Consider the following 288358-nt stretch of genomic DNA (forward strand, 5'->3'; position numbering starts at 1 on the left):
GAAAACATATTTGGAACAGAATTTATCACAAGCCTTCATATACTCTGGCATGAGTTCAGCGAGTGGCTCGGTGGCGCCACAGTGTATGTTCAGAAAGCTCCAGGCAGCTGCTGACAGCAGGTTTTCTACAAGTGAAAAGCATAGAATGAACAATTCTTTGCCTTTCTGCTGACAGAGGGTAAGACTGGGACCTGGGTGGTGGGTGAGAATGAGAACAAATGCCAAGGCCTCTCACCCCATCCTGTGCACTAAGAATAGTTGGTACCCAGGCGTTCAGTTGTATCCTCTACTGTCATGGTCACTCTCTGAATGAAAGAAAGCCCACCTGTTCCCAGGCAGCCACGTTTGACTGAGTATAGTCACCTTGGAAATTGCCCAATGTGTGAGTGCTAAGGAGATGTTTTAGTTTAGAAAATAGACTTGCCAGGCAAGAACATGGACCTATAACTCAATCCCCTGGACTCTCATCAAATCCCAGGCTGCTATAATCTCAGGGATAAGACAGTGGAGATGGATAGATCACTGGAAATTGATGACCAGCCAGCCTCGCCTAATCAGAGAGTCCCAGCGTCTAGAGGCAGACCCTGTGTCAAACAATAAGCTGAAGTGCATGAGGAAAAGTATCATGGAAGGAGCTCTGGACATGCATGGGCATGCATACATGTGCTGTAGTTACATATACAGACACACACACACACACACACACACACACACACACACACACGAAGCTGGGGGAGCTACTTCAGCTCTTTTTGTCTATGGTTTCTTTGTTTTGAAGTTTCAGGTGTTCCTGGTAATGACCCTGAAAGCACACTAAATCGTAACAAGAGGCAATTTTAACTGTCGTGTGGTTAGTTCTATGTCAACTTGCCGTACAGTAGAGTCATTTGGGAAGTGGGAAGGTCACTAGAGAAGATGCATGCCCTGCCGTATTGCACTGTAGGAAAGCTTGTGGTACAGTTTCTTGATTGATGATAGGTGTGAGAAGGCCCAACTCACTGTGGGTGGAGCCACACCTGTGCTGCTGGTCCTGCATGCTATAAGGAAGCAGACTGTGGAAGCCATTCACTCGTAGTGAGGCAGTGACCTGCAGCCCTCGTTGGCCTCCAGAGCTTCCGTGGCCTCAGCATCAATTCTTGTCTGCAGGTTTCTGAGTTGAGTTCCTTACCTGCCTTCCCTCAGGGATGGGCTGGGACTGGAACATGTAAGCTGCAATAGACTCTCCTCCCTAGGTTGCTTTAGGCCATGGTGTTTTGCCAAAACAATAGACAGCCAATCACGACAAGCGGAAAGCCTACCATCTTGTCACTTGGACTGTACTTGCCCTCACAGTGGTCCCAACTTGTTCTACATCAATATTGATCCCTTATCATGCCTTACCTGTAAGTTAAGCATTATCAAGGTATGTAGGGATAATAAAATCTTAGTATTGCGGGGCCCAGCGTCCATCCATTGGGGACTTGGGGGCGAATATTGCATGGATAAAGGCAATCTATTGCATTTACTCTTTAAAGGAGAGAGAAAGAACTTCTAAGACAGATTTCTGATTTCCTGAAAAGATAGAAGCAAGGAGTGAGAAGGAATTAAAATAGAAGGAATTGGAGCTAGAGAAAGTACAGGATATAAAATCTTTTTTTCCCTTAATGAATTTCAGTGAATAGTGTTTTTTTAAATATATATAATTTAAATTGAAAGGCATTTTCATGTTTGAAAGTTCTAAGCTGTAAAAATAAACCCTGGAAGTAGATTGCCTGGGGTAAGACTTAATTAAACACTGTACAGTAAATTAGCATAATTTGATGAGGATCAGTTTTAGTTCCTCGAAACTGAACCGGGCAGACGTTTTAATTTGGTAATATCTTTTAAAATTCCACTGTCTCATCTCCAAAGCACAGTTTTAGAGAATAAAATCTAAACAAGGTATTTTCAAGGAAGTGGCAATTCATTACAGAGATCATGGACTAGCCATGAGACTTGAAAATCATCTTCAGACAGATGCTACAAGCCTGTAGGAATCATGATCTCTTGTAAGACAAAATATATGGAAAAATAGGTTGAACCCCTGGGACTGGAGCAGAGGGATTATCCACTATGGTCATAGGAATACTTTCAGGACTGTGACTTAACTGGCGTGTCAAGGAGCCCTCACTCCCTCCTTCCCTTTCCCTCCATTTCTTCTTTCCTCCTCCTCCTCTTCCTCCTCCTTCTCTTCCTCCTTCTCTTCCTCCTCTTCCTCATTCTCCCTCCTCATCTCTCCTTCCTTCCTTCCTTCCTTCCTTCCTTCCTTCCTTCCTTCCTTCCTTCCTTCCTTCCTTCCTTCCTTTCCTCCTTCCTTCCTTTCCTTCTTTCTAAAATAATAGGATTGTGACACTAGGAAAAGCTTTGGGAAGGAAGGGGAAACAGCCAGTCCTTGGAGCACATCTAAGTCCTAGTTGATTACTGCCTGTGATTCCCCAGCATGTGGCCTCCATTATGTCCAATGCATCTCAGAAACTGTCAGGAACCATGAGCCAAAAGGGATAGGATTTCCTCATGCAGCAGAACATGGAGAAAGCATTCTTGGATAACGAGGCTCAGAAATCTCTCACGAGAAATCTTTATTTTATTTTTAAATTCGTGTGTGTGTGTGTGTGTGTGTGTGTGTGTGTGTGTGTTAGCACAGACTTGCAGGTGCCTAGAGAAGCCAGAATAGGGTGCCACATCCCTAGAAACTGGAGTAAACAGGTAATTCTGAGATACCCATGGTAGATGTTGAAAACTGAACTCTAGTCCTCTGCAGCAGCAGGGCCAAGTGCCCTTAACCACTAAGTCAACTCTCCAGCCCCTAAGGTGGGAGTTTTTGTGTTGTTGTTGTTAAGTTTCCACTATGTCAACAAAGGGTTGCTCGCACATGAATTCTGGGGAGTTGTGCATGGCTGGGCAGACATTGCCTGGACATTCTGAGCAGCACAAAGGGAGCACAGACATTTGTTGAGTTTATTGAAGGCACACAGAGTGGTAAACGATGCCTTGTCTTACAAATGGCATACACAAGTCAAAGTAACTGGATCCTTACCTCCAGTGAAACTTGAGTAGAGATTTGTCTTTAACAAACCCCAAAGAACAGATTCCTGAAAATCTGTTCAGAGAGGAGAAATTTTGAACTGAGAAGAAATTAGAATTTTCTTAGAAACATATTGTGTTTTTGCAAACAAGTTACTATTACCCCTAGCCCATTTCCACTCTGCAGCTCTTACTTGCCCAGGTGAACGTCACATTACCTCTTCTGTGTAGTCATCTGTATTTACAGATTCAGGACAGATGCTAGACTGAGTTGGTCTAAGTGTCCCTCTTTCTATGTTGGGTCCCTGGAAGGCCTATGGTCTCTGGGGTCTCTAGTTAGAAGAGGGCCGGAGAAGAGGGAGCTAGGGTATGGGGTGTCTTTTATTCAGTACAAGTATGCTCCTTTATTTTGATAAGTCTAGCATGACTTGCTGGAAACACGTGTGCTCCGACATCATAGCTGCTCTGTGCCATCCCTGAAATGAGCAAGTGTTACGGTGTCTCCTCCCTGTGTCTAGCTTATCTCCTACATATCCAATGCCTTTGGGGTTCACTGGAATCTTGTAGCAGACATTCCCTCCATCTCCCTGCATCAGCCCCCCCCCCCCAGTACTGTCCTTGGTCTCTTGTATCTGGAGTGATGCAGATGTCTGGGTCTCTCTAAAAGAAGATTTTGTCAGATGTCAACAACCAGCAGCTCTGTCTTTCTCCTCTCACCCGCTGTGGAGATGCAGCTCAGGGTCTTTGGTTCCATCATCTTGTGGTTGGTGTTTGTTTGTTTGTTGTTTTTGAGCAATAGTCAGCAATGGCCCAGGAGAGCGGCCAAGCAGAGGTTCCATAGCTGAGAGGAGCCAGCTGGAAGGAGCCGCTCCAGAGGGCTGCAATTAAGACAGAAGAGGAAGGGAATAAGGAAAAAGAAAGCAGGAAGGATGCATCCTGAGAAATCTCCTCGGGCTTCCAGACCATGCCTTGGCATCTTCACACACACACACACACACACACACACTCACATGCACACACACACACACACTCACACACATGCACTAACACAGCCTTCCAAATAGAAAATGGGCAAGAAAAGTTTAATTCTGCCATATGTTACAATCAATGCACAGGAGATATACATATACATATACACATACACATACACATACACACACACATACACATATATGTGTGTATACAGTACACATACACATATACATATAACTTTGTTTTGTACCTGTAACATGGTATCTTGTCCCATTCATCTCAGTAAATCCTCGTGTTGAATAGCCTAAGCTGGCCGCTGTTGAACCTCATCTGGCCTCTATTTTCTCCAGGCTCTGTTGCCCAAATTCCTATATTGGTTCTGCCTTTTTGTTTACCCCTTTGTCCTCCAAAGCCCCTCTTTCTACTTTCTCTAGTAATTCCCAACTGAAGTAATTGTCAAATCTCTCTCACCAGAAGCCGCCATTTTGTGGAACACAGTTATGCAGAAGTCAAAGTATACCTACTTGAATTTTGCATAAAGGCATCTTAAGCCTGGACATTATCTGTAGGTTTGTAAGCAGATTGCTTGCACTCTGAGAAAAACAAGTCTACTTTCTCATTAAAGGGCTCCCTCTTTGTGTGCTACATTACAGTTGGTTTATGCCATTGCCACGGGCACAGTGGTTGGCCTTTGCTGGCCTCATACTTCTCCCCACAATTTTCTGATGAATCTACTCTGAGAGTCTCCCTCTGAAGGTCCATGGACAGCCATGGCTCCCATGGAGCAGGGTAAGGAGTGTGATGATGTCCTGACTTCTGCTCCTCCACTGTTCAAAGTGGCAACTAAGACTCTGGGTCCCAATTAACCATAGCTCAGTAATATGTGTTTTCCAAAAGCCAGTCTATAAACTAGGGGCATTCTGTCCATGAAGCTCCCACCTCCTGTATTCTGAGTTCTGCTCAAGTGTATATACATGCATGAGATGGTGTGTGTGTGTGTGGGGGGGTCCTTACCACGCTGTTCACAGCACCCTATAAACAAACTCTGCTCAAGTGTATATACATGCATGAGATGGTGTGTGTGTGGGGGGGGGGGTTCTTACCATGCTGTCCACAGAACCCTATAAACAAACTGGCCCACAATGCATTTTCAGACCATGGTTCTGCTCAATGGTTGGTTTAGCTCCCAAGGCCCAGTATAGATGAGCTACTTACAGAAGTATCTGTGGGGTCTTTCAAGTGAGAAAGTTCATGACACATAGGTTAAGTTTGAAAATGCAGGCATGGAATCTTAGTGGAATTCGGGCACAGTGGAAGATAGGCCCAGAACCTCTGGGGTTCCACCTCGGGGGACTTTTGTCTCATATTTAGTAGCTCTGTGACTTTGGACATGGGCTGAATTTTCTTTTAGCTTCTGTTTCTTAGTTCTCATCAAATGTCTGTTTTCTAATTTGCAAAATTGGCTTAATAATAGCAGTTGCCAAACAAGACCATTATTATCACAAAGGCCCTAGGCACTGTGCAGCCACACAGAACAGTAGGTAGATGGAAGCCACTATTGGGTTTGAGAGTTTTGTGTTCTTCTTTTTTCCGATTGTGTGAGACAGGGCCTCCAGTAGCCGAGGCTAGCCTCCAAACTGTGGTGCAGCTGAGAATTTCCTTGAACTTTCAGTTCTCTCATATTTCCCTTTTGAATGCTAGGATTGTAGGCATGCACCCGTATACCTACCCAGCCCTAGGGGTGCTTGGGATTGAAACCAGTGATACATGCTAGATGAGGAGTCAACCAACCAAATGCATCCTAAACCTGTGCTTGAGCTTCCTGATGGTATGGTCCATACTCCACTGGCAGTAATGTAGGTCAGGTTTCCTACAAGGAAAGTAGAGAAGCCAGTTTCTGGGGAAGGTATTTAGTGAGAAATGTCTTCCAGATTGTGCTGTAAGGAATGAGAGGATTGGGAGAAGACTAGGAAGACTGTGGGCATGGAAGGGACTTTACATGGGACACAGTGGGTTGAAGATATACACCCCAGGAGCATCTACCCATTGGCTTCCGGCTGCTCCAGTAGGCCTGCCAGCAGTTTCCACTGGGCTTGGGTGGAAGGGAATCTGGATGAATTAATCACAGCAACAGTGGTAAGGAGGTTGCAGCAAGATTTTACAGGTGGATCACATTCATAAAATTATTCCACTTGAAATAGGGGGTTGTATTCCGGAGGGAGACCAGAGCATGCAAACACACCCATGGAGAGCTGGGGGTGGGGGGTGGGGCTTGCAGACGTGCTTTGGGCTCCTTGGATGAAGAAGAAGTTCAGATTTTCACTGAGAAGTGGGCGCTGCAGTTTCTTAATGCTCTCGAGCCACCCCCCAGCTCTGAGGTTGGTGAATGACTCTGTTGTCTGGCGTGATTTGCTCAGCTGAGTGAGTCCCTTGCTTCTTGTCGCAGATGCCTGGGAATGATGCCCAGTGCGTGTCTGACTGCAAGATGTCCTAAGTGCCTCTCTCCTAAGTATTTGAAAGCTGTCACTCTGAAGCCCACATGTGTCTCCTCTGGATTTGCTTGCTCTCTTTTGGGAATGAGTAAAAAAAGGAGCAGTGATATGAGAATCAGTCACCGGTCTCAAATCGATTGAAAGATAAAGTGTAATTTCCACGTCTCGGTCCTGCTCCTGCGGTGGCACCTGCCTCCTCCATCCTGACACCCTTCTCCAAGACTCTTGCGTTTGTATCATGCTGAGTTAAATTCTCCCATTATATCCTCTCCCCGTGTTCCTTAGAATGGAAATAGACAAAAGTGCTTCCCTGCCCTCTAAAGTTTTGATCAAGTTAAGAAAATTTCCTCTAATAAGTGCTTCAGTTTGCAATTAATGTGTTCCATTGAAAAGAACAGTTTAACTTTGGATTCTTGAGGCCGGGATTAATGGAAACTCTCCTGCCTGTGTCCTCTTTATTCATATGTGGCTAGCTCAGCTTGCAAGTCTCTTGTCTGTGTGTTCCTAACAGGGCCAGCATGCTTGGCCACCCAACTCTAACCTATCAATTAAGCAGACAAGATCAGGGAAAGGAAGGGAAGGGAGCCTTATTCTCCATGGCCACATTGAAAAGAGGAAGACATAAAGGGAAGCAAAGGGGTCCAGTGTTCCCCCCAACAAACACCACTGAACTCCATGTTCAGGATTCTGTCATAAAGCTGATGTTTGAATAGAGGGTAAGAGTTATGCATAACTAATCAGTCTTGCTTGAGGTGTGTCCAGCCCATCACTGACCGACCTGTGTCTTGGCTCCACTCCCAGCTAAACTGTCACAATGGTGCGAGGTATAAATTATCTTCTCGGTAGCCAAGTTCCTCTTCTGGATGATATCAAAGCTTTGGATTGTCTCTTTCCTTGTCATGATTGCTGGGGGAAGCCACTGTTTCAATAGCCTCAAAGCACAAATATGTCTCTCTTGCCACAACTATAACATATGCACAGATCATTAGGTCATGGTTACATTGTGGACTCCCAGATGGCTTTTAACTGTGGAGTGCCAGTTTTAACATAAGCCCAAGTACAAAGTAATAAAGGAAAGATATCAGAGAGGAGACAGAATGCTCAGTGTCTTCCCAAGCAAATCTAAAAAGGTTTTTTTTTTTCAAATATTGTATTATTGAAATGTTAGATATTTTTCCCTTCTAGGGGAGCATGTTTGTAAATATGCAACTATATCAGAATCCAGACAAATTAAATTGCATCCATTGAATAAACCTCTGGCCAGCAAAGGAAACAATTAACAGAATAAGGTACCCTGTAAGGAATGGGCAAAAATATTTGCAAACTGTACATCTGACATGGGGTCATGGTACTAGATTTATAAAGAAATCAGACAACTCAAGAGTAAGAACACAAATACATCTTCAAAAGGGGTAAGGGGAAAAGAATCCAAAAAGTACACAACACATTAACAGGAGAAAGAACACACGGTGGCTGTCATTTCTGGTCAGAAATGCAAACGGGGAAACGGCTCACTCTGAAAAGTGTGACACAAGCTTCATCTCTAGACTCTACATAAAAATGGATGGAGCCCATGTCTGACACTAGTCAGGTGAGTAAGAACCTGAGGCTACATAGGCCATGGGCCTAGAAGAAAACAAAATACCATTCTGCTGAAAAAACAAACAAAAGCCCATCAACAAGAGGACATCTAGTGATATTCTACAGTACCCACACATCAGTGTCTCACTCAGCCATTAGCAGAGACACGTTCTCTTGCAGTAGATGGGGGGGAAATGCAGAGATTCACAACTGGACAAAGTGCTGAGAGTGAGAGACCTTGCTGGCAACACTGTTTGAAATAGGATAGCTCCATCAATTCCCTCCCTTCAGGGCTCACAGACCTCAGTGGGAGAGGAGGAGGAAAGAGTTTAAGAGCCAACAGAATAGGACAGTTAAAAAAAACAATGGAGATGCACATGAACTCACAGACACTGGTAGCATCAGCTTGCACAGGTTCAAGCACGACAGGGTCCCAGCACTGAGAGTAGAATGTACACATAAGCTCCCATCCCTAGCCAAGATGCTACCTCCAACTGACCATGCTTAAGAATACTAGCTGTTCTTGCAGAGGACTCAAGCTCAGTTCCCAGCACCTACCTGGTGGCTTACAGCCATATGATACTCCAGTTCCAGAGCCTTCTGATGCCTTCTGGCTTCCATGGGTGTTGTATGCAAATGGTGCAATATATGCACGCAGGCAAGCATACACATAAACACAAAATGAAAACTCTAAAAATAAGCTTGCCTTATGCCCAGTCGTTCTGCTTCTGGTTATATTCTAAGGAAACAAGTAGTAAGGAGATCGCCTGAACCTTCAAGTTTGTTGGAGCCCAGTGGATAAGACTGTATATAAGGACTTAGCCTTAATGTTCACTATAGATAAAGAAAATGTGGGGCTTTCCGATGTGCCTCTTTGGTATAACATTGGCATGGTATATATACAGGGCACTTGGCTGATCTCCAACAATATAAAGACAAACATAAAGAAAATGAAATGTAGCATATGCATGCCCCTCTCTTTCTCCATCCCTCTATTTCTATATTTATCCATGAATCTCTGCATGCTCCACACTGAGGTCTTTAATTGTAATTCAGTATGTCATGGTTTATACTAGCCTTTCTCTTCTTGCTTATCTACAACCTTCCCCTTTGACAGTGAAAATTCTGTCTTACTACATCTATGTTCAATTCAGTGTCATGTAAGGTTGCTTCAGAATTGACAGTCCACACACCAATGAGAAACGATTTCACTAGCTATAGAATCAGTCCATGTGTGGTCCATCATCCTTCACTAGGTATAGCACCAGTTCATTTGTGGTTCATCAACCTTCACTAGGTCCATGTGTGGCCCATCATCCCATGTGTGGCCCATCATCCCATGTGTGGTCCATCATCCCATGTGTGGTCTATCATCCTTCACTAGGTATAGCATCAGTCCTTCACTAGATATAGCATCATCCCATGTGTAGTCTGTCATCCCATGTGAGGTCCATCATCCTTCACTAGATATAGCACCAGTTCATTTGTGGTTCATCAACCTTCGCTAGGTCCATGTGTGGTCCATCATCCCAAGTGTGGTCCATCATCCCATGTGTGGTCCATCATCCCATGTGTGGTCCATCAATCATCCTTCACTAGGTATAGCATCAGTCCATGTGTGGTCCATCATCCCATGTGTGGTCCATCATCCCATGTGTGGTCCATCATCCCATGTGTGGTCCATCATCCTTCACTAGATATAGCATCACCCCATGTGTAGTCTGTCATCCCATGTGAGGTCCATCATCCTTCACTAGATATAGCACCAGTTCATTTGTGGTTCATCAACCTTCGCTAGGTCCATGTGTGGTCCATCATCCCATGTGTGGTCCATCATCCCATGTGTAGTCCATCATCCCATGTGTGGTCCATCATCCCATGTGTGGTCCATCATCCCATGTGTGGTCCATCAATCATCCTTCACTAGGTATAGCATCAGTCCATGTGTGGCCCATCATCCCATGTGTGGCCCATCAGTCCATTATCCTTTCATCTTAACCTTTAGGTTCTTCATTCATTTCTGAAGTGATACAGGTCTCAATCTTGTTCACCCTCATCCCACAAAGCAATTCCTTTGTACATACTGCTAGATACTCTTTTCATGGCCTGAATTCAGCTTCTCAAACCTTGAGTTTTACCTTTACCCTCCTCCAATACCTTAAATACCTCTGAGAATTACATGATATAGCCAGGAAGTTGAATCCAGAACTGGTACAAGGAATTGAGAGTCACAGTCTGACCCACAGCAAGAAGGGAGTTCTTGGTCTACAGTGAGGAACTGAGTTAAGACGTTCTAGACTTGTAAGTAGTCATGGCTTTTAGTGAGTTGCCTAAGTCTGGTTTACCTGCCTATATGGTTGAACACAATTTCATCCAGGTGTCACAATTTTGAATTTGAAAATAAAGTTGGACATATCTAGGATATACTGCTAAGTAGACTTTTATGTATATATTCTCCAACTTAACATTTTTATCAATTAGTTAGGAATTTCACATCATGCATCCTGATCACACTCATTTCCCCATCCTTCAGGTGTCCTACACTTGTGACCACTTCCCCCTCCCCCAAAAAATGTCAATTTGTATTGCCCATATACTGACAGAAGCAAGGTCAAAGTCCCAGTGGCTAGCCCCTTAAAGAAAACTGAATACTTCCCACACATCAGTTGTGGAGAGCTACACTTCAGTATCCTATTGACCATTTTTAAGAGTTTTCTTCAGTCGTATCCTGTCTAGGCTGTTACTTTTGGGGAGGAGTAGGATGTGGGGGAAGAAAGGAGTTGTCAGAACCATTAGTCTGCAGTCATCAAGATCATTGCAAAAGTAGTTTCCTTTCCCTTTAGAATCAGCAGGAACAAAGATCATACACTTCCACATGGTTCCTGGCAATAGAAGGGACCAGGGACACCACCTTGCCTTAGGTGCTAACTAATGCCACAGACATCAACATCACCCCAGGATGCAGCAGGACCATGTACCCCAACATGGGCACACAGGCCATCTGTGGCAACATGGACCACAGACATCAACATGGCTTCAGGTGGTAGCACAGATCATGATCAACAGCATGGCCTTTGGTGGTAACACAGGCCATGGACATCAACACAGGCCCCAGCTTCAGCAGGGCCATGAAGTAGACTTCTTAAATGGAAACTTTTTTTTTTTTCAAAAATTGTAGTAAAGAGAGTGCAGGTCAAGGATGTTGCTTCAATAGAATGGAAATCCTTGTGGTCTTCCAAGGTTAAATGGAGGAGGAGCTAATCCAGGTGGTTTTAATAGCCAGAATATTCATAGGTGTGTGTGCTTGCTCTCTTTTTCTTTCTCTCTCTTCTCTCCCTCCTTCTCTCTCTTTCTCTCTTTCTGTGTATGTATGTGTAGCAAGCTTCTCAGGGGACCCAAGGACTCTACCATGACCTTGGACCTGCTAGAATGCTTGCTGGCTTATGTAGGCAAAGTTAGGCATGGTGAGTTTGGAGGCTGCACAAAGCCATTTGAGCACTTCTGCTCATCCAGCTCCTCACACCCGTGACTTCTTTTTCCATGATCTCCAGCAACCTGTCTTGTTTGCCACACCTCTGAGCTGATTCTGTCTGCTTCTATGATTTCTCATGAGTGAATATATCCTCTAGTGCATCACATGTTTGTGTGTGTTTTAGATTTCTGTGATATTTTGTATCTCTGTTTTAAATACCATTTATTAACAAATGCCAGGTAAGTGTTTTTCGGAAAAAAAAAAAAGGAATGTTCCCACTAGTGTCCCGGGCAATGGCTCAGTTGATAAAGTGCTCACTCGCCAAGCATGAAGGCCTGGATTTAGGTTCCCTTCCCCTATGTAAACCTCCAGCCACGCTCAGTTATGGTGGGACATACCTTTAATCCTAGCGCTCTAGAGGCAGAGACAGGTGGGGTTCTGTGAGTTCAGATCTAGTCTGATCTAAATATTGAAATCCAGACTAACCAGGTCTACAAGGAAATGTAACCTTGTAATACCAGTGCTTGGGAGCTGGGACAGGAAGATTCTGAAGAGTCAGAATTGGTTTGATGGACAGACAGTTGGGAAGATCTAGGTCGAGCAAGAAGCCCTGACTCTCGATACTGAGAGTTGAGAGTGTCTGTGGAAGATGCTTGACATTGACCTTTGGACTTCACATACATGTGTACAAATACATGCACACACACCCACACATACATGCCACACTTTCATGTACACTTGCACACACTCTCACATATACCCATATCACACATGAACATAAATATGCATGCACCTGTGCAAGTTCACGCACACATATACACACATACATACACTTGCACACAGTGCTACTTACAGAGAAAATGCTCCTGCCCACACCAAGAGCATGTCCCACCTACTGTCTAAGCCGACATCTTCGTATGTTAATGAAGGAGAAGTTGAAGAATAGCTCATACAGAACAATTTACAAAGAGCAGGCCCTGTCACAGCCCCTGTCACTGTCCTGACACGCTGCTCATTCTTTGTCATCCTCAAGCCTGTCCTACCCACACTCCGCTTGCCTCCTTTCACTTCTCTGACGTCTCCGTGTGGTGTTTCATTATACATATCCATTGTACTTTGATAACTACACTAAAAATGAAGGCAATGTTTGCAGCAATTTATTTGTATGTTTTTGCTTTCTGTCATTTCAGCTGAATCCATAAATAATTTTTTTTTCCCTTCAAGTGGGTTGACTCTAAAGATACTTGGTTTTAAGGAAATCTGCAAAGGAATATTCCATCTTTATGTTTTATTAAAAGAAGATAAATGAAGAGTTACAAAATGACTCTCAGCCTTCCATCATGTACCAAAGAGGGGAGATGTGTCAGCTGGGCACATGTCAGGAAACACTGGAGAATTACAGCTTTATCACTCAAGATCTTTTCTCAGGCAGATGGGTGGAGATAAATATTCCTTGCCCTTTAACTGTGATTTGTCTCACAGGCAAAACTCTGCCTGTGTGCAAAGCTTTGAGTTAGAGCTTGCATAGATTGTCGGCAATCTATGCTTGCACAGAATTGTCAGTAGCCAATTCTAACAGTCAACACTGTTTAGAAACAATGAGCAGTTTCTCCAGTTTATGGGAAGACGTGGACTTCTGTACTGACACCTTCCTTTCAAACTAGAGGGAACTCTTGACTTTGGCTAGTTTTCATTCTGGATTTTCTAAAACTGACCATTATTTTTAAAATATTCCTTTTCACATGTATGTTCTTCCCAATCCAATTGCTTATTCCTCTATATCCATTCATGAAATGTAGCTATTATAGATGCTGTAAAACCTAAATAGGTCTACATCACAGTTCCCTTTGAGAGACCATCTGACTTAGTTTCATTTCGGTTGCTATGATGTTACAACCTGGCAAAAGGCAAGTTAGGAGAGACTTAGGTAAGTTGACTTGACTTGTAATTCCAGGTTATAGCCCATCACATGAAGAAAGGAAAGAACTTGAAGCAGTAAGTTACACGGAAGAGCAGAGAGAGAATTAATGCATGCATGCCTAGTTTACAATGTGAATTAATGCATGCACATGTAGTAGTCAACATTCCTTCTTCAATCTTACACAGGTCAGAAGTCAGGCTTAGAGAAGTCTTGATGGCTTGGGTCTTTTCACATCATTGAATATCATCAAGGCAATCTCCACAGACATGACCATGGGCCGACTTGATCTAGGCAGTTCCTTACTGAGAGTTTCTTCCCAGGTGATTCTATACTCTTGCCCAAGCTGACAGTTAAAATGAACAATTACACTGTCCTTTTAGCAAGTCTATTACTTCAGTAATTTTGAACTAAGAGCTTATTTAGACTGTCATCTGGATGGAAAATTACATAGTTTACTATTGAATTTTCTAAACTGCGACCAACTAAATGCTAATGAGAGGTTTATGGAACAAATTGTGTGTGTGTGTGTGTGTAACTATCTTTCTTTAGTTCTCAACCTGGGCATTGTAAACCCCCCCCACAGGATCATGTATCAGATATCCCACATATCATATATTTATATTACTATTCATAAGAATAGCAAAACTACAGTTATAAAGTAGAAATGAAATAATTTTATGGTTGATGGTCACCATAACATGAGGAACTATATTACAGAGTCACAGCATTAGGAAGGTTGAGACCACTGCTTTAGTGCACTGCCGCATAACAGAACACACTCCTTGAGAATTAGCTTATCACTACCTCTCACAGTCCTGGCTTGAGTGGATTCCTTAGGGGGTCTCTGTCTCAGGGCTCTTGGGAAGTTGCAGTTAGAGACTGGGGTGGAATCCTCTGATGATTGAGTGGTTCTGGACATTATACACATAGCAGCTGATGGTGGCGTTGACTGAGCTTTCATCCATAGTTAGCAATAGACCGTGTGTGCACGCGCGCATGTGCATGTGTGTGTGTTTTATACTTACTTGTTTCTCACAGGGTTTCTGAAGAGAACATTCTCAAAGAGAGATTGCAGCACTGAACAAGCCAGCAGACTATAGGGTGCTTTAGGCCTCCACTTTTTGCTATAGTTTTGTGTGGTGTGTGTGTGTGTGAGAGAGAGAGAGAAAGAGAGAGAGAGGGAGAGGGAGAGGGAGAGGGAGAGGGAGAGGGAGAGGGAGAGGGAGAGGGAGAGGGAGAGGGAGAGGGAGAGGGAGAGGGAGAGGGAGAGGGAGAGGGAGAGGGAGGGAGAGGGAGAGGGAGAGGGAGAGGGAGAGGGAGAGGGAGAGGGAGAGGGAGAGGGAGAGGGAGAGGGAGAGGGAGAGGGAGAGGGAGAGGGAGAGGGAGAGGGAGAGAGAGGGGTGTAGGCCTGTCCTAAGTGTAAGAAGAGTGAAATTGAACTTGATTTCTTACTAGAGGCACATGGGAATTTGGGGAGAATTTGGTGCACTGAGATTCTACAGAACACTTATGTCTAGTGAGGAATCAAAGTGTGTGCTGAAAGATAATGGGGAGAACTTCCCTGTCCTGGACAGGTATTCCCATCTCTGAGATGGTTTAGAATGATGAGTATGCAGTGCTAAGAGAAATATACTTATTTCCTATAAGTTTATTATTGTTTTAAATTGTCTATAGATATCTGGCAAAATATGTAGGTTGACATATCCTTGATACTATGTAAGACAGAATTACTTACACACACACACACACACACACACACACATCACATGATGGTTCTTCTAAAATTCATTCTAAAAGTTCACTGTACCTCTTGTACTTTTGAGTGGTTAAATCTGTCAACATGATTGACAGACAGTACACTTCTTTGTTGACAATACTGTTGGCCTTACTTTTTAACCCCTTTAATGTTGCTACATAATTGAGTTTAGAAGAAATAGACATAGTGGAAAAAACTAAGGTTTGAAAGCCAGAGAGCTTTGATTTCAGAGTCTAACAAAGCCATGTGCCAGTTAAAAGATGTCTTAAAGTTGTGAATAAACTATTAACTAGTGGACTGGTGTTTCATCTCCCTTTGGACTCAAATGAACTGCCCGACAGAATTGCTAGTTGTTTGCAGAAGGGGAAGATGTGAGCACTGGACTCTGGGGTTTGTACAGCAGACATAAAACCAAAGGTAACTCGGATTCCAGTATGAAACTGTGGCAAGAGAAAACACTCCTTTAGAGGAGCGTTTGTTTGTTGTTTGATACAGAATGCCAGTAGATGGGGATTAAGGTGATTTTTAAAAGATTCTTAACAAGAGGTGCTAGAAATGAGGCTTGGTAGATCCAGTGCCTGGCACACAGGAAGTCCCAGGGCTGATGCCCAGAATTGCAAGCCAGATAAATAACTTCTCAGAGGAGGAGGCAGTACAGTAAGTGGGGTGTCATTTTGGTGATGAATTGTGACTCAGGCCACACTGGGGAAGAACAGTTGTTTAAAATGATCACCCAAATTGCGTCAGCACTGACGACTGGTGTATTAGTGTGGATTTTCATATCATCTGTCCCAGTCACTCACCAGTAATTTCTTTTGATATTATTGGTATGCGTGGGTACACGTGAGCAGGGTGTCCCTAGAAAGCCATTATAGTATTGTCTCTCTGGAAAATCCTTCCAGGAAAAATTGGAGAGTGAACTAAATGTGAAATAATGCCAGTCAAGCACTTCTTCTCGAGCACACCATAGCCGTGCAGGCTCTAAGCAGCACTGTGACAAGCTCTGTCATTACAGCTAAAGAGAGTGAGGCTTACCTGACCTCCAGTCACAGAGCTAATAAAGGCAGGCGTGTCCTGCCCAGGGTATCCACTCTCTTAGCCCTCACCTGCATCCCCAGGGGCCTGTTGGCCACTGAAGTGAGTGAGCCATCTCCTAGGATTGATGTTGGCTGACCTGTCAGTGGTGTCAGCCATGATCCCCTCTTTGGAAGAAACTATTCTCTTTCTTCCCTGCGACTACCTTTGTCCTCCTTGGGCATGGTCTAATTTGGTTAGATATTTTGAAATCTCTCAAGACTTGAGATGACTTCTCCATTTCCTCCCTCTTAATTATGGGAAAAATGTTTTGCATTTAGGATGAGGTTCTTGGTGGGATGTTATGACCGCTTATAGGAAGAAATAGAGTAAATTAAGAGAGACTTCCTGGCTTCTACCATTTTCTCAAATGCTTGTCACTAAGCCCTATCATTTGTTCCTCAGCTCCGTCTTTCTGCAGGTAGGGCCCATCACCATTAAAGTGATGTCACTGTTATTCCCACCCTCCCTGTCAGATCTGCATCTTCATTTGCCTGCTTTTATGCACTGTGAGATCCTTAACTATCCTACATTATTGCTGAAGCAGGAAAACGGGGAAAGGGTGAGTTCTAGCATGTTGTGTGTGGATGATACCCTCCCCTAAGATGTCCTTCACATGATGACCTCTAATCCCCAGGCTCTGCACCACTTAAATCAATCAGACTGAGACTCTTGATTCCGGGATAAGTAGGTCAGGTCCCTGTTAAAACAGAACATGGACCATCTGCCTTCATTGACCCCGTGACTAGGGGATCAAAGTCTTAGAGGAGAAAATGAGGCAGAATACAAAGACGGAAAATTATGGGGGTGTGAGAAGAGAGAGGAAGAATCCAGCTGAAGCCAAGAATGAGTTACTGTCCTGTCGCTGTGACAAAACTCCTTGACCAAGGCAACTTAGAGAAAGAAGGGCGTATTTGTGTTTACAGTTTAGAGGGACAAGCGTCCATCATCATCATGGTGGGAAAGGAAGTGTGACAGTGGCAGGTACGGAGGCAGAACAACTGTGGCCTCATATTTCAGATCATAAGCAGGAATCAGAAAAAGCAGTCTAGGAATGGTCCGAAGTTTTGAAACCTCAAATCATGTACCCGGTGATACACTTCCTTCAGTAAGTCCATACTTCCTAAGCAGCACCACTAACTAGGACCAAATATTTAAATTCAAGAGCCCGTGAAGAAATTTTCTCACACATGGCCCTTCCCAGCAAAGAAGAAAGAGCTCTTGCACAATTGACAGCAAAGGTGTAAGGCCCTTGCCCTTCTCAGATGTAAATCTGCAGTTTCTAGGACCCTCTCCCTAAAGTTCCCCTTACAGGAATAGGACATGTACAAAATTCCTAGTGAAAACTGATTGGTTTTACCTTTTCAGATTATTACTCAGTCCAAGGTACCTTTTTTCCTCTTCTCAAGCCCCCTTGAGAGATTATTTTTAGTAACACTGTGGAATGTAACTTGAGAGCTACCAACAATGGATTACATGTATGATGTCAACTGGATGCAATGTAGAGTCACCAGGGAATACTGTCTTAAGGAGGGGTTGTCTTCATTGGGTTTGCCTCTGGGCATGCCTATGTGGAAATGTCTTAATTAACTTACTTGATGAGGGAAGAACTAGGCCACTGTGATGACACCATTCCCTAGGTCGTGAGTCCTGAACTACATACTAGTGTGTATACACTGAGCTGAGCAGAAGCATGTGAACTACATACTAGTGTGTATACACTGAGCTGAGCAGAAGCATGTGAACTACATACTAGTGTGTATACACTGAGCTGAGCAGAAGCATGTGAACTACATACTAGTGTGTATACACTGAGCTGAGCAGAAGCATGTGAACTACATACTAGTGTGTATACACTGAGCTGAGCAGAAGCATGTGAACTACATACTAGTGTGTATACACTGAGCTGAGCAGAAGCATGTGAACTACATACTAGTGTGTATACACTGAGCTGAGCAGAAGCATGTGAACTACATACTAGTGTGTATACACTGAGCTGAGCAGAAGCATGTGAACTACATACTAGTATGTATACACTGAGCTGAGCAGAAGCATGCGAGTGGGGATGCAGATGCATTCACAGCTCTCTGCTCTGGGCTGTGCATTCACAGCTCTCTGCTCTGGGCTGTGCATGTGAATGACTAACTCCTGAAGTTCCCGCCTTGGCTTCCTCACATCATCTGTCCCCCAGAATTAAGCTGAAATAAACTTCTTCTTCCTAGAGTTGCTTTTTGTCAGGGCATTTTATCCCAGCAACAGAAATGAGTCTAGACCATTTGGCTTATGCTAAGACAATCAATTGCTTGTTATCCCTTGAGGACCTCATCCTCACACTTGGATACATTTTATTTCTACGTAAGACCCTCTTGAAGAAGCCCATACCCTATGCCTTTTGAGGAGCATTTCTCTTTCTTTCCTGAGATGCCTTCATTCTATTAACTCTTGTGCTTAAAGGCTATATTAAAATACCTTTAAATAAAAATCACTGACTCATTACCATTCCAGCTAGTCCCTGAAACTGTTCTATATCAAAGCCAGAGTCCCAGTCTGGTTTGAGCTGAGGTTTCTAAATGTCTAGGGCTCTTCTTAGCCTCCTGGAAGTGACAGCATGGAGCTGTGTCTGCCCTCATCACTAGTAAGATTGTTATGGCATTAAAAAAATGAAAACACCCTTTTTCCTGCTTCCTCTTCTGCCTTCCAGAGGACATTAAGCATCAGCAATATTCAGAACTTCATTTATCACACCGGGAGACTGAACCTGGAGGATTTCTGCCGTCTCATCATCCCGAGGCTCTTTGCGTGGGGCCACTGATGTCTGCAGTTCCTTGTCCTGGCTTACCTGCACAGCTAAGCATGCTCACAGGAAGAATAGCTTCCCTTTCAGCTTTTCATTCCTAGGAAACAGCATAAGCAAATGTCAGGTCTGTGGGTCCTCCTTGCCCTTGACACACAGCTAGACTCTGAGTCCAATATGTCATACTGTCCTTTGACCTTGCACAGCTAGACTCTCAAGTCCAATCTGTCATACTGTCCTCTGGCCGCTGTCTTCTGTGACTCAGATGCAGCATTTTTCCCTTTGTTTTCTTTCTTTCTACTGTGTCTGGGGGAAAATATAACATATAATAAATATTATATATAATATATGATAAATATAGTATGTTTAATCAAAATCACATTTTTAGAACTTTCATATGTCTGTGGTTTGAAGTTCCACATCAAATTGTCAAAAATATCAGTGAAATGTTATAGTATCTGCTTCTGGGATCTCCTTGGAAGAGCCCCTGTCTCTGCATTCAAGTCTACATGCACATGGGGTGATTGGGGAGAGGCAAACTGTGTCTGCTTTATTGGCTGTCAGAATAAACACTGCCTAAAATCCAGAACAGCACATAGCAGGGGACTAACGCATGGCTAGTTTACGTAAGTGGAAAGGTGATTGTCATTTAAGACTTTACTTTCTTTCCCCTCTTTTTTAGTGGTAGAATGGAGGGGGGGCACAGGAAGCAGTGTTCGGGGGAATAGTGGTTGTGTGGCATAGGGTAGTGTGGATAGTCAAAGCAAGCCAGAAAAAAGAAAGAAAAGAAGTGATGTGTGGCTAGGTCTGTAGGGATAAAGCTCTTGAGTGATCATGTGAAAAGGACCTGTAAAAAAAAATCCCCATTCTTTCTCCTTCCACTTACAGATTAAAAATTGTAAACACCAGAGAGATTATACAACTTTTCTGGGTTCACAGAGCTATTTAATGGAAGAATAGAGCCTCGAAGTATGTGGAGATAGTCGTCGTTTAAGTCTAAGCTCACCTATTATCATTGCACAGACACGTCTTAGTTCTTAGTTCTTCAACACATGGCCAATAACCACCCTCCACAGCCAGAACGTTCTCTACACCTTATATACCCAGGTCCATCACCCCTGCATCTTGATGTGTGGGCTCATCTCTGAGCTCTCTGTGTTTGGGGAACATGGCATTCCTGTTCCCAGAGAACAGGCATGTTCTCTGGGATGCTGGGGATCTTGCTGACTGACATGATGCTCTCTTGGCCCTCGCCAGTGAATTTTCACCAATAGCACTTTGCTGTCGATGTCTAAGACATTGGCAAGTGCTTTATTTCTGAACCTGACACTCTGTGGTGTGTGATATCCGTGAGTCAGTCTGCCCAAGGCAAATGAATTTGTCTTTTTGGAGGTATGGGTTTCTTTTTCAATGTTAATTTATTTTTGAGAATTTCATACACTTGAAAATATTTTCTCCTTCCACATTCCTCCCAAGTTCTTTCCTACCTTCCTTCCTACCCAATTTCATATTCTTGATCTCTCTTAAAATCTGCAGCAGCAACAAACACTACACAGAAACACACACACACACACACACACACACACACACACATATACACACACACCATGAAATTTAATTTCTATTGACCAGCTAGCTAATCTTTGGCATGAAGTAGGGCCAGCCCTGAAGGTATGTGTTTGTGTGTACGCGCGTGCGTGCGCACGCACACACACACACACACATGTTTGCAGGTGATAACAGATTGCAGGTGATAACAGAAATCAGAAGGCATTGAGTCCCATGGAGCTGTAACCATAGCAGACTGTGAGCTACTTTATAAGGGTCCAAAGCTTATAAAGCTACTTTATAAGACTTGGGGTCCAAACTCTTGTCCTCTGAAACAGTAACACTTGCTCTTAACCACCTCTTCATCTACTTGTGTTTTGATTCTCTACCATTTGCTTGAAGCAGTATTGACCATTTTTTTTGCTACTATGTTCTGAAGTGGGTGCTTGGGCTAGCCACTGTAGACTTTACGTACTTCTGACATATGTGGGTCATACCTGTACCATGTATCTTTGTCCATCACGTTAGTTTTTAGTCTGTGTCCAGATATTTAAAACGTGTTCTTGTCAATAACGTATTTGCCTTTTTGAAATGTCTTGCAATCTATTTCAGATATTTGAATTTAGCAAGTGACATTTTGTAATGGCATCTCCTCCTGACATATTTTGTTTTAACCCCTTTTTGGTTTGAGTGGAACATTTCATTATTGGATTTTATCTCTTCTCTTCTCACAGAGTAGCTTGTTTTCATATAGCTTACCATGTCGAGTTCCAACTATTCTAAGATGGACATCACATTAAACTACAACAACACATTAAACAACAGCACAGGTAGCTAGTTTATTTGTTATTTACTTATTAATTAGTAATGACAAGATACCTCATGAAAGCAACATAAAAGGTAGGGAGGACTTATTCGGGTTCCCGGGTTGAGGGGGCAGTCCATCACAGCAGAGACAGCATGGCAGCAGGACCTGGAGGCAGCTGGACATGACATCCATAGCCAGGATGTATTTGCTTTGTATTCAGTGCAGGACACACCCTGGCCTGTGGAAGGGTGCTCTCCACAATTGCATTGTGTCTTCCTGTCTCAACTCATTGTAGAAACTTTCTCAGAGACACACCCAGAACTTTGTCTCCTGGGTGATTATAGATCTGACATTCTTCCGACTTTCCAGTGTCTTGCTTTTCCTTTCCCTGAAGAACTTTTCCCAACATTTTTTACAGGATTCATCTATTGGCAATGAATTTCTTCAATTTTGTTTACCCTGAAAAAAGTATTTATTCTCTTTTACTTCAGAAGGATAAAGTGACATACATAGAACTCTAGGTTGATGTATACTTATTAAGATTTCAACTATTTAAGTTATATATATATATATATATATATATATATATATATATATATATATATATATATATATAGTTATATATATATGTAATTTTTAAAAAATCAGAATGCAATTATACCATTTTCTGCCTTCCATTCTTTTTCTCCCTCTATTCACTCTCTCTTATTCTATCTTAAATTTGTGGCCTCATTTTTAATAATTGTTCTTATACACACACACACACACACACACACACACACTCTCTCTCTTTCTAAATACATAAATATTGCCTGTTTAGTCTATATATTGCTCCCTGCATGTATATGATCTCAGGGCCGACCGCTTAGTACTTGATAATCAACTGGAGGCTGCTCTTTCCTGGGGAAAACCATTTCTCCTGCTCTCTGTGTTGGCTAGTTGCCCATAGTTCTTCTCACATGCTTGGGACCTCGTGATCTTCCTCCCTTATTTTGTCTACTGGTGTCAGAGCTCTTTGGATCCTGTTTGGGCAGCCATGTTTATCTGGAGCTAGTGAAATAGATCATGGACCTTGGAGACCCAACAAATGCAATTTTACTAAGTCAGCATAATCCCTAGCTACATTCTAAATATTTACCCTTTTACTCACAGGTTATGTGTAGTTCTCATTCTTCATCAAGAAAACTTATGTTTGCAGCAAATGGAGAATATTACAGAAATCTATCGCTGATGAAAATGCAGAGAACTAGAGATCATGTGGTACCCAATCCCAACTGATCTCCAGTGGTGGTGCCTAGTCCCAGCTGAGACATCTCCAGTGGTGCCCATTCCAGCTGAGACATCTCCAGTATAATCCCTGCTCCTGAATCTCAGGGAGAATTGCTGAGAAGGGTGTGGGAGGACTGTGAGAGCAAGAGGAACAGGAAACTTGCTGTGAGGATGTGTCTCCTGGAGAGGCTGAACGATCACTTATCTGGCTTACATAGACCTTAGCAAATATTACAGCAATTTGCTGCATTTATCACTAGTGCTCTATGAATAGAGTCTTCTACTCTCTTGGTTTCCCCTAAGAATGTGTTTCAGCTTTTCTCCTAAAGTTTGAATGTGTTATGCATAGTGTTTTTGGCATTTATTCTCTTGTTCTGTGTATCTGAGGCTGGGTTTGATGTGGCTCTACTACGCAATATTCTATCCCATTTCCCACACCCTCCTCACGTTCTAGGATTGCTTTGGAGGAGCATTCACAGAAGCCCAAAGTAAAAGGGGCTCCTTATATTCTCTGTTTTCCTTCTGGTGTTAGAGCTGAAATGTCTTATTTATATTAAATCACTATTATGATGACTATTGTTTCTCCATGTATGGTGGTTGGGAAAGTTTCTCCTACATTTTTGTCACACTCCCCCATCCTGTCTTTATCAATATCCAGCCTGTTGTTAGTTACATGTGTCCATGGCCCTGTTGGTGGCGTCTCATTTGGGTTATGGTGCTTTTGATTCTTACCATCTCTTTTGATTTTTAGGATTTCCATCCTTCTCTTTACATAACACTGTTGATTAATATTATCTGTTGGTTTATTGCATCTATACTTACTATAGTTTTCTTTTAATTCACTCCCTAATGATACCTAAAATCTAGGCCAGATCTGAGCCAGATTCAACCAATGCTTTCTTCATTCCTTCAGATGGAGATTCTGTTTCGTTTTAGCATGGTTTGTATTTTTTGTTGATGTTGAAAGCTGGAGATGTTGTATTTGGTAAAAGAACCCGAGGCAAATGGACTTCAGGGTGAGGATTTATGAGAGTCTGGATTGTAATTGGACTGTGTTTTATATTGCTATAGCTGTGGGCACCAGCGCCTTCACATTCTTCTAGTGTGACCCCCCTTTTCACTTTGGGCTTCTGTGAATGCTCTTCTGTAGAAGGGATATGTATGATTTCCAGATGTATTATTCTAACACACAGTTAGACCCCTCTTGGTGTTATGTGCAATGTGTGAGAAAGGGTATACATCCTATGATCTACCCATCTCTCTTCATTCCCAATCTTTCTTTCATTTTGTACTCTCCTTCCCTCCCTCCTCCTCTCCCCCTCCTCCCTTCTCTCCTCCCTTCCCTCTCTCTCCTCCTTGCTATCATATTATTCCTCTACTTCCCTTCTTCCTCTTCCTCCTCTTCCTTCTTTATGTTAGTCCTGAATACTTTATGTAGACCAGGATGTCCTTGAACTTCTGACAATTCTCCTGCCTCTATCCCTCAAGTGCTAAGATTGTAGATGTGCACCACTACACAGGACAGCATCTGTAAACTATTTTTTTGTCTTCTAGTCGGTCTCTGTCTCTGTGCTCGGCAGAGTCTATATGTGGGGTAGATTCCTCTACCCCAGCTCCTACCACATTCTGACTATAACATTCAGAGTAAAATATTTATTTATTTATTTATTTATTTATTTATTTACTGCACTAAGTTGACTCTGTCATTTCCCATTCCTTTCTCTTGAGTAGGAATGGAAGTTTGGTAGGAGCTGAAGAGGTAGGGCTTTCCATGGCTGAAAAGATGCTCAATCTTTTCTCCACAGAATATGCCAACATGTGATGAGGGATTTAGCTTGGCTCATGACCACTCTCCCCTGCCAGAGTCATGCGGAGATGTTCCTGCCTTGTCTTTACTGAACTATCTGGTATGGTTATGGGTATAAATGCATTAAAGTACAGGGACTCTTCCTATACCAGGTGCCCAGGAACCTTTTGGAATTTTCTGCAGCAGCCTCCCATAGTCCTTTCAAATTATTGAAATGTTCCTACCATTTTCTGGCCTTTTGGACTTCAGCTACAGGGAAGACAGTCTTGGGTGTGTCTCTAAAGTGCATAGCTCACTCCAGTTTGCAGAGTCACAAGTTTGCCTGCAAATTCAATTTTATAATAAAAGCAAGAAAACTCCTTCCTTCCTTCCTTCCTTCCTTCCTTCCTTCCTTCCTTCCTTCCTTCCTTCCTTCCTTCCTTCCTTCCTTCTTTCTTTCTTTCTTTCTTTCTTTCTTTCTTTCTTTCTTTTTTCTTTCTTTCCTTCTTTCTTATCTTCATTGAATGGATGAGAGTAATGACTTTCCTATCCTCTGCATCTTCCATAGTGTATAAAATACGCATGTTTGTATATGCATGCGAGTGTTTTGGTGTGTGTGTACTTGCACATGTACCTAGACACAATCAGTAGCTCTATTTCATATCTGCCTGTTGCTTTAAGCAATTTTTCACTACACTTACATGTTAGTGATTGCTGTCTTTGTAAATTTTGAGATAGGATTTCACTATGTGACCCAGGTCATCCTTGAACTCTTGGCCTCAAGAGACCGACCTCAGTAGCTTTGGGCACACTTCACTTGCCACACCTTAAATGCTGTTTTACCCAGAGGACATTGTTTCCAGTTTTACACATTGTTCATCCCATCAGGCACAAAATGAGGGGGCCACAAAAGGGTTGATCCAGTGTTGGAAGAAGAGGGGCCACATAAACAGTGTTGGTCTCTGCCTTCATCCTGCCTCATCTCCACCCATATATGGGGATGGAGATGGATGAGTTGGACAATGGGGTGGGAAAACACTGGAGAGAAACAAAGCACTGTGGTATGATACTGGAAAACACTCTGGCTCCACTGACACAGTGGTCTTATTTGTATTTTTTTTTTAAGAACTTGTCTCCTGGAGAAGGATTTTTTTTTTTTAGATAAGATTCTTTTTTTTTATTCGATATATTTTTTATTTACATTTCAAACGATTTCCCCTTTTCTAGCCCCCCACTCCCCGAAAGTCCCATAAGCCACCTTCTCTCCCCCTATCCTCCCACCCACCCCTTCCCACTTCCCCGTTCTGGTTTTGCCCTATACTGCTTCACTGAGTCTTTCCAGAACAAGGGGCCACTCCTCCATTCTTCTTGTACCTCATTTGATGTGTGGATTATGTTTTGGGTATTCCAGTTTTCTAGGTTAATATCCACTTATTAGTGAGTGCATACCATGATTCATCTTTTGAGTCTGGGTTACCTCACTTAGTATGATGTTCTCTAGCTTATTTGTATTTTTATGATTTTTCCATTAGGGTGGTTCCACTTACAGGCGGGTGAGTATCAGGGATGGTCACCACCCATTTTATTGGTGATGTTTTGCAGGGAGAGCAAGCAGACATCCCCTTATGAACAGTGCTACTTACTGGCAGATGGGAGAAAGGAAAAGAAGGTATCTTGGTCTTTTGGGTCTCTCTCTGTCTGTCTCTTTGTCTCTCTGTGTATCTCTGTTTGTTTCTGTCTCTCTCTCATTCTCTCTCACTCTCTCTGTGTGTGTGGTGTCTCCAGGTAGAGTTCAGTGGTCAGCCTTGAGTGTCATTCCACCTAGGTTTTTGGCATGGTGTCTCCCATTGGCCTGAAGTTTACCAAGAAGGTTAGGCTGGGGGACCAGCAAGCCCCAAGGTTCTGCCTGTCTCTGCCTTCCCAGTGCTGGGGTTTCAAGCTCACAGTGCCTTTCCTGGCTTCCTTGTAGGGAGGGGTTCTGGAGATCGCACTCTGGCCCTGGTACTTGCATGGGAAGCACTTACACAATTGAATCATCCCTCTATCCCCTGTGATAGGCAGTTTACTTTCAGGGCTGAATTCCACATGCAGTCCACTGCAGAGAGGGGTCGCTTGCCATTTTATTGGGAGAGAACCTCAGGTAGGAGCATTGTGGAACATTTATTACCAACCTGAGAAAAACCTGGGACATGAAGTAAATAGCAAAGGCACTTCTAGAAAACGTTGCTGAATGATGGGTTAGCCAAAATCAGATACTTGGTATTTTATGGCAATTTTCTCTAACAAGAGTAGATATTGAGTTTATTTCACAAGTGCCTCAAGAGTCCTTGCCCTTCCAAGACATTATTACTTCTCTAAAGCAAACACTAGAAGAAAAAAACACTTTAGGCTAAAAAATAAGGACAGTGTGTGTGTGTGTGTGTGTGTGTGTGTGTGTGTGTGTGTGAAAGCTAGCTGCACCTGTGTGTGTGCATGCTGGCTCCACACCTTGAGAGTGAGTGTGTGTCTGCGTAAGTGTGCAGGGAAGGAGGTTGCTTAGTTTCAGGCGCTATGGAATCATGTAGGTTGGTAAGCGAGCAAGCATGGGTTTACTTTGCGTGCAGAATCATTCCCTCTGTGCAGTTTGTTAATGAGAAAAAAAAAGAAGAGGAGAGAGGGCAATTTAAAGAAATTTACTTGATTTCAACGAGCGACTCCTGGGTAATTCCCCACAATATTTTACACAATACGCCGTTAAAACCTGTGTCACATCACTTTACCCAACTTCTTTCATTGTCTTTCCAATTTAAGTTTTAGAATTACCACAACCAAATCACTCACTTTAAAATTCTCGCAGGCATTTTGACTACAAAGGCAGAACGATCTTGCCAGTGACTTGGGTGGGTTGCGAGCACAGTAGGAGGAAAAGAGAAGAGAAGATACTGAAGATATCTTTATCTTCAGTAAAGATGTGTGAGTCAGGATAAACTTTAATTCTGTTCCTGCCACACAAAGTCTGTTTAACTTCACAACAATCAATATCTGTGTCCTCACTTTTTAAGTAGGGATTAAAATACTCATTGGACTTGTATAAGAGGTCAGAAATGGTTATAAGAATGATAGGACTCATAAAAGATAGAACCCTCTGGAACACTGGCCTACATTATGCATTTTACAACTGGGACTTGCATATAAGTTAAGTTTACATGCACACACAGAGCTCCAGGGATGTAGCAGAGGGCTTCTTGCATGCTGGGCAAGTGCTCTACCACCAAGCTATTACACAGCCCCCAGTTCTAAAACTTCCTTTTGTGAACGTCCAGAAACTCTTCCTGGATAGACCAGTGCTTTTCACAGCTTTAACTTGTATGAAGAGCATCATAGGTTTTCACGAGGGAATTGTCCCACACGGGAGCACATGTGAGTGTAGAATAAAGATAGCTGAATGGCTGTGTGGACAGGTCTGACGTACAGCCTCAGCATCTCCGGCAAAGGGCTCACAGCCCTGAACCATACCTCCTGAAGCCTTTTCTCATGGAGAATGTAGTTTACACGCTGCCTCAGAGTGAGATGTTAGTCCTGTGGGGACATGAGGCTCCTGTGGCCACTCATGGTCAGGAGAATATACCCAGCTTCCCTTTACGTTTTCAAACTGAGTGGCTGGTGTGAGGAGGAACATGCAGTCACAGGTGATAAAACACAGCGCTCTTACTTGCCAGGCTAGCAACTTTAACTACATAAACATGATTTTGTGACTTGAGCGTTTTGGATTCTTGAACAACATTGCTTTCTAAGCATCCTTTTTCCTTTCAAAACTGTCAGGAGAGGGTGACCTAATACTTTTATTTAAATTAAGAGATGACCCATGGTTAACGTAACACACTCATTCGTGTGCTATTCAGTGGCTTTTCCTGTGCTCACAGAATTGTGTGGCCATCAATCCTTGTACACTTCCTTTCCTATTCAGTCACCATGTTTACCCCTAGCCACTCTCCTTCTCCCCCTTTCTCCTGGTGGCTGAAACCCACCAATCCGCAGTCTGTCCCTGATACTTTATCTTATCCTGAAAATTTGACAATCAGAGTCATACAGCGTGTGTCCTGTCCTGGCTGCCTCTGTCACAGAACACATTCACAAGTTCATACCGTAGCATGAATCACCAAGCCATTCCATCTCATGGTTGAATAGCTATAGTTTGTTGACAGATGTTTTGGTTGATTCTGTTCGGGGCTGCTGTGACTAGCATGTATATATATATATATATATATATATATATATATATATATATATACATACATATATGTATATATGCATGTATGTATGTATACACACATATTTGTGTGTAAGTTGACATGCAGATGATTTTAAAACTAATGCATCTGATTTCTATATCCATTTTAGTGCGATGGTTAATGCAATGTTCATTATCAACTTGACAGGATCTAGAATCACCCAGGAAACAAGCCTCTGGCCATGCTGTCTGCCCTAGGTAGTTGAGGGAGGTGGAAAGACCCTCACACAGTGAGTGGCACCTTTCCCCAGGCTTGGATCCTGGGTCACATATGAAGGAGAAAGAGCTGAGTCTGAGCTTCCTGACTGAGGGTGAGATGTACCAAGTTCCTCATGCTCCTGCCAGATAGACTGTAGCCCTAGAACTATAAACTGAGGTAAACCCTTCTTTCCCTGAGTTGCTTCCTGTCAGGTTCAGTGTCACACAGTGGGAGAGCCGTTAAGAAAGTTTAAAGTACTCAGAACTACTAAGGAGAAAGTACAAGACCCTTACATGCCAGCTCTCTTCCACCAACCATTGCCAAGTTTCTTCTATTATCCCATACTGGTGATTTGGCACTTTATTTGCAATCCAGGAGTAATTTTCATCCTGTAATTCCTTGGTAAGACCCTTGGTATTGGGCAGTTCTGCATTTCCATGGACTTCCACAGACTGAAGAATGAAGTCTTGGTCGTCACCAAGTCTCTTCCTGCCTAAGTGGTTTTCTTTTTTGACCAGTTCATTTGCTAATCTAAGCTGTTATTGTTGTTGTTGTTGTTTTGTGAAACAGGGTTTCTCCTTATAGCCCGGGCTATCCTGACTCACTCTGTAGACTAGGGTGGCTTTGAACTAGTAGATGCACCTGCCTCTGCCTCTGGAGCCCTGGCATTAAAGGAGTGTGCCACGACTGCCTGGTTGCTAGTGCCAGGTTTTATCACCAGCTCTAGCAGCTGAGATGTTAAAGCCTCTTCTTATATTTAACAGCTGCCTTCAATTTAAAGTAGTGTGCGCGTTGTGAGGTCTGAATTTGGTCAAAGGAAAGCAGACTGTGAGTGTACTTTGGCAGGAGTGACTCTGTAGGTTAAATGATGGGGTGACTAGGACCTGGGCTTTGGAGCTGTCTCTTTATAGTTCAGCTGCTCTCCATGACAGTTAGGCAGTCCCTTTTCACTGCGATTCTGATTTGGGAACTGTTTATTTTCAAAGTTACCACAGAAATCCTGTGAGATTTTGGGCCTTATTAGTTCAGGTGTTCTCTTCTAGAAATGTCCCCAGATTGTTGTAACCCTTTAAAAAATGTCCAGAATTCTCCAAAAGGTGATTTTTGAGCATTTCTCTCCCAGTGTCCCATAGCTCTTGTAGAAGAGAGATCTGTGGTGTCCTTGCTCGCTGGTTCCCACTGCCTGGACAAGAGGCCGTTTCTTCTCAAGCAAAGGAGTGATTGATGGGGCTGTATCCTAGGCTACTTTTCCCCAAAGTTAGATTAGGAGGAGAACTCCTGTGCACACAGGAAGAATTCCAAAGAGGTTGTGAGGAATGGGCAGAGAGCAAGAGCAACCTCAAGTAACAGAGTAGTTTAGACCACACCCTGACCCCAGTTTAACTTCAACTCTGAGGAACTCTGGAGGGTAAACTTCATCTCAGTCTCTCTACTCAAAGCAAGGAAGGTTCTTACCATAGGATGTAGTGTACCCCTGCCTCTCCCCAATTATGTATTGAAGTCAGAATCTTGAGTACCTCTTGACTGTATTTGAAGACATGCTAAAGAGACAAATTACGATGAGGTCCCGTGGGTGGGCTGTAATCCAATGTGATTGATTGACTTCCTTATAAGAAGAAACTAGGACACAGACACACACAAGGAAAAGATGATCATTTATACAACAGGTGCAGAGGGTTCAGAGAAATCAACACTGCTAATACCCTGGACTCTGACTTCTGGCCTTTAGACTGTGGGAAATGAACTTACTTCTCTACCCAGTTTGTAAGATTTCGTCCCTTGAATGAATTCGGTATTTTTTATATTGCTCTGGGAAGAGCCATCAGTTACCAGGCCACTCCCAGCTATCTTGCCCGTGTCTAAAACAACTTCAGCAGCCAGAAGACAGAAGAGCTGCAAAAGCTCCTTGTAGGAGCAGAAGCTGTAGAAGGGAATCCAAGCCCTGGTGCCAAGAATCTGAGAGACTCAGTGCGGCTAGGGTTTACCCTAGAGTTTGTGGTTGCATACAAGAGAAACCATTCCTCAGAGGTTAAAGTAGAAAATAAGCTTATTAAATCATATTAATCTCTTCATCGCTTGTAAGAAGCTTGGGGAACATTTCCCAGGATTACATAAGAATTAACAGTGCCTGGTGTGATGCTTAATTTTGATTGACAGCTTGATTGGATTAAAGAGAAGCCTACAGAATCTGTGAGGCACACCCAGGTCTCTTTGTAGAAGAGGATTAGCCAAAGATAGAGGATCCACCATGAATTCAGACAGGAGCATCTCAAAGGGTGGGGATACAGAGCAGATAAAAATGAGGGGAGGGTGTCCAGCTGAGGGCCAGCAGTCTTCTCTCTGTTTCTGGTCTACTGAAGGCAAGGAAGCAGGGGCAGAGAGACACTGGTCTCTCCCCCACCTCCCTGTGACAGACCATGTCCCCTAAACCATGATCGAGGGAAAAACCTCTTCTTGGGCTGCTTCTTATCACATATTTGGTCACAAACTTGATGAAGTCACTCACACTTAGATGTCCTATCAGAATGGGTTCTGTGGAGACACCATTAATTTATACTTTAAACAATAGGGCTGACGTTCTGGAAGCAATCATATATAACAAAGGACTGTGAGACAACACCTTGCTTGCCCTATCTTCTTCCGGTTCAGTGTTTGACCACCATGTCTGGTGGGAATGACCTTGGATTGGATTCTCTTGAGGAAGGCTACCAAAGAGAGAGTCAAGACTTTATATAGACATAGGTCCTCTGCCTCACACCAGGACAGAAAGAAGGAGGATCTTCTAATAGAGCAAGAACAAAGTTTTCGGGGTTCCAACATGCTAACTATCTCTATACGGGAGATGGTCCTTAACAGGGGGCATGCCATTTCATCTGCTGAGTATGAGGAAGCAGATACAAGGGGACACTGCCACCCCTTCCCACCTCCCTGTGATGATAGACTGTGTCTCCTCAAACCGTGAGCAAGCTTAAAATCTCTCCTCAGTTAAGCTGCCTCGTTACAATAACTATGACTCTGTGTCCTCAACTGTCAATTAATTGTGCCATAATTGTTTAGTTAATCATATGCTATACTTCACCCTCTCAACTACATTTCAAAGGAGAGTGAACTAAAATTGCGTTATAGCATCAATTTTTGTTGCAGGAACTCTCCTGTCCAAGTCCATCAGTACAGAGAGGCTCTGTGATTGGATGGGGAAATAGGGTCTGTGATTGGATGGGGCGGAGCCAGGAGTTGTGGAGGAGAGGAGCTCTTGCAAAAGGAGGCGAGTGGGAGGTTGGAGATTCAAGATAGTTTCAGACCTTTTTCTGGTCTTTTTAAAATGTTAGAAATATTGGGATAAGACTTCTATCATTGTCAATTGGCTTCTTGTAATTGTGAGTTTAATATACTTAAATCTAATTGACTAAATAATTAAGCATTAAGAGTCATGTTCTACCAGGTAATTTGGGTATTGAGAGCTAGCGGCCGGTAGGGGTGTGGGATTTGCGTGGAAGCCAGAGGATCTCTCAAGACCCTGTCGGGACCTGGTGGTGTAACCACCAGTGCCAAGACCAGAGCTGGACCTCAGCTTACCAGGATAGGAGAGTTGTTGGGAGTGGCCAAGGCCACTCTAGAGAGTCCGGCGGCCCGAAGCCAATGTGGAGAGTTGACAGAGTTTCTTTTTTAATATTTCCCGTAACAAATTTTATCCCATGTTGAGCTAGGGAGACGGTTCAGGCTCCAGAGTGCTTAGTTTGTGTGCATGACTTTAATTGGATCCTGAAAACCGCATTAAAGAAAGCCATGCATAATGGCACATACTTAGCTCTCAGAGGGCAGAGGCAGGTAGGTCTCTGGGACAGACTGGCCAGTCAGCATAGCCCACTTGACAAGTTCTAGGCTATAAGGGACAGAGAGGGAGAAGCAGATACAGAAACAGAGAAAGAGGAGGCATGGAGGGGAAAAGGACAGAGGAAGGTGGGGAGGAAGAGGACGGCACCTGAGGACTGGTCACCCCAAGTTGTCCTCCGCCCTCCATGTGTATGTATGAACCTGGTACTCCAACATACACACACACACACACACACACACACACACACACGCACACACACTCATAGAGGAAAAATAATTAAACCAAGTCTCAAACAGCAGCAGAGTTGATTCTATCTGGAGAGAGAATTTGGGTATTGCCATGGATTTTCAGGTCTAATTTTAATTTGTAATGATATTTCAGTTTAATTGTGTATTTTATAAATGATCCGCTTCTTATGACGGTACCTACTATGCACGTAATTAAATGCTGAACAAAACAGCACATTGTGCAATGGACTCATGAGCCCTGCTCAGGAAGCACCTTGCTCCGGAGGTGAAGCTTATTTTCCTAGGGTAGAACAAGCCTGGCATTTGAATATTCATTATGTAAATTCAGAAGTTCAGCCCTTTCATAACTACAGCTCATCCATCGGGGAAGCCTATCAAGTCAACCTCCAAGCCAGCCCACTGCAGGAGAGCCCTCATAACAAACAAACACACACACAAACACAAACAGAGAGATGATTCACAAGGGTGGGCAAGCCCATAAAAGACCTGGAGCTGAATGCACTCTTTCCCGAAACTTCAAATGGATGTGTGTGTGGCTGATGTGTGGGATGTCCCAGGAATTCCCAAGAAAAGTGAGAAGACATTCTCTTAGAAATCCCAGATATAGCTGTCCCCTGAGAGGCTCTGCCAGAGCCTGACCAATACAGATGCGTTTGCTTGCAGCCAATCAACAAACTGAGCACAGGAACCCCAGGGAAGGAGTTAGTTGGAGACTGAAGGAGCTGAAGGGGCTTGCCACTCCATAGGAAGAACAGCAGTTTCAACCAACCAGACTCCTAGAGCTCCCAAGGACTAAACCACCAACCAAAGAGTACACATGGAGGAACGTGCGGCTCCAGCTGCTTATGTAGCAGAGGATGGCAGTGTCTGGCATCAGTGGGAGGGGAGGCCCTTGGTCCTGTGAAGGCTTGATGCCCCAGTGTAGGGGAATGCCAGGGTAGTGAGGTGGGAGTGGGTAGGTGGGGGAGCACCCTCATAGAAGCAGGGGAGCAGAAGGATGGGTAGGGGGTTTGAGGAGAGGAAACCAGGAAAGGGGATAACATTTGAAATATAAATAAATAAAATAACCAATAAAAAAACAAAAAGAAATACCAGAAGCTCAAGAAACTAAGGAAACCCTGGGGCAGTTGAGACTGATACATGATCATTCTCAAATCGCAAAGGCTTGGTCTCCTCTGAGGAGAATCAGGGGTCAAAACTGGTAAGAATACAGTATTTTTTCTTCCATATCAAAATATTTATTTTTGTGCTAGATCAAAATCGTAAAAGTCATGATTGACACCTCCATCTCAGGACGAGGCTTCCAGGCCTGTTCCTGGACCTCAAAGGTATGGACATTTTAGGAAGTGACACGTGGTGCTATAGAACACTTTTTATTAATAGAGTCAAACAATGTTGCTATTGCTTGTTAGCATCATACATTATATTACCAACGACTCTAGTTGTCCTCACACCCCCTCCCTTCTTCCTCCATTACCTTATATTTTAGTGCTTCTCTTTGTGTGTGACTCGCTGGGTTTGACTAGAGTTTCCTGCAGAGGCAACGTTAGTACTGGAGCAAGGTGACTTATCAGCCAACCACCATTAGCTGCCAGTAGTCCCTCAGCCAGGGCAGAGCCTTGTGGCCGCAGACTCAAGGCCTCTTGCTCCCCGCCCTGTCCATGTGGAATGTTGGTAGGCCCGGGCTTCTGCGTGTCTTAAGCAGAGCCACAACCACAGTGAATTCATGAGTATGCACTCTTCTATCTCATCTCCCTCTTAAGATGTTCCCCCAGTCTGGGAGAAAGTTGTATTGTTGACACGTTTAGGGCTGAGCTCTAAATGTCACCAGTCTGGCCAGCCTGGAGCTTCTGAATTAAGCAGAGCCCACTTCAGTAAGAATCACCTCCGATGGAGGCTGGGCACAACACTGACTTATGGTTATTATCACATTATTTAAGGGATAGTTTGACAATGTGACCATTTCACAGAACATAGCAGTAGACTCTCCTGAGAGCCTATGCCCTATAGCCAAGGGCTTTGGGGCAGTAATATAGACGCAGGCATGGGTTCCTCCTGAAAATGGGCCTCGGTTCCAATCAGACCGTGGTTGGTTACTCTGCAAAGTCTGATGCACACACTGATGCAAAAGACTTTTCCTTAGTTTCCTGAGCATCTGGTATTTCTTTTTTTTTTTTAATTGGTTATTTTATTTATTTACAGTTCAAATGTTATCCCTCTTTCTGGTTTCTCCTCCTCAAACGCCCTATCTATCCCTCCATCCCCTGCTCTATGAGGGTGCCCCCCCACCCATCCACTCCCACCTAGGGGTGGTGACCCTAGCATTCTCCTATGCTGAGGCATCAAGCCTTCACAGGACGCATCATGCCTGGATGCCATAACTGTAGCTCACAAGAATCACAGCTGGCTAAGACAATTGATGGCTCTCCTTCCCCAGCTCCTCTCCCAGCTCCTCCCCCAGCTCCTCCCCAGCTCCTCCCCCAGCTCCTCCCCCAGCACAACTCCTCTGACTTTATCCTCTGGCATTATCCATCCATGAAGAGGCCTTCCAGTCAATTCTTATTTTTAGGTTAAATGTTTAATATGCTTATACAGTGATAGATTATAAGGCTTTTTCATACAGTCTGGTTGCCCCTCCCCTTTCTTTCCTATGTCCCCACCTTCTCCAGGCTTAGACTTCACCCAGCATCCCCTCTGCTCTCAAGCCTCACATGTTCTGCTCTTCCCCCTCCCTAACGCTCTTGCTCCTCTCTCTCTCTCTCTCCTGTTGGCCCCTTTATTTTTATCTGCCTTTCACTTGTGGTCAAAGTTAAAAACAATGCTCTAAAAACATGTAGGTGGGATCCATATGTCAGGGAAAGCATATGAGCTTTCTTGGACTGGGGTGTGTTAGTGGGTATAATATTTTACAGATCCTTCCATTTTCCTGTAAATTTCTTAATTTTACTCTTCTTTACTGCTGAATAAAATTCCTGTGTTCATATGCACCACACTTTCATTATGTTTGGTCAGTTGATAGACACCTAAGCTATTCCATTTCCTCCTTCTGTGGGTAGAACAATAATAACCATGGAAAGGCAGGCCTCTGTAGCACGATGTGGAGTCTTCTGGGTATATGACCAGTAGTCGTATAGTTGGGTCATATGGAAGTTCTATCTTTAGGTTTTGGAGGAACATCCACACTGATTCCAGAGAAGCCATACAAGTTGATAACAAGTAAGGGTTCAGTTTTGTCTGAATCCTCACCATCATTTGTTGTTACTCACTTTCTCATCCTTAGCTGTTCTGGATGGCTAAGATGAAAGCTCAGAGCAGTTTTAAGTTGCTGATCACTTTGTAAAGCACTTGTTAACTATTTGTGTTTATTATTTTAAGAGCTCTCTGTTTGGTTCATAGAACATTTTAAAACCAGGTCCTTTTCTTGCTTTTTTTTTTTCTTTTCTTTGTTTTAGATTTATTCATTTATGTATATGTGTCTATCCATGCAATACCTACAAAGGCCAGAAGAGGGCATAGAATAGCCTGGGACTGGAGTTACAGAGGATTGGGAACTGTCCCCTGTGGGTGCTGGGAACTACACGGATGTCCTCTGGAAGAGCAGTCAATGCTCCTAACTGCTGACTTACCTCTCTAGCTTCTCAGGTTGCTTTCCTGGTATTTAGGGGATTGGGATTTTTTGCTCACTTGTTTTGTTTTGTTTTGTTTTTGCTTTTTATATATTAATATAGTCAATAATTCTAGGTCAGATATATAGCTGGCAAAGATTTTCTCCTTTCTTCTGTCTGCCTTTTCACTCAATTGACAATCTCCCTTGTTGCACAACAATCTTTGATTTTGTGAGGTCCCAGTTGCCCACAGTTGCATCATTTCCATGGTGACAAGACTTCCATTCAGAAAGTTCTTAGCTAGACCAATGTCTTCAAGTGTACTCTGTCCTCTGTTCTCTTGCCATTTCAGAGTTTCTGGTCTGACAGTGATGCCCTTGACCCATTTAGAGTTAATTTTTGTGCAAGGTGAAAGAGAAGACTTATGTTTCCTTCTCCTATACTACATATCTATTCTTTTCTCAGAATCACACATTGAAGAGGCTGCCTTTCCTCCAAATGCATGTGACATGTTTACAGGAATTCAGGAGCCTGTAGCCACATAAACTCACACCTCTCTCTGATCTGTTCTGTTTCATGAGACAGGTTCCCGAGGATGTCTGGATTTTTTTAAGGTATTCTGACTGGCTTGCCTTTGTATGTGGCATGGCCCTTCTGTCTTGCTGTTCTCAATGTGTGCCTGCTGTTCTCTGTGTTTAGTCTTTTAGCTATGATGCAATGTGAGTCGATTCTCATCTGGGTCTGAGCATTGGGCGTTCTGTGAACTTGATGGAGTCGGATAGTCTCCTCTTTCCTCAGATCTGAAAAATGATGTCTTCATGACTCTATTAAATGTTTTCTGAGCTTTTTTTTGAGGTCAGTTTAACACAAGTTAGGGTAATCTGAGAAAAGGGAACTTCAAATGAAATAATAACCCCATCACCTGTGAGCAAGCTTGGGGGATGTTTTCTAATTGATGATTTCTGTGGGAGGGCATAGCCTACTGTGTGGATGGGGCCGTACCAGGGCTGGGGGTCCTGGACTGGTTAAGAAAGCCGACTGAGCAAGGCGTGGAAGACAAGCCAGCACACAGCACCCTCCACGGCCTCTGCTTCAGTTCCTGCCTCAGGTTTCCTGCCCTGACTTCCCTGCATCATGGACTGTATGTTGGGAGCTGTAACCCTTTCCTCCCCAGCTTACCTTTGTTAAGGTCTTTATCTCAGCAAAGAAAGGTAGGTAGGACATTGCCTATCTGGTGTGAAAGTCTGCTCCTTCTCAGTACCCATAAGTCATAAGTTTTAAGCAGTTCACTGCATTTCAAAGGTCTTGCGTATTCCTTTATAGCCCTTTAAAATATTTGCCATTGACCTTGGCTCAGTGACACAATTCCTCTACCTTGCCATCAAGCCCCAGAATTCTGTCTCTCGAGTGATACATCCCACTGAGAAGGCGTCCTGATGTGCTTTTTATTTGATCTCATTATGTTATGTATTAATTTCCATCCCCATTCACTTTCCTTCAGCATTTTATCTCCTTCGTCATTTTCTCTTCATATCTTGGATGGGCCTCCATTCTTCATCTATCTGTGTTTGCTCTTGGCGCATATTCTTGTCCTCTCTGAGCTGTGCAAACTAGGCCATTTTGATTGGGGGGGGCATCATCATGGGGCCAGTAACTTTGGAAGAAGGAAGTTGTTTTATTCACACACACACACACACACACACACACACACACACACACACTTTTAGCTTTCCTTGTGTTTTTGTGCTGGGGTTGTCCCATCTGGGTTTAGATCTGTAAGATATTTTTGGTTATTTTTTTTTAAATTCAATCTGCTTTTCTACTCTTAGTGAGAAGTTGGTAGTTTCAGGAGAAGCAAGGTTTAGAGTGATTCTTTGCTCTTTTACTCTGTTGCTTGGGCTCCAGGCTGTGTCTCTAGACACCATGAGTTGAATACCCATCAACAAGTGTGGTCACTCACACGATTGTACTTTGAGTTGGGGCCAAAAGCTGTGTGCTCCCTAACCTCCAGTGGTTAAACAAAACTCACCCTTCCATTTGTTCACGTGTGTGTATGTGGTCCTTGAGTATGTCAGCATGCCTGTAGAAGTCAAAGGTCAAGGCACAGGAGTCAGTTCTCCTGAGGATTGAGCTCTGGCATGCCAGCAGGCACCTTTCCATGGCAAATCATCTTGGTAGTTTTCCTATTTGTTGTTTCCTTTCTTTCGTTTGAGCCTTTAAGATATTTCCAGTTTATAGCTAGACGTATTCCTTTGGGGGACACTGTTCTATCCCAAACCCACAGAGTTGTTCACTTCATCTTTCTTGCCTCCATAATCACTTGTCTGTGGGGCTGTGAGTTGTGCACAGACAGCCTGGTCCCAGGTTGAGCTCTGGCTTTGAACTCCAGAGACTCAGCAGGTGCTTGTAACCTGCAAAGGGACTTCAGGTGTTTGGCCACACCCTTGCTCCTGTCACAAGTACAGCCTCCCACAGTCCCCTGCAGAGAGGTGTGTGGCCATCAGTCATATAGGAGCAGCACTAAGCCCTCCCACATGCAGATAAGGTTTTCCCAACCTCTCAGACCAAGCCAATGAGAAGAACCTGTTGTCAGACCCTGACCCACTCCAAAACTATAAATAAGAATCCTATCCAGATTAAAAGTAGCAAGAACTACTCTGTCATTCAAGAGCTTCCATCATAAGAGCTGTTACACTTGGGAAGAGGTCCTCGCCTCCGCACTCCTTCCTGGATAGTCTGCTTCTCATCAGCCTAGCCCGCCAGACTCAGCTCAGGGCGACTCCAAACTCTCGCTCCTGGCCGGGACAAACTTCGTGGGGCTTTGGGTGAGGTGAGTGTAGACTGCTGTACGATTAGAGGAACCTTGCTCTATGGTTTCTGTCGGGAAACAACCTGGCACAGCCTGAGTAACGTGGCACTGCAGGAATCTACCGCCTCAGTTCTAGAAGCTAGAAACAAAAGGGTTGGCCAAGCCTGCTCCCTCTGAGGTCACTCACTGATCAGTAGCCTTCCATGTCTGCTCGTCTGAGGTCAGAGCCTCATGAACTTAAAGGATGCCCCACCCATGCGTCTCTTTATCCCATGCTTTCTTCTCCATGTATACAGACGTACATTTCCTTCCGTATAGTATATAGGATACCATCCCCTTGGCTCAGAACATAGTTAATGACTTCATTGTGACTTGATCAGCTCTATAAAACCCTGTTTTCCAAAATATTCTATTCACTAGGTATGCATTGATCATAAAGTCAACATATAGATTTTATGAATGTGTATTAGATTGTGATCTAATTCATCTGTCAAGTGATGGGGATATAGATAATTTTAATGGCCACAGAGTAATGGTGTTACTGGGAAGGGAAGACATTTATTTATAATTAAACTTAAGCATGAGTGGATTATATATAACTTTAATATGAAGAAAATACATTTAGTCAATGAATCTTTAGTCCTCAGGCTATTATTTAATTTTCACTCTGGTTTTTCCTGCTAAAGAACACTTCAATAGTTTCCTTTTCAACAAAGAATAAACACCCCTAGCAATAAGATTCACTTAGAGTTAGTGAAACTCAAACGGGATGCACTCACACAGCCCCTGGGGATGCAGGGCCATGCTCAGCTCTAGGGCCCACTGCCTGATGTGGACGATGGCATTGCCTTGCCTATCTTCCTGGAGAGATGGCAGAAGCCTTGGGAACGACACAAGCAAATGCTGTAGCCACCGTGCTTCGTTCGGTGGCTGTGAAGAGAGCCTCGTGGAAGACAAACTCTCGATGCTCTGACTGTCATATGGTAAGCAGAGACAGACTTCTCTAACCAAATCCAAGATGGAGAGCAGTGAGGTCTGTGATGGATCCTGCTGCATTTACAGCTGCACTTGCAATGGGGTGCAGCTTAGACTTTTAGAAGGATTCTTGGGACTTTGAAAACAACCCATTGGAGTCTCTGTTTCGGTAAACCCAGTGTTGGCTGTATTTCAACTCTGGACTGCTCACTTGGGACAGGAAGGCTCAGAGTCACAGGCGACCCCATTCAGAGGTGCCTTGCGGGCCCTGGGGTGGGAGAATAACTCCGCTGCTATAGTTCTTGTCTTACAAGTGCGAGGAACTGACTCTGACTCCCTTCCTGCAATCCATATTAAAATTGGGGCGTGATAGTCTATGTTTACAGCCCCCCAGAGCTGGGAAGTGGACACAGCTGGATCTCTGGGCCTCACTGACCAGCTGGCCCAACCTACTTGTCAGGCTTCAGGCCAGTAAGAGACTGGTTGAAGGAAGTTAAAACAAGGTGTCTGGTGTCTGAGGAATGCCCTCTGGATATCAGGATTGTCCTGCCTGCATAGACATACACATAAATGTGCACCAGCAACACACACACACACACACACACACACACACACACACACACACACACAGAGAGAGAGAGAGAGAGAGAGAGATTGAGAGAGAGACCCTGAGACTCTCAAACACCCCCATGGATCTTATTTGAATGAGCCCTCGGGCCAATTGGATCAGGCAGTGCTTGGAAGGTTTCTGGCCTTTAATCTTCCTCAACCTGTTTCTACCTTGTGAGTTGAATAGTATTTGAAATCATGAGTAGGGCAGCTGTCTTTAAGAAGGTTCCCGCCGGCTCCTGCGTTCTGTCTACTTGCTGTGGGATTATTCATGAGAGGTGTTGTTAGGAGAAGGGCACTTGTCGTGTCATGTCGATGAGCCTGCTCTTCTACTACAGCCCCTGTAGTTGTGTTTTCATTTGGGTAAGATGCCTGTACTAGATGTCTCTCCCACCCCTACCTATTGGGTGTATTCACTAATTTATAAATAGAAAAAGCAACCACCCATTTCCAGCGCTCTGTCAAGGCCACATTTGGTATGTCACGTGACTAGTTTGGTGACAGTATTTTCCATAGTAAGTGTCTTTGGGTCCTGGAAAGAATGAGGAAGTGCTGCCTGGTGGTCTTTGAATCTCTCTCTGACCTTTACTTGTGAGTCTTTTCTGTAAGAGCTGAGAGACTTGAGTAACTAGTGGGGAATCAGATAGAAATCTCATCCCATAAGTCAAATGGGGTTTGTCAATGTTAACTCTGACATCATGAACAAGGACTGAACGATAGTGATCTCAAACGGGGGTCCCCCATATGCTCATTCTGGGTGACCGTTGATAGGATGCCTACTTAACCATGAGTACCCGCTCAGCAGATCTCTCCAGGCTGCCCCTGGCACTGTTGCCCTCTGGCTCTCACCGGACTTTACCTTTTACCAGTTAGCTGAAGCATGACAAAGAAATCAGAGCCCAGAGGGTTTGTCGAGATGCATGCAGTGGCAAGGAAGGGAGGCGTTGCAAGACAGGGAGGAAGAGGATGAAGACAGGACAGAGAAGAAGAGAAGTAAGGCCTAATGTTGCTTTGTCCTCTGCCAAGAAATCCTTCTTCAAATTAGAGTAAGAAGCCACCCAGCTTTCCACCGTCTGCAGACACGTGAACATCTTTGTGTGGAGCTGGTGTATTAGCAGTGCATAATGTATTTAAGCTGGTATTTCTCTCTGTATAGCATTCTAATATACAAATCCAAATCACAATGTGTCCTCATATGTAAGTAAAGCTACGCTGATCCTTCTGCTGTATCCTGCAGATTTAATTCATGGGTTTAACATTTTCAATGACTTGGTAATAGTCTGAACAAATTGAAAGACTCCAAAGTATGTGCTGGCTTAGACTGAAGCACTGGTCCCCAATGGACGAGGGGGAGGGAAAGCCTGACTGGGAAACAGGGAGTGAACTGAGCACATCAGACCTCATGTCAGAGTTTCAACCTCCTTATTCACAACCTTCTAACACAGAAGATAGCAGAACTTGAAGATAGCAGAAACTTGTTCTTCAGTAACAAGGCAGGTGATGTTACTGTGTCTTCTGTGTGGGTGATGTTACTGAGTTCTCTGTAGCTGATGTTACTGAGTCCTCTGTGTGTGGAAGTGGGACAGGTAGGCCATAAACTTTATCATCACCCGGGAGCTGGAACACTACAGTTTGGGGAGCTTGCTCTGTCATAAAGCTACTTACCACCTAGGCATGAAGACTGGCATTCAGATCCCTAGAAACAGTCAGTGGAGATGGCAGCCTTCCTGGAATCCCAGCCCGGAGGCCAGAGAAAGCTAGCCAGTGAGGCTGCCGTATTGATGACGTCTGAATTGTATTGACAGATGTCCTGACCTCAATGGATGAGATGGAAGAGCAGCTGAGGATGACTCCTGACAGGACCTCAGGTCCCCACATAAACATCACATGGGGAAAAAAAAACCCAAACATGGACAATACGAGGCTTCACCCCAGGCTATGGGACTAGAATCTGCAAAATCACCAACGTGCTGCCCAATTCTCATTTTCTGCATATGGGTGCCTTTGCATCAAGTGTGTGGTGGTATGCTGCAATAGTCTATGAATGATGCATATGAACCGTTTGATAGCTATCACCTTTGAAGAAAAATGGGGGACAAATGGGTTCACCCCAAAAGATCAGATCAGATCTAAACCCCCAATGACTAATGAAGTTGAGCATTTTTTAAGATGCTTCTCCGCCATCCGAAGTTCTTCAGGTGAGAATTCTTTGTTTAACTCTGTACCCCATTTTTTAATAGGGTTGTTCGGTTTTCTGGAGTCTAACTTCTTGAGTTCTTTATATATATTGGATATTAGCCCTCTATCTGATGAAGGATTGGTGAAGATCTTTTCCCAATTTGTTGGTTGCCGATTTGTCCTCTTGATGGTGTCCTTTGCCTTACAGAAACTTTGTAATTTTATGAGGTCCCATTTGTCAATTCTTGCTCTTAGAGCATACGCTATTGGTGTTCTGTTCAGAAACTTTCTCCCTGTACCGATGTCCTCAAGGGTCTTCCCCAGTTTCTTTTCTATTAGCTTCAGAGTGTCTGGCTTTATGTGGAGGTCCTTGATCCATTTGGATTTGAGCTTAGTACAAGGAGACAAGGATGGATCAATTCGCATTCTTCTGCATGCTGACCTCCAGTTGAACCAGCACCATTTGTTGAAAAGGCTATCTTTTTTCCATTGGATGTTTTCAGCCTCTTTGTCGAGGATCAAGTGGCCATAGGTGTGTGGGTTCATTTCTAGATCTTCAATCCTGTTCCATTGATCCTCCTGCCTGTCACTGTACCAATACCATGCAGTTTTTAACACTATTGCTCTGTAGTATTGCTTGAGGTCAGGGATACTGATTCCCCCAGATTTTCTTTTGTTGCTAAGAATAGTTTTAGCTATCCTGGGTTTTTTGTTGTTCAACCCTGAGATTTCATCTTACACCAGTCAGAATGGCTAAGATTAAAAATTCAGGAGACAGCAGGTGTTGGAGAGGGTGTGGAGAAAGAGGAACACTCCTCCACTGCTGGTGGGGTTGCAAATTGGTACAACCACTCTGGAAATCAGTCTGGCGGTTCCTCAGAAAACTGGGCACCTCACTTCCAGAAGATCCTGCTATACCACTCCTGGGCATATACCCAGAGGATTTCCCACCATGTAATAAGGATACATGCTCTACTATGTTCATAGCAGTCCTATTTATAATTGCCAGATGCTGGAAAGAACCCAGGTATCCCTCAACAGAAGAGTGGATGCAAAAAATGTGGTATATCTACACAATGGAGTACTATTCAGCCATTAGAAACAATGAATTCATGAAATTCTTAGGCAAATGGATGGAGCTAGAGAACATCATACTAACTGAGTTAACCCAGACTCAAAAGGTAAATCATGGTATGCACTCACTAATAAGTGGATATTAACCTAGAAAACTGGAATACCCAAAACATAATCCACACATCAAATGAGGTACAAGAAGAAAGGAGGAGTGGCCCCTGGTTCTGGAAAGACTCAGTGAAACAGTATTCAGCAAAACCAGAACGGGGAAGTGGGAAGGGGTGGGTGGGAGGATAGGGGAAGAGAAGGGGGCTTACGGGACTTTCGGGGAGTGGGGTGCTAGAAAAGGGGAAATCATTTGAAATGTAAATAAAAAATATCGAATAAAAAAAAAAAGCTCTAAACCCCCAAAGTAAGCAAATTCCAGATCAGAAGTATCACATGTAGACGGGCGGGTAAGCCAGGACCCTAAACATGCCCACCTTTAATTTTACTGTTTTGTAGCACAGGCAGAACTGATTAGCAAAGTGGCTGGGGACATCGACAGTGCCTAAAAAGCCATTTTCATTCATATCTCGCATTCAGAATGTAAGTGCATTCTTAGGTTATGGAGAACGTCTCACACAGTCTTGAAATATGTTCTTTGATTAGGCAGTGGATATTCTTATATGATTGGAAGATTCAAACCTTAATCCTCAGAAACTTTGGTAATCCATGCCTTTCCTTATTCTCCCTTTTGCATGAGAGCAGCGCTGGGGTTGTTTTGTACTGGCTGGGCATGATTGAAATATAGAGAACATTTCAATTCCAGTCCAAAATTGATAGTACGGTCTCTTTTTTGTTGTCTTGAGGAGACACCATTGATCCAGGAGAAGGAACACCAAATGTGAGTTAGTGCCTTGCCAGTAAATTCTTCTAATCACACAAAGTTTTGGAAAATATGACCTGTTCATTTATATCACCATGCTGTTCCTGAAGTGTCAAAACAGGTTTACTTAGGGTTCAGGAGGTGTGGGAAAGAATCAGCAGTAACGAGGTCAAAAGTATCCCGCTTATCAAATAAGTACCCAAGACTCCACTTGTAATGGCTGCCTGAGGGAAATAGATCTTAGAGTTGGGGACTCATCCCTGTGTGTGGCTTGTGCTCTTTCTCTGCAAAACCCTGAGTGCATCAGAGGCTTACCAACCATCAAGTTCACTGCAGCGTGAGACAAAGGCGCACGTGCCCTGTACACTTTCAGATCTGAAGCCACTTTTCCACCAAGTCCGAGTGCTTGAGAGGTCTTGGATACCTCCTGGTGAGCTTTCTCTACCCACCACAGCCTATCTCCTCTCTCTTCCTTCAGTGCTGTGCTCCTCCTCAGAGGTCTAGGAATGATGTCATCAGCTGCAGGTACCAGAACACCAACCTAGACCGAAGGACTTGTAAGCTTATCAAAGACCAGAAGTAAAAGGCAGACAGCTTGGTCACTGTACTGACCCAGTGGTCATATCAAGGTCCCAGGTTCCTTCCAATCCTGTGGTCCATGTTTACAGGCTACTGTCGTCCCTTGCTTGTCCTGAAGTGCTGGGTCACAGTTGTGTCTTTTGTAAACAAACACTTATTCTTTGGGAATTTCACACATTTATTCTTCTTTATTAAATATTGATTCTACGTTTAATGTATTGGAGCGGGGCGGACATATATGTGGGGGTCAGAGGACAGCTTGCTGAAGTCAGTTCTCTCCTTCCGCTGTGTGGGTGGGTCCTGCGGACCGGCTGCATTGCAGCTGCCAGCCTTGGCTGGGCCATTGCATTGGCCCCAAGCACATGTCTCACTTTCACAATGAAATATTGAGCTAAACAAGACATGGCCGTGTGGCACAAGGGGGACCTCTGTGTGCTAACCTCCCCGCCCTCTGCTTTAATCAGGGAGGAAAATCTCACACAGAAGCCACCTTCCAGACATGGAGTTATGCCTCCTACTCCACAACCAGTTACTGCAACTGTTAGCTGCAAGAAAGGCTGAGAAGGAAAGTATTTGGCTTTTAAAATCCTCATTAGCAGAAGACAGATGAGCCAAAAAGGCTTGGGGAATGGCTGACGCGTGGGTCACCGACAAGATCTGAGGAGCATATGGAGTGATCAAATTGGCCAACTTCACAGGCTCCCTCTGAGCTGTCTGCTCAGGAGAAGCCCTGTGTCATTCTGTCAAGTTTCAGTGTGCTAGCGAATCCCTCTCACACAGAGTTAATACAGCAGCTCTGGGGCGGAGCCTGCGAACTCGTACCGCTCGCATCTGCACAGCAATGTCCTACATTTTGTCTACTCTAACAATTCCTGAAAAGTCCAGTATGTCAGTCGTGGGAACTAGGTCTTTATTCCTCAGGCACTGTCGTTGTCATTACGCCTTGTCTATGACAGGCATGGCATGGAGCTACTTAAAATTGTGCTAGCGTGCAGTGTTTTAGGTACACTGCAAATAAACAGATTTCTATAAAGCACCTCATGCTCTCATCATTTTATTGGATGATACGTGTTTGACTGGAGTCACCCTGCTTCCACACAGGGTATCAAGTGCTAGTGCCAAGTTGGCTGAAGAAAACTCATATTGTAAAGCCACGGGGCTCCACGGGCTCTCATCAGAGACAGAGGTTTTACATCTGTATGTCCAACATGCCAGAAACATGTCACTGTGTCCACCGATCGAGCGTCCAGCAGAGGAATTCATTGTTCCCTTTCATCATGTTTTTATTAATTCACCATGGAGTCCTTCATGTCATCTGAGCTGGTAACTGCCACATTAACAGACATCTCTAATGATACAGACGTATTTACTTTTAAAAAACATTTTACCTAATATTCATGCATCCATATAAGGTATTTTGATCAAATCCAATTCCCTCCCTAGCACTCCCTTCTGGCCCCTCTCCTCTCTGCCTCTTACCTTTCCTTTCTAATTTCATGTGCTCTCATTTATTTACCTACATCTATCTATCTATCTATCTATCTATCTATCTATCTATCTATCTATCTATCTATCTTTCTATCATCTACCTATCTATCATATCTTTCTATCTATCTATCTATCTATCTATCTATCTATCTATCTATCTATCTATCTTTCTATCATCATCTACCTATCTATCTATCTATCTATCTTTCTATCTATCTATCATCTATCTATATATTATCTATCTATTATCTATCTATCGATCATTTATACCCACCAAGTTCAGTTAGTACTATACTATATGCACAGGGATGTTGGCTTATCTACTGCAGTGTGGGTTGTCCCTCAAGACCCACATCCCTGAAGAACGTAACACACACTCCGTCCCCAAGAGGCCACCAATTACAGATGGTTTATTTGTTTGTTTGTTTAATATTTATCTATGTAATTTTTCTCATTGTTACTGCTTGGTTCTGAAGGTTGCCACTCTCTTTGTATACAAAAGTCATGTCCAGAACTCCACTTAACAGAAACATCATGTGTTTTCTCTCATAAGTAAAATCTAGGTTTAAATGTCTATGCTTGTGTGGATGTGTGGATGTCTATGTATGTGTCCGTGAGTGTGTGTGTGTATGTCTGACTGTGTGTAGGATGTGTAAAAAAGGCTCTATGAGAAAAGAAAAATTGGTCTAAATGGAGGAGAGAAAAGGAAGAACAAGGGGGAATGGCACAGAGGCGCGGAAAGGGAGCTGCAGCAGGAGTGTCCGAGAACACAGTGCGTGTGTGTATGGAACTGGCCGGGTGAAACCCATTTCTTTTTATATTACAGCAGATCATTGTAAAGTGGTGAACACAAGAATCATGCTGTGCCTCATGCCGTCCAGTGGGTGTGGCGTCTTCTCTGCTTGCCTCTGGCACTCCTTTCCTCATCCTGGAACTTTTGTTCTCTGAAGCTCAGTTTCTGCTTCTCTGTGAAGTGTAGAACAGGCAAGGGCTTAAAGTGAAAAGTAAATGCCTATGTTTCAAAAATAATGTTTCATTAGTTCTTTGAAAAAAACTCAGATCTATATAAATCAAGGACCTCAACATAAAACCTGACACTTTAAATCTGATAGAGGGCTAAATAGGTGATAGCCTTGAACATCTATACACAGGAAAGGACTTTATGCATGAAATCCTAGTATATTAGTTAGGATTCTTTAGAGGAACAAAACTGATAGAATGAATGAAGGAAGGAAGGAATATATAATATATAAGATTATATATTATGTAACATAAATGATATACATTATGAATATCTAATATCTAATATATATTTTATAACATATATAAATAACATCATCTATAGAGTGGCTTACAGGCTGTAGTCCTGCTAGTCCAACAATGGCTATGTATCAATTGAGAATCCAAAAAATCCAGTAATTGTTCAATCCATGAGGCTGGGTATCTCATCTGGCCTTCAGTTTATTCTAGAATCCTGTGGGGATTAGGCTCTAATGCCAGTGGAGGAATGAACTTGCCAGCGAGAATGGGGGGCCGCTCAGCCAAAGAGCAGAGCTTCCTTCTTCCATGACCTTGATATGGGCTGCCAGTGGAAGACGTGGCCCAGATCTAAGGTGGATCTTCCCATTTCCAAAGATCTGGATCCAGGGTGGGTCTTCCCATCTCAAAATATTTAATCAAGATAAGATCCCTTACAGGTACACCCAGCCTCTTGGGTTTTAGTTAATTCCAGATGTAGTCAGGTTGGCACTGAGAATACTTCTCACACCTAGAAACCAAACATTAAGACCAACAATTATTAAATGGGACTTCATGAAATGAAACACATCTGCATGGCAAAGAATGCTGTCATGCAAGTAAAGATACAGAATGAAAAACATCTTTACCAACTACCCATCTGACAGAGGGAGAGTATCTATAATGTGCAATGAGCTTCAAAAAGCAAACATCAAAAGAAGCAACCCATTTTAAAAAGCGGGAAATGGAACGAGGCATCAGAAGATGAAATACAAACACTTGGGAGGCAGAGGCAGATGGATCTTTCTGAGTTTGAGGCCAGCCTGGTCTACACAGTAAGTTCCAGGACAACTAGGGCTACATAGAGAAATCCTATATCAAAAACAAAACAAAAACAAAAACAAAAAAAGTTCAACATCTTTAGCCAATAGGGAAATGCAAATTGAAACCCATTTCTTTATATGATAACCAATCCCACCATACATTAAAAAGTTTAATGAACTCTGCTTAAGTTTTTAAGAAACAGAATTGTACCAAAGTAATACATTGCTTCCTGCAGATGTAAAAAGTAAAAAATGTCAATTGAGTACCATGGCTACAGGGGAAGGCCGGTATCGATGAAAATTTTAATTTAAAAAAAAAGATAGGACAAAAGATTGTAGTATTTGGTTAACAATTCTTATTTTGCATGTAAGATCCCATGGACTTTTAATTCTATATCTATTACCTGATATAAAATATTTCCCATTTTCCTAATGCAGACATGAGCTAATTATTCATGTCCAAGACATGAGTTATTGATGGGACTTACCATGACTGCCCCCACTGATTCCCTCAAGTGTTATTATGCAAGCAGCCTTCCATAGGAATCAGGACCAATCCATTCATGCCATGGAGTGGCTTACCCACTTGCCAGGATGCCTAAAGCTGATCTTCAGTGTGACATCTTCCACGGAGAACATGTGGGCTGTGGGGGTCTCTGTTAGCATCACATCCAACTTGCCAGTCATGTTTATATCCTCACACTCTTCTGATGAGAGCGTGGGGGGTTTGTGTAAATTTTTATCTTGCATTGGTCTTGAAAAGCTTCCTTAAGCTCTTTGAAGGAGGTGTCTCTAAAGCTACAATTAAATGGGACCGAAGGGGCTAGAGGCAGGATTTGAGGTTAAGAGGATTTGTTGTTCTTGCAGAGGACCAGAGTTTCATTCCCAGCACACACAACTGCCTGTGATTCCAGCCTTAGGAGATCTGATGCCCTATTTTGGCCTCTTCAGGAACCTATACACACACTCATGCACATAAAACACACACACACACACACACACACGCGCGCGCGCACACACACAGACATACACAAACATATACATATAAATACACACCCATCCACCACACACACACACACTCATGCACACAGATACACACAGACACACACATACAGACACACACACTCATAAACCACACATACACATACACACACATGCACACAGACACACATAGATACATACATACAAACACACAAACACACACTCATATACCACACACACACTCATGCACATAGATATATACAAACACACAGAGACACACACTCATATACCACATACACTTACATACCACACACACAGAGATACCTACTCATACACAGGTATATACAGACACACACAGAGACACACACAGAGACACACACTCATATATCAAACACACACACCACACACACATAGACACACACACAGACACGAGCCGCATGCATGCCTGCTCACATGCTGACGTTGCTGTCCGGGGTGAAGGCGAAAGAAACTGCATTCCTAGACTGTAGCGTGACTTACACATCGGCCCTGCCCCCAATGGCCCTTCAGCTGCATTTCAAAACCGTCTCCTAATGCTGCTCTCAGTGGGACTTCCCTTTTATCCTGACACGCATAACTCTTTTCCCATGTATAATATTCCTCCTAGGCACTTCTCCCGGACATCTAAAGTCTCAGTTACAATTTAGCAGGCAAGGAATCCCATACCATGGAGACTGTCTTTGTCTTTGACCAAAGTCTGCAGACAGCTCAGTGATCGAGGCACATTGCTTGATGCATGGCTTGTGTCCCTGTCTGGCTTTTCAGTGCAGACTAAACCTATTTTTACCTTGACATGAAAAGCAGTATTCTATAACTCACCACTGCAGAGGGAGGCTGCATCGTCTGAAGCTAAGTCATTATTTTCTACATCCAGATGCACCTGGCACACTTTGGCTTCTGGAAAATTGAGAAAAGAAAACGTTAAAGTGAAACCATGTCATCACTCAGGTTTCTGTCCAGTGAGAGGGGAGGAACTGGAGAAAGAGCAAATATTTAAGCACTCTGAATAAGACGGACTTAAGACCTCCAACTGCTGAGTTATGAGTTACTGCTTGCAGGGCAGAGGTCTAGGTCACTTTTGAACTGATTTGAAATTTTCAAGATGTCGCCAGGCTTTAGTAAGTGCACAGCAAGAACTCTACATCTCCAGATTATACCCACTTTAGCTTTAATCTCTCCAAAGGATGTAGCTGGGTAGAAAACATAAAAACTTTGTGCCCAGTAGAAATTGGTGCTTCAAAGGCAAGCTGATACTCCAAGGAAACCGGGCCCCTACTGCTTCCTGAAGGGGCCTCTCTGTAGGCAACTCCAGGAATCCAGGAAGGCTCTTTTATTTATCCACTTATCTATGTATTAGTTAATTTAATATTTTACCTTCTAGACTTGGTCTCACTATATAGCCACAAGTGTCTTAGAACTTGTGATCTTGCCTCACCTTTGGGATAGGTGGAGTTGTCTATTACTACTATCATTAATTATCCTTATCAGGGAGGGTGTGTGCAATGAGCGTATGTAAGTGCACATGCATGCATGTCACAGCACACATGTGGAGGTCAGAGGACAGCTCTTATGAGCCATTCCTCTACTTCCTCGGTAACTTCTGGGCCTTGAGCTCAGGGTGTCAGGTTTGCAGGGCAAAGAGTGTTACCCACAAAGCTATCTTGATCCATCCTGAAAGATGGGATTAGGAGGAACCATGACCCCCCCCCTCCCCAACCTTGCTGGTCAGTTTTTGCTGCCAGCAGCAGACAGGAGGCTGGTAGGATCCATTGTGATCTGGGGAACACAGGTGTTGATGTGCTGGTGTGTACAGTGGGTGCTATGCTGGGGTGTACAGTGGGTGCTGTACTGGGGTGTACAGTGAGTACTGTGCTAGTAGGCACAGTGGGTGCTGTACTGGGGTGTACAGTGAGCGCTATGCTAGTGTGCCCAGTGAGTGCTGTGCTGGGGTGTACAGTGAGTGCTATGCTAGTGTGCCCAGTGGGCGCCATGTTGGGGTGTACAGTGAGTGCTGTGCTAGTGTGCCCAGTGGGCGCCATGTTGGGCTGTACAATGAGTGCTGTGCTAGTGTGCACAGTGGGCGCTGTGCTGGGGTGTACAGTGACTGCTGTGCTAATGTGCACAGTGGATGCTGTACTGGGGTGTACAGTGAGTTCTATGCTAGTGTGCACAGTGGGTGCTTATCCTTTGGTGGCGATATGTCCCCTGTGTGTAATGACTCCTCTTTCTCCCATGTTCACCTTTTGACTGGCACTTCAGTTGCTTCTGTGCCTGACTATTGTAAATGCTACCACAGTGAGCATGGGAGTGCAGTTGTCCCTTTGACATCATCTCTTCACTTCTTTTGTATATGTACCCAAGCAGAAAACTTGCTGGGACAGGATGGTAAGTTTTTCATTTCGGCTTTGTTTTTTGAACTGACTTATTATTTTCCATACATGTTGAATGAATTCACATCAGTACCAACAGTGTCCAAGGCTTGCTTTTTCTCTACATACTGGCTGGCACACATTACCTTTAATCTTTTGATAATATTCACTTGTATTATGGTGAGGTGATATTTCATTTTGGTTTTGATGTGTACCACTATGATGATTAACGATCTTGAGTTTGTAGAATTATTATTCATTTTTTGGCAATTGTATAGTATATATATGTGTGTGTGTGTTATATACATATATAACATATAAATATATAAATCTATAATACACATACAATACATACACATATATACATATATATACAGACACATATACATACAATATGCACATACACTATATATATGTATATATATACACATAGATAGATGATAGATAGATAGATAGATAGATAGAGTGTATCTCAGACATGATTCCTCTGGAACTCCCATGGTTCCCTTCTCCCACTTTGTTCTCTTTTTCTCTCCAGCCTTCTAAGTCCAACTAACCCTTGCAACATTGCTACAAGCCATCTGGAGCCATCTACCAGAGCACCCACAACACTCACCCAAAGAAAAATGCTATCTCCTCCCATCAGCCGCCAATAGCTCTTCAGCTGGGGTGGGGCTATGCAAGCTCCTCCCCCTCCGGCTGGCATGTTGACCTTTTTGAGTTCATGAATGCAGTAGCAGCAGCCTGTTAAGTCCGTAGCGATTTACAGCCTCTGCCCTCTCGGGCCCTTGCTTTCTAGTCCCACTTTGAGATGCTCCAGGAGCCTCGGGAAGCTGATGGGGTGCTGGGAATAAGTGACTATTCCGTGCTCAGCCCTAAATGGCACATGTAGATCCTGAGGGTTTGTCTTAGGTCTATTTTCTGATTGTCTGCCTTCTTTTCAGAGATGTCGATTTAGAGCTATATTCCCACTTCTTGCTCTTTAAATTTATTTTAAAATTAAGGTTAGCATACTAATTGATGGGCTTTGTCCCAGTGTTTCTATACGCTTGTGTCGTCTGTTTCCTAGAGGGATTTTTGCGCGTTTGTTTTCTATTGGGCTCATGGGGACGTTATACATCCTGGATACCAGCACCTCCTCAGACATTCAATTTGTAAACACGTCCTCCCATTCAGTGCTTGTCTCTGTATTCTGTGGATTCCTTGGCTGCGCAGAAGTTTTATAGTCTGGTGTAATCCCTTCTGTCTATTCTGCTTTTTATATCCAATGAATTTGGGATTCTATAAAACAAACAAACATGCTTGCTGGGTCTAAGTCTTGAAGCACTTTTCTGTGTTTTCTTGTAGCAGTTTTACAATTGTTAGCCTCACAGTTAAGTCCGCTCCTTTCCCTTTCGAGCTGATTTTTTTGTAACTAGTGAGAGACAAGAATCTCAGTCCCTTCTTGTTTGTATCCACTTCACCCAGGTGAAGGCGCCGGAGTTACTTATCTTGTGATTGATTGAAAGTAACAGGGTTTATCACAAACAAGGACATTTGTTTTTTCTCACACTGGAAGTCCAGCGGGAAGATAGACTCAGGGATAAATGGATCTGGCTGATGCCTTTACAGGCAGACAGGGTCCCATTTTGCTGCTATATCTTTGTGCTGTTTTTTTTGTTTGTTTGTTTTGGGTGTTTTTTTTTTTTCATGCTTCCAAGGTGACTTCCCAGCCATTTATTTATTCCTTCCCATCTCCTTATTTATTCCCACCAGGAAAGGGGAGATAGAAGGCTCCTTTGACAAGCATAGCCTGTAACTCTGTCCCTCTATGTGATTAGGACTCTAGTTGTTTCTTTGGTTAGAACGTTATCAGCCTGTGTCTTCATTCTCTGAGTTGCCTCCGATCATGGTGGGTTCCTGGAAGAACGGTGTGTTAATTTCCCTCCTGTAGTCACGGTAAAACACTCCAGCCAACAACTTTAACTCCACTTACATGTTCTGGTCACACATTGTGGGAACTTGAAGGCAGAAGCAATAGGGGTGCACTGTGGCGGGCTTGTTCTTTAGATCTTCTTTAGCTGCCTTCCTTATACAGCCTACGATTGGTGATTGGTCACCTGCTTAGGAACGGTGCTGCCCACAGTGGTCTGAGCCCACCTACATCAATAAACAATCAAAACATTTCTCATAAACACGCCCATGGGTTAATCCGATCACAAAAGTTCTTCCACAGACACTTTCCTCAGATGACTCCAGAATGTGCCAAATTTATAGTTAAAGCTAATTAGGACAAATGGCTGTCTAACAGGAATGCAAGAAAGTATGGGATTGACGTGGGGTTGGAAAACAGTGCTGTCTATCAGTTGCTGACACATGATCCCAATCTAAAACAAAAGGAAGATATCACCCAAAAGCAAATGCGTTCTGTACTTTTGAAATCAGCATCGCCACTTTGTCTATAATAAATATTATGAGTTGAGATACATTAGCTTGATGTATATTTAAGCCAAATTCCCATGAGCCTAGCTAGGCTCAAGGTAACACTAGGATCCCTCACAGGTACCAACCCTCCCAACACACACACACACACACACACACACACACACACACACACACACATGCAGCTGAAGCTGACCTTAGGACAGATAAATATTCATACACAAACTGTATATTTATGAGTCTCAAGAAACGCTAACCAGGGAATGAGAGATACAACAAGGCAAGGATGGGAATCGTGTGAATCACCAGTCAAGTCTCCATGACACACGTGGAAGCGAGCAAGCTCTGAAACACAATAACATAAAGAGCTTCCAAATCAGTCTGCTTGGGTGAGAGGCAGGGTGTGTATGCAGCAAACCTCATGGGTTATTCGCAGCCTATTCACAGGAGCAGGATCTCGGTTGACCCCTCCAGGTGGATGCCTGCTGATAAGGTCTGGAATTCTGGGGTGAATGTCGAGACTTGGCAAAATGATTGGCCATTGGAAGATGCAAGCGCAGACTGATGGACTCCGAGGGATATGGTAGAACACTGAGTACCTTCATACATGTGCCTACACATATTCATTTTGTAAGACAATACAGGCGTAGGTATATGTAGTGTAGCTGTGATGTAGTTTTCATTACAGGTATGGAGAAACCAAGGCACGACCAATCAAGCAGCTCTTTAAAGTTTCACAGTTGTAATCGCCACGATGGGAATTCAACCTCTGTTAATTATTTTTTTCTAGTCGTAGTGCCGAAACACACCTGGAGACAAAGCAGCTAAAAGGAAGAAGGTTTGTGTGCCTCACAGTTCGAGGGTGCACAGTCTCTCAAGGCAGTGAGAGGGCGGGGCAAGAGCCTGAGGCAGCTGGTCACATGGTAGGGCGGGTCAAGAGCCTGAGGCGGCTGGTCACATGGTGGGGCAGGGCAAGAGCCTGAGGCAGCTGGTCTGGTTGCTTGTGCAGCCAGGAAGCAACGACTCAGCCCCTCCCCTCTCTTTTTATTCTGCCTGGGAGCCCAGAGCTTGCAATAGTGCCACCCACATTTAGGGTGGGTCTTTTCACCTTAATTAGCCAAGTCTAGCAACTTGACACTCAAATATATCATTTTAAAATGTTTTCATTATTCGTGTGTGTGTATGTGTGTGTGCCTGTCTGTGTGTGCATGATCCCACATGTGTGCCCACCCATTTGGAGGTTAGGGGACAACCTGTGGGAGCTGGCTCTCTCCTTGCACCACATGGCTTCTGGGTATTGAAGGCATGTCAGCAGACTTGGTGACAAGCCCTTTTATCTGAACAACCCCCTCTCTCCCCCCATATCACTTTAAAGTCGTAACACAACCCTAGGTTTCTGAACCTTGCTATATGTCTGCTCACCCAGACTATATTGGAATCTAGATGTAAGCTATTCTTCCTCAGGGAAAAGGCTTCCTAACATTGTATGCCTTAAAGGCCCTGTTGCCACTTTTTGCAATACACAGTAGGCCTGGAGCAGAGGTCACACAGCCCTCTGGGACGGATCATCCTGTCTAACCCTGGGGCTTTGAGGCCACATGTTTACACTGACTTAGAATTTTTATTAATTGCTAACCTTTAGAGGATGGCACCTCTTTGAACCAACTGGAGCAGGAAATTAATCGCACACGCCTGCGGTACTGTGTCGCCGAGGCCAGAGATTCCTCACAAAGGTTAGGACATATGGACACCAAATCTCAGCGTGCTGCTCCTTGCACAGAAAACATGTAAAGATGTAGAGACTCAGCCAGGCACATCCTGGCTATCTCTGCTTTAATCTGCATTCTCCCAGAACAGGCCGGGCACCTGGAAACGCCTGCTTTGTTTTATTCTTGTACATATTTTTATCTGACACTTCAATATTGCCTCTGGTATTGTTGTCTAATGCACTTTATTATCTTAAAGTGTGTTATTTCCTGAGTTTGACAGCATGCTTGTCGTTTGTTCGATGTGGAAGAGAGAGCCCTATTCTAAGAGTGGCGGTTGGGCTGTCATGTTTCAGCCCCTTTGGCAATGCTGAGAATTACTGCTGCTAACAGGAGTGGGGACACAGAGCTCGGGGGATAGAGGTTAACTTTAAAAAATAAACTTACATTATATATATATATATATAATATACATATATATATACACATATGTATATATATATACATATATATATATATATTATGCACACATATAGGTAGATGTAGATATGTAGTATGGACTGTGTACATTTATGTGGATGTATATGGGTACACACTGCGGCATGAATGTTGAGGTCCAGAGGTAGGTCTTGGGAGAGTCTGTTTTCTCCATTTCCCGTGTGAGTCCCAGGGATCAGAGACCTGGCCCCAAGCGTCTTCATCCACTGAGCCACTGTAACCAGACCTTTGGCTACTTTGTGGGATCCTTCTTCTTCTACCTTTCTCTACTCCTTTACTTCTTTCCCTCTAAACCCCAACACTAGGTAGGAAAGAGAGAAGGTTAGGGGGAGAGGGGGTGATGATATCCTTAGACTGCTGTCTGCTGATGAGGGCCAATGAGTTCCTTAGGGCAAGCTTCATCTTTGCCATCAAGATATCTGATTTTTTCTTTTCCTCTCTTGCATATGACCACTTGATGAACTGCAACAGTATCCTACCCAACCACCAGCTGGCACCCCCTAGCAGAGCTCGAACATTTATACAGCCTCTGAAAAAGCCCCAGAATTCTAAATGTCACACACTTGCAAAAACCCATCTGTACCTGGGAAAATCTTGCCCCTGCTAGAGCATGAGGCAAATCACAGTCAGCTGCTGTGGACGATCTGAAGCAGTCCCACATCCCACACCCGGGATTCAAAGGCAAACATATTCCCATACTATTTCTGTGCTTTTAAAGAAACCAACATTCTCACGCCAAGCCACCTTACCATCCTTTAATGCCCTCTCGGCCACCGTTCTCTTTGAACATGGTGGGGCCCTGCAAAGGCACTTCTACCTGCACTGCCTCCTCTTCCTCAGATCAGCCTGCACTGGAGAGTGCGTTGGAGAGGTCAGAGGCAGGGCCCAAGTCCTCTGTACTAAGTCAACTTATCTGTGAACTGCAGTGTTTTCCTGTTCTGTTAAGGTGTGTGTTCATGCTGGGGCTGGCTGGCCTTGGCTTGTAAGAACTGATCTGGCCAGTGTTCTCCCCTCCCCCCAAATTCCTTCCTATCTGTGCAGATGCTGGCACCTCAATACGCTGTGTCTACACTGTGACCCAAGACAAGCTCCATCCTGTGCCAGCAGAGTGGGCTTCTGACAGCAGGCAACAAGGAAGTTTCAACTTATTTCCTAACCTGTGTACTAACTGGACTCCATGGAAGTGGCCGACTTTTCTTACACAAAGAGGGTTTGTTACTTGTGGGGGATGGGAAAAAAGAAAAACTGTTGTGGTGTTGGAGGCAAGAAGGGATTCAAAGAAGTAGCTTAACCTCTTTCTCTGCCCTCTGCAGGTTGGACACAGGGACACACACACACACACACACACACGCACACACACACAGAATGTTTCAGTGGGTGGATTCTGTTCTTCTTACACATGGTGGTATTGCATAAGCTACACATAGAAAGCTTTGGGTAGTGAAGACTCAGATCCATGTGAGGACAACAGGGATGACAGTGTAGAGCTGGGTCTACTGCATGCAGGAGTGTCACACCCAACCAGCTGCCCAGGGGTCCGCATGGCCAGTGGTGCTGGCTCTCTGAGAAGGGGGAGCCCCTGCTCAAACAACACCCTTCCTTCCTCAGCAGAGAAGTGTTGATGTATCACTATAGCCAATTTGCATAAATGCTTGCTGATTTCATAGTCTTGTAGAAATGCTATTTATACCCAAATGCCAAGTATATTGAGATGTAATTTACACGTAGTGTATGCAAGGATATTAGGCATGCAGATTGGTTCATTTTGACAAATGAATACACTCATGCCATCCATTCTCTGGCAAGACAGAGAACTCATCCATCAACTCCGAGTCCCCTATGTTCTTCCCAGTCACGCTCCTCCACCTTCCTAAAACCTAATTAATTAACTTTTAAAAATCACTGATTTTATTTTCTTTATAATTGACCCCCACTCCTCTATTTAGGAAATGTATATGGCGGAACTGGAAAGATCGCTCAGTGGTTAGAGCACCGCTCGCTCTTGCAGGGGACCCGGGTTCAGTTCCCTGCACACACAAGGCAGTCCACAACCATCTATGATGGACTCTGGTTCCACGGGATTTGATACCCTCCTCTAGCCTCCAGTCATTCGTGCACATGTGGTGCACACATATATTATGCAGGAGAAGCACTCATGCACATAAAATAGCATAAATAATCTTTAAAATGTATATGATTAGAGCTATATGATTTGTCTTGATTTCTGAAGCCTCTCCGGCCACACTGGGATTTATGCCCATGACTGTGGTATCTTGTAGCTTATTTCTTGCTGTCTCTGAGGACTTCCTGAGGCATGAATATACTATTTAATCCCTTGTTCTTGTGTTAAGAGCCAATTAAACCTTTTCAGATACAATATATTACAAATAAATCTTGTGGCAAGACTTCTGTATAAGGCCTGTGTGTAACTGTATATACAGATTCTCACTAAGGCTGAATGAGCATCTAGGAATGGGGATTCCTGGGACAAAAAGAGATGTACATTTAACTTCGAAAGAAATACCCTGAAGATACCCTTGCTGTTAGTCAGCTGCATGTGAACTGGTATTGTCTGTGTTCCACACAGACTCCTAGAGTGCCATGTGCTGTGTCCTTTCCCTTTTATATTAAAATATGTCCATGTCTTTCTTCAAATATTTATTATTTTGTGTATGGGTTCATGGTATGGTGTTGGTGTGTGTGTCCATGTGTTATGTGTGTGGTATCTGTGTGGTGTGTGAGTATGTGTATGTGGTGTGTACATATGTGTGTGTCTATGGCATATGGTACGATGTGGGTATGTGGTATGTGTGTGGTATGGGTGTGTATAGGGTGTTGTGTGTGCCTGTGTATGTGTAGGCTATGGATGTGGTGTGAATGGTATATATGTGTAGTGTGCATGGATGTGTGTGGGTGGTATGAGGTATGTATGTGGTGTATGGTGTGTGTAGCCTGTGGTGTGTGCATGTGTATGTTTGTGGGGTGTGAATGGTGTGTATGTGTGGTGGTGTGTGTGTGTGTGTGTGTGTGTGTGTGTGTATGCACGCATGCAAGTGAGAGAGGGGTGGGCAGAGTTGAGAGCAGGTACAGGCCAGAGGTCCGTGTAAAGTGTCCTCAGTTTCCCACACAAGCCTCTCAGGTAGTGAGTCTTCTTCTCTTGTGCGCCGCGAGCATTCTTGTGCTTGGAGTCTCACACTCCCCTTCTCCTTTAGTTTAACTTTTTGGCTTTCAATCTGATTTTCCTGACGACTTTGCTGCTTCCGCAGGATTTGGGCAAACAATACACTCTGCTCCTTGTGTTTTCAGAGCAAAAGAAAGCTCATAGCTAGTTTGTTTCTTATGGGTGTTTCTTTTCTTTTCTTTGTTTTTTAAACTCTCAAATAGGAGCGGGAACATGAGCTACTTTGCAGGTCTATGCCTCTTGAAGCCCAGAGAGGTGTTAAGGAGGAGGAGACTGAGGAGGAGACCTGTCTCCCTCAGGTGAAGAGGCCAGGACTGCCCCAAAGGGCAGGAACAGACTGGAACCTGGCTCACTTGTCCCCACTCCCTGGACTGGGTAGCCAATATAAATCTCAGCTTAGGTGAACACTGTCACTTAGCTATCCTGGCAGATACCAGTGCCCGTTGCTTGCCGAACCTGAGGTGGGCGAAGCAGAGATGAGGAAAAGCTTTCTGGCAGCAGAGGCTGATGCTCTCGGGAGGCTGTTCATAGGCAGTGTCCCCGGCACATGTGTGTCACATGTTCACAGTGGCCTCTAACATCTGTGGCCTTGCTCTGTACCATTTAGCTGGAGTGATTTTAATAGATGCCATGACTGAGACACGGCGTCAGTGGGGTCTGAGCTAATAGAGCTACGGCTGCCACACCTAGCTGCCCAGATCATTACATTTTATTATTTTTTATAAGGGTATCAATTTACCGATCATGAATGGAACTACGTGTTTTCATTGATAATTGACTCAAATGATGTGTTTATACAAAATACTGTGGCTGCTTGTCGTGAAACCGCAAATACTGATGGGACCACAGGTTTCTACACCTAAATTTAACCCTGTTATAATGGCCCAGGACACTGCTGCCTGTATCTCCTGCTGCTTGTGGGACTCATCATACGTTTACTTTTAAATGAAATGCAGGATTCTATCAAATCATTTCTGTCTTCGGGATAGGCATGAATTGGCCTCAGTTGAGCTAATTGGGGTATGAAATTGGGCATAGCCGTAACTCTGGGGTGGTGTTAGCCACTGTACTGGCTAGTTTCGTGTGTCAACTTGACACAGACTGGAGTTATCACAGAAAAAGGAGTTTCAGTTGGGGAAGTGCCTCCATGAGATCCAGCTGTGGGGCATTTTCTCAATTAGTAATCAAGTGGGGAGGGCCCCTTGTGTGTGGTACCACCTTTGAGCTGGTGCTCTTGGGTTCTATAAGAGAGCAGGCTGAGCAAGCCAGTAAGAAACATCCCTCCATGGCCTCTGTATCAGCTCCTGCTTCCTGACCTGCTTGAGTTCCAGTCCTGACTTCCTTTAGTGATGAACTGCAATGTGGAAGTGTAAGCTCAATAAACCCTTTCCTCCCAAACTTGCCTCTTGGTCATGATGTTTGTGCAGGAATAGAAACCCTGACTAAGACAAATTGGTACCAGCATAGTGGGGTATTCCTGTGACAACCTGACCATGTTTTGGGGAGGACTGTGGAAGGACTTTGGAACTTTGAGCTAGAAAAGCCATTAGAATATTAAGAGCTCAGTGGAAAGTTCTGTAGGAGCTTGGAAGACAATGTTAAGAACAGTGCAAAAGATGGAGGCCTGGCTTGTGAAATTTCAGAGGGAAGATTAAAGACTCTTACAGTGGCCATGTTGTGATTGTGAAGATTCTGTGGTTTTGGTTAGCTGGGGCTGAAGAATCAGCTGTAACAAGATACCAGAACCACTAAAGCAAGCCTTTGTGTTACTGGGACTATTGATGCTGGTTAGCTGGAGCTAAGAAATTAGCGGTGATTAAGAAGAGACCAGCATCACTGAGATGAAATCTTCTTGGAAGTGTTTTCTGAGAGTACAGAGAGTGTGTTCCAGAGATAGCCACAGTTGTGTTTTGTGCTGTGGCTGGACTTGGTATTGTGTAAGAGTCACCCAGATGGTACTGGTTTTGAAGGCATGAAGGGGTCATGAAGAGCAGCTGAGGCTCTTGGCACAGTGAGAGGCCACGGAAGGGCATTGGTGAAGGTGCAGCCTCAGTTGGAATTGATGGCTCAGGACTTGAAGGGGTCATGCATAGGAGCAGAGGCTTGTCACCCTGATGAGAGCCTATGAGAGGCTATTGGTGAAGTCTAATTACAGTGGAAGATAGCAGTGTTTTGGAGATGCCAGGACCATGTGATGACCACCAAGAACAGCAGCAGCAGTGGAGTACAGGCAGCTGGAGCCTGGAAGACAAGCTGTGTGCTACAAAGTGCAGAGCTGAAGAAGTGACCCAAACCCTTGGAGGAGCCCAGAAGATTGTGAGTTGGATCCCAGACATTGAACCATTGGAGTTTGAGTTTTGCTTTTGGTTGTGACTGTGCCCTGATATGTTTCCCTCTTGAAGGAAGAAAGTATTTTAGTGGAGCCCACATTTGAGAGACTGAATTTTTAAAAGACTTTGAATTTTAAAGATATTGGAGATTTTAAGGTGATTGAACTTTTAATATGTAAAGACTGTGGGACTTTTAAAGTTATTTAGATCTTGGGGATGAATAAGAAAGTAAGGGTTGAGGCTTAATAGTGATGTGTTTCTGTGTCAAGTTGACAAGGGGTCAATTGTACCGGCTAGTTTCGTGTGTCAACTTGACACAAGCTGGAGTTATCACAGAGAAAGGAGCTTCAGTTGGGGAAGTACCTCCATGAGATCCAGCTGTAGGGCATTTTCTCAATTAGTGATCAAGTGGGGAGGGCTCCTTGTGGGTGGTACCACCTTTGGGCTGGTGCTCTTGGGTTCTATAACGGAGCAGGCTGAGCAAGCCAGTAAGAAACATCCTTCCATGGCCTCTGCATCAGCTCCTGCTTCCTGACCTGCTTGAGTTCCAGTCCTGACTTCCTTTAGTGATGAACAGCAATGTGGAAGTGTAAGCTCAATAAACCCTTTCCTCCCCAACTTGCTTCTTGGTTGTGATGTTTGTGCAGGAATAGAAACCCTGACTAAGACAGCCACCAGGCCCTGGCAAGCCACCCATATAACTTACTCTGCTGTATAGAGCTGTGTTAGACTACACTGGGGTTATCCAGCCATGGCCAAGGCACCAACTGGATTGTCTTCTCTATGACACTTCCATAAGCTTTTCCTCAAATCACAAAGAGTGATTCTCGGGGCTGGAGAGAGCAGGTGGCTCAGGGGTTAAGAGAATTCAGTTCCCAGGACCCATACTGAGCCTCTCACAAGCATCCACAACTCCAGGGCCGGGGGATCTGATACCTTCCTCTGGCCTCCTCAGGCAGCTGCATGCGTGTGGCTTCTCCCTCAGCTCTCCTTCTCTCTCTCCATCCCTCCTTCCTCTTCCTTCCCTCTCCTCCTCCCCTCCCTTCCTGTTCTCTCTCCATCTCTGTCTGTCTCTCTCTCTCTCAAAGTCCTTTCTCCTAGTCTTTCTGTTGTTCATGATGATTCTCAGGGACAGGAGGGTGGTTTTTATAAGAAACCAGTAGATGGGTCATGAAATATAATAGGACTGGATTTTAAAGGTGTTTTATGGAAAGCAAGGAAATCTCTTCATAAAAAAATTAAAGTGTCATAAAAGGATCACCCAACTCCCAAATAATTAAAGTCCTCAGCTGTCAGCAGCACACAGGAGCGGGAGGCTGGTCACTTGATCTCTGTATCATGTTTTACTGATGGATTTAAAGACCTAGTGGCAGCTATTTATTTCCAGATGAATAAGTCAATTCGAACATTCCCTCTAATAGGAGAGGGCCGAATCTTGTAAGTTGTACACACACACACACACACACACACACACACTGCCATGGACCAGTCCCAGCTGGGAACTGAATCCGAGGGGGAATTTTGGATATCAGGAGAGGAAACAGGTCCGGCGGGATGACAAACAGACGCAACCACAGAGGCGGTTTGAATCTGAATGTATTTTCCTAGTCCGGTCAAGTTAACATCTCAAATTAAGCATCACATTCATCGTTAAAGCTTCAGTTTTCTCGGGCAGTACAGGTATTTACCCATAGACTGGTCCTAGTCCGGTTGGCCAATTGGTGCATGTGGTTAAACTGCTTCTTCATCTTGGCCCCACTGTCGTGCTAGCCCGGAGCTGGGGGAAGAACGGCTCCCGGGCCTAGCTTCCTGGTGACGATGGCGGCATTGCAGAGCTTGGGAAGCTGCCTGGCTCGCCCTCCAAGAGCACTTCCACCTAGTCTGCCTGCTGCATTCTTCTCTGCGCCATGCCCGGACCGCAGTAGCTCCCCCCAGCCCCCGCGATCAGCTCCGGTAGCAGCCCCTAGCCCCCAGCCTGGTGAACTAACCGACTGCTGCCCTTAGGCCCAGCTCGGTGAGCTAACTACTCAGAATGTCTCTCTGAGTCAAAAGTATCTACTGTCTCCTGAATCACACCTGGATAAGCTAAAAATGTTGTTTTGCCCAAGACTCCCTAGGTGGGGTCTGCAAAACAAAAGGTAGCTCCTCACAGGCTTCCCTTCTATCCAGGTGAGCAAGGGCAGCTCTAGCTCTAGCTCCAGAGCCAGCTAGCTCAAGTGTCAAAGGCAGAACAGGATTAACTTGTCTGCAGATGTCCCCTGAGGTATCCAATTCAGTTGCAAGACAGAAAGCCTGGCCTCTGGGGTGGGGGAGGAAGCTACAAGCTATGCACCAATTCAAATGTAAATTCTTTCTACCTTGCCCAACACCCACTTGTATGGCAAGGACCTGGTATAAGGCTCTTCAGATGTAAATATCCTTAGTCTGGGCCTATTGTTTGGAATCCATCTGCCCTGCAAGGAATGACTAAAAAAACAAGAAAGAACCTGCGACTTAGAGTTCCTGGAAACTTCTACAGCCTGCTAAAAATGCTTTTTCTACCATATCTGGAGCCATACTTCAATATATCCTGTTGGGAGGTATATGTAATTACATAAACGATTGGAGCAAAGCGTTGCAGAACTTTTAGCTACAAGATGGATTCTTTTACATCTTAATATGCTCGGTATTTCTTAGTTCCAGCCACTAGGAAGGAGAGTTTCAGAAATATAGTAAATTGCCAAGTGAGATTTTCAACTTCTGGATTTACAGGGTGTTCTACTTTCCCAGGAGACATTTCTCTCCTCTGTCTGTAAAATATTGTTTTTACAGATATCACTGGGCCACTGTGGCACACACACCACTCTAAATAAATGAATAAATGCACTAGCACATTTGTCTGGGGAGACATGGTGGAACAGGGTTAACACCTTCTCTCTGTCCCTCACCATCCTACATAACACGAAACCTACGTCTGGTTTGCCTTGGATCATTATAAGGAAGAAATTCCAAAGTAAACAAAGAGGAGAGGTCTGCTTCTAGTGTGTTATTTCCAAACTGAGGGGCAGGAGCAAACTTCTGGACCAGAGGGGGAGGGGCAAGATGGGGAAATGTCATTTCCAGGGGAAGGGGGCTGGGAATAAGGGATTTCCTACCTTCTTCCTTTCCTAGAAATTGCACTTAAAGGCCTTTAGCTTCTCATGTGCTACTCAGTTCTTCCTCCCCCCCCCCCCCCAGGATAAAAACGAACGTTCACCAGGGACTTGATAGAATGTCGCATGAGTGGGACTTTGTATTACTAGCATGATGTATGGAAAGGCTGTGGTCTTGCACACGTTATCACTCATCTACAAGCCATAGTGCTTTTAACTCTGTTGTATATTGGCACAGTTCAGTCACCGGCATTGTAAGACCCCAAAAAACCAAGGGTGCCCCAGAATCCCACGCCCCAGAAGGGAACACCCAAGTCACTCGCGAGAAACGGTCTTGATGCAATAGCATGAGGATTTCTTTATTCCAGAATTCTGGGTTCCATAGCCATGCACCATACAGGGTTAGAGGACTATGGACCCCGAGTGCCGGATTGCGACAGTTTTTATAAGTTTACAACAGAGCCCACGAATCACAAACCAATCATTTCTTAGCATGGAGAGCCCGCAAAATGCGAGCCAATTGATTTGTACCACTCCATAGTTTTTAGGCCAATCAGTTTAAATTATCGGAGCCTGCGCTCAGTGAACCAATTAGTTTCCTATAATGTCTACAGCTGCGTGAACTCCTGCTTAGGGGTAATGGCATAAGTTTACAGAAGCAAGATAAGCTTAGCCCATTTCCAGTTACCCTATGAGGCCAGGATCACCTATTCAAGGCCTTTCTGCTAGGTCTAAACAAAGGGCAGGCTCTGGAATGTAACCTTTTACCTAGTTTCTAACAAAGCGAGATAGCATTTTAAACTCCTGATTTCTTGGGTGTCATTAGAGTCAGGCTGTATTTTCTATCCTTTCAGCATGGGCAGGACTGGGGAAGTCAGAAGGATGCCAAGCCAGGAATGGGGCTCAGGACGTGAGACTCGATGCCGAGGCACATAGGGCGGGGAGATCATGTGTGGACATAAAGGAAATGAATGGCAAACCATTTTATGGTCGCCTGTCTTATGGAGTCTCTTGTATTAGTGGCTGTCACCGTCAGTGCTGCCAGCGTGATAGAATCCAGAAACACCTGCAGGGTGAACTTCTATGTCTGCCCATGGGAGGTTTTCTTGATTTTGTTAATTAATGTGGGAACCATCCTCATGTAGGTCCCCCATTCCCTGGGCAGAACATCCTGAACTGGGTAAAATGGAGACAATAGTTGAGCATTGGAGAGAGTGTAGCCTTCTCTTGTCCTGATGGGCACAATATAACTTGCTAAGTGCCTGCTGCCTCGATTTCTCTGCTAAGATGTGCATTGGAACCTCGAGCTGTGAATCAGACTGAGCCCCTATCTCCCAAGCTGCCTTTGGCAGATTATTTTTATCACAGCAACAGGAGAAGCAACTAAGACAGGGGCCAAACTGTGTGTATAGAGTTTCAAGAAAGCAGAGATAAGTGGAAATTGCCTTATACCAGCCTTTGGGAGCAGATTTGCACACTGCTTCAGGCATGGAACTGTTTACTCTCATATGACTTTAAATGGCCTCTAGGAAGGTTGGAATCAGAGCAACTTCATCTCCTGGACACACATTGTCACTGCCCGCAGTTACATTGAATGGGTTGTTTGGAAGGGAATCTGGGGATGTATAGGAAGGCAGCAAAAATAGATGGAGACCAAAATAACACCTGGTATTCAAGGTCTCACAGTTTAATGAAGAACTCCCAATATATATAGGCAGGGGGGAAAGGCTGGAAGCTTCTCAGCAGAATCAGTTCAGTTGCTCCACAAGTGGCTAGTGTTTCTCAGGAAACTGCAGGTCCTTGAAGAACAATAGGCTTCACCTTTGTCTGAACACTCCAACCTAGGTGGAGGGAATTATGGCTGACACAGGAGTCCCCACTCAAAGGTTTGGAGAAGAACTTCACATTGGTTGATATAAAGTTCCTGCCAGGTGGCATGGCACCTCAATAAGGCTCTCTACGACACATAAATGCCTACATACTACACCTCTTATACACACCATCTGTACACAGCAGTATTGTCTGGCATTCTATCTACTAATGTGTTACTTTTTAACAACAAGAGGTTGTAAAACAAGCATTATTATGGGTTTTAAAAGAGTTTTATATGTATGTAGCTGTATCTCTGTGGCTATATTATGTATATAGATAAGTCTCTGTGGATAAATTCCATCTGTGCGCAATACTCATAGGATCCAGAAGAGGGCACCAAATGCCCTGGAACTGGAGTTACAAATGCGCTGCCCAGTGTAGGTGCTGGGAACTGAATTCCAGTCCTTGGCAAGAGCAGCAAGCATTCTTAATTGCTGAGCCATCCCTCCAGACACCAGCTTTTGTGGTTTAAAACAATAAATGTGTCTATAGTCAGCTTGTTCAAACTGACTTGGCAATCCTAAGGCAAAATAAAACAAACAAACAAACAAACAAAAAACTTCATAGCTGAAATTTGTTGAAGAACCAAGATTCCTGGTAACTACTCAAAAGTAACTATTTTAGATATCTCTTCTATTCTGATTCCATGTGGGCTTGTAACACTTAGCTTTAATGTATAAATGTTAATGGGCATATGGCTCATCTAGGAGTCTTACTAATAAGAGTGAGTTCTGGTTCTGTGAGTGTGGAAAGAGTCTGGAATTCTGCATTTCTAACAAGCTCCCGGGAGACACTGATGACACTGGTATTGGTGGGAAGAGAGAACAGAAAAGGATTCAAAGCAGGAGAGCAAAATGGTTCAGTTAGTGATTTGTGTGCCACACACTCACGGGGATCTGAAATCAGATCCCCAGAACCCACAGGGAAAAGCCAAACATGGTCCCTTACAATCCTTGCACTGCAAAGATGGAGACAGAAGAGTCCTCTGGGTTTGCTGTCCTACTCATTCTCATCTGATTGGAGAACTTAGGATTAGCCAGAGAGCATGCCTTAAAAACTAAGGTGAACATTGAGTGAGAAAGACTCCTGGTGCTAATCTCTGGCCTCAGTATGCATGTACACACATGTGTACACACACAGAAACATGTATGTGAATGCACACATATCCACAGTGAATATATTAAAAGATCTCAAGTTTCTGAGAAAGTAAAGTCTGCATGGAAGGAGAAATTATATATTTTTTTCTGGACCTATGCAGGTTTGGAGGGCAGATATTTATTAAATTCATACAATATGTCAAAGACTGAGCCATGACATTAGCAATACCAATTACACACCTCACTGACTGCCCATAAACCAAACAATGGACAGCATCCTCTATGCCTGCCGCACTTAACTTCCTTGAAATCCTCTTGGCATCCAGGTTGTGTTCATATGTAACTCTTGTGCAGCAATTAATACCCTTTGGTGACTAATGTCACTGAAGTGTGCTGTGTTGAATTAGAAGAGGATCTGGAGAATCAGCTAATTCTCCAATCATTTCCTGGCATTGATATGGAATCTCTACATCCACCTGTCTGTCTGCCTATCTATCCACCTGTCGGTTTGTCTATCTATTTATCTCTCTCTCTCTCTCTCTCTCTCTCTCTGCTATTCATATATCTTGCATCTATCATCTGTATCTATTATCTGTATGTCTCTATCTATCATCTGTGTATTTATATATCTAGTCTGTCTATATATCACATATCTATGTACCTATTTACATATTTATGTATCTAATATATCTGTCTATATTGTCTACCATCTATCTATCTACCTCTCTATCCACCTATCCATGCTTTTCTATAGGAATTACAGATTAAACAGATACATCTTCCCTGCCCCCCCCCCAGGCTGTTAAGTGTGGAAAACATCTATAATATAGGTTGGTCACTTTCATATTTTTTACTCTCTATGTTAGAACTCATTGAATTTATATTTACAATTTATACAGGAGTGTCCCTCCATGTAGAGTGTGTGTGTGTGTGTGTGTGTCTGTGCGCACAGCAATGCTATACTGGGGCACATATGTGACACTCAGGGCAGCCCTGAGTGCTTGCTAGTCCTCACCTTATGCCTGCTCGATACAGGATCTTTTGTTATTTTTGATGCTGTTGGCAGCTGTGTACATTAAGATGGCTGGATTAGCATCTCCCCCTGATTCTGTGTCTGGCCCCCATCTTGCCATTGAAACTCTGAGACTTCAGGCAGCAGGAGACACCATCTTTGTGTGGGTTGTGGGGATGTGGACTCAGGGCCTTACATTCATGCAGTAAGTGCCTTGCCCAGCCATCTCCCCAGCCTCCGGAATGTATGGATGTCTGAGAAGGTGCTAGCTTTGCTCCTGCCCTGCTTTGCAGCCCCACTTGTAAGGCAGCTCACAAACTTCCCTGCTCTCCATTGTCCCAGTCTCAGAAACTCAAGCACATCAAGAACAATGCGCTAGTGCATCCATGCAACGTCTAGTGCTAACAATGCCAGACACTGCATTTCGCCCAGTGCCTCTGAACTCTGCCTGGTAGAGGGCTCAAGGGCAAGGGGAGAAACTCATCTTTCCAGTCTTGGCATTGATCTGGCACTTTACCCGGTGGAGCAGTGGATGGATTTTCATCACTGGCATGTTGTACCATTTCATAACAACCAGACTGTTGCTTGGAAATCCAATTTGAGGAAACTAATGCACCACCTTCGAGCATTTTCCAGTGCTCAGAGAATAGTGCTTTTCCATCCCCAGGAGAGCTGGAAGCTTCTTTCCTTCACACACACACACACACAAACACACACACACACAAATACACACACACAAATACACACACAAAAAAACCTCACATGCTTGCACACATACATACACACATGCTTGCACACATACACACACATGCACACACATACACACACAAATGCACATGCTTGCACACACTCATACATACACACATATGCACTCATGCATATGCATACATGCTTCCACACATTCATATATGCATGTGTGGATACATGTATGCACATACACATACTTCACTATTTCACACAGGTTGAGACTGCCATCTTACAGAGACCTCAGTGAGGAAACAATGTTCCCAGCTTGAATGTGTAGGTGAACTTAAATCACAGATACAAGAATCATTTCCCAACTTGACCTCACAAAGGTTGCTGTTGGCAATTCTTAAATCAGGGAAGCCTTTATTTATAGAAAATAGGAATTTCTGTGCCAGTCCCTCTGATAGGTTTAATGCATCTTAAAGTTTCATGCTAATGGTCTTGCCATTTTAATATTATCACTACTAAAAGTATTCATTGTACTTTATCTTTCTTAATATACATTTGTTTCACTGGCTGAGGAAATGGCTCAGTGTTTAAGTGTGCAAGTGTGAGGACCAAAGTTCAGATCCCTAGATCCCAAGGAGAACATGGCAGGTGGGGGTGGCAGTCAACCTGTGGTTCCAGCCTAGGAAGGAGGACACAGAGGCTCCCCAGGCCACGCCACCTCAGGGTACTAGACATATCATATCGGTGAGCTCTGGGCTTGATTGAGAGACCTGCCTCAATGAACAAGCAGAAGTGAAGTGGACCACAATCTTGGTTCTTCACACAGGTACTTAGGTGCAGTGCTCAGACTTCACTGCACACATGTGCCCACACTCATATGAACATGTGCACATAGACTGTGTATAACACACATATGTGAAAATGGAAACATTGTTTTTCTTGATTGACTTCTACACGATGAGTAGAATTTTGAAGAAAAGTATATTTCCTAAACTACATATATGGAAGCCACCAAAATATTCTGTAAGAAAGCATAGGGAGGGTTGGGGAGATAGCACGGTTGGTAGAGCACTTGTCTTTCCACACTGGAGAAAACGAGATGCACTTCAGAAAGTATTCAGAGACGCCTGGGTCCCTCAGCCATGTTTCACTGAGCATTGCTTGCTCACAGACACTCGGACAAATCCAGCCAAACCTACTTCAGGCACTGGTCATGTCACCAAGCGTTCCAGTGCTGTCGAGTATATCGCACTAACATTAGTGTTTCAGTCCAGATTCATCCCAAACAACGGTGACAGAGTAGAGTTGGAGGAAAAACAATTGGGGTGGGTTCACTCTGGAAAGTTCCACAAGTTCTGCTCTGGACCAACTTTGGTTCCCATGGTGATCCTATGAGGCACTGTAATGGCTTATGGTAGGTTTCAGCTCAGTGGCTTCTAGTTAAGACTATCCACAGTCAGCATTGCTTCCTTAATAGAAAAAAACAATTACAATGACAACAATGACAGTGACATCACTCTCAAACATGCAGGAAGTGGCAATTCAAGAAAGTTCAACAGGAACCCTAGTTGTTCCTAGGTAAGCCAGGACAGCATATAGAGGTTGACAGTGGGGTACAGTCTGAACACCAGCTCTTGGGAAACTGTGTAGGCTGCCCTGAGTCTGCAGTGCTGTGTGCCCTTCCCCAGATCCTGGCCTGTGGCATGCTGTCCACAGAGGTATCTGCTCATTCGCACAGGCTGTTTGTTGACTGTAGCTTCTTCTGGTTTGCTTTCTGTTGATATCACAAACACCATAATCATGGTTACTTAACAGAGGAGAGGGGTTATTATAGTGTCATTATTATATGATATTATATTATCAGCTGGCACTTCCAGGTCACAGCCCATCACTGAGGGAACACAGGAAAATCTCTCACAGACATGGCCACAGGCCTATTTGATCTACATAGTTCTTCAAGTGAGATGTCCTCTTCCAAGGAGATTTTAGTTGTGTCCGGTTTGCAGTAAACGCCAAGAAGGATGTGGCTGTTTATGATCCTAAGAGGTTACATATTTATGTGTATGTGTGTATACATGTGCATAGGTACATGTATGTGGTTGCAGGTATGTTCATATGTGATGTGCATAGTGTACACATTGTGTCGAAGCCAAAGGTCAACTTGGGTGTCTTTTCTCAGGAGAGATTCCACCTTGGTTTTGAGACACTGTCTGCCATTGATCTGAGCCCTGCCTAGTAGACTATGCTAATAGGCCAGAAAGCCAGAGGTGCATCCCCCAGTGGTAGGATTGCAGATTAGCACCACCATGCCTGGTTGTTTAAAAGTGGGCACTGACTCTGGAACTCAGTACTTCCCACTTCCACAACAAGTGCTCTCCTGATGGGCAGTTTCCCCAGACCCAGAAGATGTATTGATTTTTATTTTGTGTGCATTGAGTGTTTTTGACTGTGTGTATATTTATCCTATATGTGTGCAGTTCCCACAGATGCCAGAAGAGGGCACTGTGTCCCTGGAACTGGAGCTACAGATGATTGTGAGATACCATGCAGATGTTGAGAATCAGACCTTGGCCCTCTGCAAGAGCAGCAAGTACTCTTAACTGCATTATCTCTCTAGCCCATGCATCCATTTTTCTTTTTGTGTCTTGAGGTAGCACTTGTCATTTAGCTAATGCGAATTCTCTATGTGTGTGTGTCTCTGTCTCTCTCTGTGGTGTCTGTATGGTGTGTATAGTGTGGTGTGTATGTGTGTGTATGTGTGTGTGTGATGTGATGTATGTTCCAAGTAATTTTTCTTTTTTGAAGTTTTAGATTTACAGAAATATTGTTAACAATAATGGAAGTCCCCACAAGCCATAAATGCACTTTCTTCTAGTAATTTTTATTGATTTCCTGGTTTCTGACTGTTGAACTATTGTCTCTCTGTGTTACCTAGGCTGGACTTGAATTTCAAATTCTCCCACCCACCTCTGCATGCTTCCAAACCCTGGGATTGCAATTTTGTACCACCATGCCTGGCATTATTTTCTTAACCCCAACGTTTTACATAAGTGTGGTAAACTCATTAGCACTCTCCAAAGCCGACACACATCTTCCCCTCAGATTTGCTTAGCTGTCTGATGTCCCTTTTATCTGGCGTCCTTTCACCTTGCAAGACATGGAACCCAGTCTGCACCAGTGAGCATTCGACTCCAAGCTAGCTCTACTCTTAGCTCTCTACCGTGGCCATTTTTCTAATCCACACTTTGACAGAGAGGGCATTAGATCTTGTCACCACATCCTCAGTCCCTCTTGTCCATGGAAAGTTCTCGAGTGTTCGTTCCTTGTTTCGATGTCCCGGATGGTGTGGAGGACTTGGGCCAGGAACTTGGTGGAGTGTCTTCAGGTGGCGTTCTCTGGTCTCTTCCTCCTCACTACAGAGCGTGGGTGGTGAAGTCAGCCGGGACCACCTGGCTTCTCTACACTAAAGGTAGATACTTCTCCCTCTCAGCCTCTACTAAGGGAAGCCTCACTGTACACAGCCTGTGCTTTAAGGGTGTCGAGTCAGACTTGCCTCCTAAGGACAGACCACCTACATAAATTATTTTGAGTTTTTCTCAAAAGGCTTGCCTCTTCCATACATTTATTTATTCAATCAATCATTTATTTATATCTGTTTGGACTCATAAATATTTATTTTAAACTTTGGGCTATGAGCCGGTACTACATTATTGATTTTGTTGCCCCGTGGTTCCGGCTTTTGGCCACGGGAGGCCCGTCTAGTGGGCTCCCGAGTACTTTTGATATGTCTTCCTCCTCCTTGACTCTTTGAGCGCATCCGGACTCTGGCACCGCAAGACTCCCCAGTGCTCATTTTCTACCGTCTTTGTCCCAGCCTGAGAAATACCAAATGCACACTTTAAAAGCACCTAAGGAAATACAATTGTTTCTTTGTTGGAAAAAAATTCTCAGTGACACAATAGGAATTCTTTGATGACTTAAAAGGTCTTGGGAACGCTTTATTCCGTGTTTTAAAGCAATATTTTGGTATGGGCAATTTGAATCATTTTATCCTTGATCATATATTGGTGCTCATGTACCCTAAGTGGTCCCTGCCTGGGATTTGTGGCCTAGACACTGCTTCATCCTTGGTACCTGTAGCTGGTATCCCATAATCTCCTACATGTGAATCTGTGGTTATTTATGAAGGGGGGTTTTCTTCATAGACCTGACCTCTACCATCCTCTTTACCTCATGCTTCCTACCTGCAGGTGAAGTTCCTGGAATATAGAAGGTACTTCTTAAATGCTGATTTACTATGCTGCTTAAAGGTGCTTTCCGGAGTTTTAAAGCTGTCCTGCTAAATCCAGAAACCGATGTTTCATGCTTAATCATAACCCCCCAAATTTAATCCCTTGCCATTTCATCCTTCTGGAGATATATTAACAGATTTAGTAGAGAGTTTTCCTTAAAGATTTCTCAGTCATGAACTATTATATGCTCAGTAAAAATGCCATTGAATAGATGACTGTGAGTCAAACTGGCATCCTCAGAAGCTGGGGAGATGACTCAGAGAGGACAGGGCCTGCCTCGGAAGCCTGAGGAAACAAGGGTTGACACCCAGCACCTACATACAAATCAGCATGGCACTATCTCCTGTCAATGGCCAGCTTTGACACCACGGGGTAAACCGAGTCATGTAGCGAGGTATGGCATAGGCGATTGGGGTCAGTGCTGAAGGCAGCTGACGGGTTGGTACTAAGAGCACCCACACACAGATCAGCCCGGCTTTATCTCCTGTCCTCTTGTCATCTGGGAGGGGGATGGGAGGATCCCTGGAGCTCAAGAGCCAGTGGGCATAACTGGATGGGTGAGGCTGAGGTTCTGTGAGAGACCCTGCCTCAAAATGTAAGGCCGACTCTGAAACTCTGTGTTTTGATTGGCTGAGGTTTTATCTAATGTTTCTCACACATGAGTAACATTATTTAGACTGAGCAGGTTGTGCTTCTTTAGGAAAAGAAGGGGGAATGAAAATGATGTGATTGTATTGTAATCCCCCAAATAAAAGATTACACACTCACACACACTCACACACACACTCACACACACACACACACACGCGCACACTCACATACACACTCACACACACACACTCATATACACACACATGCACACACACATTCACACACACATGCACACACACATGCACACACACATGCACACACACATTCACACACACATACGCACACACACACTCACACACACATACGCACACACACACACTCACACACACACACATATACAGTAGGGAGCAATTGAGGAAGACACTCCCATTTCCACCTCTTGCCTTCATGTGTGCTTACACACGAGTACACAGCCCACACTTATCACCAGGACAGTGCTGTGAGTCTCATATGTGCTTACACACGTGTAGACAGCCCACATTCTTCACCAGGACAGTGCTGTGAGTCTCATGTGTGCTTACACACGTGTAGACAGCCCACATCCTTCACCAGGACAGTGCTGTGGGTCTCATGTGTGCTTACACACGTGTACACAGCCCACACTCATCACCAGGACAGTGCTGTGGGTCTCATGTGTGCTTACACACGTGTACACAGCCCACACTCATCACCAGGACAGTGCTGTGAGTCTCATGTGTGCTTACACACGTGTACACAGCCCACACTCATCACCAGGGCAGTGCTGTGAGTCTCATGTGTGCTTACACACGTGTACACAGCCCACACTCATCACCAGGACAGTGCTGTGGGTCTCATGTGTGCTTACACACGTGTACACAGCCCACACTCATCACCAGGACAGTGCTGTGGGTCTCCATTTTAAGGCTCACTTACTGGAAAGTTACCCTTCAGATCTGGAAATGTTTCTCATCGATTTCATCTAGTAAATACTATGAATTTCTGCTTTAAAATATTGTCTAGAAGAATTATTCTAAGGAGTTCACATATAACTAGATCTTGATGGAACATCTTTTTCAAAATTACTTTCTGAAAACTTTTGATGGATATATGAAATATAGATTAAGTTTTGCATACACAAGTACCTTAAAGTCTTAATTATATTTTTCATTTATTTTTCTTTTAAAATAATGGGATGGATCTGGACGTGGCGGCTCACTCATGGGTCCCAGCAACTGTGAGACTGAGGCAGGAGGATTGCAGTAAGTTTGAGGCTAGTCTAGGTTACAGTTAGAGACCCTCATATGTAAAATCCATACTATATAAATTAAGAAATAATTTATATTGTTTGAAACAAAATAGCTGTGCCTGTTCTTTATTGTGTATTCCTCAGAAATACTTTCATATTAAAGATGCTTTCAATAAACACAAATGGGTAAATTTGATAAGTTATGGTATTGCTGTAACTAGCTTAGTCATAATTGATGAATTTGGGGCTGTTTGGAGAGTTACTTTAGTTTAAAAACAAATTTAATTTCATTTTCTACTCCATGAAACAACCGCCAAGAAGGGGAATATTTTTAACTGCAGCACCATGGGGGTGTGATGTTTTGTTTTTGTTTTTGTTTTTTGTTTTACAATGGGATAAGATTAGCTAGAAGAAAATTAAAACAGAAAAAAATCCCCCTGAAGTGGAGGTACCCCCTCCTTCAGCATGCCTGTCAGGCTCCCCGGCAGATTCCAGGCAAATTACTGGCTAAATAAAACAACTCAATGAATGGTACAATTCGTGATAAAACTTAGTACATAGCCAAGGCTGACCTTGAACTCCTAATCCTCTGCCTCCACCCACCAAGTGTGTACTGCCATGTCTGGCTCAATTTTGTACTGTTAAATGTAAATCAGATAATTATGTTTCTGTCTCTGTGTAGATAAAAAAAAAGCAGACCAACAGAAAGCTTGCTCATTAATAAGAGGGAGACTGACTGCATTGATTTTAGTGGTGGCTTGGCTCCACTAACGGGCACTTTGTAAGAAAAATGAAGACATCCTGTATGGAGGGCTTCAGAGTGATGGGCAGCAAGACAGTGGAGCAACAGACAGGGCACAGCTGAAGATTTCCTGTTGGGGTGAGGTAAAGTAATTCACTCTCATTGAATGCTGCTAAGTATTGACTCCACAGTGAAGACATAGAAACTTTTGAAGGCTACCCAGTTCCTGAGATGAAGCTTTAAAATGGGGAAGAGGGCATCTAGTCAGTGTGCTTCTGCCTTCCTAGAACATCAACCCATTTTGTTCCCCAGACGTCCTATGAGGCAAGATACATTTAAATGGAAGGATACCTGCACATTTCTCAATTTAAAAAAAGTTGTGTGTGTGTGTGTGTGTGTGTGTGTGTGTTCACACATGTGTGCAGGTTCATGTGTGTGAAGGTCTTCCTCAATCATTCGCCAGCTTACATTTTGAGATCGGATCTCTCTGTGGAGCTTCCCAACTCTAACAGACTGACCGATTGACTGCAAGTCCCAGTCCTCCCAAATCTACCTTCCCAGGCACATGCTGCTGTGTCAGGTTTTCTGTTTGGTGCCGGGGATCTAAACTGGGGTAATCACATTGATGCAGCAGGTACTTTACTGACTGACACATCTCCCCAGCCCTCAGATTCACCAATGTCACCGAAACTGAAATTTTACATAGACAAATAGGGTCAAAGTGGGGGGAAAAAAACTTTGGAAAACACCATTTTGTGATTGGACTTATCTACAAAGCAAACTTAATTCAGTAATGTGCTGTTTATTGTAAAATGTAACTTCTATTTTCCTGAATTAATTGCCGTCTCCAAGTCTTACTGCCTATGTCTGCTAACCTAGGCCTAGAAGCTTCTAGCGTCTAAACAATCTTATCTGGGCCTGGGATGTTTGCATATCCTAGTCTCTCAAATCTTTCTCTGATTCATCACTGTCTGCCACTCAATTATTTTCAAATACAGCTTTTTCCTTCTACAAACTAACTTTACCTTCTTTGTCTGGGATTAAAGTCATGTACTGAGGGTGAGCCACACCACAACTAGAAACAGGCTTTTCCAGGAGACAACACAGTCTTGGAGTTCACAGTGTGATCAACCATCTTGAAAGAGTTTGTAGTTGAGGCTAACAAGTAATGGACAGGGGTCATATATTTTCAAATAATATTTTTAATTTAAAAAGTTATTATGTGTGTTTATAGGAGGTGCTGTGTTTTGTTTTGTTTTTGAGAGATAATTTTACTTTGTAACCCTGGCTGGCTGGAATTCACTATGTAAACCAGGCTTGAACTCAAAGATACACCCACTTCTGCTTCCCAAGTGCTGGGATTAGAGGCATGCCCACCCCACCTGTCATGCATGGGGCATAGGTCTGTGTATCATGAGTGGGCCTGGTGCCCAAGAATGTTAGAAGAAGGCATTGGATCCCACGGAGCTAAAGTTACAGATGGTCGTGAGCTGCCATGTGCCTGCTGAGAATTGAATCCAGGTCCTCTGGAAACCAGATGCTGATTCATCTCTCCAGCCCTCAAAGAAATGCGTTTTAAAATGTATTCTTTAAATATTCCAAACAAGTTTAGTACATAGCTTGATCAGATACTCCTTCTCTAACTTCCCCTGTTATTCAACATGTCTCCCTACCAATTCCATGTTCTCTTTTTATAATTCTGTAAGATTATTAAGCCAGTTATCTCATAACTGATAATTCTACTGTTGCAGCAAAAAGGCATAGACATTATATAAATATAATTTGTAGCTCTTTGCGGTAAAAACTATCCTATATCTATGTATAGTTTTATATATATGCATACACATACATACATACTGCAAACACAGAGGCAGACAGATACACATGGAGAGGGAGGGAGGAAGGGAGAGAGACAGAGAGAAAGAGAGGGGGGTTGGGAGGGAGGGAGGGGAGAGGGAGAGAGAGATATCACCGTTGAACTTGAAACATGAATACTGACCCCTGGAAAAACATCTGAAAGCCTGGGACACTGGTCCATCACTGTTTGCTAGGGGCACTGTTACCAGGGATGCTTCAAGAAAAATGGCTCCACCATTTTGAAATGTAAGTTGCTCGTGCAGTTATTGTTTCTGAAATTAGCTATTAGCTGTTTCTTTTGTTTGTGTTTTGAGATAGGGCCTTAGCTAGCTCCAATGGTCTTGAACTCTTAATGTTGTTGAGGATGACCCTGAACTTCTGGTCCTCCTGCCTCAGCCTCCATAGTGAATGGGTAACAGGCATCTTCCACTTCACCTGGCTTTGTGGGGTGCAGAAGATTGAACCAGAACTTCCTGAATGTGAGACAAGCACCCCACAACCAAGCTAGATCCTCCAACCCCAATTCTATCTGTTTCTAAGCAGGACTGTGCATAAATACTGCTCATTGGGGTTTCAGTATCTCCCCGGGACTGTTTAAACACAAATGTTCTTAATATACGTTTCCTTCTGGGTACAGAGCGCACATTTTTGAGTGCTAGCATATCAAACTTAGAGACCTCCCGCAAGTGACTCCCTTGTCTTCCTCAGCTCCAGTTGGAAAATGTGTCTAATCCATTTTTCCCTTCAAATATTTCAATTCATTAAAAGACAGTGGCAGTAGGACTGGGAAAGAAGAAATCAAACAGCTTTAAACCAGAACCATTTAGGGAATTCATTGCAGAGGAATTAGAATGTGGAGGTGCCAGAGGGTCAGAATTATAAACAATGGAGGAACTCTTCATGCATGTATGCCTGCGTGTAATGACTTCTAAAGTCCCATTGTATACTGGGTTTTGTGATAGTTTCTGCAAAGGGATCATACAGTGTAGAATAAGCTGGCCTTTGCTCTTTGGGAAGAGACGTTTTTATTACAATTTCATTGCTTCTAATGAATGTGGTAGATAAAAGGGGGCTATTTGTAAATGCTCAGTTTCTTAATATGGACTGCTGGGGTTGTAGGCAGGTGAGACCGGGTAGGTAAGGCTGACAACTTGAATTTGGTCCTCAGGACCCACACAGGGAAGGAGGGCATTGTCCCCTGGCCTCCTCAGGCATGTCCTTGTTCTGATGACCATCCTGCTCCTCAAGTCAATTCCTGGCAGAGGAGATTTGTCAGGAAGGAAGACAACCCAGCTAAATGTGAGTAGGCCCTGTTTATAGCTCCAGTGACACTTGTTGGCTGTGAATATTAATTATATTTACTAGGGGGCCTCTGAACTCTTCATCCATTTATCAGTCCAATCTTGAGCCTTCTTCTTCAGCAGCTGTATTTATTGCTTATCTCTTTACTGTCCCAATGTACTGCCCGACAAAGGCAGATGGAGGAAGGGTAGGTCTGTTTCGGTTTGTGGTTTGAGTATGGTCCATCATGGTGGGGAAGGTGTGGTGACTGGTGCTTAATTCCCAACAGTAAAATAGAAAGAAGGAAGGAAGAGTGTCAGTGAAGGAAGGGAGGGAAGGAAGGAGAAAGAATGGAGCATGAAATGGGGGGGGGGGGCAAAACCAAGAAGAATGAAGAAAGGAAGGAAGGCAAGAAGGAAGGGCTTGTGGGTTAATTCAGTGTCTGTCTGGTGACTCAGAACTAGGAGGTTTGGACACAGAAAGATTGGGCCAGTGTGAGGAGATGGAGAGGAAGAATGTGAGATCAGCCTGGAGAGATAGGACCAGTAGCTATGCAGTGCCAATGATAGCCGCCATTTTTTTCAGAAACCTGGAGAGAGTTGGTTGGGGGGGGAGGTAAATATTTTCTTAGGAGGATCAGAGAAAAATCTCTGGCCTGAAGAAGCAGGGAACACAGATGTCCTTTACATCATCAAGTTTGTGGCACTTTTGCAAAGTAATCCTGGGAGGATCACAGTGCTGAGCAGGAATGTGGAGTAAGAGAGAGAGATTGAAGATAATGTCTGAGGAAAGGATGCTGGCCAATATGCATGCCTCCTGGTAATGAAAAAAATATTTAAAAATAAGATGTTCCAGAGACATCAAAGGTAATGCTCAGTACACTCAGACACCGCAATTACCAGCAAAAAACCACAGGACATGGGAAAGAGTCACAAAAATGTAGATATTGCAATTGTTGGGTTCAAAATGATTGCTATGTTTAAATGAATAAAAGAGAAGTTATAAATAAAACAGGAAGCCGGAGCTTAGAAGACAAATTGGATGTGAGCAGAGAGGAATGCGGTGATATCTGAAGAAGACAATAGCTGCACCAGACAGGACAGGGCTGAAGAGAGAATCTGTGAACGAAGAGAGCTCAGAAAATGCTAGACAGACCACAGCAGAGCAAGAAAGACATGAGAAACTGCAGACAGGGCCATGGAAAGGGGGAGAAGCCAACCAAGGCCTGCCTTGCTGTGGGCGAGGCTCTGGAGTAAAGGGTGAGGACCCTGTAGTGAAACTGTGTTACTAGACCTTGAATATAGAGAAAATAGACATGATGAATGAGAAGTCAAGATTTAGCCATTGTGGGAGAGCTTGGCTAGTTTTAGTTATTTTATTTTTGATAGAGAAAATATAAATGGCTATTAAGTTTTACTCAATGGATTTAAAAAAACTATTTGCCCAACAAATATGGAATAAACATTCTTTATGTGCCTGTTTGTATATATGTGTTTGTGCACGTGTGAGTCCATGTATGTGAATGTGTACATGTGTGGGCATGTGTGTGAGTGCAAGCATGTGTATGTGCATGTGTTTGTGCACATGTGTGTGCATCTGTGTGAATTCATCTGTGTGAATGCATGTGAGTGTGTACATGTATGTGCATGTGTGTCTGCATGTGTTTGTGCATGCCTGTGTGTGTCTATGTGTGTGTGGATGCCACTGATCCTGTAAGGATCATTCCTCAGCTGCTGTCACATTGCTTTCTTCAGACAAGCTCTCTCACTGGCTTGAACTTGTGGGCTCATCTGGGTGGCTTGGGAGCCCAATGGATTTATCTGCTTCCACCTCCCCAGCTCTAGGATTACAAGTGTGTACCATGATGGTTGGGTTGTCTGTCTGCCTGTTTGTTTACATGGGTTCCAGGGCTTGACCTCAGGTCCCTATGCTAGTGAGGCAAGCACTTTACCGACTAAGCCATCTCCAGGCTTGGCATGACAACTCCCCCTAAGCACATATGAAATACTTCAAAACCTGTTAAAAATGGGGATGTTGAATTTTAAAAATTTTTCAGAGCACAGTCTAGGACCATGTGCTGATAGGAATCATGAGTATAAAATTATAAGAAAATGCATGTGTTCCTGCTGTGGCTCTCCCGTGTGAGTCTCTGAGTTCATCTTAGAATTTGTAACTGAGTTTTTGCCTTCTTCTGGCTCCTCAAAGAACAGTGTGTCTTTAGCCTCCTCTGAAGTCAATCTGGAATAGTAATCAAGTTCTAGAATTTTCCTCCATTCCCCAGAGCCATTGTTGCAGAAGGACTTAATCGTTTGGCTTCATTTGGAACTGTGTGCTGTCCCACCACACTGCAAAGCTGTTCCCCTGATTGTCCCCCTGACTGTCCCCCTGACTGTCCCCCGACTGTTCCTCTGACTGTCTCCCTGGGTCAGAACCTCATTTCTTGAAGCTCCTTTCTCCCCCTGTTCTCCCCCAGTCATTTTTTTTTTCAGCTGGAGGTTTTCCCAAAAGAATGAGGACCATTTTTCAGGTGCCTGTGTTTAAGAATGGCTTTGTTCCACAGACTTGTATGATTGATAATTTGTCAAGCTACAGAATCCTGGAACTCAACTACTACTTTTTATTGTATCTTTGGAGCCACTTCTCCACTGATCAAAAAGGGCCGACGAAGAGCCTGCGCTTCTGATTCTTGCACAGGCAACCTGCCTGTTTACTTGGAATTCCTTCTCTTCAAAGATCTTTTTAGGATGTCTTTGAAGTTTCAAATTAATGAGAATTTTTCCAAGTCTAGGATTTGGGTTTTCATCTTCCTGGCACTCCTTAAGCCCCTTAAACTTAAAAGCACATTTCTGCCTACACGTCAGGAAAAGTATCTTTTCTTCTCTCTGTCTCATAGACTTTTCTCTCTTGTGTTTACTTTTGAGCCAAGTGGTTAAGGACAGAGGCTCTACCTTTGGCCCAGTCTGCATGGAGAGCCTATTGGAATCTGAGACATGTTCACGGTCCATGGTGCCTCCTTCCGAGGGCCATAAGTAATTAACACTCTATTTGAAAACAGAGATGTGTGTTTTACGTGTTGGCAGACTGTAGCCCAAACATCCACAATTGGAGGCTTGACCTACAGGGCCGCACCGTCAGGAGACAGTGGAGTCTTTGTGAAGTGGGGCCTATGGAGGGTCTTAGATCCCTTAGCCTCCTCAACAGTGACTCTTGAATGCTGCCTTTGTCTTCTTTTAATCTCTGCTGCATCTAAGACCAGACCATTTGGACATTAAGACAGCTCATTCTCCTGTCAATCACAAGCTCCTTCACCAGAGGCCAAACCATACAGTCAATTGAGCTTTGACTTGGACCCCAGAACTGTGAGTTCAGTTCATGCATTTGTACACAGTAGTCATTCCCCAACCCTACTCTCCTCACTGGTCCCTGCCTCGCTCTCTCTGAACCCAATCTTCCCAACTAGTCACTGTCCTGGTTTAAAAGGAAAACTGTTGACCCCCTGAGTGTATGCAAGGTTGCTGTGACTGTGTCCCATGAACAGGGTGGTTGAAGACAAAGACTCTACCTTTGGCTCAGTCTGCAAGGACATGAAGCATGGACAATGGATCAGGGCATAGCACTGAAGAGAATAGCCTGCCCCAGCTCAGGCTAACTACCCATGACTGTTCAGGACTGACTTGGGTACCGGAAGCTCCTCCCTCATTCATGACGGAATGGTGAAGGGCCCTACCTTATACAGGGCTGCACATTGTAGGTGTGTGGTGATTCCAATGGTCATGCAGTATCTAGAGGATGACATTCATTGTACCCTCCCATCATCCAGCTTTTGCAGTCTCTCTTCCATCTTCCATGGTAATACCCGGGCCTTGGAGGATGACATATAACTGTTTGTTTTAGGGCTAAACTCTCCACAGTTATTCATTCTCAGGATGCTGACCAGTCCTGAGTCTCTCCATTAATTGCTTCTGTGCCCTTAGCTCGAAGCAGCAACTGTATGTGGTATGAACATAAACAAACAACAACAAAAAATGGTTCTTAATTTTCTTTCCTTATTTCTATTTACAACATCATCCGAATCTTTCCAAAGTGAGGTTACTTTGCCAGATTATCTTACGGTATTATCTGTCTGAGACAGTTTGGCCTCTCTGCATCATCCTCTTGAGTGTCTTCTCATGTGTTCGATGATTTGTGTGTCCATATTAAGCCATGGCATGCATGCATGTTTTGTTCACTGTTGGGTAATTTCATCTGTTGTGTATCAGGGCTTTCTCATGTCTCGAAGGCCTGGCCATTTTGGTCAGTAGGAAATATAGAAGCTCAGGCTTGTATTCACATAATTACAGTGTCAGAGCACAAGCAGAAAGACAGCCTGACATGAAACATCAGTGCTTATTTCAGAAACCATACGGTTTCTTGAGGGACAAGCCTTTGAATTATTCCCCTTAAGAGAAGAGAGATAACAAATGATAGGCCCTACTGACACTATTGTTTAATCATACTAGATCCGAGATTTAATTTGCTGTATCTATTGACTTGGAGTCTACGGTGGTTGGGCTAGCAGAGCAGTTAGCGTAATGATCTCTAATGGTAGACATTGACAGACTGCAGCCAGGAGCCGGGTACCTGTTTGTGAAGTGTTATTGCAATACAACCACATCCATTCTTTTAAATACTGCCAATGTCTTTCCCCACTGTCCTATAACGGTAGGACTGAATATTTATTATAAAGACCATATAGTCTACAAATCTAATTTATAGCTATGAATGCTTATAATGTAAACCAAAAACCTCCAGATATCAGCATGAATTAGTAACTTAAAGAGTTAGGTTAGGAAAACAAAACCAAAAGCAGAAAGACCATGTGATAAAAGTTATAGCAGGGATGTATGTGTGTGTGTGTGTGTGTGTGTGTGAGAGAGAGAAAGAGAGAGAGAGAGAGAGAGAGAGAGAGAGAGAGAGAGAGAGAGAGAGAGAGAGAGAGAAGAAAACAAAGAGAAAACCAATGAAATAGAAAATTGTTTCTCTGAGGAGACTAATAAAATCAACAAACTTTTAGTCAGAAGGAAAGAGAGAAGGCTAAAGTCAGAAATTACAAGGGAAGCATCAGGACTTCGTCTAGAGAGACGAGAGATATGATTAAGTCTGGAGATACAATTACTATAAGAAGGGCTGGAACAACTGCTTGGCAGTGAAGACCACTTATTACTCTTACAGAGGACCTGACTTACTTCGAAACATACATTGTGGGCAGATCACAACCCCTCTAATACTAGCCCCACGGACTCCAATTCTATTGCATAGTGGATAAAATCACTCAACTGTGAACAAAACATAAATGTATGTCATTGTGCAGTATAAACACACACACACACACACACACACACACACATCATGAGACACATGATGGAAACAATTCAAGAGAATGACAGAAATATCAAACTGGCTTCCAAACTGATAACACAATAAAGTTAGGTTTAACTTGACAAATCAACTTATATGTCAAATCACCATGGAAACATACCTCTGAGCATGTTCATAAGGGCGTTTTTGAGGGAGGTTTAGCAGAGAAAGGAGGATTCATCTCAAATGTGAGTAACACCATCCCAGACATAGAGGTCCCAGGAGAATACAAAAGAAAGAGCAAGACCTGTGGTGTGGCAGGTAAAGAGTGCGTCACACAAGCCGGACAACCTGAGTTTGATGTCTGTAGTCCATGTGACAAGAAAGGAGAGGACAGAGCCTACAAAGTTGTCTTCTGGCTTCCACATGCGTGCCTTGGTGCGTGCAACCCCTCCATACATATATCAAACACACACACCAATCAGAAACGGACGTTTTAACAGAGAGCAGGAGCTGAGCAGAGCAGCAGCGCTCATCACTGTTTGCTTCTTTGCCGAGGAAGTCACGTGACTAGCAGCCTCAAGCCCTTGACTCTGCTCTGCCACCATGATAGATGGCATTCTCAGACTGTGAGTCACAGCTACCCTCCCTCCCTTAAGTCAATTTTGTTGTGTCTTTTGTCACAGCAACAAGAGAAGTCACCGATATGTTGTGCTAGGTGAATAAACCAGTCACGAAAAGATAAATACATGGTCCCGTTTCTATGAAATATCTAACAGTACTCAGACCCAACGGGTTACGCACTGCTGTGTTCTATGCAGAATGACATTTACGGAATAAGGAAGGAGATGAAGAACAGGTTAGGGCTGGCCATGAATTAGAAACATGGGGGAGACGTGTGCGGATGGCGTGGAGGGAGATCATCGCGAGGGCTGCCATAGCCTTGCATTCCTTCCTGCCCCTGATGGGTCCTTGATGCTATAGCCATTGCGCGATTTCTGCTATCACAGAGTCACACTCGGGTCTGCACAGAAACAGCCCATTGGTTGGCTTTGACCTTTCTCACGTACATTGTCCTCACATAGCGATTATTACCAAGCATCACATCATCTTTTGAACAAATCAAGAATAAAGAAAACTGGCTGATCTCCTTTACAGGTTGGGTTTCTCTCTTCTGTTTTCTTTTTGAATTTATTCTCCTTTTAGTTTTAAATTGGTTAACAAGCAGGCTTCCTCGTGGCATTTTCTTACCTGCTTCTGCCTTGTAGACACTAAGAAGGTTACTATCTTAAACACAACTCATCAAATCTCACTAACCAGTCATGTGGCCTGTCCTTAGAAAGTAGCCAGCTGCTGAAACAAAGCCGTGTTTATAATCTCGCCTTTCATTTTATACTCATAGCTCTGTTTGTATGGGGTTCATACAATAACCAGTTCTTTTCCTTGTTGTCTGTTATGGAGGAATTCTGGCAGAACAACTGAATCTGAGGACTCCCTGTGGGTTTCAATTCTGCCCATTGGTCTCTTACTGCTGTCTGAGGAGTTAAGGGTAGGCACACACCTTCCTGACACATCCTACAGATGGGATAAAGATCAGAGAGACCAACTGTACCATGCCTCTCAGTTGCAAATGGACATCCTTGGTTAGCATATGAATGTCTCCATGCACACTTATAATTGTTATCTGCTAAATCCAATTTGATTGGGACGGTGGAGGTAGAGATTCCTTCCCTCCCCCTTGCTCTTCTTCACCGAAGGCTGGGAACTTAAGCTCACATTTTACAAAGACTAGGGACAACTAAATACCACTGACACTTGTACCAGAGCTTTGAGAACAAAGAGGCTGCAGTCTTGGGATGAAGAGGGAAGACTCCATTGTTGCCTTGGGATGCATGAAACTGAGAAATAAGGTTGATATTGCAGTTACAGACAAAATTTATTCTGGAACTTACATAAATCCATCATTCTTGCAAGATGAGCCACAGCAAGGCCCATTGAGACCCGTGACAATGGAAAAAGAATGAATAGTAGGAGGCCTCCTTTCCCAGATCTTCTGTAGTTTGAATTTGGGCCTCGAGCTCTTTTTTTTTTTTTTTTTTTTTTAATATATGTCTGTGTGTATTGATGCACATGAGTGCAGGTTCCTGAAGAGACCAGAAGAGGGCACCAGATCCCCTGGGACTGGACTTATAGAAGGTTTCTAAGCCATCTGATACAAGTGCTAGGAATTGAACTCTGATCATCCACAAGAAAAGCTAGCACTCGTAACTGCTCTGCCCTCTCTCCATCCTCAGCTTCAGGTTTTTGTGATGGTTCAAGCCCTGCATCATGTCTTCCTTTTCTTGTCACAGTTACTCATCAATATGGTTCCCATTCTGACTTTGGAGAACTGTGTATTTTAATGTACAAAGATGCACTTGCGTCTGTTCACGTGCTGAGTATGTAGGCAGAAGTAATTAACTAGCGCCAGAATAAACTGGGGGGAGAAAACAGTTTTCATCATTTTGCAACCATCCAGGCAGTTATATAATTTAATCACTCACACTAATCAAATGTCAGGCTATTTGTAATGCAGACATCAAGCTAAGACCATAGGTCATCAGATGTAGATCTAATTAGATATGCATGCAGAATCATGTTAGAGTTATAATAAGAAGAAGGCAGCATCCAGTCAGGGTGATTCTTTGGGCTTAATTACATTTTTTTATGATGCTGAGTGATTTATTACCGCCATTACGAGTCGCACAAATGCCCGTGAGTGTGCATGCCTGTGTGTGATTTTGCCAGGCTTATTACATGCCACGTCATAGCTCTCAGTGTCAGCAGGAGTCGGTTAAGAAAGCAAGGAACTTCATCAGCAAACAGAATATTTTAGCCCTGTGCTGAGGATTTTGGTTTTCGGATTCTGCTGTAGACTAGGAAAGCTTGGAAATTTAAATCTCAGTGTGTTGGAAAGGCTGGAGGTGAAGGCAAAGAGATGTTTGTCAGTCGACATGTTGATTGGTTTTTTGTCAGCTTGACACAGGACAGAGTCATCTGGGAAGAGGGACCCCATTGAGAAAATAAAAGCCTCTATAATGTTGGCCTATGGGCAAGTCTGTAGTACATTTTCCTAATTAATGATTGACGTGGGATGGTCCAGCTACTGTGCTGGTTCCACCACTGGGCAATGGATCCTAGAGGGAAAAAAAAAGCCAGCTGAGCAAACCACTTGGAACAAGGCAGTAAGCAGAGTTCCCCATGGCCTCTGATGCAGAGTTCCCCATGGCCTCTGATGCAGAGTTCCCCATGGCCTCTGATGAAGAGTTCCCCATGGCCTCTGCTCACGTCCTGCCAGGATTCTGCCTTCAGTCCCTGCCCTGCCTTTCCAAAGTGATGGGCTATGACCTGAGAGTTGTAAGATGCAGTAACCCTTCTCCTCCCCCTAACCCCTCCCCCCCAGTTTTCAGTCCGGAGGTTTTATCACAGCAATAGAAACCCTCACTAAGATAGGAGATAACGCTGCAAAAACATTCTCTTGACTTGCCTTTTTTAAAGTGACTGCAAGTAAAGACATGTTTACATCATTCTGTTTTAAGGCAAGATATATAATTAACACTTAAAGCATTTTTTTTTGTAAGACCAGGTAACAAATTCCAACATATTTTCTTACCATTATGAGTTTGATGAGGGCTAGAGAGTTAGGTCAGTGGGTAAAATGTTTATCACATAACCATAGGACCTGAGTTCAACCTCCAGAATCAATATAATGAAAAAACTTGGCATGGTGCCACATGCATGTGATCCTAGCACAATGGGATGGATGGAGGGTGATGTCTGGAGTCCCTGGTTGACCACAGTGGAGCATAATTGTCAAGTTTCAGGGACCTTGTCTCAAGAGAAAAAATTCTGGCTGATGCCTGTGGAATGGCACAGGGAGTTGATCCTTTGCCTCTACACACACACACACACACACACACACACACACACACACACACAGAGAGAGAGAGAGAGGGGGGGGGCTGACTGACTGCTCAGAGAACCAGAGTTTGCAAGGACACAGCTGAAGCAGCTGGTCTGACTCTGTATCAACAGGAGACCGCAATGAGCTGGCTTTCACACACAAGGGTGTCACCTGTTTTTCAGGCTTCACACTACAGTGGAGGGGCCTCTCCATGAGAGTCTAAAGATCGTCAGAGCAACTTGGAAGCTGTTTCTTTTTAAGTCTAGAAGGAAAGTAAGAAGAGAGGGCTAGGTTTCACAACTAAGCATTTAATTTGCATCACTTCATTCTCTGGCTTGGTTTAGTTTGAGGTGTGTCATGTAGTTTACACTGGACTCCATCTTGCTATGCCTCAGCTGACCTCAAGTGCCAGGACTACAAGTGCATATCATGAGACACAGATGCTGGATCTAATCATTATACATCATAGAAATCCTGAACATATCCTTAAAGTCAGATTTGTAAGCATTGACTAATCATAAGTAGAACTCCACAACAAAGCAAAACAAAACTGAGCAGCCAGGAAAAACAAACAAACAACTTAAAAATTGTGAAAGTTTGAGTGAAGACTCTCAAGTTTTAGGGGAAACGATATTGAAAGCAAACTAACCATTAAAGGAGTTGGCTCCATGCATGGATGGCTGGTGCCATGGAATAGATGAAGTAGTATTTGTAAAAATTGGATCCAAATTCTCATGAAAATTTAGTATATAATAAATCAGACTTTTCAGTCATCAAAAAGCAATCATTTTGAGAACATTCACTGGATATCTAAGAGAAAGAATAAAGTTATATATTTATTCAAACATATGATAATTTTTATGTTGCAGAATACTTTAATGTAAATTAAATGAATTTCTAGAGTGTTAAGCTGAGCTAGTACAGATAAAATATAAGACAGACACAAAATCAAGAAGCCACAGGACAAAAATAGATATTATTTATCTGGTTAAATATATACAGGAACATTTTAATTTATATGTAAAATCTGCAGGAGGCACTTGCAGGACTGCGTTTGGCTTCCTATCTGTTTGTTGGGCACAGCATCGCCTTGGACGCTGGGTCTTGATCTGGTCAGCAGTCGGCAGAGGGAAGGCTGGGATGCAGCTCAGATGGTGGTGCTGGCTTGGTGGGCAGAAGTCAGGAGTTCAATCCCAGAGCTGTGCCACTGAGGTGAGGTGGCTCAGACCTGTCACTTCAGCACTCAAGATGGAGTTCAACTCATCTACTACTACTGAATGTTGAGGCCAGCCTGGGTTACATCAGTCCCTGCCTCAAAATTAAGCACGAGACCTGTGTGGGTTGACTTTCTCTCGCTGAAGTGGGACGAGGGAGGCTCTCACAGCTGGATGGGTCTGCTGCCCCTGGGAATAGTTATGTTGTGATCTGGATTTTGTCTTCAACATCTGTTGGCTTTAGAGTCTTTGTTTCCTGTTCTTGCTCCTACCCACTCATGGAAGGGACTGGAAATCACTCTGTCATCTTCAGCAAAGCCTCTTGTATTTCTCCTGAAAGTAATTGGGCAAATATTTCTAACAAAGCTCTTTCTTTAAAGAGTGTTGAGACTGGAAATCTGATGGAGAAGGAGGAGCATGACCAATCCCAGGAGACAGAGACAGAGCAGCGTCTTCACTGAGAAAGACACTGAGGATGCTTTTGACGTTTCTATGGACAAGGGAAGCTCTTATGAGCATTTGTTGCTTAAGTCATATAAGAAGACAAAAATAATGTTTTGTATAAGTTTTAGTTGGGGGTTGGGAGATAGCTTGGTAAAGTGTGCGGACACAACTGAGAGAACCGGAGTTTGATCCCAGAACTCACATAGAAAGCTAAAAGATGCCCCAACAGTGGGGACATGGAACCTGAAGAGGCCACCTCCTATAGCCAGGCAGGACCCTCAGTGGGGGGATAAGGACACCAACTTGGACTCCAAATCTGTCCTGTCTCAAAGAAATTCAGGACCAACGATGGAGCAGAGGCTGAGGGAATGGCCAACCAATAACAGGCCCAACTTGAAAGCCATCCAGGAGCAAACACCAATCCCTGACATTTTTACTGATGCTCTGTTATGCTAGAGGCTCTGCCCAGCAGTGGACTAAAACAGATGCAGACACCCACAGCCAAACACTGGACAGAGGTTGGGGACACTTAGGGAAGAATTAGGGGAAGAATCAAAGGCCCTGAAGGGGATGGGAACCCCCACAGGAAGATCAGAAGAGTCAACTAAGCTGGATCCCTGGGAGTCCTCAGAGGCTGAGCCACCAAGCAAAGAACACACAGGAGCTAGAACAAGGCCCCCACACATATGTAACACACATGTAGCTCAATCTCCGTGGCTGCCTTGTCTGGCCTCAGTGAAAGAAGATGTGCCTAATCCGGCAGAGACTTGATGTGTCAGGTGGAGAGGCTATCCCCCTCCTGGGAAGGGCTTCTCTCTCAGAGGGGAAAGGGAAAGGGAGAGGAGAGGGACTCTGTGAGGGAAGGGCCAGGAGGTGGAAATAATTGTACGCTTTAATCCCAACAATAGAGAGGTAGAGACAGACAGAGCCATAGAGCTCACCAGTCAGCTTAGTTCAGTCATCAGATCTCCATCCCAGTGAGAGTCTTGGTCTTAAAACATTAAATGGAAAAGCACCCAGTGGAAGCCAACTGGGTCAATCTCTAACATCCACATAAAGACATGTACTCACAAACACACGCAGCTGCATAGGGGTATGTGTGTGTGTGTGTGTGTGTGTGTGTGTGTGTGTTTATTTAGCACGTATTTAGCGAGTTGCATACAAGCCAGGGTTTTGATGTTCGTCTTTTCTCACCTTCATGCTAAATGTGCCTCTCTGGGACCCATCACAGTGCACCCTTCACGGATACCCATGCTCTCACTGGTATAATATTATTTTAATTTTCATCCTTACACCTTACATTCTGGGAGGATATTTCTCAGGGTTTTGTCTCATCTGCTCCCCTCCTCCTCTCTCTCTTCCTCACCTCTGCTCACTCTGTATCATACGTTTGGTGGCAGCAGATAATTTGAATGGCCTTTTGAATAAAGAAGACCAGCTTTGTCTTCTCAAATGGACATTTGTCTTCTCAAAGTGGTTGACAATAAATAATCTGGACTAAATGTTTCTGTAGAAGGTGTTTTTAGCCTCATTAACAAGTTGCCTACGGCTGAGTCATTGGAACTTGGTGACATTAATCTAATAGTTTATTCATGTAAGGAGCCAATTTTCTCTTTCAAAATAGGTCAGTTTCTTCTTAATATCATCAGCCAATACTGAAGCTCTCCTAGGAGACAGATTAATTATTTTTGAAAAGTGGCTCCCCATTTGGCTGGCATTGTTACTCAGTGGGTAAGAGCACTTGCAGTGCAAGCTTGAGGGCCTGAGTTCAAATTCTCGCTCGCACAGAAAGCAAGGTGTGGCTGGATGTACCTGTAACCCTTGATCTCACAAAAAGCAGGATGTGGCTGGATAGACTTGTAATCCTAGCTCTGTAGGGGGTGCACGCAAGAAGACTGCTGGATGAGGCCTCCCTCTAGGCCCACAGAGAAGCCCTGCCGGAAGGGAACAAGCAGGGTAACAGAGTGGGACACATGACATCCTCCTTTGGCCGCCACAGTTGTGCAAGGACTCATGTACCACTAATCCCCCCCCCACCACCACATACACACTGCTTCTCAGAAACACTATTTCTCCTCAGTAACAAACAAATGTCTCTCTTATGCTGTTATCTGAGTCCCCATCATCTGGATAATCACAGTGTCATTCCTGACATATTTCCCCACCATCCTTCCATCTCAGATGGGAGTGGAGACGCGGGGACACGTCTCCTGTTTTCTTCATCTGTCCTCGCCTTCTCCCTTATTAAAAAATTACTCGTGTGGAAAATTAAAAAGAAAGCAAAACGAGCCACAAAATCACAACTCTCTGGTACTCCGACGATTTGCAATCTTCATAACTATTAACAATGTGCTCCCTGCAGACAGCAGGGTGGAGGATGCGGTGGCTGCCTCTGCCCCGCCAACTCCTCTCCTCCCACTGGAGGAGAGGGAACAGAAGCAATCAAGAGAAAATGGCACTGAGAGGGCCTTGGACTGATCTTAATTCTTAAAAGATGGTTAGCATATCTTTTGAAAGTTTGGCAGACAACTTCCCGAGAGAATGCATATCATTGAAAAGAATAGGAAAAGCTGAGATTTGCAATCATTCCTTTTTTATCATGGACATGATGATGTTGTCGTTTTTATTTTCATGGGTCAATTAAACTCCACTATCATATAAGACATCACAGAATAATAAGGCACAGCAGAGACGTGCACTGGTCTCATGTTAGTGTGTGTTCTATGTACAATTAAAATGCAAGAAACAGGGAGAACACGGGGAGGGAAGGGGGCTTATGGGGCTTTCAGGGAGTGGGGAGCCAGAAAAGGGGAAATCATTTGAAATGTAAATAAAAATATATCGAATAAAAAAACCCCTATTTTTTAACGATATTCAAGAAAAAGAAGAAATGCAAGGAACAGGTTACTGCACCAAGAGATATGGTAAAGGACCCCGACATTTACCCACTTGCCAGTAGTGACCAAGTAGATCTTCAGTCCAACCACTGAATCAATCCTTATTGTCTTACATCTAATGGTAGAAGAGCTAAAAGGGGTTTGTTGACCATTGTGACGTTTAATATTGATTATCAGCTCGACAGGACTTAGGATTACCATGGAAACAGACCTCTGGGCAAGTCTGTAAGGGAGTTTCTAGAGTGTGCTCACTGAGAAAGAAAGGCCACCAGAAATATGAACAGGGCCACTCCATGGGCTTGGGACCAGACTGAGTAAAAGGGAGGAGAGCCAGCTCTGAGCTGTGTCAGCAGTCTCCTCGCGCTGCTTCCTGGCTGTGTGCTGTGAAGAGCTGCCTCATGCTTCTGCTACCATGATAGACTGTGTCATTGACCTATGAGCCAAAATGAACCCTTCCTAAGTTGCTTTAGTCAGTTTTTTTTTTTTTTTTTTTTTTTTTGCACCAGCAAGACAGGTAGAAAATACAGCCACCATGGGCGAATATAATTAATTGAATGTCACATTCAGGATCAGGTTCAGGTTCATGATTGTCATGTTCCTGCAAGGGAAAATAAATCAGAAGTCAAATATTTGAGAAAAAGTGTAGTCATGGCAGGCTAAAGGACAATGGTTCCCAAGTAAGGCTGATGGGGGCAAGGACTCCAGGGCCAGACCTCAGTACAGTCTGCACCAGGGGCCCCTTAACTGTGTGACAGTGAAGTGAGTTTCCCATGATTTCCCATGATTCCTATTTTGTACTGATGATTTAGATCCTTCCATTCGCTTTAGAGTTGAACTCCCGTCTCTGTGGAGGGAGAGATAACTGTGAGAGAATATGTCATAGAGGTTCTGATGTGTATAAACGTAAGGGGAAGCCTCACGTGCTGTCCTCTTGGCTGGGGTCTCCTCCATGCACCTTTTCAGCTGGAAAAAAAAATAGAGCCACAAGACTTCCAACAGGTTTTATGTAATGTGGGATGCATCCCATAATAATAAATGATAAACTCACACCCCTGTCCTTTTTGCTCAGTTCTTGTAGTAGAGATGTCTGTAAAAGCACAGCAAAGCATCTCAGCGAGGATTTCAGTGCGGATGCTAAAGAGTCAGAGCATCTCTGTGATGTCCTCTAATGGCCAAAGCCGCACCCATGGCTCCCTCTCCCTCCTCTCCGTTCAGTCTATTTATTGAGTGTTTGCTGTTTTAAGAATGTTAGGTCTGAGAGTCATGTGATATATGAGATTTCATGATTGGGTTTTTGTTATTCAGTATAATTATCAGAGATAATATATTATATATATATCTATATTATAATAGATCAGAGATAGTATCTATTAATAATCAATTAAATCACGATCTATCTAAAACTGATCATCTATATCTATCTATCTGTCTACTGTCTATCTATCTATCTGTCTATCTATCTATCTATCTATCTATCATCTATCACTGCCATTTAAATCAGTATAGCTACTATCTGTATAATCTATCAATTTTTTATATATAATCTATCATCATATATTTTCCCTTTGCCATCTATAGATCTATCATCTATCAATCATTTTCTGTATTACTTGTACATCTGTCTGTCTGCCTATCTATCTATCTATCTATCTATCTATCTATCTATCTATCTTTCTATCATCTATCAATCATCTATCTATCATCTATCAGTAATTTGCTTCCTTTTAATTTAAGTACTACTCAATGACATGGCTGTGACACAGTTTGTTTAACCTTTGTTTTAGTTTACTAAAGGACATCTAAGTTTACTCCAGTTTCTGTAGTGAATGAAACTGACACAATCAATCATGTATAAGTTTCTGTATGCTCAAAAATTCTTTTCTGAGATAAATGTCCACAAGTGCAGTTTTTGGGTTATATGACAGGTGCCTACTCATTTTCTGTAACAGTAACTGACAAGACATTTCCAGAGTGACTGTCCCATTTACACTCTGCACAGCGCTGGCAACGGACAGCATTTCTCCCAATCTCCCCGGTTAGCCATTGAATAGATCCATGAAGGTATCTCATTGTGTTTTTAATGTCCATTTTTCTGGTGACTACCAGTGTCGAATATGTTTTGTTTATCTGATATATCTTGTTTACAGAAATATCTGCTCACCTGCCCCTATTTTATACTTGGTTTATGAGACAGGTTTGAGAGTTATGTGCTCATTCTACATGAATGGCTGATCACGTGTATGGTTTTTCCTGCTTTGGAGCTCACCATAGTCTCCTGTCAGCATGCACTTTGGGAGAGTGAGTCTTAACGCTCGATGAAGTCCAGTTTATCAGTGTTTCCCGTTGGCATCACAGAAGAATGTGCCGATCCCAAAGATACTCTCTCTGTATTTGTTTATAGACATCTTATAGTTTTATATGTTAGATTTGAGTTTGGGACCCAAATAGAGTTCATTTCTAAGTAAGGCTTAAAGTGCTGTTTGGGATTTGCTTTATCTTGTGTTGTTTTATCAATGATAGTCAGTTACTGTGGCATCATCTCCTGTAAATATTGCCATTTTCCCACGGAGTCTTTTCCAGACACCATCGGAACAGCTGTAGGTGTTGTGGTAAACCATCCTTTGTCCTCATTTTGTCTGTGTCACTGGATTCTCTGCCAACACAACAAATCTGCAACAATCATGGCTACATGATTTGTAAATTAAATGTGGCGATTTCTAGTACTTCATTCTTTTTAGAAATTGTTCTAATTATTCCAGTTTCTTTTTCTCTACATATAAGTTCTCAAAGAACGTTAGCTTATATCTGTCACTATTACTGGGTAAAAAAAAAATCTTGTGTTTTTAAAGACAGATTCTATGCTCTCTCTCCTACCATTATTTTGTTAAATGGACAAAGTATTAAACCGACTAATATTGATTTGTTGTTATAACTATAGGCTACTGTAGCTTTCCACCCTTATCAGGGAGAATTCCATTTCTAGGAGATGTGGTTAAAACAGAGACCCACAACTGGTCAACACATAGAGAATAAGAGACTGAAGAATATGCAGCCCTAATGGAAATCAGTCTATCTTTATCTATCTATCTATCTATCTATCTATCTATCTATCTATCTATCTATCTTTCTATCTATCTATCTATCTTTCTATCTATAAATACACATTTGTGTATATATACACACATACATATACACATATATGTATATATACACTCACATATTTACATATATATGTATATATATATATATACACACACATATATACACATACTCATATACATAACATATGCATCACTGTAATTCTCCTAAGGCTCAGGGATTATTATGGGAGAGGGGTCAGAAAATGCACAGGGACAGAAGCAATGGGAGACCACAAGAAACCGTGCCCTCTTGATAAGTCAAGGTAGATGCACGTATGAACTACAGTGGTGGTGACAGTGTGCATGAGACCTGTGCAAGCCTGAGCTGGACCAAATCCGAGCATGGAGAGAGGAGAGGAGCTAGGCCTGACATTTCATTCCTAACCATGGAGCTACTGGCGAGTATTGGCTGTTGAGAAAGAGAGCCAGTTTTCTCTAAGAGTGTGAGCGTCACCCAGGTAAACTGGCCACACTTTAGTGGAATGCCATATGTCTAAGAATAGCGGGTGTGTGCGGAAGGAGCTGGGTGAGGGCTAGATATGATCAAATATGTTATGTGAAAGTAGTAATTATATGAATTATTAATTAAATGAAATTAACACTGTTTATGCTATATAAACTTATATAAATTTAATAATTGTAAATATATCCTTAGATGGAATAATTAATAAAAATTGTAAAAATATTTGATAAAAATGGAAAACAAATCACTTTTAAATGTGCAAGTGCTGCTGTGACCTTACTAAGAATCGTGAAGCGTGATGTCCCCGGTGAGGTTTCTGCAGAGAGTCGTCATGAAGGTGGGGCAGTCCTTCCTTTTATATTTTCTTGAAACTTTTAGTCACAGCTGTGTGTTGTTTTTTATCAAATGCTTGTTCCTCCACAGACTGGCCTGATGATTTGTTTTTCCTTTTTGGATTGGTGACAGTGCTGATTCCATCAATGTTTAAACATGGGACAGACCCTGCAGGCCTGCCTCTGCTAGCCTTCCCTGCGGGCCTGCCTCTGCCAGCCTTCCCTGCGGGCCTGCCTCTGCCAGCCTTCCCTGCGGGCCTGCCTCTGCCAGCCTTCCCTGCGGGCCTGCCTCTGCCAGCCTTCCCTGCGGGCCTGCCTCTGCCAGCCTTCCCTGCGGGCCTGCCTCTGCCAGCCTTCTCTGCGGGCCTGCCTCTGCCAGCCTTCTCTGCCTTGACTGACTTGCTATGACCTATCTCTGTCCTCAGCGGCTCAGATTGTTTTGTGGGTGTTTCCCCTGAGTATGTGTAGAAGTACCCCAGATACTGGCCTAAGTTTTGCCTCTGTGGTTAAGCAGAGTTTAGGAAACACAAGACAGAAAGCACTTTGGATTCTTATTTTTCCTGTTGGCATTCTTTCTTCCTTGCTAACACTCCCAGGCTCCTGCTCTTGCTTCTGCTTTTCTGTAGAGAACTCCATCAGCCATTCTGTGAAGAGAATTCTGCAATGAACCCTTATGACATTTCTCATTTCGTTTCTCCATTTGAGAGTATCTTGATTTCTATTTTGCATTCTGGAAATATTCTGAGATATCTCTAGAGTTTGGAGCCTATAATTCTCTACATGCTTGATAAATGCTTTATCACTCCTTTTTAGCCCTGCATGGTTTCCGAAAAGAAGCTGACTTGTGTGTTGTTTGTCTCTGGTGGCTATCAATATTTTTTTTTCTGTGTTTGTTTCTCCAACTTTAGACTGTCTTGCCTCTGTCTTGGCTTGGGTTTCACTGGACCTTTCCTGTCTGGGGTTCACTTAGCTTTCTTTAAGATCTCAGATACCACTTTGGTGATGGAATCAGCATGCCTCATGATAACTGTTAGGAGGGAACTCTCAGTTCCATACTCAGTCTTTGCTTGTATGAATAGTAGTGGACCCAGAGACAGGGATGGTTGGCATAGAGAAAAGTCTAAATATAGTTGCCTTTTTAGTGTATCCAGTGATGGTCAGTCATGACTATCAGCGTTATCAGAGTAGAAAACTTCCAGAAACTGGGAAAGGACACTTAATGCTGTGTCTGTGAGGGTAATTCGGGAGATGACTTGACCATGAGAGTTTAATCATTGACAGATGCAAACCTTCAGTCTAGTCTGCTATCCAGAAATGGTAAACTGTCAAAGGTGGCATCCCATTGGAGGGAAGAGCTTACAGCATGCTCTTGGGACCTGTGCCCAACCCTGGTCTATTACAATCACCCTCCACCACATCCTGTGTCCCAGCTGCCATGTTCTTTGAGACTCCACCTCCATCTTCTCCGATAACCATAACCTTCAGCTGTACTCAGAATCAACAGAGCCAACCACGGCGGTGGACTGAAAGCTCTTGAATTCATGAGTCAAAGTAAGTTTCTTCTTTAAGTTCCTTCTGATGGGCATGTGGTCTCCGTGATGATAAACCTAAGTGTAGATGCCCGTTTCCTGGTTTTAGGAGACATGGGATGGGATCTGCGGGAAGAGGGCATGCTTCTCACACCCACCATTATTTCTGACCTGCTGCCTGCTTAGCTGTCTGTCTGGGATTCATGCAACAGAATGTAAGCCCAGGGGACACACAGCTGTGTCTTTTTTCACTCCCCAGTTCCTCGCCTGCTTCTCTCTCTCTTCTTTCCATTTATACAGAGCTTCCATTGTCAGAACCACTCTCTTATCTCCCCAGAAGTATACATTGTTCTTTTTTTCTTCTACATTGAGAAGTTTTCTCAGGAAGAATGTTTGTGTTTTCCCTTTCCATGTTTACTGTTACTTTGTTCCTTTCTTCTTTGCTATTCTAAATATTTATACACTGTATTAATGCTTTTGTTGATTAGACTTGATTCTGATGGAGGAGTTAATGCCTAAAGTGAGGCTACTCTAGGCATTCCAACGTGCATTGTCTCCTGTAGTTTAAGTAAAAGAACAGCTTCACAATATTGGTAAGTTTCAATTAGCAGGCCGCCCCTGTCTGCTGTTACTCAATACAGAAAAGCAATTGAGAAGCAATACTGGAATAATTTAGCGAAAAATATGAACACAGCTTGAGTCCTAACTACTAGCGTGGGTTCAATTAATTCCATGGTCACACTCAATGAGCAAGCTTTGCAAAATAAACAGAACCTATAATATTGGTGTCAATGCTTTTAGATGATGCCCTAAAGATTATTTTAAACATCTTGAGAAGTAATAGATGGCTTTCCCATGTTCTGGCATCTTACTTTCTCTTAGCAAATAATTGAAATATTATAGAACAGTACAACCCACACCCTGGCTCCAAGACCGTTTCTTAAAGTGAGACTTGAAGGACTGTCCTTCCCAGAGTTCTCAGGCTCTACAGGCAACTCTAATATAACACTGTTGGTAAGATGAGTAGAAATCTGCAGGTTATGAGTGCATGTGAGGAGGGGTTTAGATGCTAGCCTGACTCCAGGGCTCTTCCTAATCCACCTTGTTCCACAACGAAAGAGGATAAATACATTTGTCTATGTCAATGCTGAGGTCTCACTTTTAATTTTTAGGTTTTTCTGTTTCACCACATGACTACCATGTGAGCAAACTGTTCTTGGTGGGAATGAGACTTTGTGGGACTTTTCTGTGGGTAGTTTCTCCACCTCTGAATCTTGGGATCACATCATAGTGAAAGAAATTGCCCACCCAGGGGCTAGAGAGATGGCTCAATGGTTATGAGTTCTTGCTACTCATGCAGAGGATCTAGATTCAGTTTCCAGCACCACATGGTGGCTCACAACCATCTTTCACTCAAGTTCCAGGAGCTTTGACACCCTCAGCTGCTGTCTCGGCAGGCCCCTGCACATGCAGTACACATGCACGCATGTAGACAAAACACTCATAGATAAAAATAAAAATATAAAAAAGTAAATCTTAAAAAGAAATGGCTTACTGAACTTGAGACAGGAGAGTGAAGTTGGGGAGAAGGCAAGGGGAAGAGGGAGAATGTGACACAGAGAAGGGTGGAAGGACACAAGTCACAGTTCACTAAAATACAAGGTATTTGTGACTTCCTGTGCATTAGTCATGTTCGTTCTTCAGCTATTTGACCACTGCATTGTGAATGCATTTATATTTACTGTCAGCCTCCAGTCTCAAAGATCTCTACAGGTGGCGGATGTGATCCAGATGCATTTTATACATGTGTTAACCCTTCCAAAATAAATACAAAGTATTATTAAAAAGTCTGTTAAATCTCACAGGTGCTGAAGGGATGGCTCTGTGGGTAAGCACGCTTGCTGCTCTCACTCTCACTATCCCATTCCCTGAAGCACATGTGGCCACAAGCATGCATGCAGGCAAAATACTCAGACACAAAAATCATAAAAGAAATAAACCATATTTAAATAAAAGTATCATCTATAAAAGTTTTACAATTGATCCCCATTATATGTTAAGAAAGATTATGAGGTAAAGAGATGGTAAACGCATTTTTACACATTCTCTCCCTCTTTCTCTCCATCTCCCTCTCTCTCTCTCTCTCTCTCTCTCTCTCTCTCTCCCTTTCCTCCCTCCCTCTCCCTTTCAGCCATGTTTGTGTTCTTGGCAATTATCAAGCAGTAAGTCTAGCTTCAAATTTTATTAAAGTATCTGGAACCCAAATTGGAGGGGGGAAAATCTGTCCATGTCCAGGGAGTAACAGAACATTAACAATAAACGCCTTGGTTTATAAAAGCCAAATTGGGTTAGACAGGTTTGGTCACAGTTTTCCAATTGAATCTCCGGTTAGTGAGTGAAGACAAAGGAATAGGCGCGATGTATTTGGCTCATTAGCTAGAGCGCACAGCGCTGTGTGTCTGAACATAAAGGCGAACCCAAGGAAGAGGAAGGTGAGGACTAAACAACCCAGTCAGCTGTGGAAATTACTGGTGCGTTATCTGAACAAGTGAGGAAGGATGTGAGCCGCGGCGGCCAGACTGTGGCGGGGATGGGACCCGTGGGAAAGTCTGCTGCTGTGGCCGAACCGTGTCCATGTACCTGCTCACCGGTCCAGTCCAGGCATTTGTTACCCTCCTTGCTATCCCATGTGGCCCTCTGATCCAGCTTTTCTCAAGTCCCGCTGCCTGTCCGCTGCCCCTGGACTGCTGTATTGTAGCAACTACCATGGTGGAGCTGTGATTCTCGTCCAAGCTCTTGTCGCAGTGTTTGGTTCTTAATAATTTCTCAGGCGCTAAGAACTCTGGGATGCCTGATCTCCTTATTTCAGAAGCCCATGGCTCTCCACGGTGGGGCAGCATGTAGCTGCAGTGACCTTAGAGGAGCCCTCGAGACCCTTTGTGGCCATCCCTACAAACCAGACGCCAGCTCAGTCTTCCGAGGTCCTGATCCTGGCTCTCTGTAGTCACTTCTATTTTGTCTGGCTCTACAGTCCGTTTGAATACTAATATTTTCTTTAAAAAAATAGATTGATAATATGCCCAAAGTTAAAACAGCAAGTCATGCTTGGGAAGTTAATTCTGTTGCTTTATTACAAGGGTATCCACTTCCAAAGAGAGCTCAGACTTAACGTTTTGTTGACCTAACTATGAGGTGCTCCTCTTTTGCTGTGGGCTCAATGAGAAGGCCTTTCTCTGGTGATGTGGTTAGCAAGATCCTGAGGAGGTTTGGAGGCTTACACCTTCACCTGCTCTTCCCCGCCATAGCCTGTCATCTTGAATTCTTCATATCTAACACCCTTCCAAACTCAGGCTACCATTCCAACTTTGCCTGGCCTTGGGCACTGTTTGGGATATTCACATGGCCCTTCCCAGTCAGTTATTTAATAAGCCCGAGGCCCTGGCCGCTCCAGGCTGCCTCGCTGTGGCAATCACAGAAGACTTCTGGTTCCTATAGCTGGACAGAAGAAAATACTACCAGCGGTGTTCCCAAGGAAAGACAGAGAAGCTCAGTTTTTATGGTCTCCATCGAATCCTTAATTAGACAGTCACAGAGGGGCACACTTGTTGACAATGTGCTGCATGCTAGGAATTGATCCGGGGAGTTACTTAAGATGCATTTCCTCTTTCATTTAATTTTTTCCAAAGACCTTACAAGGTATTCCAGTTTTACAGATGAGAAAATTGGGAATTAGAGGCCAAGCTACCAGCTCTCTGATGCAGAGATGGGTGGGAGAAAAAGAATGCCAAGAGTGTTCACTGCCCAGTGCAGGTGCTGGTGTCTCTTAGCTGGCATCTCCAGTACGGGGCCACACTGCACCTGTACTTGGCTGGAGGCGTCCATCTTTGTATAGGCATTCTCTCAGATTTTAAATAATCAGTCTTCCACCTTGCACTATCTATTGATATTATTTTGAGAGTAAATGTACTTAGTGAAGGTTAGCTAATGGCAGAGAAGTTCACTTTACACATTTTGATGTTTTATGAGCAAGTGCACAGACCCAGATCAAGAACTAAAGTGTCATTAATGCCAAGAGTCCCCTTCCTTCTTACCCCTTACACTAGTGATAACAAATACAGAAGAAATAGCTGAATGATTCTTATCTCTTCCTTTTGTTTTACAAAAAAGTGTAATTTATTTTTGACCAAGGCCACACAAGGCACAAAGTTTTAATTTTTTTCTTCCATCAAGTGGTCCCAGGACTGAACTCAGGTCATCGGGCTTGGCAGCAAGCCCCTTTTCCTACTGAGCCCTCTCAGTGTCCCATTCTTTCCTCGTCTTGATCCTCAGATAATGTTTGTCATTTTTCGTGGGATCAATGCAGATTTTATTTTCTGTTTTTAACGACTGTGTAATATTCGATAAGTTGCTATAAGGCCTTACATATTTTTTACTTTTATTTATTTTTATTTGTTTTTGTTTTTGTTTTTTTCGAGACAGGGTCTCTCTGTGTAGCCCTGGCTGTCCTGGAACTCACTCTGTAAACCAGACTGGCCTCAAACTCAGAAATCCGCCTGCCTTTGCCTCCCAAGTGCTGGGATTACAGGCATGTACCACCACTGCCCGGCTTATATTTTACTTTTAACTGACAAATTGCTGTTTTTTTCCAGTTTGAGGGTCTCATGGATATTGCTGTGATGAGGACTCTTAATCTTAATTCTTTATTTAAAAAAAAAACTTTAAAAAATGTATGGCAGGGCAGAGATAGCTCAGAATTTTAACCCCAGCACTTGGAAGGCCAAGGCAGGTGGATCTCTGAGTTTGAGGCTAGCTTGGCCTGCAGGATAAGATCCAGAATAGACAGGCCTACCTAGAGAAACACTATTTCAAAACAAACAAACAAGCAGTCTAACAAAACAAAAATGATTCATGTAATTTTCTGAAGTTATGCATATATGTGTTTGTCTGCATGTGATTTCATACGGTGTACTCAGGCAGGCCCAGTCAGAAGCCAAAGAGAGGGCATCCCATTCCCTAGAACCAGAGTCAGCATCTTTTTTTTAAAAAAAATTTTTCCTTTATTGATATATTTTTTATTTACATTTCAAATGATTTCCCCTTTTCTGGGTCCCCACTCCCCGCAAGTCCCATAAGCCCTCTTCCCTCCCCCTGTTCCTCCATCTACTCCTTCTCACTTCCCTGTTCTGGAATTCCCCTATACTGTTGCATTGAGTCTTTCCAGAACCAGGGGCCACTCCTCCATTCTTTTTGGACATTTAATATGTGGATTATGTCTTGGGTATTCAAAGTTTCTAAGCTAATATCCACTTATCAGTGAGTGTATACCATGATTGATCTTTTGAGACTGTGTTACCTCACTTAGTATGATGTTCTCCAGCTCCATCCATTTGTCTAAGAATTTCATGAATTCATTGTTTCTAGTGGCTGAATAGTACTTCATTGTGTAAATATACCACATTTTTTGTATCCATTCCTCCGTTAAAGGACACCTGGGTTCTTTCCAGCTTCTGGCTACTACAAATAGGGCTGCTATGAACATAGTGGAGCATGTGTCCTTATTCCATGCTGAAGAATCCTCTGGGTATATGCCCAGGAGTGGTATAGCAGGGTCCTCAGGAAGTGTCATGCCCAGTTTTCTGAGGAACCGCCAGACTGATTTCCAAAGTGGTTGCACCATCTTGCAATCCCACCAGCAGTGGAGGAGTGTTCCTCTTTCTCCACATTCTTGCCAACACCTTCTGTCTCCTGAGTTTTTGGCCTTAGCCATTCTGACTGGTGTGAGGTAAAATCTCAAGGTTGTTTTGATTTGCATTTCCCTAATGATTAATGATGTTGAACATTTCTTAAGGTGCTTCTCAGCCCTCAGAAGTTCTTCATATGAAAATTCTTTGTTTAGCTCCATACCCCACTTTTTATTTGGTTCTCTGGGGTCTACCTTCTTGAGTTCTTTGTATATATTGGATATTAGCCCTCTGTCAGATTTAAGGTTGGTGAAGATCCTTTCCCAATCTGTTGGTTGACGTTTTGTCCTTTTGACAGTGTCCTTTGCCTTATAGAAACTAGCGCAGGCCCTCTGTAAGAACTGTAATTTTCCTAGCTGTTCCACTCTCTCTCCAGCACCTTAAGCAAGCCTCCTGCTGCACATATCTTTACAGTTATGTTGATTTCTGTCTGGGGCTGGAGACACTAGAGGCAGCGAATATTCAAGCTAGAATCAGGGTTGCCAAAATATGTCAAGATGACTTTACAACAGGGTGACTTTGATGCCACCTTTCATGATCACATGCCATTAGCCTTTTAACAGCAAATCAGAGTTGTGTTTGTGCACAGTACTGGAGGTTTTGTGTGCATGTGTTGTGTGCAGGTGTTGTGTGCATGTGTGTGCATGAGAGAGAATGTATTTGTGCATGTGTGAGTGTGTGGAGGTCAGAGGTCAACACCAAGTGTCTCCCTAGTTTCCCTACCACTATATTTTGGGGCAGGGTCTCTCTACACCCAAAGCTTACTGATTCAGGTCATGTATTTCCATGGCTTCTCCTGCTCTGCCCCCTAGCTCTGGAGTTAGAGATGGATACTGCCACACCTGGTTTTTCATGTTGGTGCTGGGATCTGAACTCTTGTCCCCACCCTTGTGTGTCAAGCTCTTTCTGACCGAGTCATCTTCCCATGTCCCTGTTGACTCAGAGCTTTAGCACCTTTGCAATCAGTCATTAAGCTAATAATCTTTTAAGCCTGCCTATAGCATGAGCTCTAAATATTTTAGAATCAAGTCTCTGTTATCTGCCTCATGGCCCAGAGCACCTCAGATGTTAGCAGAATCTTCTAGAGCATTGCCTGTGTGGTTTGGTACCCTTGGTCCCTTTCTGGTCACTCCATATTCTACTGTCCTGGCCTGTGTGCCATTTACACTCTTCATCGACAGCACGTAGAGGATCCATAGACATGTTCCTTGAATTGTGCTTACGTCAAGCCCACGCTGTTCTGAGGTCCCATCTCTGATGTAGGCTGCCAGCTCCTCTTCTCCATTCACTCTGATTTTAAGGCACACACACACACACACACACACACACACACACACACGCACACGCACATGTCTCTGTGTGTGTGCGTGCGCATGTGTGTGTGTATGTGCGCATGTGTGAGTGTGTGTGTATGTGTGCATGTGTGTGTGTGCATGTGTGTGTGTGCATGTGTGTGCATTTGTGTGTGTGTGCTGTATGCATACAAGTTCATGCACCCATTGATGTGCATTTGAAGGCTAGGGGTCAGCCTCACGACCTCTATCATTCTTCACTTTATTTCCAGGCCATGTTTTACCCAGGGATCTCCCTGTCTTTCTCTAGCTCACTGGGGTTACAGGTGCATGCCACCACTCAGGGCTAACTAACAAGTCCTCATGCTTGCAAGCTGTACACTGTACCCACCGAGAGACCCCCTAGCCCCAAGTGGTTATTCTTATGCTTATGATATTCTTGTTGACCCAAGTCCTTCCTGCCCTTGGGCTTCCTCTACAGGCCTACTCCAGTCTGGATCTGCTTGTGATGTGATACAGGAGAGTTGCCGCCATGGTTTGCTGCCTTAGAGAGGCACTTTGAGGACAACTCACAATAGTTCTTTAGATCTCTAGACTGAGAAGACAGGGTTACAAGCTCTAACTGCCTTGAAGTTATTAACGTTCACCTCTTATTGTGACCAAAGGAAAAGCAAAAAGATTGCTTTCCTGCCCCAAATACATCATCTCAGGAAACAGAATTAACCGTGGCTTATGCCCAGTAATTTAACACCAAGGAAAATCATTACTTGTGTTATCTAAATTATAGCTCTGCCACAATGGGAAGCCAAGTCTGAAAAATAAATTCTCCTCTTTTGTTTAAAAATACTTTGATATGATAAGAGATTGGTTGCAGAAGGCATTGTGTTTCACATCAAGGAATATTTTTAAAGCATTCATAGAGTGAAATATTAAGGGCATCAGATTAAAAATCAGGTTTTATCCTTGATATTTTCTAGAAAGGTCTACAGCAGCCCTCTGCTTTGTGCCTCTATTGCTCATCGTGGAGAAACAGTGCTCTCCCATGATGTTACTTTCCAAGATTTCATGTGTTGATGTTTCCAGATTTTCCAGTAAAACCCAAACTACACTCTCAAACAAGTGAGAATTCAAAGGACAGCCTCAGAAGTGCTGGGACACTGACCGGGGTGAGCTCTGTACACAGAGCCTGGTGCCACCTTCTGTGGGTCCCCTTGGCTGCAAAGGGACCCTGGCAGGAAGCTTCTGCTAGACCCAGCGAAGTATCTTAGCAAGTAAATGCTTGCCGCACAAGTGTGAAGATGTGTGCTTGATCCCCACGATCCACACACAAGCCATCTGTCTGTAGTCTCACACCAGGAAGACAAAGACAGGTGGACCATTGGGCTTTGCTGGTCACACAGTCTAGCTGAATTAGTGAACTCCATGCTCAGTGAGAGACTTTGCCTCTAAAAATAAGGTGGAGTGTGATTGAGGAAGACACCTAATGGGCTTTCCTGGTCACACATTCTAGTTGAATTGATGAATTCTGTGCTCAGTGAGAAACTGTGCCTTTAAAAATAAGATGGAAGGTGATTGAGAAAGACACCTAATATTGACCAATGGCCTTACACACACACATACACACACACACACACACACACACAGGGAGAGAGAGACATCTCTATGCACATATATGTATACACATGTATATGCAGGAACAAAAGTCTTTGGGATAAAAATTCCGAGTTGACTTCCTTTGAAATTGGCATACTTTTAAGTGAAACTTATTTTTTTCTTCATATTAAGAGCTTTTCCTATGACTTCCATCTTTTGTTCACTGTATAATATATAAAGAATCTTTAAATGAACACTAGAGTTGATGCACAGATGGTATTTCTTTGGGCACTGACCAATCAATCAATCAATCAATCAATCCCCTATTGTGTTCTTTTCTTATCAGAGCTCAGATGAACTTTGATGCTGTAGCTATTTAAGCAAATCTAGAAGAGTGTCATGCTAAAGTGGTGGGTTTGGATTGGAGTAGAGTGAACCTTTGCACTTTAATCTTCTTTTCATACAAAGATGGGTGTTTGAGCCCTTGAGTGCATATATATACGAACACGGGCTTCCCATCTTTCACATGAGAGGCAGCTCACTACCAGTACCTCTTCCTCTGCTGACAGGTCAGTCAGCATTGACAGATACTAATGGCCGCCACAAAGACACCATTCCTCTGAGCTACACTGTAAAAAGAAGATATATACTTTTGACTAAAGTTCACAATACCTTGTTATATTTTGGCTGCTTCAACTACAAATCATTTTGATTACTATAATCAATACTGAAATCAATATTGAATCAATATTGAAAAATACCTCTCTGCCTAGGAAGATGGCTCCATGGGTATGGGAACTTGCTGTTCTGGTTCCCCACACCCCACGAAACATAGGACACAACCACACATGTACTTAAAATCATAGAATTATGGGGTTTGAAAACAAGGGATTAATGTGAGTTGTTAGTAAGCAGCCATCTTTAGGATCAGCGACAATGTCTCAAGTGACGACAACAGAAAGCAACAAAGCACGACACCTGACATCCTCTGACTACTGCAGACCTGTGCACAGACAACACACTTGTATACATGCATGTACATAGACCATACAAATACTATACATAAACACACACACACACACACACACACACACATCCCTCCTAAATCATAGCTTTTGATTTCTATTCTGAAAGAAATTCATCACACAGAAATAATCCAACATTTGTTAGACATGAGTGGAAGAAAGAGGAGAAGATCAATAAATGTAGATTACTGATCAGTGCAAGGCCCCAGTTACAACACAGCACACTCCACACTGAAATGCCCTGGGCCCTAAGCACTTTTGTATTCTCCGGCATCTTCCTCAACTGAAATTAGTAAAATTTATATTTTAGGATTCTGTTGTTAGAACAACAAATTCTTGGGGATGGCTCAGAGGTTAAAATGCCTGCTAAGCCATCATGAGGACCAGTGTGTCACAAGAGCCCATGCCCAGTGGCAGGAGAGCATGGCGGCCTACCTTTAATTCCTACCTTGGAAGGCAGGAGATAGGGAACCCCAGAACAAGCTAGCTCATCAGACTAGCCATATGGCTGAGGTCTGGTGAACTCTGATTCTGATTGAGACACCCTGTCTCCTTAGATACAGTTGAAGTGCAGTGAAGGGTGATTGCTGATATCTTTGGGCCTTGATGTGTGCTCATGTGCACACAATGTGCACACACATACATGAACACACACACATATGAAAATGAAAAGAGAAAAATAGGCAAATATTACTGTTACACACCAAAATTCTTTGTGACATAAAAGCTCATTTTCTTCTACTTAAAAACCTAGAAGTGTCTTCACAGGTTCCTGAGGGGGTTTGAGTCCTCTGGGTGGTTCATGCTGCCTACCTATCTCTGTCACCCAGAGTAGCAGTCAACTAATTACTCTTAGCCATTAACCACATTTATATCAGATTATTAACATTTAGACCCCATGTTAGACCATGCAGCAGGCTCTGCAGGAGGCAAACTCTGGACAGATGAGCTTCATTAGCAGGAGAAGGATGATAGAACAGACTCCAGTTGGGTTATAAAGAGGTGGATAGTAAGCTACCATTAAACATAGATGTTCTGGCATCTGAGGAATAAAAGCATGGAGCACGTAGAGGGCAATCACAAGAACTACCAACCAAACACCTGTGAGACATTGGGCCTCTCAGGCCACACCCCTCCCAGAAGAATGTGGGCAGTTAATGTGTATTAGGGAAGGGGTGTGGCCTTCTTCAGTGGCATAGCCATACGTAGGCTTCCTTTGCTCCACTGAGTAACTCCCTACCCATACAACCACACTCACACAAAGAACTGATGAAACCCAGTGAGGCACACACACAACAAAGAGAAGAAAGGAGGAAGGACATGCTGAGCAGAAATGGGAGAGGGATATGGATGATGGAAGGAAAGAGGAAAAGAAATAACTAAAATTCTTTATATAAATGTTTGGAATCATGTAACAGTTACATACACCAAAATCCAGGGTGAGTCGCCTGAGTGCCCTGCACAGGTACAGGGCTGCCAGGGGCAACTTCAGGCTTAAGAGTCCCGTGGATGAAATCGCTCTCACTTAAACCAAATCATCTGCGATAAAATGCTTGAGATAAAATTTCCCCTTTGCTGAATGCCACTGGAGGAAAATTATCCTCCGTGCAATTGCAGCTCTGAAGGAAAATGACTATTTTCGCCTCTCTGTTGTTTTCCTGCCCCAGACTAGGTCTTCATTTAACCAACTTCCTATGTTTTGCACAGGCGAATCTTTTAAAGCCTAATGATCCAGTGGGGACGTGCAGGCATGGTGTTCATTTTAGTCCTGAGACGTTAGAAATCATCAAGCCCTTGTTGAGAATTCTCATCTTGATGGTTGCTTAAAGTCACATGAAAAGTTAGAGCCTGGAGGTGGGGGTAAGGGTGGGGAGAAGGGTATGGAGGTGATGCTTCAATTAATCTTTCAAGTACTTTCACTGATACTTCGTCACTGAAGGACAATTGGTGAGTTGCAGGTTAAATTGAGTGATGCTCAAATAGCATTTAAGATGGGTAGGGTCATAGGATGAGTATTTATTCTGTGTTCTACAATCTGTACTAACAATCCAGATTTGGGTTTGTATGTGTATCTGTATGTGCACATCTGCATGTATATGTACATGAGAACAAATCCAGCTGTTGTTCCTCTAGCACCATCCATTTCCCCCCTCCTTCCCCTCCCCCTTGTCCTCCTGAGTCTCACTGGACTGGAACTCATTAAGAAGGTTAGGCGGGTTGGGCAAGGAGTCTCCAGGGCTCACCTGCCTGCATCTCCCCAGTACTGGGATTATAAAAGATCATCATTACACTTGGTGATGGTCGTGGTGGTGGTGGTAGTGATGATGGTGGTGGTGGTGATGGTGGTGATGACAGTGGTGGTGGAGGTAGTGGTGGTGGTGGAGGTGGTGGTAGTGGTGATGGTGGTGGTTGTGGTGGTGGAGGTGGTGGTGATGGTGGTGGTGGTGGTAGTGGTGGAGGTGGTGGTGGTGGTGGTAGAAGTGGTGGTGGTGGTGATGTTAGTGGTGGTGGTAATGATGGTGATGGTGGTGATGGTTGTGGTGGTGGAGGTGGTAGTGGTGGTGATAGAGGAGGTGGTAGTTGTGGTGGTGGTGGTGGTGGTGGTGGTGGAGGTGGTGGTGGTAGAGGTGGTGGTAGTGGTGATGGTGGTGCGTCGTATGTTGAAGAGAATGTTTGTAGTACATGTGCATGTGAGTGTGCTCACCTATGTACACTTATTCACACATAGGAAGAGCCCAGAAAGTGACTTGATTAGGAGCCTTTTTCCAGTCACAACAGGAATCATAAGAGAAAGGCTAGCCTTACAAATATTTTCTGCTTTGGTTGGAGACTATGCTCTCATTATCTTCTCTGTCAAAGTTGGGATTATAGAGATTCTTTCTGCATATTTCTAGATAGATAACATGAGTTGTTTTATCAATTATATATGTTCTGTAGAGATTCATTTTTAAACAGTCACTAAGTGAAATTCAAAGTGGCCTTGTGTATGTCCTCGATGTGGTTTGAGGCAGCTACCAGGGATTCTGATTTTCCCGAATTTCTCCCAAATTAGGGCATACTTTAGCATTCTATCACCACTTTTGACAAAACGCCTGAATTTGAATGCTGCAGCAGAAAGTGTTCTGAACATCAAATGCTGAATTAAATTTAAGGTCTTTCAGAATTCCAAAGACAAATAAAACCCAATTTAGCTGCTTTGAAAAAAAAAAAAAACAGCAAAAATCTGCAAACGTTATCTCATGCTTTACACTTTGATGTACAAATAGAATAAACGTCATATCACTTCATAACGGTTTGCTTTGCTCTCGCTCCCCCTTCTTCTGTTTCTGAAACATCAGTCTGTAGTGTTTAAACACTGGTTTAAATCTCACAGGAATCCCCCTGCCTCAGCCTTTTGAGTGCTGGAATTATAGCTGCGAGTCAGCACGCCTGACCAGGTCATGTTTGTCTTTAATTATAGGAAGTCCTCCCAGACTGGATAACTTTCCTTTCTTTGTAAGCTGCATCTTTCTCCCAGGCAAACAGGTCCTGCCATCAGTTCCCTCCCCGGTGGTCCTCCAGGCTGTGTGGGATTGCTTTTAATGGGTGAAGTCACTAACTGATATTTGTCTGAATATAAGGTGGTTTTTTTTTGTTTTGGTTTGTTTTGTTTTGTTTTGGGTTGGGTTGGGTTGTTGGAAAGTTATAAAAGAAACAGAAGTTTAACCATTTGTCCAAATAGGCAATGACACATAGCCCATTTTTTAAAAGTTGATTATATACATACAAGGATGTTTTATTCGGGGACTAGGGTAAAGACCAAGTGTGTGTGTGTGTGTGTGTGTGTGTGTGTGTGTGTGTCTTTCTTCAACTTAGAGCTCTGCCTGGCTGACTGCCATCTTCATGCCAGTCTCCATGGCAACTTGCATCAGGATAAAGTAACAGAAATGTGAGCATGCTGCCTGCCCACACACAGAGCCGCCATGGCTCTGCCACAGCCTGACCAGACAGACGCCCAGGGCACTCAACAACCTCACAAGTTCTTCAGGCGACTGCAGCTGGCTCAGCTTAAAGGCACAGCCTCTGGAGTCCTGGTCAAGGACATCTGCAGACTGGTAACCCACACACTGGACCATAGATACACAACTGGCATCCCTGCATCCTGGCATCCCAGCATCCCTTTCCCTTCCCACGCATTTACCTAATTTCAGTATTTTATATCTAACATTTATTTTTGAGTGGAACCTTGCTAGATAAAGCATGTTGAAATTTTAGTTGGGATGAGATTTAAGTCCTTTGAAATTTTTCATTATAAAACATTGACAAGTAAGGTTTCAATGTTTTCTCCAGCCCTTCTTTTATGCAAAGAGTGTGTTTGTTTTTTTTTTTAATGAGCTGCCATGGAGTTGTGCAAGCATCCTAAAAGATTAATAAAGTAACCACTTAAGTATATGTATAGACACACAATAAAGGTATGTCAATAGGTGTCTGGCGGCTGGCTGCAGTAAAGCTCAGTGATAGAATGCTTGACTAGCATGTGTCATGCCCAGGGCTTGATCTTTCAACCTGAAATTGCAAGAATGGACCAACCAATAGCAACGCTTGTAACATCTAGTCCCAAATACTCTGCCGGGGCTGTGATATTGGTCTCTAGTTGGCTCAGTCTATGATGGATTGTTGGTTGCAAAGGTCAGCAGGACTAAATTTGAAAAAGCATAAATGGTAGCTACATGTTCAGAGTATGTGTGTGCTCAGTCTGTATACACATGCCAGTTCTAAAATCCAGGTGATGATGTGAAGCAACTCACATAGGAATAAGTTATGCCAAGGCTCTTTCTACTTAAATTATGTTTGCTCTTTTTGCCCAGTCTGGGCTCTGGAGCACGGGCAGCAATTGTTAGTCTTAGCCTCACTGCTCAAATTTATCTAGTCAGTGTACTTAGTACTCTCGGAACTGTAATTTTCTGAAGATTGGATTTTTAACTTTTAATTAGGCATCTCTGTGTGGGAACGAGCACATGCATGCCAGTGCCTGCAAGGCTGGAGGCATGAGATCTCTGTGGACTAGAGTAATGGGCAGTCACCAGCGGTTTTCCCCACTGGGCTATCTCTCCAGCCCCTGCCCCAAAATTGGATTGTTAAGGCTCTAAAGATTCCACAAGCTTGCCAGATTTCTGCTAGCAAATCGAAGATGTGTGTGGTACAGTCCAAGAATGGCTTTCTGCAACATTGCCTGTAAATCATAGGTATTTCTCTGCTAATATTAATTTCCCACTAGGAATTAGTAAAATATTTGTTAAGTATGTCTTGATAAAGAAGATACAGTCAATATTTGATGAGGGATATGCATGTGACCCTGTAGCATCTAGACTGTTGATTTAATCACCAAAGGTTTGTTCTCTTCAACCTGCCTGGTTGCTACCACCCTCCATTATTCTGAAAATGATTTTTTAAATTGGTTTTATTGAGCAATTATGGAAATTTTCATTTTGTTTGGGTATTTTCGAAGTTTGTGTCAGAGACAAACCAAGAAAGTCAGTTAGTCTCTGTCTCTTTCTGTTTCTCTCTGTCATTCTGTCTCTGTCTCTCTGTCTCTGTCTCTCTGTCTCTCTCTCTGTCTCTGTCTGTCTGTCTCAACATCAGATGTGTGGGGTTGGAAGTATTACTCAATAGTTAAGCACACTTATTCTCTTCCAGAGGACTCACGACTCCCAGCACCCAGATGATGGTTCACAACTATCTGTAACTCTAGTTCCAGGGCATATGATGTTTCTTCTGATCTTCAAAGGCACCAGAAGTACACATGATACATATACATACACACATGGAGTCATACATAAAAAATAAACAATCAAGAGTATATTTAGAGGTGGCTTTCTGAGTATCAGGACACAACCACAGTAGCTGGGTAAGCAGTCTCTAAAACAATGTTTGAAAATAGTGAGCTTTAAGAATGCATACACCACACACACACACACACACACACACACATATGCATTAAGAGTTAAGCATGGTAGTCCATGCTTGAAGTCATTGCCTGAGGCCAAGTGTGGTCCACACAGTGACTTCTAGGTTGACAAGGGCCACATAACATAGCAAGACTGTCTCCAAAACATAAACAAAACATCAGAGCCAAAGCAAAAGTCATCATCCACAAATTCACTAATGCTGCAGCATGTAAGCTCATCTGTTTAATAGAGAATTCTCTTAGCGAGTCTCCAGGCAGTAACCATGACCTAGTTAGTGAGGTCATGAGTCTACATGGCAGGGTCACAAATTGTTCCTTGATTAATTAGAAGCTTAAAAATATTAATAAAGAGCCCCCACCACTGATAATGCAAGAAACATATTTAAATAATTTTTAATTAATCTGAAGTGTCTATTGATTCATACCAGGATGAACTTATCTGTTAGAGAGTTAAGTTTACTTGTCTTATGGTTTGGGTCCTTTGTGGCTTTTCTTTGATTTTGAGACAGGTTCATGCTGTATGTCCCTAGCTAGCCTGGAATTTGTGGTGTTTCTACCTCACTGTACCAAATGCTGGGATTATAGGTACGGTTTGGAACTTATACATCTCCTAAAGGCCCATATGCTAAAGTACTGGTTGCCAGTCTGTGGAGCTAAGGAAGTGATAAAATCTTCGGGAGTTGAGCCTAGTGGAAGGAGATGGACTGTGTCCTTGGAGGGAATGCTGGTATCAGACCCCCTGTCTTCTCTCTCTGCCTGCTTCCTGGCTGTCAGGAGGGAGCAGTTTTGAAGCAACATGTACACTTTACCTCACAGGCCCCAGAACACATAGCCTACCACCACAAAGAATGAGCCTCCAAAATCCATTTACCTTATATGTTGTCTCAATGTTTCATCAGAGTATTGGAATGCTGACTAACAGGCACTCCTACTGCTTTGGTAGGAATGGGTTTGGTGCAACTCACCGAGTCTTCATTTGGAGATGAACAGTTTTTGAACACCATGTAGATCAGTCAAGATGGAACATGTGTAACCAACCACTCCTGAGTCTTAGAAACTCTTGTCAGCAAAGTTTTGTTTCTCTCATGCATGTCTCTCGCAGGCAGGAAGAGTTCTTGTCCAGTTTGTTGCTCCAGAACCTGGGCTCCTAACACTCACTATATCAATATTGCTGATCCCTGGCCAACGAGACAAGAGGACTCTGCCCATGTAATTAATTTACATGTCATTTCTCTCCCTTCCGTGGTCAGCTGTACTCCCTTAACCCCCTTTGTACCCCAAGAGAAAGGGGATGTAAAATGACAAGAGTTTAAGTTCAGGTGGCAGAGACTTGAGAACTTTCCTAGTTACAGCCATATTAGGGAACTTGTAGCTTCATTGTGAGGCGCATAGCTTTGTTTATAAGAGCCCCGTGGGTTTGGTCTTTAGCACAGGCATTGACATCGATGTAGAGGAGCAAAAAGATTGCTTCCTGTGATGTCAGGTAGACACCCCATTCTCCTACTTAGCTGTAGTAAGATCACATATACATTGTTTAATCACTTTTAAATGAAGCAATATTGTTCACCTCATGGGTTACAATGAAGATTATATTGGGTGACTTTCATTAAAATGCTTCACCTATTACTTGTTACAAACAGTTGTGAATGTGTTTATTATTAAGTTATTATGGTGTCAGCTCAGATTACAAAAAAATTGTTTTGGTTTGGAAAGGTCTAAATAATATTGGAATTAATTTAGGTGAAAGTCAGCTGTTGAGCCAGGTAGATCTTTAAACATCTTCACAACCAAGCTAATGCATCTTGAATTATTCTTTATTAATTCAGGATGGGGATGAGAGGAAATGAATTATCCTATTTTTCCTCTGGGTGAAAATACTTCTGGTCCTTTGTACATGTCCCCGTAATGTATTTCTTGATGCCACAGGGGTATTTATTATTCTAGATTACTCTATAATATTGTTTCTGGGAGTTTAAAACAGTGATACACTGAGTCTTATTTCAAACCTTGTTAACTTTTAGCTGACTGGATAATTGTGTGTGCGTGATATATTTTTCTGTTTCAGAGTATATTGTATAGGTTAATTCTTTAAGTGAGATTATTTAATAGACATAAACCAAACCTGATCAATACACCAGAAGGTTGTTTGTGCAGACAGTAAACATTATCAGTGCTGAGACAATTTTGCATTTGTTTACAAGCAGGAGAAAGCCCTCCTGCTGGTAGAACAGTGTCAGAGACTCAGTCTCTGTGCCTGGCCTGTGCTCAGCCTCCTTCCCTTCCCGCTGGGTAGCGAATAGTTTGATTATGTCAGTGAATCAGTCTCACTCCCTGGCTCTCTTTTCTGGACCCTGGATCTTGGACCCATATTATAACCTGGAGAAATTCAGAAACCGATGTGTTGCGGTTCTTGGGCCTACCTTCCAACCGAATAGCCTCCATCATTGTTTTTGTTGATGGCATAAAGTAAACCACGCAAGTCTACAGTCACCTCTCCTGTCACTCTAACCCTGCCTTGTGGCTCTTCCCCACAGTGTGAAGTCTCTCTACCCGCTTTAAAATCTGGGCTGGCTGTGAGGCTTGCTTGGCTTAGAAAGGGGGGTGGAGCATTTCAGATGTGGGCCTCAGGTGCAATGCTTATTGTGTTTCCTCTTCTGGAGTTTGCCACTGTTGTGAGAATGAATTAGGCTAGTCCATGCAGGAAGAGATGACTCATGGAAAAGAACCAGGTGGTCTCAGCTCACGCTACCCCAAAACGTGCAGAACTGACAGAGATGCGGTAACCAAACCTCCAAGACAGAGCAAATCTGGGCCCTCAGATTTGCAAGAAGCAGTGTATGTTAGTCTTTGGGTGTTTGGCAATACTACCACTGGTTGGGCTGCATAGGCAAACTTAATCTTTTCATATCCATCAAAGCCAAAGGAATAATGGTATTTATTTTCCCAGAGATTCCTCAGCTGAAATATAAATCTCAAAAGATAGGCTCTCAAAAGAAATCCATTCTTGCACAGGGGGATATGGAGGGCTAATGGGTAACATACTTGCCTGACAAGTGGGAAGGTCTGAGTTCTGACACACATATCTGGATACAACAGGGTAGCACTGCCTGTAACTCCAGTCCTGCAGTATAATGAGAAGCAGAGACAGTCCCTGGAAGCTCTCAGACCAGCTAGCCCAGTGTATACCTCAGGGAACCATGAAAGGTCCTATCTTAGAAGGTGGGAACAGACAGCTGAGATTGTTCTTTGACCTCCACAGGTATGACATAGCAAAAGCACATGCTTGGTTTCACACAAGAATGCATACACATATATGCATGCACATATATACACATGTGCACACACATATGTACATGTGCATATACACAGGCCACATCATATCTCTGATTAAGTTGATGCAGTCTACCTTCAAAACTGTTAAAGATGGCGGGTAGACAGGGCTGGGCAGGTGCCACTCAAAGATCATTATGTTTCTAGGTTGAAGTGGAGCCTGCAAAAGCGTCTCAAACTCTTTCCAGATTTTTTTAAGGTCATGCATGCCCATCTTGGTACTGAGTTTGACCACTCGTGTCTAATATTTCTGTTGATCTTAAAATCATTCAAGATCTTTTAAAAACTCCAGCAACAGTATCTGAGTGTGTGACTTCCAGCATCATTGACTGTCATGACCTGATTATACCTATTACAGAAGAAAATTCCCCTTTTGTATATTTTGTTTACTGGCCATTACTTCCTTGGTCCTCAGTTCTCGCTTCACAAAATTATTTAAACAGAAGCCAGATCTGTCCTATGTACCTCCTCAGCTCCTGCTCATATAAACACGATGCTTTACTGCACCTTTAATTGGCAATAATTTCAAATATTTTATCACCATATGCAAGTTAATTATATGAACATACCCTGTGCTCTATCTCTATGAACTTTATCTTATCAGAAATTGATATTTAAGGTGAAGAAAGAGGCCAGCGGGAGGGACTGGGAGGCCTGGTCTGTGTATTGCTCTTCCTAATTGAAAAGATTATTTGCTGACATCCTAGACTGCTTTCTCTCCTGGTTCTAGGGCATGAGAGCAGGACTGTAATTCTTCAGCACAGCATCAGGTTTTTCTCCCTTTCACGTTCTGCCAAGCGCCCTGTTTGCTTTCTGAAAATTGGTTTTTCACTGCAAAGAACACCCTCAAAGCAACTCCAGAAATCCTCTGAACTATTTCTTCCATACAACATTTGGTCAGTGTAGAGCCCAGCTGTTGACAGACTTGAGTTGCAAGAGAAAAGCTCTCCTATGATGTTTACTCTCCCACACTCACTCTGTGAACCAGCGACAGGGACATGCCATGACTCTACCAACCAGATGAAACAGAATAAAGTCTAAGCCGCTACACCTGCAGGGCAACTGTGTGCTTTACACACACACACACACACACACACACACACACACACGCACATACACACACATACATACACATACACACACACATACACACACATACACACATACACACACATACACACATACACACACATACACACACATACACACATACACACACATACACACAATACACACACACATACACACACATACACACACATGCACACACATACACACATACATACACACACATACACACACACACACACACACACACACACACACACACACACACACACGATTTCTCCCTTTTGGACTTCATTGTCCCTGGCCACCGATCTGCCTCCTTGCTGCCTGCACTGGAATCCATCTGGAGTTCCTTTGTGTCTCCTGTGTGGGTTTTCCCTCCCACCAAATCAAGCCAAGTTAGCGTCATCAAAAGCCTTCCCAGTCACCAGCTGCCACCTTCCTGCAGATTTTGAGATGTGCACTGAATTCCCGAGTCCCTTGAAATGACTCACGGCTCCCTCAGTGGCTTTATGCTGTACTTGGCTGTACTCACTCTCATATTGTTGATTTGATTCCAGGCATTTGATTTGTGAGTATGTGTGCAGGCATGTATTATGAGGCACACTACAGCTGACCTAGAGTAAGATCTCAGTGTCAGACTTGGAGAGCGTTCAGGAGATGCCGTATCTGAGCAGTGAAGGACTGGAACTTGAAAGCCAGTCCACTGCTATCACTTACAATTCAGCCATTTACGGAGTTCACATTCTTGGGCAGTTACTTTCATTCTCTAAGACTTTGCGTGTGTGACAGTTTGTATATGCTCAGCCCAGGGAGGGGCAATACTAGAATGTGTGGCTCTGTTGGTGTAGGTGTGTCACTGTGGGTGTGGGTTTTAAGACCCTCATTGTAGTTCCCTGGAAGCCAGACTCCCACTATCAGCCTTCAGATGAAGATGTAGAACTCTCAGCTCCTCCTGCACCATGCCTGCCTGGATGCTGCCATGTTCCTGCCTTGATGATAATGGGCTGAATCTCTGAAGCTGTAAGCCAGCCCCAATTAAATGTTGTCCTTACAAGACTTGCCTTGGTTATGGTGTCTGGTCATAGCAGTAAAACCCTAAGTAAGACACTGTGTCTCCTTTAAAAATAGTTCTCTAGCTGGAATCCCCTCTAGAGGGATTTCTTGAGAGGATTCACTGAGGGCCATCCTAATGCTGTGCTTTCTAGATTCAGAATGCTCAGGGAGTGCCATCTTTTCTTTTTTATCTGATTAATGTAGGAATCAACAAATGTAAAGATTAGGTTCCCAGTCAATAAGAATACAGTTGTGTTTACTGTGAGGGAGTTCAGGAACTCAAGGCAACTGGTCGCCCTGTTTTAACACTCAGAAGAGAGGGGGCATGATGGTACATCGCTTGCTTTCCCCTTTTTATGCAGTTAGGGACCCCAGCCCATTGGATAGCACCATCTACATTCTGGGTAGCTCATGTTCATTCATTTAAAATGTTGTGGGCTGAAGTTGGCTATCCCATAATCGAATTTCTCTCCAAACATGGCATTGTGTCAGTTTTAATCTAAGTGTGGTAAATGCTTCCTGACATCCTCAGGCCTGAAATTAGTTCCTGATTCACTTCTATAGAAAGGATAGTTTAGCTTTTCCATGAACATCACTTCTTCCCAGATATCCACTGGTCACTGTGAGCTTTCCAGGGCTAAGTATTGGTGCTCTACATAAAAGGTTTCATTCAGAATATCAAGTTAATATGGCCACCGGGATGTTTCGAGGATGGCCTTGATGGATTTGCCTCTTCCAAGGCTCTCATTTTCTCCCTTAAGCCAGCCTTAGACCCAATGCCTATCACTTTTAGTTAGCTGTTCAATTTTCTTCTAGGCCTTCCATTACTAACTTTTCTCATTGTTCTGACATAGCACCTGGCAACCAGGGATTAAGGAAGGAAGGACTTATTTTGCCTCCTACTAGGAAAGAACAGTCCCAGAGAAGTCCGGGCAGGAAAGGGTGAGGCACCTGGACACACTGCTCTTGTAGTCAGGAAGCAGAGAGAGGTAAATACACTGTTCATCTGGTATTCTCCTTCTATATAGGCATTTTAGAATGGGTCTTCCTACTTCAGTCAACCCCTATCAAAGACACAGTCGGGGCTCTGTCTTCTAGGTGGTTCTAAATCCTGTCAGGTTGACATTGATATTAGCAACAATGGGCCGAAGCTCTCAGTATCAAGCTAATTGCACCCTTACTTCAGCTGATGAGTGTGATCTCCTGGTCAACTCTTGCCTCTGTACAGATGCCAACAGCAGAGGGAGTAGGCAGGTGAGAGGAAATAGTTTGGTCCTCTGCACCGATGTTGTATTTTGCATATTTAAGGGCATTAAGTAGACTCAGGCAAGAGGATGCACTATGTGTCTTGTATGCGGTACTTAGTATCACATCACCAGCTGATGTGATGTTAGCCTGACAGAACAGTTGAAGAGAAGGAGGGTTATGCTGCTCAGGAAGCAGCCAGGGAAAGTCACTCTCTCCAAAGACCCATTGTCTCTGACCGCTTCCCCCAGCCAGGACTCATAGTCTAAACTTTACCATCTCCCAATAATTTATTCAGTTTTTAAATAAAACTGTCATTTTTGGTTATTCATTGAGAATTTCATACATGTATACATTACATTATGGTCATAGCCACCCCCTTGCTCCCCTACCCCACCCCCTTCTCCTAAGACACCACCCTTCTGGCTTCTTGCCTTCTTCACTTATTTTTAATAACCTACTACATCCAATTAGTGTTGCCTAGATATATGTAGATGTGGACCTGACCCCTGGAGCATACCAGGGGCCACACCCCCATGGAAAATGGCTTCCCCTCTCCCAACATCTGCCATCTGCAAGGAGCTTCTCAGGTAGGGTTGGGCCTCATGAGTTCCTCACTCATCCACAGTGATTTACATTATGAATCTTCCTACGGACCAACACTGCATGGTTTTGTGCCTTCGTGATACGTAAGCATCTTTAGAAAGATTCTCAAAGATATATGTGCACATTTCAACTCATCTCCTAGACAGAGCTAATCCAACCACATTGACAGGATTAACCATTTTTTTATCCCAATGTGATGAGAAGAAAAAGGGTTTTAAAATGCATGTTTGTTTATTCTTGTGTGTATCCATCCATTAATATGTATTTGAGGAAGAGAAAGAATAGTAATTATATATTAGGAGACAAAAACCAGCTATGTACATGGATTTTTTCATAATCTGTAATGAATTCAGTTAAGAAGTTATAGAAATAATTAAATGGGTAATATTTTCCACATTATTCACATTTATCATAAGCAGTGCCCTATGAAAAGCCATCTTTCTTATGAGGGTGAAGAAGCATTTTCTTTTTCCAAGAAAATTGAGCCAGGCTGCGGCTTCACAGACTCAACAAGGGAATCTTCTTCTGGGGTTCGAATACAGGGTGGGTCAAGTTGGCTAAGGCTGGTGCACCAAACCCAAGCAGCCTTTGTGCTTTCTTATTTCATCGGAACTGACCCCAGAGTGAGTAGAAGTGGCTGGGTCCCCCTCCTAGATGTTTCCTTCAAACTGTATGGCTGGAAGTTCTCCATTTCTTTAGGTCAGTTCCTCTTGACAAGCATTTTGAAAACATGGTTTCATTCCTCCTAATTGACACCTTATTTCTGGAAAAGTATTTCTTACCCCTCCCATATTCACTAATAGCTGTTTACAGGTAGAATGCTTATCATTGTATATAGTGAGTGAGTGTGTGTGTGTGTGTGTGTGTGTGTGTGTGTGCTGTAGCACTCATATGGAGGTCAAATGACAACTTGCAGAGTCTGTTCTCTCCATGAAAGTGTGTCCTAGGATGGAACTTAAGTTATCAGCCTTTGTAATAGGTGCCTTCATCCTTTCCTGCCCAACGTTTGATAGTTGTCAGGAGTTTTATCTGGTTGTTTGTTTGTTTCTTTAAATACAGAGTCTCACTATGCAGCCTAGGCTTGCCTCTTATAATCCTTCTGCCTCACCCTTCTAAGCCACAGAATTTCAGGTGTGATCCCCAAGTCTCGTTACATGCAGCGTTTAGTTAAACTATATTGGAAGGACAGATCGTCTCAGGAGACAGAGACACTGGCCAACAGTTTGCACTGAAAAGCGAGTTTTCCACCTGACCGAGTGCTGCACCTGACCGAGTGCTGTACCCTGCTGATGGAATTACAAGCCTATTGACCAAAATCACTATTGGATAGTTAGTTTCCAAGATATTTGGGGATTGTGTTTTGTTCCTTTTAAAGTTTTCATTAGTGCATATTCATTATATACAATAATGGATCTCCTGTGATATTTCCATACATGTCTGCCATACATCATGGTCAGCATCTATTATTGCCCCAGGACTCTGCACAGCTGTTGGTCTCCATCAGCAAGTCTCTGTCTCCCAGTGAGTTTCATTCAGGTGACTTACTGAATCATGGACACCTTACCAGATGCTGCACCACTGGAAAAAAAAGACTTTCTTCCCTAGCAACCATTATCTTCCTAGAGATCTCCAGAGAGAGTGGAACTTTGCCCTAGATATTTTTGACAGAGCCTCTTGGGCTACCATATGAATTTGGAAATTTTGAAATCACTGCTTCTGAAAGTTAAGAGTAAGAGCTGTTCATTGCTGTCTTCATGTCTAACCAGGGCAGCAAGCGCTTTAGAGTCACGACTCTGCTGAGCACTTGCTGTCTTCTCAAAAACAGTTGTCATCCTTTATCCTGCAATGTCAAGTGGACTATCAGGCTGGGTTTACCCAGGAAGAAGAGGAAGGAAACTGAGCCAGTGCCTTCACTTTGCTCCTCAGAAGTCAGAGAAATTAAAAGATGCAAAACTCCAAGCTGGACAGAGATGTGTTAGAATATACAGACTCCAGCCAACTTGATGTCTCTCATTGCAGAAACCTATAGACCCGTCTGAGGCAGACTTATGAGTGTTTGTGTTTGTACATTAGTGTGAATATTTGTGTGTCATTTTTTTGTGCCAGTCCAGTGTGTTTCAATCTTTGGAGGTGAGTGGCAAGCTACCTTCTCCAGTTCCATCTCTCAGCATAACCGAGGCTGGGGAGAAGTCGGAGCAGTGGTAGGAAAACCTGCTATAGAGCGCTCACACAGAGTGGAAGGGAAATGATCGTTTTTTTTTCTAAAAAAGAAATCAGGTCTGACTGGAGGTAGCCACATTTCAGTGGTCGGTTCACAGTGGAATTTTACGCAGGGATCCTCCAGTTTACTCACAAGCAAGCCAGACTCATACTAAAGCGCTCCTTCTTCAGAACACATTCTGGGGGTTCCTGTCTTCCAGTTCACAGTGATGCTTTCTCCAGCATGGTGAAGCTGAGGCCACAGAAGGGTCACATCCTGCCTCCCTCAGTTCTGAGTCATACGCTCATTAAAAGAACCTGATGCTAAAGCTTTTAAACTTTGGTCTTAGAATATAAAATTTACCTTAGTTAAAAGTGTGTATACTCTTTATTTCTTTGCTATCTGTGTGTACATGTAAGCATGTGCACACGTGTGCATGTGCTTGCATACATGCTTATGTCCATGCATGCACATGTATGGCATTTGTGTGTTCATGTTCTTGTGTGCATTTATGTGTTCATATGTGTATCTCTGTGCTTGTTCACACGTGTGTATGTTTATTCATCCATGTGTGTGTGCTTGTTTATAAGTGTGTGTGTGTGTGTGTGTGTGTGTGTAGACACCAGAGGGCAGTCTCTCATATTGTATCATTTCTCACAGACCATACCAACCATCCTTTGGGTTTTGTTTTTGTGGTTTCTACTTCCTTCCTTCCTTCCCTCCCTCCTCCCCTCCCTCCCTCCCTTCTTCCCTTCTTCCCTCCCTTTCTCCTTTCCTCCTTCATTCCTTCCTTCTTTCCTCCCTCCCTTTCTCCCTCCCTCCCTCCCTCCCTCTCTCCCTCTCTCCCGCTCTCCCTCCTTTCCCCCCTCTCTCTTTCTTTCTTTCTTTCTCCTTTTCTGGAGAAAGCGTCTCAGTAAAAGGTACATTGGTTGACCAGTAAGCCCCAGGGATGAACCTGGATCTGCCTATTCAGTGCTGGAATTACAAGCCTCTGCTGCCATGTCCACATTTTTTGTCTGGATTCTGGGGATTATACTTGGGTCCTCCTGCTTGAAAGGCAAGCACTTCCCTGACCCTCAGTCCTCTCTTGTCTCTCAAAGTGCGTGACTCAGCAGTAATGCTGTGACCTTGTGTTCCTTTGGGGGCACAGAATGATCTTATTATTATCATTACTATTATTATTATTATTGCTAATGTGGTAGAGGCCAAGTGTTAAACATTTTCACATTTATTGACTCACTTGTATTCTACCTCCTAATCCTTGGGAAGTTGTATCTTTCTGTCCTATTGTGCCTTACCTCGACTGTCTTTGGGGATTTAGACATCTGTAGGTTGCTCACACCTATTCAAAAAATCCCTGGTTTCACTCCTGTATATTTCAGCAACACTGTAAAACAGAAAAATAGATGGACAAAGTCCACTCCATAGCAATAGGTGGGAAAATAGAACTTGGAAATGTGAAAATTCAGACTCAGGAGAGTAGGTCACAGTTGAGCAAGGGGACTCCAGAAGGCATGCTGACCTGTCACCTGCTCCACAGTCAGTCAACAAAAAGGGCGCATACACAATGTAAGTGTAAGGAAGGGGTTATTGAGTAATGCTTCTGCAGGCCACACATCTCCACCTCTTCACAGGCGTGCATGGCTCATGCACACTGATTCTGTGTCCGGGGCTGTGACTGACTCTCAGGTGGAAGGCTGACTGAGAGAGCCTACGATCATGACCTCGCTGTGGCAGTACTGATGACTAGGCTTTCTTCTCCACAAGAAAGTTTGACTTTTTCAAGTAGGACAAACCGTGTCCTCCTCTGGAAGTTTGATCATGTGTATTTTAAAAGTGGACTCTTAGAGAAAAATAAATCCTTGTCCAGCTTTGAAATAGTGGGCCAGATGTTCACCATGTGCTGCACGAAGCACTTGGTAGAACTGACACTCCATGACACATTGCTTTTCTTTCTTGGACATCATCAATCCACTGGGCTGGGCCTTAGGGAACTGCAATTTGTTGATGTGAATGCAATGCACTCCCAACCTGCACACTTAGAATGTTTTGCTTTCTCCTCCAACGTTGAGTCTTTTGCCAAGTTTTGCAAAACATGCCTTTGTCCTTGGCAGGGTCCCACATAGACACTATTTCATTCCTTCTAGTCTACAGAGATCAGCATTGTCTGTTTCTCTTTGTGCTTCTGGGAGTGACACAGATGGAGTTAATAGATGACAGTGAGAGCTCCTCTCCCTGAGACATTCTGACTTGGGTGGTGCTAAAGGCATTTGAATGTTGGGTGCTAGATTAACTGCCTCATTCCTGGCATGTGTTTCTCTATATTGTGATTGTTCAATCATAGCAAGGATACATAAGAAGATGGAAACTCTATACTTACACAGGAAGGTATAAAATACTTTTTTGTTTATAGTTATGATAGCTATCATGCTGTTACACTTAGGAATAAAAAGATTTGAAACACAGAGGAAACAAATGGAAGAAAACATTAGGGTGCAAAGATAGTGCTGAGGCTTGAAAATCTAGTTGCCCATTGGTAAGTGAAGAAAGGATATGGGTTGGAAAGTGAGAGTTCTCAGTTTCTCACAGAGTTAACTGAGAGTGTGTGGCTAGTTTTATGTATCTTTAAAAGTGTATTCTTCCATTTAATCAGTGTTGACTTGATACAACATGGAGTCGCCTAGAATGGGAGAATCTTAGTTGAAGATGGCTTGCCCTATGGCTATATTGGTGAGATACTCTCTCCATCGGTAATTAGTCTAAGAGGTCCCAGACTATCGTGGGCAGCGCTGACCCTATGCAGTTGGGCCTGGGCTGTATAAGTAAGGTAGCTGGGCATAATCCAAGGAGATAGCTAATAAGTAGCATCCCTCCATGGTGTCTACCTCAATTCCTGTTTAGGTTCCTGCTGTGACTTCCATCAAGAATAGACTGTGACCTAGAACAGCAAATTAAGATGAATCCCTTACTTCCTGAGTAGCTTTTGATCAGTGCTTTCTCACAGCTAGAAAGCAAACTAGACCAGTAAGTAACTAGTACTGAATTTGTAATATGTGCCTAGGTACTAGTATAGGTCCCATGGAAATAAAACAACACACACACAATAAAATGCCACAAACACAACAGTCCTGTCTGACGCAGTTCTTAGCATGCCATAGTCATACCACTCCTCAGTGACAGAGTCAACATTCAAACATGACTTTGATGGTTGATTATCAACTTGACAGGATCTGTAGCCACCTAAAAGACAAATCTTTAGGCACACCTGAGAGATTATCTTGATTAGGTTAGTTGAGTTTGTAAGGTGATATCATTTACTATGATCAGGTCTTGAACTGCTTAACAAAGAGGAAGCTGGTTGGCTGTGTTGATTCTCTACTGACTTAATCACATGGTTCCTCTACAGTGTACTTGCAAGACTAGTTTTGAAAAGCTGAGTCATCTCCCAACTCTGGGATGTCCTTTTCCAATGCCAAGTAGTGTTCTGATCCAATCAGCCCTGGGGAGAAAGGACAACATAGATCCCTGTTCCAAATCTCTTGTCTGAGAGCATGCCAATTGAATGAGTGATTTTGGAAACAGTAGTTTCCCAAGCCTTACCCTGAGAAAGGGTGACAGATGTTTGCATGAACAAGAAATCAGTAGAAATGCGGTCAGTGACTGAACAAGTCATGTTACACGGGTCATCTGTATGGTCTAGATACTTCGGTGGGTGGCAGGATTTGAGGAGTGAGGAGAGGCTTTGTCTATTTCTGATGGTTTGTTAACTTTTAAACTATTCATATTTGGTGTGATTATTCTCACCATAGCTGTGTTTGTCTCCATTCAATTTATGGAAATGAAGTATGCATATATGTAACACGTTGCAATAAGTTAGATAGTTTTATAATCCAGAAGATTCTCCTCCTTTGACATTAACCAGTTCTAGTCTCTCTCTGGAGACAACAGTGTGTTTAAATTTCAAATGATTCTCCTTGCTCTTTTTTTTTTTTTTTAATTTATCAAGCTTATGTAAACATCCATTAACTTCCTGATAAGAAAAGTTGAAAATGTAATTATTTGTTGTTATGGATAATTTTGTCTCTAATATAATGCTATAATTTCTAGCATGCTTCCTTTTTTTCCTAATATTTACTTTTTAACTTTGGGTATTTGTTTATTTGTGAAATATGTATGTGCATGCACATGTACTCCTGGGTAGAGGTAAAGGTCAGCCTCATTGGTCTTTCATATTTATATTAACTTCAGAGATCTTTATTATTTATTTACCACTTTATCATTTTGAGACAGGGTCTCTCCCTGAGCGTGGAGTTCATTAGATGGTCTGGCCATTGCATCCTTTGTGTCTTCCTGTCTTTGCCTCTCCAGATCTTGAGTATAGGTTCATACCACAGTACCTAGCTTTTTTTCTGGGTGTTTGAGATTCATGCTTGGGCCACTAACCCTTCTCCGCCATGGAACTATTGGCTCTGGGACAAACACAGCCCTTTCTAGGTTGTTGAAATAAATTTCAAATGTAAATCATTTTACTTATTTTTTCTTTTGGTTCTGATTTTGTTTTGAGACAGAGAGAGAGAGACAGAGAGAGACAGAAAGAGAGAGAGACAGAGAGAGAGACAGAGAGAGACAGAGAAAGAGAGACAGAGAGAGACAGAAAGATTGCATAATCACCTAGTCTTATCTTCTGCTTGCTACTCCACTTTCAGCAGGGGTAGCATGACAATGACACAGAAGTTTTGATGTCTCTCTGGTAAGTATGCTTTTCTTTCGGTGTGGGGGGCGTGTTTTGTCAGGTGAAGTGCTGGAATCATGGGAGTCTGTGCAGACTGAAGCTTCTTCCCATTGACTGTAAGGAACTGAAATGAATTTTCCTTTTAAGAGATTTAGTGTACATGTGTGTGTGTTCACACACACACACACACACACACACACACATGTACCATATTTGTGCAGGTGTCCACAGAGAACAGAAGGGGTCATCAGACTCCCAAGGTCTGGACTTAAAGGTTGTTGTGAGCTCTCTAACAGGTGTTGGGAACTAAGATTGGGATCTCTGAAGAGCAGCAAGTACTTCAGAAAAATTTCCAGATTAGAGTTTGAACATTCTTAATTTGACTCTTAACATCCTGATAATACTTACATTTTTGATAAAAATTATAATATCTATATATAATTTGATATCTATATATCTATATCTCTATCTATCTCTATCTATCTCTATCTATCTCTATCTCTATCTCTATCTCTATCTCTATCTCTATCTCTCTCTCTCTCTCTCTCTCTCTCTCTCTCTCTATATATATATATATATATATATATATATATATATATATATATATATATATATATAAAATTCCATTGTCTTTTCACACCCAGGCAAAGAGTGGAGCAGCAAGCAGAAGATATAACTAGGTGATTCTGCAAACTCACTTCCCCTGTCTCTGTCTCTTGTCTGCCTCTGTCTCCTTGTCTCTCTGTCTGTCTCTCTCTCTGCCTTTGTCACCCTGTCTCCAACTGTCTTGAACTGTCTCTCTTTGTCTCTGTCTTGCTCTCAATACAAAGTCAGAACCAAAAGAAAAAAAATAAGTAAAATCAAGCCCTTTGACCCCTGAGCTACCTTCTCTTCTGATAGTTGTCATTTCTTTAGTTTCTTGGGTTGGGTTCTCCTTGAAGTCTTCTACTTATCTTTACTAAGCCCCATGTCTGTTTGTGCTCCACTATTCAGTCCCTCTTGGTGTCATCTAATTTTGAAATTCTTCTTTTCATTTCAGAGATTTTGTTCATTTTCTGTACATGATCCTTTCTCATTGCTCCTGTTTGAGTTTTAGATGTTTCTTTTCTCAAAAATTTCTGATGAAAATAAATGCCTTTCAGAATGATTTATTTTACGTTTAGTTATGTGTACCCTTGTGTATATGTCCTCACGAGTGCAGGTCCTGCAGAAGCCAGAAGAGGGCTTCTTAGACCCTGGGTTAGAGGTATAGGCATCTACATGTAAGAACTGAGAACATTACAGTCTGTTAACCACTGAGCCATCTCTCAGGCCTATAAAAGCCACTTTTCATCATTCTTTGAACCATCAAACCTACAAAATTCTAGAGGTCGGTGTTCAACTGGCCCCTCTGGTTTCTTTCTCTGAAAAGGTGAGTTTTCTTCAAGTAACAGATTAACTCTACCCAGAGCAGATCAGCACAGATCACCATTGCTGGCCATTACTGTTGTTTCTAAAGCCTTGTGCTGTAGAAGGAAAGGCTAGTTCTGTGGAAGACTGTGGGGATGTCCTTTAGGCTCTGTGGATGAGGACCGCCAGGGCATGCCTGGGGCCAGCCTTGTGCCACACTAATGATCATCTAGAGGCTTTATTGTTAGAGTTCTGAGATGCTGAAGAAAACTCTGTTGAAGAAAATATCTCATTTTTCAGAAAGTAGAAGGCCCAATTTGCCAAGAAACAATAGAAAAACGTGAAAGAAAAAAAAGTTGATACAACACCACTGGATTATTGAATGGACCTCTGTCATTACATCATCCACAGCACCCAGAGAGGTGCCCCAAGCCTTGCCCACTTCCTTATTTTAGAGTTAATCCTGATTTTTCAATGACGTGTGGGCAGGTGTCTGTGTGTATCAGTTCACATGATTACAGGTGCCTTCAGAGGCCAGAAGAGGGGAGTCACACTCCATGCGGCTGGGGGTACAGGTGATTTTAAGATCCCCAACATAGATGCTAGGAACTAAATTGGATTCTTCTCAAGAGTAGTACACAGTCTTACCTACAGAACCATCTGTCCAGCCACATCTACCCTGTTTCTTTCTTTACATCCAAATTGCTTTGTATTGAATCAGTAATGAAAATAACATGACTTATTTGCACTCTCTTTTAACATAGGCTAACAATTAAGGACTTTCAATTTTTCACTTTTCCCCACGAGGGGAGGACTAATCAAAAAGTGAAGCAATCAAGAGTTTTCAAGCAATGGCAGAGCAAGAGCTTGCCTGCCCTGGAGAGAGACTTGCTTGCTCCAAGTGACTTCTATCTCTGGATCCAAATGTTTTTTCCTTTTCAACCTGTGGTCCTGTGGCTTTTTGTTCTGTCTGATTTTTTTTTTTTTTTGCCTCTTTCTATCCTGTAATATGTGCCAGTGATTCCTTTACCTGCAAATCTTCCTCATTAGCTCTGCCCACAGCTTGAGTTGGAATTCCTTGCTGCAGCCCAAAGATCAAAACAGAATTGAAGGGGTGACCAAGCCTCAGCTGTGCTCCAGAAATCCCGGGCCTGATCTTTCTAATTCTCACCCTTAGTTTGACTGTGCTTGCTGTGTCTACTGATTCTGGAGATGGGGCTTCTAGGGGGATTCCCTGGAAGTGGCCTGTCTACACTCATTGCAGAGCCTTTAGAAATTTCTTTCCCTCTCATCTGTGAATGCATTCAGAAGGCTCCCTAACTGTTTCCTTCCGGAAATTAGAGAAAATATCAGGTTTGACTATCTAATCTGCTCTGAAGGATTGTTTCTGCCCTTTGTATTATGTCCCCGAGGCTACCCTTGAGCTGAGTAGCTGAGAAAGACCTCAAATTACTGATTCTTCTCCTTCTTCCTGAGCGCTAGGAATATAGGTGTGCTTGGGACAGAAGCCAGGGCTGTGTGCGTGGTAAGCAAGCTCTCTACCCACTGAGCTGCATTCCCACCCACACTCTGACACAGTCATTTTTAATACTTCATTACTCTTGCTTCATTGGGATTTTGGAAGGAGAACAGTTAAATGTGGGAGTTGACACAATCATTTTGTCAGAATATTTAGCCCACATTTAGAAAATGCGAAAAGTAAATGCAGTCCCATAACCAGTCCTTCTCTGTGTTCTCCAATTCTGAATTTTCTTCTAGTTCACCTACATCAGGAATGGGCAAACAAGCTTTTTCTCTGAGGATCTGGATAGCAAATATTATAGGCTTTCCTGATCTTGTAGTTTCTGTTATATCTCCTCTAAGCCAACATCGCAGGGCACAAACCATTGTAGACAGCACACACGTTGAAGGAAGATCTGGGGTCTAATAACAATCTGTTCACAAACTGGGTGCCCGGCTTGGCTTGGCCAACAGAATGAAAGTTCCCTGTCCCTGGTCTATATGCAAGGAGCTTCAGGTGATCTCAGCATGGCTTGGGTTCTAAGGGTTTTATATTGAGTGGTGACCTAAACTAGTCTCTCCTCTTATCTGTAGATATGAGAGGAATATTTATTAGAAAAAGGAACCCCTCCATTTCCCGTTCTCTATGTAGACCAGGAATGACATCCCGGAAGGCATTTAGGCATTTTCTCTGCCCTTGCTTTTCTGAGTGTGAAAGCAGCATTGTTTCAAATAGAATTTCCTAGAGCTTGGAAGATGGCCATGCCAATGTGAGAACTGGGTTCAGCCCCTAGAGCCCAAATAAATGCCAACCGGTGCTGTAATTGCAGCTTTGGAAGGCAGAGACTCTGATTCCCCGTAACAGGTAACAGGCTGGCTGAGGGCACTTGTCATGTGGGACAGCTCTTGGCTTGCCTGAGAGGCCCTGCCTCTGTGAATGAGGTGGAAGAGAGATGGATCTATGATACACATGCATGCATGCATGTGCACACACATTTATGCAACCCTCCCTCCCTCCCCCCACACACACGTGCATCACACACACACACACACACACACACAAATGAGAAAAGTGGAAACAGAATTTTCTGCTGGTAAATACCCTGATATCAGAAGTGTGTGCCTCAGAGAGAGAAGCTTGTGTGCACACAAAGGGGACACAAGGTGAAAACAGGCAAAACAGCCTTGAGGTCAGAGTGCCAGTGCCACATGGTCGCATGGAAAGGCAGCATGGCAGGAGCCTGGCACCACTATCTCCTCTGAACTAAACTGAAAAGGGAATCCTAACACTTGAAACCAGGGAATGGCCGAAGTGTGAGTGGTTGTAATACAGTGTGGCAAATTTCCAGTGAACCAAAAAGCTGCTGAAACCCAGCTCTCCTCACATAGTTATTTCAGTGGCCTGGTCACATTAGCTATGTATATCATCTCTTTATTTTATCCACGTAGGATTTCAACCCCAATGGAGAAAAATCCCTTTGCATTAGATGCTCAGCTCCATATTTGTATTTGTGACCTGGGGGAAGAAAGCACAGCTGGGAAGTTATCCTGGCTGGGTGGCGAGCCTCCCCAAGCCTCCCTGAGCCTCCCCGAACCTCCCAGGTGAGAGCAAGTGTGTTCTAGAAGAGCTCGTCTGTCTGGGTTGCTGCTCTGGCTGCTCCGTGGCTCCCTTAGTGCCAACTTTGCCCATCTGTTCACCACAGCCACTAAGTCCATCATCTCCTCACAGCATCACTAATAAGGTCTTCCCTGGCAACTCCAGAGAACTTGCCGTGTGTGCAGTGTGGCGTATATAGTTGTTCATGTGTGTTCAAGTGCATGAACCATGCACACGATGGATTGGCCGGTGGCGGCGGAGGACATTGGCCATTTCTATCTCATTCCCTTGAGTCAGAGACTCTCACTGCACCTCGAGCTATGCTGGTGGCCAGCATTCCCCTGTGATGCACATGTCTACCTCATACTGCACAGGGCTTATAGGACTGCACAGCCATACCTGGTTTTTCATGTGGGTGCTGAGATTTGAACTCAGATCCTCATGGTTGTGCAGCGGGTGCTCTTACGTCTTTGGCTATCAGTCTCATTTTCATTTCAGTTTCACTCTTACATTCCTAAACTGTGCTTGTTGTCTCCCCCAAGGTCTTCTCTACTCAATCTCTTACTTAGAGCCACACCTTGACCCCCTATCCCATGAGTCTTTGTAACTCTAATGCTCAGGACAGGATCATATAATGATTGAAAGAATATGTGTCAGAGGACTTGGAATAGCTTCAAATTTTCTTTTAACCAGATGTGTGTCCTTGCAAAAGGCCTTTAGTCTCCCTCTGCCTCACTGAGTTTGTGAAAATCTGCAAACAAAACTTGTTTGGTAAGAAGGATTTTTCAGACCTTAGCCTGCATACACAGGGCATATGGTGCTCTCAATGAAACAGGGATCACAAGAACTCTTTGGGGAGTGGGCTTCAGGGTACGGATTTCTGCCAGACTGCCTGGTGGTGTGGATGATGCCAATCAGCTGAATACATGTGCACATCCAGGAAGAAGTATTGCAAACAAACCTTAACCCTGTGTGTGGTGCCTGCATCACCACCCTCACTGTGAGGACAGGCAGCAACAACTTTCTAGTTTTCTGAATCTCTCTGTGTCTGTCTCTCTGTATCTGTCTCTCTGTGTCTGTGCCTCTCTCTCTCTCTCTCTCTCTCTCTCTCTCTCTCTCTCTCTCTCTCTCTCTCACTGACTCCATGTTTTCTTTAGCATGGTTCCATGAAAATGGAAAGTTTGTGGGGTTCAGAGGTCTTGTTTTGTTTAGTTTTCCTGAAAATTTGCAAAGAATGAAGAGGAGGAGAAGGAAGAGGAGGAGAAGGAGGAAGAGGGGGAAGAGGATGAGGAAGTGGAGGAGGAAGAGAAGGGAGAGGAGGAGAAAGAGGAGAAAGAAAAGAAAGAGGGGGTTTTAGAGGAGGAGAAGGAAGAAGAGGAAGAAGGGAAGGAAGAGGATAAGGAAAAGGAGGAGGAGGAAGAGGAAGAAAAGGAAAAGGGAAAGGAGGAGAAAGAGGAGGAAAAAGGAGGAGAAAGAGAAGGAGAAAAAGGAGGAGAAACAGGAGATGAAACAGAAGAAAGGATGGGTGAAGACCTGGCTCAGGGGTCAAGCGCATCTGCTGTACAGAAGCAGGTGTGGGGCTGGAGCTCCCCAGCTCCCAGCAAAGCTTGGAAAAGAACATGAGCTCTGGGTTCTGAGAGAGACCCTGCCTCAAAGAAATAGGTGGGAAATGATAAACAAGGATAGCAGATGCCTTTCCTTGGCCCCTGAGCACACAGAAGCATGTGCTGTGTACATGCATGTATGCGTGCACATAAGTGTGTGTGTGTTTGTGTGCATACATACCCAAACATACATACATACAGACACATATATAAAACAAAAATATAAAAAGAAAAAAATAAGGAAGCAATAAAGTCAAAGAAAGGTAAAGAAGTCTTGGCCATACTGCACTGAGTCTGACAGTGATCACCCAAACCTGCCATGCTGGCTGGGTATCTGTTCTAGAACCCCCACCCCTGACCTGTTCTCGACAACCCTAGTTCCAGCTCATGTCCTGTTTGTCTTCATCATATCTGTGACTTCTATTGCTTGAAAGAAGCATCCACAGCCAGGTGACAGTTTTTGATGGAGTCTCTTCTGGCCCTGCTCCTTCAAGGGACTTCCTTATGGGTCCCAGTTAGACAGATACTGTGAACAGTGTCTCTCTGGTGGCTGTGTCAGCTGGATTGTTTTAAGGTTTATGACAGTCTTACCTTGCCTCTCTATCATCAGTACCACGTGTGTGTGTGTGTGTGTGTGTGTGTGTGGTGTGTGTGTGTGTGTGTGGTGTGTGGTGTGTGTATGGTGTGTGTATGGTGTGTGTGTGGTATGTGTGTGGTATGTGTGTGTATGTGTGTGGTATGTGTGTGTGCGCGCGTGTGTGTGTGTGTGTGTGTGTATGTGTGTGTGTGTGTGTGTGGTATGTGTGTGGTATGTGTGTATGGTGTGTGTGTGGTATGTGTGTGGTGTGTGTGTGTGTGCGTGTGCGTGTGCGTGTGTGTGTGTGTGTGTGTGTGTGTGTGTGTGTGTGTGGTGTGCAATGTATGCATCTGAATGCACACGCACTGTCTGCTGAGGCCAGTGGAAAGCCAGTGTAGTTCTCAGGAACTTTCCGCATTATTGTTTTGGGACAAGGTCTCACAAGGGAGCAACCAGTAGAGTGACCAGTCGGCAAGTAGGACACATCTTCTCTCTGGCCCTTAAATAACATTACACACTTTCTTGATGTGGGTATGTGGATTGAATTCATGTCCCCCTGTTTAGGAGGTGAACACCTTAACACCTGAGCTACCCCCTTGGCTCTATCAGTTGAACTCTAGTGAAAAATATGCACACGTAGTTTAAAGAAGACATTTCTAAAAGTCACCACATCATCCCTAGAATTAAAAGCTTGGAACACAATGGGCAAAAACCGTAATCCTCCCTCAAGCACAGCACGCCTGGGTTCTGTTCCTAAGAGGCAGCCACTTTCAACTCTCAGAGTGAGGTGCTTTGAGTCTCTGCTTGTGTTGCCTTCTCAGTATTGCACTGGCTTGAACTCTCCAGTGTGGGAGTGGTTTGCACTGGCTCGAACTCTCCAGTGTGGGAGTGGTTTGCACTGGCTCGAACTCTCCAGTGTGGGAGTGGTTTGCACTGGCTTGAACTCTCCAGTGTGGGAGTGGTTTGCTTTTCCTCCCGTGCAGGGCCCACCCCCCATTCCCCCAGTGGAGATATTTGCTGACTTGGTTTAGACCTGTTTAGTGTTTACAATATTTTGGCAGTGAGCCATTTTTTTGCAGTTGTGTGTGTGTGTGTGTGTGTGTGTGTATACCCAGCAGCTAGTCATTCGACCACTTAATGGAAGGAACACTGCGGTCTGCCTTCGTACCCCTAGGAACAATTCCCCACCGCCGACTTGCTGGCAGGGGCGTAAGCATTACCGTTATTTTCTAGAATATTACCATCTGCTCATTTGATCCATTAACCTCCTATTGTACCTCATAACAGAAATGTCCAGACATGAAAGCAAACAACGCCACAGAAACAAACCACATGCATTTTGCTTTGGGGACAGGGGTCAAATTCTGCTCTGATCTCCCCCAACCCCTTCCTAGAGAGTTCATTAACTTCCCTGCCAGGAGGTGGTAGTTTATCCACAGGGATGAAATGACCTGCGCTGGTTTGCTTATTTATTTCTAGTAACAGGTTAGGACAAATCAATTAACATTTGTCGTAGCCATTTCCTTATGTCTACAAAGGGCAAGAGAAAACAGAATGAGCTCACAACAACAACAGCTGGTTAAGTTCACACAGATTCTCCTGCTCCTTTCCTACACTTTATTATTTTTTCTTTCTCTTTATAGCTTTAAGAAAAATTCTTTCAGATGGATCTCATGTAGCCAAGGCTAGCTTTAAACTCTACATATAGCCTAGGGTATGATGGTTAATACCGATATTCAACATGGCATGGTCTAGAATCATCAAAGAGATAGCCCTCTGGTGTGTGTCTGAGGGAGTTTTGGATGAGTTAGTTGAGGTTCACAGACTCATTCCTGGGCAGGGTCCTGTGCCGTATAGAGAGGAGAAAGCAGACTGAGTACAGATGCACAGAAAATAAAAACAGAGCAATCTTTTTTAAAAGTAATTATAAATTATGAGATTTAAGGATTAATACAAATGCCAAATGTGCACCATGCTATCGTGGCTCAGGTAAAATCTATGTGATGGTGAGATCAGGAGCTGGAGACTTCTGTGTGGTGATTGGACCATGATGTTTCGTCCCTAATGAATAGATTAGATTTATATAAAGGATGGACAAAGAGAATTTGTGCTTTATTGTTCTTCATTCTACCATAAGAAAACACAACCCCCAGACACCTGCCAGGGCTGAACTCTTGAGATTTTTACGGTCTGGAACTGTGTTTCTATTTTTTTATTTTTTTATTTTTTTATTAGATATTCTCTTTATTAACATTTCAAATGCTATCTCCCTTTCCTCATTTCCAGGGAAACACCCTATCTCATCTCCCCTCCCCCTGCTCACTAACCCACCCACTCCCACTTCCCTGACCTGGCATTCCCCTACACTGGGGCAATGAGCCATCATGGGTCCAAGGGCCTCTCCTCTCATTGATGTCCGACCAGGTCATCCTCTGCTACCCATGTGGCTGGAGCCATGGGTCCCTCCATGTGTACTCTTCGGTTGGTGGTTAAATCCCTGGGAGCTCTGGGGGTACTGGTTGGTTCATATTGTTGTTCCTCCTATGGGGCTGCAAACCCCTTCAGCTCCTTGGGTCCTTTCTCTAGCTCCTCCATTGGGGACCCTGTATTCAGTTCAATGGTTGACTAAGAACATTCCCCTCTGTATTTTTCAGGCACTGGCAGGGCCTCTCTGGAAACAACTATATCAGGCTCCTGTTAGCAAGCACTTGTTGGCATCCACAGTAGTGTCTGGGTTTGGTGACTGTATATGAGATGGATCTCCAGGTGGGGCAGTTTCTGGATGGTCTTTCCTTCAGTCTCTGCTCCACACTTTGTCTCTGTATTTCCTCCCATGGGTATTTTTGAACCCTATCTAAGAAGGACCAAAGTATCCACACTTTGGTCTTCCTTCTTAAGCTTCATGTAGTCTGTGAATTATATCTCAGGTATTCCAAGCTTCTGGCCTAAAATCTACTTATCAGCAAGTACATACCAAGCATGTTCTTCTATTCTTTTTTATTAATGCTCATGCTCTGACATTATTTGTTACAGAGCAGAAATGATTAAGACACGCATAGACATCTGACTTTGTGGATGCATACAGTTAAAATACATGTATGTGGGTCTGGAGAGATGGTTCAAGGCACCTCATACTCTGCCAGACAAACAGTTTGCTCCCCAACATACATGTCTGACATCTCCCAGACATATAACTCCAGTTATACCTCCAGTTTCAGGGGATCAGATACCCTCTTCTGGCCTCCTCAAACATGTCATATACATTTATCAAGACACAGATACACAAATAAAACTAAATCTTTAACAAATAAAAGATACACATGCTGTCTGGACCCATATAATAATAGACTTTTGTTTGCTAAACTTGGATGCTTCTGATAATATATATATATTCATTCTAGCTTCTCTGTAACTGATGCCGCTCTGCAAAGCGTATGTGTTTTTCTAAACCAGTGGTTCTGAACCCCTGGGTTACGACCTCTTTGGAGGGTTGGATAACTTTTCACAGGGGGCACCTAAGACTATCAGAAAACACAGATATTTACCTTACAGTTCATAGCCATAGCAAAATTACAGTTATGAAGTAGCAACAAAACTAATTTTATGGTTGGGTGTCACCACACCACGAGGTATCGTATTAAAAGGCTGCAGCATTGGGGAGCTTGAGAGCCACTGGTCTAAACCTATGTTAGATTTGGGGAGATCAGGTTGCTGTTGAATGTGAGACCAAGAACCTTTATGGCACACCCACTCAGAGCAAAAGTTACATGGAGGGTGGTTGCTAGGGGGCGGGGGTCCATTCGAGGATAACGAGCTTGTCAGCTTATTCCTCATTACCATAATCATTGTTGGTTTTGTTAGGAGACATTGAGAAAGAGTGATGCCATGCTCTGATAGGCCTGGTACTCACTGTGTAGACCCAATTATTCTGTCACTCGCAGCGACCCTCCTGCCTCAGTCCCCTGAGCACTGAAATGATTGGTGTGAGCACCATGCTCAATTTGATCACTTTTCCTTCTATCAGCAGTTTAAGAAACGATGAGGGTCCAGCAGAGGTGTGGCAGCATTCTAAGTGGAGGAAAGAACGCTGTCAAGATATCAAGCCCTGCTGGTTGATCTTTTGTCCTTTTGACAGTGTCCTTTGCCTTACAGAAACTGTAGTTTTATGAGGTGCCATTTGTCAAATCTGAGCTGGGATTTTGATGGGGATTGCATTGAATCTGTAGATTGCTTTTGGCAAGATGGCCATTTTAACTATATTAATCCTGCCAATCCATGAGCATGGAAGATTTTTCCATTTTCTGAGTTCTTCTTCGATTTAGTATGATGTTCTCCAGCTCCATCCATTTGTCTAAGAATTTCATGAATTCGTTGTTTCTAATGGCTGAATAGTACTCCATTGTGTAAATATACCACATTTTTTGTATCCATTCCTCCATTGAGGGAAATCTGGGTTCTTTCCAGCTTCTGGATACTATAAATATGGCTTCTATGAACATAGTGGAGCATGTGTCCTTATTGCATGCCGGGGAATCCTCTGGGTATATGCCCAGGAGTGGTATAGCAAGGTCCTCTGGAAGTGTCATGCCCAGTTTTCTGAGGAACCTCCAGACTGATTTCCAAAATGGTTGCACCATCTTGCAATCCCACCAGCAGTGGAGGAGTGTTCCTCTTTCTCCACATCCTCGCCAGCACCGCTGTCTCCTGATTTTTTGACCTTAGCCATTCTGACTGGTGTGAGGTGAAATCTCAGGGTTGTTTTGATTTGTATTTCCCTAATGATTAATGATGTTGAACATTTCTTAAGGTGCTTCTCAGCCATCCGAAGTTCTTCATGTGAAAATTCTTTGTTTAGCTCTGTACCCCACTTTTTAATAGGGTTATTTGGTTCTCTGGGGTCTACTTTCTTGAGTTCTTTGTATATATTAGATATTAGCCCTCTGTCAGATTTAGGGTTGTTGAAGATCCTTTCCCAATCTGTTGGTTGATGTTTTGGTATGCACTCACTGATAAGTGGTTTTAGCCTAGAAACTTTGAATATCCAAGACATAATCCACATATTAAATGATGTCCAAGAAGAACGGAGGAGTGGCCCCTGGTTCTAGAAAGACTCAGTGCAGCAGTATAGGGGAATTGGGAAGCGGTAGATGGGGGAACAGGGGGAGAAAAGAGGGCTTATGGGACTTTCGGGGATTGGGGAACCAGAAAAGGGGAAATCATTTGAAATGTAAATAAAGAATATATCGAATAAAAAAAAATATCAAGCCCTGAACTGTAGCAGTGACCTTGAGTGAGAAATAGTTCTGGGTATCTGCGGATTGGGTTGCTATGAGGCTGGCGTCCAGGGCACAAAAGGAAGGAAAGGCATGCACTTGGAGAAGGAAGCCTTAGAGAGGCCACTTCACACAGAAGCTCTGTGTTTGTGACAGTACAGAGAGTCCAAGCTGTTCTGAGCCTTTTCTCCATCTCTGGAGTGACGAGTTTATAAGCATGCATCTTTATTCCTGGTTTATGTGGTGCTGGGAACTGAGACCTGGGCTTCATGTGCTCCAGGCAAGCCCTCTCCCAGCTTGGCTACATCTCAGCTCCACATGGAGGCTTTGATACCACTGCAGAAGTCACTAGTTGGTAGATAGAAGGAAAGGAAGAGGTATAGATTAGAAGCCACATTGTACAGAAGTAAAGTTAACATAGCACACATAGCGCCACACCAGAGCACTTACTATCTTTATATAAGTGAAGCCTGCCTCTTGAGACGTATCAATTCACTTTGCTAACTAGCTGTGTGACATATATGTATTGGAAGATTTTATTCTGCAGTTTGTCTTCGTGCACAAAATTAAAGGTCTGTAAAACCCTCACCAATTCAGAAGAGCATCGAATGGATCTCTAATGCAGAGTCAGGTCATTCATTAGATTTGCCTACTACCAACATTTATTCAGGACTGCCAGTGGGGCTCTGGGTTTAAATCCACCTCTCTGATCTCATCATTTATTTGTTCTTCTGTGGAGACTATCATGGGCCTTCAAAAGTAACATGATGGGCTGTATTGCTAAGTGTTACAGCCCATCTGTGCTCATATTATGGGGAGGAAGCCAGAAAGATGGAAAAGGTTTTGTCCTTGAGAGTTTTAAGAGTTTTACTTTAAAAATGTTAGTTCTTAGAGAATTTGTGTTTTGATCATATTAATTTTGCCTCCTTTAATTCCTCCCAGATCTACCCCTTTCCCTTCCCAAACAACTGTGTCCTTTTTAAAACATACAAACAAACAAACAAACAAACAAACAAACGAAAACAGCCATCAAGCCTAGTTTGTGCTACACACATATTATTGGGTCTGTGGCCTTCTGCTACAGGATGCTCAGCCTGCCAGATGTCATAAGCTAAAATAAAATCGACCGTCCCTCTCCCAACAGATAACTCTTGCCAGTAGCTTCTTAGAGATGGGTGGAACTTAGTGCCTGCTCCTTAAACTCAGTTCTGGACCCAGTCTGTCTAGAGCCTGTACAAGTCAGGCAGTCACAGCAGTGGAGAGTTCCTGTGTGTTACCCGCTCAGATGTGTCCCGACAACAGTGTCTCCTTCTGGTCCTCACCATCTTTCTGCCTGAGCTCTGGGTGGAGGAGGTGTGATATAGATATTTCTCTCTAGGGTTGAGCATTCTGAGGTCTCCCTGAGTTTCAGAGCCTTGGTGTCTTAGTCAGGATTTCTATTCCTGCACAAACATCATGACCAAGAAGCAAGTTGGAGAGGAAAGGGTTTATTCAGAGTACACTTCCATGCTGCTGTTCATCACCAAAGGAAGTCAGGACTGGAACTCAAGCAGGTCAGGAAGCAGGAGCTGATGCAGAGGCCATGAAGGGATGTTTCTTACTGGCTTGCTTCCCCTGGCTTGCTCAGCCTGCTCTCTTATAGAACCCAAGAGCACCAGCCCAGGGATAGCACCACCCACAAGGAGCCCTCACCTCTTGATCACTAGTTGAGAAAAATGCCCCACAGCTGGATCTCATGGAGGCACTTCCCCAACTGAAACTCCTTTCTCTGTGATAACTCCAGCCTGGGTCAAGTTGATGCACAAAATCAGCCAGTACACTTGGCTAGGTGTGGTCTTCTCTGCTGATCAGCCTCTATAGCTTTCATGTAAGCATTCATTATATTACTGTATGTTCAAAAGTGCATTCTGCCCAAATGCAGAAAATAGAGCTGTCAGAGCTTTATACAGCGATGTCTTAATCCATCTATGTTTAAAATTATTGATTTTAGATTTTCACAGTAGCCCTTTCCTTATCTCATAAATTTAACAGCTAAGACCCAAAATATAATTTTTTCTAAAGCTACCAGGATGAGGGCACCATTTGTTATCTGGATGATTAGGATGTACTCGGTGTGACAACTTGTAACATTTATCTTACCTCTGATGTATTATTTGTACTGGGTTGCTGCGCGGACCTAGGCAGTGGGAACAAGGTTCTGGTTTAAATCCCCAGTGTACAGACTCAAGATCAGCTGAGAGTCAAGTGCAGAGAGGGGAGCACACACTTCACAGGTTAAGGACCTAAACTGTATTTCCTTCTTCCAATATGCACACAATAAGTCAATCAATTAATAAGAGAAAGAGGGTCATGGAACTGTCTCCCAAATTATGAGCATCTGTTGAGTGACAGACAAGAAGAGGGCTGAGGTGAGGGCTCAGGCAGGAAGGTTTCCCCAGGCAAACATAAACACCCGAGTTTGATCCCCAACACTCAAACAGTAAAAACATGGTGGCCTACAAGCATGCCACTGCCATGCTGGTGCTTCTTTGTGCAGCACTAGAGAAGCAGGCACAAAGAGGATTCCTGGAGCTTTGTGGAGAGCCAGTCTAGCCTAATCGGTGAGCTCCAGGGTCAGCGAGAGACCATGCCGCAGAGCATAAGGTAGGGAGTAGAAGACTCCAGACATCAGTCCCTGGCCTCTGCACGTACATATTCACATGTGTCTACATGTATTTACACACTGTAACACACACCATAACAAGTGTAACACATACCATAACACACACATACAACACATACACACAACACACACACACAGAGGCACACATGTCACACACACACACATACTCACTCACATATGCACACACTTCAGCTGCATTCATGCACCTGACCTTGACTGATGCTGCCAAGTCACCCTTCCGGCCCCAGACCTCCTCAAGCCCTCTGGTCTTGCTCCGCTGTTCTTAGCTCTGACAAACAGGAAGGAAGATGCTCCTTTCTGACCTTGCTTCCCACAGACCCCAGGCCTGCTGGAGGCCTAGGGTAGGTGGATCTCAGTAGGCCAGCTGTTTGAGCCAATTCAGCCTAATTGAATATTTATATGCACACCACTAAAAAAGATCTGAGGCAAATTTTAAAAGATGTTTCCTCTTTGAGTGACCCTGCTTTGGCGTGAAGCTGCCTCTGTAGAGATGACTAGTGAAGGAGAGGCCCGTTGGGTTGATGTTGGGCAGTGATATTCTTAAGGCTGCCCATGGATCTCAGTGATGGACGACTACACTTTGCACCATGTTAATGGCTATAGATTGTTGCGGCTGAAGACTTCACACAGGGTGAGGAATCTAAGAACCGAGGCTGGGCCGTGGTTCCTGTATCAGTTTCATGGGTGCTAATAAAGCTTCATGAGTCTCTTACCTTGAAGCGTGTTATTTCATAGATAGTAAAAACACTTTTTGTTTGTTTGCTTGTTTGTTTGTTTACCAATCTCAACGCCTGACTCCCCTCTTGAACCTCTACACTTTTCCTTCTTTTACATCAGTTTCCCTGACACACCCTTAGCCTTTCTCACGTCTCCCCCCCCCCCCCATCTCTTCAGTCTCCATGACCCTTCCTTATCCCTATGGCCCAACAGTGTAAATTTTAAACTGATTTATATATATCCTGGAGGCTTGGGATCCTGTGACTAAGAAGGAAGAGCTCTGAAATCTTAGACATTTTCTTGGAGCAGAGCTATGTAAAATAACAAAAAAAAAAAAAATGGGGCTGACAAGTGGGCTCAGAGAGTAAAAGCGCTTTCTGCCAAACTTAATGATTTGTGTTCAATCCTGGATGGAGAGAACTGACTCTTCCCAGTAGTCCTCTGGCCTACACACACACACACACACACACACACACACACACTCACACACACACACTCACTCACACACACACACACACACACACACTCACACACACACACACACACACACACACACACTCACACATTTTAAGGGATATAGATGAGAACAGGCCTCACCTCTCTTAAATGGAGCCTCTTTCTGAGAAAACTGCAATTGGCCAAAATGCACAAAACAGAAAGTGGTATGACTAGCCCCAGAGGGCACTCCACAATCAACCCCTGCACCTAAGACTCAGGAAAAATTGTGGCAGGGACAGTATGTAAAGTGTGTAGGAACCAGAGGTAGACAAGGACACCCTCTGCTAGATGGCGCTTCTTAGACATATCAGGAACACTGCATCCATGAAATCGCAGTGGCACGGCTGCCTAAGCAGGGCCTACAGTAATGACAGCAGCAGCTGGCATGTCAACTTCGACAGGGGAATTTCCACAAGGCTCCACCCCTGGATGAAGAGCTACATGCGGCCAGAGGCTGCTGAGAGATCCGTCTTCTCAGGGGACGAGACCCCTCTTAAGTGGTCTATGTCTTAATAGGGTGTGTGTGTGTGTGTGGTGTGTGTGTGTGTGTGTGTGGTGTGTGTGTGTGTGTGTGTGTGTGAGAGAGAGAGAGAGAGAAGAGAGAGAGAGAGAGAGAGAGAAAGAGAGAGAAGAGAGAGAGACAGAGAGGGACAAAGACCAAGAGACAGAGACAGAGAGAGACAGAAAGAAGAATTAAGAAAAAATTAAGGCCATGAATGTGAGAGGGAGTGAGGGATGGGGAGTGTGAAAAACTGGATGGGGAGAGAGAGTGGTGGAAATGATATAAATGTAGCATTCATGTGGAAAATTCTTAAAATTAAATTTATTACATTTAAGGTTCTTATGCTTTTTTGTGTGTTTTGTAATGACTGAGTGGTAATCTCAAACCTATCCTTGTCAGTAACTGGAACTGGATTTAATTACTGTATGGATGATTTTGTAGATTCTTGCCAGTAAAACGAAGAGCATGCCCCATTTCTCCGCGAATGTCTCTGGTGGCGGCAACACCTGTCATGGGAACACAGTGAATGGAGCCAGTCTTAAGCTGATGTGGAAGGAGCGGGGATCGGAACAAAGGAAACATGAGAAACACTACAGCTGGGTTGTTCTGTCTTTCTGTCCCCCTCCTTCTCCTTTCTAAAGACAGAGAGAACAATAGGAAAACACTCCAACAGAAATGAAATTTAAAGAGTTAAAACTGCAGGAGCACCGGGGGATTTTTTGAGGAATGAAAACAAACGGGCAAACAAAAATGAAAGATGGTAGCTCACTGTGGATTACAATCCGAAGATGGTAGACATCCTAGATCAGGGAAGGAGGCAAGAGAACGGTCATTTGTATTTTTGAATACCCAATGCACTAATCAATGAGGGGAATATTTCACCTAGATTCAATTCTCACAGCAATACATGTGCAAGATATGCCCATCCTCACAGGTGACAGACTGTCAGCTCAAGCATGTTAAGTAGTGCACAGAACTCATTACGGACTACAAGCAGCACGGATGAGCTGGGGACTCGAATCTTTTACTCTGTACACGAAGATGCTAGAAACATACATAAGTAAATAAAAGAGGAAAAAAAGAAAAAAGAAAACAGAGACTCAGTGGGTGCCTGCACAGGGGGCATGGTTGAACTGATGTCACAGGAACAGGAAGTGACCCTGGGGTAATGTTGGCACGTGTCTGAGGATTGTGGCACACATGGCTGGAGAGATGGGCCAGTGGCTGCGTGCCGGAGCTCCTGCAGAGGTCCTGGGCGTTCTCCCAACAGCATGTAGCTCAGCTCTGGTGGATCTGACGCCCTCCTGGCCCATGAGGGTGCTGCGCTCATATGCACATAGCTGCACACAGACATGTACACATAATTAAAATTTTTAAATGGAATGGAGCATACAGAAGCAATGATACAGATAGTGTGAGCTAGATGTATTTTAAAGATGAACCGTGTCAGGTTGTTCAGAGTATTTCCTAAGTCAAATGCTTCTTCTATGATGAGAAGATTATACAAAAATCTGTAGATTTTACCTTTCCCAACATGTGTGTGTGTGTGTATGTATGTATGTGTGTGTGCCCGCATGCACCAACATGCAGTTACGTATGTGTGTACATGAAGGCCAATGACATCTTGCACGCCATTCTAATGACATGAGGACACGCCCACCTTGTTTGAGACATGGTTGGGACTCTTGCTGATTACTCTATGTTTGGTGACCAATAGACCCCAGAGCTCTGCCTGTCTCCATCTCTAGGGTGATGGCAAGTGTCCCAACACCTGCCTTTTTTCTTTTTCATACAATCTAATGTTCAAAATTGGGTTTTTATAGTTATGGATCAAGTACTAGGCTAAACTAGCTACTCCCAGTACCCTTCAGCATAGTCAGTTTACATGAGCATGCTGACTAGAAGGAAGGTCTCTAGGGCCTGTGGGATGGGGAGCAAGGGGAGAAACACTGCTCATGCATGGGCTTAGCTGGGACCTGGTGTCTCCCTTGCAGCCCCTCTGTGCAGGATGAGTTTTCAAGGCCCCTTTCCTATTAGCTCACTATGAGTCTGCAGTCTTGATCAGCAGCATTGGAATCTTGGAGACCAGAACCCTGGCTATGGTCTCTGTCAGTAGGATCCTTTCACTGTGTTCCCCGATTGACTGGGTCTGATATTTTTGCTGTTGATTTTGCTTATTTGAGGAAAAATTTCCTTTCAGTTTTTAAACAATAACTTCTGCTTATATTAATTAGATTAATTATTAATCAATTAATAGATCAATTAATTAATCTATTAATTATTAATCTGTGGTCTTTAGACACACACATACACACCCTACTTTCAATGGAGCTAAGACTGCATGGCCTTTCAGGTTAGAGGATAATTGAAATAAGACAGTTCTCAATATGCCACTTATTTACTGAATATACTGACTACAAATTCTCAATAACTGTCCCTCCTCTTACTTTCTAAACTAAATATTGATTATTTGCTTTTCTAAGCTGCAAGGCTAGCGTCTCTGAAATTCAATGTAGCATCTCCTATTTTTACCCACTCTGGAAAAAGGCAGGATCTTCTCTGTGGCTTTAAACTTGTGGCTGTCAGAAGTACGCCTCAGTATGTTCCAGGATGTACGAATTAGAGTAAATGCTTCGTTAGGCTCTTTCACGCATGCACCAATGGATGTAGTTGCCTAGCTTCCTTGTTTCAAAGAGGTTGAAGCTTTCTAGGTCGAGACTTTGCAGACCTACCGTGAATTAACTTTGTAGATATTTAGGCATAAACACTCTTGAGATAGTCAGGTTAAAGCAAGAAGGAAGCAGTGAAGTAGCCATTCTAGCGTTCCTGATTCCTGTGCTCCACCATTCCTCTGACAGCCTATGAATTGTCTTTGCATTGCTTCTTAGTGGGCATCATGTGTAAGCTTGTCCAAATCGCGCGTTTCCAAAGTAGGACATAGACATCACTAGAAGAGCACTACTAATCTACCTTCTTGACCCTACCAAGAAAAGAGCCATCAGAATCCTGTTGCCCTGGCTGTGCAGAAAGTTTGCCAGTTTTGTTGTTGACTGGCACCCTAGGGGAGCCAAGCCCTGTGTCGGTTGGTATAGTGTGAAGATGGATTTGGAAGTGTGATTTGGATTTCCAAAAGAATTCGCATCTAGCTGTTACTCAGTACTCTTGAACGAATGAATTCAAGTACAAACCAATCTCATCTAGCCGCACGTGTGGGAGATTTTGAGTTCCTTAATGTTTTTACATGTAATGTGAGTGAAAACCTTTTAGTTTTTAAGAGATGATTACACTCAGAAGCCTATAGGTCATATGTAGGTATTCCTGACTGATACAAGCCTCTATTCATTCCATTGTTGTGTTTATTCGTGCATATTAATTACATACAATAAAAACCTTCATTGTAACATTTTCCAGGTCTGCATTTCCTGTGTTGGGCACATTTATCCGCCATCACCCTCTTTCCTTTCTGCCCATGCTGTGGCCTCCTTCTCCTGCAGCCTTTTCAATATGGCTCTTCTTTATGACTATTGCTGCTTTGAGGCAGGATCTCCTTGTAGCTCAGGCTGCCCCTGCTTCCCCCAACAACTTATACGTCTGAGAGTGATCTTGAACTCTCAACTTTACTTCTTCTGCCTCCCTACTACTTGGATTACACATCATTGGATTTATGCTCTACTGGGATTGAAACAAAGAGCCGTGTGAATGCTAGGTGAGGATTCTACCAACCCATCATCCCCAGGCTCCCTAGGTCTACTTTCATGACTTTTGGACTTTTTTTATCTAAATTTTGAATGAGAGAAAACATTAAGTATTTGTTGTTCTGAGTTGGTTTTATTTTCCTTAACTTGATCACGGGTGTCACTTCACTTATTTCCCTGCAAATGTCATGGTGGTAATCTTCTTTATGACTGTATAATATGACACTATTCTATGGGAGCAGCACACGTCACTACCCGTCTTTCTGCTAATAATCCCATGATAGAACTTGATTCCCAGACCGTCTTAACTCCTAGAATCCAGCATCCCCACTCTCTGTAGCAACACTAAACTCATGGCACGTCACAGTCCCTGCATATGCAGCAGAGAAGGAGTTACAGGAACAGGGCCTTGGTAGTACAATGAAATACTCTTTTCGAGGACTCTAGAGATAGCTCAGCAGAAGAGAGCACTGGCTGCTCTTCCAGAGGGTCCGGGTTTGATTTCAGGACCCATAGGTCAGCTACAACTGTCTATAACTCCAGGTCCAGGAAATCCAGTGCCCTCTTCTGGCCTCAGCAGACAGCAGTGTATGTGTGTCGTACCCAGATATACATGCAGGAAGAACATTCATACACATAAAATAAAATTCATAAATTTTAAAATTTGTATGTGTATGACTGCTCTGATTGTTCCTTGTAGTCTTTCTGCAATAATTTTTAAGACTACCAGCCATACCCTGGTTACCATTCCACGAGACTTAGTGAGCACAGAACATATTTCATGAGTTCTGAAGGCCTCTCTCTCTCCCCCTCCCTCCTTCCTTCTCTGTCTCCCTCCCTTCCCTACCTACTCCATCCCTTCCTTCCTCTTTCTCTCCATATGCTTTTCTGTGTGTCTTTGTTTTGAAGGTCTGGTGCAAATGGTTAGGAGCACTGACTGCTCTTCCAAAGGTCCTGAGTTCAAATCCCCAGCAACCAGATGGTGGCTCACAAGCATCCTTAATGAGATCTGATGCCCTCTTCTGGGGTGTCTGAAGACAACTACAGTGTATTTATGTATAATAAATAAATAAATCTTTGAAAAAATAAAATGTGAGGAACTTGTCGAAAGAAATTATATAAATAAATATATAAAAGCGGAAAACTCTTTGGAAACAGAGAGAAGAATCCATCTTTTCTCGTTTTGGACTAAATGCTCTGAACTAAGAGATCAGTTTCTCCCTACTCACCTGCACTAATGCTTCAGGGGAGATTTAAAACTTACCTAGATCTGTGTCTGTCTGTCTGTCTGTCTGTCTTCTGTCTGCCTGCCTCACAAAGCAAAGCCTGTTATCTCCTATTCCACCGCTTGCTTACAATCATAATAAATGTGCTCCATATACTTTTGTTATTCCATGAACTTCACATTATTTGAAAGCATACATGCTTTTTTAGTTACTGTTTCATTGCTAGCAATTCTTCGTGCCATTAAGAATTATTAGAAAACAACCCAATTCCTGCATAAGACAGTGGCCCATGATACAGCATACTTGACCAGCTTTCCATGTTACTACATGTGGAGTTTACCTTTTCTTTTTAGAATCCCTTATACGCAGACAGTTACCTTCCCATATAAATCATTCACTATAGCAACGATTAAGAAAAGGAATGCCAGGAAGCAGGTCACTGGGTCACATTGCAGATTGCTCTTGAGGTTGCTCATCTTCGTCCACACATATGTCTTGAGAATGGTGTGAAAGCTCTCATCTTTTAATGCCTTCGGTGGAGGGTCAGTACAAGTCACGATGTCGTCGACCAATATTCTTTCCTCCAGTTAGTCAGAAACGGGAATAAATGCAAGTTTTGTTCTCTGCTTTACCTTTCTGTTTTTCAAAAGCTAGGAATGTGGGGAAAAGCCCCTGATGGAAAAATCTATGCCTGTTATGTTTTCCATGGGCCGTAAATGTCTCCAGATCAGGAACAGAATTAATGATAAATGTGTGAAATCCAAATATCATCAGTCACGTTGCCTTCAGAATATTGACTGGAGTTCTGGTCTTATCGGGATATTTGCAAACCTTGACCTTTGTCCCAAGTCTTTCCATAGTCAACATGTAAGAAACAGATGCCTCGTAGAAGCAGGTTCTAGGGGGTTGAACAGCAGTAGTCTGGGAAAAACTGAAAGACGATTGGATGACAGATGATAGACTGAGACCCAGACAGGAGTCTGTAAATTTGGATGGCCATAAAATAAACTTTTATGAGACAGCAAGATGACCCAGAACTTCTTGGAGGAGTTGTGGACAGATTGTCCCTCCTTTTTTATTTTTTTATTTTTTTTATCACCAAAGTCAGTAAAAATTATTGGTTGTGCTGCTTTCTCTCTGCTTAGCTTGCTCTGCTCTGCTAGGGAGCTGGCCACAGCAGGGGCAGAGGCTCCTCCTGGTGACTTGTGTGCATTGACCTCAGCTGTTAGCCTGTGGTATCCAAGTCCCCATTGACAACGAATGGATGGAGTGAAACACCCGACAATATGAAGACGTCCAGAAGTGGACAATCCCAGCAAAGGCGTCTCCCAAAGGAAGACCAAACTTGAGGAGAACATTTCCTCTTTACTTTTAGTATTATTTACTTATGTGTCCATGTTGCACGTGTGTGCTTGTTCATCTATGTGTGTGCTTGCATATGCAGAAACATATATATGCATATGTGCATGTGAATGCATGTGGTCGATGCCAAGTGTCTTCCACTATTTATTTATCTATCTATTTATTTAGTTGAAGTAGGGTCTCTTACTGTTCCTGGACATTGCTTATTTAACTGGGCTGGCTTCTGGCCATCGAGCTTCAGGGACATACATGTCCCTATGTCTCGAGTGTGAGGATTACAGGTGTTCACAGTGATGCCTGGTTTGCACTTGGTGGCTGATGACCAGAACTTCCATCCTCAAGCCTCATGATTGCATGGTAAACACTCCACTGAATATGGCCCAGCCCCAGCCTCTGGGTTTTGTTTTTGGTCTTTTTTTCTTTTTAATTTTTTCTCTGTTTGTTTTTGTTTTGTTTTGTTTTTGACAGAATTTCATGTGTCAGAGGTTGGCATTGAACCCTGTGTTGCCAAGAATGACCTCGCTTAGAATACATCCAGTTTATGAGGCACTGAACATCAACCCTAGGCTTCCTCCATGCTAGGCAAGCATCTAAGGACTGAGCTACATCCCCAACTCTTCTCAAGAGGGCTTGGTTGGTTGGTTGGTTGGTTTAAATAAGATCACAGTTGGTGAATATTCAAATGTCTAGTTACATTGCCCACCTAGTGTTTGCACTGCATGAGGGGGAAGGGTGGGGAAGACAGAAGAGACAGAAGAGGCCTGGTCACAACTGGTGTTCCTCTATAAGGCCGATCCTGGACTGGCTGCTTTCTCTTCCACAATGAATAATTCTGACCCAATTAGTTCAAACTGATCGTGTTGCTACTCCCTCCCTCAATGACAAATTTTAGGAGTCAGAAACCAAGCCTCTGCATTTGTTGTTAGTAATAAAAAAGTGCAGTCGGGACACTTGCCACCCAGCGATGATGGAGGGCATGCTCTTGCTTTTCCGTGGGGCTTTTCCTGTCTCTGTGGTCCTCACCGCTCCCTCAGACCTCTTGCCTGGAGACTTTTCATTTCTAATTTGTACTTTCACAGGAAGGTGGATCTCTAGAGAAACTCAATGCTAGTAATTCACCTTTATTGCTCATACAGGAGAGTTGATAGGAAAGAAGCTGGAATGACAGACGTGAGGTCTTAAATCCCGCGGATCTTACCTCTCCTTACTTATTGATTGTCTGTTGTGTAATAGAGATGGGGGAGGGGAGACACTGAGACGATTGAGCATGCTCTCTACCCTCCAGGAAATTTTTTCCTCAAGAAAGAAAAGCTCTGGCTTGAGGAGTGAGTTAAAGAACTTGCTAAGCCACCCTGAGGATGGGAGTTCAAATCCCCAGATTCCGTGGAAATGCCAGGTAAGTTTGGTGGCCCACCTGTGATTCCGGAGCGAGGAAAGCTGATCTAAGGGTCCTCAGGGCAAGCTGTGTAGCCATGCTAGCCATGTCAATGAGGTCTGGGGTCAACTGAGAGACCATGGCTCAATGAATAGGGTGGAGAAAGACTGTGGAAGACTTCTAACATTGGCCTCAGGTCTCTACATGTAGGAGCATACACATGTATCCACATACCCCTGAGAACACACACACATAAATATCCCTTACACATACCACCAACACATAAACATGAAAAGGAAAAAGGAGAAGCCCATATATGAAACTGGTGGTGGTTTAAATCTTCAAGAAAACTCCATACAGATGAATGCATGCATTTTAGAAAAAAAAATCACACAGCTTCACTACCAGGAAGTTATGAGTGTCAGTATGTAGATGAAGCTGGAAAGGTCTTGTTCCAAAAGTGTTATCTGAGCAGGTTGTGGTCACCAAAAGCCTTAGCAAAGTGCCGAGACTTGTCACAAGTTAGATCTGCCAGGGCATGGTGCCTGTGGTTGTTTCAGACTCTACAGCTATTATGCATTGATTATATTAAAAACAGGAATCACAGAAAAGCAAAATAAGGAAAAAAACACCAAAATGACTCCAGTCCCTCTCCCCAGTGGGATCACCTTTTGTTGGTTCGATTATTATTTTCTGAGCATGTTGTGGTCAGCTTTTCTTCCCTCTAATACATAAGTGTGTTTATATTTTTATTGCATCAATTGAGGTTCTGATGGGAAACAGATGGCCAAGTCAGATTATTATAGGCAGGTGGCCCACCTGGGTATTGGAGATAAAGGGGATAGCAATGGTAAGGGAGCTGTTACCAGCCCTGGGCCTGGTGAAAAAGACCCAGGAAAAGAATCAAGAAAAGGGTGGGGAGTGCAGGAGAGGAGCCTTCTAGAGTGAGCAGAGTCTGTCATCAGATAGTTGGAGCAGCCTCTTGGGGAGATGACCCAGAGAATAAATAGCCGGACACTTCCTGGCTCAGCTCTCATGCACAGGATTCCCACTGACCTAATTCAACCAGAATACAGCTATTAATGGTGTGCGTGTGTGTGTGTGTGTGTGTGTGTGTGTGTGTGTGTGTGTATGTGTGTGTGTGTGTGTGTTACATAGAGTTGTGTACACAGGTTTCCTGGAACAAAAAGCAGGAAGGAGGTGGGTCATGCATGCATTAGGGTAGGTGACTGGCACATCCTCCCAACACTGGGTCAGTATGTGCGTATGTAGTTTTATAACTGGTACCTCTTTTATTTAGTACCCACCTCTAGTGCTGTTGTTGAGGCTAATTTTAGACAGGCTTGATTCAATTGCATTTTCTGGTATTAAAAATTCTGTGTGGTCACAATAGCTGGAGTGTGGATCTTCCACAAAGATACTATGGCAAAGTGTTTAATGAGATAGTTGATGAGGTCCTTATAGAGAGACTTGGTCTTATTCCAGGGGTCAGGGGTCAGGTAGCTATAGGTCCTGGAGATGGCATCAAAGGTGGTCTTAGCAAGAACGCCTAGAGTATCAGCGCAGCCACTGGCTGATATGCATCCATCCGTCATCAGTGCTAGCCAGCAGCAGCAGATTCTTGGGCACAAGAGCTGAGATTATGCAAGTGCTTGGGGCAGTAATGAGGCATGCTAGCATCGAACCATGTTCTCTCTCTCTGTCTCTGTCTCTCTCTCTGTCTCTCTCTCTCTCTCTCTCTCTCTCTCTCTCTCTCTCTCTTCCTTTTTTGGGTTTTCGAGACAGGCAGGGTTTCTCTGTATAGTCCTGGCTGTCCTGGAACTCACTCTAGACCAAGCTGGCCTCGAACTTAGAAATCCACCTGCCTCTGCCTCCAAAGTGCTGGGATTAAAGGCACGTGCTGCCACTGCCCGGCCAGTAGTCTCTTATCTGTATGGGACAAATTGAAGGTAGTGATTTTTCAGTCATATTCCCCTCTCTACGAAGGGGCCATGGAGAGCTCAGATAAGATGCTGTCCCATACAACTTGAATAGCAAGGGCTACTTCACCAGAGCACATAACACCCATCCCAGCATGACCTCTGGTCCTCTGAGGTGACGACAGCCTTGGACCTAGCCCACTAGCCATCATGGGGTAACATATGGCTACCCCAGCAGTCAGCGCCTCATCCTTAAGGGACTCTCCAGGAAAGGCAGTAAGAGTAGTCTCTGATGGATAGTAGAAAAGACAGACCTTCTCCTGTGACTTGATCCCTGTGTCCTTGACAAGGTCATCAGTGTGGTAACAACCATCCATTCCTTGTTCAGTTTGCTTCCCAGAGCCTCCTACCCTTGGCCTTGGCCTTGGCCTGAACAATGACCAAGAGAGATGAAGGCCTCAGAAACCATGGTCATGCCTTCAAGGAAGCCAAATCAGTTTCTAAGCCCCACAGCTCTGGGTCAGTGTCAGGACCACTTGATATTCTCCCTCAGAACGGAACCATAATGATACATAATTTCATGAAATGGTTAATTGTGACTTACTCAGTACCATGCAGTGTTGTAGTGAGGACATCCCAGTTGTTTTACTTTTAAATCCATCACTGGAGCATGCATGTGTTTATTTAATTTCATGTGTGCATCTTGATTGTCCTAAGATGCATTCTAAGCAAATACTGTTGCATCAAAGTGCTTTGGCCCTTTTGATGTGTTTTGCCCAATTATCTTCTAGAAGAATATACCAGTTTTCAAAGTGAAACTTCAATGGATAGGGTTTTCATACACGGAGAGGGAAAAACTATTGATAGATGGAGATTTGGAAGCCTGTGGACGTAGGGGTGGAAGTGAAATGGTGTCTCTTGAGACAGATACATCTGACTTCATCCAAGTAGCTTCAGTGAGGGAGGGGTAGCTTGTTCCTGTCCACACAATTGGAAGGTTCCAGTACCCAATATGGAGTGTGCCACTGTCATATTAGATGGCCTGTCACAGACTGAAACTGATAAAATGAGGACATATTTGGAACTAATGTCTCAATAAATGATGCATTTGATTGTGGCTTGTGAATGTCAGTCAACTGAGGACAAGTCAAAAGCCTAGAGAGTCTCGTGGCAAAGCTTCGGTCAGGTGGCAGCCCCATCACTTCCTAACTGTGACTTTGAACCTCTGATGGCGTCTCCTGGTCTTAGCTTCCACATTCAACCTATAGTAGGCATCGTGTGCATGAAGGACTCCCTCAGCCAGGGACGTTGAATGCATGGCAGATGCATCTTGGGTCCCGTTCATTGGATATTTGAGGAGAGAAAGCAGTAAGCTGGCGAGCCAGCATCATAGGTGACAAGCACCTGAGCGACAATGATTCTTAATGGTTGACAGGTGGGAAAGAAGGGGACTTTAAAATAGTTGTTGAATGAATTAACTTTCTCGTTGATAAAACAGAATACCTGGCTGAAACAACTTATGGAAAGATTTATTTGGGTTCATGCTTTAAAGGGATGTGATCCGTGATGGTGAGGGAGATCGCAGGACAGGAATGGATCAGAGGTGGCAACAGCTGGTTCACATCTGGACATATCAAAATGCAGAGAACATCAGGAATCAGGGTGGACCATAGGCTTCAAGGCCAGCCCCTAATAACCCACTGCCCCCTGCTAGACCCCGCTAGACTCCCAAATGTACACCACTGACAGAGGACTTTGTAATCACACACAAATCTGTGGGGAACATTCCACATTGAAACCATGACAGTAATACAGGTGTTCATCAGTTGTAAAATCTATTCCATGGTTTAAAAAATGTTTTCCTTAATTTGAACATTAAAATTAATATAATGTAATATATAATTAATATATAATATATACCATTATATATCAATTATATATAATAATATATAATATATACTATAATTAATATTATAACATGATATTATAAAATGTATAATAATAATATAGTTAAATAAAATACAATGTTAAAATACAGGAAAAATTTTGTCAGGTGCTTGCATTTGCAATGTGGGCAACCTGATTTGATGGTCTCTATGTTGCCCTCAAGAAGTCACTTGATCGAGAAGCCTCTTACGGAGAAGGGCCTGGTGGCATAAACGCATTCTTGCCAACCGCTGACCCGCGACATCTGGAGTCCACATCCTCTTGGACCTCACAGTTAGAGCACAGTGTTTTGTTTTGCTTTCTTCAGCTCCCTTTATTTTGGCTCAGGGGTTTCCAGCATTTGCTTCTGCGATGGAGCTGACCAAGAAGTGTGTGCCTGCTTCCTTGGCCTGTTTCCCATGGAATATGAGGTCACAGTTAGGATCTTAATTCCTCCTAAGTTCCCAGGGTAGAACTAAAAATTAAATTTCATGCTTTTTAAAAGTCTGAGAACCAAAAGCTAGGATATCCTGGTGTCTAATGCAACCCTTCAGACCAAAAGGGATAGTTTTGTACTTTTGTATAGTAGCAAGTTGTCAGAAAGTCCTCTCATGAGTATTGCACCTTACACACCACGCACACGCACACACACACACACACACACACACACAAGCACACACAAGCACACACAAGCACACAAGCACATTTGAAGAATCTAGAATCCCTATCGCACCAACACAGAGCCTTCTGAGAGGTGAGAGACTGCCCTGCTGGATGCTCTGTTTTGAAAGCCTGGCATCTCTGGCGCACTGCGCAATAAATCAACTGCTCTCCTGTGCAATCCTCTCACACACAACCAAAGCAGTGTGCACAACTGCCAGCCAGACCCTCTCTTGTCCTCTCATCACAAACTGATTTCCTCTCTGCTTTTATCTCAGCGGTCGCTAATATCACAAATAGGCAGTGCTTTGAAGTCAGAGGGAGGGGACCAGAGCAGTATGGTGTAACGGAACAGTAACCAGGAAACTGCTTCGGCAAACAACACCAGCTCTACAGTCAGCAGAGGGAGGGGGTCACCGTCGGTTGATTTGGAACACCCTTGACCCCTTTTCTCTTAGACTCAGTGAGACCAGAAACCTGGTCCTGTGTATTCTTGGGGAGCGGGGGAGTGGGGAATGTTCAGAGAAAGGGGCATGGGTCGTCTAGATACTGTAAGAAGTTATGTGCACTTCCCTTTTGAGTAGTGCTGTGTCTTCCTGGAGCCATGCTTATGGCCTTGTCTTACACAGCTCGGTCCTGGAAACCACACTGGGGTGGTTAGGGAATGAAGGAAGGATGGACACAAATGCAGAAACTAAGGGTGGTTTGGACTCACTTTCAGTGAATGTTACCAACACACAACAACCCTAGACCTTCACACCGTTATTCTGTGTAGCCGGGGGTGGGTGGGAAGTCTCTGTAGTGAACAGTCTCAGGCTACAGTCATCCCATCCAGGAGGAGGAAGCTGTGGTTTTTGCCCAAACTACCAACATGACGCTCAGAGAGAAGGAAGGCTTGGTTTTTCCTCTGAGCTTTCCCCCTAGGGAGGGGCTTTACCATTTCCCATGAGGCACTGGTACTCCACCCATTCCAGTCAGCAGTATACATGCACTCAGAACTTTGTCCACCTCTTATATATTTACTCAGGGGTGTCCTCAGCGCGCGCGCACGCACGCACACACACACACACACACACACAAATGAACACCATGCACACACATGCACATACACACATGCACACACATGCATACATATACACACATATGCACACACATACATGCACACACATACATGGACACATAGGTACACATGCATGCACACAGTCTTATAGGGATGGCAGTAAATGACTATGAAGAGGCTACAAATGCCTGAGAATAGTTTGGCTCTGGGCTTCCATCATTCCAAACCCTCCATGACTATTGATTTCCTAAGCAGTCAGCTAATCAGCTTTTGCAGAATGTTCAGTGAAAGGTGACATTCTTTCCAGGAACTTTCATTCACAGCTCAAGTCTGTCCCATTTTTAATGGTGTCCTCTGCACTAGATCACCAAGTCAGGAGCCATGTAAGTGTGTCATGGGGAGATCCTGATGGATGAGTCCTATGTGGAGCCCCATTCCCCCTCTTGTCCACCCTTCCTCGGGCTTCAAACTTCTCTCCAGCTTGGAACAGGAGGTGCTGAGAGTTTCTTTTGAAAAGTACCATTGTCCACCCTCACTGAAGACTCATAGCACGAAATCTAATTCCACACTTCATGGATTGCCCTCGCTCCCTTCCTGTCTCTTGGCTGTGGCTGTAAATTTCCCATCTGCCTCTGTCTCTGTCTCTGGTACCACTCTCCCTCATTCTTGTTTCTAAATAGCCTTTCAAGCTGCACCCCATGTCACCATAAAGTACCAGTTTCCTGTTCTCTCTCTCTCTCCTCCCTCCCTCCCTCCCTCCTTTCTCCTCTCTCTTCTCCTCTCTTCTCTCTCCTCCCTCCTCTCCCTCCCTCCCTCCCTCCCTCCCTCCCTCCCTCCCTCTTCTCTCTCCTTCTCATCTCTCCTCTTTCCTCTCTCTCTTCTCTCTCTCCCCTCTCTCCCCTGCTATACAGCTTCTAACTTCCAAATTTTGTAATAATACTTTCTGGATTCCCGTGTCTCTATGCTCAGGATTCCTTCAAAGTTGCTCAGGACAGAGCCTTGGAAATGTTAATGGGATATGATATTCCAAGTTCACATGAGTTACTGAGAATCTACACGTCCTCTTGGAGTGGGATTTTCCAGGAGTCTTGTCCGTCATGTTTGCATGTCAGGAATTTGAGTTTCTGTGTTACTACTTCTTTTTTTTCAAATTCATGTGTGTATACAATATATATTGATCATACCTACCCCTACCCCTTTCTATTTCTCCATCCCTTTCCAAACTCTCTTCTTTTGTAACCCACTGAGTCCAATTAACACAGTTTGCTAGAATGTTGGCTGATCTTGCTAGCTTAACCTTGCTCCGGTCTTGGGCAGGCCCACATGTGATTTTTGAGCTATGGGCATCAATCCCTGCCCGCCCCAAATCTAACCTATAGTTTCTGATGATTGTTGCCAAATGCCATTTCCATGACTTTCATTTTTGTGCTTTTCTATCAGTACATAGCTGACATTTGTTCACATGTCAATAAGAGAGCTTAACATGTCTAAAGTGTAATTATCTCACAGCAGTCAAGATGATGGGCACCACAACTTACATGCTGCATCCATTCATTCTTTCTATGACAGAAGACCACATGTCCTCTCAACACCTGTTTTAAATATGTAAATACAATTTAAACTTCATTGGCCTATTCATGGGAAAGCTGCCTCTTCCATATTTCACATTCTCATCATGGCTGGGTATAACATAACAATTTTCCATCTTCCTAAGTGGATGTATAAAGTCAGTTTCTAATGGTAAGATGTTCTAAAATCTTCAAGTTGCTTGGAACAAAAACTCCAGTGTGGAGAGTGTGGCCATAGGCAGACCTTAAAGGAGACCTTACATACCATGCCTCAAAGCTGCTTCAAGGTGACATCTCCTCACTCAGCAGAGCCAATCCATAGTTCCGTGATCCTTAGACATTATTACTAGAACACCAGTTTTCATTTTCCTCTCCATACAGTGTGATCTGTGAGTAACAGCATCTTACAGATTTATTGGCAGCATTATATAAGGGAATGTCAATCACACAACATATTTAATTCTCCACTTGTATAAGACTTATAGGAAGCCAACAGCGTCTGAAGGCTGTGCAGTCTCCCTCCCATTGCTGCACAGTGGTTGTCCTCCTCAGTTTTCAGAGGAGAAAAAAAAAAGACTACAGTGAGATGGCAGACCAGACACAGTCATGGACCACGAGGTGGACTAAGAGGCTAAGCTGAGTGTATCCTTGTTAACACCCTGCCCCTAACCACAAGAGGATTTCTCCATGTGAAACCTTGCCCGATGACCATGGTGCATCTCAGACTGCCGAACCCAGTGGGACTAGGATGGACTGCTGTATCTTTTGGTTGCGTAGAGTGAATGTTGCCTTTTTCTCCCAAAATTTGCCTATCTTATCTTTCTCTTTCATCTTTTACTAACATTGTTTGTTGTTTCCTTGTTCACTCTTACCACTTGCATCAACAACTCCCATGACCCCAGCAGTGTCCCACCTTCCTGGGCTAAGCTATATTTAATAATGTTGTATGATCACTTGTATCCGTGATGAATTACCTTACAGAAACAATTTAAGAAGGGAAGATAAGAGTTCAGTCCATCAAGGTGGGAAAGACATGGATGCAGGAGCCAAGACACCCGTCAGTTCAGGCACCTGTCAACCTAGACACCTGTCCATGCACCTGTCAACCTAGGCACCTGTCAGTCCAGGCACCTGTTAACCTAGGCACCTGTCAACCTAGACACCTGTCCAGGCACCTGTCAACCTAGGCATCTGTCAGTCCAGGCACCTGTCAACCTAGGCACTTGTCAGTCCAGGAACCTGTCAACCTAGGCATCTGTCAGTCCAGGAACCTGTCAACCTATGCACCTGTCATGCAGAGTCTGCTATCAGGAAGTGGTGGATGCTGCTGGTTCAGCTCCTTTTCATGAAGTCTAAGGCTCCTGAGATGTTGTCACTCACATTAGCATGTATCTCTCCTCCCCAATCTTGGGTGATAAACTAGCATCCTGATGTGTTGCAAAAGTTTTGTCATCCTGCCCTTTATACTTGGTGACTCAGCAACCCTGGTGACCCTGCTCTACCAAAGCTCCAGCTAAGGACTACTTGCTATCGCTTAGCCTAATACCTGTATCTTAGAATGCTAAAATGTAAATCCAGTTGGCATAATGTGATGTCAGAGAGGTTTGTGAATCAAGCTAAGAATTCCTCTGTCTAGGGCTGAACATGGACCCACACGTGTCTGCTGGTAACTTTTCATGAATCAGTAGACCCGTACCTTTAGCTTCCCAGCCTAACAGCCATCAGCACTGAAGATAAAGACTTAACATTTCATTTCATAGTTTGTAAGTGTGCATGTGCATGAGGATGTATGTGCAAGTATGTGTGAGTCCACATAAATGAGAAAGCCAGAGGTCGGAGGTCAAACTTGAGTATCATTCCTTGGAGGCTGACTACCTTGGGTTTTGACAGGCTGACTACCTTGGGTTTTGACAGGCTGACTACCTTGGGTTTTGACAGGCTGACTACCTTGGGTTTTGACAGGCTGACTACCTTGGGTTTTGACAGGCTGACTACCTTGGGTTTTGACAGGCTGACTACCTTGGGTTTTGATGGGCTGACTACCTTGGGTTTTGAAAGTCCTTCACCTATGGCTCAACAATTAGGTTGCTGGCCAGTGAGCTCCAAGAATCCTCCTGCCTCCGCGGTCCCAGCCCTAGGATTACCAAGGCTGGCTTTTTACATGACTGTTGAGTCTCTAACTCAGGTCCTCATGTTTGTGTGGCTGACACTGGGACAGCCATCTTGCCAGGCCAGCATTGATTGCATTTTATCGCCTACCTTATTTTAACATCACTATACACCAGGACCTCGAACCCACTCAGCCCTAGCCTCTCCCCTTTTATCATGATTGTTATTTCCTTTCCGCTGAGTTTGTATTCCCCAGTTATCATTATTGGACCTCATTTGCATGTCTGGACTGGCCTTTCGTGTCAGCTTCCATGTTTGGTCCTTCAGGGTGGTTTAGGGTCATCTTTTCTAGACTGGCAATGCTTTGATCATCTAAGACCAGTTTTCTCTTGTTCAGCCTGGGCCTTCGTTAGGTTCTCAGTGACATTTAAATCAGTCTTCAAGAACTGCCCAAGCAAGAATGCCAGGAGTTCCCTACTAAATGTTCCTTAGTGCCTTCTTCCTGTAAGATAAATTCCTCTCACTGAGTCACTAAGTTTCAGAGAGCTTAGGAAAGCCTGTCAGGAGCTCCATGCTACAGCTTTTGACTGAGCCCTAAAAAATGAGTGACTTACATGGAAGACAAAGGCTGGGATGCAGTGGCTTTGTTGGTTCTGTGCTTCATTCATGAAGCCCTAGCTTCAGCCCCCAGCACCACAGGAATCAGGCATGAGGGTTAAAGCTTGTAGCCCAGTACATAGGGAGGTAGAGGTAGGCAGGTCAGGAGTTCATGACTAGCTTCGGCTATGGCTATGAAGATTAAGGCCACCTTGAGCTACATGAGACCTAGTCTTGAAAAACAGAAACAAAACAAACTAACTAAACTAAATCAATTTGGTCAAAGTGTCCTAGAAAAGGCTTCATAATCAAAACTTAAAAAAGGGCAATATCAATGGACATAATAACATGGAAGGGGGGATTTTCAGTGGGTCTCACCCACAGAACTGCAGCAACTAATCACTATTAAGAAGAGTATAGCTGCTCTCAAGGATGAACCTTCTCATTGGTGTCTAATAGAGTGGTCAGCTTTAAAACCTTATATACACAAAAAACACAGACTCAGCAGATATATTGTGTGAATATATATGTATGTATGTATGTATATATGCATACACATACACACACACACACACACACACACACACACACGCGTGTGTGTGTGTGTGTGTGTGTGTGTGTGTGTGAGTGTGTGTGTGTGTAACATTAATAATCAAAGAAAAGGGCTATCAACTGGAAAGGAATGGGGCAGAGAGACATGGGAAGGAGGGTAGGAAAGGGAGGTTAGAAGTGATATGATTTGATTTCAATCACAGGCATACTTTAAAACTAAGTAAGATGAGATAATAAGATGCTTGTATGCTGACCAGCATAGCAGGATCCCTAGGAAAAGATATGGAAATATCATCCAGAAAGAATTGTTTGTCCTGATGCTTTATTTTTAATCTCTAATCAGACAAAGAATGGCCATAGTCTTGTTCACTCTCCAGTGTGTAACATGAAATGCAGTCTTCAGAGGATCAATCCCCAGTCAGTGCAGGATGCTTTCTGTTGACTGTACATGGTACTTAACAAAGACGTCTCACACCAGTGCCCTCAAGACAAGTCTTTAATAGCCAACACTTCTGTTTTCAAGCTGCAGACGGTAGGGGTAGACAGAAGTCCGTGTGTGACAGAGAGCTGTGGGCCTCTTCTCTGTAACACATGCTTCTCTCTTGGAACAAGGCCAGCTCGGGGCTGTCTGGATTCTTTGTGAGCTGGCTCCAAACTGACATATTTATTATCAAGGAGGGAAAGTCGCCTGATGCTGGATCACTGATGTTTGTCTTGCAGTGTTTTCTTGCAGAAAATTGCAAGAAAGTGATTGAACCGATCTTGGCAAGGAAACCGCAGAGAAATCTGCCCTCTTTTAAGGGCAAAGTCTTCAAAACATCCTTGCAGATTGGGAAAATGGGCTATTTCCTTTTTACTCTGTTTTTATAAGATGAATGATGTATCGGGAAAATAAATAATGACAGTGTAGGAGGGGTCAGTGGTACTTTTATTTCAGAGACTGGAGAATTCCCATAAAATGTTTTAACTGTCCTTGTTTTGGAGGTTTGGAATTTTATAAATGACTATTGGGACCAATGCTTATAAAGTATATGCTTTCTGTTGGTGCAACATACAAATCGTGCATGTGCCTGCATGTGTGTGTGTGTGTGTGTGTGTGTGTGTGTTGGGGTCTGGATCAGATGGAGCTCTAGGCTTGACTGCATTTCTTCACAGGAATGTGTTTTGCTTTCTGCCTCTAGTCTCTGTCCTAGTCAGCAGTGTTATTAACATCTCTTCAAACTTTTGAAGTGAGCACGCGTGCACACTTAACAGAAATTAGAGGAACTTGGACAGAGCCATGCTTCTTAGCACTTCTTGGTAATGAAGAGGCGCATTCTTAATTAAGAACAATTGAGACTATTGAAAAGTGTAACCATTTAACTGCATTTTGCAGTGTGGGTTCCGCAGCACTTGGTTCAAAGGCATTAAGATACTACTTGTCTATAAGAACTCAAAGTCAGATGCTTAGAAAATATCAAGGTAAAATAATTCACAATTCATTGAATTCCCATAGCAACTTGTCCCCATATAACTGGTTACTATGCATGGAACAGACCAAAATTTCTGGTACAGGTGGGTAGTACAGAGACTGAACCTTCACAGCTTTCTGTAGAATAGATTTTCCTTCCAGCATCTGATTGCTAGACCTGGAGCTTCAGATCACCTTCTTTTGAAATATGGCATTATATTCTACTCTTTAATATTTTCTTCTTCTCTCCCTCCTTCCATCTTCCTTTTAAAATTGTTATATAAACATGGATGAGGCCAGAGAGATGGCTCAGTAGTTAAGACCACTGGCTGCTCTTTCCAGAGGAACCAGATTTGATGGTCACCACCCACACGATGGCTCACACCTCCTGCAACTTTAGCTGTAGAGGACAGGGTACAGGAATTAGTCTTGCAGATGGTAGTATGTAAGTTTTACTACAGCTTTGGTAATAGTGGTAAACTGGGGAAGATCTCATTGGAAATTGTCAAATGTTGCCATACACGCTTTGGTTATAATGAAAGTCATTCATTCCTTCCTGGCAGCCCACACTCCCAGGGTCGTGGTCTCTGCAACAGAGGGTAGGTAATATTGACTGACACAGTGTCCTACTAAGTCATAAGTGGATGGTTCAGGGTTGCTGCCGGGATCTCAAATACCTTTCCTCAGTGTTCAGTTGAGTTTGCCGCAGGAGGAGGTGAATGAGAGAGACTTGCTAGAGCCTCAACTTTCAACTCCTACCCATACCATATTTAGGGCTTTGGCAAATTGACAGCTTTGCATCTTGTTTTGAGTATGAGGAGCCACGAATGAAACTGTCGCATAGTCCGTGGCTAATGTGATCTAAGTCTGACAGAAAATGACAGGCATAATGCTAGAGAGGCTGTGTTCAGGAGTGAGTGGTCAACTTGGGAGTTTTATCGCATATAGGTTTTAGTGCTTTTCTTTGACAGGAGAAGAAAATTCTTTAGTTACCTAGTATCTATCATATCATTTATTTATCATCTCTGATCTCTTTATTCATCTGTTCTTATGACCCAGCTATTATCTATCTATTCGTCTATCATCTACTTATTTATCTATCACCCATGTTTGTCTACTTTCCTATCACCTCTTATCTATCGTCTTTCATCTATTTATATATTATTAATGTATTTGTCTACATATCATACATCTAGCAACTGTATGTTGATCAGCTCTAGTTATCATTCATATATTCTTTTATCATCTATCAGTCTTTCTATCACCTATGTATCTGTCTGTCCGTCTGTCTATTTGTCTATATGTCTACCTTCCTATCATCTTTTATCTAATTGTCTCTATTAATTATGTATTTGTTAATAATAATCCATCTATCATCTTTATGTTTATCAGGTGTTTAGTTATCATTCATATGTTTTATCATTTCTCTGTCCTCTATAAATCAGTCTTTCTATTATTTATCTCTCTGTCATCTATCAATTTTGTGGCGCTGGGCATCAAACCAGAAACTCCTACATGCTCTTCAAGAATCTTGCCACCATGTAAATACATCCCATACCAGGGATGGATTTAGGACCCAGGAATTTCTTGTGTGGTCCTTGAGAAGCAAGGGTATCATTGCCTTGGAATGTCTACAGGTTCCCAGTGGAGAGCTCTCTCCAATGGATTCTGATGGCAAGAGACAGGGGGTAGGTCTCCTCATGCAGCCCTTAAATCACAGAGCAGGGCAGGCATACACTGGCTCTCAGAACTTTAGGGAGAACCTGAAGATGTGTGTCAGTCTTCCCACAGTTTAGAGATGGAGTCAGTCTTCCCATAGTGTAGGAGGTGATGTCAGTCTTCCCACACTGTAAGAGGAAACCATGCTCCCACAAGGTCATCCCATTTGCAGAATACCTTGCATTCTAAGCTTTCTCTGCTTGTGTAGTATCTTATCTACCCAGATCTGAACAACTCTCTGCATTTGCACACTTATTCCACAACTGAATTAAGGCTAGCCATTGTTGTATCCCACTTTAGTAAAAATAGTAAAAATAACTGGTTGATAACCTCTCCCATTTTCCTTGGATATGTGAAAGGTATTTTTTTTTAAAAGAATCTCCCATTATGTCATATAAAGTAGTAAAAGAATTTGTCTCACCACTTAAGAGTCAAAGACAGGCAGCTGTCTAAATTTGAGGCCATTCTGATGTATATAGTGAGCTCCAGGCCAGTCAGGGCTACTTGGTAAGACCCTGCCTGCCCCCCTCTGACAACCCCTCCCCACAAGTCTATTTGTCTTGTATGCTTCACAAAAATGGTTTCTTTCCTTGGGGTTGTCTTTTCAAGATTCAGTTCCCACTCCACCAGAACCCAGAGGGATTTTCTTAATTCTTGGTGGCAAGCTGGAGCACAGCCAGCCTTTGCTATAGAGGTTAATGAAGACCATCCCCTGGGTACAAATTTAGTTTCTTTTACTCCTCCTCAAGGTATACCATTTAGTGTTCCAACTTGAAAGGACTATAAACCTAAAGGTTTTCATTGTCTTTGAACATTATCCAGAAAATCCCATCTAATTAATCTAATCCCTACAGACATATGTTTGTTGATCATTATAAATCAAGAACAAGAATATCTATCCTGTTTGGAAAGCTCTGCTTTAGGCACCAATAGTCTTAATCTGGATTTTTTACAGGTTGGGCTGCAAAAGCACATGCAGGAGGCTTTGGTCGACCCATCTCTGCTTTGTAGCAACAGCTGTCAGACACAATAAACGCCATGTGCAGACATGTCCCTTCTGACTTCCTCTCCAATGTCAGAAGAAAAGGACAATAATCAGAATTCCAGCTACCCCAGAGGTCATATGAGATTTTAATTTAAAATTCATAAATTTGATAACATTTATTTTTACAAGTTTCCCTGGTGATTATTTTTTTAAGTGTGAGTATGTGTGTATGTGAGTATGGGGAGCATGTATATGCACACTCATGTGTGACATGTGAATGCAGGTGCCTGTGGAGGCCAGAAGAGGGCACCAGATCCACTGGAGCGTGAACTACAGGCAGTTGTGCTGGGAACTGAACTCTGGTTCTCTGTGAGAGCAGCCAATAGTCTCAACCACCTCAATTTCCTTTAAAAGATAGCAAGGATTAGGATGTTGTCACCATCATTGTCGTTGTCTTCTTCTTCTTCTTCTTCTTCTTCTTCTTCTTCTTCTTCTTCTTCTTCTTCTTCTTCTTCTTCTTCTTCTTCTTCTTCTTCTTCTTCTTCTTCTTCTTTTTCTCTTCCTCCTCCTCCTCCTCTTCCTCCTCCTCCTTCTTCTCTTCTTTTCCCTCCTTCTTTTTCTCCTCCTCTCCTCCTCCTCTTCTTCCTTCTCCCCCTCTTCCTCATATCTTTTCAGATGTTGTTTTCATCAAGTTCCAACATTAAAAAACTAATTCTTTCAGCACAGATCCACAGCTAGTAGGTGGATCTGAAAGTTGCCTGCTGTATGAACTCAGTCTCTTACTGCCTGTTGTGCCATCTTTACAACTAAGGGTCGAAAAGTAAATCACTCCTTGGACTTTCTATCCTCTCACTAAATTCCCTATTTCCTTTCCTTTGTGCCCACTATCTTAGTTTCTAGCTTTGTGCATTTCTCTCAATTCTTTCTAAGCTCTGCTTATAAGCCAGACCTGTTATTTCAGTAGGATCAAGGCTGTGCTGATCTCAGTGGTGGGGGTGTATCTAAGATCTTTGGATATGTTTTTGTTCCTAAACCCTAGAGTCGCAGAAAACTACCACGTACTTCTGAGGTTTTTTTATCTGTGCTTCACATACTTGAATGTGGATTTAGCTCTTTTATCTCTCTGCAGTCTACTGTGTATGTTGGTCGACAAATAGAAACCCTTATTGATTTGTGTTTACAAATACAGAACTTGATATCCTATCTACGCATAATGCTTTTCCAAGATCAATTATAGCAGTGGTTGATAATGTTTTCTTTAAAATGCTAGTCAGTAACTATCTGATTTAGAGGGTAAGCTGTCTGCTTTGATAATATGGTCCTGCTTTCTAGAAAACGTGAGGGTATGGCTTCACTGTGATAAGCACTTTCTTATTCGTGTTAGATAAAATTTGAATTCATATATAATTTTCCTATCATGTAGTGCCATAATTCTGATAATCATTTTATGTGTATGGGTGTTTTGCCTGGATATGTATATGTGCACTGCTTGCTTGCTTAATATCCAAGAATGCCAGAAGAGGGAACTAGAGTTATAGATGGTTATGAGCTGCCATGTGGTTACTGAGAATCAAACCTGGATCCTATGGAAGAGTAACCAGCAATGCTTCTAACTCCTGAATCATCTCTCTAGCCCCTGATAGCCATTTAGCAATACAAGAAAATAAATACCCCTTAGCTTGAATGTGGTACAGAGACAGATCAAGGACTGAAGTTATATTATAGGTTTGGGAGTGAGTCAGATAGTGTGTGTGGACCCTGAATTATATGAAAAGAAGGTTCTATGGAAGCAACTAAAACATTTGCTAAGCTATACCTGGTCATCATACAGTTCTACAGTCCTTGGCTTTGTCCCCCACAGCATGATTACTGCCTCTTATAAATCAGACTTATTTCCACTGGTTTCCAGTTCTGCCTGGCACAGTGCCCCATATGCTAAAGTCCTTGACAAATGAATGACAAGTTTGCCAACAATGCTGAGTGAATGGGTAAATGCATGAGAGGTGAGAATGAACAGCAATGGAGGGAGAAGGCCAGTACCTGAAACAGATGGACTTTTATCAGCAAGTGGGAAAATACATGCCTGTGAGATATTTTGCAGGAGGGATATCCTCTTTACCCCACACCAACGCTGATTATCTCACCTATCCCACATCAATAGTGTCCTGGAAGAGAATAGTGCTCAAACACAATATAATCTAGCTAATTCTATATTCACCTTTGGTGTCATCTCAGACTTGTGAGAAGTTTGAATTTTGGTATCTGTATTAAAATACAAAAAAACTATGTTACTTTTGATTAAAGCATGAGTTGTTAAAAAAAAAAACACAAAACAAAACAAAAAACCCAAACCAACCAACCAAACAAAAACTATGATGGATATGTTGTTATTCTGTCTATGATAGGAGGATTCAGTCAATAGGGATCTTGTGTTGGGGCTCTGGAGATGCCTAGTCCCTGAAGTGATGATTGTGTAGCACGAGAACCTGAGCTTGATGCCTAGCACCTGGACGAGAAGGATGCTTGGGGCATGCATTTGTAATCTTGGTACTAGAGAGGGAACAACATAGGAGCCCTGTGGCTTGCCAGCTAGCTTACATGATGAATCCCAGTGCACGGAGAAACTTTTCTCAGAAAAGCAAGGTAGAGATTGGTGAAACCAGTGACCTCTTAAAGCACTCTCACACAAGTGCCTGCACCTCTCCACACATGTGCACCCCTGCACACCCATGCACACATGAGCATGCCCACACATATTCACATACAAACACATACAAAGAATCTTGCATTAAATGCATTCAATACAACAAGCTTATTTGTCCAGATCTACATTGGACCACTTGGTTTCACAGCATCAGTAACTCGAAATGTGGATGGCACACTTATTCTTTTTGTTAATCTCCAAATTAACAATTTATTTTTATGTGTATGGATATATTTGAATGCACATAGGCCTTTGTACCATGCATTTTGCAGTGCCTGCAGAGATCAGAAGAGTGTATTAGATATTCTGAGCCTGTAGTTACAGAAGGTTGTTGCATATCTTGTGGGTCCTTGGAATCCAGTTACATCCTCTGGAAAAGCAGCCAGTGATCATAACATCTGATCCATCTCTTCAGCCACCCACTCTTATCTTGATAAGGGTCAGGGAAGATGATGTGAGAGAATTAAAAGGAATGGTCTTCTCAGTAAGGATCCTTCATGCACCATATGGTTGGAAGTGTCATGTAAGTGAAGAAGAGGATGTCTCCGGAAAACTTTCAGACTAATACAAGGCTCCAAATCCCCTGATTAATTGAAATACCCTCATTATAAATCAGTCTATCTGAATGCCAGAGACATTTATTATCATGGCCTCTATTTTTATGCTTTGATGTACATGGAGATGTTTAGACAGACTCCTCCATTCTTGACTTCATAAACATAGTAAGAGTTTTCAAGATATGATAAAATGGATCTGCCCAAATCCCTTGGCTTAGCAGCCTTACATATATGTTGAGCAGTATCCTGGGAACATTTCTTTTAATAAGGTAAAGAAATAGAAAATGCACCAGTTGCCTCCATCCTTTGTTCTTTGTGTTCTGTGGCATGTGACCGATTGTCAGTGGAAGCATTTAGGCTCGTAAAGAGAGAACAATGCATATCCATTAGAACAGGCTGATGAACCAAACGTCCCAGTCTGATACGGTCCAGGCCAAAGAGAGAGGAGCTGACTAATTGATCCTTCAGGTAAACTGAGCTGGCTAATGGAGACCACTGATTTTATTCCAAAAGGAAGGAGATGTCATTGGGAAGCCACTTGGTTTACCATTACTGTGCACTACTAATATATCCCACATAAATACCATTCCACAAACTAGTGAAACCAGCTTTGGGAATCCCATGGGATACTGTTGGCCTCTAGAGGATGACAGAATATATTACAGTCTTCTGCTGCAGGCAACAAACACATCAGGTCCTCTCCTGCCTTCCGTGCTTGATGATGCTAAAAGTAAGGAGCAACTGGCTAACCAGTAAGTAACTCCCGAGTTACATCAGCTCCTGCCCTTTGGACATCGAGAATTCCTCATTAAAGGTCGTAGCATCAAAAGTTAAAAACTTAGGGATCTTAGGGGTTTGGCAGATGGCTCAGTCCATGAAGCGTTTGCCTTATAAGCATGGAGATTTGAGTTATCCCTGATCCTGAACTATCTGGGCATGGTGATGTCCACTGTTGGGGAGGCTGAGGCACGTGATGGGGAAAGGCCCTGTCCATTATCACAGCAATAATAACCCTAACTAGGAATCCCCAAACACACACATACACATGCATGTGCACCTGCCCATACATGTGAACCCTCACACATGAACACATATGCACAAATTAAGGCATGTCACATGTCACTGTAGCTGAGACAGCTGGCATAGCCATGAATCTTCAATTACTACACATCTGACAGTACTCTGGCCATATAAATGTTGACATAGAAATGGTTTTTGTTTACTCCAGTTTATAGGATGAATACATACCACATGGCACTGTCATGAGTGCATTTTGATATGACAGGATTGCACTTCCCCAGTATAATGAATCACAGGCAAACACAGCTTGTCTCCTCAATAGAAGATGTTGACATTATACAACATACCACACTTTCTTGGGGGGTGGTGTCACTCAGTCACTAAACACTTGCTGAACAATCATGAGGGTCAGTGCTCAGTTTAACACACACACATTAAACGCCTATTGTGGCAGTGCACAACCTGTAATGCCAGCTCTGGGCAGGTGGAAACAGGCAAATCTAGCTGAGGAGTGAGCTACAAGTTCCATGAGAGACCCTGTCTCAGAAAAGAATATGAAGAAGTGATTGTTACTTCCAGTTTACACATGCATATACACTGCACATACAGTTATAAACATAGTGACATGTACACATACAGTTATAAAGATAGTAACATTTATACACAGATATAAACATAGGAACATATACACATACAGATATAAACATAGTAACATGTACACATACAGATGTAAACATAGTAACATATACACATACAGATGTAAACATAGTAACATGTACACACACAGATATAAACATAGAAACATACATATACAGATATAAACATAGTAACATGTACACATACAGATATAAACATAGAAACATACATATACAGATATAAACATAGTAACATGTACACACAGAGATAAACATAGTAACATGTACACATACAGATGTAAACATACTAACATGTACATATATAGATATAAACATAAAACATACATATACAGATAGAAACATAGTAACATGTACACATACAGATGTAAACATACTAACATGTACATATATAGATATAAACATAAAAACATACATATACAGATATAAACATAGTAACATGTACACACACAGATATAAACATAGAAACATACATATACAGATATAAACATAGTAACATGTACACATACAGATGTTAACATTGTAACATGTACACACACAGATGTAAACATAGAAACATACATATACAGATATAAACATGTAGCATGTACACATACAGATGAATGCCCACCCCATGAGGGGAAGGTCAGCAGCTCTTAGCTGTAGAGAGCTGTCTAATGCACGGAACATTTGGGATGCTTACTGACATCCATGACTTCTGACATCTGGATGCCTGCAGCACTTCTGACATCTGGATGCCTGCAGCACTGCTGACATCTGGATGCCTGCAGCACTGCTGACATCTGGATGCCTGCAGCACTGCTGACATCTGGATGCCTGCAGCACTGCTGACATCTGGATGCCTGCAGCACTTCTGACATCTGGATGCCTGCAGCACTGCTGACATCTGGATGCCTGCAGCACTGCTGACATCTGGATGCCTGCAGCACTGCTGACATCTGGATGCCTGCAGCACTGCTGACATCTGGATGCCTGCAGCACTGCTGACATCTGGATGCCTGCAGCACTGCTGACATCTGGATGCCTGCAGCACTGCTGACATCTGGATGCCTGCAGCACTGCTGACATCTGGATGCCTGCAGCACTGCTGACATCTGGATGCCTGCAGCACTGCTGACATCTGGATGCCTGCAGCACTGCTGACATCTGGATGCCTGCAGCACTGCTGACATCTGGATGCCTGCAGCACTGCTGACATCTGGATGCCTGCAGCACTGCTGACATCTGGATGCCTGCAGCACTGCTGACATCTGGATGCCTGCAGCACTGCTGCACCGAGGAGACATTCACACCTGCTTCCTGACAGCTCTATCTATTCCCGGGTCAGAAAACTCCACTAGGGGTAACTTTGTGATATTGTCGGGCTTGTTGTTGTTATTGTTGTTGTTAATTTTTGGTGTGTATTGAGGGTGGAGTTAAGTGTGGTGTATGCACACGTGTATGTTGAGGTGTGTATGTCCTGTGTACATAGAGAGGCCAGAGGCAGATGGTGTCCTGCTCTGTCCCTGTTGATAGAGGTCTCTTGCAGATGGTGTCCAGTAGCTCTGGCAATCCTCCTGTCTCCTACCCCCACAGTGCTGGGCTTACAGGCGTGAAAGACCATGCAAAGCCTTTGCTCTGGGTGCTGCTGAGGATTTGAACTTAGGTCCCTGTGCATGTGCAACATGTGCTCCTGCCCATGGACCCAGGCTATTTTTTCCGTCTTTTCAAAATATGAGGGGTCTTTATACCTGAGCTGCCTTCCCGCACTTGATTTATTTTCCTGGAAATATCTTGCAAACCTGAGCATTTTAGGTATGCATCTCCTGCTCATTCCCTGACAGTATTAATTTACATAAATTCCTATTTGGAGGCCTATCTCACAGAAGAATGTCTAAATTGTACAGAGGTTTGTTTCTTCTTCTTCTTCTTCTTCTTCTTCTTCTTCTTCTTCTTCTTCTTCTTCCTCCTCCTCCTCCTCCTCCTCCTCCTCCTCCTCCTCCTCCTCCTCCTCCTCCTCCTCCTCCTCCTCCTCCTTCTTCTTCTTCTTCCTGGGACAGAGGTTGGAACAAAAATAGCTCTAATGCTGTAACCTCTCCTGTCAATTGAATTATGGGAAAATGACTCCTCAGAGTAGATGTGGAAACCCAGCAGGAGCAGAACGAGGGGCATTTGGGGGATGTGTCTGGATTATTTCTGAATGCATGATTTCCGTGTAAGTATTTATTTGGGTGAGAAAAATTGTGACTATCATCCCAGGTTCTAATAAAGGCCTTTATTTGCCAGATTAAAGCAAATCGGTCACTGGGGAAGCCAGAGCAGTGACTAAGGAAGGATTCTCAGCTTTGAACTTTTCACCCTGGATTCTTGAGCCTCGCTCTTTATTTTAGACTGAAAGAGAACCAAGTGACTAGGAAAGCAATAGTAAACATCATAGGCTAGTAAGAACAGGTGTGAACACTGCTAGCCTGCAAACAGCAGTGTGTGCACCTGTGAGCATGTGTGCGCTTGTTGTGGATTGCTACTTGCTTGTAATTCTCTACGTTAGCATAACTATATATACCGTATACACACACATACATAATTCATGCCATCTGTATAGAACAATGCGTGCAGATTTTAGCATTTGCTTTTATTCTTACGTTCATTTATGTGTGTGGACGAGCCACTGTGTGAGTGTGGAGGTCAGTTCTCTCCTCCTGTGAAACTGAGTCTCTCCTTCCACCATGTGTTCTCTTAGGATCGAACTCAGGTCTTCAGGCTTGGCAGCAAGCACCTCCACCCACTGAGCCCTCTCACTGACCTCTTGTGTAGTTTTTAATTAACTTTGTTTCTGGTCTGCTTTCCCTCTTTCCCTCTTCTTGTTATCTCTGATTTAAAACACTGATCCTGTTAGGATGAGAGAATGGAAAGAAGTAAGTTCACTCAACATCACTCCACTGAGAAAGTGCTCTCCACCCCACAAAACATGTACAAAAAAAGATGTGGGGGAGGAGAGGGAGAAAGGGAAGGAAAAGAAATGAGAGAAAAAGGCAAAGAAAAAAGCCATGACTCAAACTTATGATTCAAACCCTGCCCTTAGCACAACCGTGTCCCCGAGCCTCACTTGCACTGGGTATCAGGAGCCAAGATCGTGGCCAACGCAGTCATGGCCCAGTCTGTGGGACTTGCAGTCCTTGGAGACTTGGTGACAGTGTCCGAAGACCATTCTTCTTCACTGAGCAAGGCCAAGCATCACTGTGCATCTCCATGTGCGTGTGCAATTGGACGTCAGCCTGTGGCGATCACCCTTTGGAGTCTAATTGGTCCGCTGATTCCCCAGGATAGCCTCAAGGATGGCCTGTGAGAAGGGATATGTCTTGAGAAATGGCTCCACACCTTACCTACTCAGAGTAGGACAGGGACTCCTGTTCATGTGTGAGCTGAGCAGCCAGTCTTCCCGAGGTCTGGAGACAGAGGCCCTGTGCCCAGTGCCTTCCCTTCCTGTGGCTGACTCATCCCTCTCCACCCGCACCCATCCCAGCATGCCATAGAATAGCCCATCTACAGAGAATCCTTATTCCTGTTGTCTCCAGAGTTGAAGTCCTGCCATGACCATCGTGTGCCTGGAGACCACACTGGTACGAGACCTCTGGTCCCCTCATGGCTCCTTTCAGTAGGAGACTCTGCTCTGAGCTTTGGAGCCCAGGCTAGTATCATGTGGGCTGCATCCCAAATAAGGCAGTATGCATACGCTTTACATGCTGTGGAGAGATTATTCTAAATAAATAAGAACACGTGAGGGGAGAATGTGGTGTTCATAAAATGAGAAAGAGATATTAAGATATTTCTGAGGTGTCTGGTGAGGTGTGGGGGAAGGGGTGCCTCAGCTTAGCAGGGCCCATACTGAGGCATCCCTTCCCCCTGAGGGTTCAGCCACACAACAGAGAATAGAGTTTATTTAGGGCATGAGGAGGGGAGTTAAGAGAGTGGTAGAGGCAGAGAAAGGCAGAGAGAAGGAGAAAGTAGAGAAATAGAGGCTGGCCATGACCATGTGGTAGGGGGAAAGGGGGAAGGGGGAAGAGGGAAGGGGGCGGAGGAAGGGGAAAAAAAAGGGGAAGGGGGAAGGGAAGGGGGAAGGGAGAAGGGAAGAGCTCAAGAAGGCAAGAGAGCCCAGAAGCAAGAGAGAGGAGAGGGGCCAAGCAGTCCCTTTTATAGTGGGCCAGGCCTACCAGGCTGTTGCCAGGTAACTGTGGGGTGGAGTCCAGATAGAGTTCCAACAGAGAATCATGTGCTTGCTGAGCAAGCATGAGGGTCTGAGTTCCATCCCCAGTGCCTATGGTGTGTGTTACTTTGTTGTAAAGTGGGTGGGTGTGAGTGTGTGCTTTTAATACCTCTGCTGGATCCAGGGACCCATTTGGCAAGTTCCCAGCTAGTAAGAGCCTTGCCTCCCAAAGCAAAGTAGATGGTAACTGAGAACAACACAAGAAGTTGTCCTCTGGCACACACACACACACACACACACACACACCATCATGCTTTCCAGCTTATCTTGTATATAAGGTATTATTAGCCCCAAGCAATTTCTTCTGTTAACATGAGTGTGCTTTGCCCCACCCACTCCAAGGTGGAAGGAATTTTGGCAGAAAGACAAGATGAGGGCAGCTGCCTCGAAGGAAGCTCAGAAAATGCCAACCCAGGGCAGGGCAGGGCAGGGCAGGGCAGGGCAGGCAGTCCAAGGAGACGGGATTGAGCACAGTTCTACTTAGAAATGGTCAACACTTTAGCACTCAAAGTCCTTTTCCTGGTGGGATAAGGCAGCTCGTGTGAGTCTTGAAGTTGCCTGCTTTTTCATCTGTTTACTCTTGAGTCATTATTTTTTGCCTTTCTAAGGGTACATACGGGTGTGTCAGTGTAACGAATATGGGTGAGTGGCTTGGTTTATGTTAAAACTTGAAGTCTGTTTAGGACATGAACATCTTTCTAGAGCAGGCCTGGCATACCTCCTGTATAAACTCAAATTATCAATAGGAAATCTAGACACTAGCTGCACCGGCTGGGTTGAAACTCATCAATCGAAAGGGAGAGCTGGACATGGCTGAATTCCGATAAAGTTTTATTTACAAAGGGAAAAACAAGCAGCTGAATGTGGCCCACGGGTTTTCAGTGTGCAGGTGGATCATCTAAGAAAACCCAAAGTGGATCGCACGAGACAAGTGACTACTTGTCTATAAAACAGTTGGTCACATTGGTGTGAACAAGTTCAGTTTCGGGCAACATTTACACTGCTTGAGGACCCTGTATCCTTTCAGACTCCACCCACCCTCCATCCCTACCCCCACCTCACCTGTGAATCATTACCAAATGAGAAAACAGTGCCTCTGCCTCCGTGCAGGTTGCCTTCACCCTCTGCCTAATTCTTTCAGTCCTTCCCGGCCTTGTGCTAAAACTGCTCAGTGGTGAGCCTCCCCAGTGACAACTGCTATTGGCTTTTCTGAACAACTTAGTATCCTCAAGCCCCAGCCTGCATCTCTTGAAAATGATCCTAGGCTGGGCTGCCTGCCTGGGCCAAGACTCCCTGAGACTCTGGGCTGAAGAGGGTATCACATTTCAAATGGATTAGCTGACTATTGGGAATGCAGAAGGGGTTTGAAAGACTCTTAACTTCTAAATGCAGCGCATAATGGAGTTCTATGAATATTTAATCGAAGTGCAAGACCCTGAAGTTCTTTGCAATTAGTTTTAACCATTGCTTTTAGGAGAGAAAGGGACAATTTCCTTGGACTGTCACAGGATTCTCTCTGTATTCTTTGTTCCCCTCCTTCCAGAACCTTCCGGCAGCTGGATCGTGACCACTTTTATATAAAGCTCCATTCCTCTTTATGCTATAGCCAGCATGGCTTCCCCAAATCATTAGTAAAGAGCTGGGGTTTCTACACCCAGTGTGGCTCACATTTCTAGTCATCCCGCTCCTGTCCCCTCAGAGCTAAGCTGAGCCTTGGCGCCAAGCCTTGCTTCGGTGCACACCTGTTTACATTTCCAATGGAATGTGATGCCTGTCCAGAATCTTAATGACCTTTTGCCCTTTTGCAACAGAAATCTTAGAATATGCCCTGGCACAAATCAGACTCTGGAAACACTTGGCTGAGCGAATGACCCTCTCGCCCTCATGTTCTTGTTCAGTCTGGTCCTGAGCACTAACGTTCCCTCATTTGTAGCACCAGAGGGTTTTCTAAACCGCCCCAGCTCTGTTGTGGGCCTTACAGTTGATAATCCTTTGTGCGATGCACTGCTAGGTACGGCAACCATGACTTCCAGGAAACAGCGTGTGGTAGAACGGTAACAGGAAGTCATGACTGGGAAAACAGAGAGTACACCCTAGAGTCAAGAATGGCTGCCATTGCTTTCAGAAAAGATGGGTCTTTGTGGATCTGAGAAGTGCTGTGCAGAGGAAGAGCAGGGATGCGCTCCGTGAGAGACACTGAGGAACGAGCGCTAGGAGAAAATGGGAAAATCAGGATACAAGCCCAGACGTATATAAGCTAGGCTATGACATCTAGCACTTGGGAAAACCATACAGGATAGCACGGATTGTCTTCTCTTATCCTTAGTACCTCCCCTATGTCCTTCTTCCCTCCTCTCTTATCACTGACACAAACATGGTAGAGATATCAAGTCATTTCATTCAGCAAGTATTCCACAGGCACAGGCGGCACGTCCAGATTCACAAATGCCCTTGTGATATTTGCTTAGATATTGCAACCAACTGTTTTTATTTTATTTATTCCTAGATGCATGCACGTGACTGTTTGTATGTGTATGTGTGTGTGTGTGTGTTGGGGGCGGGGGTTGTACATGTGTACCCTGGAGGCCAGAGGTCAGCCTCCATTGTCCCTCAGGAGCTGAGACAGGCTTTCTTACTCTGTCCTCGGATTCATCGATGGAACTAGCTTGGCTGGCCAGCGAGCCCCAGGGATCTGCAGTGGTAGGGTTACACGTGTGTGCCAGCAGACTGCCTTTAAAAAAAGTGCTGGTGCTGGAGACTGAACTCAGATCATCAGACTTGTAAACCAAGCACTTAAGCAATGGGGTAATCTCTCCGGCCCCATGTCAGATACTCCTGCACTGGCCTAGGCATATCCAGTGTGTCTTCCCATGATACCTCCACAAACAAACATTCACGTTCACAACTCAAATTTTCAGAACGTAAGTCTACCCACCTTACAGTGCTTGTACCTTGACATTGGAGGACACAGGAGAAGCCCCTCTCCGAGCTCCTTGGCACTTGGCTCCAGCCACCTACAGGCCTTGTCTTGCTTCCTTCTCAACTGTGAGCCAATCAAACCTGATTTCCCTCCACTTCCTGCAAGTGCCTGCTCACACTATCACAGGAGCAAGCCACGCCCACCCTGTGTCAATCACCTCTCCCCTGTTTGCTCCAGGACAGTTCAAGCTAGCCCCAACCTCAGCCGCCTCCACTACCAGGATTCTTTTTGTTTTTAATAGTCTGAGGTTGCTGTTTGTAATAAATTAATAAGTCCTCGGCCTTTTCTGTATAGGGTTGCCGAGACCCAGACCTAGCACAGTCTTCAGCACTTAACAGATGCAGGGTAGGGCTTGAATGAATTACCACTGTTCAACACTGAGTTACAAAGTCCAGTGAAGTTCTTAGCTTCTTTCCTGTGTAGATTTAAAGTCCTCACGTTTTCAGTGTTACTGTTATGCTTTGCTAAGTTCTCCTGTCCCTGGGCCCCCCGCCCCTTTAAGTCCCATTTGTAACTTTTCTTTTTCTTTCTTTCCTCTTCTCCTCCTCTTCCTCCTCCTCTTCTTTCTCCTCCTCTTCCTCTTCCTGCTCTCCTTTCTCCTCTTCTTCCCTCTCCTCCTCCTCTTCCTCCTTCTCTTCTTCTTCCTTCTCTTTCTTCTCCTCCTTCTCCTCCTCTTCCTCTTCCTCCTCCTTCTTCTCTTCTTCCTCCTCCTTCTCTTCCTTCTCTTCTTCTTCCTCCTTCTCTTCCTTCTCTTCCTCCTCCTCTTTCTCTTCCTTCTCCTCCTCCTTTTCCTTCTCCTCCACCCCCTTCTCTCTTTTTGTTTTTGGTCTTTTTGCTAATGTTTGTTGAGTGTCACTACTGATCTGAGAAATCCAATGGAGTCAACATTCTTTTGCCCTAACAATGTCCCACAGTGTGTGCCGTGGTACTCTCCTCTGACAGTGGATTCTGGAAATTATCATGGGCTGTCACTCCTGGGAGAGTATTTCTGCATTGTGGTAATATCTTTCTCTCTCAGTATGTACTAGTCACAACAACAGAACAACATAAGACCTTTCATGGCAGCATCTGCGAAGAAATAAATCCTTTTGTGTGAGGAAACATCTGGTTTCCATATATCTCTAAATAGTTAGGACTTGTATTTCCAACTACCTTTGTTTATTTAGCAAATAAATCTGTTTTCCACAGGACAGTTGAGACTGTGTGGATGGGCCATGCAGATGCAACATTGTGCATACCGTGCAAAAATGAACAGATTCTCAAATCACTTTGTGGAGAGATCTCAGTGGTTCAGAACACATATACCGCTCTTCTGAGGTAGATTCTCCTAATGCCTTGAGCAACTCGTCACCCCTGTACCTCAGCTCCAGGCCATCTGAAGCCCTCTTCTGGCCTCTGTGGATACTGTGTCCATGTGTACACATCGAAACACAGACACACACACACACACACACACACACATCCAGGCATAATAAATATAAAATTTAAAAGTTGAAAACACATTCCATGCATGACTTTTTGAAAGTTCCTTGTCAGTTGATGAAACTCTGACAGTTTAAGCATGTACACTTAACACTTTGTCACTTTTATTTTAGTTCACTTGGCTTTCGTCTCCTCGTTGTCATACCCAATGGCAGTAACTAATCCCCATTAGCATTTCTGACTACTGCTGCTGTCAGTTTGGTGTCTATGTTTTCAGACATTTCTCTAAACATTTATAGGTATATAGATATATGGACATATGGATATATATGTTAACACCATAAACATATTTACAGTATACCCATATACCTCTATATTATGTTGCTGCTTGCTTTCGACAACAAGCAGTATATTGGCAAGTTTATATAATTCTACTTGATCAGAGTCCATATAATGCAGACACATGACTGAGAGTAACCAGAGACCCTCTATCTGTAGTTCACATGATGCAGACATTGGTTGTTTTATTTATAAGAGGAGAACGGATTGGAATTTTCAAGGCTGGCTCACCGGATGGGCAATATGACCAGTAGTATTAACTTTTCTTATGGTGTGACTGACAAGAAGCAACTGCAGGAGGGAGTTCTGGATGAGACATAGTCCACAAGGGCGGGATAGGCCCTGTCATAGCAGTTGGCCTCTTGGCAGAGGGAGCTTGTGGCAGCTGCGGGATCACACATCTGTAGCTTGGAGGAAGAGACAGAACATTCCCTAACCCCTATGTTCACGACTTACAGAAAGGTTCCACAACCAAAGGTTCCACAACCTCCTTGTTGTGAGAATTTTCTTTCTCTGGATGGGGGCTAAACAATGTCCCCCCTCTTTATACAGTCCCCAGGAGAAACCGAAACATAACTATGTCAAAGCAATGAGCCTGTGAGTCTACTGCACTTCCTTACAGAGCATGAGACTAGGGGTGCCTACGGGAGTGTGGGTGGGGGTAACGTCTGCTGTACACAGCATAGATAATAGTTTTCTCATAGTTGCAAAGATGGAATCCGCTTTCCCCTGCTCTTCCCCAATGTCTGTACTGTGAACTGAGATCTAGAGGCTGTGTAATCATTAGGGCGGAAATACATACAGCTGATTTGGAGGAGTGACTGGATTCTTGGGTGAGGGAACAGTGATCCTACCTGTTCCCTGTTCAATTCAGGAAAGTGAACATTTGAACAAACCTGGCTGTGATGACCTTTTGCCAGCAGGCACGTCTGAATACATGAAGGTTAGCAGTGGTCTGGCTTGGGGGGCAGCGCTGTTCCATTAATAGTACCACCAGCTGGGGAATGGAGAGTTTACATACACTTCAAGGGCAAAGTGTAGTATCAGCTAAACACCCAGTGTCATTCTTAGGCATTCTCTTACTCACTGGCTTCTTGACTACCTCGGATCCAGGCATCTGTTCAAACTACACTGAAAAGGAAGAGAGTGAAACCTGGGAAGAAACGGGTTCTCTTCTATCAGGAGCTCTACAAATCTTCAGCCTGATTCACAGGGATCTTACCAGAACTGGGTCCGTTGCCTAGCAACAAGGACAGGCGGTAACACCAGTGTCCAGGAAACAGGAAGCCAGTGCGTGCTCTTGGACCTGTACTGATGTAGCATTGAGACTGTGGGTGTTGCTGATGTGAGGCTGTTCTGCAGCCAGTGGAGGGTGGGGAACCAAAGCCACCAGAGGATGCTAGGCTCGGGCCTCTTTAATTTGCTATTAAAGACAATGCTGAGGTGAAAACTGTCGCATGTGCTCCCATGTGCAAACGTGTGAGTTTGCTTCTCTATGGAGTCACGATGAAGAAGACCCATGAGTTGTGAGATACCACCCAGACTACCAGATTCTGGCAGAGCGCATGCGTGGACCAGCATTGTGACTGCAGGATTGGCTACTGTGGAGGAGGGAACGGCATCTAACGTTTGTTTATCAGACCGTTGCCCGTGAGGCTTTTACCTCTAGTATCTGGGCTTTTCTCTCTGGCTCCATCAGTGCCCACTCCTACCCTATTTATTCTATGTTAGTGTATTTTTGATTCTTCTGTTTGTTTTCTTGGAGCCATGATAATGTCTCAATATAGTCAGTGGTTATCACTTTGTTTCCTTTCTCTTGTCCTTGTTTTTCCTCAATATACTCTGGAAAATGCTTCTTGATTTGTTTTACTTTTACAACCCATTGTGGTTTGTTTGTTTGTTTGTTTGTTTGGTTGGTTGGTTTGGTGTTTTGGGTCTTCTTTGCTGTTCTTTTGTGTGTGTGCTTCTTAAGAACAATATACATGAGAACTGTATCTGTATTACTTCTATCACTCCCAAATTTATGACCTCTTCTTCTTTAATTATAATTATTTACATACACACAAACATACATACACTACACAGGGAGGGAGGAAGGGAGGGAGGAAGGGAGGGAGAGAGAGAGGGAGGAGGGAGGAAGAAAAGAAAGACAAAGATAGAACCTGAGACACAGAGAGCTAATTTCACATCACTAGAAAAGGGTTTGTCGTATTGAATTTTCTACTTTAAATGTTGATGGATTGGTTGATTGATTGATTGATTGATTGATTTACTCTTTAGGGTGAGTCGTTGATCTGGAAGACCTTGAACTCACCATGTAGCCCAAGAAGATGTGGAAGCCCTCTGTCTGGGTGTCACTAGCCACAGGGGATTTCATCTTCAGGTTCTCTGAAGTGAGCTTCCTCTAGTCTCTAATGCAAGTTTGCTTTACACAGTAATAAAAACTGAATAAGTATTTAAAACTAAGAAATTAAAAAATAAATACTGAGTATTGAGTGCATGTCCATTGCATTGTAGATACTTTATAAGGAAATGGGAATGCAGTGAGCAAGCTGTGCACCCACTCCTCTAATGCAGACACACACACACACACACACACACACACACAGACAGACATATAGATATACATATACACATATATACACACCACATATACCATACACACTACACACACATACATATACATACACACATATCACACAAACACACCACACATACCACATACCACACACATATATATATATATACATACACACACATCACACATACCACACATACCACATGCACACATGCACACATACATACATATACATGCACACACATGCACGCAGGCACACACACATATACACACACAGACACACATATCACACAAACACACCACACATTCCACACACCACACACACAGACATATGCATAGACATACACACACACACACACACACACACATGGACATGGACATATGCACACACATACACACGCATATATACATCACACATGCACACACATGCACGCGCACACACACACAGACACATACATCACACAAACACAGCACACATACCACACATACATACACACACACATACACACAAGCGCAGAAATTATATGGCTTCATGAAGGCTTGCCTCTTATAAAAGGAGAAAGATAAAAAAGATTATAAAATGAGTTAAGAGGTAATACACCAAATAGATGTGTTCTTTATTTAAAACATGCAGAGGCTAAATGCATTCCAGTGTTTCATAACGCCCCCCTCACTCACAAGCAGTTTTACCTTTATGATGTTAAGCTTGGTCTGGCATGATGTAATTGGATTGCCTGCTCAACCTGACTAAAATCACCAATTTTACCCAGGGCCAAAGTCTCAGCTGAGGGTCAGTCTCTTTGCAAACTTTACTTCCTGTAAGAAGTAGGACTAACATCGGGTTTCTTTCTGGCTCATTGCCAGGACCTCCTGAGCTCAGCTTCCTGCCTATGCTTCCCGCCTCGTGACCCATCTCCTTTCCACCCCTTGGCAGCAGCTTCTTCAAGCTCAGCAGCGGGATCTCCCTGCTGCTTTAAACCCGTGGCCATTTCTTTCTATGCCCTGCAGACCCAGACTAAAAGACAAATCAGATGTGCTAACAACCCACCCAGGACAGTCCAACCCATCCTGTCCACAGCCCTGGAGGTGATTCAGGACATGTGGACCGCAATGGTGGAGACCACCAGGAAGTTCCCACACACAGGACACGGGAATGCAGTAGTGGTTGAGATAAGCCTGCCGTCCTTTGAGTGGGAGAGTGAAGGGCAGCCTCTGGAAATGACATTTAAACTCAGCTGTGGACTTTATGAAAGAAGTCTTCTTTTTATTTTGTAAGCTATGTTTTTATTATTAGTTTTTTATTTTTCTAGATGAAGGGACATCCAGTTCCAGGTTTCCATGAAGGGCAACTAAGCACTTGCTTTAGACAGTCGTGTGGCTGGGGCAGAGTGACCGAGGTGGGTCCACTCGGGTCAGGACTGGCCAGGAAGGCCATCACAGGACTCGAGACAATGGTTGCTTTGTTATGTAACGGCACACTAAAGTCTCTTACTTTGCCTAAGAATGTGGCATAAAATTGAAATGCATTTAGAAGACTTACATTGAGCAGTCAATCTAGGCAACCTGAGACCCTGGGGATGGATGGGTAAATGTTGCTGGGAAGGAAAGGAATGGGTTTATATCAAGTTCATTCTTTAACACTAATGGCGACTTGCATTATTCTACCTCCATGGTCTAGAAGGGGAAGAATCACAATGTCAGGCAGGATACATACAAACATAGCAGGCATGTTTCTTCATAATTCATCTAATTACATCAAATATACGCCACATTTTTCTTCACATTTCAATCCATGCGAACATGCTTGTACATCCTACCTGATCTTAATTATGATTTGTGCGGATTCTTTGCATTTAGGTTTTATTGTTACATATTTAGATTCTGTAATTTGGGACTTCCAACATGACAGGAAACATAAGATTTGTCTCTTCAATGGGGCCACATGTTTCTTTTATGACATACGAAGCTTACTTGGCTGAGTCTACTTAGGCGTCCCGAAGAAGGAGATGCCATTAAAAATCTTCAAAATCGATATAATAAATCAAGGCTCCTAGCCAGAAGGCTTCCCGAGGAAACTGCTCTGCAGATCTGGCAGTTTTCTGATCGTGTAGACACAGATCCAACCCATCCATCTTCCTGACTCACAAGGCGACTTTAGAAGTAATTGGTTGGATTTTGAGGCAGTGCTGGGCTTTTTCTCTAGATGTCTCAATGCGACAACTCCAAGATCTGAGAGTCATGCGCTCCCTTCTCTCTTAGACATTTTTTTTTGTCTGCCAGATCCCCTCCTTGTTGCTAGAGACACCATCTTCCCTGCTCGCAGTGACGGAGGCATCACAGAGTCTCTGTTGTCAATTTCCAATATCAAACAATTGCTAGTTTAGTTTCAAGACAGACTTATATCATGAAGCTCCTCACCAACTCTCACTCATCCCACGGCAGTCAGGGTAACTCATATTTGTGTGTGCGTGACAGTCATGGTAACTTATATTTGTGTATATACATGTTCTTGTCTGTGTAGGAAGGCTCCAGTGAGGTAGGGCACCAGACATCATGGGTGCACAATCACATGGAAGCCGGAATACAACCTTCATAGTCATCCCTTACACACTGTCCATCTTGGCTTGTGGTGTATGCTTTGTGTGTGTGTGTGGGGGGGTGTGGTGGTAGTGGTAGGAGACTGGAGAAGGTATGCAGGTCTTTGGAACTGGACCTCTAGGTGATTTGTGAATCACCCATCATGGGTGCTATAATCTAACTGGGGTTCTTTAGAAGTGCAGTTAGCTAGTCCTTGTAACCGCTGGGCTATCTCTGCAGCCTTGTTTGCTTGTTTTGTTTTGTTTTGTTTTGTTTCGTTGTTTTTTTTTTTCAGAGGCAGGGACTCTCATTGGCCTGAGATTTGTCAGGTAGGCTGCTCTGGCAGCCAGTATGCCACAGGACTCTGCCCATCTCTGCCTTGCCAAAGCTGGCGGTACAAGTGTGTGCTACCACACCTGGCTTTTTCTATTGAGTTCTTGACATTGAACTCAGGTCCTCCTGCCCCGACTAAGTTATCTCCTCAGTTCTTAGCTTCCATTTCTTTTATATGAAGTTTTCCTTTTTGTCTAGCCTAGTCCTGAGCGCTTGGCTTCCAGTGAGCCTCCTGTCTCATTCTCTGGATTATCCCGGACCCAAGGCACATGACCGTTGTTCTTATCTGAGTAGTGTCATCATCTGCAACCTTGAAGCAGATATTTCTGGTGCCAGCTGTCATGGGCTTGCCTTGCACTGGTCTTCCATGTGCATGCAGAAGGTGAATACACTTCATGCTAGTGACTTCCTCCGTGTGTCTACAAAACTGAGAGGTTGATAGTGATGACTGGGGCGGAGCAGGAAACACTACCAAAGATGCCACCACAAATCCCCCGTAGGATTGTCACTGTCACATGGCAGTAAGTGCTAGCTCCTGCCCCTCATTCATTCTCCTGATGTGATCATTGCTCCCTGTGGCTTTTGTAGCATCTCTTACTTTCAGCTGTTCCAAGGACCTGGAGGGCGGGCCTTCCAGAGGGCAGGGCTTCTGGCTACTTCTACTTCTGTGGTTGAGACTGATACCTTACAGAGAAAGGATTTAGGAAAGAAACTGTAAAGTGAATGCTGTGTGGGGAATGACCTACTGTTCTGCTGTCCGCTAACTCTAGTCTCAGAATTCAGTATTGAAATCCTGTGTGGTTGTTGTGATGGTGGAACTAGACAGTGCATACTGCCAGGTAGTGGTAAGAAATGGGCCATAGCCCGGGAAGATGACCCAGCAGTTAAGAGCAATGGATGCACTTGCAGAAGACCCGGATTTGGCTCATAGCACCCAGGCTGGTGACTCACAACTGTCAGTAACTCTTGCCCCAGGAGATCTGATGTCCTCTTCTGGACTACTTAGGCATAACACATACATGTGATACCTATACAGACATGCAGGCAAAAGCCACACACATACAAATATATGAATCTTATAAAAAAAAAAAAAACCTCTTAATGTTTCTCTCATCCACTGTGTTTGCATCTGTGTATGTATGGCATAGATGGATTGAACCGTGTACAATATATATAACATAGTTAACTGTAAATACATGTATCTTTATACATAATGCACATGTACATGGTAATTAACATAATACATATATGCGATAACTAATTCTACTTCTACTCCAAATTCTCCTTCTTCTCCTCTCTTCGGAGAAGACAGACTGAGCCTGTCTTCTCCAGAGCTGCACAGACACCAGAGCAAACTCTTGGTAGAAGGTAAGTAAGGAAGAGCAAACACAAGCAGACTGTCAGCATCCAGAACTCTGAATGAGTCCCCTCTGACTCAGAACCACAGACGCACAATGTGTACACATAACGCGCTATACACTTACACTTTTACATCTCTCACCTTTGAGAATGTTCTGTTTTGTGAATTGGATCACTGGCAATATTAGGGGAAAAGGAAGCAAACCACTTTGTAGGGACAGGTACCAGATGCATCTGATTTCCATAATTCACAAAATAGTTGACTGTGATGGACAAACACTCGTATACCCATAATCTCAGCAATGGGGAGGTGGACACAGGTGGCTTCCTGGCCAGCCACACTAGCCTGCTAAGCAAATTCCATGATAGTGAGAGACTCTGCCTCAGGGGAAAAACAAAAACAAAGAGAAATTAACCCTGGCTTGGATGGGGCCCAGCCATTCAAGTCGATCAACCCCAATACCTACTCTATCTGTGAGATCCTAAACTGTGAAGAGGAGCCAGTGCTTCAGAACCTGATCGAGGCGCACAGCATCACCAATGAAGATGAAAACCTGCAGCATGGCTCTGACAGAAGATGTCTCAGTGATGGTCTGATATTGATGGTGCTTCAGAGACCAGAGTCCCCAAGGCAGACCAATGACTCTTGGCAATGAATAATTGAATATGGAGCTGTGTGGGCAGAAAAATATACTGAGTGGCATGCTGCAGTTTCCAGTGTCATGGTGACAAACAAATTTGTGATGGATGTGTGGGAAGGGTGGAGAAACAGAGTAGTGAGTATGCTGTGGAGAGAGGCTAAACTGTGTCCAAGGCCTGAGCTACCTACATATGCCATGTTGATGTGTGTAGCCTGCAGTGTTGCCTGAGGTCATATTGATGTATATGTGTGTGTGTGTGTGTGTGTGTGTGTGTGTGTGTGTGTAGCCTGCAGTGTTGCCTAAGGCCATGTTGATGTGTGTAGGCTGCAGTGTTGCCTGAGGTCCTGTTGATGTGCATGACCTGCTGTTTCCTGAGGCTGTATTGATATCCGTGGCCCATGCTGCCACCAGGGACCATGTCTGGATCTGTGGTCCTGCTGCGGTGTCTACTGCCTCGATGGCCCTTGTTACCACCAAAGGCCATGCTAATGTCCTTGGTCTATGCTGCTGCCTGACACTATGTCGATGACCATGGGCTGGTCTGTCTCCAGGGTATGTGTTGGTGTCCAGGCCAAGTACTGCTACTGGAGACCACGCTGAGGTCCATGGCATGAGCTGATGCTGGGGGCCAGGTGGGTGTCCGTGGTCTAGAATGTTCTCTGATACCATGTGGACGTCCATGATCCATGCTGCTGCTGACTGTAAAGGACAACAAAGCTTCTTCTGCAATGGGACAGATCACTACAGCCTCTCAGTTGAGAAAGAGCAACACAGAAGGCTTCTGTGACAACCCCTATGTCTACTGCCACTCCCCAAAACTAATAGCCTAGACAGGAAGCTATTGAAGAGAACTCTTCAAAATCATGCTAAGGATACTGAAGTTAGCTCTCCACAATAGATGGCTACTGGGGAGGGGTGGAGAGGGACTCACTTTTCTATAAGGGGCTAGCCATTGGGGCTTTGCTTTGCCCATGCTCCAGTGATATAAATTGGACTTGGGTTTTTTATTGTTTTTGGGGGGGCACAAGGGTGGAGGGATAGACATGGGAGGAGTGGGGAGCAAGCGTTATTGAGGTGCCTTATGTGAAATTCCCAAATAATTGATGAAAATATTATGTGAAAAAAATGAATAAAAGGGTGGCCAGCACTTGAGGAATGTCTTACTTAGGGTTTTACTGCTGTGAACAGACACCATAACCAACGCGAGTCTTATAAAAGTCAACATTTCATTGGGGCTGGCTTATAGGTTCAGAGGTTCAGTCCATTATCATCAAGGTGGGAGCATAGCAGTTTCCACACGGGCATGGTGCAGGCAGAACTGAGAGTTCTACATCATCTGAAGGCTGCTAGTGGAAGACTCACTTCCAGGCAGCTAGGATGAGGGTCTTAAGGCCTCACTCTCAGTGACATGCCTACTTCAACAAGGCCACACCTTCTAATAGTGCCACCACTTGGGACAAGCATATACAAGCAAAACAAGGAATGACACTGAGGTGGTTTAGTGACCTCAACATGCACTCACCCCTGCACACACACAGAAAAAAAGAAAGAGAGACAGACAGAGACAGAGAAAGACAGAGAGAGACAGAGAGACATAATTATTTGCTTATGTTTTGGTTCCTGGTTAAAAAAATAGTTTTCTATAAGAAAATTCTCTAAGTGATATTTAGTTGTACTCAGCACTGCCTGTGAGCTCCTCTCAGGTTGATCCTATAGATATTTAGAACCAACGCTATTGAGCAAAGTAGGTACCTGCTTTCTTCAGGACCCACAGTCGCATCGAGCTTGCTCCTATCACGTGATCCTTACCCTCTTCCTCTCAGCTTGGAGTCCTTTATTTCCTGCCCCCATCACGTGATCCCCGTTCTCTTCCTCTCAGTCTCACCATCCTCTACTTCCTGCCATATATATCAAAGATTTATAAGTTGGTTCCAGACCTCTCACCTCACGTCTCAGAGGCTTCTGTTTTCACAATGCTGCATCTGTCATTTAGAGCACCCTATCGCACCCTTCGAAAGTTCCCAATACATACGGAACAGGGCCAGGAAAACCTGTAAGCTAAATCTGGCCTGTGACCTATTTTTAAAAATAAAGTTTTATTGGCACACAGTGTTACAACTACATTTGTCAACTTGACACACCCGGGAAGAGGGAACCACAACTGAGGAAGTGCCTCCAACAGATTGCCCTGTGGATATGTCTGTGCCTTGTTTATAACTAATTGATGTGGAGGGTGCAGCCCACTGTGGACTCGTTCATCCTTAGCTAGGTGGGCCTGAGCTGTGTCAGAAGGGTAAATGAGTGTGAACCCAGAAGACAGTAGGAAGCAATCCTCTATGGCTCTGCAGATCCCTGCTTTGAGTGCTAGCTTCCATCTTTGATGGGTTGTAAGCTATAAGCTAAAGTAACCCCTTTTTGTCCCATGTTGCCTTTGGTCAGGGTTTTGTCAGCGCAACCAAGTAAGCCAGAGTTCACACTTGCTCTTTACCAATTTTCTATGTTTATTTAAATCTCTTTGTGTCTACACACATATAAACATATACACATACACATACACACATACACATACAGGCACACATATACACACAACTCATGAGGTGCGCATGCACAAACACACACACACACACACACACACACACACACACACACACACACACGATGCTTCAATGCCAGGCTTAAATAGTAGGTAATGGAACAGTAAGACTGACAAACTCTGAAAAATTCATTATCTTCCTTTAAAGAAGAAATATTTAAATCTGGTTTAAAGGATTGTAAAAGGTGAATGACAGTATAAGACAAGAATATACTCATAAGCCTACATGATAATATTTTGCAACTTAAAATACCTTGAGTTCTTATATGAAACAAAAGGCTTGTTAATATCTTCCAAAAAGCTAGAAATTTAGTAAGATTTTTACAGACCACCTTATCTTTCCATGGTCCATTTGCAAATCCACAGAACAACGTTGCTAGGGAGACGTGCTCAGGGACAATCCCTCCTGTAAACACTCATGGTGTCCTCTGTTGTATTCAAGCAAAATGCTGACTGAGCTTTATACCCATCACTCCCTGCGCCTCCCACAGACCTAGTGTGGTATCTCATACACACAAAGCTAAGTACAAGTGCTTATAGCTAAATCGTCTGATGGTGTCACATAACAAGCCCATAATAGTCTACAGTGTGAACCCAAGAGCATGAGACAAATGTGACTTTAGGGTGGGCAGCCTTGCAGAAGAGGAAGATTGCGATGGTGGGTGTGCCCTGTGGTTGAGGATGGACCTGACAGGTGATCGGGAATAATGATCATTGTACTTCAGACTCTCTGACCCTGAAAGCATCCCTCAGTCAGAGTTCCCTGGTTTCTGCAGTGGACATTGTTTGCTCAGACTGAAAACTTCAGGATCTCTCTGCCCTTTGTGGTGGGAAATGCAGCAGACAATACTAATTTAGAGTGAGCTTAAAGCCAAAGGCAGCTACCCGTGGTACTCTGCCATGCCTTTCAGCCTGAGGACAGTCATTTTATAGAATTTTCCACTTTAAAGAAAAAAAAACACACTTTTTATGTCTTTGGCCAATGGGAATTAATTTTTTGGACATTGTACCTAATTAAATCAGCTCATCACCTTAATAACTCCATGGATAGCCTAAAGCTCTCTGGCCCTCAGTTCCATTCACTTGTGTGCTTCCTGTGACTGATTTATCTAAACCCCAGCACAGAGCTTTCTAAGTCTGGGGCTTGGACCTGCCCCAAACACCACTGTTTCGTGTTCCCCCTAAATGTCTGATTTCCTTAATAATTGTTATTCTCCATGAAGGCAGGGCTCTGTGCCTTTATGTCTCTTGGTTGTAATTCCATCCAGACACCATGCCTGGCCCATTACAGCTCCTCATTAAGTAGGTTCTTGATGACTGAATAGATGGATGATTTCCTGGAGGCATCAATTGCTAGAAGCAGGGTGGGGCGTAGGAGAGCAGCCTCTTAATGCCAGTGCTGGCATCGCAGAAGGTCCAGCATCAAGTCTTCCCTTCAAGTCGCTCAGTCCTCAGTGTGAAGCTATTTAAACAGGCTGGGAAGTCATTTTCCATTCTTCTTATTGTCTTTTTTTTATGGGCTAATTTCATTTGGGGGAATCGGCCAATCCAGTCTCAGTCACTCCAGGACTGTGGGACTGTCCTCTGGGGACATTCTCTGTGGCTTTAACTTCCAGAGCACTTAGGCAGGAGCTGTGGTGTGCCTGGGCTCATTGAGTGTGCACTGAACCAGGAGCAAGATGTAAAGGGACGTCTGGTGTGAACAGAAACTAAGGACTGAGTCATTCGCTCAGGTGGAAAGCAATTAGTTTGCACCAAGTTGGTTTTCTTTTCCCTTTTTCTGGATTTTTTTTTCTGCTTTCTTCTCTTTCTTCCTCCTGCCCCCCTGCCTCTTGCTCTTTTTCTTAAGCCTTCCTTTTTTTTCTTCATTTTCAAGATAAAGGGGATGCTGACCTTGAAAAAGAACAAAGGGGAGAAGAGAAGAGGAGATCTCTAATGCCTCCACAAGGTTTAATTCCCCAAGCTAAGTTATGTTTCTATTGTTCTTTAAATCGAAAATATAGTTATAGTTATGGAAGTATCTTAGATATCTTAGATAACATGTTTCCCCTGTAAGCACAAGGACCTGAGTTCAATGCCTAGAACACATATTTAAAAACTCAGTCATGGTGGCATGGCCTCGTAACCCCCGCCCTGGGGAGACAATGGAAGGTGGAGCCCCGGGACTGACTGGCCTGTTGTTTAGCCTACTCGATGAGCCCCAAGCTGGGGAGACACCCTGTGTTAGAAAGAAGTCAGTAACTGCCCCCCCACCATGGGGGAACCCCATGAGATTATCCTCTGACCTCTGTGCACACATGCACCCATACCCAGATGTTCACCACCCCACACATGAACATACACGTACATATACATATATACCCACATATGGTAAAGTTTTTGTTAAATAAAATATAAGCAAACATTTTAATTTAATACTAAAAGTTATTAGTAACATATATGATGTTCAAGGCAAGGGCCTTCTGTGGACACTAAGGTGTAAAGGGTAGGAGTGGGAGGGGCTTATCTTGGATTGCATCATCCCTCAGCATCTGTGTTTAGAGACTCCCTTCCCCACTCTTTCTCTTCTCTGTGTATTCATTTTAGATAAGATTCTTATCTAAGCATGTGTATGTGTATGTATGTACATGTATACATGTATGTGTATGGTATGTGTTTATATGTCTACATACGTATATGTGTATATGTGTATGCGTGTGTATATATGTATGTGTTTATAGTATGTGTGTATATATGTGTGTGTATGTGCATTGTTTGTGTGTGTAAATGTGTGCATGTGTGTTTATGTGTGTATTGTGTGTGTATATTTGTGTGTATTTGTGTGTATGTGTATGTGTGTGTGTTTATGGTATGTGTATGCGTGTGTATGTGTGTATGGTATGTGTATATGTGTGTATATGTATATGTGATATGTATGTATTTGTGTGTATGTATGTATATGTATGTGTATGGTATGTGTATATGTTTGTGTATGTGTGTGTGTCTGTGTATGTGTACACTTATGGCACTCATGTGGAGGTTAGAGGACAACTTGTAGAAATCAGTTCACTCCATCCACCATGTAGATCCTTTGATTTGAACTCAGGTCATCAGGCTGTGTGACACGTACCTTTAGCAAATGAGCCTCCTCCCTTTTGGCCTGCATGTTTTTATAGAAAACCATGTGTATACCCTAGCATTTTACTTAAAACCATGTGGGTACCCTAGAATCTCACTTATAGAAAACCATGTGGCTACTGTAGCATCTCTATCAGGTGACTCTTTTCACCTGAGAACAGGGTGTTTTCAGAGGAGGAACTTACTCAAACTCACGTAAGATGAAACAAGCAAGGGTGACAGTCACTGGAATCCAAGGGTCTCTGCATCTCCCTGATCCCTACCTGATAGTTCCTCACTGCATGTGAGAAAGCTACTGAGCGAGCGTGAGTCTCCCCGCTTACATTCATGTTAGAAACATCTCCCTCTCTACAGAGTTCCGTGACTGTAAGTGGACTGTGATGTCCACAGTTTCTTGCTTTGCCCTCAAGGAAGCTCCCAGGGTACAGAATGGCATTTCTCCATTTGTCTGACAGAGTCTGGATGAGCAGGAAGCTACCTGTTCCAGCTAGATTCAGGTTGGGACACTTAGCATGCCATTTTCTGTCTAGACCATTGCTATAGGGACTGCACACGTCCAGGACCTCAGACAGGTATAGCAGAACAAGCAAACGGTTCTATCACACTATACTCTGCAACTAATTCATCAATGATAAGTAACTAATTAATTAATTAACTTATCGATTTTCCACATGTGCTGTGCATGCACCTGAGTGCACAGGCATATATTCTATAAAGCTCTCTGCTCTATTGCCTTGAGACTGGATGGCTTCTCATCCAATCAGTTCTCCCATTGGAGCAAGGCCGCCTCCTAGGTCAGCACACTCGTTCTTGGGATATACTTGTTTCAGCATCCCAATGCTGGCTCTTTATATATTGACTTGACACAGCTATAGTGATACAAGCTGCAGCCATCCAAGAGGAGGGAACCCAGATTGAGTAAAAGGTCTCTATAAGATCTAGCTGAAGATAGACCTGTAGGGTATTGTCTTATTAGTGATTGATGTGAAATTGTGGGCGGTGCCACCCCTGGGCTGGTGGTCTTAGGTTCTGTTAGAAAGCAGGCTAAGCCAGCCATGGGGAGCCAGCCAGTAAACAGTGCTCCTCTAAGGCCTCTACCTCAGCTCTTTTCTCCAGGCTCCTGCCCTGTTTAGTTCCTGTCCTAATTTCTTTGAAGACGAACAATGATATGGAAGTGTAAGCCAAATAAACCCTTTCCTCCCCAAGTTGCTTTTGGTCATGGTGTTTATCACAGCAACTGCAATCCTACCAACCCATGCTGATATTACAGGCATCACAAGTACATCTAGTTTTTATGTAGGGTCTGCTGATTCAAACTGAAGGCCCCAGGTGTGCTTAGCAGAGCAGCAGGCCCACGCTGAGGCATCCCTTCCCCCGAGGGACCAGACACTCACCAGCAGAGTATAGAATAGTTTATTCAGGGCATGGGATGGGAGTTAAGAGGGCAGTAGAGGCAGAGAAAGGCAGAGAGAGAGAGAGAGTAGAGAAGTAGAGGCCGCCATGACCACCGGAGAGAGGGGGAGGGAAGGAGAGCCCAAGAGGGGCAAGAGAGAAGCTGAGAGTGAGAGAGGTGAGAGAGATAGGAGAAGTAAGAGGGGTAAGAGAGGAGGGAGCAAGCAGCCCCCTTTATAGTAGGCCAGGCCTGCCTGGCTGTTGCCAGGTAATGGTGGGGAGGGGCATACCTGGTTGTTGCCAGGTAACTGTGGGGTGGAGCTTAGACAGAATCCTAACATTTAGTCTATTTTCTTAAGTGCTAAATGTGAAGGCCTCCTGTATCCCAAGATGCGTGTGACTGTAGTCTAACGCATGTTTGCAGATGACCATGCCATATTGTTGTGGACATACTCGAAGCTAACACACCATAGTCACGATACAATTAAGTATCTCCAAAGTAGGGTGTTTTATGACAATTTTACGAAGGGGGTAGGGCTCTGACTTTATGGTCCTATGGCATAAAGCGAGCCATATCAGGATGGGAAAAACAGTTTCTCTGTCAGAGAGAAACAGTAACAGGACGTTTCCCTCTCATAGGGGCAAATGTGGCACCAAGGAAGGGATTCCCATTGGAATGTTACAGAGAATAATGTGTCAAGGAAGAGACCAGAGTATTGCAGTTCCTCAGGCTGGGGCCATGAGAAGCGCTTACAAGTTTCCTTCAATTTCCTTGTGAGTGGCGTGATTTAGGTTCTTTTAAAAGGAGTTGTTTGAAAGAAAACTTCTTAGACCATAGGGCCAGTTTGTCTCTCCCTCTCTTCGGCCTTTGTAAGTGAACAAAGCCACCACTTGTCCCCACACAGGGTGCAAAGAGAGGTTTGCTGTGGGTTTTAGTGCCCATTCAGGCTCCTCATTCAGCTGGTTATAAGTGAAATCTTTAGAAGCCACACAGCAGGAATCTTTCACTTGGGGCACAGGGTGGGGAGGGAATCTTTGAAAAAAAGTTTCTATTGAAACTGGTGGGTTGTTGGGAAGACAGTGTCCTCTTTGCACTTCCTTATTGGAAGTACGGGAAATAAACACACACAGGAAGCCATTTAGCCTCGCGGTGAACTTCTTGTTACCATCTGCTTATCAAACAGTCCATTGTGGACGCTTGAGAAATTTGTGTACATGGGTGTATGTGTATGTGTATGCATATGTATATGCATATATATATCTTATATGGGAGCTTGCATGTGCTTGTACATACATGTGCAATGCTTATGCAGACTGCTTCAAAAATATCCATGTTGGTTGGATGATGACTTTGAGCATATAAGTCTGGATAACTTTCATGATATTTTTAACTGTACAGACTAGATACGTGACATACAACGAACATATACATATTTGTACAGGGTCTCACTTTATAGCCCAGGCTAGCCTTGAATTCTCAGTGATTTTGCAGTCTGACTCTCCCATGCATGCGTGTGTGTTTGTACACACACACACACACACACATGCATGTGCATATGCATGTACATATGCACGTACATCATAGCCCTCCTGCACATGCCCTGAGGTAGCTCCAGGTAGCCTTGAACTCACTATGACATCAAGTTAAGGATGACTTTGACATCTACCTCTTGCCTCTGTCTCTCAAGTGGAGTGTCATTCAATTCCTAATATTATGGTCTAGTCCTAATGTTATCTGCTTTGAGACCCAAAGAAGATAAACATGTCTTGTACAGAGGGAAGGGGAGGAACATGACAAGAGCGTTGGACGGGAGTGTTTAAAATCAGCCCCATTCAAACCAGAGTAGGAGAAAGTGGGGTGTCCCACGATGCTGCTCAGGACACCTACACACAGCGTGAGTCTCCATTGCACCTGGAAGACCCTCCTTCCTCATCCCATGGGCTCGCTCTGATGCTTCCTGTATTGCGACTCCTTTTATTAGCCCAGTGAGTGGTCATTGAACTGCAATTTTTCTTACTATCACCTAAGCAGAAAAAAAGTTCATATTTGGGCACAGGACTATCTATCTCCTGGCACTTGGGATCTGCAAGAACCCAACATACAGGCAGTAGCTTGGAGACACTCTTTTTTCTATCTCTACTGAGCAGCATCCGTTCCTTCTCTTTCTCTCTGTCTCCTTCCCCCTCTTTTTCTCCTAACCTCAAATCTATTCCATTAAAATAATCTCCTTAGTTCAGATACCTGATAGGGACGTGTGCTTCTCAATGGGATGAATCTGAATTCCCAAAAGCCTTCTTTTGGTGTGTGTCAGTTGGGGAGACAGCTTGCCTCTGTCAGGCTCAAGTTGAGATATCATGTGTAATGACTGTTTCTTAGAAGGAAATGGATCAGAAGGTGTCAGGAATGCTAGCAGAGCTTCCAAGGCTGGGGGAAGATGCTGGTGCAGTTACCATCCCATGACTGCCAAGTTACTACAGGCAACACATTTTATAGACTTTCATGTTGTTTAATATCAAACATAAGAATTTCCTTAAGCTGAACTTCTGTAGTACTTTAAGATACCCCTGCAACGCACCTACAGTAATGTCAGTGTGACTTTGTTGACTATTTCTGGATTTATCTTGAAACTTCTATCCGCTGAGGACATTTGATAATAATAACATCTACTTGTTTTTTCCCTGATTGACCCCAGGACATGCTGTCTGCATGACACCAACACCCTTAGCCAAATCCTGGTAATGTGAAAAGGACACAAATTTGGGTAATTTGGGTTGGCTATAACATTGTCACTGACAATTGAAATTGATAGCTTCATTCCTATTGTCTATGATATGTAGACCACTTTCTACCCAGCATGACACATCACCATCTTCATCATCGGGGACATTACAATGAATAACAAAATCCCACCCAAATAAGACCCAATGGCATTTTGTCATAGAGGTGGGTGGGGATGGTCAGAGGAGCCCAACCACTCCTTCTTCCTCCTCTCTGCCACCTGTGTGTAACACTACTCAAGCTACACATGCCTTCCGAGCTTGGGAGATGGTGGAGTATATGCAGCATGGAAGGTTAACCCAAGAGGAACTTCATCCCTGCATATCCCTGTGGGAGAGTCATCCTCCATACTAGGGTAGGACCTTCAATGGGGCAGCTATAATGGGGTCACCCATGTCCCTGCAAGCAATCTCTCACTCACGTTCAGTAAATAAGCCCAATCAACTCATTGAATTACCCAGCTGGACTGAGATTAGACTGTAACAATGTGTGGGTCTCATGCCTCTGGCTCCCAACAACCTCTTGAAACACTGAATTTCTCTCTAAACTTATTATTTACTTATTTATTTTCTCAATGAACTTTTAAAAAATTGTTACGTTAGTGTGTGCTTCTCTCTCTCTCTCTCTCTCTCTCTCTCTCTCTCTCTGTGTGTGTGTGTGTGTGTGTGTGTGTACTTTGCCTTTATGTATGTCTGTATTTCACATGTATACTGTTGCTTTAGGTCTCCAAGAATTGGGCTTACAGATGGTTGGGATCCACTTTATGGGTGCTAAGAACTGAATTCAGGTTCTCTGCAAGAGTATCCAGTGGTCTTAACTGCCGAGCCATCTATGTAGCTCCTCTAGGAACTTATTTTAATCTATGCCAATAATATCCATTCTCATCTCCCTGCATCGTATATCTGTAGAAAACTATTTACATAATCAAGCCTGGTTCTTTCTTAATCCTCAGCAGTTCCGTGTCTTTACCAGGTTGCCTCCCAGGTTCTCCATCATGAATCATGGATGTTAACCCCCACATTATTATTACTGTTGTTGGGAGACCAGAGACAGAATGCTTGCAAGGCCCAGGCACAAATGCTCAACGGACACCATCAGCACCAGGTTACAGAGGATTCCTGCAGAAATGGTTGTGCTAGCTTCCCCACGCCCGTCCTCCCCAGCCATGTGTATCATGTTTGGTTTTTAACTGCAGCTATGATAGACAGACTGATTCACCAGTGCTGAAGGACACCTCATTCTCCTGTGTGCCTTTCCACTTTGTCCCTTCAGACTTTTCTCTGGTGCACAGAGACTCTGTTCTCCAGCCTCACACCTACTTAGAAGTGACGTCCATGATAACCTGCATGGGGGGGGGGTAGGGGGCTCTTACTCCGGGTCAAATGTTCTATGCCCAGCCTGTCTGTGGACATTTGCTGCTGAGGTTTTGGAGGATTCTTGGAGGGCTCTAGAGAGGCTACTGCTTCTGACCTTGTATGTGGGTCATTGCAGCCCACACCTGCATACCTGCAGCCCATGCCTGCAGCCCACACCTGCACCTCCTGCAGCCCACACCTGCACCTCCTGCAGTCCACACCCGCTCTGCCTCTTCTGCTCTGGTGCAGCCCCTCTGCCCTTCCTTTCTGCTTGCTTTGGGGGACTATGCTTTGTGTAACCTCCCTCACTTGTACTTTTGTAGAAGATCTATTTTTTTCCTTTAGAACCTGCTTTCTGATGAGCCTCTCACAAAGGTCATCATGACAGGAGGAGATTAGAAAGGAAGTTTTTTGAATTCTTGCCTGGATCTGAATCCCAATCCAGAGGCCTGATCATTATAAGACCTTGAGTTTTAAGTTACCTAACTTCCAGCCTCCATCAGTTGGCTTACCTATAATATATACCTTATGATAGTGGCTGGTTCCTAATGTTGCTGAAAACAACCCAACTATTATTATGAAGCATTTGAAGTAGTCCCTAATACAACAGGAGCTGTGCGCACGTGTTAGCTCTGTGATGCTGGAGCCCACATGCAGTTGTATCCAGGAATCTAATGAGGGCTTTATCACCCTTCTCTCTTTGCTTCCTTTTATCCTCTCTCTGTGTGTCTCTCTTCCTCCCTCCTCCTCCTCTTCATCTTCCTCTCTCTCCCTCCTTCCTTTCCTCCTGCTCTCTCTCTCTCTCTCTCTCTCTCTCTCTCTCTCTCTCTCTCTCTCTCTCTCATACACACACAAAATCTCTCTCTCTCCCTCTCCCTCCTCCTTTCCCTCCCCCTCTCCCTCCCTCTCCCCCTCTCCCTTCCCTTCCCCATCTCCATTCCCCTCTCCCTCTCTCTCTCCCTCTCTCCAGTCTCTCTTTACTCTGTCTTATAGATGAGATATCTTATAGCCTAGGTTGACCCGGAACTCACTATTTAACCCTGAGGATGATCTTGGACCTCAGATGCTTCTGCCTCCACTTCCAGAGTGCTGAAGTTACAGGAATGCTCCACCACATTCAGTTTGTAAGTTCTGGAAATGGAAACTCAGGGCTTCTGCCTTGCTGCACAGGCAGTCTACCAAGGAGCCAAGTCCCCAGCCCCCACACTACTAATTTTCTGAGTGTGTTCTTCCTCTGCCTTTTTTTTTCTGCTAGCACTGACAGCATGGACTCAACCACCCAGGCCTTCTGGAAGCATGCAAGAGGGCTCTTTTGTCTGCAGCTCCTGACCCCTGGCCTGGCAGACGGGGAGACAGAGCTGCCAGCTCTTGGCTATTCAGAAGTCCTTTGTCCAGCCTTTTTGCTCTTTCCTCTGGCTTCCTGCCTTGGGGCTGTCACATGCTCCCTGGCATGGCTCGTAGAAGGTGTGCCAAAGAGAGGAACAGCAGCGGGGCTCAGATTAGCCCGGTTCAGAGCACGGGGAATGAGGATCCGGGATGACTTAGCCGTTCTCCCCTTTTGTTATCGTTGCAGATTCGATTTCTACCGCTTTTGCAACACCGCGTGTTTTTCTTTGATCGAAATATAATTAAGAGAGACTAAAGGGCAGAGGGGCAAGCTGTTCACTTTGGCGAGTGTTGGCAGTTGCACACATCTGTATGGTGACCCCCAAGTCAGACAGCAAACATTTCCGTTTCCATGGAAAACTCTTTTTATTTTTTTCCCTTCGAAATTCATTTCTCTTAAGGTAGCTCAGCGATCCCGCCTGGTTTCTCTTTTTATATGCATGCATGGTTTTCTTTTTTCATGAAAATTAATATTTTCATAAAATATATTCTGATTATAGGTTTGTTTTCCATTTCTTCCCGACCCTTCTCACTTGTCCACCCATCCAACTCTAACCTCTCAACCAATCTCTCTCTCTCTCTCAAAACAGCAGTCAAATTTTAAAATGAAAAGAAACAACACACACACACACACACACACACACACATACAAAATTCCATTAAAACACCAAGTTGGAGACCATAATAGACCAGTGACAGACCAGGAAGGGAAACTATGCCCGAACAAAGCAATATAAGAAAAAACAATATCTCCAAAATTACCATTGAGTTTGTTACGTTTAGCCATCTACTGCTGGGCTTAGGGTCTGTCCTTAAGTGTGTGGAGTCCAGTGAGACTCCATTGTAGAAAATTAATTTTTCCTTTACAAGTGGTTGCCAATTGGAGGTAACTTCTTGGTTAGGCATGGTAGCTTATGGACATATTTATATTACTTCAGTCCTTAAGTAAATGATATCATATCACATCATATATACTTATTCTGCTGTCTCTATCATCTTTAATTTGTTATGGTTTTAACTTTTGCATATATTGGTGTATACCAAGAGTCTGTTTATACTGATAGCTAAAAAAGTATTCCATACTGTAAATATACCTCAATTTTAAAAATCTATTATTTTAATTGTAACTTGATAGCAATTTCCAAATTGGAGATATTATGAATGAACCAATTTTTATTTTTTAAATAATATTTTATCTATTATTCGTGACCGTTAAGCATGTATACAGCATACTTTGATTTTATCTACCCCTCCCCCACCTTTGAATGCCTCTCAGGATCCCCTAAAATCTCTACTAATTTTATGTCCTTATCTTTTTCTTTATTAATAACCCACTGAGTCCATTTATTGCTGGCTGTGTGCACACATAGTGTGGGACCATCCACTGGAGCAGGGGCAACCTACCAGTGGCCACACCCCTAAAGATGAACAGTTTTCACTCCTCATCTAGGGATGGGGCCCTGTGAGCCCCTCCCCCTTGCATGCTAATATGACTGGTTTGATTGGAAGCGGGTTAGTACAGATAACCTCAGCTGCTGAGCACTGATGGGTGCTCTGTCAGCATCACCATCATGTTGGGACACACCCTGTCCAGAAGAAGGCGCTTCACAGCACTCAGCCCCATTCCCTCATATTCTGACCTTCTTTCCAAGCTCTCTTCCACATCGTTCCCTGAGCCTTCTGGGGATGGTAGGGTTGAGACAGATGTCTTATTTAGTGCTAAGCGCTCGGTCATTCATCCTTAGCATCGTGACGACTTATGGATCTCTGCATTAACTGCTTCCCACTACAAAAAGAAGCATTTCTGACCAAGGATGAAAATCAGACAGATCTGTTGGAATAAACATTAAATATTTAGAAGGCAGTTTGGTGTGGCCACTTAGCAAAATAACAGTGAGAGGTTCCATTCTCGTCATATTCATATGAAAATCTTTTTTGTGTTGATGTATTTCTCTTGGTGAAATGTCTGGGGGCAGTATTATGATTTCTGTTCATCAGGACATTTAGTGTTGTTGACCATTTTACTTTAGTCATCTAGCTCTAGCTAGTATACACCTGCTATACTGTTCCAGCTTTTCGTTTTTGTACACTCTCCCCAAACAGTGGTTTTCAGCTCTTCTTCTCAGCCACTAGCCATCCCAGTATCTTTTTTTGGTATGTTGATTTTCAGATCATTAATAGCGGGATAATCTATTCAATTTGACCAATGTTTTAAAGCCCTTGTTCTCATTTAAAAGGGATGATATGGGCATTTAGCATTCTATGGAAGATGCAAAGACAGGGAGTTTTTGTAATAGATACTATTACATAGAAAGGACCCAGTAATTGCCTTTAAAGTGTCAGCTAGGAAAAATTAGAAGGGAAGGGTGGCCAAGAAGTAGTAATATGTTAAAAAGTAAAAAAAAAAAATTGAATATTTTTCAGCCAGAAGAAATACAATTAGAGGCAGGATTATAGAAAATCTGACACCAACGGCATCATGGAAGATCTGTCAAGGCTTAGGATGGAAGGTCTGTCAAGGCTTAGGATGGAAGGTCTGTCAAGGCTTAGGATGGAAGGTCTATCAAGGCTTAGGATGGAAGGTCTGTCAAGGCTTAGGATGGAAGGTCTTTGCTCCATTCCAGAAGTTCTGTTGTAAACTGATGGGAACCTTAACCATGGAGAGTAAGAAGGGAACACAGAGAGAAAAAAGACTTTAAGAACTACTAAACATTTTCAGTGGGATTCAATGACCCTGGTCACTGATTTTGGAAATGAATCAACATTGCTAAGACTTCAAGGCAGTTGCTTTCAAAATGTAGCTAGCTGTAATACTTTTAAAAATTAGTTATGGGAAGGTAAAGGTTTAGAGTAAAGCAAATAAACTGTTCCATTTTTTGCATGACAATTTTGTTTTTCTTTGAATGATCAACAGTTATATATTCTATCCAGACAGCAGGTGTTTTGAAACTGGAGAATGGAATTAGAGAGAGAGAAAAAGAGAGAGGGAAGAGAGAGGGAGTGAGGGAGGAAGGGAGGGAGAGAAAGAGACAGAGAAGAGAGAGAGAGAGAGAGAGAGAGAGAGAGAGAGAGAGAGAGAGAGAGAGAGACTATAAGAGAAGTCACAGAAGATGAGAGGCCCAGCTTGAGCGTGGTGAATGTAACACCAGATGGGGAGCAGGTTGCCGAGGGGAAATTGCACCATGAGTCCATGAGCCACGTCAGCGTTCCCTGAGAGAGTGGCGGCCATTACTGAACAAAACTGACCTGGGAGAAGAAGGCACTCAGGTCACAAGCTTCCCGTACATAAAATATCATGTTTCTGACTCATGATCATGTGAAAACAATAGCAAGGGATTGTATGCTTCAGGGAAGCAACTGAATCTAGGAGGGTAGGGATTTTCAGGGGGTAGGAAGCAAGGCTGTGTTGGGACCCAAGGAAAGCTTAGTGGTAGGATCCTTTCTCTGTTCTGAGCTTTTCTGTGGATGTTGGAAACCTAGTCCCGGGTCCTCCTGCTTGTAATGTAAGCCCTTTACTGACTGAGTCACCAGTCCCTTGGTAACTACTTCTTATGGCTAAGTCTGCCCTTCTATTGACTTTTGACCTCTGTGGACCACACAGGTGGTTATCATGATGATGGGTGGAGGGAGTGGAGGAGCATGGACAACTGGATATGACTGGTCGCCTCAACAAGGCTGATTCTGTGGGTTAAATTTTGGTTATTTTTTTCTTTTTAAAGGACTGAATTGCTTGCCAGGTCTAGATAAGATGCTAAGATCTGTCCTCAGAAATGTTGGTAGTCTGGGTGCCTGATATCAGAACCTAGCCCAATAGGAACACAGGATCTTGGATGCAAGTTTCTTTCCCACTGGGTTTACAGAACATAATAGCAATACGATTAGCACATTTTCCCAGTGATTGAGTTGGCAAGCGCTATGGATTTATAAATAGGATTTATTGTGAAAGTCACTGCGCTACTGGGATAAGTGGTTCTCACAATCTGATGATAGAAAGTGTTCTCTGAAAAGAAACTATTATATGCCTGCTAATCTGTGGCCATCCAAAGACAAAGGAGATAACAAGGGACTTTTGTTTGCAGTTTATTCTATCCTATATGTCATTGTGATCAGCCAGTTCCGCTTGACATCCGGGAAATTAATATTTTGCCACTCCTCCATTTTCAGTGACATGGGTAGAACTTCTTGGGGAGGGGGTCAATGGCTATTTCAAACCCTGCACCAGGTTGCTGACATGAGGTGGTACAATGGTGATCTGCTAGAGTGTGCCAAGACTTCTGCCGGTGTCTCCCCAGGAGAGCAGTAGACCATAGAACATGAAGGCCATTTAGAGTTGGACACCGATCTGTGTCTCAGTCTGACCCTCATAATAAAATTCTTATTTACCACATGAGAATAAGGATAATGGTGACTGTCCAAGGTAACCCCTGTGCAGAAGGTCATTGGCATAATTAAAGGTAGGGTTGTTATTGCCTGCACCGAAGCATCACTCATTCCTAAAGGAGATAATACTTGCATGTTTAGTTAGGGCAGGGAATGGTTTTGATCAGTCAGCATCGTCAATGCTATGTGCTTGTCGAAATAGGCAAAACTGTAATGCAGGGAAGACACTTTCATCTCAGTCAGAAGAGAATTTAATGTTTCTTCCACAGTCAGTGGCCTGGAAGTGGAAGTGGTTCTATGGTTAGTTGAGTTGTCTGTCCTATCCATACAGGAGAATGCAGGATGCTGTGTGGCGATCTTGGTTTGGACAGAGTTGCCTTTACATCACCATGTATTTTATTTTTCTCCACAGTCCAACTCCACAGTGAGAGTCTATCAAAGTAGCAAGTCACGAGTGACCATGAGCCCTGGCTTCAGCTCCCAGTGGAGCAGCAGTCAGCCTGCCTGGAACGCATACTCCTTCCCAAGAGCGAGCTTACACTACCAGTCCCATGCCAGCTACACCTACTGCACTGGCCACCCCGTGGTAAGTACCACAGCTCTCTGTATTGGACTCTTGGCGCAGTTGTATTTTAAGTTGGTATTTCTGTGAAATGGATCATTTTCCTAAAGCACATTGCTCTTGAGTAAAACAGGTAAGCCGTGGGAATGTCTGAATCGTTTATATGACAAATGTTTGGCTGGCAGTTGATACTCTATTCAAAGTTATTCCTAGTTGGTGCCGGCCGGCATGGTTTTCAGAATGGCGCATTGGCAAGGTTGAATGTGTAGCTATTTCAGTTTTTTTTCTCTCTTGTCTAGCTTCTTCTTGTCTGTTGATTATAAATCTAGTTGGTCGCTGTTGTGCTAGGGAAGAAAAGGAATGTAAAACTAAGAGAAATTAGAGGAGTCTGCACACGCCCACTTTGTTCCATGGCTCTTTGGATTATTTGTACAGATGTAAATGGCCAGAGGTATTTTCTAGATGCTACTACATAGAACTCAGGTTGCTGGTATAAATGATTTACAGAGCAGGTAAAATAAACAAACTCATGGAATCTGAGAACCTTCTAGAAGGTGGTGCCTCTTTTTTGCCACTGTGTCTTTCATATGTCCTGATCCAACCACTATATACTAAGGTTTTTGTATCGCTGAAAATTGCACTGTGATGAGTGTTGGCCAGGGAGATTGTGTTGATTGTTGCAGAGCCAAGCACAGGTCTTTGCAGGGCTCAGCACATCTCCTCTGGCTGCTCAGCCCTGGTAGATGCGAGGCCTGCAGCCATTCAACCATTGGTTCTAGACTTCCATGCTTGACCACGTGGTTACACAAACTTAACAGTTGTGAAGTTGTAAATTATGTAGGGCTTCTAAGTTAAAGCAGTGTGTTATAAAGACACTGGAATGAAATTTAGTCAAAATGATAGTTGGTATGACTTTGTTCAAAGGCAAGGTGGAAATAACTGATTTAAGGAACTTTTGACTCAGTAGTTAGACTTCTGGTATCCAGTTGGACATTTGAGAGACAACATATGCATTAGTAGATGGACAATCAACTTAGCTAATAGAGTATTTGTGGTGCTTACACAAAGGCCTGGGTCTGATTCCCCAGTACAGTACACAGCAGGCATTGTTGTGCACCACTGCTATTGTAGCAATTGGGACATGGTGGCAGGAGAATGATGAGTTCAAGGTCATCCTCCACAACATCTAAGTAAATATATGGATAGACAGACACTTTGATAAACAAGGATGTGTGCATGAGGATGGTTTTAGGTACTTTAAATGGCTTAGAAGATCTCTAATAACTATTCTTACTCTCTCCTCCAACATTAGCCCTTGGTATTATTCATTTACAATTATTTATTATTATTGTGTTCTCCCTTCCAAAATAATGAGAAACCAGTATTTACACCTACAAATAGTCTTTACAGCCTATAAATACAGATAAAGAGAAACAAATGAACAAGAAAAATATTTAGCAGTGTTAAGTCCCATGACTCTTGACTGGTGTGTTGGAGAGTGAGCATGAATACTGTTCTGAGATTAGGTGATCGTCTGTTCTCAGACCCCAGGTGAATGACAAAGACAGGTGTCCATGCTGATCCCAGGAGAAACAGAAACCCACACAAGAAAAAGTTCATGTGACAGAGCCTAGTAATAGAATAGGAAGTAGAGTCAGAGAGAAAGCTGGGAGCCATGGTGTCTTTATTAGGGTCACATGGTGCTGAGACACCATGACCAAAACAAGTTGGGGAGAAAAGCTTTTATGTGGCTTACACTTCAATATTATAATCTGTCACTGAAATAAGTCGGAGTAGGAACTCAAAAGAGGGCAGGAACCTGGAGGCAGGAGCAGATGCAGAGGCCATGGAGGGTGCAGCTTCCTGGCTTGCTCTAGTGACTTGTTTATCCTGCTTTCTCATAGAATTCAGGAGCACCAGCCCTGAGTGGCACAATCCACAAAGGGATGGGCCCTCTCCCAGTGATCATTAAGAAAACACCCTACAGCCAGATCTTATGGAGACATTTTCCCAGTGTTCCCCGTTTTCAGATGACTCTAGCTTGTGTCAAGGTGACACAAGACTAGTCAATACAGTGAGTAAGCAGCACTTTGTCGTCTAGAGGAAGGAGTCTATATTATACCTAACTGTGGTGGGAAACCACTAATGTGTTATTTGTGTGGTTATAATTGTGATGCACTTGTACATAGGTGTGAATATGTTTGGAGGCCACTCCCCAGGGGCCATCCACCTTGACTGGAGACAGAATTTCCCACTGGCCTCCATCTTGCCACGCTTGCTAGGCTCGCTAACCAGTGAGGCCTGGAGATTGTCCTGCCTCCACCTCCTCTGGGCTGGGATTAGACTCAAGCCCCACCATACTTGGGATTTTCCATGTGTTCTGGGACTGCAGTCAGGTCCTTGGGTTTGCAAGGCAAGCGCTTTGTCCACTGAGCCTTCTCTTCAGCCCCGTTAAAATGTCTCAAAGTGAGGAAACAGTTGCTGAGAATCGCCTGAGAGCGCGTTAAGAAAGAAAGCAGAGGCAAATAGAGAGTGAACCCCGTGCGAGGCTCATCACCGGGAGACTCGAGCAGCTGTTTATTCTAGCCTGGGATCCACTCGACGCTCAAAATATAAGCACCTTTCCATAGAAATTATACAATTTGCATACATGTTAATAAGCATTACTCTGGTAACCAGTTCCACATTTCCTATTTAGTTTTTCCCTCTGCCATTCCTTTTCAAACCAAAATAAGACAAATCATAATTTAATAAAGTATTTCTATTCCTATTCTTATTAATCTTATGGCCATTTAAAATAGTGGTTATCTGTTGCATATTTAGTATTTTCTAAGCTTGTTACTCTGTCATGTATACCTTTTTCTCCAAAATAGTCCAAGGAGGTAGTTATGATCATTATCATCATTTTAAAGGTTATTGTAATTAAGTTCAGAAAAATTAAATATTTTACCCCAAGTTACACAACTCACAGTGTACAACTTAATGAAAATATGAACTACCTCAGTTTCCCCAGTTTTCATATTTATCTTATTCCCTGCACTGTCTTTTATCAAAGTGTCTCATGCCTTCATCTATCCCTGAGAATGATGACGTATTTGTATTCCAGATCTAGCTCTTTCTAATAATTCCACTTCAATGTTCATGGGACTCCCCAGAAGAACTTTTGTGTCGTAGAATCCTTAATTTTGCATCTGCTGGTAGCGTTGAAAAATAAACATTAGCCTGTCTTCTAAACTATCAGGCAAACAAGAGGTTGCCCAGCCACTTTCTGACCTCTTAACTTCCAGCAACCGTTGCTGCCTTTTGTTAGATCACCCAAAGAAAAGGAGACAAATAGAAATATTATATTAGAATATTCTTAGAAGAGAGGCATGAATATTATGTTTCTGAGTTCAAGGCCACTCTCGAGATCAGCTTTAATGATCACTTGACATTCCTCCTTTAACCCAACAGTTAAATTTCCTTTCCACTTGTCTTCCCAAGTCTGAGCAGATCACATTAAACTCTTGACTCTCCTTACCCTCACCTACCTCTGCTGCCGACCTGTGAGCACAACTATTTCATCTGACCGCAAGTTAGAGTTCACTGTGAACCACTGTGCACTACGGGGAGGCCTCGAGAGTTGAGTTAGGATGACACTGGAAGACACTGGAAGACATTGACTGTTCCATAATTTTCACTTGAATCCGTTTTGCAAGCTGAAATACTAGATAAATATCTGAGGCTGATCCGATCTTTTCCATGCAGCCTAGGAACCTTGGAGATTTTGTGGTCTCGGCCCACAGTTCTGGAATCTTGTCTGCATGGACTCTCAGAGTTTTTCTTGAGTCCTGTAATGTAGTGGCATTTAGTGCAGCGAGGGTTGCTCTGCCTACCTCAGGAAACTCTTGTCTTTGTGTAGGACTCACTAAGCTGATTAAATATTTCCAGTTCTCTAATTTACTGGGGTTTCAGGAGCATCAGACCCTGTGTGTTCAGCCCATATGATTCAACAGACTTCCCTTTTGCCTCTGTTTCTATGCTACAGGGTGGAGGAGAGGAATCCTGATATCCCAGGAGTATTTCATTAGCAACATGAAGTCGATAGCTTTACTTACATCTCAGAATTTCACTAGTCCTAACCTGAGCAAGTATTTTCTGAGCTCCTGTGCATGTCACTGTGGTAGTTTCCCATGACTAAGGAAACCAACCACCACAAACACAGTGGTTCAAAATACCACACATATGTTCTCCAACAGTTCCAAAGGTCAGAGTGTAGAAAAAGTCTTATTGGCCCCAAATCAAGGAGTTAGTCGGGAAGCACTCTCTGAAGAGCTTTCGAGATGCTCCAGGAAAACAGTTTTTCGCTTTTCTAGTTATAGTGAAGCACTTCCAGTGCATGTTGGCTCATGGGTCATCTCTGATCATTTAGACTAACAATCCAACATCTTCAAACCGTTGTCTGCTCATCTTCTGCACCTTGACCTCTCTGTCTGGTATCTGATCTCTCCCACTTCACACATAAAGATGCTTGTAGTAACTTTCCAGGGATAACCCAAATAATCCAGGGGAGTCTCACCAAACATAGCTCCCTAATGAATATAGATGGCAAAATTCCTTCTGTCTTAGAGAGGGATGATTTGTCACAGGGTTTATGGAGCAGACCAGGGACATCCTGGTTTACCCAGCCTGTTATAATCCCAGGACCCAGTTACTTACTGAAAGGCTAACTGGCAAGACAGCCTCAGTTCTGTTGTTTATCCTGAAATTTACAGGTATTTCACCAAAGACAATAGTGAAAGAAAATTGCTGGTTGGTTTTAAATGTGCTCTACAGTCAGAGCGTGGATCAAGGATCGCCTGGATCAGAGTGGCCTATGGGAGGATTGCCACGGTTGCTAATTGACCCACCTTGGATGTGGGCAGCACCAGTTCCTGTGCTGGGCTCTGAACCATGAATGCAGAAAGCCAGCAGCAGAGTGCTTGGCTTCGGTGAGCAAGAGAACCTACCGGAGACATTTGGTTTTTCTCTGTTGACCAGGTGTCATATCATATGACCAGCTTTGGGCTGGTTCCCGCCTCAACTTCTCCTCAGTGATGCAATGTAACTGAAAGCAGAAGCCAAACCAACCCTTCCTTCCCTGGGGAGCTTTGTGTGTTATTTTAAATCACAGCTACAGGAAAGAAACCAGGACCTAAGAGGTCTTCAGTGATGGGTGGACATGCCTACCCTACAGTGCAGCATAGCAGCTATCTACATTATGATTCACAACAGTAGCAAAATTACAGTTATGAAGTAGCAACAATATCATTTTATGGTTGGGGTGTCACCTCAACATGAGGAACCGTATTTAAAAGCTTACAGCATTCAGGTTGAGAACCCCTAATATAGTGTTTCCAAATTATGGAAGTTCACAAATAGGAGTTAGATTATTTTTCCAAAGCCCAGTTTTTCTATTCTAAGTTGAGGCAGATGGATGGTAGCTATTTACATAAGAACACCTCTAACATAATTAAAATGCTGGTTTCCTCATATAGTTATTAATACTGCCCCTTTTTCTTTCAGAATATTCAGGCTTTGAAGATGTATTTCATAACCCCCCAATAGCCCTTTACCAAAAATACACAAACAAACAAACAAACAAAATTAAAACTCATCATATCTCTTGCACATAAATCTTCCTGGGGTCCACGTCCTCAAGGTATAAAAAAGTTCATCAACCGAGAGAAGGACCCATGTGGTGATTAATCAGACTCTGGAAACCATGGGGCTCTCCTCTTCGTGTGTGTGTGTGTGTGTGTGTGTGTGTGTGTGTGTGTGTGTGTGTGGTGTATCTCTGTGTGAAGGGAGAAGAATATTGTCAGAACCTGAAACATGCATTTCTTTCAGTGATGATTTAAACTTAAAATAAGATCCTAAAATTGAGAGAGGCCATACAGTTTGTTTTTCAAGATCCTTCTAGAATACCCAGTGATCATTTTTCCCTAAATTTCTGCCTTCCTGTCATGCCTACCTCCAGCCTTGCCAGCTTCTCCAGAGACCAAGAGATTAAACACATTCAGAGTCTCCTTCCTAGGATTCCATGTTAGAGGCTAGCATTCTCATCCAGAAAAATCTTCTCCACAACTAAACATATGGAGCTGGTCCTAACATGGCTGTCATCATTTAAGGGTGGAGTACGCTCCTTCACTAGTTACAAGCTTGATGTTGCATTTCTGGTGTTGGAATGTCAAATGAATAGCAGTTAAAAACATAAAATTGCATATTAACTGTCAAGTAAAAAAAAAGCTAGATATAGGAGCATGGCACATCTTGATATTTGTCAAGATGGCTGCAAGAACATTGTCCACTCTACAAGCTTGCTTCTTACTTTGATGCTTTCCAACCAGGAAGTGGTATCTGAATGTCTTCCTTACAACTTTCTGAGCCTCTGGACTTAATTCTAGGGGACAGAGTCTAGTGAAAAGGTCATCCACTTGCTGACTGCCAATGGTTCTCCTGAAAACGCTTGCTTTCTGAACTCCCCTCAGGACCCTGCTGTTTTGGGCCCATTCACAGCATTGGAGAAAGCCCAAGGCACCCGGAGAGACCACCAGTGGTTCCTTGGGCAGCAGTCAGTTATGTCTAGCTTTTGAGGTCTCATTTGCGAGTACAAAAGCTGTCCACTGATTCCGTTCTTCAGCTGTGATCCACACCCAAGTGTTTGTATCAAATGATCAAAAGCACAGCAGCATGCTTTGATGTCTTACATTTTATCTTTATGTATCTAGTATAGTTTTTTTGTTTTGTGTATGCTGTGTGTGGAGGGGGAGGTGGTGTGGCATGCATACACATGCACATGGGTTGGGGAGAGCTTATAGAACTAATAGGGAATTTTAAATTTATAATGACTTAAATTTTATTGATAACAGAATTTTTAAAAACCTCTAAACTCTTTTTCTACATCATTCTTAAAAATTTTTGACAACACACTTTAGATTTTTTTGAGTCACTTAACATGTCACTTTTACTATTACTGTTAGTAGTTTCACCTTTGGGTATTTTTATTTTTCTATTTGTTTTGCTTTGTAATTCTGTAGTGAGTGTCTCTGTGTGTGTGTGTGTGTGTGTGTGTGTGTGTGCGTGCGTGTGCATGTGCAGTGCTAGCAGAAGCCAAAAGAGGGTATTGAGTCTTAAGGAGCTGGAGTTATATGAGACTTGAACTCTGGTCCTCTGAAAGAAGACTAATAGTGACCACTGAGCTCTCTCCAGCCTCAAGAGTTGTGTTTTCTAACCTTCATACTAAAAAAAAAAGCAATCTAAACACTGTCCTTACACTATGACACTGAATATTACTGCGTACTTACTCTTAGTGGTGAGTTTTATATTTTAAAAAATTCTAATTATCATATTTTCTTTTCAATTTAGAGAACTTCTTTTATACAAGGCAGTTCTGGCATTATTGTCTTCCCTCAGTTACAGCTTCTCCCTCAATTATAGCTTCTCTCTCAGTTATAACTTCTCTCTCAGTTACAGCTTCCCTCAGTTACAACTTCCTCAGTTACAGCTTCTCCCTCAGTTGCAGCTTCTCCCTTGATTATAGCTTCTCCCTCAATTACAGCTTTTCTCTCAGTACAGCTTCTCCCTCAGTTTCATCTTTTCTGGAACATACTTAGTGCTTCGACAGACAGCATCCTTAGTTTGCAGGAGAATTTCCTCTTATATATAACAGTTTGTATATATGCATCAATTCTGCCCAAACCTATATAGACTCTGCTAAGAAATATGCTTCTAGTCTTATTAGAAGGCTTTTGTATGATGTCTGCTTTTTTACTTTGAGTTTTAGGATATACACTGTGTCCTTAACTGTTGCTTGCAACTTGCCTTGGTGTGGTATGGCTTAGATTCACTCTTATGGGGAAACTTTGATCTTCTTATATGTGAACATTTATATCCTGCATCTAAGTTTTTAATGTTTTTTTTCTATTATATTGTCAAATAGAAGTCCTTTTATCTCCTTCTTTAAAGGCTACAGCTTAACCCTTTGCTTTTTTATGTTTCCTGCTAAATTCCAGGAGCTTCTTCAGTTTGTATTCGGTTTTGCCTCTTTCCTCCATGTGTTAGTGTCATTAACTGTTTATAACTGCATTACTATAACAACAAGTCTATATCCTGGACAAACATGCTTATAAAGTAAAACACAAATCTAGATGTTTCAGATCAAATGGTACCTTAGATACCTTATAAGAAAACTAGCCAGCAACTGTATTGAGAACTGACTCAAGATGCTTACATCATAGGTCAGAAAACAGAGAGACAGAAAGGCTGGGATCTCCTAGTCACCTTCAAGCCATGCTCCCCATGATATAGGAACCTCCTACTAGGCCCCACCTTTAAAATGTTCTACTGTGGTAATGGCACCATTATGGAGAACATGTCTTTGACACACATATCTTGTTGAGACTCATTCAAATCACAGCAGCTCAAGCCTCATTCACACAATCCATGCCTATCTCAGAATACAAAATGTACACAGTACAACACAAGGTGTCCTGAAATCCTAACTGTTCCAGTATCACTTAGAATTCAGAAACCCAATTTCTCTCCAGTGACTGTCCAAGGCAGGTCCAGCCAGGAGCACTCAGGGCACAGGAGCAGCAGAGCAGCTGGGACAGGGTCCTTCCTGTCACCATCTGTACCCAGGAGCTGGGATGTTCTACAGCCTTCTGTGCCAGGGGAGAGCTGGTATCCCAGGGGTACTGAGATAGGCGTGCAGGCCTACAGGAGGGACAAGCTCCAGCCAGAGACAGCAGGACCAACTAACACAAGAGATAACCAGATGGCAAAAGGCAAATGCAAGAATGTTACCAACAGAAACCAAGGTGGCATGGTATCATCTGAACCCAGTTCTCCCACAACAGCAAGTCCTGAATACCCCAATATTCCTGAAAAGCAAGATTTGGATTTAAAATCACATCTCATGATACTGATAGAAAACTTTAAGAAGGACATAAATAACTCTCTTAAAGAAATACAGGAGAACACAGGTAAACAGGTAGAAGCCTTTAAAGAGGAAACACAAAAAACCCTTAAATAATTACAGGAAAACACAACCAAATAGGCAAAGGAAATGAAAAAACCATCCAGGATCTAAAAATGGAAGTAGAAGAAGTAAAAATGATAAAGAAATCACAAAGAGAAACAACTCTGGATATAGAAAACCTAGCAAAGAAATCAGGAGTCATGGATACAAACATCAACAACAGAATAAAAGAAATAGAAGAGAGAATTTCAGGTCCAGAAGATACCATAGAAAACACTGATTCAACAGTCAAAGAAAATGCAGAAGGCAAAAAGCTCCTAACCCTAAACATCCAGGAAATCCAGGGCACAATGAAAAGACCAAACACAAGGATTATAGGTATAGAAGAGAGTGAAGATTTCCAGCTTAAAGGGCCAGTAAATATCTTCAACAAAAGTATAAAGTAAAAATTCCCTAACCTAAAAAAAAAGAAATGCCCATGAACATACAAGAAGCCTACAGACCTCCAAATAGATTGAACCAGAAAAGAAATTCTTCCCGTCACATAGTAATCAAAACACCAAATGCACTAAACAATCAAAGAATATTAAAAGCAGTAAGGGGAAAAGGTCAAGTAACATATACAGACCTATCAGAATTACACCAGACTTCTTGCCAGAAACTATGAAAGCTAGAAGATCCTTGGCAGATGTCATATAGACTCTAAGAGAACATAAATGCCAGCCCAGACTACTATACCCAGCAAAACTCTCAATTATCATAGATGGAGAATCTAAGATATTCTGTCTAAGACAAAAACAAATTTATACAGTATCTTTCCACAAATCCAGCCCTTCAAAGGACAATAAATGGAAAACACCAACAAAAGGAGAGAAACTACATCACAGAAAAAAGCAAGAAAATAATCTTTTTTTAACACACCAAAAAGAAGATAGCCACATAAATATAATTCTTTCTCATAACAAAAATATCAGGAAGCAACAATCACTTTTCCTTAATATTTCTTAATATCAATGGACTGAATTCCGCAAAAAGAAGACATAGACTAACAGACTAGATATGTAAACAGTACCCAACATACAGGAAACTCAGCTCAGGGACAAAGACAGACACTACCTCAGAGTAAAAAACTGGAAAACAATTTTCCAAACAAATGGTCCTAAGAAATAAGCTGGAGTAACCATTCTAATATAGAATAAAATTGGCTTTCAACCTAAAGCTATCAAAAAAGATAAGGAAGGACACTTCATACTCATCAAAGGAAAAATCTACCAAGATGAACTCTCAATTCTGAACATCTATGCTCCAAATGCAAGGGCACCCACATTCATAAAAGAAGCTTTAATTAAGCTCAAAGCCCACATTGCACCTCACACAATAATCGTGGGAGACTTCAACACCCCACTCTCATCAACGGACAGATCATGGAAACAGAAACTAAACAAAGACACAGTGAAACTAACAGAAGTTATAAAACAAATGGATTTAACAGATATCTATAGAACATTTTATCCAAAATCAAAATAATATACCTTCTTCTCAGCACCTCACAGTACCTTCTCCAAAATTGACCATATAATTGGTCACAAAACAGTCCTCACAGATATAAGAAGATTGAAATAATCCCATGCATCCTATCAGATCACCGTGGACTAAGGCTTGTCTTCAATAACAACAAAAATAATAGAAAGCCCACATACACATGAAAACTGAACAACACTCTATTCAATGATAACTTGGTCAAGAAAAAAATATAAATAAATTAAAGACTTTTTAGAATTTAATGAAAATGAAGGTGCAACATACTCAAACTTATGGGACACAATGAAAGCAGTGGTAAGAGGAAAACTCAGCTTTCCACGCCTCCAAAAAGAAACTGAAAAGAGCAAACACTAGCAGCTTGAGAGCATATCTGAAGGCTCTAGAACAAAAAGAAGCAAATATACCCAAGTGGAGTAGATGGTAGGAAATAATCAAACTCAGGGCTGAAATCAACCGAGTAGAAACCAAAGGAATTATACACAGAATCAACCAAACCAGGATCTGGTTCTTTGAAAAAACTAAGATAGATAAACCCTTAGCCAAACTAACCAGAGGGCACAGAGATAGTACCCAAACCATCAAAATCAGAAATGAGGTGCGGGAGTCCTGGTGTGCACCCAGAGGCAGTCTGGGAGCTCACAGCTTGCTCCAGTGGCACGGAGCTTAGGTTCCAGTCCTGAGGCCTCTGGCGGGAGCCCTCAGATCTCTCCACTTCCAGATCCAGATCAGCTTGGGCAGCAATGCCACATCTCCAGGTCCTGCAAGGGGCAAGAGGGGCTTCCGGGAGGCAGGCTGGGAGGAGTCAGTGTGCTCTGGTGAATCCAGCAGGCCCCAGCGGGAGCCTTCAGGTGTCTGCTTTGGGATCTGAACAGCCTGGGCCACAGCACTAGGTCTCCAGGAAGTGCAGGAGTCCTGGTGTGCACCCAGAGGCAGTCTGGGAGCACACAGCTTGCTCCAGTGGCACGGAGCTTAGGTTCCAGTCCTGAGGCCTGTGGCAGGAGCCCTCAGATCTCTCCGCATTCGGACCCAGATCAGCCTGGGCTGCAACGCCACATCTCCAGGTCCTGCGAAAGGCAAGCATGGCATCCGGAAGGCCAGCTGGGAGGAGTCAGTGTGCTCCAGTGAATCCAGCAGGCCCCAGTGGAAGCCTTCAGGTGTCTGCTCGGGATCTGAACAGCCTGGGCAACAGTACACTGTCTCCAGGCAGTGCAGGAGGTAAGCTGGGCACCAGAGGCCACCTGGGAAGAGGCAGCTTGCACTGGTGAGTCCAGCATTGACAAGACCAACTAACACTAGTGAGAACTAGATGGCAAAAGGCAAACGCAGGAACTTCACTAACAGAAATCAAGGCAATATGGCAACATATGAACCCAATTCTCCTTTAATAGCATGTCCTGGATACCCCATCACACCAGTAAAACAAGATTTGGATTTAAAATCACTGGTCATGATGCTGGTACAGGAACACATGAAGGACATACTTAAAGAAATTCAGGAGAAAATGGATCAAAAGTTAAAAGCCCTTGCAAGGGAAACACAAAAATCATTGAAAGAAATTCAGGAGACTACAAAAGCCAATAAAAAGGAAACGCAAAAAACACTTAAAGAAATACAGGAGAACTTTGGTCAACAGGCTGAGGTCATGAAAGAGGAAACACAAAAATTTCTTAAAGAATTACAGGAAAGCACAAACAAGCAAGTGAAGGAGCTAAGCAAAACCACCCAGGACCTAAAATCAGAAGTAGAAACAACTAAGAAAACTCAAAGGGAGACAACTTTGGAGATAGAAAGCCTTGGGAAGAAATCAGGGGACAGAGATGCAAATATCAACAACAGAATACAAGAGATAGAAGAAAGAATCTCAGATGCTGAAGATACCATAGAAACCATGGACTCAACAGTTAAAGAAAATGCATAATGCAAAATCTTGTAACCCAAAATATCCAGGAAATCCAGGACACAATGAGAAGATCAAACCTAAGGATTATAGGAATAGATGAGAGTGAAGATTTACAACTTAAAGGGACAGCAAATATCTTCAATAAAATTATGGAAGAAAACTTCCCTAACCTAAAGAGAGAGATGCCCATGAATATACAAGAAGCCTACAGAACTCCAAACAGATTGGACCAGAACAGAAATACTTCCCGTCGCATAATAATCAAAACACCAAATGTACTAAACAAAGAAAGAATATTAAAGGCAGTAAGAGAAAAAGGCCAAGTAACATATAAAGGAAGACCTATCATAATCACAGCAGACTTTTCACCTGAGACTATGAAGGCTAGAAGATCCTGGGCAGATCTCATGCAGACTCTAAGAGAATACAAATGCCAGCCAAAACTACTATATCCAGCAAAATTCTCAATCACCATAGATGGAGAAACTAAGATATTCCATGACAAAACCAAGTTTACCCAATATCTATCCACAAACCCAGCCCTACAAAGGATAATAGGAGGAAAATAGCAATACAAGGAGGGAAAATTCACCCTGGAAAAAGCAAGATAGTAACCTTTCATCAAACCCAAAAGAAGTTAACCAATCAAATTTAAAAAATAACGTCAAAAATGACAGAAAGTAACAATCACTATTCCTTAATATCTCTTAACATCAATGGGATCAATGCCCCAATAAAAAGACATAGACTAACTGACTGGATACGTAAACAGGACCCTACATTTTGCTGCTTAAAGGAAACACACCTCAGGGTCAAAGAAGAACACTACCTTAAAGTAAAAGGCTGGAAGACAATTTTACAAGCAAATGGTCTCAGGAAACAAGCTGGAGTAGCCATTTTAATATCAGATAAAATTGACTTTCAACCCAAAGTCATCAAAAGAGACTCTGAGGGTCACTTCTTGCTGGTCAAAGGAAAAATACAACAAGAAGAACTCTCAATCCTGAACATCTATGCTCCAAATGCAAGGGCACCCTCATTCATAAAAGAAACTTTATTAAAGCTCAAAGCACACATTGCACCTAACACAATAATTGTGGGTGACTTCAACACTGCACTTTCCTCAATGGACCGATCAGGAAAACAGAAACGAAACAGGGACACAATGAAACTAATTGAAGCTTTGGACCTATTAGATTTAACAGATATATATATAGAACATTCTATCCTAAAGCAAAAGAATATACCTTTTTCTCAGCACCTCATGGTACCTTCTCCAAAATCGACCATATAATTGGTCACAAGACAGACCTCAACAAACATAAAAAGATCGAACTAATCCCATGCCTCCTATCAGATCACTATGGAGTAAAAGTGGTCTTCAATAGCAACAAAAACAACAGAAAACCCACATACATGTGGAAACTGAACAATATTCTAGTCAATGATACGTTGATAAAGGAAGAAATAACGACAGAAATTAAAGACTTTTTAGAACATAATGAAAATGAAGACACAACATACCCAAATCTATGGGACACAATGAAAGCAGTGCTAAGAGGAAAACTCATAGCCCTGAGTGCCTCCAAAAAGAAAATGGAGAGAGCATACACTAACAGCTTAATGACACACCTGAAAGCCCTGGAACAAAAAGAAACTATTTCACCCAGGAGGAGTAGAAGGCAGGAAATCATCAAACTCAGGGCCGAAATCAATCAAGTAGAAACAAAGAGAACCATACAAAAAATCAACAAAACCAGGAGCTGGTTCTTTGAGAAAATCAACAAGATAGATAAACCCTTAGCCAGACTGACCAAAGGGCACAGAGAAAGTATCCAAATTAACAAACTTAGAAATGAAAAGGGAGATATAACAACAGAAAATGAGGAAATCCAAAAAATCATCAGATCCTACTACAAGAGACTGTACTCAACACAACTGGAGAATCTGGAGGAAATGGACAATTTCCTTGACAGAAACCAAATACCAAAATTAAATCAGGACCAACTAGACCATCTAAACAGTCCCATAATGCCTAAAGAAATAGAAGGAGTCATAGAAAGTCTTCCAACCAAAAAAAGCACAGGACCAGATGGTTTCAGTGCAGAATTCTATCAGACCTTCATAGAAGACCTAACACCAATACTCTTCAAACTATTCCACAAAATAGAAACAGAAGGAACTCTACCCAACTCGTTCTATGAAGCCACAATTACGCTGATACCAAAATCACACAAAGATCCAACAAAGAAAGAGAACTTCAGGCCAATTTCTTTTATGAATATTGATGCAAAAATACTTAATTAAATTCTTGCCAAATGAATCCAAGAACACATCAAAACAATCATCCACCATGATCAAGTAGGCTTCATCCCAGGGATGCAGGGATGGTTCAATATAAGGAAATCCATCAATGCTATCCGCTACATAAACAAACACAAAGAAAAAAATCATATGATCATCTCATTAGATGCAGAAAAAGCATTTGACAAAATCCAGCATCCTTTCATGCTAAAAGTATTGGAAAGAACAGGAATTCAAGGCCCATACCTAAACATCGTTAATGCAATATACAGCAAACGGGTAGCCAACATCAAACTAAATGGAGAGAAACTTGAAGCAATCCCACTAAAATCAGGGACTAGACAAAGCTGTCCTCTCTCTCCATATCTTTTCAATATAGTACTTGAAGTTCTAGCTAGAGCAATTAGACAACATAAGGAGGTCAAGGGGATACAAATTGGAAAGGAAGAAGACAAATTATCACTATTTGCAGATGACATGATAGTCTTCTTAAGTGACCCAAAAACCTTCACCAGAAAACTCCTACAGCTGATAAACAACTTCAGCAAAGTGGCTAGTTATAAAATCAACTCAAGCAAATCAGTTGCCTTCCTATACTCAAAGGATAAGCAGGCTGAGAAAGAAGTTAGGGAAATGACACCCTTCAAAATAGCCACAAACAATATAAAGTATCTTGGTGTGACTCCAACCAAAGAAGTGAAAGATCTATATGACAAGAACTTCATGTCTCTAAAGAAGGAAATTGAAGACCTCAGAAAATGGAAAAATCTTCCATGCTCGTGGATTGGCAGGATTAATATAGTTAAAATGGCCATCTTGCCAAAAGCGATCTACAGGTTCAATGCAATCCCCATCAAAATCCCAACTCAGTTCTTCACAGAGTTAGAAAAAGCAATTCTCAAATTCATCTGGAATAACAAGAAACCCAGGATACCTAAAACTATTCTCAACAACAAAAGAAATTCTGGGGGAATCAGTATCCCTTACTTCAAGCAATACTACAGAGCAATAGTGTTAAAAACTGCATGGTATTGGTACAGTGACAGACAAGTGGACTAATGGAATAGAATTGAAGGTCCAGAAATGAATCCACACACCTATGGTCACTTGATCTTCGACAAAGGAGCCAAAAACATCCAGTGGAAAAAAGATAGCCTTTTCAACAAATGGTGCTGGATCAATTGGAGGTCAGCATGCAGAAGAATGAGAATTGATCCATTCTTATCTCCATGCATTAAACTTTACTCCAAGTGGATCAAGGACCTCCATGTAAAACCAGACACACTGAAACTAATAGAAAAGAAACTGGGGAAGACCCTTGAGGACATGGGCACAGGGGAAAAGTTCCTGAACAGATCACCAATAGCTTATGCTTTAAGATCAAGAATTGACAAATGGGACCTCATAAAATTACAAAGTTTCTGTAAGGCAAAGGACACATTTAAAAGGACAAAATGGCAACCATCAAATTGGGAAAGGATATTCACCAACCCCTCATCTGATAGAGGGCTAATATCCAATATATACAAAGAACTCAAGAAGTTAGACCCCAGGGAACCAAATAACCCTATTAAAAAATGGGGTACAGATCTAAACAAAGAATTGTCACCTGAAGAACTTCAGATGGCCGAGAGTCACCTTAAGAAGTGCTCAACATCATTAGTCATTAGGGAAATGCAGATCAAAACAACCCTGAGATTTCACCTTACACCAGTCAGAATGGCTAAGGTCAAAAACTCAGGAGACAGCAGGTGTTGGCGAGGATGTGGAGAAAGAGGAACACTCCTCCACTGCTGGTGGGGCTGTAAGATGGTACAACCACTGTGGAAATCAGTCTGGAGGTTCCTCGGAAAACTGGACATGACACTTCCAGAGGACCCTGCTATACCTCTCCTGGGCATATACCCAAAGGATTCCCCGGCATGCAATAAAGACACATGCTCCATTATGTTCATAGCAGCCTTATTTATAATAGCCAGAAGCTGGAAAGAACCCAGATGCCCCTCAAAGGAGGAATGGATACAGAAAATGTGGTATATTTACACAATGGAATACTACTCAGCAATTAGAAACAATGAATTCACAAAATTTTTAGGCAAATGGTTTGATCTGGAAAATATCATCCTAAGTGAGGTAACCCAATCACAAAAGAATACACATGGAATGCAATCTCCGATAAGTGGATATTAATTAGCCCAGAAGCCCTGAATACCCAAGGCACAAATTGCATAACAAATGATTCCCATGAAGAAGTATGGAGAGGGACCTGATCCTGGAAAGGATTGATCTAGCATTGGAAGGGAATATAAGGACAGAGAAAAAGGAGGGAGTAGATTGGAGAAGGGATGGAGAGAAGAAGTTTTATGGGACATATGGGGAGGAGGGATCCGGGAAAGGGGAAATCATTTGGAATGTAAACAAAGAATATAGAAAATAAAAATATTAAAAAAATATGGCATAGGCCACAACAGAAAAAAATCAGAAATGAAAAGGGAGACATAACAATAGATACTGAGGAAATCCAAAAAAATCATCAGATCGTACTACCAAAGCATATCTCAACAAAACTGGAAAATCTGGTGAATTGGACAATTTTTCTAGACAGATACTAGGTACCAAAGTTAAATCAGGATCAGAAAAATGATATAAATAATCCCATAGTCCCATAACCCCTAAAGAAATAGAAGCACTCATTTCTAGTTTAATGCAGAGTTCTATCAGACCTTCAAAGAAGACCTCATACCAATGCTCTTCAAATTATTCCACAAAAGAGGAACAGAAAGAACACTACCCAATTTGTTCTATGAAGCCACAATTACTCTGATACCTAAACCACACAAAGACCCAACAAAGAAAGAGAACTTCAGACCAATTTCCCTTATGAATATCAATGCAAAAATACTCAATAAAATTCTTTCCAACCAAATCCAAGAGTACATAAAAATGATCATCCACCACAATCAAGTAGACTTCATCCCAGGGATGCAGAGATGGTTCAATATATGGAAATCATCAATGTAATCCACTACATAAACAAACTCAAAGAAAAAAAACACCTGAAGATTTCATTAGATGCTGAGAAAGCATTTAACAAAATCCAATACCCCTTCATGATAAAATTCTTGAAAAGATCAGGAATTCATCTTGGAAAAATCAGCTTTTAGGCCCATACCTAAACATAGTAAAAGCAATCTACAGCAAATCAGTATCCAACATCAAACTAAATGGAGAAAAACTTGAAGCAATCCCCCTGAAATAAGGGATTAAACAAGGCTGTCCACTCTCTCCCTACCTGTTCAATATAGCAGTTGAATTCCTTTTCAGAGCAATTAGACAACAAAAGGAGGTCAAAGGGATACAAATTGGAAAGGAAGAAGTCAAAATATCACTATTCACAGATGATATGATAGTGTACTTAAGTGATCCCAAAAATTCCACCAGAGAACTCCTAAACCTGAAAAACAACTTCAGCAAAGTGGCTGGATATAAAATTAACTCCAACAAATCAGTAGCCTTCCTCTACTCAAAGGATAAAGAGGCTGAGAACAAAATTAGGGAAATGACATCCTTCACAATAGTCATAAATAATATAAAATATATTGGTGTGACTCTAACCAAGGAAGTGAAAGATTTGTATGACAAGAACTTCAAGACTCTGAAGAAAGAAATTGAAGAAGATCTTAGAATATGGAAAGATCTCCCATGCGTATGGATTGGCAGGGCTAATATATTAAAAATGTCCATCTTACCTAAAGCAATCTACAGATTCAATACAATCTCCATCAAAATTCCAACTCAATTTTTCAAAGAGCAATTTCCAAATTTATCTGTAATAAGAAAAAAAAAACAAAACAAAACAGGATAACGAAACTATTCTCAATGATAAAAGAACTTCTGGTGGAATCACCATCCCTGACTGCAAGCTACACTACAGAGCAATCGTGATAAAAACTGCATGGTACAGGTATAGTAACAGGCAGGTAGAATAGAATTGAATCAATGGAATAGAATTGAAGACACAGAACTGAACCCACACACCTATGATCACTTGATTTTTGACAAAGAAGCTACAACCATCCAGTGGAAAAAAGACAGAATTTTCAACAAATGGTGCTGGTTCAACTGGTAGTCAGCATGTAGAAGAAAACAAATTGATTGATTCTTATTTCCCTGTACAAAGCTCAAGCCTAGGTGGATCAAGAACCTCCACATAAAAGCAGAAACACTGAATTTAATAGAAGAGAAAGGGGGGAAGACCCTGGAGCACATGGGCACTGGAGAAATTTTCCTGAACAGAACACCAATAGCTTATGCTCCAAGATCAAGAATTGACAAATGGGACCTAATAAAATTGCAAAGCCTCTGTAAGGCAAAGGATAATATCAATAGGACAAAACATGGAAATCAACAGATTGGAAAATGATCTTTACCAATCCTTCATCCAACAGAGGGCTAGTATCCAATATATACAAAGAACTCAAGAAGTTAGATTCCAGAGAAACAAATAACCCTATTTAAAAAAATTACAGAGCTAAACAAAGAATTCTCAACTGAGGAATACCGAATGGCTAAGAAGCACCTAAAGAAATGTTCAACATCCTTAATCATTAGGGAAATGCAAATCAAGGCAACCCTGAGATTATACCTCACACCAATCAAAATGGCTAAGATCAAAAACTCAGGTGACAGCAGTTGCTGGTGAGGATGTGGAGAAAGAGGAACACTCCTCCATTGCTGGTGGGACTGCAAGCTGATAGAACCACTCTGGAAATCAGTCTGGAGGTTCCTCAGAAAATTGAACATAGTACTTACTACTTAAGGACCCAACTATACCAACTCCTTGGCATATACCCAGAAGATGCTCCAACATGTAATAAGGACACATGCTCCACTATGTTCACAGCAGCCATATTTATAGTAGTCAGAAGCTGGAAAGAACCCAAATGTCCCTCAACAGAGGAATGGATACAGAAAATGTGTTACATTTATACAATGGAGTACTACTCAGCTATTAAAAACAACGAATTCATGAAATTCTTAGGCAAATGAATGGAACTAGAAAATATCATCCTGAGTGAGGTAACCCAGTCACAAAAGAACACACATGGTGTGCACTCACTGATAAGTGGATATTAGCTCAAAAGCTCAGAATACCCAAGACACAATTCACAGACCACATGGAGCTCAAGAAGAAGGAAGACCAAGTGTGGATACTTTGGTCCTTCTTAGAAAGGGGGTCAAAATTCCCATGGGGGTAATATTCAGATACAAAGTGTGGGGCAGAAACTGAAGGAAAGGCCATTTAGAGACTTCCCCACCTGGGGATCCATCCCATATACAGTTCTGAAACCCAGACACTATTGTGGATTCCAAAAAGTGCTTGGTGACAGGAGCCTGATATAGCTGTCTCTTGAGAGGCTCTGCCAGTGTCTGACAAATACAGAAGTTGATGCTCACAGCCAACCAATGAACTGAGCACAGGGTCCCCAAAGGAGGAGCTAGAGAAAGGACCCGAGGAGCTGAAGGTGTTTGCAGCCCCATAGGAAGAACAACGATATGATCTAACCAGTACCCCAGGAGCTCCCAGAAACTAAACCACCAATCAAAATGTACACATGGAGAGACCTATTGCTCCAGCTACATATTTAGCAGAGGATGCCCTTTTCAGACATCAGTGAGAGGAGAGGCCATTGGTCCTGTGTTGGCTTGATGCCCAAGTGTAGGGGAATACCAGGACAGGAAAGTGGGAGTGGGTGGGTTGGTGAACAGAAGGAGGAGGCAAGGAATAGGGGATTTTTAGAGCAGAAACAAGGAAAGGGGATAACATTTGACATGGAAATAAAGCAAATATCTAATAAAAATAAATAAATAAAACAATAAATAAATAAAATACCACAACTAAGGTAACTTAGAAAAGAAAAGAAAAAGTCAGAGAACCAAGGTTTCCTCCAGGACTCATGGAGATTCAGAATCCTGCATGCCTTGAAAGTCAAAAAGAAAGTGACAGGATGGGCTCAGATGAAGCAGTCCTGTTTTGTAAGGTAGGAACTGGCCAACAGTGGTAATAGATTGACCTAAGGCAGTCTGACGCCAGCAGAGCAAATGCTAAGGCTTCCAGCTCCATGCCTGGCATCCAAGACACAGTGTGGTGAAAGAGCTTTGCTATTTTGTAGCCTGTACAACCTATACATGAGGCTTTCTTGGACCACTATTGCACATTCTTGGTGCCTCTACTTTTCCTTACTCTCAAAGTTTCATTATGCATCATGCAGTAAATACTGCTTGCAGGAATTCTGACCACATAGAGTATTGCCAGACTACCAAGGTTGTCCTTTGAAATTTTGGTGGAAGCTGTCATGAAGCCATATCTAATTAATTCTGCATCCCTACCAAGCTGTCATTACTGTGACAATTTCAGGTTTTGTATTAAGGTAAGCTGTATCCACATCCGGGTTTCCTTGGACCATGAACAGAATAGCTTTAGAGAGCTCTCCTGGCAGATCTTAGAAAAATGAATCCTAAGGCAGTTCTGGGATTCTTCATGGAATAGTTTTTCCCTGGAAAGCATATTTCTGAAATCTCCTCAACACATCTTTCTTTTTTTTTTTAATGTATCCATTTGTTTGTTTTCTCAGTGTGTGTGTGTGTTTGTGTGTGTGTCTGTGTGTGTGTGTGTGTGTCCACAAGGGCCAGAGGATGGTGTCCAATCCCCTGAAGCTAGAGTTAAAAATGGCTCTGAGCAGCCATGTGCTTGCTGAGAGTTGAACCTAGATGCTCTAGAAGAGTAGCAAGTGTACTTAACCAGTGAGCCCTCTCAAAACATCTTCTCATTGTCCTATTTAATTCATGTGGACTCTTTTTCTCAATGACAATCACTTTAACAGAGTATGTCCTTGATGGATGTTAAGTTTTCAAGTATTCCAGCTCTATTCCTCCCCTTTCCTGGTTATCACTATAAATCTGGCTAAATGTAACCACTAACACCCATGCATTGCTGCCTTGAATTATTCTTCACCAAAAATTACTAGCCAATCAGATATAAGCTCGCTCACCTATTAGGGCAAGGGTGTCAAGATTCTTGACATCAGCTTGAAGGTGTCAGCTATTCTGTCATTCCCAAGGATGGGGCAGGAGGCCTGTCTGCATCTGAAGCCTCATTAACATCACTTGTTTGCCCACTTTCCATTGTCACAATCTTCCAGCCTTACCTCCTGAAGGTGTTTGGATCACAGGCATGCAACACCAGTGAATGCAGAGAAAAGTGTTAGGGATTATGCACTAAAATATAATTCTTGCTTATATCACAATATTTAAAGCTAAGCTTGTATCAGCTGCAATATTTGGTCATATGGCTTGCTTGTTGATTCTTATTTGTACAAGGCTCAAGGAGAAGACATTGAGTGTTCCTATCTTAGATCTTTCCCTTCTTTTGCATAATCCTTCAGGGGCTAAGACTTGCCTTGCAAAAGAATGTTTGCTTTCAGCCTATGCTTTTGCAGTTATGTGTACTCCCTAGAGTATGTGAGTCCCAGCCATGACCCCTCAGCTCTTTCAACCTCGAATAAGGCCTGTCTCCATGCAGAATGCATACATTGGGTGCATACTCTATTCCTCACTAAGAGCAAGGTTGGAGACAGGAAGGGAAAATAAGTGGAGCATAATAAGAGTCCATATATTCATGTTTCTGTTGGAAAAGAGTGTGTGGAGACAGATGGATACCTGATGGGTCCAAAGTGCTTCTCCAGGGATAAATGTAAGTGAGCCTTTGGAGGCACTGGGAGATGGGGAGACATACTAATGCTCCCAATAATACATGGGACCACAGAATTGACTTGTATGGATAGCGGGTATGATAGACGCTCTGACACAAGCAAAGTCAGAGAAACGGCAAGCTCCTCCCTTCTAAAAGTGGGAAAACGTGAGGAGAGCGGCGGCGGCGGCGGCAGTGGCAGCAGTGCAGCAGTGGCTGGTCCAGCTGAAGGACCATCAGCAGTGGAACCAAGGCGACACAGGGTCCAGTTAGGCCCTGCGCCCACGACCACTGACCTTCACTGACCAGCCGGGTGGCAAGCAGCTGCGGTGGTGCGGCGCCTTTCGCTGCACGGAAGCCACTTCAGAACTCGGCCTCCCGCCAGTCAGGAGAGGCTCATATCCACCTTGGTTTCGGACTCAAGAGATCGGACAGACTGAGGTACACAAACATAATCCGAGGCCAACACCGCAGGGGTCTGAGCCCGACGGGTGTTGGCCTGCACCCAGGCCCTGGGCTGTTCGGGGGCCATCGGGGTGCCAACCCAGCCAGGAGGTTTTTTTGCCCTGGCTGGCGCCGCCATTTTGCCTACAGGACCCAGAGTGCTCGGGAGGGCAGAGACGGCTAACAAGCGTAGCCTGAGGCTAACAAAGCGGGGGTCTAGGCCCCAAAAGGCTCAGGACTGACCCCAAGAACTGGGCGGCTTGGTGGGCCATCTGTGAGTCAAACCGCCCAGGAGATTGTTAGCACAGCAGACTCTCCCGGTGCATTCGGGGAGCGCGGGCACGCACACCTGCCATCCAGGTCACCTGGCGGATCCAATTAACAGTCATAGCCCTAGGGGAACTTTGCTCGGACCTTGGCCTCCCAGGCTTTTGCCTGGACTCAGGGCCTGGGCGGCCAGGCTAACCTTGGGTGCACCAGCCCGGTTGGGGAAATCAGCTGCCCAGCGGAGTGAGCGGAACACAGGGGAGGTCACAGCAGCATACACCGTCTGCGCTCCCTGGGGGTGCACACGGGCTCCATCTGGTCCACAGACACAATCTGGGGCAAGGCCTCAGGCAGAAGCCCTTAGCTCAACTCTCTCAGCTTCAGATCAGCCTGGGAGGCCGCACCACATCTCCAGGTCCTGCAAGAGGCTAGCGGGGGCTTCCGGGCGGCCAGCTGGGAGAAGTCAGTGTGCTCCGGTAAATCCTGCGGGCCCCAGCGGGAGCCTTCGGGTGCCTGCTTCGGGATCTGAACAGCCTGGGCAGCAGCACCCTGTCTACAGGCAGTGCTGGGTGTAAGCTGTGCACCAGAGGCCAACAGGGAAGGGGCAGCTTGCACTGGTGAGTCCAGCACTGACAAGACCAAGTAACACCAGTGAGAACTAGGTGGCAAAAGGCAAACGCAGGAACGTCACTACAGAAATCAAGGCAATATGGCAACATCTGAACCCAATTCTCCTCTACCAGCATGTCCTGGATACCCCATCACACCAGTAAAACAAGATTTGGATTTAAAATCACTGGTCATGATGCTGGTACAGGAATACATGAAGGACATACTTAAAGAAATTCAGGAGAAAATGGATCAAAAGTTAGAAGCCCTTGCAAGGGAAACACAAAAATCATTGAAAGAAATCCAAGAAAATACAAAAACCAACAAGGAGGAAACACAAAAATCACTTAAAGAAATACAGGAGAACTTTGGTCAACAAGCTGAGGTCATGAAAGAGGAAACACAAAAATCTCTTAAAGAATTACAGGAAAGCACAAACAAGCAAGTGAAGGAGCTAAGCAAAACCATCCAGGATCTAAAATCAGAAGTAGAAACAACTAAGAAAACTCAAAGGGAGACAACTTTGGAGATAGAAAGCCTTGGGAAGAAATCAGGGGACAGAGATGCAAATATCAACAACAGAATACAAGAGATAGAAGAAAGAATCTCAGATGCTGAAGATTCCATAGAAACCATGGACTCAACAGTTAAAGAAAATGCAAAATGCAAAAAGCTTGTAACCCCAAATATCCAGGAAATCCAGGACACAATGAGAAGACCAAACCTAAGGATTATAGGCATAGATGAGAGTGAAGATTTACAACTTAAAGGGCCAGCAAATATCTTCAATAAAATTATGGAAGAAAACTTCCCTAACCTAAAGAGAGAGATGCCCATGAATATACAAGAAGCCTACAGAACTCCAAACAGACTGGACCAGAACAGAAATACTTACCGTCACATAATAATCAAACCACCAAATGTTCTAAACAAAGAAAGAATATTAAAGGCAGTAAGAGAAAAAGGCCAAGTAACATATAAAGGAAGACCTATCAGAATCACAGCAGACTTTTCACCTGAGACTATGAAGGCTAGAAGGTCCTGGGCAGATCTCATGCAGACTCTAAGAGAACACCAATGCCAACCAAAACTACTATATCCAGCAAAACTCTCAATCACCATAGATGGAGAAACTAAGATATTTCATGACAAAACCAAGTTTACCCAATATCTATCCACAAACCCAGCCCTAAAAAGGATAATAGGAGGACAACACCAATACAAGGAGGGAAACTTCACCCTGGAAAAAGCAAGATAGTAACCTTTCATCAAACCCAAAATAAGTTAACCAATCAAATTTAAAAAATAACGTCAAAAATGATAGGAAGTAACAATCACTATTCCTTAATATCTCTTAACATCAATGGACTTAATGCCCCAATAAAAAGACACAGACTAACTGACTGGATACGTAAACAGGACCCTACATTTTGCTGCTTAAAGGAAACACACCTCAGGGTCAAAGACAAACACTACCTTAGAGTAAAAGGCTAGAAGACAATTTTACAAGCAAATGGTCTCAGGAAACAAGCTGGAGTAGCCATTTTAATATCAGATAAAATTGACTTTCAACCCAAAGTCATCAAAAGAGACTCTGAGGGTCACTTCTTGCTGGTCAAAGGAAAAATACAACAAGAAGAACTCTCAATCCTGAACATCTATGCTCCAAATGCAAGGGCACCCTCATTCATAAAAGAAACTTTATTAAAACTCAAAGCACACATTGCACCTAACACAATAATTGTGGGTGACTTCAACACTGCACTTTCCTCAATGGACAGATCAGGAAAACAGAAACTAAACAAGGACACAATGAAACTAATTGAAGCTTTGGACCAATTAGATTTAACAGATATATATAGAACATTCTATCCTAAAACAAAAGAATATACCTTTTTCTCAGCACCTCATGGTACCTTCTCCAAAATCGACCATATAATTGGTCACAAGACAGACCTCAACAAATATAAGAAGATCGAACTAATCCCATGCCTCCTATCTGATCACTATGGAATAAAAGTGGTCTTCAATAGCAACAGAAACAACAGAAAACCCACATACACGTGGAAACTGAACAATACTCTACTCAATGATACCTTGGTCAAGGAAGAAATAAAGACAGAAATTAAAGACTTTTTAGAACACAATGGAAATGAAAACACAACATACCCAAATCTATGGGACACAATGAAAGCAGTGCTAAGAGCAGAACTCATAGCCCTGAGTGCCTCCAAAAAGAAAACGGAGAAAGCATACATTACCAACTTAATGACACACCTGAAAGCCCTAGAACAAAAAGAAGCTATTTCACCCAGGAGGAGTAGAAGGCAGGAAATCATCAAACTCAGGGCTGAAATCAATCAAGTAGAAACAAAGAGAACCATACAAAAAATCAACAAAACCAGGAGCTGGTTCTTTGAGAAAATCAACAAGATAGATAAACCCTTAGCCAGACTGACCAAAGGGCACAGAGAAAGTATCCAAATTAACAAACTTAGAAATGAAAAGGGAGATATAACAACGGAAACTGAGGAAATCCAAAAAATCATCAGATCCTACTACAAGAGTCTGTACTCAACACAACTGGAGAATCTGGAGGAAATGGACAATTTCCTTGACAGATACCAAATACCAAAATTAAATCAGGACCAACTAGACCATCTAAACAGTCCCATAATGCCTAAAGAAATAGAAGGAGTCATAGAAAGTCTTCCAACCAAAAAAAGCACAGGACCAGGTGGTTTCAGTGCAGAATTCTACCAGACCTTCAAAGAAGAGTTAACACCAATACTCTTCAAACTATTCCACAAAATAGAAACAGAAGGAACTCTACCCAATTCCTTCTATGAAGCCACAATTACGCTGATACCAAAACCACACAAAGATCCAACAAAGAAAGAGAACTTCAGACCAATTTCCCTTATGAACATCGATGCAAAAATACTCAATAAAATTCTTGCCAACCGAATCCAAGAACACATCAAAACGATCATCCACCATGATCAAGTAGGCTTTATCCCGGGAATGCAGGGTTGGTTCAATATACGGAAATCCATCAATACAATCCACTACATAAACAAACTCAAAGAACAAAACCACATGGTCATTTCATTGGATGCTGAAAAAGCATTTGAAAAAATTCAGCATCCTTTCATGCTTAAAGTCTTGGAGAGAACAGGAATTCAAGGCCCATACCTAAATGTAGTAAAAGCAATATACAGCAGACCCGTAGCCAGCATCAAACTAAATGGAGAGAAACTTGAAGCAATCCCACTGAAATCAGGGACCAGACAAGGCTGCCCCCTTTCTCCTTATCTTTTCAATATTGTACTTGAGGTACTAGCTTGGGCAATTCGACAACATAAGGAGGTCAAAGTGATACAAATTGGAAAGGAAGAAGTCAAACTATCATTATTTGCAGAAGACATGATAGTCTACCTAAGTGACCCAAAAAACTCCACTAGAGAGCTCCTACAGCTGATAAACAACTTCAGCAAAGTGGCAGGTTATAAAATCAACTCAAGCAAATCAGTGGCCTTCCTATACTCAAAGGATAAGCAGGCTGAGAAAGAAATTAGGGAAATGACCCCCTTCACAATAGCCACAAACAGTATAAAGTATCTTGGTGTGACTCTTACCAAACATGTGAAAGATCTGTATGACAAGAACTTCAAGACTCTGAAGAAGGAAATGGAAGAAGACCTCAAAAAATGGGAAAACCTCCCATGCTCATGGATCAGTAGAATCAATATAGTTAAAATGGCCATTTTGCCAAAAGCAATATACAGATTCAATGCAATACCCATCAAAATCCCAACTCAATTCTTCACAGAGTTAGAAAGAGCAATTATCAAATTCATCTGGAACAACAAAAAAACCCAGGATAGCTAAAACTATTCTCAGCAACAAATGAAAACCTGGGGAAATCAGTATCTCTGACCTCAAGCAATACTACAGAGCAATAGTGTTAAAAACTGCATGGTATTGGTACAGTGACAGGCAGGAGGATCAATGGAACAGGATTGAAGGTCCAGAAATGAACCCACACACCTATGGCCACTTGATCCTCGACAAAGAGGCTGAAAACATCCAATGGAAAAAAGATAGCCTTTTCAACAAATGGTGCTGGTTCAACTGGAGGTCAGCATGCAGAAGAATGTGAATTGATCCATCCTTGTCTCCTTGTACTAAGCTCAAATCCAAATGGATCAAGGACCTCCACATAAAGCCAGACACTCTGAAGCTAATAGAAAAGAAACTGGGGAAGACCCTTGAGGACATCGGTACAGGGAGAAAGTTTCTGAACAGAACACCAATAGCGTATGCTCTAAGAGCAAGAATTGACAAATGGGACCTCATAAGGTTACAGAGTTTCTGTAAGGCAAAGGACACCATCAAGAGGACAGATCGGCAACCAACAAATTGGGAAAAGATCTTCACCAATCCTACATCAGATAGAGGTCTAATATCCAATATATATAAAGAACTCAAGAAGTTAGACTCCAGAAAACCGGACAACCCTATTAAAAAAATGGGGTACAGAGTTAAACAAAGAATTCTCACCTGAAGAACTTTGGATGGCGGAGAAGCATCTTAAAAAATGCTCAACTTCATTAGTCATTAGGGAAATGCAAATCAAAACAACCCTAAGATTTCATCTTACACCAGTCAGAATGGCTAAGATTAAAAATTCAGGAGACAGCAGGTGTTGGAGAGGGTGTGGAGAAAGAGGAACACTCCTCCACTGCTGGTGGGGTTGCAAATTGGTACAACCACTCTGGAAATCAGTCTGGCGGTTCCTCCGAAAACTGGGCACCTCACTTCCAGAAGATCCTGCTATACCACTCCTGGGCATATATCCAGAGGATTCCCCACCATGTAATAAGGATACATGCTCTACTATGTTCATAGCAGCCCTATTTATAATTGCCAGATGCTGGAAAGAACCCAGGTATCCCTCAACAGCAGAGTGGATGCAAAAAATGTGGTATATCTACACAATGGAGTACTATTCAGCCATTAGAAACAATGAATTCATGAAATTCTTAGGCAAATGGATGGAGCTAGAGAACATCATACTAAGTGAGGTAACCCAGACTCAAAAGGTGAATCATGGTATGCACTCACTAATAAGTGGTTATTAACCTAGAAAACTGGAATACCCAAAACATAATCCACACATCAAATGAGGTACAAGAAGAAAGGAGGAGTGGCCCCTGGTTCTGGAAAGACTCAGTGAAGCAGTATTCGGCAAAACCAGAACGGGGAAATGGGAAGGGGTGGGTGGGAGGACAGGGGAAGAGAAGGGGGCTTACGGGACTTTCGGGGAGTGGGGGAGGCTAGAAAAGGGGAAATCATTTGAAATGTAAATAAATTATATCGAATAAAAAAAATTAAAAAAAAAAGTGGGAAAACGCAGCTCTCTCCATGAGATCCTTCTGTAAAATTCATTGAGATGACAAAGGCTGCTCAGCACAGGGTTGTCCCGATAAACCACCTAGTAGGTCGATAGTACACTGATTTTAACTTGGGTCATCAAAGAAATTCCCAGACTACCAGTTGGTACCACTTGGGGCATCTTCTCTCTCCTGAGATTGCTTTCCCATAGTTTGGAATCCTGGTCTTTCATCCCCCTTGGGTACTGCGCAGCCACTGTCACCTTCCTGTGGCATCCTGTTACCTCTTCAGTGCCTGGCTTAGATGGATATAATTCTGAATTTATTCGAGACATTGGGAAACATATTGAACCTTCCAACAGGTTCGGCTACCTTTCCTGCCTCAGAGGCCTGCGCTTCATGGGACTCTGTGATAGCTCCTGTTCTTCTATCCCAACTCTGACAGTCTGCTCTGCATTTGGCTGGTTGGTTGATTAATTGACTAATTGAGCAATTGGTAACTTGGTAACGAGCTAGTTAGTTAGAATTGATTGGTTTGCTAGTCTTTTAAGGCAGGGTCTATAACTGAGGCCCAGATTGCCCTCAAACTGGCTATATAGCCAGGGATGACTAATTCCCAATCCTCTTGCCTCTATTTCTCAAGGGTTGCAGGCATATGACCCTCACTGGACTATTTTTAAAGGGGATAATGAACACCATCACGTTAAAATTAATCATAGCATTGGGCTGAGTCAAGGTGCTTGTCACTGAACCTGATGGTTTTAAAGACGCGACTCTTTCAAGTTGCCCTGTAACCTCCACATGCTCACTGTAATATATGTGTACCTACACACCACACACACACACACACACACACACACACACCACTTAAAATGTATTACTCTAAGCAAACAGTCCATGGAATAGGTCAATTTGAATTATTGAGCATATAGAAATGCACTATTTTCTGGGACTTTAGATGACTGCTTAGAATCTTGTTAAGATTTGTGATGACAATGGGGATAAGATTAAATTCTCTTTATAACAAGGAATCCAATACATGAGAAGAATTAAAAGGCGAAGGGAAAGGGCAGCAGCACTGTTACAGAAGCCACAGGATAGAGCAGGACTCTGGCTCATCATCCCTACTGTGCTAGCTGCTGGGGCTGTCAACAATGACCTTTATCAGTATTCTATGACCTCTTGGGTGGCAAGGCTGACACAGTCATATTAAAACCAGTGTCTAAAGCAGTGAACAATGACCTTACATGGTAGCACACTGATCATTTCCCTTTGAGTTTTAAGCCTCAAATGTTGCTGATCGGCTACCTTCACCCTTATTTTGGAAAGGCAAATGTTATTGATCACTCTTACGAAAGAACCTCAGTGTGGTCTCAGTCGACCAAGCTTTTCAGTAACCACAGGCAGTGAGGTGAATGACATCATCTTACCAGTTCAGCTCTTTGAGGCAGCTTTGGGATCACTCATATGTGAAGACCTATTAAGTTGGACATTTCAACTTTATTCTTCCTCAGCCAGGAAGGACAGTTTTTGTCTTTGTCTTTTCAGATATTTTGATTGTGTGTGTGTGTGTTCTTTAAAATGGCAAAATAATTTGTAATTATTCTAAAATTAGATGCATTTAAATCTTAATTCAGTTTTCCTTCTTGCTTTATTTGTGGGGAGGTGTTTGACAGACACGAATGAGGAACCATAAATAGTACTGAACATACTCAGTTCTTGGATAACTGAGACAATCACTCAGGACAGGTACCACTACAGGACAGACAAGGAGACAGTTAATACCCACAGCAGGATGGAGCAAAGAAGAAGTGTATCAGACCTCTCATTCAGTATGTAATTTAAGACATTAAAATATGTTTGGATCCTGGGGAGATGGTCCAATCAGTGAAGTATGTACATTGCAATCCTGAGGACCTGTGTTCAGTCCCCAGAACTCATGTACAGATACATGTTTATAGGCCTAGTACTGGGGATGTGGATAAGCCCCTAGTGCTCACTGGGATGATTGACATTTTGTTATTGATATAGTTACTTTATATAAGTATGTTGTTATTACTACTTACCACTATTTTTAGTTAAACTTTTTTCTTTATGATTGACATTTTTATAAAATCATGTATCCTCCTTTCTCCTCCAGTCCTTCTATATCCTCCCAAGTACACGCCCTCTTCCACCTGCATGCCTATTTTTATAACCCACTAAATCCAGATAGTGCTGTCCATGTGTGCATGGATATGAGGTCAGCCACGAGCACACTGAAAACCTACCAGTGTTCCCATCCTCACTGAAGAAGTTGCTGCCCCAGCAAATATCCACTGCCAACAGCTCCTCTATACAACGTAGGGGATCATTTGCATCGCCTATGCCAGGATTTGGATTGTCTCAACCTTGGTGGAAAGAAACCAGGAGTCTAGGGATGGTGTGCTGCCTTCAGGATATGACAGGGCTGCTGCAGCTTGATTGAAATGGAAATTTCTGGTTTCTTTAGAAACTCGGTTGTGTCATATATGATGATTTTTCTGGAAACTATCTTATGAGAGGATGTTTTTGCTGAAGCAGACACATGGTGTTTTTCTGGAAGCAGCCTGATAAAAAGGCATGTGGTATTTTGCTAGAGTGATTGCTTGAGAGAACACTTAATGTTTGGAAAGGGTATAAATATAATCCAGCGGCTAGTGGACAACTCTGTATGGTATCGGTTCGCCTTGCCACACTATGCTGGTCATCACTGGGCTTTGCTGATTTGCCTTCCCACTTTTTGGTGGTCACCCTTTGTCATGACTTCATAGAGAAATGCACCAGAGAACTTTTGCTGGTGTTCTGGTGTTTTTTTTTTTTTGTTTGTTTGGTTTTGGTTTTGTGTGTGTGTGTGTGTGTGTGTGTGTGTGTGTGTGTGTGTTTGTTTTTTGTTTTTTTGTTTTTTGCTATTTTCAAGGACTTGGGCCAGTTGGCAGAGCCTTGTGGTTTCTTCTGGATTGAACTGCCCTTGCTGATTCATATATGGTGTTTGCCAGTGGATCAAGCCACCTGTGCTGATTTATGTGAACTAAACTCCCAATACCCTCACAATGCAGATTAGATTCATTCCAAAGAACTATTTATAAACAGGTCCAGATCCTTCTTTGCCCTATTAACCTTTCCTTTCCACTATCTCTGGTGGGCGGTGGGCTAGAAAGGAGGTTAAAGCATTTAAGTACACTTATTAAAGTAGGTTTTAGAAACTATAAAACTACACAGGATCACACAGCAGCCTTAGTTACCTGCACAAGACCCACAGAAAGTGATCAGATAATGGCATTTGGACAGATGTTCATGAGGCAAAGATCTTTTCTTGCCTGTGTAGGTTTTAAGACAGAGGCTTACAGTGTTGTCTAGGTCAGCTAAGAAGCCCAAACTAGCTTTAAGTTTACATTCCTCCTATTTTAGCTTCTGGAATGCTGGGTTTACAGATGTGTACCTCTGTGCCAAGATTTGTGGTAATGTTTGTAAAAGTTATGAAAAGTTAATCCATATTTACTTATTTTAAAATCATCGCTATTGTCTGTTTGCACATGATGTATGCGTGTGCCAGAAAGTATATGCTAGTGTGTGTATGTGTGTGTGTGTGTGTCAATGTGCACGGAGAGAGAGAGAGAGAGGCAGAGACAGAGAGACAGAGAAAGACAGAGAGACAGAGAGAGACGGAGAACAGAGAACAGCTTTGGAGTTGGTTCTCTCCTTCAATGAGGGTTCTAAGTATGTTCAGTCTTCTGCTTCAAGCACTTTTAACTGCTGAGCCACCTCTCCAACCTACTATTCTTATTTTGTATGAGAACAGGCAAATCTTTGTGTTATTTGAAACGTAGTTTTTACTATAAATCCTATGTGTTTGTTCCTTTTTCCCCTTGTTCTCCTTATGGATAATCAGAATAAAGAGCCCAACCAATCTAGCTTTCATTGACAGCCCACCTTCTTCATTGATAATGGTACTGGGATATGAGGGGTGACTTAGTGATGTCAGATGTTTGGGGAGGCATATTGGTGGGTCTCTTCTCCTGTCCCTAGTGGTCTAGGGAGTCTCTGGGGAGCAATAATGCCATATTCACTAAAGGCCCTTAAAACCTCAGATTATATACAGACCAACCAGACCAAGGAATCTGTTGTTGCAAAAATACTATTCCTAAAATCTCCCCTGGAGAGACTAGGGCAAGAGCACAGTAGATGGAGTGCCCTTTATCATGCACCTGCCCTTGCAGGTTCAATCTCTAGCATCCATAGCCTCTGTGGTGTCTCACACTGTAATCACAACTCTTAGAGGAATCAGAAATTCAAGCCCTTCTTCAGATACATAGCAAGTTGACAGCTAAGTGGGCTACATAAGACCATGCCTCAAAAAAATCTTCTTCTCTTCCTATAAATGTGCTATATGATTTCTTTTTTATTTTGATACAAACTATATTAACATGCTTTTATGTTGGAGCAATTCATTGTTCCCTTTATTTGGCCTTATTGAGACTGTATCCAATCATCTTTTGCTCTTACAATTATATTTATGTGTATATATGTATATGTGCATGCATAATGCCTGTATATGAATATACCCCTCCGTATTTGTGAAGCTGCCTTAAGATCTTTTGAGAAAAGTAGAACTGCTCTGACTGATGGTATCTTCAGATTTAATCTTGTGTATATGGTGCGTATATGTATGTATGGGTGTATGTGTATGCAGAAGTATATAAATACTTCCCCTTCTGCTTTTCCACATTATATATCGAGTCCATGTCTCACTTGTGCCTGGAGCTCATTAGCTAGCCAGATTGTTTTAGTGGACCCATTTCCTTCCATATCTGTAATTTTGAGACTGCTAGCCATTGATCTGGTCTATTTAACTTTTATATGGGTGCTAAGGGTGAAAACTCTGGTCCTTATACTTGAAAAACAACTATTTACTCTCCGGGACATCTTGTCAACCCTTCATTGAAATTTTCTACTGAGATGCTGACTTGGCACTGGTGTAACCTGGAAGGCTGACTCGGCCCTGGTATCATCTAGAAGGCTGAATTGGTACTGGTGTACACAGGATTTTCTCACCACTCTGGCCTGTCTCAGAATCCACCACTCAATCCTATATTTGCTATTGGGTAAACATTCTATTCTGATATTTTCTTAAGGCTTTATTTTTCTGTGTATGAGTGTTTTTTTATGTGTATGAGTATTTGGTCAACAGGTATGTACATTATGCACATAAAGCCTGTTGAGTCCAGAAAGAAGGTATTGAATCCCCTGGAAATAGCCTTAAAAATGGTTTGAGCTGCCATGTGGGTGCTGGGAACCAAACCCAGATAGGTCCTCTGCAAGAGCAATAGATGCTTCATGGCTGAACCCTCTCTCCAGGCACACTATTGTATTGTTTTAATTTGTATTTCTCCCACTGCTGGATAGATCAATCTTTCCTTTACAGATCTCTCCACCAATGGATACTTCCTTCTACTCAACAACAGACATAAATACCCCTGCCTAGCTAAAAAACTAATATATGTCTCCCTCTAAAGTTGGCATAAAAGTAACATGGTTTTATGAAGAAATATTTAAGCCCATCTTATTGAGGACCATTCCTGTCTTCCACTGACCTTTATTTTTATAATGATGGCCTGAAGGTACTCTCAGGTAAAGGCAGGGTGATATTAGAAAGAGAGTGACAGAGAGATATTTGACACAATCTAAATCTAGAATTTTATCATAAAAGCACTAGAATTAAAATCCATGTCAGTTGAAAATTGGCAATCTTGAGGCTACTTATACTTTGCCTTTAAAAAGAGCCACAAATATAACCGTGTTAATAAACAAATGAAGTTTTTTTTAATTAAAAATAAAAAGGGTTGTGACCTGGCATCTTTTTTAGCTTATGTGTTTTAAAATATGATTCAAAAAGTGCTTCTACCAGTGTTTTCTTGTCTGACCTATTATATATTTATGAAAAATTTAAGTCAATAGATGTCAGATTAAATAAAATGTAATGGAGTTCTTAGAAATTTATTACTGTCAATATTTCAAATGTCTTTCATAGAGTCAAGTTTCTAATCTCTTGTCAATGCAGCAAATTTCATTAATGACAGAAGATTACAATATAAATAGAACTCTAAAAACTGCAGAATTCAGACCAGGAGGGAACTTTATAGAGAACACGTGGATATCTGAAGTTTCCTGGTAATGTAATTGTAAAATATTTCATAAAAATTCAAACCTTGATGCTTGCCTGTTTTCCATCTCTTTGGTGTGGCATATTAACAAGAGTCAGTACTCTTCGTCTGGCCTGGGTGCCTGCAGGAGGGATTCTCAGAGGAGAACAGTCCTCAGATCTCTTGATTCAAATGGTCCCAAGTAATGAGCCTTCTGGAAGGAATCTGCTACACGACCAAGAATGTCTACTCAAAACCAGCTAAGTAAAATACTCTTTTAGTTAGCCAACTGTTGGCTCCATTGACATTTAGCATGTATTATAGCATATATCTTATTAATATGTAATATATTATAGCCTCTGCTGCTTTTTAAAAGGAGACAATGAGGCTCTGAAATTCCTGAAATTGTGTTTATAATTGTGCCTAAGGATGAGGCAGCGACATTTTCAGGGTCTTCTAGATTGCTTATCAAGATCATTCAGAGTCTAATAAGGATGCCTTTGGAATTTATTCATTAAAGTACATAGCACAGGGGCTGCAGATAGCAACTGCAAAGGGAGTGTATTGCAAGTCTGAGACTCTGTATTCAATCCCCAGAACCCACACCCTCATACCCATAGACCCACATACTGAGAGAGAGTGAGAGACAGAGACAGAGAGAGTAAACACAGCTTTGTAAAGCAATCCCTTTCAGGTATAGAGACCTGTTTTGTTTAAAGAAATAACTTTTGATGGCTGCGGAGACTTTGTAAGATCAAAGCAGCCCCAGCTTGAAGGTGGGGCCGGGGCTGTTCAGTGGCTGCACTCTGGGCCCTGACACCGGCCTTGCCTTCCTGCTAAGGCAATATTTAGAGATTTACCTTGTAGTACCATTGCCTTGGAGTGGCTCAACGCCGCTCTCCACAGTCATTAACATTTATGGCACAATTCATTTAGGGTTTTATGAGTCCTTTATATTCCCTTTATGAACCCAAACAAGAAATGTCAGTGCTGGGAACGGAAAATGCTATGCACAAAAAACCCTTAGATTTCAATATATATATATATAAATTCACTAAACTTCTAACACCCAGGAGAGCAGGGTCTTGACTCTCAAGCACTCTGCACACCTTGGAAGTTACTGAGTACCCTCCAAGGGCTTTCTTGTCCTAGCCTGTTGCCACTTTCATTGGTGTGCTCTGGGAGAATAAATTAGGCACAAAGACTTGATACTCTATGACACATGATGACACCAATGGGGTTGGTTGCTATTTAACCCATCCTAATCCCATATTAATTTTGGACCTGCAACACACCAGGGGATTCATTATAAGCCTTAGAATGAATGTCCTCAAGTGAGGCTATTGCTGGAACAAACTCATCCAATGCCCAGAGGCTACCTAAAAATGAAGAGGAGGAGGAAGAGGAGGATGAAAGGAGAGAAAGAAAGAGAGAGAGGAAGAAAAAAACCTTATTTCTTACTCATGTGAAATCTACTGCTTGGAAGGTTTTCTGAATAATGAATAAGGTCCTGGTTTTGTTACGTTTCTACCCTAAGAACCCCTTCTTCTCATCTGCAAACAGGGGAGGGGGGAATAGAGGACACCCATGAAAATGTCTCTGTAGATCTAGCCTTGGACTAGTGCACATTGCAACTACCACAATATAGTTCAGGAACTTGGCATGTGGTTATGTTGACTGCAAAGGATACTGGGAAATGTAGTAAAAGCGATACAAGTTTCACAAGCTCAAAGCCGATTCCTGTCCATGGTGTTCCTATATTGGTCAAGACAGAATGGTTCCTACTTGTAGAAAGGTAATGTTTTGATATAGCCAGATAGATGTTCAAACAGATGCATGGATAAGAGTGGCAGTGATGGAAATCCTGAACAGAAAGAGTGGAAGCTAATGGACCCTGTGGTAGGGGTGAGCTCCAGCAAAAAATCATAGGAAGAAGGATTTCATGGAGAAGAAATGGATCTTGAGAGAATCAACCATGCAAAGGTCCAGAAAAGAACTTTTCAGATAGGAAACAAATAGCAGGCAACAACACATAGGTTCAGCGTGCTCCAGGGCTGAAAGGAGGCACTGTGGGCTCCAAGTTCAGACCACATTCAGAAGGGGGAATGGATGAGCAGAGGAAGAAGCTCAAGTATTAAGGATGGCTGGGCACCTCCCTGGTGCTGCCAGTTCTATCTGCAAAGATTTGCAGTTAAAATCTTGGACATGGCATCTCGCTTGTCCACCAAATGCATGTTACTGTTTTTCCATTTAGAGTCAAGAAAACTACCCTTCCGGAAGGTTGAGGAAGTTTTACGTTCTTCAAGGTCTTGTAGCTGATGAAGTAGCTGCCTCCACCTCTTCCAGGTTGAGGTGACAGGCACAGAGTACTGCATCAAGCCAAGGCATTTAAGTGTCTTTTCATTTTTAAAGTCTGTAGTGAACATGCTTTAGTCTTCCTTTAAGACATTTGTCACACATTTCACGTCAATTATGAACTGTTGCTCTATAAGGAAAGTCATGAAATGTAATTTAATCCATTTTGGATGCTGTCTTAGTTGCTTTCGTGTGCTGGGAGGAAGTAGCCAAGAACGGCAACGTCAGGAATGGGTTACTTGGGCTCACAGCACCAGGGCACAGTTCATCAGAGCCTGGGTGGGATGGGAAGATGAGGACCATGGTGACAAGGGCTTGAAGCACTGACTACATTGCATCTGCAGTGAGGATGCAGAGAGATGAATGCTCTGCATTTAGGCTGCTTTTTCTTTCCCAGTCAGTCTAGGAAGTGGTGCTAGTGGCTTTTTGGATGATTCTTCCCACTTCAATTACCCTAATCAAGGTTACCCCTCAAAAGCATGGCCAGAAGCTAACCTAATCTACACCACCACTCTAGGATGTGCCTGGAGGCCTGTCTATTTGGCAGTCAAACTGACAATCTTGTTAACTATCACATATGGAAATTCCCCTTCCAAAATGTTGAACATAGAAGGAACCTTCCGGAAGGGTTGTTTCCACAAAAACTTAGGCACATATCAAACTCTGTTCTAGTTTGTGTCTCGCTTGCTGTGAGAAAGCACTGACTAAACATGGGAGAGGAAAGACTTTATTCGGCCTACAGGCTTCAGTCCATCATAAGGAAAAACCAGGGCATTCAAGAATTCAAGAATTCAGGAATTCAAGAGAGAAACTAAAGAAAAGACCATGTAGAAACGATGCCTCCTTGGCTTGTGCCCATGGCTCGCTGTTCTCTCTTATACCTCGCAGAGCACCCGCCAGTGGATGGCACGACTCACAGTGTATCGGGCCCTCCTCCATCAATCATTAATCAATTAAAAGCTTCACAGACTTGTCCGCAGGCCAATCTGTTGGAAGCAAGTCTTTAACTGATGTTCTCTCCTCCAAGACTACTCTGGTTTGTGCCAATTTGAAGAAAACAAACCAACGAACACTCCAAAAGTAGGTTTTGTTGTTGTTTGTTTGTTTGTTTTTTTAAGAAATGTAAAGGGTTTTAGATGAAGTAACTTCTACTCACCAAGCATCTCCCCGATTTCCATGTTTCTGTCATCTTCTAAGGGTGGGGTTCAAGGACCTAAATTTATCTCTCAGTTTTGCCAACTGATTTGTTTGATGACTCTGGGTAAAAACGCATGCGTAAATCTTGGCCTGGTTTTCTTCTTTCTGAAAATTATAGCATAGAGAAATATTTAATAAATACTTAATGCTTTATTAATGGAAACCTGCTAACATGATTGAAATTGAACTGTTGTAATTGAATCTAGAGCTCATCAATTTTCTCCTAAAGGGAAGTTGTTCCACCTCGTTTGCACGGCTTGCATAGCTTGCACGGCTTGCACGGCTTGTACAGCTTGCATGACTTGCACGGCTTGCACGGCTTGCACAGCTTGCATGGCTTGCATGGCCCTGTCTGTTCTAAGTCCTTCTATCATGCCTGCATTAGCCTAAATCAGGCTCTTTCTTATTTTGTTTCTTTCAAAGTTCTCCATATAACTCTTTTAGGACCAAGGACTTTTTAAGTGAACTATGGACAAATTCATGGACTTTTAAAAATCTATATCCTTCTGTAAACTATAGCAGTTTCTACCCCTTCATTTTTTTATCTGTCTTTACTCCTCCAGGTCCCTGCGATTTTTCTCCCATGAAAAATCATTCTCCCTGTTTCCATGTGATTGCCCTATTTCCATATGATTGCTATCCTTCCAAACTCAGAGTCATCTGGTGCCCACTTCCAGGAGTGAGTGGTGCTGTTGACACTCTCTTAATTTTGAATTATTTATGCTATCTCTTTTTCTGGCAAATTCTTCTTGGCTCTGTCTTCTTCTATATTGAAGCATTGCTTCAGGTCCAAGGATGCTCATTACACTGTTACAAGGATTTATTTTCTAAAGTAAATGTGATTTAAATGACAATCTACTTGTAATACATTTTCAAGTGTCATTATGTCTTCCTTAGTTCATTCCTTTTTCCTTTTGAAAACTATTGTGTATCCCTTGGCGTTCCAGGAGACTGGGCTGCAGAGATCAACAAAGTGTAACCATTGACTTGAGTAGTGTACCTATAGATCATTAGAAGGTGCAATCCTGATATGCAGAAGTCAGGACAGTGTCATGGAATCTCGGAAGATGGAGTTTGCACCCATGGAGAGAGTCATCATAATAGACACAACAGCAAATCCCAGTGCTCCCCACATACTTGAGCATCTAACAGGAAAGAGTTGGAGTAGATGAATTCTTGTCTGTTCAAATTTCATTCTTCTAGGATTTCTGTGGCATTCTGAATTTCTGCTACCTGCAAACTTATGTGTTAGTTCCATAGAGAACATGTCTCTGACCTTGAGTAGCACATCCACCATTATGACACCGCGAAGAGGTTTCATTTCTTATACTGTACAGCTGAGAGCTGCACTCTGAAGTGTTGTGTTGACTGGACTGTAAGATCACATACAGATTCATCATAAGATCTGCGGTCAGCTACTGACGTCTTATATGGTGAGTAAGAGGAAGTAGGGCTATGTGTACTTGTGTACTCTCCTATTCTAGTCTTGAAATGAACTAATAAGTTATCCTAATCCTTACTAAAATAAAAAAAAAACTGAATTACCAAAAGAAAATATACACCTTGACAATCAGAGTGCCATTTTACGGATGTTTCCCCTCATAAAAATAAACTCTGAATCTCAATAGTTTAATTTTATTTTTTAGCAACTAAATTACTTTCTATATCCAATAAAAATCCACCCACATAGGCTAGAGAGATAGCTCAGCAGTTAAGAGTACTGACTTCTCTTCCAGAGGTCCTGAGTTCAATTCCCAGCAACTACATGGTAGACCACAACCATCTGTAATGGAATCTGATGCCCTCTTCTGGTGTGTCTGAAGACAACAGTGTACTCACATACATAAAAAATAAATAAATAAATAAATAAATCTTTTTAAAAAATCCACCCACTTATGCCTTATGGGCAGTTCCAAGGGTAAACCCATTTTCAGTTGCCTCAAATTAGGATTCACATGCCCTTCTCCCAGCCTGTTATCCACTGTGGTAGCCCTGAGACGTGCCTCCTTCACCAAAGTATATGGTATTAGAGGACATGCATCGCCACAGTGGAATGTGAACCCTTGTTCCAACAGTTAGTGCAAGCTGGGTATATGGGATGTTTATTGACTATATACTGAGTGTGGAGGAAAATAGTGACAGTTTGTTTAAGTAGTTTGTCTGTCAAGGACTGCTCAGAAGGTTGACATTCATGGGCCATAAGCAAGATGTAAATGAATGTTGGATATCCCCCTAGCGCTCACCGTTCACAGGGAAGGAAGGTTTAGAAGTGATGTTATTTCAGAAGGGAAACTTTATGACTCTTACCTAGGACTCCATAACGAGTTGGCTTTTCATTCACACAATGAAATGAATGTTAACATATCCATAAAGACTGCTGTAGAAATGTAAAGTCAGTCCAGTGGATTGAAGTCTTCAATGCCCAAGAACGAGCACGCCTACCGACTTATCTCAGCATGTATGGCTCTTTCTGAATATAATGCAGACTGTAGGTATAGAATTCAATTATACAGATTCTTACGGCATAGCCCATTGTAATTCTTGTAATACATTTAGCCCCCGTTTAATAAAAACTCTGAAAATTGATAATTTTCTATTGTGCTTCCATCTTCCCTCCTTCTTTTCAGCCTCCTTACACAGGGCAGGCTACTCCTATTGTTCAGTTTAACTTGGTGAAAATTTTCATCATTCATTAACTTGTTTAGAGAAATATTTCGGTTCTAGGAAATACTTTCTTGTAGCTCATGCTCATGGTCTTTTAAAGCAGGGGCTTCTTTCTACCATCACCAGGGCAGCTGGCCCCATTTCAGCCAACACTGTTATAGAAGCATTGACCATTAAAACAAAACAAAATAAAACAGAACTCCTGTGAATGTGGAAACTTCGATTCAAGTGCTTTGAGTTATAAAGTCAGTGCTTCGCTCTCCAAACTTCAGAAAATTTATTTTGAATGTTACGAATTGAGTCTTCCCTGGAGTCTTCCTTCATTTTCTCTTCCTTCAACTTGTACAATATTCTGCGGGGACACAGTTGTTGACTTTGTTCAAGCAGCTGTCTCCGTGGGACACTGGCCTTAGAACACAGGGCCACTCCACTCGCCTGGGTGTGAACACCTTTGAACAGGTTCGAGGTGGATCTGTTTCATTCTGAAGTGCCACAGAGGAATGACCACTTTCGTGATGAGTATGTCTCAGGTATCCAAGTCTACATCCAGGTGTCTGGGGCGATGGCTGAATCAGTAAGCATTCTCCATGCAAGCCTGAGGACCTGAGTCAGACCATCTGCTCCCACATAGGAAGAATGACCAGGTGCAAAAACTAGTCTGTGACCCTCATAGTGGTGGAGAGATGGGGTAGCAGAAGGAGGAGGATCCCTGGCGCTCACTGCCCAGCCATCACGACCAAGTCAGTGAGTTCTAGACTGAGTAAGAGACTCTGTCTCAAAAGCAAAGTGGAGAGCAGTAGAGGGTGACAGACACCAAGTATAGACCTCTAGACACATAAAAACACACACTAGCTCATTCATGTACACATACACATAGTAAATAAAAATAAGAAAGTGTATACACATCCATTATCAACCTGATTTTAAATGTCTAAAATGTTATTTCCTCAGTTAACATATGCTAGGACTTTGGGAATCAGTAAGCAATATCAACTAATACACAAAGAGGTGAACTAGAAGACAAGTAGAGAGAAAGAACTAACAGAAATGCCAGGCATCAGTTCACTTCTCTCAGAATTTAAACTCTGAATTATTTCAGAGACAGACACAGGGTGTCCAGGGGGCCCCCTCAATTCCCAACCAGAGCTCTATTTGAGGAATGTAGAAGATATTGTGTGGACTATACATCTCTAAGAATAAAATTGTGAGCATTTTTTATAACTATAAATACTGTTCTGAGACTATATGTCCATGGACATCACATGATTAAATAGGAAGGGGATTTTCCCCCTCCAGAGTAAACAGCTTCCTTCCTGTGTGCCTATTGATCTAAACTTGGAGCAGGTTTGTTTTATGACTTAGCTTAGCTGGCTTCTCCCTTGTTTGAGGCTGGAAACAGGCTTTCTTTCTCAGCTTTCGTGGAATTCCTCTACTCTAATGGCTGGAGAGAAGGCATTAGCAGTTCTTGAAAAGTCACACCTAAGGGGACCTATTGGGAGGCCTTTAAAATGTTCTTTTTATTTGTGCATATTTATAAAATAAATATGCTTTGGTAGTAACTATGGTTAGCTCACTAGACCCTTTAGAGACCCTTTATGTTCTCCTGGTAAGAATAGTTCCCAAAGGGAGAATTCCCTTTTGTATGAAAGCCAAGAAAATTTAAGAACTATAAAAGAAAAAAAGAAAAAAGAAAAAAAAAAGAAAAAAGGAAAAGAAAGAAAGAAAAATACATAATAATAGTTAATATTCAAACCAAGGCTCAGCATGTATTGTACTGTTTATTTCACATATTTGTTTAATGTCAGTGGGAGATTTGAGGTACATTATTTTATCTACTTATCACATTCCCGGAGAGATAATAAAATTAATCAGAGCAAGTAGGCTATAATCTGAGGATCTTCGGCAGTTTAGCGAGATTTAAATAATATCTTTATTTTATCTAAGCCATTTGTGTTTGCTAAATGTGTTTCTAGGTCAGTATCATCTTGTCTGCATAAGTACTTGGTATTTTCTAAGCCATTTGAAGTCATTACTTCATCATTATGAAGATAATTCTGTGAAGTACACAGTGTCGTGTTGTCTAATGGGAGAAGAAGAGGGGACCAGGAACTGCAAGGACTTGGCTCGCATCACCCTGGATTGGGAAGCAAGGAGTCAAGGAAGTACTGCGTTTCATTTGCCTCGGCTTGTTTAATTGCTGAGCTGTTCTGACTTTAGAAGCCTACCATTTGAATAGATCTCATCCTTCCATAGAACATTGCCCAACTCCAACAGTCCTTGGACATATTGTGTCTGGGATGAGCCTTATGGTAACATTATTGGTAACGGCTAAAGGTTTGTGTGTGTGTGTGTGTGTGTGTGTGTGTGTGTGTAGGGGGTGCACCTCTGTGTGCTGGTGCACACATACATATGTGCGCATATGTGAGGATGCTAGAGAACAGCCCCATGTCTCATTTCTGAGGCACCTTCCATTCGTCTCCGCCTGGAACTTTCCAAGTAGGCTAAGCTGTCTGGTTAATGAGTCCCGGGGATCCACCTGTCTCCTCCTCCCCAGAGCTGGGATTACAAACCAATCCTCAGGCCCAACATTTTTAATATAGTGTCTGTAAGTTGAATTCTTGTCCTTGGACTTTCAGTGCAAGCACTTTACACAAACAAACTTCTCTAAACATGACTTCATTTATTTAATTGAGCATGTTGCTATATCTATAGCTTGGAGATCAGAGGGTCAAAGTTGAAAGACACAACCTGACCCTGAAACCATAGCTTAAGCCCAAACATTTTTGCTCTCTCTCTCTCTCTCTCTCTCTCTCTCTCTCTCTCTCTCTCTCTCTCTCTCCCTCCCTCCCTCCCTCCCTCCCTGTTTTATCTAACACACTGTGTGATGAGAAGAATTCATCTAAGTAGGCAAAGCAAAGGAAAGCCCATCATTAATCAGGGTATTATAAAAGCCCTGTCCTAATGCTTCAAATGACTGTTGAACAAATATAATTAAGCTCTAAAAGTAACTCATCAGATTTAGATCATTATATGTTATACATTATAATTTAATCCTTTGGGGTTTGAGTATTACTATAAGAACAGTGCTACTAAAAAATGTGGTGTCTCACAAATCAAATGATTAGTAGTTCTAATTTGGTAATGATATGTCTCCTAGAGTAAGCTAAGCAAACAGAGTGTGCCTGCCTTATGTGTGTGGCTCCTGGCCAAGAGCGTGTCTCTCTGGTGCCCTGATGCTCTCCGAGGCTGCTGTCTACAAGCTGAACTCACTATATGTCCATGGGTTCTCAGACTTTGTTTCTAGTCCTGCCCTTCCAGTCCCTATGACCCACCTGACACTGCTTCAGCTCCGTGCATTTATGTGTATTAGTATGTGTGCGTGTGTGCATGTGCATGTGTGTGTATGTGTATGTATGTGTGTGTGTGTATGTGTGGTGTGTGGGCACACATGTGTGAATGGGTGTCCATGCAGATGTGAGTGCATGTATGTACATGTCCCAGGTCTTTATTTTATGGCTTATTGGTTGCCATCCCATCTTATAAATTGAAGCAGACTCTCTGAAATGAACCCAGAGCTAACTGGTCAGGTTCTCTGGCTAGCCAGCTTGCTCTGGGCATCCTTCTGCCTCTCTTCCACCATTGCTTGTACTAAAGCTGCACTGCTATAGCTGTCATACATCTATATGAGTACTCCAGACTTAAACTTACTTCCTATGTTTGCATGGCAAGCCCTTACCCACTGCACCAGACCCCCTCTCCTCTATTCATGGGGTTTTGTATCTGTTCACTGTCATTGGCATGCCCAGCAGATTTTTAGATGCAGCTGGCATACTTGGACAGGGTCTGTGGAGTCAATAAGTATTTTAAAGTCAAGTTTAGAAGCGCTGTGATTCAGTGGCAGCAGTGACTGGGTCTCATAAATGAAAACCTGTTGTGCAGATTAAAACTAAATCAATATATGCTAAGCGACTGGGTGTCTGTGTTCTTCAGGGAGCTTGGCCAACCTCCCTTGTCTTCTGGGTCTGCCTAAATCTTCCAAGCAAATACTGTGTAGACTTCTAAGTCTCTTTCTCCACCATCTTAAAATTTTGGATTTGTGAGAAGTGTTCATTTTATTAAGGCACAAAAGAGCTTTGTAAAGAAACACCATCCATCAACAGGAAGCAGTGAGATTCCCTTCTCCCCCCCCCACACACAATCTACTAGGGCCTTCTTTCTCTACTACAAGCTACATACACTGTCCTTCCCTAGTTCTGTTGAATCTTTCTTATATTCCTGGGCCACAGTTAAACTCCACCTAATTTTAAGATCAAAAGTTCCTAATTGACTCCTCTGTAAAAATATATCCAAAGCAAAATGATATATTATAAAATGAAACTAATGGTGGAGATTTGTATATATCGCACACAATGATGATTTAATTAATGGTGCCCAGTGGCTGTGTTTGGGGTGGGAAGGGCAAGACCATTCACAAAAAAAGTTCAACTTTGCCTGCTAGATAACTCATTGACTGGAAATTTCCTTTCCCATATCTGATCTTCTTGTTCATGAAGATTCCTATGACCCATATGTGAACCTCTAGGTGAATCCACACATCACTGTGCACCATTGTGCGTCTCTGTGTGTCACTGTGCCAAGCATGTGACTACAGGACAGTTGCCAAGTTCTCACCCCTCCCTACACCCAGTTCTGGAGTAAGCGTGCTGTGTCACCATTCCCGAAGGGCTGCCCTTCTCACCATGTGGACATCCTTTACATGTCTGCCAGGAACCTCCCCTCCCTCATGAATGATATGATCCTGTAATTTTCAAAAGCAATATTACTACTTTTTTTAAACAAAAAATTGTGGCAAAAAAAATGGATTTTCATAAAATGCTTACTTCACAGGAGGAGGACTTGAGCTCAGATCCCAAGCACGCTACTAGACACTGTAACACACATCCATTGAGAGACCCTAGTTCAGAAATCAATCAATCAATCAACCAATAAATCATATAGTATAGAGTAATTATAGAAGTGATTAAGACACATACACACAAGTACTCAGGAATATGTATGTACTTCTTATTTTTGAGATTATAATTACACTTCTCCCTTCCTCTTCCTCATTCCAAACCCTCTTATATGTCCCTCCTTGTTCTTTTCCAAATCATAGCCTCATTTTTCATTAATTGATAACACACACACACACACACACACACACACTCCTAAATATAACCTGCTTAGTCTGTCTAATGTTACTAGAATGTTATTTGTATGTATGTTTTCAAGGCTGACCTTTTGGTATTGGATAAGCATTTGGTGCGCTCTCCCCAGGGAGACCCAGCATGCCTTAGTTGCCCGTAATCTTTGTCCAGTGTTGAGACCTCTTGGACATTTCCGTGCCCTCTTCAGCACTTCTACTGTTGTCCTCGCTGAGCTCAGGTGCAGACAGTTGGTGAGGCTCTCTGGTTACAGCTCCTTACATTTCTAGGACACATAATCCCACAGCAAGCACCTCGATCCTTTAGCTCCTACAGTCCTTCTTCCATTTTGTCATCAGGATTTAGTATGTACTTTATACATATCACTTTAAAATGAAAGAAAAAACCCTCAGCCTCTTCATCACGTACTCAAAAACGTTGGCTCGTGCTAGGCAAAGAATGCTGCCTTGGCCTTCCATACCCCTGAAAGGGGGGTGGGGAGGAGCTGCTGCCTGCTTTAGTCTTCTGTCTCCTCTTCCCACCAACATTTCCACTCCCACCACCACCCACAGCACCAAAGGAATGCCTTTCCTGGCTCTTCTGCAGAGTAACCAAACCACCTTTCCAAATGCCAAAAGAGTCTACTGAGGTCCAGGTGTGCTCACCAGAAAGTGTCCCCAGAACAGCCTGTCCTCCCTCAAACAGGGACTGTTGCTATGACCATTTTGAATGAAATATTCAGGACACAGAAGAAGCTTTTGATATGATACAGATGGGGCTGGATGCCAGCACAGCTTCAGGTCCTTCTCAGTGATTACTGTCAGGAATGTTTACAACGCTAAGTGAGCGCCCAGGCTGGGTCTGCCAAAAGCAGGCAGAGGTGGATCACTCAGCATGTCTAGCCACACGCTTGCTTGTGTGAGACGTGACTAGAACCCCATTTCACTGAAAGCAAAGAGAGGTCAAGGCACTCAGCCAAGACTTCAGAGCTCACAGAGACTGGCCCACACCTTGCCACTCTTAGTTACTAATCTCATTGCTAAGACAAAATGCATGGCAAAAGGGACTTCGAGAAGAGAGAGCTGATTTTGGCTCACGGTTGCGACACGCACGGTCCTTCATGGTAGGAAGGCATGGTGGCAGGAGCAGTGGGTGGTTGGTCACAGAGCATTCACAGTCAGAGATAAAGATGAATGCTGGTATCAGCTCACCTTCTCCTAGCCCACGGAACCATGACACCCTACCCACGTTTATAGCAAGTCATCTTGCCTTCTCTACAGACATGCCCAGATATCATCTCCAGGCAACCCTAGATCACATCCAGTAACAGCCAAGATGAACTATTGTGTGCTGCACAGGAACAAGAAAGGTACAAGAGACTGGAAATAAAAGTGATTTATGTGAATTATGAGCATATCCCATCACCTATAAAAGGAAAGAACCATCCAGAAGTTGATACTTCACAGTCATTGGCAAGAACCTAATCGTAATGTTAGAATTCCTTATAGAGAGTGACTAGTCAATCGGGATTTTAATCTTGTGATCCTGGTCAGCTGAGTTTCCAATACTGTATGAAAAGCAGGTGGATAAATCGAAACTGCAAGTGACTCTTTCTGAAATGTGTGACCACCCCACCTCACTGTCATCAACTCTCAGAAGCCATGTTTCCTCCAGCTAGCATTTCATCAGCCCAGGAGTCACAAAGACCAGAGAATGATCTGGAGCAGTAGCTCCAGTGTCCTGCTGTGAGCCACACCCTCGCCTACATTTTTAATCACCTGTCAGACTCTTCATAAGCACTTCCCATGAAGCTGTATGCATAACTGGATCAACAGGAGAAAGTACAGTCACAAATTCCTTCATACCCATCCCACGATCCATCACTATCCAGTTTCCATGTAGTAGATACCCAGTCTTCTAAGGACAGGCCAGATCATAATATGAGCAATTTAGAATACACTGCCAGTTAATCCCCCACATACAAGTGTCTATTCACAAGTGACTAGTGTTGACCTGGTTAATAAAACAGTAGTTATCTCTAATGTCCTAGAAGCCTTTGCTCTATAGCCTTAAAGATATGCACTAAGATTGTCTTATGGAATGTTCTAGCAAATCTGTGAGGCATCATGTTCACCACAGATGCCCATCAGTAGAGCCAAGAGGGCATCCTGCTTCACTGCCTTCTGGACCTGGGATAGCATCGTTTTGTCATTCTGATTCTCACTCCATATCAGAATCCTTAAAGAAACTCTGGAAGTCATTGCCAGCAGCATCTCAAAGATGTTGACTAAAGGTACAGGACTAGAGTAATGCTTCTTTCTCTATTCCTGGAAATGCCTATTTCTGTACCATGTCTTTTATTCTGGTAGAAGTATTTCTATTTACTTCAGGCAGATGGCTTCCAAGGATTTCCCAGAGGTAGGACAACTGAGTCTCCATGATTCTTTCGATCCCGTGGCCTTCAGCGTGTGTCAGTAGTGGATCTCAGCCTCATGTCACTCCTGTCTTATCAGACTTCATCAGTATGCGTGCACTGGTGTGATGGGCTGACAGAATGATATACAGAATGAACAGAAGCTTGAAGTGTGAGGTCCAGACTCTGGTTTAAAGAAGGGGCTGGCAGCTCAAGATGGGCAAGAGAGGCGATCCTGCATTCACGATGGCTAAAAGTCAAGTTTCCTGGTGTAACAAGAGCAGCACCACCACAGGACAATATAAGGTCACCCAGAAAGAGGGTATTTTAAAATCCAAGAGGATGCTGAAGAGACATAGGGTGCCTTGACCCTTCCAGCATCAGAGAAACGGTCCAATTAGCTGAGAAACGCTCAGGTAGCTGGGCAGACATGTTAAGCAGGTAGAAGAACTATTCTAAAGAGGAAGCATTGATAGATGTTCAAAAGCTTGATTGACGGTCTGAGTTAAAAAAACAATTAAGGATTAAGTGTAGAGATTCATGAGATGGAAGGTAAGAACAACTTGGGAGGGAGAACTTGAGTGAAGAGCAGGGCATGAGGCTGCAGAAGCTGGCCAGAAGGGATTCAAAAGAGATTGAAAGACTGTCATTGAGGACAGCACCTAGAGGGAGGTCTTTCAATGGGTTTATTGTAAAGAAAATGAAAGAAGTCACTGCAAACTGTAGGGGAGTTAACACAGCATGCCACAGGTACATAGAAATGATCTAAAGGAAAGGGGGAAATATGCCTGGTTTAAGAGTGAGGAGCCTGGTACTTGGAGGAAGATGGTGAGTTCAAGGCCAACCTCAGTTGCATAACAAATTTTATGCAAGTTTTGGCTACCCTACCAGTTGCAAGTCAACCTGGGCACATAGTGTGTTCTAGGCTAGCCTTGGCTATATGATGAAGCACTGTCTTCAAAGGGGTAGATGGGATCAGGGAGTCAAGTGCCTCCCACTTAAGCATGGTGGTCTGAGTTTGAATTCTCAGAACAAACATAAAAGTGCTAGGGATGAGAGTCCATCTCTAACCCCAGTGAGAGAGACAGAGACAAGCCCAACCTTGGAGCCTGTGAGTGCCAAGTTCAGTGAAAGAGCCTCTCTCCAAAGATAAAAGATCAATTAATTGGAGAGGACACTGAAAGTCAAACTCCAGCTTCTACTTATGCTCACACACACACACACACACACACACACACACACACACGAGCTCACACATACTCTCTCACACACGTGCACATGTACACACACACACACACACACACACACACACACACACGAGCTCACACATACTCTCTCACACAGGTGCACATGTACACACACACACACACACACACACACACACACACACACGAGCTCACACATACTCTCTCACACACATGCACATGTACACACACACATAGACATCCTCTCACACACTCATGCACATACCCTCACACTCACATGTGTACACACACAATTAGCTCAAAAAAGAGGGGAGGGAAACTACATAGGTAAAGACAGGTAACAGGGAAGAATCTTAAGTGGGTCCTGCTATTAGAACCCACATGTGGTCAGCTGCATGCAGGGAATGTAGAGGGGGAGGGGACAACTGTGAGATGCGACAGATAAACTGACTCTGGGATGATACAAGAGGGTGCACGTGCATGTGCACGCGCACACACACACACACACACACACACACACACTCCTCTGCATTAGCACAGCTGCATCATTATGGGAAGTATGAAACCTTGAAGGCCAAGTTGAGCAACTCATAAATATTCATGAGGGTCTCATGTCGGTATACTTGCCAGGCTGTTCTCAAATATCACAGTAATATCACAGAACCATGAATTTTGCTGTTTGCCTCTAAATTATCTCAAGATCCAGAGAAGTCCCTGTGAAGTTTTATAATGAAAATGTACATATCAGGATTTACCAAAACAAGGGCAGACTCATTTACGAAACATGGATGCCCTTGATAGCTTGTGGGGCATCTGCCAAGGCAGGGCGAGGGCCATTTTCTAGAGTTTACTGTAAAGTTTTTTGTTTTTTTGTTTTTTAACTTGGACTCACTGATCACAAATGTTCAACTGTCACCAGAAGCAAAAATCAGCTTTCTTTGTCCTTTTTAGAGAGCTCAGGCAGCAGATACTTTAGGTGTCTAGGCCAGGAGGCTACTACATCTACCTCTTTGCACTGGAGCACAGCCATAGAGAACATAAACTTCCTGACAGAAACAGGTGGCGACCCAGACTTTATTCCTGATGATTCTGGTTTTCCACTTCATAGATCTGAAAAATAAAAACGTATTTATCACATATCCTACAGGAGAACCTCTCTAGTATTCAGTGGAGGAAATGACACAACACAATGCCTTTCTTTTTTCCTTCCTTCCTTCCTTCCTTCCTTCCTTCCTTCCTTCCTTCCTTCCTTCCTTCCTTTCTTTCTTTCTTTCTTTCTTTCTTTCTTTCTTTCTTTCTTTCTTTCTTTCTTTCTTTCTTTCTTGTCCTTTCTATTCTTTCTCTTTGTAGTTCACAGGGTCTCATGTAGCCCAGGATACCTTCGAACTCACTATATAGTCAAGGTTACCTTGAGCTCCTGATTCCCTTCCCTCAGTCTCCCAGGTGCTGGGCTGGAGACAGGCACCTTCCTTCAGCTACTTAGACATCTTTAAACTGCTTCACTCATCAGCATACGTGAGGATCAAGGACCCTTATTCCTAGAGAAATCCCACTTTAAAGCTGAAGAGGGCATATGTGCTTTTGTCTGTGTGTTGGCAGGGGCATACATTTTAAGGAATCAATAAAGAGAGTTACTCTAAAATGCTTTCTTTAATTGAACCTGGTCAATATGTGCTTTCTCACAGCTTAAAAAATTATATTCTAAGGGTGGCAAGAATGTTCGCTGGGTAAAGGCGCTTGCTATCATTTCTGATGACCTGAGTTATCTTTCTGGAAGCCACCAAGGGGCAGAGAGAACTGACAGCTACAAACGGCACATCTTGGCACATCTTGGCACATGTGTACCCATATGCACAATAACTAACTAACTAACTAACTATATATATATATATATATATATATACATATATATATATATAAAATAAGACTATCTTCTGTAAAGCACTTAATTGGTACAGCTAATAATCCTTCTTGGTCCTTTGAGAAATAAATCTTCAGACTGCCTTGACAGTCTTTTAAGGCCTAACTAATCAATACCACATCATCTCCTCAGTGAGAACTTGACTGCTGCTACAGCAAGCCCCTCACTCACATAAATGCTAGTGGAAAACAGAGGTGCTCAGTTAGCACTGCCGACTTGCTTAGATCTCAGCTGCATTAACTACTGGCTGTGTGACCTTAGCACACTCATCCCCTACCCTGTGTCTTACTTCTTCTGTCAGTCAAATGGTGACCGCTAGTAGCATCCACTCAGACAGACACAACCAAGAATGCTAACTAGTTAAGGAGATCCAGACCAGACCTAGCATAGAATACCACCAAGGCTAACACCAATGGGCATGCTCAGAAGTACTGAAACCGTGGGTACGTCCTCCATGTTCATTTAGAAATTCACCTGTCGTTTTCATATTAGAACTTATTGGGTTTCTCATTCATTACAATATGGCGCCCTTTGAGACTATCTCTAAGATACCAGAAAATGGAGCAGCTGGCATTCCATCCACGGCTTCATATCTCCCTCTCTCTCCCTCTCCCTCTGTTCCATTCCTTTCTTTCTTCTTTCCCTCTTTCAGGGGATTTGATAGTGCTGTAGTTAGAATTTTTTAAAAAAATTAAGTACAAGTAAAGTTCCATGTTAGTCGAAATATACTATCTGCCTACATGAGTAGAGCTTTGGGGTCAGTGGACCCTAGCTCCCACTGCTCTGGGAACCAGGATTAGAGAGACACAATATCTCAGCTGGGCATGCCACCCAGGTTTTACCTTCAATTTAACATGACCTAGAATCTCCCGGAAGGAGAGTCATAATGAAGAATTATCTAGATGAGTGTGGCCTGGGAGTGTGTCTAACAGGGCTTGTCTTGATTGTTAATTGCCCATTGTGGGCAGCTCCATTCCTTAGGCAGGCCGTCCTAGACAGTATAAAAGAGCATGACCTAGTTGAGAGCAAGGGTAAGCAAATATGACTGCATACACCCATTTTCTCTGCTTTTGCCTGTAGACATGATGTGATTAATGGCTTGAGTTCCCACCTTGACTTACTCCCAGTGATGAACTGTAACCCCCAACAAGATAACCCTTTCCCCCTAAGTTGCTTTTAAATACTGTACTGGCTGGTTTTGTGTGTCAACTTGACACAGGCTGGAGTTATCACAAAGAAAGGAGCTTCAGTTGGGAAAGTGCCTCCACAAGATCCAGCTGTGGGGCATTTTCTCAATTAGTGATCAAGGGGGAGGGGCCCTTGTGGGTGGTACCATCCCTGGGCTGGTGCTCTTGGGTTCTATAAGAGAGCAGGCTGAGCAAGCCAGGGGAAGCAAGCCAGTAAGAAACATCCTTCCATGGCTTCTGCATCAGCTCCTGCTTCCTGACCTGCTTGAGTTCTAGTCCTGACGTCCTTTAGTGATGAATACCAGTGTGGAAGTGTAAGCTATTGAATAAACCCTTCCCTCCCCAACTTGCTTCTTGGTCATGATGTTTGTGCAGGAATAGAAACCCTGACTAAGACAAACACCAACATTTTATCACAGCCACAAAATGAAAGTAGAAGAGGAGGCAAGTGCTTAGAACAGTGGGAAAGGGGAAAAAGACTTTTCTTTGATGTTTTCTTTCTCTATTCACAATGAAATGAATGCACTTATGAGAAAAAAAGTGAAATAAAAATATTTTTAAAGAACTAGGCTTTACTCGTAGTAACAAAAGTCCTATAAAACAAAGTCAGTATTATAATATTCATCTATGAGAGAGTTACATGACAGCAGATTAATTTAGAAGAAAAATTTATTCATCATAATAACCACAGCCCTTTTGTTTTCATGCTTGAAAAAATTAAGAAATTTAGTAATATTTTATTATTCTTTATGACAAACCTGCATTAGGATTTATGATATAGGGTCCTGAGAGATAGCTCAGTGGTTAAATCTCTAGGGCTCTTGCAGGGACCCAGGTTCAGTTCCCAGCACCTACAAAACTACTTGCTCCAGTCCCAGAGCATCTGGTGCCATCTTCTGGTATTCAAAGGCACTGCATACACACAGTACATCTATAACATACAGGCAAAACACCCATACATGTAAAATAATAAAATAAGAGTGAAGTCCTAGAATTCTGTTTGAGTCTCTTAGTGATTTAAGCAGGAGGCAGTCAGTGGTAATGGAATATTCCTAGCCCTGAGTCACTGTAAATGGAAGAATGGCAATCTGTACGGCCGTGGTTAGCCACTGGAAAGTGCTGATGAGTTCTGGAAGTTGTTAGAAGGTGTCATTTTACTCCTTAGAGCATTAAACCTCCTGCAAAATAATGGCATACATGATACTACATCATAATAATGTTATGTAGCTGTTAAAAATCCTTTTAATTTAGCAATAATCTCTTCTTATGCTGGTCTCACTAAATATTTCTGGGCATGAGGAATTTGTTTTGCTTTTATTAAAAAGAACTATCAATAATTATAGAGACAACTCTATATACATATTTTATATATATATGAGAAAGAATTAATTGTAGTTGTGCACAGTGACGGAAGCTAAATTAGCAAACAGCAATAAGTGAATAAATTCTTGGTCATTTCCACTGAAGAATGTGAATTATGTGCCTGAGCTTTATATTATTCTCAGGACATCAATAAGAAAAAAGTCTTTAAATGTTCTCTTTCTTTGGTAAGAGATATACATAGAGGTTTAAAGTATATACTGATCGTCCAGAGGACCTGAGTTCAGTTCCTCATTCCCATATCAGATGGCTCAGAAATACTAGTAACTCCAACTTCAGGGAATTGGTACCCTCTGCTACACTCCCAGGGCAAAGCATACACACACACACACACACACACACACACACACACACATGCACACATACACGCACACACGCACACACATGCACACATGCACATACATACACACATGTACACACATGCACGCACACCACGCTTTTAAAATAAAAATATTTTTCAGTTTTTGTCCTTTATGAACTTTTGAACACCCTCTTGTGTGTGTGTATATGTGTGTGTGTGTGTGTGTGTGTGTGTGTGTGTGTATACAGGGCCAGAGATTATGATGAGAAATAAGGTAAGAGAAGTTTAACAATAAAATTGGTTAAGTTGTAGTAAGTGTTGGCTAGGTAAGCCATCCACAAAACACAAGTCAGTAAACATCACCCTGACACTTAATGTCTATCCCTTTAGGTACAGACATTGCCATAAATAGAATCATGTGCTGCATGCACCCACCTACCCCTTCTCTTTGGGTCCAGAGCACATGGCCCAAGAATTGTAAAGCAGAGAAAGTAGAAGAGACAGCCTTCTAGCCAGTTGCCTATTTCAAAGGTAAAAATCAATCTCTCTCTTTTAATCTGATAAGCTGATGGGCACCACCATTCTGGCCCTCCTCATTCTACTGCAAACACACAGTTAGCTCTGAGAGTGATAAAAGTATAAGACAGATGAAACTGGACTTGGCCAAATGGAACATTCCTGGTGATAGCCTTTAGAAAAAGGCTGTAAAGTGGACGTCTCACTAAAGAGGCAAGGTACTCTTCTCTGCCCAGCTCTGATTCAGTTGTGCTCCAGGGTCTGACACAGAAAACATGGTGGTAGGCAAAGCCATTTAGGTCATTTGGAGTTGTCAAGGCCAGTGTTTGCACTGATAGGCTCTGACAATTCCATCCTGTTGTAAATCTGTCATCCCCATGTGGTCTGAGGATGACAGTCTTAACAACGGCTGTTTTTCAGAGACACATGTTTTCTGGAGAATAGAGAAAATAGGGAGAGCAAACACATAAACCTGGACTCAAACAACAGAACCAAGACTTAGCAGCTGTGGGTGTAACTTGCCTGTCTAGCACTCAGGAAATCCTGGGTCCTCTGCAGACCATGGATGTGTGTGTGTGTGTGTGTGTGTGTGTGTGTATTGTGGCACACACCAGTAATACCAGAACTTGGGGAGTAGAAGCAGAAGGATCAGGAGTTCAAGTTCAAGGTCATCCTCAGTTACAGGATGAGTTCAAGACTAGTCTAGGATACATGATATGTATATCATGTATCCCATATATACATATATATAAAATGTATCCCATATATATCATGTATCCTCATGTATCCCATATATATATATATATATATATATATATATATATATATATATGAATGTACACACATTCATATATAAATATGGGCTACACACATTCATATATATGTGTATATATACATATATGTCTTAACACATATATACATACATATGCACACACACACACACACACACACATATATATATATATATGTGCACATACCAGTAATCCCAGCACTTGGGAAGCAGAAACAGAAGCAGAAGGATCAGGAGTTCAAGGTCATCCGCAGATCCTCAGTTACACCATGAGTTCAAGACCCATCTGAGATATATGACATACCTTCTCAACCAACAAAAGAAACAGCGGGAAACTGCTTGTTTGCATCTATATGGCTATGAGGACGCAGGAGAGTAAGCAGCCCCGGAAAGATGGAAGGATGTGCAGTGATTTGTTGGAGTCTGTGACAGGACAGCCATTTCCATCTCATTTGAATTCCACTCTGCTGCCGAGAAGAGGTGTAAGCAGAATTTCTTCCATCAGTTCTATCTTTTATTGGGAGCATGAGCGAGAAACTCGTGCATACATGGTGTGCCTCTGAAATCAGACTACTGCTAAATGCTTCAGGTTTTCCTTCAGAAGTACTTATGTTCTCTGCTGGTCGTTTTGATCATTTTGTTGAGATATTTTTCTCCCTGTCCTGTTAGTGAGACTGGCCCTATGATTGTTTAGTCCCAAGTCCTAGGAACCTGGCTGGAATCTATTAATAGGTCCTTAATAAATATTGGTTGGATGAGTTACTAACTAATGATGCATGAATATTTAGGTTGCTGACATGGAAATAAACTCCTATCCGTGAAAAGCATATTCTTTTTGAATTGCTACGAGACAGTCCAGACCTAAGGAGGGTCAAGGGTGGATCTGAGGCATGGGACGGAAGAGACCTGACCTTCTGTCATGCCTGTCAAATGCCTACTTTCTGACCTACATAGCAAAGGACCAGGGAGGAGTTTATGGTAGACTGTGTCAGAGTACAGAGTGAAGCTGGCTGAGTACAGACAAACAAGTTAAGGAATGTGTAGAAATGTATTGAGCTTCGATAGCAGAGCAGGAGCCAAGGCCCCACCCATAGCTCTTCTTTCAATGTGAAACTGACGCCTGACTTTGAGTTCCATTCGGCATAGAAGACTTTAAACAAGCATTGCCAAGAATACAAATACAACATACTGTTATTGGACTTACTGTGTGTGTGTGTGTGTGTGTGTGTGTGTGTGCATGGCATGCAAGTAAAGGTCAGAAACCAACTTGCAGGAGTCAGTTCTCTCCTACTGTGTGGGTCCTGGAGATCAAAGCTAGGTCACTGGTTTTGGTGACATCTTTCCCATTACCATCTTAACTGGCCCCATGGTGAATTCTTGATAATATCAAACATTACATCTCAATGTTTAATTATGAGAAGTCAGTATATTTCTGGATCTCATTTATGAATAGGATTTTTATTATATAGTTTGGGTCTTTGTTCTTTTGTAAAACTCTAAATAATCCATGGTTACAATGATTTTTAACAACTCCAATACAAAGCAGTTGCGGGATAACAGTCCCCTTTTCTGAAGGGGACTGGTTGGTTGCTTGGTTGGTTTTTTGGTTGGTTTGGTTTGGTGACCTGGAGTTTCCCTTTTCCACTTAGGCAAGCTGACCTTTAACCCTGCCCCTAGCTGGCTGTGTGTGACCTTCCTATGTGTGAGTGTGGGATGCAAAGTCAGGGAGGTGGGATAGCTGTCTGCTACGCAAATGTTCCTCTCCATTGTCTTCTCGCCTGCCCCCCCCCCAGTGTTGCCCCTCCTCTGGTCTCCAAAGCGAATCTGTAAATGTGGAGCTCTTTAACCCTGAATACATACTTATGCAGCGAGATCTACATAGACCTTTTTTTTTAAATTTGTGTGTGTGTTAGAAAATAAGGAACTGAGCTGTTTTCAGTGGGTTGCCGAAATTTTCAAGATTTAGGAAAAATAAGCTGAACTGTAGAGACACTTGTCTTTATTAGCTGATTCTTGATAAGAGTCCAGGCGCTGTTGACGGCTCACTTTGCGAATTTACAGTCCTGCATCCTTTCAATTCCACAGTGTCTGCTTCCTTTATTTCTCTCTAGGATTATTCAATGAGGTTGTGTCCCCCCCAACACTGTTTCTCTTGGAGGCGGGAGTGATTTTTCTAAGGGGATTTATTATATTTCTTGTTTTGAACAAATCGAATCAAAGGCCCAAACTGGAAAAAGAACTGATTGTTTTGATACATTTTAAGTCAAAGCATGATTTTCGCAGTTAGGAAAGTCAGTCATGATTTCTAGTGCATGGTTCTGTGAGCTTTGACAGAGGTCTGTGCTCAAGTAACCATTATCCAACTTTCAACCTTCCGTATCACTTCATAGTCAAGCCCCTGTCCCTGGAAGTAACTATTTTTCTCTCTTTACAATTTTGACTCATGCAGAATACCACATGAATTAAATCACATAATATGTAGCATTTTATATCTACATTCTTCCACTTCTCATATTTGAAGTTTATCCACATAACAGATTGTGTCAATAGAACATTTCTTTTTTATCGGTGAGTAATATTCCATTGTATGGACATACCACAGCTTTAGATTTTTTTAACTCCATTCCCAAATTAAAGACTATTTTGGTTGGTTCCTCCTTCACCTTTCAGTTCTGAATAACCTACCAGAAACATATTTCTTTCGACTTTTTTTTTTTGGTAATTGATATTTCGTTATTTCCTTTTCTTAAGTGCCTACGAACTGCTGTTTTGTCATGTTTAAGCATATGTTTGACATAAGAAACCACTTCAGAGTCTTTTGCCACCAGAAGCTCTCCTGCACTCTGCTAGCTGGTAGGCCAGCCCCCCACCAGCTCAGCCCTGGCAGTGTCTCATTGTAACAGCAGCTGCTGGGGCAGTGGCATCAGAGCAGTGGGGGAGGGAGGGCAGCAGCAGTCCTGAGGTGACAGAAACAGTACCCCCTCCCTGCTCATGCACTTTCCTGCTTCCCTTGAACCCTCTCACCTGGCTGGGCCAGAGATCTCCACAGATAGCCCAGATGACCCCACCCACCCCACCCCCACCCCACCCCCGTGCCTCCGGTACACAGACCAGCAACTTAGCACATGTGATTTATGGATAGATATCTTTTTTCAGTCTAGAACTTGTTTTTATGCTTTTTTAACTATGTCTGACAAAGGGTGAGAGACCTTTGTATCTATAAAAACCTGATTATCAATGTTTTCTTTTAGGTGTCACGTTTCATGCTGTATCTATGAAAGCTTTCTCTTTCTAATTTTTTTTCTTTTTGCCTTTAAATGAGTTATTGGAGACTTTTGTGCAATGTGTTTTGATCACCTCCACATCTCTCCCACATCTCCCAGATTCCCCACCCCCCACCTACATGGCTTTGGGTCTTTTGTTTTTCCTGCCCATTAAGTCCATTGTGAAGCTCATAATAGGGAGGTCCGGGCGCCACTAGGTGTGCTCTTTGACAAATATTCCCGCCTATTTTTTTTTTCTGGTGTTTGTTTTTTTTTGTGTAGGGAGCGAGACTGGGGACAAGGCTCATTGTCTGTGCTTTCCTTGCCCTCAGAACCATTTATTGGGCATGACTTGTTCTCCAGCCCATCACAGTCACCTCGCCTTGTGCAGTGCTTGCTTCCTGGTCTCTGCCAGACTCACTTCCAGGGTACCATTGCCATGACATTGCATTCGCTGTTCTTTGCCCCTTTCCGCTGCGCGCCCCCACCTTGCCCCACCAGCCCCACTACGTCTTTAAGATAACCCCAGGACACAGGAGTGGCCCAACTCTGTTCTTCACCGTTGTCCTGACCTTTCTGCTCTCTTTACATTACGGTAACCATATTGGCATGAGCTAATTTAAAATTTTTCAAATCTTGTTTTGGTTTTAATGAGCTTTTATTGAATTATAAGACAGTCTAAAGTAATCTGATGTCTTTATAACTTTGTACTATCATTTTAAGATTAATCATTTAATCATACCGTTAGATTTTATTCTTCTTACTTTGCATTAAATCACAATTATAATAAGGACTTTTTTTCTAGTATTAAATAAGAGAAAATAGCATGAACTATTTTATGAACTATTTTTGAGACCTCAGTGGGCAGATTTTTGAGGTCACTGCTTGTGACTTTTATACTGTCTTACCCTAGACAGGCATTTGTTGTCATCTTTTAAAGATTTACTATTTGTTTTTATTTATGTTTGGGTATGTGTGCGTGTATCTTTCTCTCCCTCTCCCTCCCTCTCCCTCTCTCTCTCTCTCTCTCTCTCTCTCTCTCTCTCTCTCTGTGTGTGTGTGTGTGTATCTGTCTGTTTCTGTCTCTGTCTCTGTCTCTGTGTGTGTGTGTGTGTGTGTTTGTGTGTGTCTGTGTGTGTCTGTGTATGTCTGTGTGTGTTCATGACAGGCCAGAAGAAAGCACTGGATCCCCTGGAGCTGGAGGAGTTACATGTTGTTTGAGTTGCCCAATGGAGGTACCTAGGAAACTGAACTCAGGTCCTCTGCAGTAGCAGGAAGAGTTCCTAACCACTGAGCAATTTCTCCAACCCCAATTATCCTGGCATTTCAATAAATAAGACAATGTTTACCAGTCTGTAGAACAACCAGTAATGAGCAGTAAATTCTGATAAAGGAAATAATATGAATTAATCGTGTATGGCTTTCCAAAAGTATAGAAATTAAGATGCAAGAAAATGTGGCGTGAAATCGTTGAGTTCCTGGTATTTTGCTTAAAGCAATTGCAGTTTCTTCTTTGGCAAAACAGAAGGAGTGAGTGTATTTCAGGGTACACATGACATATCTCTCCCTGTCTCCTATTACATCAGAGGGAAATGACTTAGTTACTGTCTTGTGCACATTTCACAAGAAGTCCTATCTTTCAAAGTGATCAATGTTCCTACTTTCTAAAAGTTATTTTTTGTAATCTATTATCCTCACGCCCATTGCTGTTTCATTTTGCACTGGCTTCAACCCCTGTGCTTTACATCTCCACTAAGCATCTCAGATGCAAAACAAGCCTGGCTTGCTCCCAGGGGAGGGATTTAAAATGATGTGTAGAGGTGAGATGGCCCAGTGGGTAGACCTACTCACTCCCCAGCCTGGAGTTCAAGTCCCAAGACCAACAGTGGGAGGAGAGAATTAACTCCAGCAAGTTGTCCTCTGGGCTACACACACACACACACACACACACACACACACACACACACACACTTGCCCATAAATAAATGTAGTATGAAGTTTTAAATGCTCTATTGATGAGGACTTGATCTGTGTTATTTAAGAACACCGAAGCAGTGCCTGGCACAAAGAAGCCCTTTATGCAATCTATTTCCTTCCTGAGTCAAGTGGAGAAAACCAGGTCTCTGATTCTGAAGCCCCACGATGGAGAGATCCCCACACACCCCCAGGTTATCACACAAGAGTCTGAAATAGTTCTTAGGCAGGGATTCAATATCATGGTCTTAGTGTCCATCCTTAGCAGCCCAAACCATATGAAACAGTGAACCCAGAGGCCTGGGAGGAGGCCTTTCAAAAAGTCATGGCCACGGTCGGGCACTAAAACTCACTCAAAAGGGGGGTGCAGATCAGTGGGGGAACATTTATATTGCATGCCCAAAGCCCTGAGCTTGATGCCTTGCCGTGCAGAGAAAAAGAAACACCTACACAAAAAAATCTGTAAAGGATTTTATAATTGAAACCGGAAAACCTAACTCAACCTCTCATTTCGTAGGTGAGGAGATTAAAGCCTGTTTGTATTAAATTTCCCCAAACCTTTTACCTTGGCTTCTAAATCTTTCTTAAACTATTTCTTAAGTGTTAATGTGGCATTTGAAGCGTACACCTCATTTCCTGTTTAAGAGAGTTGAAGGTATTGCGCCCTCCGAGGAGATCCACCGTGCTTTGGCTGCCAGACTTACTCTAACATTTGATAGAAAAATGTTGCTCACCTAGGACACACAATTCGAGCCCTTCTAGAAAGGCCTGCGAAGGTTACCTTGAACGTGCTACTTAAAATGTATGGAAAAATCTTATTTGGTATATTTCCATCCTAGCGTGAGCATCCGAACATCACCACCAGTCATTTGGTGGCTACACGTGCAATTATTCAAATTCCATCAAAACACATCCTAGGAAGGTTTGGCTGCCTCCGCAGTGCTGACTGTAATCATACTTATTTTCCCGGCATCCCTCATGATAACAATCACAGAACTCAGCAGGGAAGCCAAATGACTGTGAAGGTAGTGTGGCCAAGGCCAAGGAAGCTCCAGGAGCCATGATGGTGGGAAAGATGGAACTCGGCCTTGTTCAGAAGTGCAAGGACGAGGCTCTGACCCCTGTTAGCACTGGGGCCTGTTGCTTTAAAACTTCTCACAACCTGAAGAAGCCAGGCTGCATCTCCATGTCGCTCCCTCTGGGACAGAGAGCTGAGAAACTGTTCAGTCTATGGTTTTACAGTCTCCCTCTTTTGGTCCCACCCAGAACTTGAGTTCTCCATTCTCCTTTTCATGTATGCTAGCCCCGGCTAAATCACGGGAGGTAGGTCTTCCAGATGGCCCCTGAGAACTTCTAAACTTCAGATATTTTCTTTCTTTGTGTGCTGTCTCCAAAGACTCTCTTCTCTGGGCTTCTTGCGCCGTCCAGTGCAGGGTGGTACTTTCTCACTCTTACCTTAGGCTATCCCTTTTAGTCAGTGTTGTTGGCAGCTCTCTCAAACTCTCAGGCTAGACCTTTTAGTGAATGAAACTCTTCTTCCAGTTCTAAAGGGAAGCATTTCCTTCTGGGGTTGGAACATGATTTTAGAAACAAAAGTCAAGTGTTGATATTTAGGTTAATTTGAACATGTCTTTTAGGCAGGCAAGTGAAAGGGTACCAGACACAGCTGGGGGTTGAGGAAATGGCTGCGTGAAGGAGCTTGCCTTGCAAGCTGCAGGTGTAAGAACCTGAGTGCAGTTCCAGGTTGGACACGGTGGAGTACCACGTCACTCCCCCACACTCCAGCTCCCACACTAGGGAAATGGAGACACAGTAGACTCCTGGGACTTCCTGGCCAGCTAACCTAGGTGAATTGGTTCCAGGCCAGTGGGAGATCCTTCCTGAGGAAATGTGTTTCATTTGGAATCCACAGACATGCATACATGTGCTTGTGCACTCTTGCACAAGTGTGGACACACACATGTACATACAAATCAGGTGTGCACATGACTCCTCACACATGCACAGAGAACATAGATGAATAACGACCTGCCTTTCTGTCTTCAGCTCCTGCCTTTGCTGATGCTGTGACTTTTTTTTCCTTCCAAGTTCAGTCTTTAAAGTTATGCCAATAGTACTACTTACTTCAGAGGGTTGTTAAATGGAGTTAATCTAATAATCTATATCTATCTGCCCAAGACCTGTGGATGTCTATTGATGTATATCTATAGACAGATGTTGGCTCTACTTAGACACTACGGCACCACACAAACACATACTAACACTCACACCCACAAAGACACTCATACACACACTCACACATGTTGGGAAGAAATAGTATAACAAATATCAGTGTTCCTTAGTCGAGGAAGTGCTTCCTGGTAAGGTGATCAGAAATCCTTGTGTTAAGACGAGGGCAGAGGGCAGAAGGCAGTAGCCCCACACCAGGTGATACACGGTAGCTTTCCGTTAGGTACCCTGACACTAGCAATTCCTGTGGGTCACAGATGTATGATACAGAGCCACTCCGATACTGTCTCCAACAGATGGGAAGCCATGCAAACGAGTTTTGAATTATCAGCAATTACATGCAGCTCTCTGATTGGTCACTAGCCAGGTGCTTAAATTGGGAGAAAGGAGGCTGTGAGGCAGAATGAAGATCAGGAGGAAATTAGAGGGTGCTGGCGGATGGCGGATGCTCCCCTGACCGATCTGAGCTGCTTTCTTTCCCATCAGCCATTTCTGGAGCCTCCTGAACTTTCTCTAAGCAAAGAGATGCTCTCCTTTGTGCTTGAGAATATTACTGCCCTGTGGTAGCAAGCTGTAGCTTGACTGGGCTTCCTGGTCTTGATTGATAAATTTGGAGTGGTCTTTTCGTGCCTTCACATCTGTTCCCGCCTGTGGCCAAGGAGAATTAATGGAGGGCTGGCTCCAGCTAAGGGTTTGGCCATGGACCATGAACCAAATTGAAATTGACTGGCTCCTGTGAGACTCCATCAAACCCCCATAATCTCGTCAGAATTATGAGCTAACTAGCATCATGCACTGACACGGATAAAGCCGGTTCTTCATAGACTCCAGGATTTTCCATAGGAGCATTTATCAAATGGATAAGGAGATTATTAACCTCGCTGTCCCTAAATACAGTTGATACAGATAAAAACATAAGAATATTATTAATTTTTCTTATTTCTCCCAATATTTAAACAGCACTTCCTGTAAGTTATTACACTTCATTCTCTAATTAGGCCATGACATTAATCCATTTTTTAAATTTTTTTTTCTGATTAAGTACTTCGGAGGGTCACAGAGCTAGGGAAGGGACCAACACTTGCCCAGGGGTTGCTTACACCAAAGCATTTGCTCTTTTGTCAATATTTATGGCCAGTAAGTCTTGCAACCTAGAGATTCTATAGTCAAGTTGGCATATTTGCTTACTATTGAGTGGGATGTGTGTGTGTGTGTGTGTGTGTGTGTATAACCTGAGATGTTAATCTTTACTAGGTCTTTACCTTGACATGTCTTTCACAGGCCTGGAACTCCCTGATTCTGTCAGCCTGACTAGCCAACACACCCCAGAGATACCTCTGTGTGTACCTTTCCAATGCTTATAATACAAGTACACACTGCCGTGCCTGGGCTTTTACACATGGGATCTAAGGATCCTTCTCAGGAGCTTGCAAGGCAAGCACTTTTCTGACTGAGCTTCAGCCCCAGCCCTTCTTCAAGGGTTCTCCATGTGAAGCAATATTTGGTGTGGGTTTATGGACCAGCACACACCCATGCGTCCACACATACCTCTCAGCGTTGAAAGCACTTCCTACAAACATCAACAGGCATGATGGCTTCTCATGCATGTAAGAATAGACTAGATATATTCTTCTATATATTCCCACAATATACTACTACACGACTACAGGAACAGAGTAGTACAGCACGACTACTCTGTTCAAGGTGTAGAACATTTTCTTCTCCCCCCCTCCCCCACAGGCAGTTCCCTCATTTATTTCCTAGCCCAAAGCAAACATCGCTTCTACCACACTTCACTCCTCCCACCATCCCCCTGTGGGGACTTGGGCAAAGGCAGTGGTGAATACTTTTGCCCTTGAAATCGTGCTGAGTGTCCTCCTGAGCACAGGGTCGGGTCTTAGGCCCCGGGTTATGTTTTCAGGAGTTGACTTGGAATGCTGTTCAGAGTAAAGGACTTGGAGTCGAAAGATTAAAAAGAAGCAGAATGGTTCTTGCTGTTGAAGAAGGAGCAATTGGGAGGGTTGGGTGAGGAAGATAGGGCTGAGAGGTGATTTCCTAATTCTCTTGAAGAATATAAAGGGTAATTTCAAGCAAGAAAGGAGCACACTATCAATTTATACAAAGTACAAGATGAGAGAAAATGGGATTAAATTTCAACAAAAGAGTGCTTAGGCGAAGGCATTATCATAATTAACATAGAAATAGGCTGCTGTCCCCAGGGTGTCTTCCAACAGGCTGGCTCTCTCCTTGGGTAAAAGGTAGAAAGGTTTGGAAAGAAGCAAACTTTTCTGTTATCTCAGGAGTCCTTGTTCTTGATTTGTTTTATGGAAAATGTGGTTTTCCTACTAATATGTCACATATAAATACATTATGCACACATATGCATGTATAAGCATATACAAACACAGGCACATGCACATACATATGTACTATATAAAAGCATGCACATACACTCATGTTCACACACATATACATTTAATGTACAAGTATATATTATATATAAGCACATATATAAACACATGCCCATATATAAATGTACAGATGCATACTTGCACACAATCTGCATGTATATGTAATGCATACATATGTATTACATACACTTATTCACACATATGAACACTCATATGCCTATCTATAGTCATGCACACACATACACAACTGTGTTACATATAAGCAACATATATAAGTATACACACCTGCATGCAAAACAAACACATATGCCCATGTATAACCCACATACTCATAAATATACATTGTATATAAGCATACACACATGCAAGAATACATAAACATGTGCTCACATATAAGCACACACATTGCAAAACCATACTCCTATGTATAATGTGCATTTTATTATATATAAGCATACACAAACATACAAACTCACATACACAAACATGGTAACAAAAGTGTGGTCTGTTATGGTTCAGAGTTCAGATCTGATGTCCCCGCAGAATAAAATCAGTGTATTTGTCTCCTAGGAATGTTAGAAACTCCATTCAAGTCTCACAAGCATGACCACCTAAAGAGGAAGTGAGCAAAGACAATTCAAGTGCTAACTTGGAGAACAAGGGCACTTGTAAGGGATGCCCAATCACCTCGACCCTACACAAATAACTGTAGGCGATGTAACACATGCTTAGAGCTACAGAAATAGTCTTCCCTGGAAGAGCACACCATCTGGTTCTCCAGTATCAAGTGATCAGCCCTGAAAACATACGTAGGGATAGCATATAGACTGAAGAGCTTACATTTTGGTATGTACACACTGATGCGGGTAACAACAATTAATGGTAAAGGAAGCCTTGAGTTTGACAGAGAGCAAGGAGGGGAGGGGGTTGGAGGGAGGGAGAGAAGGGGGAAATAGTATATATAAAAGAAAAGAAGGGGAAAAAGTATATATAAAAGAAAAGAAATAATTTTTTAAAATTCAGGGTATCTATTGGTCATTGTCAGTCCAGAGGTTTTGATTCTTGTACATTAGAGCTATCACCACACAATTCAGTGAAGGACTGAAGTCTCCATCTTCTGGTTGACTGTCCTCTGAGAGCTGGCCCGGCTTCCAGAGACTCCCTTGTGCTCACAGATACGCACACACATGTAGGCAAAACTACCTATCCTCTGTATCATACACACTTCCATCATGTACAAACACATACACAGTGTACATTTATACACGTTTCTCTCTCTATGAAGTTAGAGAGAGCTAAGCGTCCTCAGGGAAGCTGCTCTGCCTTTGCGTGATTCTCTTGAACCTCTAAGGACTCTCTTTAGCCTGCGCCTGCCTGGATGGAAAAGCGCAGTCACAGCTCAGGTCTTTAGCTTTAGACATATTAGCAAAGTCTCTTTCGCCATGTGATGTGACATCTTTATAGGTTCTTAGAACCAAGGTCTGGACATCTTCAAGAAGGCCATCATTTATCAGCCATAGCCTTTAGTTATCCTAATCATATCCTTAATTTATTTAGCGAGCATTAACAGCAACTCATTAGAAATTAAGAACATCAAGGTAAAGAAACCATGTTTACTTGGTGTTCCTCAGTACGATAACCAAGATCATGTTTACAGACAAATATTAAATTCTATATCATTGTCAATGTACTTTGGCAGAGCAGCAGGGGTGCGGGGGAGAGGCTTTTGTCTATATGCTTCCAGTGCCAAACCCTCTTTGTAGTATAGAATTGGGGATCAAAAAACTATTGTCAAGTTCATACACTGTAAAAGGTCTCATTGCCAACCTCAGCATGCCGGTGGTATTTTAGATGCTTGGTAAACACAGGTAAATAACAAACTGTCTTTATACTCAGCCGACTTATATTTTCATGTGGTATTTAATATTCCAGGGAGGCACACTGTTTTATATTGCTGAACACATGAATGAAAGGATCAGGATAAACACACTGATGACACATTACCAGAGACCTTGGAGTCCTTGCCAGAGTATTCAAAACTTACCTAATATGCAATCAGCAGCAGTAAAACGACTTAGGCACATGTGAGTTCTTAAAACTTGGTTTTGTTAAGATTATTTTAATTTTGTATTGTTTTTATTTTATTTGTAACTGTGTGTGTGTGTGTGTGTGTGTGTGTGTGTGTGTGTGCCATGTGTATTGCAGTGCCTGCAGAGGCCAAAGGAAGGTCTTGGGTCGGTGGTGATAAAGTTACAGATGGCTTTGACTCACCCCATGCGGCTGCTCAGAACTGAGCCTGAGTTCTCTGGGAGAGCTGCATGCACTTTTGACCACTGCACCATCTCTCTAGTCCCCAAACTCAGTTTTCAAAAGCACCTGATGACCAAGAGGTGAGGAATGGCTTGACCAAACAGAACATGTGGCCAAGTCCCAAGAGATGTTTCTAAGACTGAAACTAGGACCCAAAATAGAGACTTTGGTTTATGCTGTCAGAGGCAATAGCAGGAATCATGTATTTATAATCTACTTGTTTGAAAGGAAATTGACTCTCTTCAAAGTATTTACTTGCTTCATGAAAAAATATTTTTAAAAACATGTTTAAATATGATGTGTGCATGTAGTGCTGCTGAGTATGTATTTGCATGCGTTCCTGTGTGTATAAATATGTGTGTGTAGTATGTGTATCCAAGTATATATGTATGTGTGTATGTGTGATCTTGTGTGTGTTCCTATGTGTTCCTGTGTGTGTATGTGTGTGTGTGTGTTCCTGTGTGTGTGTGTGTGTGTGTGCACCTGCTAACAACAGAACACATGGTAACAGTCAAATGAAAGCCTTCCTCTTTACCTTGCTGAGACAGGTCTTGTTACTTGTTGCTGAGTAAATAGGGTAGATGACCTTTAAACTCATGGTAACTCTCCCATCTCCTGTTTTTCAAGTCTCCCTAGATATATGTGGATTGCAGAAACATGCTGCCATGTCTGGATTTACATGATCACTGGGAACCTGAAACCCGTCCCTATACTTGCAAAGCAAGTGATTTATCTACAACCCTTTCTCCCCATCCCAAGGAACAGACACCTGAAAGGATTGTTGCCCATCACTCACCAATACCTAACCAATGAAGGAGCTTGTGTCTGGCCAACAAACGGTATCGTTCATACTACAGTCAGGGAATTTAGACAGTTATTGGTTGGGAAAGCATGGCCTCTGAATGCAGAGCCATTGGAAGCAAAGGGGAATTTATGTGGGGAATTTAGCAGCTGAAATGCAACCAGCAGCAAATCAGAGGTGACCTACATAAAGAAACTTAGCGCAAGTGATTCCTCCCTTGGGGAATCTACTTTTGTTCTTTCTTGTTCAACTGGGGAAGGGGGCGGTGGGATCCTGTCTAGAGAAATGCTGAGAAAGAAAGTAGGATGGAGAATTGCTTAGAGGCACATCCCTGTGATATGTGAGGGAATTTCTAATAGGCATTGGCATTTATACATTCTCTGCCCTGGCAGGCAGATGTCTTTCTCCCCACTTGGTTTTGTTTTATGGGGAGAAGAGTCTGGTTTTGAAGGCTCTGGTTTTGAAGACTTTGAGGCTGACCTCAAAGTCACAGCAGCATTCCTTCCTCCTGCCCCAGGTGTGAGAATTAAGGTGTCCACCATCATGCCTTAACAAGTGCCTCTCTCTGATGGACTTGCTGTCCTGGCCCCTTGGTGCCTTATGGGTGGGATGTCTCTGATCTACAAAAGACTCTAAAACTTCTAGTGGGAACTACCAGGGGCTCAAAAATTATCACGTTTAACATGGAAAGATCATTCGAGAGGAAGAACTCAGCTACATTTTTGCCTATTTTATTTATTTAATTTTTGAGAAGGGTCTCATTATGTAGTCCTGGCTGGCCTGAAATTTATTCTGTTCATTGGTTGGCTTCAAAGCTGTAGAGATCTGCCTGCTTTTGAACAATTATAATGTGTCCAGATTAAACTTACTGCTTGATAGAAAACAGCAGGATTTCATTATTTTCTAGATAAAGATGTATGGACAACACTAGTAGAGAAATGAAAAACAGAAAATCAACCTAGGTTTGGTTTTTAAATTAATCAAGCCAAAGGGATCATGTCAAGATCTCTCATGGACACAGACAGAGGTGTTCTATGTTCAGGACCTTGTGCAGGAGCTCTGGAAAGACATCTCTGTAAACCTGCGCTCAGGAAGTGCAGATGGTTTCAACCTGAAAGCCTTGTCCACAGTACCCGTTTGAGGAATTTCCAGACTCAAAGACCTGCACATTGTCAGAGTCAACTAGACCCCAATGCTTTGGATTTTCTTTATGGACATCTATTCTATATCCTTGGGTTTATGCTCTCTCTCTCTCTCTCTCTCTCTCTCTCTCTCTCTCTCTCTCTCTCTCCTCTCTCCCTCCCTCCCTCCATCTCTCCCCTCCCCCTTCCTCCCCCTCCCCCCTCCCTTGGTCTCTTTTTCTCTGTCTGCCTGCCTGCCTGTCTGTCTGTGTTTGTCTCTGTCTCTGTCTCTCTCTCCGTGTCTGTCTCATTTCTCTCTGTGATGTGTTTGTCTGTTTCTCTCTGTGTGTCTGTCTCTGTGTATGTCTCTCTGTTTCTGTCTCGTGAGTGTGTGTGTATGTGTGTGTGTACATGTGTATAAACTTGTGCATGCATGTACACACTCACATGGACACCGCAGGTTGATATTGAGGGTCTTCCTCAGTCTCTCTCCACCTTATTTATCAACAGGGTCTCTCTCTCTTGGCCTGGAGCTCACCACCTTGTTAGACTGGTTGGCCAGTGAGCCCCAGAGATCTATATCCCAGTGCTGGCTTGTAGATGGACATTGCTGCACTGGGCTTTTATGTGGGTTCTGGTCTCATCTTGAGTGGCAAGCACTTTAGTAGCCCAGGCACCTGCCCATCCCCATCATTTACATACTTTTATAGTGGTGCTGATGCTGATAGGATTTCTGCAATTTCAAATGCAGGAGGGGCAGTTCAGCATTCTTTCTGTCTTTGCTCTTCTTCTTTTCCTTTGTCCCTCTGACATTCTCTTGTTTCATGCTGGGAAGTCTTAAATATTCAACATATCTAACTTTTAATCCTTCTGAGTCTCAGAACCTCTGGCCTTTTGTTTATTACGATAAGGGGAATAACTGGAGATCCTTGAGGGGATATTCCTGTGTTCTGAAATTAAATACTTAATATTTTATAAATGTTTTATCTATTGCCTGATCACAGCGCTTCGAGGGAGATCGTCAAAATAAGCAAAATCGAAGCCTTAAAATGCAGACGATTTCCTGAAATTGAAAATGGAGGAAATTGAAGTGTCAGGGCTGATTTTGTTTGCCATGCCTGAAGCTCCTTGTTGTGCTTGCATTAATCATAAAGTTATAATATTCCCAACATGTTAGGAAAGTCATAAAAATAAATAAATTTAGAAAAAAAACCAAGGCAGTTAGGGCAAGGAAATATGTGTGTTATTCCAAACAATGTGCTTTTACCACTTGAAAATTTTAAGGCAGAGTTCCTACGAAGGTGGAAGTGGTTAAAAAGAAAAGATATCATATGAAAAAAAACCCAAAGATTTTAAAGTACCAACATATTAAAAAAAAATCGGTTAAACTATTCTATACTCATGTGTAGATCAAGCAATTTAGGGCTGAATTGACTGTAGACCATTTCAGGGCTTACAGGTTTGTTTGGGTCCACATATACTTGCCTGCCATAGTGCAGCTGTGGAGGTCAGAGGTCAGAGGTTAGAGGACTGCATACTAAATCGAAGACTCCCAAGTGGGTCCTAGGAATTGAACTCAGGCTTGGCAGCAAACACCTTCGCCCACTAAGTCATCTTATCGACCTGTGTGGGTTGAGACAAAGCCTCACTCTGATGCAAGCTAGCATGGATCTCACGATGCAGCCCAGGCTGAGACATGAACATGAAAGCAAACTAAACCTTCCCACGTGGCTTTTGGTCCTGGTGTTTTTCATCTCAGCAGTAGAAAGACAACGACCTCCACCCCTCTTTCTCTCCCGCTTCCCCTGTGTTTCCAAGGCAGCCTACATTGTTTCACTATTCAGCACCATAGCCTCTCTCATATTTTAAACAGAGAACAGGTTTTTCTCTGACGAGCTGGTTACAGACAGCGGCAGGTGCCTTGAGCTGTGGAGAGCTCTGCTTAGGAATGGCGAGTGCCACCATCTTACCAAGTGATCAGAGTAAATGTCACACATAATTAGATCCGAGCAATGTCATGTGCTACCAACAAGACACCTTCGGAGAGGCACAGTGTTACCTGTGTGCCATCTGCCACATTTACCTCGGCTGGATCATCACAAAGACACAAGCAGGCAGAGCCATGCTGAGGACATTTAAATCATCTGTTCAAATGTGCAAAGCGTGTACTGCAAAGGTTGCTAAGTGTTTAAAAATACCAAAATCACGAAACTTCTACTTTATTTCATTTTATTTTATTATTTATTTATATTTCAGTTCATTTTACTTTAGATTAGGGAAGACTCAAAACATATTAATAAAACCGTTAACCTGAATGCCGGATGTTTGGTGGTGGTGGTTTGATACTCTACAGGCCATGAGAGAGAGAAATGTCACTGAAGGACTATTCAGGAACGTTTGCATGGGGAATATAGGTTAGAGAATAGCACATCATTATTGTCAACACTTTTGGGAAATAGTTCTGTAAGAGAATGGCCTTGTTCACAGAAAAGGTGTCTGGAACCACCAGGAGGCCACAGGCCATAGGCACCCCCCTCTTTTTCAAGTTCATTTGCATATGTCAGTGTCACAAAATTTATTTAGTGGATCTATATAAAGAAAAGTATATCATTTTTAGTGGCATCCTTTCAAGAACAGCCAGATAATTGTTTTAAAAATAACCTATTGTTAAATGAAGAATATTACTTTTTTATTTACTCATGGCATCATCTCTAATGATGACATCATATGTTAATATGCTAATGTGAGTAAAGAGCCCATCTAGTGGGACCTGGAGTCACCCAGGAGACAAGCCTCATGTGCACCTGAAGGACTGTGTAAATTAGGTTAGCCTCTGGGAATGCCTATGAGGGTTTACCTCCAATAGGTTTATTGCCATAGAAAACCATTTCCTAGCCAGGCAGGCATGGTGGTCCATGGCTTTAATCCCAGAGGAAGCCAGATTTCTGAGTTAGAGGCTAACATAATCTACAGAGCAAGTCCCAGGACAGCCTGGGCTACGCAGAGAAATCCTGTCCTGAAAAAAGACAACAGTGAAAGGCTCCATCCTAATGGAAGACAGCTCCATTCCTTGGGCTGGGAGCCTGGGTGGCACAAAAGGCAAGGGATTCTGAGCAGTAGCAGACACTACCCATCCTCCCCTGCTTCCTGGGGTGCATGCAGTCAGTGGCAGGAGCTCCATCAAGTTGCTGTCTTCAGGACCTTCCCCAACAGGGCAGACCTGAAGAAGTGCTGTCAGAACAACTCCTTGAGACCCCTGATCTCCCTGTGCGATGGGGTAGAGACGAGTGAGCCAGTCTGTGGACCTGCGGCTCCTTCCAGCACACTTCCCCTCCCCCTCCCTCCTCCTCCAATCCCCCTGCTTCATCCTCCCCAATTCCACCCTCCCTCCTCCCTCTATCCATCCCTTACTCTAACGTTTCTTTACTTTCTTCCTCTGATTTTCAGGAGACACTCCCACTCTCTCAAATATTAGACATGAGAGAAAACACATGGCGGTTAGCGTCATAGGTCTCAGGAATGACAGGGGAACAATTCCCGTTCACAAAATGAGCTTGTTTCCCCTTGACGTTATGCAATGCAGAACAGATACAAATTCTCCTTCGGGTTGGGTTGCAATCCCTGTAGGGCCACTCAGCAAAAGAGGCATGTATCATAGGAGATGCCTTCAAAGGGAACATTAATGTGTATTTTAAAGGTAATGGGTCAGACACATCCATCATAGGAGAAATGTAGTACAAAATAGTGAATTAAGTATTTATGCATTCCATTGAAGCTGCACGTATATTCCAGAGGGAAAAGCCCTAGAGAGATGGGTCTTCCCCTTTGTTCTGAGTCTGTTTTTCCAATTGTTCCGACACAGCTGTGGGCTTTTCAGTTCTTTTGAAGTTGATTAGATCAGAAAGCAGAGACCCGCCTGCCCTGCATGCCCAATGACACCCAGAGAGTGTGTGGTTATTCCAGACATGGAGAATCTCTGTCCTAATGGGTTTGGTGTCCTGCAGGCCTCCGAGTAATTCCCTAAATGGTAGAGTGGCTACATTTGTACGTCCTTTGTATCTCAAAGAGTGTGACACAGTGTACAGTGAAGACGCACACTTGCATGCAGCCTGCTGATTAAAGTAGAAATGACTGTAGGATTTATGGGGCACAGCCATAATTCTGTTCTCGCAGCGCTCAGTGAAACAGAATCAGAGCTGGAGATTTCTTTGGTGTAGTTTGGATTTTGTGAGGCAGGCTCTCACGTAGTCCAGGCTTGCTTGGAACTCCCTACATAGCATAGAATGACTTTGAACTCTTGGCCTTCCTGCCTCCAGCTCCTGTGTCCAATGATCATAGATATGAAGAAGCAAGTTCAATCCCACCCCACATGAAAAAAAAATAGGCATGGTGTCTCTCTCTTGTAATCCTAGTGTTGTGAAGGGGAAATCAGGCAGATTTCTGGTATTTACTGGGCAGCCAACCTAGCCTAATATATAAGCACCAGGCACCAATGAGAGGCTACATCTCAGACAACAAGTTGGATGGCACCTGAGACCTGAAGAATATTACCTAAGATTGACCTTTTGCTTCCATTCACAAAGGCATGTGTACATCCTTGTATTCATCTGTAAACCTGCACACAGAGAAACATGCACACAACTGGACAGGGCATCCTAGCTTTGAAGAGGGGGCATTTAAGAGCTGGGAGTCAATGTGCATCCTCATTCCAGATTGACATCTTCCCTGAACACACACACACACACACACACACACACACACAACCACCACCACCACCACAACCACCACCACTTGGGGTGGCTTAGTCAGTCCTGTCTGAGAGGAAGGAACTTAAACTGAGAAAATACCTTCATAAGATTGGGCTCCAGGCAACCCTGTAGGGCATTTTCTTAATTAATGATTAATGTGAGAGGGCCTAACCCATTGTAGGTAGTACCACCCTAGACTGGTGGTCCTGGGTTCTATAACAAAGCAGGCTGAGCGACCTATGGGGAGCAAGCCAGTAAGAAGCACCCCTCCATGCCTTTGCAGCCACTCCTGCCTCCAGGATCCTGCCCTGTCTGAGTTGCTGCCTGGCTCCCCTCAGTGATAAACAATGATGTGGAAGCCTAAGTCAAACAGATCATTTCCTTTCCACATCACTTCCCGCCATGGTATTATATCACAGCACTAGACAGACCACAAGGATCTGTTTGATGATTAGGGTTTATAAATCCCTAAGGTTGGAAAGGTCCATTCAGGTTAGCAGACACTAACTCGAAGATGTATGCCTAACCTCACTGTCTCGGCTAACTTCGTTAATTTAAGCTTTAGCAGTTTGAATAAGCTGAGTTGTACAGGAAACTCTAATATCCTGTGAAGATACACAATAAACGGTTCAGTCAAATAAGACTCCCAGCCTCTCGGTGGACTGTATTTATGGTTTTATTTGATGCTAAAAATCTTCAATTAAATCTTTTTTAATCATACCATGGAATGGTCATGTTGGCAGTCTTCCTTCCTTCCTTCCTTCCTTCCTTCCTTCCTTCCTTCCTTCCTTCCTTCCTTCCTTCCTTCCCAAACTAACTTTAAACTCAGAGATCTACATCTCTCTGCCTCCCAAGTGCTGGGATTAAAGGTGTGCTCCACCACTGACAGGATTGTGTTGGAAGTCTCTTTACTGTACCTTCCTTATATCCATCTGGTGCCAAACACCCAAGAGGGGCACAGATAGACCCCTTTCTAAGAGGCCCAGCCTTCTCTAACCAAGCCAAGTTGCTGGTTTGACTCTCTTAGGATCATTCACCACTTCTAGCTTGTGCCACTTACAAAAAAATTGGCTCCAAATTTTTGAGTCTGCCTCTTCAGCGGCTTCTCTTCCGTGGTGATTCTGGTGACAGAATTATTTGTCAGGCACAGAAAGAGCTTGCTCTAGGGGACAGGCAGTAACCAGGAAAACTTAAGCTGTTGACTGGCAAGAGTACTTATTCATTACCGGAACTTAGATTTTATGAGAATCGTCAGCTGACCACTCTAAGGACAAAGTGATATTAGTTCTGCAGCCTATGCCCAGAGGGCAGGGAACTTCAGCCATATCATGGTTTCTGGGGCCTTCAGTGGCAGCAAGGGGCAGGAACACCCATGGGACCATTCTGGAAACTGGGGAGGGTTCACTCATATTTACCAATTGTACTGGCTGATCTGGGTGTCAACTTGACACAAGCTGGAGTTATCACAGAGAAAGGAGCTTCCGTTGAGGAAATGCCTCTATGAGATCCAGCTGTGGGGCATTTTCTCAATTAGTGATCAAGGGGGGAGGGCACCTTGTGGTTGGGGCCATCCCTGGGCTGGTGGTCCTGGGTTCTATAAGAAAGAAAACTGAGCAAGCTAGGGGAAGCAAGCCAGAAAGTATTATCCCTCCATGGCCTCTGCATCAGCTCCTGTTTCCTGACCTGCTTGAGTTCTTGTCCTGACTTCCTTTGGCAATGAACAGCAATGTAAAGGTGTAAGCTAAATACACCATTTGCTCCCCAACTTGCTTCTTGATAATATTTGTGCAGGAATAGAAACCCTGACTAAGACACCAGTGATGATGATGCATAAAAACCACTTGAGCTGTGCCCACAGCCACGTGACTCAGAGGCCAGGGGTCCCTGAGGACAGTTCCCTTTGAAGGAGACTGATGCCCCAGGAGGAGGCTGCCTGTGGTAGCCATTCAGATGGTGTCCATTCAGATGGACCTGAGTCGGAACAACCTAGGAACAAATCCATCTGGAAAGGAGGGGCTGCCTCTGTAAGCTCCCTCTTTCTACTGGTGACCTACAACCCACATCTGTACCTACCCCTCTTAGGTTTTAATAAGAACCCATAAACCAACGTTTGAGAAATAATAAACATAATATTTTTGTATGTGCATGTGTGGACATCAGAGGTGCCTATATAGTTTAATATATGTGTATGAGTGTGTGTGTGTGTTTCTCTTCTCCAATTGTTTCCCACAAAATCTTTTGTGTTTATTTGTGTGTGGATAAGTGTGTGTCTCTGTGTGTGTGTATCTGTGCAGTCCAGTGTACATGAGTGTGTATGTGTGTATGTGTGTATATGTATGTGGTTCAGTATATGTTATGAGTATGTGTGTATTAGTGAGTATGTGTGTGTCTGTGTGTGTGTGTGAGTGTTTATGCCTCTGTGTGTATGTGTGATTGGTGACTGTATGGTTCAGTATGTGTGCATGAGTGTGTAGGTGTGTGTTTGTATACATTTCTGTGTGTGAGTGGTATGTGTCTGTATGGTTCAGTATATGTATATGAGTATGTGTGTATGCATGTGTGTGAGTGTGTGTGTATGTCTCTGTGTTTATGTATGTCTGTATCTGTGTAATCCAGTGTGCATGAGTAGTATATGTGCATGTAAGTGTGTGTGTGTGTGTGTATGTGGTTCAGTATATGTAATGAGTATGTGTGTATTAGTGAGTGAGTATATGTGAATGTGTGTGCATGTGAGTGTGTATGTCTCTGTGTGTGAGTGTATGTGATGTGTGTCTGTATGGTTCAGTATATGTACATGAGTTAGTGTGTGTGTGTGTGTGTGTATGTCTACCAGTGAGTATGTGTTTCTCTGTGTGTGTGATGGGTGTTGGCACAGGAAGTCAGAAGACAACTCGCTGGAATAAGTTGTGTTCTTTTCCCCCATGTGGATTCCAGGAGTTGAACTCAGGTCGTTAGATTTTGCAGCAAGTGATGTGTCCCCTTCCCAGTGATATTTGGAACAGGGTCTGTCACTGAACCAGGAACATTCAGTTTGGGTGAGACTGGCTGGCTAGCAAGGTCCAAGGGCCCACCTTCCTCACGGCCTGGGGTCACAGATAGACGAAGCTGTGCTAGTCTGACCCACGCTAAGGCCTACCCTGCCCCTCATGTCTCTGAGCTCTACCACCAGCTGTCTCCTCCTCCCTTGATATTCTATTTGATTATATTCGTATTGTAAGAATGGAAAGAATTATTATGTAGCTGGTGTGTAGGGTATGTTTTCATCTTTACAGAAAAGATTTGGCTCCCCACTCATTGTCTCAAACTTGGTTGTTGGAAATTGTGGGTTATCCCTTTCTTCCAAGAGAAGCAAAGATATCACTGTCTGAGGTATCTTACAATAAAGCTGAGCTTACAGCAAGGTGTATCTCCTCATAAGATTTCCTTTCTTTCTCTTCTTTCAATGGGTATATGTTTGTAGGAATTACGGCCTAAATCATGGTTTTGTAGATATATAATTCTAAGCTGATACAACTGTGGCAAAGTTGAGGAGGGGGCCTGGAGGGGAATGGTACCTCAGCTATTCACATTTCAAGGGTAGGCATTCTCTCATAAGTGTCAATTCTGAGGCTGTGACATTGAATTTCCTTTATAGCTCTGAAAAAATGAAAACCCTCCATTTTAGAATGAAAGATAATGACTTAGAAAACATGCCATTTTCCCCTTCCCAGGATGTTCACAGAGAGACTACACACCTCGTACAAGTTTTAGGGAGTCGGAAGGCATCCTGGCTGAGCAAGGTGACATGTGAACCCTTTTCATGTATCACAGGAACAGTCAGAGTGCCAGAGTGTGTGTGGCAGCTGCTAGGCTCTCCTCTGTGACAAACTGACAGGAGGATTTTTTTAACAGAAAGAAAGGTTGTTTCAGGTAAGTGATATGTCTAAAGCCTCCTTTTAAAAAAAATGATGCTATTTTAGGGGCTGGGGAAATGGCTTAGTAGGAAAGTGCTTGTCACACAAACATGAGTATCTGAGTTAAAATCTCAGAACCCACACAAATTCTGGATGTGGTAGCATGCAAATATAATCCCAGTGTGCCTAGCAAAATAGAGGAGATGGGAACAGGGCAGTCTTTGGAAGTTCTTGGTCCAGCTAACCTGGTATGCACAATGACAACTAACAGATCATACCTCAAGAGAGATGTGGAAGGCTAGGGCTTATACCTAGTATCTGACCTTCACATGAGCACAGGGGCATCACACACACACACACACACACACACACACACACACAAACACACACACAGGCAGACACATGCATGCACCCATTCATAAATGTATGCACACACACATTCACGAAAAAAGGACACATACACAGGGACATTCATACACATATGCATACAGGCACATGCTAGCACGACAAGCTATTTCTGTATTTGCTAAAAGGGAGTTTGTGACAAGCACTGTCTTCCGGGGACTGAACTCTCAAATAGGAGCCGAAGAAGAAGGGTCCTGGGCACGAGTCCAGCTGCCCACAGCCACTCGCTCTCTGGAGACTCTGGAGAACTAAGAGGAGAAAGAGAAGAACGTGGGCCTCATTTCCTCCATTTGCAATATTGAATTGGGCCCGTTGTAAACTGTGCTAATTTATTTTTCATCGAACCACAGAGATTAATTAATCCTTTGTTTTGCCGGATTAATGAGAAATCAATATGCCAAAGGGAGAAAAGAGAGAGCGATTTCCACTCCAGGAACAAAGCACCCAGGTAGTCAAGCCATTTTGTCTCCTGTGTTTACAAAGCATGTCACACCCCAGATAACCTGTATGCCATTTAGAGTGCTCTCTCTCTCTCTCTCTCTCTCTCTCTCTCCCTCCCTCCCTCCCTCCCTCCCTCCCTCCCTCCCTCCCTTCCTCCCTTCCTCCCTCCTTCCCTCCCTCCCTTTGTCCCTCCCTCCCTTCTTCTCTCCCTCCCTCCCTCCCTCTCTTTTAATTTCTAACTATAATACCTTCAGTTGGCATGCTTCAGGTAAATTCAGGCCACTGGGACAACACAGTAAAAAAATCACCAAGGCAAAGGAAGTGGCTTTTGGTGGTTTCCTCTTCCCCCTCACACTTAAGTCTAGTTATCCAGTTGTTCACACCCTCATAGGACAAGACAGACCACTCACTATTTGGATCATTTCAGAATGATGCATGTAGATATTAGGAATGCCTGTTTTCTTCACTGCTACTACTTTTGCCTTGGTTTCTCTCTCTCACTGAAACCTTTACTGTTTGTTGCATGAGCCGGGGGAGGGGTGTGCTAGGACATGGGCATCTTTCCAATGGCTACCCCACAAGAAGAAGTGATATCCCCAACCTGAGGGTCTCATCCCATGATCGCCTCTCCCAACCATGATGGAATTCCTGAGAGTTGGGTCTCCTGCAGGTCCTTCATGGGTCACCTCAGCTGTGGAGTTCACAAGTACAGTGACCTCGTCAAGCGCTGAAGTCATATTTTCAGCACACACCGCCCCATACTCTGGCTCTTACATCTGCTCTCCTCCACTCTTCCTGATGCTCCGTCCTTTGGGGGTGGGGTTGCCATGATGCGCGGTTTATGGCTCATTGTTCGACAGCTTGGCCACTTGCTCTTGCCACCAAGCCATTCCCAATCCAGAAACTCCACTCACCTTTTGTCTCTGCAGAGCTGTTTGTTTTACTGTGTGAAA

Source organism: Apodemus sylvaticus, chromosome 7 (assembly GCF_947179515.1).
Source record: "Apodemus sylvaticus chromosome 7, mApoSyl1.1, whole genome shotgun sequence".
NCBI lineage: Eukaryota > Metazoa > Chordata > Mammalia > Rodentia > Muridae > Apodemus > Apodemus sylvaticus.